The 288,358-nt window shown below is 33.9% G+C and overlaps 4 protein-coding genes and 2 long non-coding RNA genes across 14 annotated transcripts; 3 read left to right on the forward strand and 3 right to left on the reverse strand.

Moving 5' to 3' along the window:
* Positions 1-47,218: 47,218 nt before the first annotated feature.
* LOC143233918 (uncharacterized) lies at positions 47,219-71,750 on the forward strand. Its single transcript, XR_013018400.1, has 3 exons — positions 47,219-47,931; positions 59,833-59,967; positions 71,236-71,750. It is a non-coding gene; the product is annotated as an uncharacterized LOC143233918 (long non-coding RNA).
* On the reverse strand, positions 52,505-76,908 carry LOC143233917 (multivesicular body subunit 12B-like). Of its 3 annotated transcripts, none has more exons than XR_013018398.1 (3): positions 76,789-76,908; positions 56,827-57,705; positions 52,505-53,993 (listed from the first exon to the last, which is right to left on the reverse strand). XR_013018398.1 is itself a non-coding variant. In XM_076470807.1 (3 exons), exon 3 carries the CDS (start codon positions 57,697-57,699, stop codon positions 56,926-56,928), a length of 774 nt encoding a protein of 257 aa, XP_076326922.1. In that variant the 5' UTR covers positions 57,700-57,705; positions 69,533-69,666; positions 76,789-76,908; the 3' UTR covers positions 52,505-56,925. The 3 variants fall into 3 exon arrangements, 2 of the variants coding, with proteins under 2 accessions (XP_076326922.1, XP_076326921.1); XM_076470807.1 differs by adding an exon at positions 69,533-69,666 and having other exon boundaries at positions 52,505-57,705; XM_076470806.1 differs by having other exon boundaries at positions 52,505-57,705.
* Positions 76,909-97,351: 20,443 nt separating this feature from the next.
* Positions 97,352-151,399, reverse strand: LOC143233911 (calcitonin receptor-like). Of its 4 annotated transcripts, none has more exons than XM_076470790.1 (12): positions 151,166-151,397; positions 150,901-151,045; positions 124,753-124,881; positions 124,215-124,306; positions 123,781-123,884; positions 121,144-121,273; positions 120,442-120,598; positions 114,571-114,701; positions 111,028-111,113; positions 108,544-108,673; positions 102,829-102,870; positions 97,352-102,609 (listed from the first exon to the last, which is right to left on the reverse strand). In XM_076470790.1, exons 2-12 carry the CDS (start codon positions 150,995-150,997, stop codon positions 102,382-102,384), a joined length of 1,326 nt encoding a protein of 441 aa, XP_076326905.1. In that variant the 5' UTR covers positions 150,998-151,045; positions 151,166-151,397; the 3' UTR covers positions 97,352-102,381. The 4 variants fall into 4 exon arrangements, with proteins under 4 accessions (XP_076326905.1, XP_076326904.1, XP_076326907.1 ...); XM_076470789.1 differs by having other exon boundaries at positions 150,901-151,060; XM_076470792.1 differs by having other exon boundaries at positions 124,753-124,885; positions 150,901-151,399.
* A 475-nt stretch (positions 151,400-151,874) lies between these two features.
* LOC143233914 (uncharacterized) lies at positions 151,875-189,478 on the forward strand. Its single transcript, XR_013018396.1, has 3 exons — positions 151,875-152,223; positions 188,688-188,890; positions 189,343-189,478. It is a non-coding gene; the product is annotated as an uncharacterized LOC143233914 (long non-coding RNA).
* Positions 189,479-189,522: 44 nt separating this feature from the next.
* LOC143233912 (dual oxidase maturation factor 1-like) lies at positions 189,523-228,759 on the reverse strand. 4 transcript variants are annotated; one of them, XM_076470795.1, is made up of 9 exons: positions 228,603-228,759; positions 225,341-225,536; positions 220,528-220,585; positions 213,110-213,244; positions 211,399-211,461; positions 209,039-209,192; positions 203,842-204,053; positions 195,653-196,010; positions 189,523-189,987 (listed from the first exon to the last, which is right to left on the reverse strand). In XM_076470795.1, exons 2-9 carry the CDS (start codon positions 225,506-225,508, stop codon positions 189,903-189,905), a joined length of 1,233 nt encoding a protein of 410 aa, XP_076326910.1. In that variant the 5' UTR covers positions 225,509-225,536; positions 228,603-228,759; the 3' UTR covers positions 189,523-189,902. The 4 variants fall into 4 exon arrangements, with proteins under 4 accessions (XP_076326910.1, XP_076326911.1, XP_076326909.1 ...); XM_076470796.1 differs by lacking the exon at positions 228,603-228,759 and adding an exon at positions 226,178-226,355; XM_076470794.1 differs by lacking the exon at positions 228,603-228,759 and having other exon boundaries at positions 189,523-189,984; positions 225,341-226,355.
* Positions 228,760-276,292: 47,533 nt separating this feature from the next.
* Positions 276,293-277,962, forward strand: LOC143235472 (cyclin-dependent kinase 5 activator 1-like). The gene has a single exon (XM_076473683.1). The coding sequence runs from the start codon at positions 276,557-276,559 to the stop codon at positions 277,538-277,540; it is 984 nt and encodes a 327-aa protein (XP_076329798.1). The 5' UTR covers positions 276,293-276,556; the 3' UTR covers positions 277,541-277,962.
* Positions 277,963-288,358: the final 10,396 nt, after the last annotated feature.

A 288,358-nucleotide genomic window follows, 5' to 3' on the forward strand; every position in this document is an offset into this window, starting at 1 on the left:
GCATCTTTTTGCATTGTTTTCATCCACCTGTAGGTTAACAAACAGGATGACATTCTGTTGAGACCTCCCAGTTTTAAATACCTTTAGAGAAGAAAATTCCAGTTAATTGCATGCAGTGTGAAACAACAAAACTAATCACTATATGAAAACAACGTTTTAAAACGTTCATTGACTTCAATGTTGACTCATTAGAATTTGAAGTTTATGAATACGGTACACTGAAAACAAGCTGAGAAACGCATAAATAGTTATTAGTTTGAGAGACGTGAGAGAGATTAGATGAAAGGCTGACAAATAATTTATCAAACTTGATGTGAAAAGACGATTATTTGGGATCTGTTGTAAATGGCAGACTTACTAAAATTACCATTAGCTTCTTGCTAGGTCTGCCGGGTACGGAAGTGAATAATCTCTTCCGTTGTTAAGAACAATGAGATATCTGTGTCGTGCCCACCATAGGTTTCAAAGCCAAACAAAGCGTTCTAACCCCAAACATTACCGCTGAACTCTCGGGGAATAACTATATGAAAATTATATTAAGCTTTTTTCTTTAATACTCAAATTACCGACTTGATTTTATACGATTAGCTATCGCTGGCGTTCATGTATATTAAGTGTTGTGTTTTCACCTGTTACAAGACACAGTGTAAAGAAATGATCAAAACATTTTTATGCAAAATAAATAGAGTATCACGGAAGTAATTAGAGGGTTTTTGTTGTAATATTGACACCTTATGTTGTTTCGTCTCAAGTATATAATTGGCTCTGTTCAAAAGAGTATTACTTTTAAGGTTAACAGCATTAGTGAAATCAAACAAATGTTACCTGCTGTATGTAGCAGTAAAATCAAATGTTAGGAAACGATGAGAGGGGGATAGAAACAGCGGTATATGTGCGAACTTGTGCTGCTAAAAACCGGGTTTCGATATCCGTGGCGAGCAGAGCTCAAATAATCTTTTGTGTTGTTTGTACTTAATAACAAACAACATTCAAAATAGGCATAACAGGCATAAGCAAATACGTGTAATGAAGCCGTTTCTTCAATAACGTAGGCACAAATAAAAAAGGTTTAACTTTTGTATTGTTATTGTTCTTTGTTAGGCTTGACAGATTTTAATTTGTTTTCATTTAATACAGAAGCCTCGTCATAAAACTAGGTGGGATTTTATTCAGTTATTTTACAGCCGTATCCTTACATTCAGTAGTAAGGTGGATATTAACATGTTATTGTTGATATGGTTCACATATTTTGACAAATTGTATGCTAGTAAGGTTCAAGTTCTTTTTCTTTTTTCTTTTTGGTCAGTTAATGGCTTTTCCCGATATTTAGATTCCGTTTATATGCTCAAAACACGAGTCACTTGCAAAGTGACACATAATGATGGGTGCACCAACAAAACTTCGTCAGGAAATTCCTGAACATCCCACGAACAAGTCCAAAGCGTGATCATTTTTGCACAAAGTTAGGCGTGCGCGATATTTAATATTTTTTAATAGCAGGGTTTAGTCAGTTTAACTCATGATTTTGGTGGGAAAGGCGAAGAACGTTTTTTCTTTAGAAGCGTAGGAATGTGAAGTTGTTCACAAATATAAAACTTATTATGTACGTTTTCATATTACAATTACATCAATTCATATTCGGCCCGGCATGGCCTAGCGCGTAAGGCGTGCGACTCGTAATCCGAGGGTCGCGGGTTCGCGCCCGCGTCGCGCTAAACATGCTCGCCCTCCCAGCCGTGGGGGTGTATAATGTGACGGTCAATCCCACTATTCGTTGGTAAAAGAGTAGCCCAAGAGTTGGCGGTGGGTGGTGATGACTAGCTGCCTTCCCTCTAGTCTTACACTGCTAAATTAGGGACGGCTAGCACAGATAGCCCTCGAGTAGCTTTGTGCGAAATTTCCAAACAAACAAACAATTCATATTCAATACAGGATAAATATCTTGCAGTTGCAAGTTACAGCGAAATTCATCTTGTTATAACGCCTTTTCTTGGAGAATACGTTAGCACACTCTGTGTAAGCATGAACGTATTAAAGCAATACAAAATTAATTTGGATTTTCTTCTTTAAAGTCATCAGAAGATAGATATGAAAAATTTGTGGCATAGTACATGCCTTTCATCAGCTATCCAAAGTGTCCCAAAGTCGAAAATTGGCGATTAGCCAAAACCGATATTTCTTATTTCCGTTCGTCATTGTCTTTCTTCATTAAGCTCAGCGCTTATCTAGTTCTAGAAGTAATTATGATTTTATAGAGCAAAATTGTTTTCATGAACTTTGACTACTTATTTTTTTAATATTTTGCATATAATAAAAAAGAGAAATATTCATAATTCTACTGTAAATGATGTTAACACCCCTTCAAGTAAGCCTTCTCACAAAAACATACTGTTCATTTATAACATGAAATACAAGACAATAATAGATGAAGATTATTATATTATTGTAACATATAGAAAACTTAATGCTTTGCACACTGTACAATTGGTGTCTTTATTATGTATGAAGTGAAGAAGTTAAAAAACAAAAAAAGCACATACATCTCATTAGAAGCTACATACGAAGAGCAACTTGGCATAGTTCATTCTTTATCTATTGTATATACCACTTTTCAGTTATTCAGAGCGCCCCAAGTCCAATAGTCAAAACCGATATTTCTTATTTTCGCTCATCATCATTTTATTTCAACTATAACGTTATTCGTCATTCGAAAGAGCAAAACAGTATATACGATCTTTGACTACCTATGTTATTATTAATGCTAAGTGCAAAATTTCCAATGCTTTAGAATACACTCTATAACCGAGTAAGCCACGTAAGCTATCTTATAAAGAAATAAACAACCAAGCTGTCTCGACTTTAAATATAATATAAAATCCTTACATTACTGGCTTCTTCACTGGCAAAATAAATATTCAAGAATTTCCAATCGTAAAATGTTGCTATATTGTAAAATAGTTATAGAAATAATATTGTTTTCTTACCTGAAAGAAAGATATGATAATGAAGCTATATTCTATCCAAACACCATGCTTTCAATAGATAAAGAGAAACCAGTGATGCATTCTCCATGTAAAGTCGAGACACCTTAGTTTGCTAAGTGATCATTAGCCGGATTAAGTGACATGTCTACTTTCATCCTTGTTCAATTTGGTTCCTTTTCCAAGTTCAGTAGCCACCTACATAGCTTTTCTATTTGGCGATAATTCGTAACTCGTTTTCCAAACACTTGTATACTTCAGTTTGCAGTGCTTATACTGTAAACACATTTAAGTAATGCAACCAGTTCGATTGTTTGGATTGTTCACTATTATGCAGTACAATGAGCTATCCCTGCTGTGCCCAAGCCGGGAAATTGTTCTTGTTTTGAAATAATAGGGGATGGTGTGGACATTTCACTAAAATAATGATTTTTTTAATTCTTTACAAAACTGATTAGATATGTTAAAAGACACCGTTATGTAACCAGCTATAATTAAGATCTTTACTAGTTCTTTCAACGAGACAAACTGCAATGTTACTGATTTTTTCTTCAACTGGACAGACTACAGCTTTACTACTTCTGTCTTTCAACGAGACAGAATACAACTTTACTACTTCTGTCTTTCAACGAGACAGAATACAACTTTACTAGTTCTGTCTTTCAACTGGACAGACTACAGCTTTACTACATCTGTCTTTCAACGAGACAGACTACAGCTTTACTACATCTGTCTTTCAACGAGACAGACTACAGCTTTACTACATCTGTCTTTCAACGAGACAGACTACAGCTTTACTAGTTCTGTCTTTCAACGAGACAGAATACAACTTTACTGATCCTATCTTTCAGCGAGAGAGGCCACAGCTTAAAGCTTTACTAGTTCTATCTTCCTACAAAACAGACTACAGCTTTACTAGCCCTTTCTTTAAATGAAACGTATTACAGTTTTACTAGTTTTGTCTTTCAATGAGACATAGACTATAGTCCAGATTTTCAGTTCATCTCGCTATGAGCCATCTTTATATATATATATATAATTTTAATTAATTAATAAATTAAATGCATAAATCGTACAACATACAAGTCTAACATCACTTACCAATTATACTAAAAGCTTTATGAGAGAAGCCAGAATAAAATTAAAGTCTATCTCTGGTTCTTGGCAAATTTTACTACCTGAGGATATGGAAGACGAATAATTGTCAACGTAATTTTAAACCTGTCTGGCAAGATCATCATCTGCATGTGGAATGTAAATACTAAAAAATAAATGAACCCCAGAACTGAAGTAATTTGACTTCTAAGACACTGTCCAGGAAATGTACTTACCATAGTAACAGTAATTACCAAACGCAAAGACATCTCAACCATACAGGTCAATAACATCAAATGAAGAGTTCTATATAACCATTTTGACCAATTAGAGAAGTCACGTGATGTGTGAAAAATGGGTATATCATAATGGTTACAAACAGACACATAAATATAGGTAAATAGGAAGATATAAGAATAAAAATGGAGAGATAGAATAACTGCAATATAAAGGTAATAATTTATTAACAGGAATATAGTCAATAACGTAAAAGAACGACAAATAAAATGATAAACAGTATGTAGCTAGATCCGAGCGAAAACGTTAAAGCAAGATGTGAAATAAATAAACTATTGAAAGAAAAAACCCGATAAATCAACAGCCACCGGGATAGAATAATAGAAAAACCAAAAAGAAAGGAGACACACTGTTTATTTGATAGATGGATATATATAAAAGGAAAAAAAGAAAACAAAAATCGTACAACGAGATAGACAGAAAGAGATTAGTCACGTGATTCCTTGCATATAGCACTAACTAAAAAATAACATTATAAACAAATTCAGTTGTTATAGGAAATTATAGTTATTTAGATTATTTGATAAAAAGGAAGGACAGTTAAGGACATTAAACAAAAACGTTATAAAACAATTGTTTACGAAATACTAGTGCACATCGAGTTAAATTTTATCACAAAACAATTAAAATAAAGTGTAAAAGTAATTCGTGCCTACAATTTCGTGCTGTAACTTAAATCTGTATATAAATTACAAAATAAGAATGACATGTTTACGAAATACTAGTGCACATCGAGTTAAATTTTATCACAAAACAATTAAAATAAAGTGTAAAAGTAATCCCGTATTTTTAAAAACTGTATAAAGCTGCTAATAATAGCTAAATAATAATAATAATAAACATTTACGATTCGTGCCTACAATTTCGAGCTGTAACTTAAATCTGTATATAAATTACAAAATGAGAATGACATGTATATACATTTAAAAAAAATCAGCATCAAGGTAATAGAAGATTTGTAATATTTTTTGCAGAGACTTTTAACGTAACCGGTTTTTGATTGTATGAATCGTCATGCACTATACTATAGCACTGTTATTTTTTACTAGAATCTTTCTTTGTATGAAAACAATAATTTAACATTTTGTTTGGAACACTTTCCGTAGACTAAAACTACTAGTTCTGAAGCAGTAAATTACATTTGGAACGAATCATTGCTTTGGTTAGGTTAAAGTGAAAATTTACCCTGCTTCCAAACAGCGACAAGCAGAAAGGCTAAGCCTTTCATAATGTACGCGTGTATGTTTTGTTTTTCATGGCAAAGCCACATCGGGCTATATGCTGTGCCCACCGATGGGTATGTAACCACTAAGACTTACCACTGTCCCACCTACTGTTTACCCTTTACAGTATGGGCTTAAAATTAATTAGTACATTCAATTTTAAATTTTAACTGAGGTCCAGATCTCGGTGACCTCATAAGCCATCGAATTAATTAATTAATAAGGAAATTAAAGGTATAACTTTTTCACCTGTGATAAAAATTGAAGATAAACTGCTATGACTGTGCCTCACTGAATATGTTATAAAAAATCTAATCATGATAATTGCATAATCATAATTGCATCATTCAACCCAACTCGGAAAAGCCTTTTTGTTTTTTGACATCACCAGCAAAAATCCACCAAAGTCATTTTTGTTTTCTCAATTTAATTTTTAGAAAGCCATCGCGTACACAATTTCACTGACGTCATAAAACGCATGATGATCAGTATGATAAGTAATTTCGCTAGTAAGTAGATGTGATGGGAAAGTTTTAAAATGTTGTCTCTTTTTTTATATAACTTTTGGAAATATTATTTGAATCGCTGTAAAAATATGCTTAATCTATCGTACATGTTTTATGTATTTGCTCCACCCAGGTGTTAGGTAAACACGTAAAAACCTTTCCACATTAGATTAGTATCTGTTCAGCACAGGGCGTTACACGGACGCGATCGCGCCCATTTACCTTGAATTATTACATTATAACTGTTATGATAAAAATGATACCTTTAGTTACTTACTCTACGGAATGGTAAATATTACTTCGGCCAAATCGTAACAGAAATGAAACCTACATCAATACTCCTAAGAAGTAAAAGAGAATGAATGAACATGCCATTCTTGAGAGAAAAGTTGAGTTTTGACCAAAGCTCACGAAAACTGGAAATCCATTGAAACGTTGCTATAAATGGTCGGAATTGAGTAATAGCAAAGCCACATCGAGCAATCATACCAGATTTCAAGGCAATTCGTTAATAAATATGCGAGAAATGAAGTCTCCAATTTTGATTGAATTTCTTCTCATTTTTATCTTTGCACCGATCACACCTAAACGTTAGTTAGAAAAAAGAAAAAAAATAGTTAACTTTTATGGATTTTATTTTTCAAATCTGGTACGTTCATAGGTGTTTATAACCTATAATTAGGTGTCAAATTTGATTTCAGTGTAAGTCACATGTGTGTGAAGTTATTAAAAAAAATAAAATACCAGTTCAATTTTGAACACAATGGGTTATCGACCTGAAAATTTTACAAATGTTTTATCTAAAATTAAAAGCGAAACTTTGTCGGTTGGTTGTCATTATGATTAAAGACAGTTGTTTAGAAAGAAAGACTACCACTACATATTTTGAAAGATCTGGTTGATTCTGTAAGGTATAGTCTTGTTCCAAATAATATGCTTGCGATTTTGAAGTAGATTCCTATCGAGTTTCACTTTTCTACATGCTGTGGTTTGTTGGTATGAATTGACAAAATGTCATAATATCTAATCAAAAACATTTTAGGTGTGAAATGATGTGAAGCCAAAAAAGAACTGAGCACGAGACTTAAAGAAATGAAATCAAAATTGGTTGGCAAACTAGTAAGTACATTTATAGCATTGACAATAATTTTGAACCAAATATTCATTAATTACTTGGATGTTTTTTTTTAATTTCGCGCAAAGCTACTCGAGAGCTATCTGCGCTAGCCGTCCCTAATTTAGCAGTGTAAGAATAGAGGGAAGGCAGCTAGTCATCATCATCCACCGCCAACTCTTGGGCTACTCTTTTACCAACGAATAGTGGGATTGACCGTATCTATAACGCCCCTACGGCTGTAAGGGCAAGCATGTTTGGTGTAAAAGGGATTCGAACCCGCGACCCCCAGATTACGAGTCGAACGCCTAAAGACACTTGGCCATGCTGGGCCTTTATTAATTGCTTGGATGATGATGGTAGGTAAAACATCAAACGCAATCCTGTTATTTAATGAATAAAAATTTGCTGTAAAATTCTTATCAATGCTATAAGTGCAGCTACAAGTTTGGCCGCCAATTTTGATTTCTTTCCTTAAAATCGATCGTAATCTGAGAGTCACGGGTTTGACTTCCCGTCACACCAAACATGCTCGCCCTTTCAGCCGTGGGGGCATTATAATGTGACAATCCCCCTATTCGTTGGTAAGAAAGTAGCCCAAGAGTTGGCGATGGGTGGTGATGATTAGCTGCCTTCCCTCTTGTCTTACACTGTTAAATTAGGGACAGCTAGCGCAGATAGCACTCGAGTAGCTTTGTGCGAAATTGAAAACAAACCAAACCTTAAAATTTAACGCTCAATCATTTTTGGACACCTTTTTAATACTTAAGGTATTGTGATTAGATTCTGTAGCATATTAAGAATTAAAAACTCCAAGTTGCGAAACGGTTTTTATTATTGACTGAAAACTATTTTATAGTAAACAGAAAAAAAGAAAAAGAAAAAAGTGGTAATTTGCCGGTTTTTCAGTTTTTGGTATAACTCGAGAGAAACATAAACTCTTCTCTTTGGTCTTACCATGTCTGTTTGTAGAAACATCTTTGATATTTCTATTAACACAGTGGTTCTTAACCTGGGTTCAATCGAACCCCAGGGGTTCGGTGAGTCAGTTTCAGGAGTTCGGCGGAGGTCAAAACACACACATTGTGTGTGTGTCCGTTCCGTTCACCCCACTCGTATGATTCGTGACGTCATCCTCCACTTGGCCATCATTGGCTGCGGCTGATCACGTCACATCACTTGGCCTTAATATCTGTGCTGCAGGGAACTTCGTGCTCTTAGCAGTCGACTTGTGACTGTAGTAATCGTGCGTCATTTGTGATTTTTTCCTAATCTTTCAATCCCTTCATACTATGTCGAGCAAAAACAGAAAGTAGTCGGACGAATTCGTAAAATATGGATTCACGTGTATAACGGAAAATAATGGGAGTCAGCGTCCTCAAAGCATGATTTGCAATGCCAAGTTGAGCAATTCTAGTCTAGCACCAGCAAAACTAAGAGAACACTCCCTAAAGCTGCATGGAGATGGGAAATACAAGAACACAACGCTTGATGAATTCAAGGTAAAGAAAGCCAGGTTCGATGAAAAGGCAACTTTGCCTGTTCTCGGCTTTGTACCCATCGACAAACCGATCCTCACAGCATCGTACGAAGTTGCGTATTTGATCCCAAAGCAGGGCAAACCACACACCATTGGTGAAGCACTCGTAACACCAGCTGCGTTGAAAATGGCGAATATCATGCTGGGAAAAGCTGCTGAAAATAAATTATCCCCAATTCCTCTTTCAAATAACACCATCAGCAGCAGAATAGATGAGATGAGCGATGACATCTTGGCTAAAGTAGTTGCAGATCTGATTTCAAGCCCGGCAAAATTCAACCTTCAACTCGACGAGACCACCGACGTTTCCAGTCTAAGCCAGCTTGTTGTATTAATGCACTATGTGAAGAACGACGAGATAAAATGTTTTTTTTTTTATTTTGTAAGCCTCTTACAACAGTGATTAAGGCAGCCGACGTGAAGAAACTTGTGAATGACTTCTTCAGAGACAACGATCTTTCGTGGGATATGGTTTCTGCAGTTTGTTCGGACGGAGCTCCAGTTATGCTGGGACAAAACTGGTGAAAGTCGATGCACCACACATCATTGTAACGCACTGTATTCTGCACAGTCATGCGTTGGCAACAAAAACATTGCCTTCAAAACTGGCAGAAGTATTAAAAAATTGTAGTGGAATGTGTGAACTTTGTGCGAAATAGTGCCCCGAAGCACCACATCTTCAAAGAGCTGTGTAATGAAATGGGCTCTGAATTCGAGGTACTTCTGTACCATTCTAACGTTCGGTGGTTATCCTGGGGAAAGTTACTGAATCGTGTTTTTGCCATGCGTGTGGAATTAGCCCTGTTTTTGCGAGAGCACCAACATTGTCATGCAGATTGCTTCGAAAAATCTGAGTTCATTCTCATTTTGGCGTACATGGCCGATATCTTCAATGCTCTCAATCAACAGATGCAGGGCGGTGGAGTCAACGTCATCGAAGCAGAAGAAAACTTGAAGGCTTTTCAAAAAAGCAACCGTTATGGAAACGACGAACATAGAATGATAACTTCGCAAACTTTCCCCTGCTGTACGACTGTGTAAGTAAGATCGAAGATGTGTCTGAAATCGGAGACATTTCTGTACCCAAGGAACTGAAGCAAGCAATTTCCATGCACTTAGATGAGCTCGCAAAGTCTCTAGACCAGGGGTGTGCAACATTTTTCGTCGGTGGGCCATATAACCAACTTCATCAATCAAGCGGGGCCACTTAAAAAAACAAGCTTATTCGTGTACATGCACAATAAATTAAAAAAATTCTCAAAATGCAAGCAATAATATTTTATATTTTTGCATGAGTGATCATATTAGTGCGACACTTGAAATTTAGAGTCCTTGCAGAGCTTGTCAATATCAGCTTTGACAGAAGTGGTTGCCACTCTTAACTGACTGGTCAAATGTTCATCAGTCAGCTGACTTCTACATTTGGTTTTGATGAGCTTCATTTTGGAGAAAAATTGCTCACAGCAGTAGGTGCTACCAAAAAGGGAGGCAATTCTTTGTGTATGACGGGACAAATTGGGAAACTTTTCACGTACAGAGAGTTTGTAAAAGTCTAGCAAACTGTTTTCAGAGAATTTCCTTTTAGTGTCCATGTCAGCCTGCAGTTCAATGAGTTCCATTTGGCAATCATCAGGACTGTCTTCCACTGCCAAATCAAAGGTTGAGCGAACAATTTCAATCTAATTTCAGTTTGTCTGAAATCTGGAAATCTGTTTGCAAACTCATCACGCAGCTTTTGTACACTGGTTCCATATTTGGTGCAATCCAGATTAGGAAATTCCAGTTTCCTGGTTGCAAGACATGTAAAATGGGTCAATATGGCTCTTCTCAACTGAACCTGGAAAAGTTCCAATTTCTTCTCAAAAGCACAAATATGCTCAAACAACTTATTCACAAGTTGACTTTTCCCTTGTAGTTTTAAGTTTAAATCAGACAGATGCTGTGTAATGTCTGTGAGGAATGCTAAGTCATTCAGCCAGTTCTCATTGCTCAAGAAGTCCACATTCTGACGTTTGCTCTCCATGAAGAACTTAATCTCCTCTCGCAGATTCCAGAATCTCTTCAAAGTAGCAGCTCTGTTAAGCCAACGTACAGCAGAGAAGTACAAAACATCTGAATACTCACTGTCCAGCTCATCTAAAAAAGTTTTAACTTGTCGATGATTTAATCCTCGTGTTCGAATATAATTTACGCATTGGACGACATTTTTCATGACTTCTGCAAAATCCAGAACTTTGGTGCACAAGCTCTCTTGGTGAATAATGCAATGGCTTACAACTACGTCTTGTGCTCCAATTGCAGTTAGAAATTTCTTGGTGAATCCATTTGTCCTACCTGTCATGAAAGGAGCACCATCTGTTGTAACACCACATAATTTATAAGGATTCAGTTCAAACTTTTCTACAACCTTAAGCACTTGTTCACAAATATCTTGTCCTGTGGTTGTGGAGGAAAGGCTTGCCATATCTAAAAACTCTTCGAAAACATCAAAGCCTGCAGTGATGAAAATGACAAGTTGGGATGTGTCATTGATATCAGTGCTTTCATCCAAAGCCAGACTGAAAGCTTCACACGAATTCAATCTCTCTTTCAAAGTTTCTTTGATGTCCTCTGAAAGATCTTTTGTCCTGCGTGAGACAGTAAAGCGGGAAAGGCTAGTTTGCTCCACCAAATATTTTTTCTCTGGACATGCATATTCTGTGAATATTGTTAAACAATTTTTAATAAATTCTCCATCACTGAAAGGCTTTCCCTTTTCTGCCATACATTCACAAAGCTTAAAACTCAGTTTTGTCACCAGTTCTGAATTTTTCTTGAAAGTGGTAAAACACCTTGTTGCTTTTCAATGGATGTTTTAAATGTTCAATTTTGTCCTTTCGTGCCTGACCAACAATTTCATCAAACTGGGAGGAGTGCTTAGTTGCGTAATGTCGCTTAATATTGTACTCTTTCATGACTGCAATTGTAGTTTGACAGACGAGGCAGACAACACCTTGATTATGTGGGACAACAAGATATTTTGTGCACCATTCACTGTTGAATAACCTTCCCTCATCATCAATTTTTCGTTTCTTAACTGCTGACATTTTACTAGCCCTGAAATCAAAACAAAAATTATTCTCACGAAAATAGCAAAGTAGAAAAAAACATAGAATTTATTTACACATGGAACCTCTTATGGACAGAAACACATGTTTCTAAATTGGCATCCCGATCATAGCCTTCCGGTACTTAAATTAATTGAGAATAGCAAAATACAGTGTGACCTCGCCTATTCGCGGTTCGCCATTCGCGGCCCCGCATATTCGCGGGTTATGCGCGAACTGCGTTTTGTAGGTCACAGAGACTGAAAGGGCTTTTCGAGGAGATTTCTGTTGTATTTACTCAATCAAGCCGTTTTTTCAATTGTCGTCTTCACCAAACAAGATTGGACTGCTATTGGCTGACTGCCTCAGCTTCCCCAACAACGCAAACGGCAAAGCACAGCCCGGTAACGCACGGTACAATTTAGTGAAATACATAACAGTATGCAATATTGCTACATTATTACTGCATCAATGAGTATAAGTATCATTAGTGTTTGGGAAGCATTTCATATAGTATATAATCGCATACATATACGTTTTAAAACTGCGTCCAATATTCGCGGTTTTCGCTATTCGCGGGAGGGTAAAGAACGTAACCCCGCGAATAACGAGGTCACACTGTACATAGAATCAGATGCATCTGAAAGCAAAATTTTAATAAATTCAGTAAAGTCACAACAATATGCTAAATAATAATCAATTTACCTTCCATCTCTTGTAGTAACTGTAAAAGGTAATAAAATTTTCACCAATAATGAATGACGGACAGCAGAGGTTAGGGAAAATTGTCGCCAGCGGGCGAAGGCGAGGTTCAGGACATGACGTTGAGTCGTAGACAATAGTGCTAGTGCACGTCACCTATTCATGCCCTAAGGAGGCCGACCAATCGAATTCGGCCTGCTCCTCTCTAGCAAAGATAATTTTAGAAGTTTGTCGAGTCGAAGCCTGGGAATCCCGTAGGATCGATGCTTTTAAAAATATTCCATTTGCGTTGGATTACAGATCAGGCCACATGGTTAGATTACAACAACTAGGGCCACACTGAATGGCTTGGCGGGCCGGGTTGTGGCCCGCGGGCCGCCTGTTGCACACCCCTGCTCTAGACGGATACTTTCCCATCAGAGAGTCATATCCAGCATGGGTGAGACGGCCGTTCACGTTTAGTGTTGCGAAAGCAGATGCAATGATGAATACCTCGACGAAATCATTGAACTTCAGCAGAGCCAGGTTCAACAGCAATTTTTCAGAACAACAACGCTCCCAACGTTTTGGTGTCACCAAATCATAGCGTACCCTCTTATTGCTGAGAATGCCCTTGAGATACTCATACCGTTTGTTACAACGTATCTTTGCGAGCAATACTTTTCGAGGATGGTAGTCATAAAAACGAAAAAAAGGAACAGACTTGTAGCCAAAATGATATGAGAGTGGCATTTGCCAAGGTGCAGCCGCGCATTGATGAACTTGTCTCTGAAAGGCAACAGCAAAAGTCACATTGATTTGCAGTAAATATTCATTGAAATATGTTTTTGTTTTTGTGTGAAATTCATATTTTGTTGGTTTTGTTCTTTGAACACAGTGATATTGTGTGCAACTGATGCATGGTTCATTTTGTGCACTAATAAAATATCTACTTATGTTTTGAATTTGAAAAAATCATATTTTATTTTTCCAATTATGAAGGGTTCAGTGAATGCAAGTACGAAACTTCCGGGGTTCAGTACCTCCAACAAGGTTAAGAACCACTGTGTTAACAGCAACTGACAGTACTTGAAAGGCGAACACATTTAACAGTGACGAACTAACTGAAGACGGAACATTAGAAAACAAAAACTGTATTGAAAAGTTTGGTGTATGTGTCAAGTAGTAGCGCAAGTTATAAATTTAATTGTCTTTTACATTATCTGTTTTGAGATTTTTCCAAGTTACAAGTGCAGTTGGATATTTACGTAACATGGAAGATATCTTTGTCAAATGGAGATCTCCGCGAGAGAAGAGCGCTGATGGAATAATTCATTTTAGTGAAAAATGAGGAAAATGGTTTGTCAAAGCAGTTTAAACTGTCCACAAAAGAAATGTTGGCAAGTGTATAACTAAAGCTTAAAATATGGTTGTTAGGCCCAAAAGCTTAATGGTGTTAAAAATGAAAGTAGAATAACTTTGCGTTCATAAGAAGGAAGGCTTCATTTCAGGGAAGACTGTCTTTTCTGTGATAGTGTGGTAAATATTACGGGGGAGGGGAGTAATTTAAAATTATACCTTTCAGAACCATGGACTGTGACGATTCCGTTTAGAGGATGTACAAGTTAAGTAATTGGTCAGGTCAAGTTCATGTTCGACTTCTCACTGTACAGATGTTCGTACTGTACATGTTTGCCACAAATAGTGTGTGGTTACTTTTAAAATAGGTAAAGCCGTTTCACAAATTTCTGAAAATTTTATTCAGATTAAAATTGGTGTACCAGTTGCAGATGAAAGATCAGACGCATCTACAGAGTACACTAAATAACTTGAAGAAAACGACGAAGAAGAGCTTACCATCTGTAACAGAGAGGCACATATGGAGATAGTTTTTGCTTGCTTTTTTGTTTTTAAATTTCCTGCAGATCAACTGAAGAACTATCTGTGCTAACCGTCCTTAATTTGGAAGTATAGATTAGACGGAAGGTAGCTAGTCATCACCACCCACCGCCAATTGTTGCGCTACTCTTTTACCAACGAATAGTGGGATTGACAGTCACATTATAACGTCCCCACAGCTGAAAGGGCAAGCATGTTTGGTGTGACGGGGATTCGAACCCGCGACCCTCGGATTACTAGTCGAGTACCTTAATCACTGGCCATGCCGGGCCGTATAAGGTTTAGAAGTTTGTTGTATCTTGGGTTTTATTGTTTGTTTGTTGTTGGTCTAGGTATGTGTGTATAATTTTTTCCACGGCTTTTTGAGGAAATGTATTGATGTTGATGAAGTGTTTTTATTTTGTTACTTTTATCGGGTGAGCATAGTTTTGTGGCTGCGTTTATTTGGTTTCTTAATATGTTGAGTTTTTGTTTTGCTTTATGTGCTGAATCTCAGGGAATGTATAATCCAGTATGAGTGATTTTTCTGTCGATTTCTGTTTTGAATTGTGTATCGATTCTTGTGATCTTGAGGTTAAGAAATGCTATTTGGTTAGTTAGATTTTTTTTGTTCACAGATGAACTTAATGTTGGGTCCCCCGCGAGTACAGCGGTAAGTATACGGATTTATAATGCTAAAATCAGGGGTTCGAGTCCCCTCGGTGGACTCAGCTATAAGAAAACACACACTTAATATTGGGGTATATGGAATAAATGTGGTTGAGAAAACTAAATGTGTGTTCTGTAGATGTGAATTCAGCAATTGGTTCATCAACATACCTGTACCATTATAGTGGTGTGTGTAAGGCTGAATTGATCGCTTGAGATTTAATGTGTGTCATAAAAATGTTGGCTATAACTGGTGACACGAGATTCCCCATACTTAGACCATTTATTTATAGGTAGTTTTGGTTATTGAACATAAAATTAGTTTTGGTGGTAGTGAATTCTATACGAGTTGCTAAACGGATGCTGGGGATGTGTATCAATGGGTTGGAGTATTGGATATAAAGCTCTCTTGCCTCTCTTGCAGGCTTCAGTTGTTGGGACTTCTCTGAAGAGGGAGATTACATCAAAACTGGTCATTAAGGATTTATGGTTTAGTTGATTAAGAATATATTTAAAGTTAAAAGATTCTTTGAAAAAGGAGCCGGATGATGTTACATATTTAGAATATGTTCACGCTGTGTATTTACCAAGATTAAATGATTCATAGGTCGACATTATGCAATAAATGAAAACTAAACGAACTTTAAAAAATGTATAAAAATGGATTTCCGTTAGATACAAATAGCCAGGTGGTTAGAGCGCTCGCCTCGTTATCTGAGGGCCAGAGGTTCGAATGCCTGTCATACCAAATATTCTCGCCTTTTTAGCCGTGGGGGATTATAATGTAACAATCTCACTAATTGTTGGTAAAAAATTAGCCTAAGTGTTGGCGGTGAGTAGTGATGACTAGCTGCCTTTCCTCTAGTCTTACACTGCTAAATTAGGGACGACTAGCGCAGATATCGAGTAGCTTTGCGCGAAATTCAAAACATTACAGAACGAACTTTTTACTTTTTTTTGACAGATACAGTGCCTCCTAAAAGCAGCAAATGACACTATACAAAAACAACAACAGAAAACTATAAGTAACACATGGAAAAAAACAAACAAACAACTAAAAACACGAAGACAATTAAGAAGACAGTTTATGGCAACAAGAGATAAAGAAATAAAAACCCAAATTAATAGTGTTAGAAATAAAATCAGAGCAGAAATTAAATTGCTAAAGCAGGAAAAATGGGATAACTTCTGCTCCCAACTAAATGAAAACACAGACCCAAGAAAATTTTGGTCACATTTGAAAAGACTCGGAAAGAAAGAAACAACAAGAAAATACCCAACACTAACACATAACACACCTTAGCGCATACCAACAAAGAAAATGCTGAAGCCTTTAGACATCAACTACAGAACACTTTAAAAACATATAACAAACCAGACATAATCAACAAGTAACACAGAACTATACAAATAACATTTCCCAGTCAATATCAACAACAATAACACAAACGAATATAATAATATACTTCGAACAAAAAAAATCACAACAACAGAACTCAAACAAGCAGTAGAAAACTGAAAAACAAATCACCAAGAAATGACGGCATACAAGCAATTCTCATCAAAAAAGGCACTCCGAAATTATTTAACCATCTATTAGCAATCTTTAATTTATCATTTTACTCTGGCTACATCCCAGTTTCTTGGAAGCAAGCAAATATACTAATGTTTCACAAAGAAGGTAAACCAGTTAACAAGCCAAATAGTTATCGACCAATCAGCCTGACCAGCTGTGTAGACAAAATTCTTGAACGAATAATAAGTAATAGACTCTCCACATTTTTGGAGATAACATCAAAATTATCTGAGGAACAAAACGGATTCAGAAAATTCAGACAAGCAACAGATGATTTAGTTAGATTAACTGAAACAATAATAGATAGCTTTAATAAAAGAGAATGCACTGTCACTTGCTTCCTCGACAGTGAGAAGGTATTCAACACTGTATGACATAATGGTCAACGATTCCGTGTCAATGAAATGGGAATGTAGCGTTGAGTTATTTGCTGTTTCTCTAACGTTTTGGAAAACAGACAATGTAGAGTAAACGTAGAGGGAACTTTCTCGGAGTTCTTCACTCCAGAAGCCGGCGATCGTCAAGGAGGGGTGGTTAGCCCTGTTCTCTTCAATCATGTATATGAATAATATGCCACTTAAAGATCCAAATCATGGATACTCGTAACAGTTCGTTGATGATGTAGCAATCTGGAAAAGTGCCACAACACCAGTACCAGCAACCACAAATATACAACCGCAATTTAAACAGAATATGTGGATATTGTCAAAAATATAGAATCCAAATAAACACAGCAAAAACCCAACTAGTGATATTTACAAAGTTAACGAAACACCAAAAAGCACAACCACAGATTTACATAAATGGAACACTTCTCCAGACTGCTACATCAACAAAAATTTCTAGGACTAACGTCTGATTCTAAACTTACATGGACAAACCATCTAAATAATGTGAAAACTAAAGTTTGGAGATGAACAAACTATGCTAGGAGTCTAAGTGGCAGAAACACTGGAGCAACACCTGAAAAACATCCTAAAAATATACAAAACATATATAAGACCTTTAATAGACTATGCAGCTCCAGCATGGATTAATGTAAGCAAAGAACAATTGAAAACCAAATTACAGTCATTACAAAATACATTACTTACGACAGCATACAGATTATCTAGAACCACGTCTTCAAAGTTTATGCATAAATATTCAAGCACACCAACAATAGTAGATAGACCTCTACATAGTACAAAAATACTTTGATAAAAATTGGAGAATACAAAAGATGAGATGATCTACTATGCGAACTACTCGACAGATACTGCATACATGATGAAGATGAATTTAAACACCTCTCCCCGATTAACTTATATATTAGATCATTAAGAAAAAATTATTAAACAATTAAAAAAATCAAAAGTAAAATAATATATATATAATAATTAAGTAATAAAATAAAAACAGGCCACCTATGAGCAAGACATTAGTGAGGAACTGTTGGTGAAAGATACATGGACATTGCCCTCATAAAGGCCTGAGTAAATGACATTCATGTAGTAATTACTAATATACTAAACAGCTCACACTAATAAAGAAAAGGATGGAGGAAGAGGTCAAGTGCAGCTGACCCTCCTGGGTATACACATATATACCCAAACAACGAGAGAGAGAGAGCGAACTTGACGCTACCACTTTGTAATGTTAATTTGTTCCAAATAATTTTCGTCAGATAAAGATAGTAAGAAAAAGTATATATCACAGATAGTATTCGTATAACTTTGCACGAAATTCAAACAAACCAAACTAAACTTTCTCTAAAACCTTGACTGATGTAGCAAACGTTATAATAACTTTTAGTTAAGTCAGTAATAATGAACACGACACTTTGTCTTCCCGCGCGTTTTTGTTTTGTCATCTCTCTCACAAAATTCATTTTGGGATCAACGAGATACAACAGATAGTCTAGATTGGCAACAGTTAAAGAGGAAACACGCCCAAAGTCATGCTTACAAATAATAAGCACAGAATATCTTGAAACTCTACGACAAGTAATGAGTTGTGTTTTGATTTGTTTTTATTACAGAATAATGAAGTTAAGCTTGAAACATACTACACATGTAATTTTGAGTTGGTTATGACTTCTAATGATGGGCTGAACAGATAGCCCTTTGTGGCTTTGCTATACGAAAAACACACACACACACACACAGACTTCTAATGAAAAAACACAATCTGTATCATGCATTTGGCTAGGCTACATGGCAAAGTAATTGAAAAATTGTGGTTATTGGCAAAGGAAGTCAAAATAACTTCAAATAATGCTTTGAAACCGAAATATTTAATGCAACATATAAAAGTACCTTGAACTAAATAAAAACTTTAATGTTACATCAAATGATTAAAAAAGTCTAGACGTTGCAATAATTAATAAGTTGCAAGCATGACAAAAAAAAAAAAAGGAGAGAAGAGATAGGTAACAAAAACTTACAAAAGGTTACCATTCTTTTATCAGAAGTACAGCTATATCAAACCAGGCATTGAATAACCACTTTCCTTTCGCCACCAAGTGGTATGTCTGCAGACTTATACTGATAGAAACTGGCTTTCGATACCCATGGTGGGCAGACCACAGATAGCTTGTTGTATAATTTTGCGCTTAATAGCAAAACAAACAAAACAACATTTTTATTTGTTTCTCGAATTTAGCCGATTATAATTATCAGTTCCAGTACCAACCTTTTCCAGAAAAGGGCGAGTTGGGGCAGACAGAGCATTGGAGAGGGATTTGCCCTCAAGATGTGTAGATCATCATTTGGGCACACTGGCTGGGATTAAAAGAGCTCTTCCCCCCCCCCTCCCCGAAGCTCCCCTTTAACATCGCTCCTGATAGTTATACCAGAACATTTATTTATTTCTTGTTCAGCTTAAAACTACCACATGGGTTATTTATGCTCAGCCATCCGCGGCTATCGAAACCCGACTTTTAGCGTTACCGTTTAGCATACCAAAAGCAAGATGTTAGGAAACAAACGTACCGATAAATCAACAAAATCTCTTTTACCGGTTGTTATTGCATTGTACGCATGCAATAAAAAAACGAAAAAAAGAAGTCGATTTATTAAGTTGGATATAAAATTCCTTCTTTATTGTTTGTAAAATAACCAGCAAAACTGTGATTGAACCGATAACATTTTAAGCAGATGTGTATGAAGCACTTTTCACTTTTTCTCATATAAACCGGTTCTCTGAAATATTAACTGATTTCTTAAAATATTAACGTATGATAAACTAACCTAACCAGATTACACAAGAAAACTAAAGGAAGAGAAAGAATCAACAAATCGTTTCGCTCAATAAATGTATTATATAACATACCATAAGTATCTATAAGGGACAAAGATAAATCACGTCGCTCTGAGCTCCTCCTAGGTTTCAGTCACATTCCAGATAGACAAATGTGATGAAACGTTGATGGCTTACAAAATATATCAGAACATCAAATACTTGTTTTTTAGTTTTCACTGGCAAATTTTCTTCATCCCACTTTTTTCACCAAAATTTTTCTTAATTGAAATCAAGTATTTCAACAAACACGCAGAGTCAACTGAGTGTGATCTTCACAGATAAATTTCATTATCACATTTTAATTGGATTTGCAATGCCCTTCTGATTTTCAATTCAACTATTGAAAAAGACATCACCTGTAGCATTGATGACTCGAGGAGATGTATTATTGAATCAATCACTTTGACGTATTACTTTGAATGTTTTTTATCATATTATTCTCTCTTTATGGTAGAAAACGTATATTTATAAGTTTATATATATATATATATATGAAGAAAAGTATAAAGCTGCTGACATATCTTATAAAAGTGAGCATAAAGAAACGTTAGCTGTACAATGAAATACAACAGTGTAATTAATGTCTTCGGTATAATGTTTTTTTTTTCTCAGAAATATATGAACTCTTACAATATGATAAAGCTTTAATTTTATACCATAGAAGCATCACAGATTAGAATGCTTAGAATTACTAGACTTAGTCTTAGAATTACTAGTTTCAAGATACAACGAATAAAAAAGTTTTTTTTTATATTCTGTTTTACTTACAAACGTGTTTCATAATGAAGCTGCACTGATAGTTAATGTTGTCATTTGTTACGTAAAATTGCATACACAAATTATAGAAACGTACACATTTAATATACTTGAAGAGCTGTTAAAACTAATACACAATTGCCATTTGATATTTATAAAAACGCTAAAGATAGTTTCTTTCATGTTAAGTTATAAGATGTAAATGAACACCAACAAAGGAAAAAATTGCATCTGTTCAAGAACACAACGGCGGTCCAAACGTATAGCACTTGGGTGTGCGTGTTTTCTTAAAGCAAAACCACACTGGGATATTTGCTGAGTGCACCGATGGAAATCGAACCGCTGATTTTAGCGTTGTAAATCCTTAAACTTACCGCCGTACCAGCGGGGGATTATAACATATCATATAAAAAAACAAACAAACATAAATACGTATATAACTATTTAACACCTTTTATAGAACTGCAAGTTCAATGACTTGTGACTGATTTGATCGAATATAAGCACAAAGCTAAACGATGAGCTGCCTGTCTCTGCCCACCACAGGTATCGAAACCCGAATTATAGCGTTGAAAGTACGCAGATATACCGCTGTGCCACTGAGGGGTAAGTTAAATGAATTCATAGGAAATGTTGTAAAGTAAACTCATAAATATAACACAAATCCTCCGTTATATATGTAGTTTTGTATATTATTCAAAATGAAGTATGCTGTAATTGCTAGGTGTCCGCGTGCCTTGAGGGGCGGAGCTTATCTATAATGAATTGTAGTACACTATACATTTGCTACGATGTTGACAAATGTAACAGCATGTGTTGTAAAAGCAGGTGTTTTTTTTTTTTTTGGTTTAAAAAGCGCTAGTGTAAAGCCAACCCTCTGAAAATTTAAATCCATTTGTGGTCAAAGGTATTGCACACCAATTATATGGGTAACGGAGCTAGCAGTTTGTTTTAGTAGAAAGCTCCGTAATAAGGTATTTAAGCTCTGTTTACTGCAGATATATAGCCCAGAGTTCTAGAATTATAATCCTCAAAGTGAATGCTGAGCAACTGAGGAACAGTAGATCCGACAAACATATATTTTTAATAATGTGAAGTATTTAAACACTGTCTGTCACAACATTCCTAACAATTCATCTTCGGTAAATTCAGGTTCCCATCTGTGTCCTTGTAAAACTTTCACTGTAATCATTATGAGTGTCACTTCAAGATGGAAACGTTATTGGTTCTTTGTTTACTTACAGTTCGTTTCACAGGTGGTTAAGGCACTCGACTAGTAATCTAATTGTCGCGGGTTCAAATCCTCATCACACCAATCAGGCTCCTCATTTCAGCCGTAGGGGTGTTACAATGTGACGCCCGATCCCACTATTCTTTGGCAAAAGAGTAGCCCAAGAGTTGGCCGTGGGTGATGATGACTAACTGCCTTTCCTCTAGTCTTATACTGTTAAAAATTATGGACGGCTAGCGCAAATAGCCTTCAAACCAAACCAAACCACATAATGTGATAACACTATGTTATTGCATGTAGAGACATCTGTTGAATATAAGCCACAGACATCGCAACTGTTGCTATCCAAAAATGAATTGCTATTACCTACGACAGTTTGTTTGTTTGTTTTGGAATTTCGCACAAAGCTACTCGAGGGCTATCTGTGCTAGCCATCCCTAATTTAGCAGTGTAAGACTAGAGAGAAGGCAGCTAATAATCACCACCCACCGCCAACTCTTGGGCTACTCTTTTTACCAACGAATAGTGGGATTGACCGTCACATTATAACGCCCCCACGACTGGGAGGGCAAGCATGTTTGGCGCGACGCGATCTACAACGGTTTGATTTGTTTGGAATTTCGCGCAAAAGTACATGAGGGCTATATGCGATAGCTACTTCTAATTTAGCAGTGTAAGACTAGAGGAATTCAGCTAATCACCACCACTCACCGCCCACTCTTGAGCTACATTTGGATTAGCCGTCACGGCTGAAAGGGTGAGCATGATTGGTGCGACGGGGATTCGAAGCCGCGACCCTCAGATTACAAGTGGAGTGTTTTAACCACTTTGCCATGCAGGGTCTAACTACGAGGGAGATTATGTCAACAATTGTATATATTCTGCTTTAAAAAGACAGAAAGTGCTCCAAGGAAATTAATTCAACTGAACTATTGAACCGGGTATGATGAACTTGGTAAAGTATTATCATGTCGACAGCTCATTAAAACAAAAGAGTAACGTTATTTGCTAAGATAGTGTATTAATATAAGTTTCGATACCTCTCACTATTTGAAACAATGGCTGTGTCTTTTTTATTTTGTTGTTTCTTCAACAAATCATCCTTGAATTAAATATTAAGGTATGTTGTACAGCTTAAGTATTTTACATTATTACGATAACGTTACAATTAAATTTAGACTGAGAAGTTAGCACACAGGATCTCATATAAAAGTCGTAATGGTTTTCATTGTAATTAATATTTTAAGTATTAAAATGTCTGCTTTGTTATATGTTCTAAAGAAGAAGAAGAAAAAAGACTCCTATGAGGTTAGAAGATAAGCTTTATTAATATTTTCGAATAATAAAAATTGTTCCAACGTACCTATAAAAAAAATACCTCAGCTACGGTCAGTTGTAAACTCTCTATGTGTTAACCTGAAGATGACCTAGGAAGGTCGAAACGTTGTTCTCTGGTAAAAGTGTTAATACCCATGCCAGCAGTTCTGAGATACATTTTTACTTCAAGTGGTTTTTTTGTCATCAAGAATTAGGGAATACCTTATCTAGTTTTTTTTTAAAAGAACACAATCCATTTCCGATTCATTTATGGTTTGTGACCCATTGCCGGAAAAACGTGTTTCGCTTACTGCTGGAAAATGGAAATAAAACTTTACGATGAGAAATAAGTTTAAGCTAATTAAATTAAGTAGACTTAGGGTGTCATTCTTTTGTACCACAACATTTTTATAGACCACTGCCGACACTTATTTCTTGTATAAATACACCTAAAGATCTCACTAGTTCTCTGAAGTTTAACATTTATTTATGACGAGTTGTTTGTGCATAGTTAAACACAAGGCTGCACAATAGGCTATCTGTGCTCCGCCCAACACGGGTATCGAAACCCGGTTTCTAGCGTTTTAAGTCTACAGACATGCCGCTGTGCGACGACCAATTACTTTTCGACTTACTTATAATTATAATTACTTAGGTAATCAGATTCAGTTATTTCTTTTAATTTTTTATGAAGTAGTTCGAATTTTTTCCTGAAATGGGCAGTGCATGGTCTGGTGGTTAGATTGTTGATCAGAGGGTACACAGTTCGAGTCTCGTTACCGTATAAACAAATCGTGGTTTATAAACTTACCTTCCATCTGGTGGCTCGGCGATAAGTTTGATTACTTACAACGTGGCCCGGCATTGCCAGGTGGTTAAGGCATTCGACTAGTAATATCAAGGTCGTGGGTTCCAATTCCTGTCACACCAAACTTGCTCGCCCTTAAAGCCGTGAGAGCGTCAATCTCACTATTCGTTGGTAAAAGTTTGTTTCTTTGTTTGTTTTTGGAATTTCGCACAAAGCTACTCGAGGGCTATCTGTGCTAGCCGTCCCTAATTTGGCAGTGTAAGACTAGAGGGAAGGCAGCTAGTCATCACCACCCACCGCCAACGAATAGTGAGATTGACCGTAACATTATAACGCCCCCACGGTTGAAAGGTCAAGCTTGTTTGGCGCGATGGGGATGCGAACCCGCGACCCTCAGATTACGAGTAGCCCAAGAGTTGGTGGCGTTGACTAGCTAGCTGCCTTCCCTCTTGTCTTACACTGCTAAATTAGGGACGGCTAGCGCACATAGCCCTCGAGAAGCTTTGCACGAAGTTCAAAACATACCAACCAAACAAAAACTATAACGTTAAAAAAAGTGGCTTTCGATACTCGTGGTGGACAGTGCACAGACAGTCATTGTGAAGTTTTGTGCTTAACTATAATCATATAACCAAACATGGTCGTGAGTACAGTATAAAATGTCGGTCAAATCTCATTATTCGATAGCACAAGAACTGGTGATGTTGACAAACTACTTCCCCTCTAGTCTATGAGTTTAAAACTAGGCACGTATAATTCTTGGGTAGCTTTGCGCGGATATCCGAAGGAAACAAAGTTTTTCTCGGACTGTATGATAAACTGTTATAGGGATTACGTAATTTTACACGTTAATTTGCGTTAGTGTATAGTACCTGCTAATTCCTTCCTTTATTTTCAATTACTGTGCTACATACGTATAAGATTGCCACAAAAAAGTGGCTACAAGAGGCATATTATTGTAAAATCCGTGTAAGTGTGGTTACAGAAAATAATTTGCTGTAAAACTCATATCAGTAAGCTCTAACATGTGGTAACAGCAGAGGAAATAAGAGAAATCTTGTTTCACTCTTTTACGTAACAATTTTTAGATCGAACTTTCGATAACTTGTTCAACACATCCTTTTCTACCTGTTTGTTATTGAACTGTAACTGGTTTTAGATGGATTCTTTTCGAGTCACTGAATAACTTCCGGGCTTCTTAAGCAAATTAAAGTTGGCGGTTTACTGCAATTATCGTACATTTATTTTCTCGGTAACGATTAAATTAAAAAAAATACATATAAATTAAAGCTTCACATATTTCCGGTTATTAATAAACGTCTGTCAGGTAAGTTTGTTATGTCAGTCACATACACAGAAATATGCTTTGCCAAGTGTAATTCGTACCATATTAATGATATTAAATATATTGACGTTATGGCAAGCTGCCAGTTGGCAGTTCTTGATGTATTTTGTATATTATTGACCAAATCTGAATCAACAACAAAAAGTATAGGATAATTATTCCCACACATAAGAAAACAGTTACAAAATAAAAACTCCAAGGTCAAATACGAATCATTTTAAGACCAAACATGAACTCTCAACAATAAGTGATATAGGAGCAATTTCCTATATGTGCTTCATGGTGTAAAAGTTTAAAGCAAGTCCTGCTCGTGTCGGGTAGAAACAGTTTTTGCGGAAAGATACACAATGGGCTACCTGCTTTGTGCCCATTGCAGGGACTAGACTCTAAATTTTAGCGTATATAAACAACTGAGTTCACGGTTGAACCATTGAAAATATTAACCACAAACGAAGAAAAATAATGACAAATATTTTCCAAGCATGGTTGCAAAAAAGTAAACGAATTTGTACTTTAAAAATAAGGATGGCTTAATATCTTTTAGAGATGTAGAAAGAAATTCATAATATTAATAATTTGACATATTCATCAGCTTTATACATTTTGTCTATTCTATATTTTCTACTGTCTCTTTGCTTGTACTGCATTTGTATATTGAACCTTTTAAGTGATAATTTGTAACAGTGTGCGTTGTTATTCTAGAAATATGTCAGGTATAAAAGAATGTTTAGCGTAGGTAGTGCTTATTTATTTTGTATTTGTAATTCACTGATGTCGAGGTTATCTAACGTCGTGTTCGCAACCATTGATGCAAAGGATCTGGAGAATTCTAGAAGGCCTAAGTGATAAAAGTATAAATAGCTGCGACCAGACAATGGGAAACAGAGTAAAAGTGAACTCACGTGAAACATAAGTTCGGTCAGAGAAAAGTTAGAAAGCATGAAATTAACCGTTGTGGGAGAGAATAACTTAACGGTTGATATGTTAGATTGAGATTAACAGTTTTAAAGAGGTAAGGGGAATAATTGATCTTATCAAAGGGTCTCCTGAACTACTTGGACCCACGTGTGTGGTCTTTGACGGAAAGTAGACGATTATTGGAAGCTTAGGAAACAAGTGCGATAACAGATGCAACATCGTAAGTGAATTACACACGGATACTATTGCAATAAAAATAGGGAAAAGTTGTTCAACTTGTCAATTGAATTCTAAAGCAACTGAGCTGGTTTAAGGAAAATTTTGACAAGAATAAGAAACTATATAGTGTTTAAAATATAACTGTGATTTCCATAACGTAGAGAATTTTTGCACACACGTTTAACTTTTTCAAATATTTATATTATTTTAAAAACAAGTGGAGTGCGTGTTGTTCGTTTATTGTCGACTTTTTCGCCAACAAGTTACAGACACCTACAGTAGAAGAATTTTTAATCTAACACATTCATATACTTACATTATCATATATACAAGTAAAATGTCGTTTCTGACAATATATATATATGTGTGAAAACAAATATGTATACATAATTTGATAATTTTAATTAATCCGATTTTCGTTATACATCCTGCGAAGTTAAGTGTTATGTTTTTTTATTTACATCATATTTATCGTGTATTGTCGTTATTTCTACAGGATAACGTGAAGGTGAACGTTTACAAAACACATTTATAATTTTCGGTTGACAGTTATAAACTTTTAAACAACCAACGGAAATCGTTCACGTATAACGTCATTACTTAATAATTCGATATTTTTTCTCATTTCATCGCTTGTCTTGTCACAAAATTCAAACAAGTGCGCGATCTTAAACAACAACAACAAAAAAAAAAAAAAGGGAAATGCATTCATTTACCAAAAATAAAAATCTCGTTCTTTTCCACGAAATCCTTCAACTATTCACTAAGTTATTTGTTAGGTATATAAACGTTTGGCAATTACTTTTCAACTTATATTTACATATTGCATGCATATGTTAACTTAAGACTTGACAATATTTTATTTTATATACAACGTAACTGTTATAATTCGAGCTGGGTGTTCCAGCTGGATATTCTACATTTTCTTTATTTTTTGTCAATCGTGTTAAGGCGTGCGACTCGTAATCTGAGGGTCGCGGGTTCGCATCCCGGTCGCGCCAAACATGCTCGCCCTTTCAGCCGTGGGGGCGTTATAATGTGACGCTCAATCTCACTATTCGTTGGTAAAAGAGTAGCCCAAGAGTTGGCGGTGGGTGGTGATGACTAGCTGCCTTCCCTCTAGTCTTACACTGCTAAATTAGGGACGGCTAGCACAGATAGCCCTCGAGTAGATTTGTGCGAAATTCCAAAACAAACAAACAGTCATTTTTCGTCGTTTCCAGTTACACCTTTCAATGAAAAGCTGTTCTTAAAAAATATTTCTTTGCTTTTCGTTCAGTACTTAACTTGTACTACATTAACAGACGACAAAAACCAGAATTCTTACTTGTTAGTGATGAAGCGAAGTCCTCTTTATTTCGGGCAACAGGGGTATGCATGACAATATTTTGTCTACAAAATGGACGTTTCCAGAGTTTGGGCTGTAGTATGAACACGCATCTCTTTTTACTACTTTATTTAGGTAGTATATAGGTCCCCAGTGGCTCAGCGGTATGTCTGCGGACTTACAACGTTAAAAGCCGGGTTTCGATACCTATTGTGTAGCTTTGTGCTTAATTCAAAACAACAACGTAGTATATTTGAATAATCCAATCAAACATTTTATCACCTTTTAACAAATATTTGCCAAATTTTCCTCAACTTTCGAATTGTTTGCCTAAAAATTCATCGGTACAAGAAATTTCATCCGCAACACGAATAAACATTTTGCGGATTGAATTCACAGAAACTTGATTTGATCTGATAAACAGAATATTGGAAGAGAAACTCTCCCCTCTTTGCTACGTCCCTGCTTATTGTTATGTCACAGGTAGAAAAAATGTTAAACAATACGAATAAGTATTATTTTCTTTTCCGCTTTTAAATTATTTAAACAGTTATTTGGGCCAGACGCTTGCGAACTTTAATAAAACCTACTTTATACAGCTTTTGTGAAATCTATAGAACAGGATCAAATATCCTTTCACAATCAATATAATTACTAAAGTTTTTAATATTTTAGTGTTTTAAATTATTTCTCGTATTTTTTTTTTATTTCGAGCAAAGCTACACGAGGGTTATCTGCGCTAGCGGTCCTTAATTTAACAGCTTATGATCAGAGGGAGTCAGCTCGTCATCACCACCCATGCAAACTGTCGGGCTACTCTTTTACCAACGAATAGTTGGATTGACCGTAACATTATAATACCCCCACAGCTGAAAGAGCGAGCATGTTTGGTGTGACAGGGATTCGAACCCACAACCCTCAGATTACGAGTCGAGCGCCTTAATCACCTGGCCTTTATTTCGCCTACCTTTACTATAACACACTTCCTCTGTTATTTCTTCAAGGTGAACATTTCTTGTCTTGATTTTTACTTATTCTATTTGTTTTTAGTGTAACATGAGAAAATTTTAGAATCAAACATTTATTAAACATCGGACAAACTGTTTTTAAAAAGGCTTCGAACAAGCATTATAAAAAGTAAAGAGTTATTATTAGCTCATTAACGTTGCTGTAGTGTTTTGCAAATCAACAGCATTAAGAAAAGTAGATCCAACTGTTAAATGACTATTATGTAGTAAAGACTCAGCGAGAACTGTTACGTCAAACTACGAAAGTAGGAATTAAAAGAATTGGTATAACTAGTTCGTTAATTACAGGAATTGGCATTTTGCCAATTCTCTTTTACTGTTCGAGGATCTTAAAAGTAAGAGGATTAATGACCTAAGCGTATCACAGCACTTTACAAGAGTATCTAAAGAAATTATTATTGATCAATGTGTGTGAGTATCTCTCTGTTAGAATCAGTCTAAAACTGATTTAAAAACTAAATGCAATCGGAATCTAAACTGCAGTTTACAAAACTGCGTTAAGAGTGTTTTTGCACGTCAGAAGATTATTTACTTTTAAACAACCGTAGTCTCTCTGTACACCTCTAAATAATTATCAAGGAATCTATGTGTCTGTCCAGTTTTTGTTTGTTTTTTGCTTATTCTTCTATGTTGTTGGTTAGTTATGAATACATTTTAAGAATAACGTATCTTCAGGTCGTTGACAAACGCACAAATGATGGTGCCGCACAAACAGATAAAATATTAGCTTAATTTAGCTGATCAGTTGTAAACATGACTTTTTTCTTTTTCATGTTTAAACTGTGTTATAGGGCGTAAACTTCACATTCTGAAGCTTGTGCATCCACTGGAATGCTGATAAGTTGTTATCTGTCACTCAGGTCAGTGAGCGTTGAGTATAGCAAATTCCAAAGTTAAAATTCAGCGTAGACAGCACATTTTGTTTGTAACTTTGCACTCAGAAAACAACAACCATTATTCAGCAGTTATTTCTAGTGCCACCTAGCAGATAAAACAACAGCTATAGTAATGAAACCAATCTCAGGAAAATTTTCGCTTACATTATTTGAAGTAATTATACAAATAAGGCACAGCTGGTACACGTATACGAGTCACAGAGAATAAACAATTGTAGCTGAATAGTCAGTTTGTCATTATGCTTATAATGGGAACAAACGGGATACTGAGGGTTAACACCTCATGATAGTATTTTAGTACACTGTACATCTAAACCTTTTTCTGGTAAGGTCTCTACGGGGTTGTTGTGTATGACGTAAAGAATATGTCCAGAATTACTTTATATCACTTGATTTCCATTGTTTCATTTCCATCTGCTTTCACCAACACAGAATCTTATGAGATCGCTGTGTCTGTCTGAACTGATGTTCTCTCCTTTCCCTAAAGGCAATTTTCATTCTTTATACTCGAACGTAAATTATTGTTTCTACACGTTTTATTATGTTACACTATAGTATAGTCAAACATTATAAGTTTATAAGCGTTTCACTTATAGATTTCTGAAAGGTGTATTAACAAGTGTAATGGATTTTTTAAAATCATTATATGAAAAAAGATGTAAATTATAAAATTATTAGCTTTGTGATCAAACACACATACATATATAGATACAGTTTTTCATTGGGCCGTACTTGATCAAAGCAAAATGTAACATCCAGTCTAATTAATGACAAAGCATTTTATTTTTCGAACTCCCAAGTTCTGCAAGTCCATAATTTAATTATTTTAAATTAATTTCTAATTTCGCATCTCCTGTACTTTCTAACAAGCAGGAAATCTAGTAGTTTACAACAACCGACAAGCTTATTATTTGTTAACTGACATACTCACTAATAATACACTACTACAGCGTAACTCATGTTTTAAATACTCCAAACTGACCTAAAGCTTTATTGGAGTAATCCAGATGTTAAGCCACACACTTTTCACGTGATGTCAAACTTCTCTCTCACCAAACAACATAAACATGTGTGACACGAAAGTAACACCACACGCATCCAACATAGATATCGAGAGCGACAATAAACCTTTAAGGAACAAATATAAAACTAAGCTTCAACTACGAAGTTTTTTCGTTATAAAGATCTCTAAACAACGATGTTAAAACTGAACGTTGTGTGCAAGTTATGTATTTGAATGTTAAACATTTGAAGTATTTTAAAACTTCAAATCAGCACTACTTTTGCGACGGAAGTCGATTGTTGAAGAATGGAATACACAGTGCGACTGCAGTTTTTTGTTACGTATACACCTGTTGGAGGTAATTGGATTTTGATTTGGTTTGAATTTCGCGCAAAGCTATACAAGGGCTATCTGCGCTAGCCGTCCCTAAATTTGCAGTGTAGGACTAGAGAGAAGGCAGCTAGTCATCACCATCAACAGACAACTCTTGGGCTGTTCTTCTACCAACGAATAGTGGGATTTATCGTCACATTATAACGCCCCCACAGCTGAAAGGGCGAGCATGTTTGGTGTGACGGGGATACGAACCCGAGACCCTCGGATTAGGAGTCGAGTGTCTTAGCCACCTGGTCATGCTGGGCCAGGTAATCGGGTCACAGAGATAAAGGAAGACAAATAGTAGTACATTAATGAACACCACATTTCGTATTATCTAACAATACCAATAATATGTCAGACCATAGATTTAGTATAGACTAAAGTTTACTTCTTAGTTTTGTACTTGTTTGATGAATCACACATCACAATAATTTTTATGAGGGTAAAGTATCGTTTGAATACAAACATTTTCAATTAGATACCCACGACGGAAATATTGCATTTGTAAAGCTAATATTAACGCACCTTTTTTTTTTCTTCAAAACTCCATAGTGAATCCATTAAAAAATGTGTTAACATTTTGTTTTAAATTTAAATGTTATCATATCATAATTTCTATTACCTTAAAAGGACTGACTTTAACATCTTTAACAGTACAAATCAATTTAATTAATTCAATTATGTTTACACGAGTCACAATTTATGGTACTTATCAAATGTTTGATTTACTACAAAAAACCAAACAAGTAACCAAGAACTTTGATTACAAACATTTGATAAGTACCTTAAATTGTTGTGACTTTAACATCTTTAACAGTACAAAACAATTTAATTAATTCAATTATGTTTACACGAGTCACAACAATTTATGGTACTTATCAAATGTTTGATTTACTACAAAAAACAAACAAGTAACCAAGAACTTTGATTAAAGCATACTGTTGCATTTGTCAACGAAGTTATTAGCTTTAAATGCCTCAGAATTCAAACGGACTAGAAGGGTTCTCTGATAACTTTAGGGCTCCACTCAGAGACACAGCGGCATGTCTTCAGACTTACAACACTAGAACCCAAGTTCTAATGCCTGTAGTGAGCAAAGATAGCCCATTGTGTAGCTTTGTGCTTAATTGTAATCAAACCATCAATAAAATCTGACCACTTGATTGAAGTTTATGTAAACACGAAGAAAATGTAAACAAATTATTAATTAAACCTTTTCGTATTTTTTCGAAATTAAACCTTTTCGTATAAAGCTGTAACTAAAACGTATTACGGTTTCGTGGCCTTTTTAAAGTATACCTTCTAATTAAAAGTTTATTCAAAATTGCCACAAGGATTTCACAGCACTAAAGGTTACATTGTTTTATAAACACTGGAATGTGAGAACTGTATAACGTTTTCCACAACTTACAGCACAATTTACTCGTTCAAGAGTTATGAATACTGTTAACGTCACAATGGTAAGCATTAATCAGTTTCTAACGATTACTTCTGTTCTAAAACATATGTGGATTTTATCACTCTCCCTACAATGTTCTTATCGTGTATAAGTCCCCCGCTAAAATCAGGGGTTCGATTCCCCTCGATGGGCTCAGCAGATAGCCCGATGTGGCTTTGCTATAAGAAAACATACACACGTGTGAATAACGTATTCTTTCAATTAGATATTAAACTTAGATAATGTTTTATTACAAAGAAAAATGGTTGACAAGTTGTCTGGTTGAGTTTAAACCCTTATATTATAGGAGATATATTGATGACACTTTTTAGTTTTTAAAAAGAAATTTGCTACTTTAGAATTTCAAAATTATTTGAATAATCAATATAAAAATATTAGATTTACAGTCGAAGAACAGACAGTTTATTAAACACTAGGATTGTTAATTTAGGTAGAAGTTTTGATACAAAGTGTTATCATAAGCCAACCTACACAGGTCAATATTTTCATTTACCTTGTTAACTTAAAAGGAACCTAATTTATAATTTAATTTATCGAGCCTATACCATAGTCAGTTCTTTTTCTTTTTTCCAGAAAGAAACTAAAAACGAAAATGTTATTTTCCTATATAATTAATTGACAGCTGTAGAATGAAAAAAAAGATTAAATCCATTTTGAATAATAAAATTTACTTTCACATTAAGTTTAGCATTGTGTTTAAATATTGTTTCATTTAAGTAATTATTTTAAAGGTAAAGATAAGATCTCAATTACGCATCGTTCTTACGTGAGATATAAATTTTCATCTCCAAAGTGTAACTTTGGCTACGTGTGCTCTACAATACGTTGTTTGAGCTTCCGTGTTATAGAGCATGCGTAGAATACTGTATATAATCAATCGTCTATTCAACTTCACTGTTGAAGGGAGTGTGTTGTAAGTGTTGTTTCTGAACAGTTCAAACATCTTGGAGACTGTGTATAGTAAACAGATGCTACACACGAAAGAATGTTTGTGGTTTCACAAGATACGTCTTAAATTAAATGTTAAACAGCCTCACCTTTGCTTTGAAATTTTTGCCTAATGAAATAATCGACATATAGAACTTATCAAAACACAAAAAATTGGTTGAAATCATTCATGTCTTTTGTATATTTTTGTTTACAGTTTTTGTACAATTTGTTTATACTTTTATAGGTAAAGCTTTCGGTTCTTACAAAATTACAGAAAATTCAAACAATCATTGTCATAATTAACAATTTATATAAGTAGTCGGGTTTGGCGAGTTAACCCTTAAACGTCGGCCATCATCAGTTGATGCTGCTACTTACATTCTCGCTGTTTAGGAGTTAAAGAATAAAATATGGAACTTTAGTTTTACTACAAGCATAATATTGTAATTGTTGAGACCGGAAAGTAATTAAGAATAGGTGCTATAGTAGAAACGCCATGGTACAATATTAAACGATTGACACCAAACGACTTTTGTGCTTAATATCCATCCTTTGTTTAAAACGCACAAACTAGAATGATGGCAACTGAGAAACAGCAAACGTATTTACGCCACCTAAGTTATCTTTAAATTATATTGCATAAGATTTGTTGTAGAACGCCAGCGAGAAAAACTTGTTTTATTTTGTCATATCTAGTATTCAAATCCTGTATTATTATTTCTTACTGAAGACAATTTCACGTAGTCGTCTCAGCTCGTATAATGCTCCACTTTTTCACAATATTCAAATATATTATCTGTTACTCGTTTACGAGCAGTTTCATTTCATATGTAGTTGCATTATATTAACCAGAAGTGACGCTGTTTGACAACTCGCTTTAACCTCCAGTGTAAAATTAAAAATTAAAAAATACATATTTCGATGAGTAGTACGTTCACTGTGACATTTTGAGTAAACATTTTGTGAAGTAACCATAATTCATTTTCAATTAAGAAAGAAAAATATTGCTATCTTGTAACCTGATATTCTTAACGTTCAGCAGAAAATTAGACATAAATCATTTAGTTTGTGTCTAAAGATGAACAATCGATAGGTTCTAGGAAACCATAAATAATGCTATAAATTAGATTAATTTAATTACGCTATTTAATTTTTATTTTTTAATTATTTAGTTTTTATTTATTAATTGATCAGTGTGTGTGTGTGTGTGTGTGTGTGTAGCTTAAACATTTTAATAATTTCTCAGAAGGTAGAAGTGTATCAACTATATCTCCACGTAGCGATTATTGTAATCCCACTATTGATAATACAACTTTCAATAATTTTCAGAGCCAAAAATATGCAATATGTAAGAATTCGTGAACTCTCATGTAACAATCGTTGAATGTTAACCTGATGATTAGCGAATTTAATCAGATTTCATTGAATATTGGTAAATGAAAGACAGGCTTGAAATAAAATAACGAACAGTATCATTAGTAAATTTAGAAATATCTCACAGAATAAAAGAATCTTAAATGCTTCTGTTCATTAATTCTAAAATCAAATTAATTAATTAATTTCTTATGTTATTGCCACTTACCTCGTTAAAGTTATAAACGGATTTATTCTTGATCTGACGTATTACATCATTTACCACCACAGGTAGTATATTAACTTCGTCAATCCTATGTCTTCCTGCTGAAAATCTAAAGATAAAATATACTCCTCCTCGACAATATTAATTACAAACTTTTGAAATGTTTACGAATTACTTGCTTTAAGGGAAGAAGGCTGATGAATTATTTTCGTCTAAAGTTGTACAAAAACATTGTTTACAAACAAACCTCAATGACAATCACCCCAGGTAAGAGTGCATTGGCCCAGTTTTATAAATCTTATTGTGGTGTCCTCTAGTAGCGAAGAACATAAACAAAGTAATTGTTGCTATAAAGAATAAACACAGTGATCAGTGCGCGTCTGCATGTAAAAGAAGATCGTTGACCTGATGTTTGGTTAGATAAAACAGTATAATTGTTCGACACCAGATGAATCTTTTTCTTCTTTCCTACAATATCTAAGTTTATTTTATTAAATTAAAATAATAATGAATATTAATAATTATGTTGAGAACTTTTAATCAGCTTTTTTTTTATATTTCTGGAATAATACACAAATAAGAATGTTGTGTAGTGCTGAAAGAAAGGCGGTTTGAATGTTTACTAAACATATATATACGTAGGTAGTCAAACTTAAAATCTCAGTAATTGAAAATTAGTATTATGATAGCTATACATTTCACCGAATTTGTTCATAAATAAATGAAAACATATTGTGTGGTCAACTGCATTTGTTTTCTGCTGTTAAACACAAAGCTGTGTTCCTGTTAAAAAGAAATTATGTGTGAAAACATTAATATTAAATTCGTAAAGAGTTATTCCATATCTGTATGTATATATATATATTTATTACATTTGAGGTTTATTTTAACCTCAAAATATAAATTTTATTCGTTAAATAAAATTACAACAGTTGTCCTGCGTTTCACTTTATCATTGTACAGAGAGAGGCCCGGCATGGCCAAGTGTGTTCAGGCATTCGACTCGTAATCCGAGGGTAGAGGGTTCGAATCCCAGTCGCACCAAACATGCTCGCCCTTTCAGCCGTGGGGGCGTTATAATGTGTCAATCCCACTATTCGTTGGTTAAAGAGTAGCCCAAGATTTGGAGGTGGGTGGTGATGACTAGCTACTTTCCCTCTAGTCTTACACTGCTAAATTAGGGACGGCTAGCGCAGATAACCCTCGAGTAGCTTTGCGCAAAATTCAAACAAACCACTGCACATCATTTGATAATTTAGGTTTAAGCCTAATAATTCAGATTTAAGAGTGACGTAAATTAATTTGAAATATACAGTTGGCATGAATAACAAGCAGCGTAACAAAACATAAAACTATGAAATTACTGTAAAAAGGTGGGAGAGAATTGTATTGTCAACATTTTGCCCAAATGATCTACTTTTATGAGGAGGAATAGCCGTTTTTTTTTTCTATACAGCAGTCTTCTAGTGGGTCAAAGTAAGTTTAAAACTTATAACACAAAAATTCAGAGTTTGATTCCCCGTTGTAAACATACATAAAAACATGTATAAAGCTACAAGCTGAATTGATAAATAATACATTTTGTTTTCTTTTGATACTGATAACATTTAAATAAAATGGTAAGAATCATTATTTGCAAATTACTTTAATTTAGTTAAGCACTAGGTTTAAGTAAGTACTACGACACAAAATGGCTAAATGTTTTTCTTTATTGAAATTATATCGTTTCTACCTTAAATTTTTGATATAATACTACCTCTATTTGACCCAATGTTAAATTTAACGAGAACTCACGGAAAGAAACATAATTTATCGTCAGATTTTTAGGTTTCATCCGAACTAGAGATCTGAGAAAAACGTAGATGTTGCATAAATGTAGGCAGAGGACCTTACTTTCTTTTCTAATATTCTCCCTGTACTTTATAAGTAAATATTTAGAAATCAAATGTGTGTAAAAATGTAAATAAATACACTGCCTGTTACTATGGCATATTTCTTTGTAGCTCACTTACTAAACCTTCAGATACCCAGTGACTCAGCGGTATGTCTGCGGATTTCCAACGCTAAAATCCGGGTTTCGATACCCGTGGTGGGCAGATCACAGATAACCCATTGTGTAGCTTTGTGCTTAATTCAACAACTACTAAGTCTTTATATTTTTCATAAGAACTTCAGCAAAGCTTAGGTGTTCTTGAAGAGACAATTCGTGCTGGTTTGATAACTTGTTTGTTTGAAGTTAAACACAAAGCTACACCCATCAGGGTTATTGATACCCGGTTTCTAGCGTTGTAAGTCCGCAAACATTCCACTGTGCCACCTGGGTTGGATGAGGGCAGGTTTGATAACAACAAGTCATGGTCACAAAATTGAAGTGACAATAACATAACAACACATTCTAGTTGAGTTGGAAGTGTGGGGATTCAGTTCTTATCTAAAAAAAAAAACGCGGAATATCTTGTGAGGTGACGAAATACACTTTTTATAGAAATCAAATACAGGTCATCTCATCCCGGTGACAAAGTGGTAAGCTTAAGTATAACGCTAAAGTTCTATATATATTACAAATGAGTTTCCAGTTTTAAATAGTAGCACAATTTCGCTACAGTTAATTCTGTTTCGAATAACTTGTATAATTTCGCTATAAAAACAACAAAACGATTCTCATATTGTTAAAATTGTTACACTATCCTAATTTTTTTTCTGATTTATTTCATTTTTTTACTCTGTATTTTAATTCCTGTTTACAAAATGTTGAAACTTTAGAAATTTGTGTACCTAACGTTTTCATTGTTTACAGTATATAGCTTGCTGAAAATACAATATGTACATTCCGAAACGTTCAATAATGAAATGTTTATTACCGTCACACACGTTTCAGATGTTTGTTGTTTGTACTATTATTTATAATTTTTTTTATATTTAGAGTTTAGGAACAACTACAATATCAGTGGCATATTTTTCAATTACTAGGTACTTTAATGATCCAAGACACACAGTTTCGTGGTTTTGGAGGTGTAACAGTATCGGAGGCTATTGAAACACAGCGACTATTTCATAAACCTCATGTGGTAAATGTAACAGTAATTGGAAGATCGTTATATGTAAACAAGACTGCTATAATCTATATAAAATTGCAAATGAATCTTAACTCTTCGAATTACCCGCTAAGAATTTAAAGATGTCCTACTATAAATAACTGAAAGTGTTCTAAAAGTCAAGGTGTTTTTATTTTTCCACACCCTTCTAATATCGATAATTGTTAACGAAGCCATTCTTACATACTTCATCCAAAATTGCGGTAAAGATATAGACTCTAATGTCTTGGGATAAACCTTATCTTGGTAATATTTATAACGTTCTAGATGAGTTAACTGTTAGCATTTGTCAGGAATTCTAAGTCCGTTTCGACGAGGAAAAAAACACTTCTTTCCTTATGTATCTAAGTGTTTTTGCCAATAGTTTGAGCGGTTAAAATACGTTACGGACAATAAACTAACAGGTTAATCCCATAGCTCAGTTCACACAAGTGCTTTTAACTTGTTGCTCAAATTTGAATACTAAGAAGTACTAGTGATACGTCTGTTGAAAATGTACAGTATATTACATCCACACGTTGTTGCTAGGATTATAAAAGTTTACAAACTCTCGTACGAAGATTCTAATTCAAAGTGTAATTAGTTAATGGAATACTCAAACTAATTTACAACATATTTAAGGGAAGGATTCATGCACAGATAGGAGAATGTTGAATATAAATAAATACATACATCACCGTTGAAAAATTTAATATTTTAAGTGTGTATGGTAATCAATTTAATATTTTAAGTGTGTATGGTAATCAATTTAATATTTTAAGTGTGTATGGTAATCAATTTAGTATTTTAAGTGTGCATGGTAATCAGTAGTGCAAGCACTAAGTGAAATGACGTCACTAAAAGGAAATAACGTCACAAGTCACTAAAGGGAAAACCATTACATGTCTTGTAACTATTCCAGGTATTTTAGTTGTGACTAAATCTGACGGGTACGTTTCATAATGTTGTTTTCCATATTATTACCTACTTAGAGAGAAATCAATCAAAATATTATTATGAAAATTGTCTAAAAAGTAACAAATAAACAAAAATATTATTCCAAAATTTTTATAATTTAAGATTTTGTTTGTTTGTTTTTGAGTTTCGCTCAAAGATTCACAAGAGGTATCTGCGCTATCCGTTCCACATTTAGCAGTGTAAGACTAGAGGGAAGGAAGCTAATCATCACCACCCACCGCCAACTCTTGGGCTACTCTTTTTACCAACGAATAGTGGGATTGACTGTCACATTATAAAGATCTCATGATTGAAAAAGCGAGCAAGTTTGGTGTGACAGGGAATCGAACCCGCGACCCTCATATTACGAGTCGAGGGACTAACGATTCAACCATGTCAGAACAAAGATTTGGATTAAACGTCTGTGTTTACTTATACTGTAATAACTGGTATGACCAGGTAAACTGAGGCGTTTGACTTATAATATTCAGGTCGTGTGGATGTATCCTGTCTCTGAACATGTTTGTTTCCTTCAGCTACGGTCACATTATAATTTTACGGTCAATTTCACTTTTCGTGGGAAACTAGTGGCTCAGTAATTGGCGTTGGGTAGTTTTGATTAGCAGTTCTCTATTTAGGCTTTCTCTTCAGAATTAGCGATGCTAGCTCATCTAGCCCTTAAGCAGCTTTGTACGAGTAGGCGAACCAAAGCTATTTTTTCTGTAAACAAATAATACACGTATTGGTAATTTATCACAGATTCCGTTTTGTGGCAAAGGGAAATGTCATTATTCTCCAAAATAATGCGAATATCCGTTTGGTGTGAGAACGTGGCGCTATATATAAATGTGGTTAACATTAGCTTATGTCAAAGGTAATCGATGCTCTAAAGCATCAATCCTATGGTGATGGGGTTATGAATTTACCAATAATATGCTTCTTGTTCCAAGCTATCATCATACAAAGTTTGGTTGAGATTGACGTAGTGACCTTGGGGTAGTTAGGTAAGGGACAAAGAGTCGGACACACAAATGTTTGTTGTTTAACTATATGTCATCATTATTCTATGGTAAAGGACAAGCGCAAATCAATACTGCAGCAGTATTACAGGTTTGAGGAAGCAGTACTTCCTACTACTCTGTATCTTACAATAATACTTTGTCCTAAATCAATTACTACAAAAAGGATCAATATCGACTCAATATGTCCGTAAACAGTACGAAGGAATTAAGTAAATAAAATACATCAATTTGGACTAATTGTTTTGTAACAATTTAATTGTGCCTTGAAATTATAGTACACCTAATGGCCAGATATGGTATTTAACAAAAATAGTACGAACATTAAACAATAGATGGCAAAACGTCGTAGCTATTGTTTTCAGCGCAAAGCTATACAGAAGACTATCAATGCTCTGGCCATCGCGGGAAATCGAACCCCATATTTAAGCATAACAGTCCGTAAACTTACCCCTGACCCACCAGGGAATAGGTGAAAGAAGTGTATTATGTTATTAAAGATAATTGTACATTAGCTCAGTTGCTATACGATGAAAAACCAAGAACAGTTGTACTTTATTTTACGTATTATTTGCACTATCTTTACTGTAAGAATAAACAAAAACTATTACTAATACTATTGTGAATACCAGAATTTCCGCCAATATGCATTTTAGAAGTTTCAATTGGATTTTAGCTTCAGAGCTTTCGTTTCTATAGAATGAGTCGAGCGCGGCACATTGGTTAGCATGCCAGTCTTTGAAACTAAAGTTCCACGGTTGGGTTCCTTTATTGTCAAAAAACAAAACAAAAAACACGTATTATCTACTCTGAGATCATAGGTATATTATCAGGGTAATGATCAAATCCAACTATTCAGTCTGACGGTAAAGAGTATTGACATACCTGTTTTCTCTCTAGTTTGTACTTAATAATTAGGAACGTTAAAATTATGCTGCTTTATGTAAAATCCAATGAAACAGACAATAAGACTCTTACATCATCAGACGAGAAGATCTCGTGCCCATAAATGTCACAATTTCGATCGGGCCTTTTCATGAACCAGTCGTTTAGTTTGTAAAGCGCATTCAACAGTTTAATTGGTCTTTTGTTTACGTACACGAAGTAAGGCTTCTAATATCAATCGTTTTTTCCCATCACAAGTTATATTCTTGCTCATGTGCTACCAATAATAACTCAGAACAAAAAGTATTTTTCGTACTTTTTTTCTATTTTAAGCATTACACACTCAACAGTCAATTTTCTATTGTGCAAACTCTGGTCTCTGAGAATTCACATAAACGCATATGGATAAAAGCAGCACCTTTCTATAAACGCGGTTGTGTATAATGTTCTTGCTTTTGCTTTCAAAGCTGTTGTAACAGACGGCGCTTAAACAATACGTCACAGTTGCTTGTCCAGGCAAAACAACTCTAATATCAAAACATGGTAAATAATTCGTCCTTTTGAAGAGGCTCAGCATGCCCAAATGGTTAAGGGTCTCAACTTGTAATCCGAGGGTCACGGGTTCGAATCCCCGTCACACTAAACATGTTTACTCTTTCAGCCGTGGGGACGTTATAATGTTACGGTCAAACCCACTATTCGTTGGTAAAAGAATAGTCCAAGAGTTGGCGGTAGGTGGTGATAACTAGTTGCTTTTCCTCTAGTCTCATATTGCAAAATTAAGGACGTCTAGTGCAAATAACTTTAGTGTAGCTTTGCGCGAAATTCAAACCCAACCAATTCTTCTGAAGATAGTGAGTGGTGTTTAATAAACATCTGACTAGAACTATTATTATTATTATTTTATCAATGTGACTGTTATCGGAAGGGTTCAATTTTATTAAACTCAGAAGAGATAACAAACACAATCCCAAATATTTTGACACCTAATTGGTGATTTGACAAAAACTAAAATAGATTGTTTTGCTAATCCATCGAATAAAAACGCAAAGAACAAATAACTATATTCTTCTTTGGGTGACGGATGCTACAACGCTAAAAACTGGATTTCGATAACCCTTGTGGGCAGAACACAGACAGCCCATTATATATCAGGTCGTCCAATAAGTAATATGCGAAAATTTAATACAGAAAGTGTATTATCATTTCTGTCTTTGTAGAAGGCATTAATGATTAAAATATGTAGTAGGACGTGGATAAAAATATTCAGACAAATAAAAGAAACTAGCCCAACTCCACTTTTTCAGATCATTAATCAAATAAACTCTTATGAAGATGGATGTGTCTGAGGAGCACATTAGGCATATAAAGCTTTATGAGTTTAAAAAAGGCAATAGCATAGCAGAAACTATGCAAAACATTCAAGGTGTTTATAGTTTGGAGTTTCTCAATGAAAGAAAATGTCTAAAGTAGTTTCAGAATTTCAGATCAGGTGACTACAGCTTAAGTAATGCGTGATGTTTAGGTTGTCCTGTTGAGTTTAATGATGACTTGCTGTTGGCTGCACTTGATGAATATTGTGCTGTAACAGTTGAAGAACTAGCACAGAAGTTTAATTCAATCCATTCAACATTTCACCATAATCTGCAACAGCTTGGAAAGGTGTCAAAACTTGGAAAATGAATCCCCCATGATTTAACAGAAGCCAATCTAAGAGCATGATTAGACATTTGCACTTCTCTGGACTTTCATGAATGCAACTCCCCTTTTTGGACAGGTTAGTGACTGGAGATGAAAAATGGATATTTTATAAAAATGTTAAGCACCACAGACAATGGCTCAGTGCAGGTATACTGGTTAAAGCACAGCCAAAAATATGCCTTCACCTTAGAAAAGTCTTGTTAAGCATTTGGTGGGATATTATTGGTGTGATCCCCTCTGAGTTACTGCCACTTAATGTAACAATTACATCAGACTTCTATTGTCAACAGTTAGAGCACTTGAATGTTACACCGAGAGAAAAGAGGCCTGCTTTGATCAATTGTAAAGGTGTTATGTTATACCAGGATAATGCACAGCCCCATACAGCAAGGATCATATTTGCAAAGATTGAAGAGCTAGACTAGGAAAACTTCCACATCCTCCCTATTCTCCAGACCTTGCCCCATCTGATTATCATCTATTCCAAAGTTTGCAGAAGTATCTTGATGGAAAAGAGTTTGGAACACATGAAGATGTCAAAACTATCCTCTCTACATTTTTTTCCTTCAAGCCCCAAGAATTTTATCGAAGTGGCATTCAGAAACTTGTGAATCGTTGGCAGGAAGTAACTAATAGCAATGGAACGTACATTATTGATTAAATAGTATTAAAAGCACTTGAAATCCTTTCTCATTTTCTGAACCTAAAATCGGAAATTACTTAAGAAATGACCTGAGAGCTTTGTGCTTAATTGCAAACAAATCGAATCTACGAGAAAGAGTAACTATGCCAATAACAACATAAAAACAATAAACATATTCAAATAAAAGTTATAGACATCTGAAAAACAAAGGAGATAAAAACATAGGAAACAACCCAACAAAAGCGCAATGAAACCTGAAAATACGACACCAATTTGGTATAAAATATATAAATAATACCTATAAAAATGATGGCATGAAAATATAATGGAACACTTGTTGAGTGATCAGGTCATTTTCAAAGCGTTCATAATCAGCATAGGTCCTTACACTAATGTAATTTTCTAATTTCCTACATAAATAACTAAATTGAACAGTAATTATATTTAAACCTAAATGATGGCCACTTTAAATTTATTGTAAAAAATCTACATAATTAATTGAGTATACCAATAGCATATTCAAAGGTATTAATTCAAACGTGATAACTACGATATCAAAGTCATGAATTTGGTCAAATAGCTTATATCATTACACCATTGTACACAATTTTGTATCAAACTGATATAACTACTTAAATTAGTTTATAGGTATAATCAAATAACTGAAAATGAATAAAGTACATTAAAAGTTCACGAGTTTAAATGGTGTTTGCTTTGCGAATAATAAGTAATTAACGTTATAAATTGTTTTTAATACAGTTCGGTCATCTCGTGTAACAGGTTATCTATGTCCACTTGTCAATCAAAATCTATAGTTGTTTGTTTTTCATTTCTTTTCTACTCATATGTTATAATGTAGATGCTTGTTAATAAACTTTACCGCTTTATTAACAAAAGTATACAAATTTTACGCGCTGTTAATAAATGTATCTATTATATAGAGTAGAGGAAGAAGACGTCACAGAAAATGTTTTGGATGAATTTCATATCACGTGATATATATTTATATCATTCATTTTAAAAACTAAACAGTAAATTTGCACAAAATTTAGTATTTTTGCTTTCAAGTATTTATTTTTTGTTAAACACAAAGTTACACAACGGACTACCTGTGCTATGTCCAACAAGAGTATCGAAACCCAGTTTTTATCTTATAATCCTCAAGACTTACTGCTGAAACTTTATGACGATTATAAAGACACATCTACTGTATTCGAAATATTTAGTGTTTATGTGTAGAAAATACCCCTAACAATAAACATAATGATGAAACATGAAACGTAACTATTTTATTCTGTTTAAATTATTATTCTAAGAACCTGATAAACAACCAACATGAATAATAAGACGAAAGAAATATTAAATTACATTATATTGAAGTTGAACCAAACCCTGAATCTTACGTTTCTCTATGAGCTACCCTTCAGACAGTAGAAATAAACATCTCATTGAATGAAGAATTCTTTCCATAACTATTTACTGCAAGTGAAACTAGATGACCATGTGGTTCATCAACCTACTGGTAAAAGTGTCATTATCTATTTTTTGTATTAATCGAGAAGGATTTGAATCCGGAACCGCTCATACTGAGGTAAAGGGTTAACCAACTAGCACTACTTAGTCGTTTTTTTTGTTTAATAACTCAAACTACCACAAAAGAAAGCAACGCCTTTTTGAGGTCTAGACGAATGCAATGCCAAGAATTTTGAAGTCTCTCAAAGTGTAATTGCATTTTCTTCTTTTGGTATGGGCGTGGAAAAGACAAACCAGTTGAGTACTTCAAAAGAACAAAATACCCAGATGAATTGGAAAAAAGTAAAGAGAAAGACTAGTACAAAAATTACAGGGTATAGATGGTAAGTACAGAAGCTAAAAGAAAAAAAATCAAAACTTTCTTACACTAAGATACTGGAAAAAGATAACAAGATGTAAAGGAGAGGAAAATATTAGTTACCCTCGAGGTAAATATGGTTTAAAGTTGAGGTCACAGTTAAAGAAATAATCAAGCTTGTAACATAATATCAAGGAGTTAAAGTCTGTGGTACTTTGGGCTAAAACAGAATGGACAAAAATAAAAGATCCGACAACTTCAAATATGGATTCAAAGTATATTGGTCATGTTTAACACATTAGCTTGAGGGAAGAGAATCCGGGGTTCAATATTTATGATTCCCGAAAAAAGAAAAATGCTATAAATTATTTTACAACATATAAATAATGGTGTTGACATTATCGGATAGGATAGAGCACGGCTGTTTTATCAGCATCTTTTATTAAAGTAGCAACTACCTGGTAAAATACAACCTTGCAGTTGAAAGACATCTCATTGAAAACATCAATGATAACAGTAAATTAATACACAGCTATTTATGAGCCTAATGAAGAGTTTTTATTTCTGGGAACGTACTGTAAACATATGTTCTGTCGAAACATGTTTCCCAAAGTAAAATCACTTCATAAATCGTTTGTTTATCAATTTAGTATTGTATTACAATTATATGCTTCCATACACAACTACTATGAATGATAGATACAATTCAAAAGCTGTTCCTCGTTCATATTTATTGTACAATTATTATTTTTAGTTATAATATTCAAAATGCTTACGTTTTCATGCAAGGAGTCATGCCATCTATTTTTTTTAGAACAAAATTGTCCTACTAATCTATTTGAGCACAAAGTATTACGTAATCAAATCACTCCTCTAAACCAAAACTGCAGTTATAGAGTACATGCATAAAGTGGATTCGAAACGTATTAGCTACAAATCTATTGATTTTTCTGCAAGAAAAGTCCCTGAAATTGAGCTTAAATAACAGGTGTGTATCCCTAAATGAATAACTAATATTCAGATGATGTAAGTGTTGATAGTTTTAAATCTAAATGTATGATAAAATACAAAGCTAAATTTGTAATTAGAGATATTATGAAAACAGATGGCATAATGATATGCATGTAAAGGAGTCCATAGAATGAGTAAAGGATATCATCATTTTAAATTAACTCCTTGTATATGCTTTGCACTTCTTATTGTAGTGCCACATTGTTATAAAAGTATACATTAAGGCTTGTGGAAGTAGTCTGATACACACTAATTATTCTCATTAGCCTGTTATGGATAGATTTAATCCAGAAATGAGAAAGAGATCACATTAATTTCTACTTATGTCTTTGCTAATTTACGCAGGTATGTATGTATTTCGGTGATGGGTTTCATATTTATATTTTTAGAATGGGGTGGAAACAAAGTCGGCGGCAGAAATATTATTACAGAAAAAAAAGGCAGCAGCAGAAGAAACCTTACAATTTGTTTAATTTTTGCCTCTTAATTCTAAGTACAATATAATATAGTAAAGAAAAACATGTGAAAAACAGGAGTCATCTTCATCAAGGTAGGAAAAATATGACAGAATCTAGCGAGAGTGCTAGATTTATGACACAAGGTTTTCATATAGTTATATTTGAGAGCTGTATAAAACATATTTTTGGAAAATATATTTTTCAACATTTTCTAGTTGAAAAATAGATATTTGAGAAATCCTGGACTATAAGTGTATATATTGTTGCATTTTAATTGCCCTAGCCATCAACGCAGGATATAGGGACCAAGACCATCTAATTCCAAACCCGAGAAGTGGAGCCTTGGCTATTTGGTTGGGGCTGGCCTATAGTAATGATGACTCATGTACATTTCCACCTATAATATTAGAATTAAGGTCTGGATGAAAAGCATACCTGTTCTAGATTTAGTATAGCTCCTCCACTAGAGTGCATATCTTCTGTTGACACATCCATTGTATATGCAAATATTTTTAGTATGAATAACGCCCTCACACTTTATCAATGTGAGATTCTAACTATAAGTGAAAGAGAAGGTACGCATGTTTTGGAAGTTAACTTTTTTAAACTGGAAAATGTATTTCCAAAAATACGTACATAAAGTTTACACTTTCTCGCCCTTCCTCCCACTATGGTTTTGGAGACTGGGACTGAGTCAGTCTTGAAAAAGTGATATTTGAACGAGATGCTTATATACAGTTAAATAACAGGTTGAACAACCGGTCAATTTTTATATATTTTTATTTAAAAAAGGACGATATTTGAAGCTAGTGCTCTTGAACAGATCTTACAGTTTACGATAAAGGTGCATGCGCAGGATTCAAGGAATTTGTGCGCGTGATATTAGGAATATTGAGCATGAAAATTCTGAGCAGTTACATTTATTACATAAAAATTACATCTTTTGAAGCTCTACTCAAATAAGTGGTTGAGTCTAACAACGTAAAATGCATATTTTTCTTCATGTTTATTGGTCTTAAGATTTTGGCCAGCAGTGTATATAAATCCTTGTACCAAACGACGAAATTTGTGTTTATATACAGTACCAGTATAGAGGGCGCATTAACGTAGGTGGAGAATATCACAAGATAAATATCGCCAAGGGTATGCGTGTGGTATAAACAACTGGAACAAGATATAAAGAACTAGAACAGTAGTTAGATTGGCAAAGGCGAAAATTATAGAGATCGAGTAAGAACTATAAATATAAGAGGAGATAAATGTTATTGGGAATACGTTTTTAATTTAGGAAAATGTTAACATTACTACCCTAATTTTAACCATTGAATTTTACGCATAGCCTGTAAATAAATGCCTAATACTAAGTACCAGTAGTCTATTATCAACACTGAGCCTAATGTTTAAGAACCAATTATATTTTTATTGCTAGTTCGTCTTCACATGACACTAAAAAAAACTATCTTTAATTATATAAAACTTACTTTTATTAGAGGTGACAACTCTATGATGTATATATATAGGTAATGTTAACAGTGCAATATATTCTGCCTGATTTTTATAATACTTAAGCCTACCCGTAAATTTTATCTGTAAGCTGAATTTAAATTAATGGATTTAACTTCAAGTAAATTAATCATTGAAACAAGTAGAGACAAACTAGTTTTTTAAATTGTATTTATTTAATGAAAACTGCATTTTAACTTGTTTTACGATTTATCATTAAGTTGAAATCTACCTGAGCGTAAAATACCGTTACACATACTAAGCTTATTTTAACGTTGCAATTTGGAATAAAATTTACTCCAATAAACTCCAAGTTAAAACTTTTACCTCTTACTTGTATTAACCGGCCTTACCATATCTAGTTATCTTATTTAACCTAAATTACTACAAATAATTAACATTAAAAGAATTCAGAACAGAACTCCATAAGAGTTTAACTTTTCAACGTCCTTTCTTTTATGTAGCACCCATTAAATTATAGAGAAACAGTGGACTGGTACAATCACTCTGCTAACTATTTGATCATATACTGCCCAGTGTGTCTGGCATTTCCATGGAAACAATTTATCTGTTGCACAAGTAAAACTGTCAGTTTCTACTGTAAGGCTATTCCTAAAATTTAAATGCTTAACCAAAGTTAGAGTCAACATTTTCATCATGTAAGTGTTACTATCCACACATAATTAACATGCACCTAATTGCCATAACAAAGTTGATATCAGTTGGCCAGAGTGATGGCTTCATTTCGAGTAAATGGTACGTCAGAAGATCTACCAGGATAAAGGTAACTCTGGTATTAACCAGGAACTTGACCTTGCATCCATTTATTTTTGGCACACACCAAGTATCATTTAATCTTGATTATGCTGGTGTTATCAACAAACATTGCTTACTGTACATCTTCAGGTTGGTGGCTAGACATGGTTTGGACTCTTATAAAAGTTTTCTGGAGTGGAAGAAGTAACAGTCATAGTATGCCTACAATTCTCAAGCACCCACTAGATAGCCATACTGGGTGTTTTTGCTTACCTTGTTACTGAGAAAAAAAAAGTAGTTTACACTGTATAGTGTCCTACAGACCCACAACTAAAATAGATATCTGAATCGAGGCACCAACAGCAATTGCTGTGACCCAACCTTAATGCAAGGTGCTGAGAAACTTTGCCCACTCAATTAACCCAGTGATTGTGTTGTTTTACCGGGATTTGTCTGCAAGTATAACATTTTGGAAGACCACAATTTTTGCAAAATGAGCATTTCAAAAATTAGTGGCAAAGGTACAATCACAGCAGTTGCTACAGGCTTCTTCTCCTGAAACTCATTCAAGAATACCTGATTTGGCACAGATATTGCATCCATTAGTGTAGATGCCTTTAAATAAAGGTGATACCATATTGTTTAAATTGGGAGTTCCTCCAAAAACATCAGGATATCATCATTTCTAGATATATTGGGTCTACCACCAGATGGCTATAAGAACCTGTATAAAAGCATGCAAAGCTGTCAAGCTACAATATATCTAATGTAAAAGATCACATCATTTGAGACTGTGATACTCTTATACACCAATCTATGTTTAATATCCTATGCAAGTGTTATGATGAAAAAAGTCATACCACAGAAACACTGTTCATTCACAAACTGAGGCCAAAAGTGAGTTAATAGAAGTTCAGGAAAACCCAGGCTGCTTTCACATAAGCTCTAATAGCTTATAATAGCTACTTCCTGGTAGCTGGCATTAAGCAACTTGAATGATCCAATAGGGTGATCTTTAAGGAACACAAAATAATTCATTTAAAACCTAAATATTACCTAAAATATACGTATCTGAGTTATCAGATTATTTTACCATCATTTACTATAAAGATTAGGATAAGCTATGGACATGTTCACTCAAATTTTCCCCTTTAATGATGATTTTAGTCTTTTTTTTTTTCAGCCAGGACTGAAAGATATAATGTTGTGCAACTAAAATAAAGGTCTATTGATAAAAAAATATTTAATTAAAAACAAAACCCAACTAATAAAGAGATATCTGCACTACCCATCCATAATATAGAAGTGACAGGTTAGTGGGAAGGTAATTAGTCAACACCATCCATTGCCAACACTTAGGCTGCTCTTTTAACAACGAAAAATTGGATTGACTGTCACAATACAATGCCTCCTTGGCTGAAAGGGTGGATATGTTCAGTTAGAGGATTTGAACACGATTACTTTCACAGTAAGCACATCTGCTAGAGCTACTAAGAGGAAAGCATGCAGTTTCAAAATCATTGCTAATATCCTGATTGCACACAGCAGGATGGTTAGTTAGTTTGTTTGAAATTTCACATAAAGCTACACGAGGGCTATCTGTCATCACTACCCACTGCCAATTCTTGGGCTATTCTTTTACCAATGAATAGCAAGATTGACCAAAACATTATAACACCCCCACAGTTGACAGGGCAAGCATGTTTGATGTGACGAGGATTTGAACCTGCCACCCTCAAATTATGAGTTGAGTGTCCTAACCACCTGGTTATGCTGGGCCAGAACAGTTAGAACACAAATATTAACAAAGAAGAAATTAGAAAGAAAGCAAAAGCTTTAAAATCCTAATCATTTAGCTTGTCATAAGACAGTAGTTATTTAGTCTGTTATAAATTTTTTAAATACATTTTTTATCTAGTCCCTTAGGGATTTTCAAGAATTAGAAGAATGTACAGAGTGTTCGGAAAGTCATTGTGCAGTTTTGTCTGTTAATAAATATAAGTGCACAGTGACTTTCCGAACACCCTGTATAATAACAGTACTTCATTCATAGTATATTAACAATTGGTGATAATGCATTTTGCTCAATCCAGAGCTCTTCAGGCCTGCTAGAATACAATAGTATTCTATTTGATTTATTGAAAATACTTTGATAAATTGTTAATTTTCTTTTTTAAATAACTTGTGGCTTATAGCTTTATAGGCTATTCACTGTATTGAACTTGTAAATAAACAATCACAACATCTCGATAACATAATGTTTAAGGTCAAGTTGGTCCATTTTGGTTATCCTATCCTCTACACCAAACTAAAACTATTAAATAAATAAAGTTTAAAGTTAGTTCTTATCATTCATATATCTATGAAACTTTATTTTAAACTCACTCAAATTTACTGCCTCCATAACATCAGAAGGCAACCCATTTCATAGGCCAACCATCCCATTTGAAAATAAAATCATTTTAGCTGAAGACAACTCCCCTACTTGGCCCAAATCTATATTCATGTCCCCTAGTTCTTTAATTTTCACTGTTAAGTATGAAAATGTTGATGCATCAAAATTATCAGTTTTTACACTCTTGAACACTCAATTAGATCCCCTCTAACTATTTTTTTGAAGAAAAACAGTTTTAATGTCACCTCATATGACAACTCTCTCCATCACAGGTACCATTTTAGTAACCCTCTTATGAATCCTTTCCAACAATTCAATGTCTTTCCTAAGGTAAGAAGCCAAAAACTGAATACAATACTCCAAATGTGGCCTAATCAGTGACCTATACAATGAAATTATAACCTCTTTAGACTTGTATTCAGTATTGCTGAAAATATAACCTCAAATCATATTTGTCATATGACTAGCAACAGCATACTGCTTGGATGGCTTAAGAGACTGATCAACCATTACACCAACATCCTTTTCTTTCATAACTCTAACAGTTATTCCCATCCAAATTATACTTACAATTCAAATTATGATAATCCACATTTATATCTTGTATTTTTCATAACTAAAACCCATCTGCCATTTATTTGGTCAATTCACTAAATAATTTATATCCCTCTGTAAAGCAGTAGCATCCTCTTCACAGTTAGTAAAACAAGACCTTGATGCTATCAACAACTTTAAGTAATTTATTGACCATTGACCTTCTATGTTATTATTGTAAATCAGAAAGAATAATGGTCCTGAGATACACTACTTGTAACAATAATCCAGTTTGACCAAACTCCATTTATAACAACCCTCTACTTTCGTGGATCAAGACATTCTTCTATCCAATTAGTTAACTTATCCCCCACACCTACAGAGATAAGTGCAGTATTGACTTCAGACAAGGATAATGCAGTATATTTCTTGTAAGTCAAAAATCAGTTGAAATAATAAAATCCACCTCTAAAAAAGATAACTGTGCTGTCCCTTTAACATTAAAGATTAAATTTAATACCAATATATCTTCAAGTGTCAATAATAAAATACCAGTAGCATATATAATGTTATACAAATAAGTCACTGGAATCAAACATTAAGACAGTCATCTACAATGTTAGTTATTTCTTTATTGAAGACAAAATTATTAGGTCATTAAACAAATGTTACACATAAATGAGGCATTCTGAATCCAAATATATCCACGTTTTAAAATAACACAAATGGAAGAATAATAAAAAAAAAGCCCAACAGTAAAGCATCTGTTATTAAATGAAAACAATTTAAAAAATACCACTTCAATCATATAACATTTACTTGTACATTGTATATAGCATGCTTCTAAAGATAAAACAAGTGTAGATAAAAATTGACTGACATAAAAAGAAAAGGTGAAAGTTAAAAATTAACAATTATATGCTGTTATAAAAAGGATTAAACCTTCTGTAGCAGTACAAGGTCATTAATCCCTTTCATCGAACCATAATCTTGTTTTGTGTACATTGTAATGGACTTTCTCATGTTACAAGCATTTACTAAAGGAATTAACTTACAGTTAACTCAACATGTACATGATTAAAATAAATCAAGTTATTAAAACCAGTGCAGTTTTGACAGTTATAACAAAAGTAAAACTACTCCATATGAAGAAATGTACAAATAAAACACACAAAACATCTCAAACTCATAACAAAATCCACGGTACTGTATACACCAAGACCTTAGCTTATAAATAATTAAAATACTGAGCATTACATTAATTTTAAACAGAAAATAATCAACTAAAATTCACCCTGTAATGAAATTTACACTGTTAGTTTCATTCACCTCAAAATGTAGTTATGGACTTTCCATCCCTGATATGTTTCAATTTAAAAAAAATACACTGACTAGATGGGATGTCAAAAATGTAGTGTAATGTTATGTTGTAATAAAGAAATTACTGTTTTGAACATTATAACAATTTCAGGTATAAAAACCAAAATTAAGGTTTGTAAATGTTTTGGTAAAAACAATGATAAATATCACACAATAATATTGGCTTCAAACCATGTAATAAGCATTACTGGAAGCAATTAATGTTAACACTTTTGAGCCTGAATTGAATGAAATTCAAAATGTAATAGAACAGTTTTTTTTTTGTTGTTTAATGCATCAGTTAATCTAAATACTAATGTTAATTTGATGATGACATTGTTTTCTAATGAGATTTATTACTCATGTACTTTCTTACTTCAGTGAGGTTTACTGCAGCAGTTATGAAAATACATGTAGTTCAGTTTTTTTGCAACTACAAAAAATACAGTATTGGGAGTTGTATTGATACTTTTATTCCACAGTAGGCTTTAATTACAAATATATCATTACCACATTTGAAAAGATGAAGATGTGCAGTTTAGTTTTTTTTTTCAATTTTTGGTTATAGATGGGGCCAATTACCATGCAATTAAATATATATGTACAACAGATCAGAAAAGGGCTTAAAAGTATGGTATCCAAAAAGCCTACTTTATTAAAGAAGCTCCTATAACTTGTCAGTCGATTCTCATCATCAGATAACATTTCATCCAACACTAACCGACATGATCCTTTTCCAGTGATCCTGATGACATTCAGGCATAATGTAAGTAACTACAGATAATCTGTAACAATGTTAACAAACATCATTAATTTCTGTGTAATATAACACATTACTGATGATATTTGCACCATGAAGAAGGTTCCTAACCTATATACACATGCATGCTGTTCTTTTGTTGTTTTTAAATTTTGTGCAAAGCTACACAAGGGCTATCTATGCTAGCTGTCCCTAGTTTAGCAGTGTAAACCTAAAGGGAAGGCAGCTAGTCATCACCACCCACTGCCAACTCTTGTGCTACTCTTTTACCAACGAATAGTGGAATTGACCATCACACTATAACGTCCCCATGGCTGAAAAGGCAAGCATGTTTGGTGTGACAGGGATTCAAATCCGCGACCCTCAGATTACAAGTCGAGTGTCTTAACCACCTGGCTATGCCCGATCATGCTGCTTTTTGTATAGAGGGATACATACTAGATGTTAAACCAAACTTTCTAAATACTGATATAATTGCAAGAGAAAACTGTGTGTAGGAGACTGATTAAAATACAGTAATTATACATTATTATAACAAATTCACACAATCATAAAATTCCCAAGAAAGTTATGATACAACTTTTTAACAAAAAGTCTACAATATACACAGCTGTCTGAATAATTAAATCCATGTGAAATAACTTAAAACAATTATCAGAGACCTAGAGTAAACAATTATACCATGCAAGGAGTACAAATGTAAAAGGAATAGCATACTATCACTGTATACACTTATATGATTTTTTAACTTATGGAAGACACAAATAGACATCCAATAAACATGCACATCTCTTAAGCCAATTTGTTACCTTAATAGTAATGCCTCAAAGAAACCATAAATTTTCCATCTAGTTTATAGTACATCTTTTGTTGTATATATTCAGGTGTTTTTGTTTTTTTTCCAACATTGTATAAAGGTGCTCTGTGTTAAACAGATGTTGAAAGGTCATAAATATGTACTAATCTTTTTACTAAGACAAGGTTTTCTACTCCAATGGCTAAAAAAAACCACTTTTGCCATATATCTGGCCTCCTTGGGGAGAAGTGAGCTCATCTCAAGGATGGCTTATATACTTGTACAAACTGATACGGGTAAGGAGATTTTCCTTATAATTGTTATTTGGAACAATCAGTAATATACATGGTATTCAATTCTGATATAGAGCACTTTTAACATTTTGTATGAATTTATGTGGTAAATAAGAATTCCTTTTGTCTTTGTTCTGTGGGACAAAGTTTCTCAACCAAGCAGCCAGCAAGAGACAATAAAACAAGTGTAAGCCAGTCAACAAGTAAAATATACATCTAGTGTGAATAAAGCTTTGATTTATTTGTTCACATGTGTGTGTTTTTTCTTTTGCAAAATCTCTATTTTTACCATGTAAAGATAAAATGTTAAATTATATGACTGAAAGCAAAGACCAAGACAACATCTGAAGTTGTGACAGAAAATACATACCTAATGTCAGTAAATATATTATGAATATGCAGAAATAACAGTGACACTTTTATTTTTAAATGAATGCTGTATATGAAACCAAAGGATAAAAGGAATTGTCCACAAATTATGAAAAGACTAAAATGAAGTAAAATTTGCTGACTTGAATGCTAGTCTGAGCCAAGTGTTTTTTGTTTAAATAATATCTATGTATTAAAGGTTTAACTTCAAAACTGCAATAATTAGTTTTCTTTAAAAATGTAGAAATGTTTTTGTTTATTTCAGAGTGTAAAAAAATCATACAGAAGGTCTGTTTATACATAGTGTATACAGAAGTTGGTGGAAAACTTAAAATGTGTTAACAATAATAGTTTTACACACAATCAGTATTGAATGCATTATACGCTAAACAATTCTGGAGAAACTGCAACACTTGGAGATGAAAAAAAGAAAAAGAAAAAATGCACATTATATACCCTAAATGTAAATGAGACTTGCCCAAGATTAAGATAGCTAGAATTAAAACCAAGTGTTCACAATCCTAACATTTTTAACTGTAAATACATCTGATGTGAATTACTAAACTACAGATACAGAGAATGCACATAAAAAACTATTCTAGAATTAGTTTAAGATTAGAAGTAAGTGTGTAACACCAAAATGAAGTGTGAAAACTGTTGTAGCTTGGAGACATTGTTATTATGCACCAGGCACAGTTAGAGTGAATACTGAATTTGCAAAAAGCTTTTATCATAAAAATAAAACTACATCTCAAAAAGCAATGCATACTTTAACAATAATTTGAAAAACTGAACAAATGTAGGATTTACTGGAAAAACACTAAACAGAAGAAATTATTGCTGATCATAACTAGTTTGACCAGCTTTCTGAAAATGTGTTAACCTAAATGTAATACTGTATATGTATATATATGCATTTGGCTTTGCAATTATACCAATGTACAAGTTAGGCACCATTTTAAAATGATAATATTATACACTGCAATATGCATACATGTTCAAAACTGATCAATAGGTGGCACTTTTTACACGTATATAGTTAAGATGGTTATGTTGTAACTGTATTCTTACACAACCACCAGAAAAACCTCCAAGAGCTCAAGTATACAAATCATTCAGCCAAATATGGTCAAGAAGATAACATTTTTTGCAGAAAAATAAAAATGTTTGCACTATTTAACTCATACAAGGAAGTAATAGGGAGTGAAACTGCATTTCCAAATGCATATCCTTCAGTTAAGACAGTAATAAACATTTTCTTGGCAATAAACACTTATTCTTAATAAAACATTACTTTCTATTTGAGGGCTATAAACATTCCACTGCTAGCATAATGTCTTTTTTTTTTTACAGTACTTACCAAAACTTGTGAACAAACTTTTGGATTATTTCATTGATCAAAAGTTATACAGTAACTAAAACTTCTCTTCAAATTAAAAATTGGTGCAAACAATTTTAGCTAAAGACGGAAGACAGCCTGTTGAATTTGATATTCAACCTGGAAGCTATAGTTATACTGCACTCGTAGCTGGTCTTCCGATTTGAGTGCAATATCAGGGATAATGAAGTGGAGGAGGTGACTAAAATCACTGTATTTTGGATTAATGATGAATGGAACGCCATCTAGTACAGCATTGTGAGTGATGGAATTACCATACAATGTGCGCTGTCCTTGGACATAAGGCTGCTGTTGACTTACTTGTTGACCATTTGAAAGCACGTTGTACGGTAATGGGTCTACTACCCTAGGGAATCTAGCCGGAGAAACTGGACCACATTTATAACAGATCAACAAGCTGTTTACTTCCCCAGCAAAAGTAAATCCAGGAGGAGGGTTCTTTGACTTACTCAGCACAATAATATCAGTTACTGCTTCCTGTACCAGGTCTTTGCTCACCAACTTATAGCACAGATTTTTCTTTCTTATGGCTTTTTGCTCACTATCATGAGTATATAACAGAGCAGTCCAATCTGGTGGAAGTTCTCTTTCTCCAACTACTGTAATAGATTGAACTACTTCATTAGAACTGTTTTGATCCTTCATGAAACATATGTATCTGGTTATTCGCTTGCCAAAAATTCCATCTTTCCATAAATCAGCATCTGTGTCTTGGTCAAAAGTCTTAGCTACCAACTGAAAACCTGATGGGCATTTGGCAGGATCTTCAACAATGCAGATTCTTGTGACTGGCCGATCATCTGGTAATGCTTTGAGAACACTTTGCAGGTCCATGATTTTCTAATAAAAGAAAGAATATGTTTAATTACACACAAAAACAATACATTACAAAATATATTTCAAAATTTGTAAAAATAGTGCACCTGTAGGAAAATTATGACTAATTTCATTAGAGGTGTGTTGGTTACCAATAAATCACCCATAATTCTAATTAATTGGAATAATTGGCACCATTTATTATGCAAAATGACAGACAGGATATTGGAGTTTATATTTTTATTAGTAAACCACAGAAATTTAAAAATTAACCAATAAGATAAAGTGTGATTTAAGCAACAGTAATAGGTTTGCCCTACAATTCACAAGTTATAAATTATGTACTTATATACAAAGATTATTTCTTTGGAATTGTTTATTGGTCTAATAAAACAAGGTAAACTTGGGTATATACTAACATCCTATAGAGTTCAACAAATGGACTGATCGAGGTAATGTATGGAAGATGAATGTCAAGTAGTTCAAATAGCATTTTTCAGTTTTAAATTACTTTAAGTATTCAGGAGATAAAAGTACCAAATTTTCTTGATGAAAGATTGAGGCATAAATAGCATAGTTGCACAAAGTTACCTAAGAATAACACTTAAATTTAAACATATTTATAAGTCTTACATGTAAATATACATATTTCAGTATAACAGTGGCATGTATGGTTTAAGTTGCTAAAAATTCCCAAAAACTTTATTTTTATTTAATTATCTCAACTATTAAGTATTAAATTAACAATTAAATGTTAAATGGTGTGAATTCTTTGTACTCTCAAAACCATCTTGTCCAGCTGAATCAGAAACTTTTGTTCTAACATTCAGCTAAGATCACAAGAACTTCATAAAGACATCTTACATGTAAAACTGTAAAATGGGTAGGGATATGTAATGCATGATGGATGCAATTTTTGAAATTTACTTTTAATGCTAATATGCTTCTAACAAATTCACAACTACGTACTGTACAACAATTTGTACTATATTTTATAGTTTAAACGAGAATAACATGCATCATATCTGCTTCATGTCTGAACTTACAAAGCATGTTTCAGTCTTCTAATTCAAGAACAACATAATGAAAAATAGTAAAGATGGGTACACATTATCACCAAAACTATTACAATTGTTTGAACTACTATACATTCACATTCTTGTTATACAACTTTACACATAGCACTTTCCTGCACAAAATTTTAGTCACACAATATACACACACACACACACACACGCGTTTTAATTATCACAAGTCTTAACAATTACAACAAAAATACTACATATATCACTAAGACTTATGTTTTGAAGATAACTGTGGGAACAGGAATAAATTACAGTATATAAGTCTTAATTTCTATTTGCTAGTCTCACATTATAAAATAAATGTAAAATAAGTAAGAAAATTAAAAATAAGTTTAGAGAACAAGATATGGGTGCTAAAGCCCACGTCTCACATCTATATCGCCCTTTACTGTGTGGGAAGGTGACTGCTTTCCAATGCAATTTACAGTGGAAAAATATGTAAGAAAAGAGAATTTTACTTCCTATCATTAGTATTCCAGCCCCCATTACAGAACCGGGTGTCCAAAAAAGTTAGGAACCATAGGTGATTTGCAACTTTTTCAAATTTCAGATACATGACAGATTATGGCACTCTCAAAGCATGAGAAGGTGAAGTTAATCCTGCTATTATGACAAACTTGTTACAAGGACAGCACATTGAACACATTCATAAAATTTGTTGAAGTGCCTATGGTTCCAGATTTTTTGGACATCTTGTAGTAAAAGTTGAAATTAATAATTTGACTAGGAATATAGTAAACAAGTTATGTTAGTGTAAAAGTATAAAAAACCCATACATGTTATCTAAACTAGTATAACTCCCAACCTTCACTTATTACGTTTAGTCATAGTCTATTGTAACTGCTAGTATTCATACTCTATATACCCTTTACAAGTCTTTATATTTGTGTGTAATAATGGTGTTCATACACACATGAAAACAGTGCCAAGTTGTTTAGATAATCTTACTAAAAACTTAAAATATTATCAGAAATTTCAATAATAAATTCTTAATTCTTTATATTTGTATGTATTTTTGTATTTTAATAAACATTTAATTTTTGTATCAATATTTCAACATTAACAGAGATGCCAACGATTTCAAATGACTGAGCATAATGATTGTAGACAGAGTCCGTACAGATATCGTACTACCACTGGATACAGTTTTGAGTCATCCATGTCTGTGGATCCATCTGTGGCTAAACTGTAAACACTGTTAGTAAGTATGCTTGAAATCATTTTGTCATCTTCACAACCCAACATTTGTACAATGGCTGTAGTTTTGGTTCTAGCACAGCCATATTTTTTTCACTATATCAGAGTTTGGGAACATTTTTCTGAATAGATGTCCTGCATGATCGGCTACAGCTAGGAGTAAATTATGAGCAATGACGAATTGCGTGAACATCACTTCTGCATTTATGGTTTCATATTCTGAATTCTTACTCATAAATGTCATTATCTGCATCATTTTTGTCTTTCCCTCAGCCTTTTGTTGGTGAGATGTCGATTTTGTACGTCTGGAACAATCGTTTATCCTGCCATGCACCACAGAAAAATTGATGTGACAAACTGTACAAAACGCATGACTGTCACTGACTTTTGATGCAATGACCAGATATTTTGCATTATACTCTTTCTTAAATTTTTGATTCACAGTTTTAGTCCTTTTAGATTTGCCAGAAACAAGAAAATTTGGTAAATGAGGCCTTTTTTTTTTCCATTTTGTGAACGATCTCATTGGTGTTTCTATGTCGCTTAGAAAAGAGAAATACCCATCTATGTGAGCGCTGATGATGTAACTGTGAATTCCCCCACGTACCCAGTATGGAGAAGCACTACACTCAAATTATTTGTAGACGTCGGAGATACAAATATTTTTTATTATTTCAAGCACAAACATGATTATCACAAGTAGCCATTTGGACTATGTCTTCTATTTATTATCAAAATTTATTTGTATCTCACTAGAAATTTTCTTATAACCCCTTTCCAGCCCTGGGGAACAATTTATCATTTTATTGTATAGGCCTATATAACATATAATAACTTGGGAGTTGCAACAAGTCATAATATTTGTCTGTATGAGTGTATAATCGTAATGCATACACCAAAATCGTAATGGTTGGCATCTCTGCATTAATAAGTAAATATCACAGTTTATTAAAAACTTTACAGAAACTGCAAAGTTATAATACTTATGACAGAAGAATTGTATATTACTATTAGGAGAGAGTAGGCCATATACTTATAAGTTGATTGATTGATTGATTTAGTGTTTTATGGCACAAAGCAGCGAGGCTATCTGCACCAGACATATGGTAAAAATGTAAAAACAAAAAAATAAATAAATAAATGTAGTAATAGACATAGATGGAAATGAAGGTAAAACAAAAAAGTATAAAACCAATGTTGACACCTAGTCTACAATGTTAAGATAGAAGGCAGAGTATAAGAAGTTGTAAGGTATTTACTCTAGCAAAAAGGTAATGATCATAACCCGCCAGGAAGACTAACAGGTAAGTTCAAGAACCACCGTCAGTCACCTGAAGTTGATCTTTCCAGTCCTGGTTCCGGGTTATGTGTCATAGCAGCTATTATCAAAATGTAAAAGAATAAAAGTTTTAAAAGACACTCCGCAAAATCGTAATAATGAGTAGCCAAATGTCCAGTAAAAAGATAAAAGTCAAGTACATGGAGTAAAATTTGTAAAAGTAATTGAAGATAAAAGCAAAATGGCAATTAAAACAGAAAATAGCATAAAAACCAATGTTGACATCCAGTCAACAAAGTTGTAAAGAACTACCTGTAGCAGAATGGTAATGATCATAACCCTCCAGGAAGACTAACAGGTAAGTATAAAAACCACCGTCAGTCACCTGAAGTTGGTCTTTCCAGTCCTGGTTCCGGGTTATGAGTCAATATGGCCAGTACTAAAAGTTAAGTAGTAAAAGTGTGAAATGATATGCAGCAAAAGTATAATAACAACTCGCCAGAACGACTAACGAGTAGTTCAAACAGATAGTTCAAACAGTAGCGTTAGTCACCTGAAGTTGGCCTTTCCAGTCCTGGTGTCGAGTTATTTAATGTTCTGACCATTGTCCAATGTCAAATTGAAGGAGAGAGATTAAAACTGTAAAAAAGGAACCACAATTAAAAAGGTGTAATGAATAAATATGCAACACTTAAATGAGATTAAAAAGATTAATGGCCATTAAAAAATTAAAAACATTATCAAGGTGGACAGAGTCACCATCACCAATAACTCTGTCCAATGTTACAGACTGACTCTGGGAAAAAATATGTTTAAAATATTGCCATCATTGAGAATTGTAACGATGGCAAGAAAGTAAAACGTGGCTGATAGTGATTTGAGTGTTACACAAACTACACATTGGTGCATCAGTTCCAGATAAAAGAAAATGATGAGTTAAAAAACTGTGACCAATGCGTAGCCTAGTGAGAACAACTTCCTCCTTCCTAACTTTACGGAAGCTGGATGGCCAAAGTCCAATTTTGGGTTTGATTTGAAAAAGTTTGTTGTCACGTTGCTCACTCCAAGTGGACTGCCAGCTGGCACGGAGCCAAGCCTTGAAGACAACACCATAGTCCATGTACAGAATAGGCATAGGAGTGATGGTGCTGAAGCAGACATATTTAGCTGCCATGTCTGCAAGCTCGTTCCCGCGAATACCAACATGGCCTGGTATCCAGAAAAACTGGATTGAAGTAGCTGCTAATGAGAAATGGGCCAGTCGGTTTCGAATATCAGCGAGAATAGGATATGAGCTAACGTGTAGCGATTCCAAGGCAAGTATAGAACTAAGCGAATCAGTATAAATAGTGCAGTTGGAGTACTGCTCAGCTGCAATATGATCCAGGGCAAGAGATATGGCATACAGTTCAGCAGTGAACACAGAAGCTGTAGAAGGGATTCTGCGCGCAACTACTGACCCATAGCAAACCATAGCAGAGCCCACTGAATTACCTGATTTGGAACCATCTGTATCAATGGGAACTGAATGATTGTTTGAAAGATATTCATTGAATAAAAGACGGTACTTCCAATCTGGAGTATCTGCCTTTTTTAGGTGACTAAAAGAAAGGTCACATTTTGGGGGCTGTAATAAGCCATGGTGGGATGGGCCAACCTGTGGAATCTGCAATATTATCCAAGGACAGACCCTATTCATCCAATTGCGCCTGGATGTGAAGGCCAAACGGAGCAATGACAGATCGCCTGTTCTGAAAAAGTACTGCCCACCGAGGAAGGAAAACACATTTCCAGGTGGGATGCTTTGGTAAGGAATGAAGTTTCAAGTATATTGTAAAGATAGTTGCAAACGGCGAAGGTGTAGAGAAGGTTCATGAGATTCAATGTATATACTTTGAACTGGAGAGGTACGGAAAGCCTCAGTGCAGAGTCAAAGTCCTTGGTGATGAATGGGGTCCAGCATCTTTAAGGCCGAGGGTCTGGCAGAGCCATAGACCATTGATCCATAATTGAGTTTCGATCTAATAAGAGCGCGATATACCTTTAACATTGAACAGCGATCTGCCCCCAACTGGTAGAAGAGAGAACACGGAGGATGTTCAGTGCTCTTGTGCATTTGACCAAGCTGCTTTAAGTGTGGTATAAAGGTCAGTTTACGATAAAAGATAAGCCCCAAGAACTTGGTCTCCGGGACCACTGGCAGCAAAACTTCACCAATATGAAGTTCAGGATCAGGGTGAATACCCTGTCGACGGCAAAAGTGCATGCATACAGTTTTGGAGAGAGAGAAATTAAAGCCATTCACCAGAGTCCACTTCCGTACACAATTGAGGGTGGTTTGTAGTTGCCGCTCAATATATCTCATGTTTGACGACTGACATGAGATGTGAAAGTCGTCGACATACATCCCATTCGCAACAGTGAGAGGGAGTTGTTCAGTGATGGCATTTATCTTTATACTGAAGAGTGTAACACTCAATACACAGCCTTGAGGGACTCCAAGTTCCTGTACAAAAGAACGGGAAAGTGTCGAACCCACACGAACTTGGAATCTCCTGTCCATTAAAAAATTTTTAATAAACATGGGTAGGTGGCCACGTAACCCATATGTACGGAGGTCTCGCAAAACGCCATACCTCCATGTTGTGTCGTAAGCCTTCTCTATGTCAAAGAATATTGATACAAGATGTTGGCGGTTGAGAAAGGCAATTATAGTCAAAGAAACAGTCAGTTCAAAAGGAAAGAGGTGATCGCTCTGCCTGAGTCTTGATGGCCAGGAAGGTGGAGGAGCAAGCAGAAGTGCTAGATACCCGGCAAAAGCTTTCACCTAGAGTGTTAGCGATGTTCCGAAGATCAGTCACCTCCTGACCATCAGAGAGTAAGATCAGGAGGGGGATAGCATTGTAGTTCCCATTAACCTTTCGAATCCTGTTCCAAATGATCTTGGAACTGGTGGTAGAAGATATGCTGGTTGTGAACTTAATCCAAGATTCCTTCTGGCTTTAACGTCTTACCCACCTAGCATGTGCACGGTCCCGTTGGAAAGCAACCCGGCTTGAAAGTGTGGGATATCTACGAAAAGTATCCCAGGCCCGCTTTTGAGCCTTCCGTGCTAAGTGGCAAGCAGGACTCCACCACGGACAAGGATATCGTGTCAAGGTTTTAGGAATACACTGAGCAGCTGCATGTGTAATACAGTCAGTTACCGCTGCTACACAGTCGTCTATTGATGGCTGATTTACGATGGCAGGATCAAGTTCTGCGAGAGCAGTGAAAGTGGACCAGTCTGCCTGATCCAGCTTCCACCGGGGCATGCAGGTAGGGTGGCATCAACCACGGCCAGTCTCTCTCAAAAGGATCGGAAAATGATCACTGCCTAGTGGATTACTGTCAACCCTCCATGAAAAATGGGAAAATAATGAAGGGGAGCAAACTGAGAGATCAATAGCGGTAAAGGACTGACTAGGTGCATGAAAGTAAGTGGAAGAACCAGTATTGAAAAGAGAGATTGTGATCAGAGAGCATCCGCTCTACAGATCGACCCCTCCCATCAATAATAGCACTTCCCCAGAGGGGATGATGTCCATTAAAATCCCCTAGGATTAGAAATGGAGATGGCAATTGTTCAACGAGAGCATCAAGATCTGATTGATCATATGTCTCTCCAGGGGACAGGTACAGAGAACAAACAGTGATGGTATGACGCAAGGAAACAAGGATGGCTACAGCCTCCAAGGGTGTGTTGAGTGACAAAGACAGGGTAGGCACGTGTTGATCAACCAACAGTGCCACCCCTCCATGTACTTGACCATCACACAACCTGTCATTTCTGTGCAGAGAAAATTGCCAAATGGAGACAGTATCAGCAGTTTTGAGAAATGTTTCTTGTAAAGAAAGACTAACAGCAATCAGCGTTTTGATATCATCCAGATTAGAACATAAACCTCGACAGTTCCATTGTATCAAGGTGGCCATTTTTAAGAACGGATAGGTGAAGTGGCTGGAGAACCCTTCGGTTTACGACCACGTCTTTTTTCTTTAGTGTCTTTAGTCGGAGGAGGTCTATCAACCTCCATGGGTCCTGCTCTGGGTCGGGTGGGCAGGTTTTTGTTATTGGAAGGGGAATCCAGTGACTGAGGACGCGAACGAATAATTGTTTTGTCTCTTGTGGTGGGAGAAAAAGATGTATCAGAAGAAATGCCTGTATTTGAAACTGAAGGACGTGGATCTTGAGGTTTGTTGGAAGGTATGGGAGGAACAGAGATGGGTGTGGAAGTCGATTCATCAACCTTTTTAACCACGGAGGTCAAAAGGCTTTTCATTTGTTTGAAAACAATTCTCTTGGAGGCACAGAGAGATCTGTCTGCACTCCCACTGTAGTTGTGGAATGAAGTGCAGCAGCATATGTCCGAGGTGGAGTTGTGGACAGCAATTTCCGAGCCTCAGGATAACTAATGTTATGTATCATTTTCAAACTCTGCACCTCTTTTTCCTCCAACCATTTTGGGCAAGAATGAAAGTAAGAGGGGTGAGAACCATTGCAGTTTATGCAATGTGGGTTCATGTCACAGTCATAGGCATCATGGTCCTTGCCTCCACAACGAGCACATGTCAGGGAACCACAACAAGATGTCTTTGAGTGGCGAATCTCTGACATTGGAAACATCGAAGAGGGTTTGGTATGTATGGCGAACCCTGCAAATGAGATAACCTGCCTTGATGGTGGCAGGTGCACGTGGTGAAGTAAATGTTAAAAGCGAGGGTATTTGTTGGCAGTGTAACTCCATCTTTGCAGTGGAGATGCGCCTCACTGCAGAAACTCCTTGAGTGGAGAGACCAGTGAGAATCTCTGACTCGGGGCGTTCTTCAAATCTCTTTCAACAATAACTCCTCGTGAAGAATTCAAGGTAGCATGGGGTGTAACCTCAATAGGTATATCCCCAATTGCCTTTGAATTCAAGAGGAGTTCACTGTGTTGGGATGTGGATGTTTCAACCAATATGTCACCAGATCGAAGTTTCTTTACTGACTTTGGAGAGCCAGCAAGTCCCTCTAGTCCCTTTTGAATAAAAAAGGGGGACCTTTGCCCTAAAGGTTTTTCCGAAAAAGAATGTAATATAAGAAAATGAGGTGCGTGTGTTACTGATGTTGAAGATTGCTGTTCTGAGTATTCAAGGCGTGGTCGCTACCCATTGACTGTTTTTTTACAATTTTATTTAAATTTTTAGAGGATCCATAGGAAAAAGAAAAATTTTGGTACCCACTGACCCCACCCACCATGGAACCCTACAAGGGGACGCACTACAAAGTCACGCAAGGACAATGCAGCAATGCCAGGGTTTCGTGAGCACTATACCCAAACACCAGCATCAGGCACAATGTCCACAACACCCGTTGAGAACTTCCAACACTGATACTTGGTTGACTCTAGCCCAAGTGGACCAGCCAATTGACCCAAGGGGGACCACCCGAAGGCCGCCCGTCTACAGGAATTCGAGGCCAAAGTGGTGTCTTAGGGTTGGACCCCTCAACCACCAGGATCCTCTCCTCCCCTTCATGGGTCGCCACGCACGGCAAACACGTGGGTGGATGTTTAGATCCCAGAGAAGGTAACCAGATAGAACAGAACCTTCCCTGGGAGGTCCCTTCACCATGTACAGGAATCCACACCGAGGGGATACTTATAAGCTTTTTTCTGTTATCATAATTAATTACTTTGTACACTCACACACAAGTCAAAGGCTGTCGATGTTAATCTAAGTGCAATACAAAAATCAACTTGATACCTTGGGATACAGTGTACATGTACCCTGAATAATTTTACATAGATATTTATTGAAACTTGCTTATAATTATAGGTACAGTTACCACAAGACTGAAACCTTCTAGCTCATAACTAATAGAACTGGAGCCAAGTGAACCTGTAAACTTTGACATTTCAACTATCTCTAAATTATTATATTTGTATGAGACTTATTTCAGAAAAATTTTTTAATTTTAAACAATCAGGACTTTTAACTTATACATACAGTACTATGGAAAATGAAATAGTCACGAGTACTCAGAACAGAATGTAGATTTCAATTATTTTTCTCTTAGGAAACTATTATAATTTCTAACACAATTTAAATACAGAGAAATAGCTCAAAATTAATGGATATATATATGCAGTACTATTATCTGTAAAGAATCAAACAGTGTAATGCCAACAAAAATTATGATTATAATGAAGAGCTTGAATTATCATGATCTTTATTTCTCATTGCAATAATATGAAAAGTGAGATAAATCATTCTAATATACAAGTAAGCTAAACAGAACAATAAAAATATAGAACATTATTACTACTACTTCTGATGTGTTACTGAAGATAACCTAGAAAGGTCAAAACATTGTTCTTCGCTTTATCAGTAAAAGTGTTAATATCTATACCAGCCATTCTGAGATATAGTTTTAAAGATATACATAGTACAAGAACAATATAGAAGAATTCTTGACTTAAGTTAAATTAGAAGATTAATATAATAGAAATGATTGGAACTTCATTGATTTGGAAAATAGTGATAAACTATTTTGAAATGCAAGATAAATTATTACAAGAGGGTATAGTGTGACTACATATGAGAAACGAAGTGCAGTATTTTAGAACTGAAGTCCTAGAAAAGGTAGTCAGTGGTAGACTTGATTAATCAATGTAACTGATTGCCTATTAACAATAACTAGTGCAACAACAAATAATTGAAATTACAATTAAATCAATTTTAATGTCACAAAAATAATCAATGTTTTTAACTAACAGATTAACTATTTCAACTATCAAGCAATTGATATTATGACTAAGTAATTGCAACATTAACATTATAATATTTTATTATTTTTAATTAATTCAAATTTATTGAGCTTTATTAATTAGAATAGAAAATCATGAAAATATTCAATTAATTAAAACTAGGGCTTCCAATTATTACAACTATACAAGTAATTGAAATACTGCCATGACAATTGTTGTAAGAATAATCATTTGTTTCAGTCATCTATTAATATTAATCAATTATTAAGTTCCACTATCTGATCAGTTCTAGTAACGAGTATACAAGTGTTACAACAAGGAGTTTCAAGTGGAGAAAGTTTTAAACAGCAGTTGTTTAGTCAATATATTATAAATAATGGAATCAGGGCATTATTAATCAAAACACTGATGTAATAATTATGGAAAATTTTAATTCCAGAGCTACAATTATGGGAATTTTATGAATTCAAACAGCAAGCAAGATTTATTGAAGGCTTTAAAAGTGGTTTTCTAAATCAAATGATTAATATAAAAACTACCCAATTTCAATGATAAAAATGGTATCCATGGATTTTTCTCATGCCTGATAATAAAATTCAATTCAGGGAAAAAAATTTAAATTCAGGAAGTTTATGTTGAAAAATAGGTTGGAAGACTTACATAACTATAGAGGTTAGGGATTTGGTCAAAAATGAATTAGAAAATCAAAAAGGGATTACAAGAGATATTTGGTTGGTAGTGTTAAAAGTAACAGTATAGTTTCATAAATACATTTATGTCAAAGGTTAACAAAATATTGAAATAAGGATTGTAATTTTAAAGGATACTGAAATTGACCTGAATTATGTAGATATTAAATTCCTTGATAGTGAGTAGAAACATTAAGATATTAAAAGTAAATAAAGCCAGCCATGGTTCTTTAAATGTTTTTAAGAAGGTTAAATATCAGACATGCAAGCCTCTAACATTTGTAGGTCAAAAGACCTTATGATAGAGTTGCTTAAGTTGTGAGTCATCCTGAAGACTCTAGGTATGTTAAGCTTATATTTTTAATGGGAAATATTCTAGACTGATAAAATAAGCTTTACAAAATTATTTAGTGAAATATATCATGCATAAAAGCCAACATAAACAAATTACACAATGGATTTATTGGTTCATCTAAGCCATCCCATCCATAAAACAACTAATTTAACAACTCAAATCTAATGCTTATTATTCAAGTATTTGTCAAATCTTTCCTTAAATGTATTGCTTTCACATATGAAAGAAACCCATTCCAAAGGTCTACTACCCTATTAGAAAGAGATAATTCCTACCCTACTGAAAGTTATGTTTGTATACCCTACCTAGTTTTAACATTCTCACCATCTAGTATGAAAAAAAGGAATATACTGACACTAGAAATTCCCTTACCCTTAAAATATCAATTATATATTCCATTGCTTTTTCGTTTTTTTTAAAGAGAAAACAATATCATAGATCATAACATGTTCTCACCTGGCATCTTTTACATCCAAGACATCATCCTAGTAGCCCTCCTCTGAACCCTTTTCAACAATTTATTGTCCTTTCTAAGGTGAGGAGCCCCAGAATGAATACAATACTCCAAAGTGGCCTAACCAGTAAGTGACCTACACATTGTAATTATAACCTGTTTAGACTTGATATTCAACATTTCTGTAATTACAGAATAAAATCTAGTGAAGTCAGGTTTAATATTCAGCAAAATTTTAAACTTTGTTTAAATGACTTTGCAAAGCATCTTTTATCAAACCTTCAAACACTGATGTAAGACTAACAGGCCTACTTTTATCACTTCCCTTAAAAAGACCACAGACTCAAAGAGATTCCTAATCAATTATATGACTATGGTAGAATCATAACCTACCATCAACAGCTGATAAAACAGATCTATTTCAATATGCCTTGGTACTCAATAGCCTACTTGCTGATAGTCTCACGACACGTGGAATACCTCAGAGGACAATGTTAAGGCATTTTCTCTTTCTTATTTACATTAATCATGCTGGTAGAAGCATAATTACTAAATTAGAAATATTTACAGATGACATTAAACTCTTGGGTATCTCTAGCTGTATTGAGGATGTTGAGACACTACAAAATTACTTGGATCAATTAATAAAATTGACAAATATTTGGCAAGTGACTTTTATAATTATAATAGAGGCAATGTACTGCTTGTGGGTTATCACAATTTAGACTGTATATTTAATATATGTGGGAACCAACTCAGTAGCAAGACCACAAAAAAAAAAAAAAAAAAAAATTTTGTGATAGTGGTCACTGATGTACGAGTCATTCTAGCCATCAAAGCTGTGTTCTGTTGGTAGTGGTAAAACTAACATAATTTTAGGATATATTTACAAACACAGATTACATGTCTGAAGAGGTATTTCTTTATACAAATTGTTAGACCTCAATGGAAATACCGTGTACAGTTTTGGTATCCTTATTTAAAAAAAAGAAAATAATGACTTTCCAGAAAGAGTTCAGAAAAGAACTACTACAATGATTCCCATTCAAGAAAAGTTATCTTACAAGGATGAATTAAGACCTTGGAAGTTGCTATTCTCCAGTAAGACACTATTGTCTTATAAAATTAGGTGAGTTGCTGTCAGCTGGGCAACTAGTAGAATTTGATAATTACATTCAACTAATTAATCATTCTCACATGAGACTTGGGCAGTTAGAATATTCAAAATCAGTAATAATTAGAAACACTAATTTTAACTAGTTGCTTATTTTTGCAAGTTGTGGCACTAATCAATTGAGCTGTAGAAATTTAATATTAATCAAATGTAATAATGAGAAATCATCATGGAAATATTTTGATTACAAGCATAATTTGGCTGATAAATACAGTTACAATTAGAAACAATAATACTGATTAATTATTTTCATGATATTAATTCATTTAATCTTAATTTTGATTAATCAGTTATTTTATGAGACAAGTGATATAACCAATGGATTGTCCAGCTTTAACTAGTTAAGGTCAATTTTACAGCTGTTTGAAAGAAGCAAGTTCCTGAAAAGTAGAAAGTTAGTTTAAAATTAAAAAAAAATTATGTCAGCTACAGATGCTTTTCTACAAGTTCCTTTTAATTTGAGCATTTTTTAACTTAAAAGTCACAGCTGTGTAAAAATAGCATTTCAAGTCTTTCTTTTGTCCTCCATAGATCCCTGCTTCAGAGTTCTTTCATTCAATACCAAAGCCCATCAACTATGCCAGATGACAGGGAGAAAAAAAAAAAAAAGTCTGATTTTGAATCTGAAATGGACAAATTAAGAATATGATAAAAAAAATTCTCACAGTTTATGTGACTTTTATTACAAATTTTTAGACTTATTGGTTTCTTATGTTTTTAAAGGGTTGGTTTAAATTCTTAATTTTCTGAAGGACAAGGCTAGCCTTGGAGAGCCAAGTTGTCACTCACTGTTCATAGGAATGTTATGTACTCAGTCAGTTCAAAAACTGCTAATTTAACAGTTTGGTATTCAATAACTACAGTTTTCTCATAAGATAAGATTAATTCTATTTCTACAGCTAAATATGAAAATAAACTTACCAAAATATTCTTAAAGCTTGGAGTTGCCAAATGTCAATTATATTTAAGGACTATTATAAATCTAAGACTAAAAATAGCACCTTATCTGGGTGAGGGGTAATACTGGTTAGCAATTCCAAACTTAAAAAATCTGTGACCTAATTTTCAGATTGTGTAAAGTATATATATTTTACACTTAAATATAAAACACATACTAATTTTTTGTGTAATGTAATATTTCCAATGTTTTGAAGGAAAACCAATCACACAGTCTTTTCTGTGAAATGTAAAATTATGCAAAGGCTAAAAGCCCATAAACACTTTCACTGCCAACCATTTCATCCATACCTTGACAACAGAGAATAATTGCTAATTATCAACTACTAGAAATCAAGTTAGTAATTAAGATATCAGTAGAATGAGTTGCTTGTCAATGAGGTGCATTGTTAGTTTTAATTCAAATGCTCTGTAAAACATTATCTTTCTTAATAAACTTTTCACAAGCACGCCAAGCTAATTTCCACAACCTCAACAAATTCAACCTATTGAAATGAAGGCACTTTCACAAGACCAAAGCCTGTCATTTTAGCACTTTGTCATAAACTTCCCATATTAATATGAAAGAAAAGTTGCATCATCATTTCTGTCTTTGTAGAAGGCTTTAATAACTAAAATATGTAGTAGGACGTGTATAAAAATGTTCAGACAAATAAACTCTTATGAAGATGGATGTGTCTGAAGAGCTAATTAGGCACATAAAGCTTTATGAGTTTAAAAAAGGCAATAGTGTAGCAAATACTACATGAAACATTCAAGGTGTTTATGGTGTGGAGTCTCTCAATGAAAGAAAATGTTGAAGGTGGTTTTAAAAGTTCAGATCAGGTGACTACTGCTTAAGTGATGTGCCATGTTCAGTTGTCCTGCTGAGTTTAATAATGATTTCTTGTTGGCTGCAATTGAAGATTGTGCTGCAACAGTTGAACTAGCACAGAAACATAATTCAACAGTTTACCATCATCTGCAACAGCTTGAAAAGGTGTCAAAACTTTGAAAATGGGTCCCCCACAATTTGACAGAAGCTAACTTTAGAGCAAGAATGGACATTTGCACTTCTCTGCGCTCTCGTGAACGTAACTCTTCTTTCTTGGACAGGTTAGTGACTGGAGATGAAAAGTAGATATATTATAAAAATGTTAAGCACCACAGACAATGGCTCAGTGCAGATAAACTGGCTAAAGCACGGCCCAAAATGGACCTCCACCCTAGGAAAGTCTTGTTAAGCTTTGATGGGATATCGTTGGTGTGATTCACTTCGAGTTGCTGCCATTCAATGTAACGATTACATCAGACCTCTATTGTCAACTGTTAGAGCATTTGAATGTTGCACTGAGAGAAAAGAGGCCCGTTTTGATCAATTAAGGTGTTGCATTACACCAGGATAATGCACAGCCCCATACAGAAAGTATCACATCAACAAAAATTGAAGAGCTAGACTGGGAAAAACTTCCACATCCTCCTTATTGTCCAAACCTTGCCCCATCTATTCCAAAGTTTGCAGAACTATCTTGATGGAAAAAGAGTTTGGAACACATGAAGATGTCAAAAACTGCCCTCTCTACATTCTTTTCCTCCAAGCCTCAAGAATTTTACACGTTCCATTATTGACTAAATAACATTAAAAGCATTTGAAATCCTTTCACTTTTTCTTAACTTAAATTAGGATATTACTTAAGGGATGACCTGATATATACAAATCATTGTAGAACTGTGCAGCTATTACAGTACAATTATTCAGTTTAATACATGATGCTCATTAATCCCGTAATAAGACAAATCAAATTTTTGCCCTATGTAACTGAAAAGAAGAAAATTTAAGGTTAGATGCATATAATACTAGCCATGCTATCAAAACAATGGAAACTAAAACAATACAGAATAAAGCACAGCTACAGAAGGTCATGTTTATTAATATAATGAAACCTTGCCTTACTAGTTCATTCAGTTTTCATTAATTATAGAATAGTATGTATGTATATATATTTTATTTAATTTGTATACATTATGAGTTTAAAAAGTGACACTAATAATGCTTGTTCCAGGGCTTTAAAGGCAGTTGAAGACCAGGCATAAAAGTCTTTCATATTTGATAGTTCAATGGATAGTGAACAGATTATTCTGAAAATTCCTTACAGGCTAATTAATTTCATCTCTATAAAGAAAATAATTCAAGTAGCTAATAGAAAAAAAATGTGTAAAATTATTTAATGAAATATGATGTCACAAAGCACATCTCACTATTGATTCACTAAAAGGAAATCTTACCTTACTAGTCTGTTAACTTTTTAAGGATATTACTTATCTGGTAAAATGGTATAGACTTGATTTACTTAACTTTTCACAAGTCTCTTCATAAAGTGCCACATAGAAGATTAACTATAAAAAAGATATCACCAGGATTCATGGAAAGACTATATAACTGGAATTTTAGTTGGATAAGTGAGAGAAAGCTAAAACATCATACGGCTGCATTCAAAGTTTTGCTTGCTAGTAAGGAATTTGAAGATAGTTGTAAACATTTAGTGGTTCATCAGATGACATTAAATTAGTCAGATTTATTGCTTTCTTATTAAAAGAAACATCTTGGCATTGTTGTAAATAGTAATAAAACATGCAATGTCACTCACATGGAAAAGTTAATCATCTGACGTGAGTAATGTATGTATAATATATACTGTACATAGCTATACAAGGACTTTAGGTAGCATCAAATACATATGCATAAACACTGTGCATTTTGTTTTTTTACCTAGAGCATAAAAACATTCTTCTATACAATTATTTGCAAAACACAAGAATATTTTAATACATTCGTATGGTTTACCTGTAAAATAAAAGAGCTTGTCATCAAATATAAACTAGTCATTCTCACATCATCAGTAAATTATGCAAGTTAGTAATATTTAAGGTTAGAAGCTTCATTTTGCAACATGCACTAAATTTTCAGAAGTCAAAATCTACCTTTCTTTATAGCCCCAAAAAGTTAATACAGTCCAGTTAATCAGAGATCAGAGCATGCTACTTTATCTTTTCTTATTTACATTAAAGGCATGTTTGAGTGGGTTATAACTGATATATCAGTAAACTCTATTGATGGTATTAAGTCTTGGATATTCTTAGATGTATTTAGGATGCTGAGGAATGAGAGAATGATTTGGATCCAGCACTTCAAGGGAACACTGACTCTTAAAATTGGGCAAATTTACATACTGAGAAAACACCATTAATCACTTGTTATAACCATCAAGTTAAGCAAAAAACAAAAGTATGATGTTGAAATCACTGAAAGTACACTTCAACTCATGTATGTCATATGAATAATTAATGCAGCATGGACAAAGAAACACATAACAAACTGTCTTAACACTATAACTTTACCTAGGAATAATAAAAACGTGGAAATTGATACACATGCTCTTTGTGAACAGCCTCATAGCTTAAATTTAAAACTTTGCAACATTTTCTGCAAAATTAATGAACTACAGGCAATTAATTTTAATTAATGCAATCATTAGTGGTAATTAGACACAAGGTAAATAGAAGAATGCAATATCAACAAGTTAACTAAAATTACATAATGACATTGACTTTAATTAATGGTGAATTTAGCATGTTAATAAACTGGTGACTCCAGGGAAAACTGAATTTTGAGAAAATGGTCATTAAGACAATAGTGAGTTATATACCAAAAAAATTGATTTAGACTAAATTTCACAATTTAATCTTTGAAATATTGGTGTCGGTCTTTAATAGTCATTGCTACCTTAAGTAAGGATTGAGTGTGAGAAAGCATGCTATTCAGTAACAGTAATGGGGACTTGAAAGTGAAGGTGTGTTTTTCGTATAGCAAAGCCACAAAGGGCTATCTGCTCAGCCCACCAAGGGGAATTGAACCCCTGATTTTAGCATTGTAAATCCGAAGACATACCGCTGTACTAGCGGGGGTCTGAAAGTGAAGGACTCGTGTGTTTTACCAAATGATTACATTTTGAGGTAGACCAATGGTCAAATGACCTCAAATTCTAATTGGTACGTAATCAATCTAGATATGTTCCAGACACTACCAGTGCGATGCCTATTTACACAGTATCGAAAACTAAGTGCATTTGTGTGTGTGTGTGTGTGCGAGATGTACACAGGATTTAATTCTTACTTCAATCAACTGTGAGGGCTAACAACAACAGTATAACATTTAGAATTAGGTGCATGAATGTGACGTGCACAAAAGTTAAGTAATTTTAATTCTTACTTAAGCCTTTTTTTTTTCCCCACAGTATTTTAAATCTTCAGGCCTGTAGCAAATTTATTTTTAATGAAATGTGTAACCTAATCTTTTCTTCTCCCGATATATATATGCAGATTGTTCACACTTCAATTCCGAATATAAATTATAACATTGGTTAATTGTCATGTTTTATTTAATATAAAAAGAAATGTATTAGAATGTGGTACGTAGTGCTTAGTCAGCTAGTGGTGTAAAGCGCGGCAAGATTTAGCAGTTTAACGGTCAATCAGTGTAAATGTAACATAATTGACCTATTAATTCTGTTAACATGAATAATAATAAATACCATATTATCGTTTATTAAAACTTAAAAATACAGTTACAACCAAAACTAATGAAGAAAAATGAAGCAGCAAAGGTTGAAAGCTTGTAAATTATAGCTTACTGTAATGCATTTCAGCTTTAATTGTTAATCTCTACTTGTAAGTTTTAGCGACTTTTAAGTTTGATTTTGAATCTTTGATAAGCTTAATCAGTTAATGTGTATTATTTTCATACCCAAGTTTTTAAGCTCAGTACCAAAAGTTCTTAGGATGGTGTTCTATCTCAATTTTAAAAAACAACAGAAATTTTAGTTTAGTAAAGAAATAATTTTAACGTTGAAACTTTGCAGAATGGACGGCAACTGTCTGTTGTGGAGATATAAATGTAGAGGACGACGTTTCGAAAGTCTTCCGCCTTTCTTCTTCAGATCAGTGAAAGGTGGAAGACTTTCGAAACGTCGTCCTCTACATTTATATCTCCACAACAGACAGTTGCCGTCCATTCTGCAAAGTTTCAACGTTAATACTCTGCCTAAACAATCTATCAACGAATTATAATGTTAACTACAATAACAATACCTGATTGCAACTTTCGAAAGTCCGTGAACTTGCGCGATTATTACTCACACTTTACAAATATTTACGTAGATACGAACTAAAAAGTTAGGCACTGGGCGTGTTGTATCTTGCGCCCTCTCGTGCCTATTTATAATTTTATTCAAAAATACTTATTGTTTTCAATAACAAGAGGGAATTAACGTAAGATAAAGTGAAACCTTTCTTTAACATGATAAAACAAGTTAAATATGCATCGTCAAAAACGAAACCTATCCATCTGACTGCAGGGATACCCTTAGATTATCTTATATTTTTAGCATTCATGTAACTATGTTTGAAGATGTTAATTGATATTGATATTTTACAACTGATACCTACGACTGTTTAATATATGAAGAAATGTGACAGGATTTGAGAGTTTCCTTCAAAATTTACCAATACATGTGTGGTATGCAAGTATACCATGTGTTTTTTTATCCCTCTTATTTTGATATAGAAATTTTTAAAATTTTCATTTATTCAGATATTTACAGTTTTATTCAGAAAATCCGTCATGAAAGTCATTAAATTCATTTTACTGTCTCCCAGTGTAAGCACTATATTTACAGACTTACAAAGCTAAGATCCGAGGCTTTATTCCACGCAGTGAAAAACGTTTTGAAAAGTTGTGTATGCTGGGTTTAAAGGAAGATGAATATTTTATTCCACAGATATATCAGGTGATGTTTTGAAAATATAACCTCCCTTACGTAAGAATGCCAAATAATCACATGTTAGAGGTATCATTGATGTTTCATGTGTACAATATTATGTGTTCACAGCCTGGAACAGATTGAATACCAGATATCTAACATCTTTTTGAAATGAACAACATTCTAAATGTATAGAGCTTTTTCGAGTAAAGGCGCTTTCTTCTCATTATACATCTGTTATTTTTATTGTATTTGCGAATCTAATTAAATTACTTAATGTTTGTCATAATTAGGTCTCTTTCATTCTCACACTCAGTCAAAGTAAGAGAACATAGATTTTTTTCCTTAACACTCCTACGAAAAGACGTTTCTAGTCCTGATTTCTTCAAGCCCGTTCCCCTGGCTGTGGTTTCGCTAGATAGTAGACAGGGACAGTGGGAATCTCGTTAATCCATTCATTAATGGATTTAAATGGCAATTTCATTTAAATACAAAATTATTAGCCTAATATTAATAACCTTTCAAGTTGCTCTGGGGCCTACTAGGCCCCACTTTTCGTAGGAGTGTTAATATCCTACATGATTGAATCTCTTCTATCATCTACAGAACCTATTCCATTATTCTTGGGGAAGATCAAAGTACCTGAGAATAACCCACCTGGTAAGGAAATTATGCTCTGTTTGCATCCCACGTCGCTCCAAACATGCTCGTCCTTTCAGCCGTGGGGGCATTATAATATGACGGTCAATCCCACTATTCGTTGGTAAAAGAGTAGCCCAAGAGTTGGCGGTGGGTGGTGATGAATAGCTGCCTTCCCTCTAGTCTTACACTACTAAATTAGGGACGGCTAGCACAGATAGCCCTCGAGTAGCTTTGTGCGAAATTCAAAAAACAAACAAACAAACTCTTTACATCAAATTGCTCATTTAACACTTAACTTATTAAGTACTAAAAATAAACACATATGTAGTACAAAGTAAGAAAATTGTTCAGAAATGTTCTTTAAGCATAAGAATAAACTGAAACTGATGTGAGAAATAATTTCAAGAACTGTCCAGTTAAATACATCAGTAATGTATCTATCATAAAAGGACTGAAAGTGAACTTGGTAACAGTACTAATATATATTGATTCCTGTCAAATATAACTTTAATTAAATATCTGATAACACTCTATTACAAGTTCTGTTCTTGAATTTTGCACAAAGCTACTCAAGGGCTATCTGTGCTAGCCGTCCCTAATTTAGCAGTGTAAGACTAGAGAGAAGGCAGCTAGTCATCACCACCCACCGCCAACTCTTGGGCTACTCTTTTACCAACGAATAGTGGGATTGACCGTCACATTATAACGCCCCCACGGCTGGGAGGGCGAGCATGTTTGGCGCGACGCGGGCTCGAACCCGCGACCCTCGGATTTCGAGTCGCTCTATTACAAAAACAGCATGATGTAAGAGGCCGTAAAAGAATTACTTCAATCAGAGACCATTCATCGTCTTAGGAATTTTCAAAAGTTGAACAGTTTTAAACAAGGTAGAAACAAAATAATTGATAGAATGAAATCAAAGTTTTTATTATATTGGTAGACTGCTCTTTAGAAAAGTCATATCAAACCATGTATCATCTTTGTAGAGATAAATAAGAACTCTGAGACAAGATACGTAAATAAAAACAAAGATGTTATTGAAACATCATTTGAGGGGCAATTTCTTGATTCTTTTATCTATTTAATTTAAATGAATGAAGGTAGAATATTACGATAGCAACTGCTTTTTTTACAAAGTAAACAGGTGAATGTTTGTGTTTTTTAGAAGCCAAAACCCTAGCACAGAAGTTTATATGTTTCAACCAAGATATTGTTCGCTGATGGAACAATTTTTGCGGCTCAAGAACGAATGTTTAAATGTTGCTTTGCAGTGTATATATATAATCCTTGAATAAGAACAGTCAAGACAATACTCTTCCAACTTTCCTTGCACGTTATGGTGGAACCATACAAAGTTACAATATTGAATCAGTTAGTCATGCACATGGAAGAGGGACAGCTGACGTGATATCAAGGCTTATCACTTTTGTTCGTGAGTCAGAGAGCCGTAAACATATGGTTACAGATGACAACATTTCTAACATTGGAAAATGTCCTTAATTTGGTTTTTCGTCCTTAGAATTATAAACAAGTGTTAGTTTTTGAAGAAGCTCCAAATACAAAGCCAAATTCTCCAAAACGTTTAACATAAGACAAAGAAGAAAATCAAGGTAAATGGTTGTAAATGGTTAAACATGTAGTGATCATATTAATAAACGGATGAAGTGTCTAAAAATACTGTTTTATTTCATCGATGTGAAAGAGAGAAAGAAAAACACTGTAACACGTTTGTTTTCTAGACAAGTTGACGACTGTAAAGTGTGAACATTTTTCAAGAGAATTTGATAAAGTCATGACAAGAGATGTTTAACATGTTATACAGTTTTGTCTTATAAATATTCGTTGATTATTATTTTTAATTATGTTTAGCGAAATTATCGTATAGATATCACTGTTGAAGGCTTTATTTCAATGATAATGGGTTTGAAATATAATAAATTTTGATGGTCAAATGTATGCTTGGATTTTGAACTGTAGCGTTTTCAATCTTTGTAATCTTTCTGCTTATCTGAGATTCCATAAGTATAACATATTTTATATATTACGTTTAATTAATCTCTAGTAGTAAGGGTCTAATAAATATGTGCCTGATAGGTAGCCAAGAACAGCATTTATACTAAAAAATTACACTGAAACTTGGTGGGTGGTTACGTATTTTTAGTGTGAAGTTTTAAAACCTGGACCTCATAAAATTATTCAATTGCTGATGCTCTCTACTGGTAACTTCTGTATGTAGCGTTGTAAGATCTTGTATTAAAAGTTGTTACTTGTCATGATTCATGCAGGTTTAACTTTCTTGGGTAGGCTAGTATATAACTGAAGTTTCTAAAATTCTTAATCTTTAGCACACGATTGTAATGTTTATGATGATATCAATACTGCTCCATATAGTCTGTTTTTGAGTATATATATATATATATATACCTTTCTAAGTAAGGTACATAGGGAACTCGAGCAGTAATTAATGAGATTAATCGTAACATTTATAATGTTTTTAAGTGATTTCTGTTATCGATGACCCTTTAACCACTAAACTCATGGACATATAAACAGTTAAGACAAATGTCTTTGGAAAGTTAACAGGATTCACTGTTAATTCTGTATTCAATAAACTTTTATTTTTGATACCACAAGAACTATGATTTAAATAAAATAAAATATTTTTCTTTTACGTAAAAGACATAATGGGCATCTTTATAAAATTGGATGCTCTCAAATAAGTGATACCTTTTAGTTAACTAACGACTCCTGTAGGGTTCGACTGTCATTATATATGTGGTAAAAGTAAATTGAAAGAATAATCGATAATTTTAAAACTTAGTAAGCAACTGAACAAAATAAACCTCGTATCTTTTTACTAACAATTAGATCAGAAACAATAAAGACTATGGATCTGTCAATTCAATGTTGTCGTCTTGTTACTACCAAAAATAAATTGCGTTTTGCACTTTGAGGCCGTGGTTACATTCTAAAGGCGACAGTTAAAGCCCACTGTTCAGTAAGGTAAGAGTAACATAAGAGCTGATGGTAGGGTTTCAAAGTTTATTAGTTCAACATTAGTGACAGTTACCCTAGATAGTCCTTGAGTAAACTTTGGGCGAATAGTAGAAAATAAAACAAAAAACAACAATCTATTGCATGGAAAAGATGGCTTAAGAAAATATGTCTAAATTACTATATTATGAATATTAATATATTTTTGTCTAGCGATTTAATGTTAGAGGGACGAAAATATATTACACAAGAGAAATTAAAATCCTCACAGGAAATGTATTTCATTTTGAATTATCGAACATAAAGAATGCATTGGTGCTTTGTCGGAAGCTTGGGTGTGACATTTTGTTCTTATCTGATCAAACATTTCTTTATGGCAAATAAAACACTGTTTGCGAGAAAAAGAAAGTCGTTTCTTCTTTGTGAGTATTTGGATATGTTAAATTTTGAATACCCAGGAGGGTCAGGTACAGAAGATCTCTTCCTCCATCCCTAACTTTTACGTCGGGTACTAGTAAGAATTTGTTGTTGTGTAGACTTTGGGCCAAAGTATCCCACAGTACTCCGGCTCTTTTCAGGGTAATGTCCATCTATTGTCTTGATTTGCCCTTCTTTTTCCTTTATCAATTTTTTTAATTTTTGTTTATTTCTATTCAATTTTTGTCTTTTTTTTCAATATTTCTTTTCGTTTTTTTCACTTTTGTATACATTTTCTCTTTTCCATATATACTCTTCAAAAAAAGAAACGCAAAAGGGATATTTTTGTTATTTTAAAGAGAAATATATGTAATAACGTTACAAGCTCAGAGTATGTGATGTTACACGTGTTAAGGCACTGATTGTCAGACCAAAATGAGAAGTTGTGCACTTTGAAAACGGAGGAAAACATCGGATTTTTTGTCAAAACGCATTCGTGTCCAATAAATTTGTATGAGAGATCTGCATGTTCTGCAAGTGCAACATGTGCAAAATCCCTATAAAAGTGACGGGTTCTCGGTTTCCATAGCTCAGTGTTAAGCCACCGACACGCAATACAGTTACGCCAAGACTGATTGAAGCACAACGCAACAACGCCATTGGTCGCTTGGAAGCAGGCGAATCTCGATCAGATGTTGCCAGAGCTGTGAATGTCCACCCAAGCATCATCACAAGGCTATGGAATCGTCACCAACAACATGGATCAACTTGTGACCGTCCACGATCTGGCAGACCTCGTGTGACCACGCACGCACAAGATCGCTACATCCGGTTATGTCACCTTCGGGATAGGACCACCACTGCGACGTCTACTGCCTCAACCATACCAGGGCTGCGTAGCATTTCCGATCAGACCGTACGCAACCGTCGACGAGATTCTTAGGCCCCATGTGCAACCCATCATGGTGAACGTCAATGACGTTTTTCAACGTGACAACGCCCGTCCTCATACAGCCCGACTCACCACTGTCTTCTTGAGACACCACAACATCAACGTTCTTCCCTGGCCCGCCAGATCACCAGATTTAAACCCCATCGAACATCTTTGGGACGAGTTGGACCGACGTCTGCGACGGCGACAACCTCAATCGCAGACTCTACCTCAGCTTGCAGCAGCTTTGCAGGCTGAGTGAACAGCCATTCCACAGGATGTGATTTGTCATCTCATCGCTTCCATGGGCAGGAGATGCCAAGCAGTTATTGATGCTCACGGGGGGCATACTCGTTATTGACGTTGAGTGACGTTAAACTTCAATTAGTGTGCGTGGACTTCGCCTTTGCAGACTTTGGATGTTCAGCAGTGAATGTGCAAAGTTTCACACATGTCATACAGAAGTACCCGGAATAAACTTGTTAACAATATGTCTCAAATTTTGCCTTTTTTTGTCATGATCAAAAAATTAAGATAATAATAAAAGAAAGATAATAAAAAATAAAATAAAATAAAGTAAAGTAAAAATAATAAATAGAAAGTATAAAGATAATTAAAAATATAATAAAATATAATAAAGTAAAATACAACTAGTGTTAAGCGTCTAGTGCATGATGGCCAACTTGATTTATGTTTCTTAAATATTTATAGGAGAGAGGTACTCAGGACTATGTTCATCACGTTCGTACAGGGTGGCCCATAAGTCCCTTCCCATCCATATATCTTATGTATCCAGAGTATCTGTGTGCTGCCCAGGGGCGTAGATTTTTTTTACACCCGATGGGGGATGACTTTTGCAACCACTTATGTGGACTGTTCAAGAATAATTGATACTACAAGAACTATGATTTGAATAAAATAAAATATTTTTCTTTTACGTAAAAGACATAATGGGCATCTTTATAAAATTGGATGCTCTCAAATAAGTGACGGGTTATATTTCTATATATAAATTATATATATTTATATATATATATTGGATTTGGATTTCTAGTAAACCAATTTGCAAATTGGTAATTTCTGATTACATGAACCTGAAAGCTGAAAACATGCAGTCACAGAGTAATCTTGTTGCCACGATACTTCAAGGTTTCCATGTAGGTTTGTATAAGTGAGGTATTGTGAACAGATTTCAAAATGTTAATAGAATAAAGACAAATGTGTCACAAATTAACTGCCACATGAATTTATTCCTGCACACTGCACAGTATAAAAGATGACCATTATAACAAGGTTACTAATAACTTTCATTACATGAATTACGTTTTCAAATATTAATAAAATTAGTAATTACCCTTGATAAGTTTATATCTACTGAAAAACTGTTTATGTTGTTTGATAAAAATAATTAAATGTCTTTGCGAACTCTTAAAATTACACATCAATACAATGTAGCGCATAATTACTTTTTATTGAAGTAAGATTTATTTAGTCCTCTAGTCTACATGTTCCCAAACGTAGACCTCTTTTGTCATGATCTGTTTATGAATTCTTTCATAAGCTCTTCTATATTTATCTTGTCGACCTCATCTTTGTGAGTGTGACAAACTGCCACATGGTTGAGGCGGCACTGAGACATAGTTGACCTTAACCACGTCATCAACCGTCTTAATGCAGAAAATCTGCGTTTACATTCGCAGCTGGATACTGGACATACAAGCAAAATTTTCATGAGAAGAAACACTTCACTAAACATCTGCTGGCTTGCTTCATGCATCTTACAGTAAGCATACTTTGCACCTTTCAAAGATACTGCTTTTGTTGTTCCTTTGAACATGGGCAACTGAAACTCGAGCCGTTGTGCAGAGATTTCTGGATAGAAGTTTATAACCGAGTTGTCAATCTTGCCAGAGGTGATCATGTTCTCAAGTGCCAGATATTGCTTCAAGTCATTGTTGTCTGCATTGAATCTAGTGGTCAGATGTTCTATGACTGTGTCCACAACTTCAAAATTGGCTTTTGTAGTAATCTCTAGCTGTTGCAGAATGGTGTGCTGAGCCATCATCTGTGATCCTTCTGGGGGGTCGGCGAATGCGTGGTAGTTCAATAGGCACCAGATCTAGGTAAGTTACCTTTTTCTTAGCTTCATCAAATATCTTTTTGTAATTTTCCTCTGTTCGCAATACCCGCAATTGCTCAACTGTCATTGCAGATGCTTCAATCATGCCAGATACTGTCGCTGATTTTGCTTAGAATGCACGGTTTAGTTCCTCTAATGCAGCTAATGGATGCTGAGCCATCAACAATCCTAAATCTGTCGTTTCTTTGTCAAATCTGTCCAGCAGCCTCGTGCTTTTACTACATCTGATTTTCATTTGCTAATTCAGACAAAGAATCAACAATGTCACTGTAGTGATCATTAGCACATGTAATTGCAGATAGGCGGCACAACCAGCGTGTTGGACATAGTGGGTGGATGTATTTAACTGGACCAATGTGGCTATCTGACGATACAATATTTTTAAAGATTGTCTTGTATTTGCCTGACCTCTGAAGCAAGACACCAAGTTCATGTACCCACTGGATAGAATCTCGAACACATTCACAAGCTTCAACTGCATGTTGCTTTATTAAATTAGCTTTGTGTGCTCTGCAGCGAAAACACAAAGCTGACAGTTGCTTCTCTTTTATTTTTGCCTGACATCCACTGTACGTGCCACTCATGTTAGCGGCTTCATCATAAGTTTGTGCTCTAAATCCTGACAGTGGTAAATTGAGTCTAGTCAGTACATCAAGTATAGTCGAGAATATTGTTTCATCAGTTGTATTGGAAACACTGTACAAACCAAGAAATGTCTCATGAACGTCAAGGTTTTCATCTACGTATCGTACACATATTGCTTCCTGTTCGGTGCCTGTAACATCTTGAGTGCCATCAACCATTGATGCAAAGATTTTACTTTGCTGCACTTCGTGTGCTTTGTTCCTCAGTATTTGATGGCTGAACATCTCCATTGTTTCATTCTGAGCTTGGGGTGATATGAATGTGATTTTCTTTGATAAGTAGGCCGTCAACTTAGGATCTTCCTCTTCCAGGAGCTTTATTAACTGCAGGAAGTTCCCCTCCGTATCAGTATGTCCACGTAATGCTAAACCTTGATGCAGTAAGAAACGTAAACTTCTGAATATTTTGGCTAGACTTCTTTTGCATTCTTCCTGCTGCTTCTTTTTTCCATCATGTAACTGGACAGTCACTGGAGTTACATCAAGTGAACCTTCTGGAGATATAGCGAATCTCTGCTGAGAGGAGGATTAGTGTTTGTTGAATTTCTGTTTTGCCTTTTTCCAGTTGCAAAAACCGGTGGATATGAAGGTATACTCCAATTTCCCTGTAAAAAGGCTTCTATCTTCCACGCTGGCACAATGAAAGCATATGACATTTTGAGTCTGATTGTCGAAGTGCAGCCATGGGAACTCATCAAACCACTTGTCCTGGAAGTTGATATTTTGAGATTTTGCTTTCTGTCGTGATATTAGCTGTGCGTCTGGATGATATGGTTTTCCACACTGTATCTGTGGAATGCCAGATTTTTCATTACTGCACAAACTTGTTTCACAACTATCTGGTGGTTCATGATGTGCAATAGTTGCACAAGCATTTTCAGACTCGTCCTCTGATGAACATGGTATTTCCTCTGTATGGCAAGTTTCTATTCCTTTGCTTGAGGTTGTTGGATTATCTGCATCTGCATTGTCACTTGTAGTACTAGTAACTGGCTTGTAGAACTGTCTAATATCGGAAAGTTTCAGATGCTTGCTTGTTATGATTGGAATCTGTTTCCCAGATGACTCAAGAGGCTAAAATATAGACTTTATTGAAAAACTCTAATGTACAACGAACGATGATAGAACAGAATGGAAGTAGGACTGAACCGTACAATGTATTTAAGTCGAACGCGCGAACCTCACAGTGATTACCGAGCCGACTGACCGCCTGGGCATCGCTGGGGCAATAATGTGTGCTAGTTACAACACCAGTAATTGCAAGTTTCTCAAAAAATACTTAAACAATCACAAATATATTATATTCCTGTTAAAGCTCATCAAAAGGCAAACACGTTGTCTATAAGCACGTCTATTAAATAAAAACACCTAAACAAAAACTAGCAATACAATTCGAGTAGAGGCTTCAGGTCGTTGAAATCGCTCCTTTTGTGTTCTAATTATACAATAAAGTACAATATTCTTACTATCTATGATAAGAAAATATATTGTTCTTTTACCATAAAGCACCAGCACTTTATTAGAGTGCGGTGATAATCTGAAATTTCATGGATTAATGAGGGCCACAAACACAGGTTTAATGAGCCCTGTTGTAAAATCGAGGCTCAGACTAAAGGGAGCGGAGGGGGGTAATGTAGGGCGCGTCTGGATCCGAGCGGCCCGAACCTGTCGTTAACTGTACACTAAACATACACTATGGTCAGCGGATTCGGCAGCTAAGGAGAGTAAGGCGTTCGACAATAAAACCGTCTAGAGATGCATAAGAACAAATGGCGTAGGAAAACCGCACAATATACACATAAGATGGATGCAGCTATAAGCTACAAATGGCCTGCCAGATCTAGATCACAGGAGTTTACGCTTGGGAGTAATATTTTCGAATTTCATGTTCTGTTTAATCTGTTGTGATGAAAATCTTACTTAAACTTACACTACGTACAAAACGTAGGTAGATTCTGTGATAGTGCTTGCAAGTCTTGTATGTATACTTAGGCCTACTGACTGATACTTACGAACTATCGCTTAGATCTAAAAGCTTAGAAGCACGCCTATATTAAAGATGTACATTTCGGCTACTGAAAAAGCCTATATCTAAGCCTAATTATGTAATTCGATTGGTAAGAACACGAGAATCACAAGAACAAACACACAATTTGTAGGTCTGTGATGCAATAAAACAATTCAACAGACCAAACTGTAGGGGGGATGATTGTATGCACCATACCTCCACCTAAAATGAAGTGTACCCCATCCCCCAGGATCTACGCCCCTGGTGCTGTCCCTCATTCTCGCTGAACAATATTATGCGTACTTGTCACAATACGCTCTTCAAGTGTAAATGGGCTTACATCGGCCATATTTCTCTGAAAAAAAAAGAAACAAATTTATAATACATGCGTAATTGAATATAACATAATAACATATGGATGGGTAGGGACTTACGGGCTACCCTGCAGCATCTGTCGAGATCACACATTAAATCATTTTTATACCAATTCTTATTAAAATAGTTTAGTGCATTATGCAAGAGTCTTACAGATTTTGTCTCTATGTTTGCATACTTGTGCATGAATGTGGATGAAGTGCTATGTGGTACTTCATAGGCTGAAGGTAAGATTGAATTTTGTATTTTTTGTAGTTTCTTCAATTGTTTTTGGGTTATGTTTATCCAGGCAGGAGATGCATATTTTATTATAGGTCTAGTGTATGTTTTGTAGATTTTTATTATATTATCAGGTGACGTTCTTTGATTTTACCTGAGAAACTTCTTGTATAATTTGCTCTTTTCCAGATTCTAATCAGGATATTGTTTGTATGCTGTATCCACGTTAATTTGGTAACATAAATTAATCCAAAAAATTTTGCAGAAGTAACAGTCTATAAAAGTGATCCATTCATGTATAACTTGGGTGGATCTTTTTTCAGTTTATTTAATCTGCTGAATAATATTACTTGGTTTTCGGAATATTTATTTTTATTCTATACTTCTGGCAGTATTCTTCTAAATTATTCAGGACTGGTTGGAGGTTTGTTGCTGCTATTGAAGGTGTGGGGCTACTTTTCCATACCGCTACATCGTTAGCAAATTGGTTGCAATACTTAAATTTAGGTCCGACAATGGCATATTACTCACATACATGATGATAGGGCTACTACCCCTCCCTGCGGAACTCCTGCCTCAGGTGAAAAGGACCTGAGTGAACGTCATTCACATATACACTGTACTTTACAAGTTCTATTTTCCAGGAAGTTAGACAGCCAACGAATAATTCCCTGGGGTAAATCCATTTCCGTTAACCGGTGGCGTAACCCGTTATGCCACACCGTGACAAATACTTTCTCAATGTCGAGAAAGGAAGCTACAGTGCATTCATTTATGTTAAAGCTGTCTCTAACTGTTTCTGTTAATCTGATTAGGTGGTCTGTATTTTCAAGTCGATGCAAGTTGTAGGTTTAGTTTGAATTTCGCGCAGAGCCACACGAGTGCTACTTGCACTAGACGTACCTAATTTAATAGTGGGAAACTAGAGGGAAGGAAGCTAGTCATCATCACGCACCGTTAAACTAAGGCTACTCTTTTACTAACGAATAGTGAGATTAACTGTAACATAATAACGTCTCCACGGCTGAAAGGTCAAGAAGTGGCTGGTGGGACGGAGAGTCGAGCCCACGACTCTCAGGTTTTGAGTTGAACGTCCTAATTATTTGGACATGCAGGGCCTGAAAGTGGTATGTTTGTTTACTTACCTATTATTAAGCACAAAGCTATACTACGAGGGTATCTGTGCTCTGCTCACCACAGGTATCGCAACCCGGTTTTTAGCAGTGTGAGTCCGGAGACATACTGCTGTGCCACTAGGAGGGGGCAAAGTGGTGGAAGGACTTATTTGATCTTATATAGTTTAGTCATTTTATTACCAGGTACTATATTTTGCGCGAAGTATAAATTGTTATACGCCAAACGTCTAGCAACTAATGAAAAAATTATTGTCCTTTTAAAATTTTTGATTGAACAGTAAGATTTGACTGTCACTCCCATAACTCACTCAAGTATCCAAAGTGCAGAAAACTCATCGCAAACCATGAATCTGAACGCGCTAACCACTAGCTCACGCTCGTGCTTACTAACAGTGTGTGTACATTTGTATACACACACATACAGAGATATAGATACATAGTTACTTAACTTTATGACATAAACATTTAATATATTTGTAAAATGTATGCCAAAAATGTGATGATGCCTCTAGTTAAGAAAACAGCACCAGCCGACACTTCATGTTATTGGCAAGAATTAGCGTAATCAAACAATTGTAGAATTTTGATTTAAATTTATATATTATTATTTCATGTACTTACGTAACGTATGAGTTGTAGTATATAGTAAAAGATACAATGTAGGTATAAAACTATCTGCTAGCTGACTTTGATATGTCAGCTTTGTTATATCAGAGGGTGAGAAAGCAGCATCATTAATAAGTACATAGCTTAGATGCTAGCGATTCTGCAACTTTGAGCAATAATGACTATTTAGAATTACTAAAAAATAGTTTCATCACATTTCTCCACATCTGACAGGCATAGATACTTTCCACAACCAAGCCTCTGAATGTGATTTACACTGATATTAGAACAGTAAAGTCTGTGATGTCAGAATAAATCATAATTTAAATGACCCTATGAATAATTCGGTGCCACATGATCATTAGTTCCAACATCGCATGAAAAAAGGGCTTTCATTTTGAATGAAGAAAAATATTGTCCAGGACCAGTTTACTGTTCTTTGTGGTACACATATCTGTATTTGGAGGATTGGTAATTTACGATGGTGTAAAATCTTTAGTAGCCGTGAATACAGACCTTTGGTGAAGGCAATGACAGACAGGTTCAGATAAATAAACTCTTAGCTACCTGGCAAGAACAGTAACATAAACATTCTTGATGACGAGAAACCCACTTGAAATAAAAGTGTATCTCAGAATGGCTGGTGTGGGTATTATCACTTTTAATGATGAGCAGAGAACAACGTTTCGACCTTCCTAGGTTATTTTTGTTAACAAAGAAGATGACCTAGGAAGATCGAAACGTTGTTCTTTACTTATAGATAAGTGTTAATACCCATACCAACCGTTCTAGGATACAATGACATAGAAAACTTAAAGAAAGACTTGAAAAATAAGGTTTGTTTGTTATTTATTGGAGTTTCAGTGTTATCATAGAATTCTTGTGTGATTTAGTTTTCAAATCGGAAATGCTAAACATTTCCTAAATAAAGGAAAAATCAAAATTTGTGAAAGGGTCTCAATAATTTCACAATAGTGACTAAGACGAGAGACGCTGTTTAGTCTTTGAATATAACAAAGCAAAAATTAAAAGTTGTGGATAAAGGCATGAAGCATACACATCATTTAACTTTGATTTTATTTAAGAAGTGTCTGCACATCTTAGAGTGAATTTTAGCTAACAGTAACCAATAATACAAGAGAATGAAGAGAGACTTGTGCATAAAATACTGTCATTTGTATCCCATTTGAATAAGCTCCAAGAGCTTTATGGCTGCATATGACTTCTATTGCACTTCTTAACATTACCATACATTAAGAATGTTGTAGACCACTTCTGACACCATTTTTTTATGATCGTGGTACATTTGCACATCTTGTTCTCTTGAACTTTATTCACGCTTTATTTATGTTTATATTGAACAGTCTCATACTTATACACTGCTGTTTATTACAATAATCAATAACACATAGACTTAGAACTTTTTTTTTCCTTATTGGTGATGTAGTATTTCTTTTTTCGCCTCTCTCTCGGTTTATTCGGTCTCTCTCAGATCTCACGGTCTTTCTTTCTTTTTTTAAACGCCGTCCTTTATATCCTTTCCTTCAAAATTCACTCAAAGGATTACTTTCTTTTACGGTCCTGCATCTGTTTTTCGTAATTAGGATTATACACTTCATAAATGAAAGAAGTTCTTATAACTTCTAAATCGTTTCCTAAACTCATACGGGATTAAAAAATTTGGCCACTTTCTCACCTCACTCAAACCCAACTAAGGGTTCCTACACCTAACTTCGTAACACTAAAGAATACCTTTACAATTTGTTGGTTGGCATTTATTATCTCAAAAAACAACAACACAGAGCCTTAGGCTTAGAAAAGCCTTTCACATGTGAACTGTTATGTTCTGTTTCATCACAAGCGTAAGACTTTTCTTTCATTGTTGAATTTTGCATTAAGCTACTAAGAACTATGTGAACCAGCTGTTTATAATTCGGAAGTGATAGACAAGAAAAAAAAGCAGACAGACAATATCATATATCGCTCCAAACTTTGAGACTGTTTTTGTTTCATAGGAAGCAGACATTTAATACTACTTGTCATCTTTGGACTTTGTTTCCTAGCAGATTAATCTTATGCTTGTGGGCCAAGTGTGGTCCAGTAGTAGCGAGTTGGACTGTGAATCTAATGCTCTATGAATTTTGGCCTGGCATGGCAAATTGGTTGAGGCACTCAACTCAACTCGTAATTCCCCTCACACCAAACTTGATCGCCCTTTAAGCCGTGAGACGTTATTATATGACGGTCAGTCCCACTGTTCGTCGGTAAAAGAATAGTCCAAAGTTGGCGGTTGGTGGTGATGACTAGTTGCCTTCCCTCTAATCTTACACAGCTATATTATGGATGACTAGCGCAGATGGCCCTTGTGTAATGTGCCGTGAAATTCAAAACAAACAGATAAACCTTTGAATTGTTGTTATTATTATTGTTATTACCTGTTGTGCATCTATCTTATGATAATAAGCCTAAAATATATACTTTGACGAGGACATGTCTCTGCAACTTTCAACATCATTCGATACAATCAGTATGTACTTTCTTGTCAGGAACTTATGATGAAAATGATGAACATACCAATGCACATGACAAAATGACAGTACTGTAAATGAACCTGGATACTAAACAGATTACTTGAACCTAAAGTTTATTTCGAATGAATACATGTAAATGCATATACAACATTTACTGACAGTTTTCCTGTCCATTGTATTGAAAAAACTGCTATAATGAAAGATCAAGACCCAACTGAATTCATCTATTACATTATGGGCAAAGGACGTTATCCAACTTAGTATTAAATACAATGTTTTTATGTCACCATTTCAGAATTAAATGGCCGCTATTTCAAAAGTATGATGTGGAAAGATCATCAAATATGATGAGTGACGTATCACCTCCAGCACTATTCTTCTGCAGAAGTTCACCTAGAACTGATATGGATGAATATTTTATGTCATTCTTGACATTCATTATTTATGGGAGTAATTAAACTTCTCATGTTTTGCAATAATGGAAACGAGATCAAACAAGATCGCTGTATTAATTCTGAGCTGGTTAAAAAAAAAAACTGGGAAAAAAGATAAGGCTACTGGGCCAGATAATATTTCCCCGAGGATTTTGAAGGAAGTTAAAGATTGGATAAGTAAGCCACTAGCTGCTATTTTTTTGCCAGTTCTTGAATATTGGGTAGGTACCGCTTTTAGAGGGAAGTGGTAAAACTGCCCCATAAATTAGAGACCCATTAGTCGTACATCAATTGTGGGGAAATTTTTGGAAAGTCTGTTGAAAGATACTTCATAGAGTCGTTTAACAAAGCTTAGAATTTTATTGGATCATCAACATAGTTTCACTGAGAGAAACTCTTACCTTACAAATAAGTTGACGTGCTTTGGAAAGGTTACTACTCGTTGTAGATGAAGGTAAGAGCGTATATTTGGTTATATGGATTTTTAAAAAGCCTTTGACCGGGTGCCATATAAAAGACTTGTAAAAATAAATTGTCTCTATCGATGTGGGGGATAAGTTAGCAAATTGGATGGAAGAGTGCCTGAATGGAAGAAAGCAGAGGATTGCTATAAATGGAGTTCAGTCAAACTGGACTAATGTCACAAGTGGAGTGCCCAGAATAGTCAATAAATTACTTAAACTTGCAGATAGTGTTGAAGTCTTGGGTGTTTCTAGCTGTAAAAAATATGATGGTGGTTTACAAAAGGATTTAGATGATTTAGAGATTCAAGTAAATAAATGGAAGATGAGTTTTAGTTATAATAAATGCAAGATAATGAATTATAAATATAATTTGATGGAAATAAGTTTAAAAGTAATATGAAGGAAAGGAATCTTGGTGTAATAGTTACTAAGTCTCAAAGCAGTGTGTTGTTGCTAGTGGTAGAGCAAATAGGATTTTAGGTTGTATCAACGGAAATACTGAATATAAGTTTAAAAAGGTTATAATTATATTGCACAGTTCACTGGTTAGGCCACATTTGGAATATTGTGTTCAGTTTTGGGCTACTGCCTTTATAAACGACACTCTTAGAGTTAGATTTAGTTTTAGACAAACAATAAAAAACAGAAAGGCACATGGTTTAATATTTCATTATTTACCAGAAAGTTAAAACTGATTATACTAAATGGAGGAAATTGCTACGACTTTCTAATTGGTTATGAAGAATAACATTGATAGAGTTATGTCATCATTATAATAAAAATATTAGCTCTAGCAACAATTGTTTCTTTTAAAATTCATTGATTTCAGAATGAGGAATTGTATGAAGGAAAATTGTTACCCAAAACTCCGACCCATTTTAGGGCCTGGTGATTAGCGCATTAGACTTGTAATCTGTGGGTTGTAAGTTCGAATTCCTTCACCTAACATGCTCGCCATTTCAATAATGGAAGAGATATAATGTGATGTTCAATCCTACTATTCGCTGCTAGAGAGTAGTGCAAGAGTTGTAGGTGGATGCTGTTGACTAGTTGTCTTCCCTTTAGTTTATCACTTTAAAATTAGATATCTATTAAGTAACTTCGTACGAAATTAAACAAAGAAACACACAAAAACTGACCCATTTTTTTCACTGTTTTGTATCCATGACTACATAATGTGATGTTTTAAAGTATTCCCTGTGTGGTTGTAGCAGTCACATCTCAAATGCCGTCATAATTAATACTTATATGACCATGTAATTATTAACTTCCTCAAAAAAATGCCGCCCATGAGCACAATGGTATGTCTACGGACTTACAACGCTAGAAACTAAGTTTCGGTACCCGTGGCGGGCAGAGGACAAATAATACATTGCGTAGCTTTATGCTTAATTTCAAGTTAGTTAACATGGACAGTTAAGCAGCTGACACTACACAACAGCACCACCCTACACTTCTGTTGCTTACCTAAATGCACGAACAAGGCTATTCTAATTAACTGCAGAGATTCACTCTTATCTAGATATTTCGTAAATATAATATGAACATTAACACGTCGAGTGGTTAAAATACCAGCTTTCCATCAAGAAGACTCAGGACTGAATCAACACCACTACCAATTTGGAAACAGTTTCTTTGATTAAGAGCCGAAACGTACAATAATATATTTTTTTTTAAGTTAGTGATTAATATCTAGTTATACAAAAAAAATTTCAAGAAATTAGTCAGTGATTAATAACGTAATAATTAAACTAATAAACTCTGAAAAGTTTAAAAGAGGATTTCCTGTATTCATCGTGATACAAAACTACGAATTCACGCGGTAGTGCTCTAGAGGTAAAGATGTGTATGTATCCATTGGAATGAAAGTACAAAAGCCTGAGTAAATCAGTGTTATACATACTTTTAAATATGAGCTTACAATGCAGTTTTAGAATTTTAATCTCAACCAGTGAAAGCGGGAATCATTAGAATATATTTGTTAAAATTAATACGTTAATTAAAATTCCTTTTAGAGTTTTCAGGAACAGGTGGTTATTGGCATTTGCAGATGGAAATACTTTATATTTGAAAATATTATAAATTAGCAGTGAGAAAAATTTAAACGTTTAAATTTAGTTAATATTAAAAAAATTTCACATATGTAGTTTCAAATAAATATTTCACACACACACACACACAAATAATAAACATTAAATTAAAAATTTTAATTCTCATGACTTCACGCAGGATGTCTTGTAAATATTTTATGAAATTATGAATGTTATATAATAAATTACAATGATCAAAATTCCCAGTGGACTTTAAATATTGATGCTTGAAATTAGTTGTAAGAAATACATTATTATACCAAAGCCTTTTGATGACACTAATTTTGCCCTTTTATTACATAAGAATCAACATAATGTACACGAAGTTAAATTTAAACACTAAAAACTATTCATTTCTTTAAGTTATATAAAAACAGGCTTAAAAACTATCAAACTAGGCTGTTAAATAATAAACACAGGACTATTACCAAGTAAAGACGAAGAAACTATTGAATAGAGTAACCGAATCTTCATCTGTTGACCTCGCATTATTTAGTTACATCCTAAAGTAAACAATATATTTATTGATTTTTCTTTTACTATCACTGAGTTTTCAGTTAAACATATTTATTAAAGTAAAAGATAACGAAGTGATTCGAAAATTTCTTCTACCACGAAAATGTTTAGTAGTTTAGTATAAGTTCAGTTTTAAGAAACGTAATTTTTGACTTTTTTTTCAAGTTTAAATTACGCAGGTGCTGAATGGTATGACATGGTTATATTCACTTGGACTAGTGGAGTTTCGAAAATATATAAAATAAGGAAGTTTTTAACAACAAAAATTAGGCTGTACTATCTTGTTTCTTTAACATTTTTTAAAAATTATTGTTATGGATAACTACCATATCCATAGCCAGCTACGGATGGTGATTCGCAGAAGATTTCTGGAAGGTATGGGTTAAAGCACTTAGAACCTAACATATGAACAGGAGGTAAACGCACAGTTCTAACATATTTTGGCAACAACCTCCTGCCACAGCTGAACTATGAACACTTTAAGACCGCTGTTATAATAGAGATATAACTCTAATCAAATACAAGTATCATATTTTGTTGTTGAATTATTTTGCACGTCAATGAGAGCAAATTCTTTATAAAAACAACAATAACAGAAATAAAAAATATCTATTTTATGTGAATAACAATAGACAACGATAACTCCAAATTAAATCTGAAATAAACTGATAAATTAATGAGTGAATGACAAGGATCTTGAAAGGAACCACTCTATAACTATATTACACAGAGGAAGAAGAAAAAGATGTTTATTTCGGGTGGCTATGACATAACGGCTATCTGAACTACTTATCCTTTAATTTTAAGTCCATAGAGTAAAGGAAATACGGCTATTCATCATATACTGTCAACTTTTGGGTTATTGTAATCGAATATTGGAATTTGATTATCATACTAATAATGTCCTACGCATGTAAGGAGCGGAGAATGGTTGTACTCTAATGGAACGCAAACTTTGTATCTCTGGATCCACTTTCATGTTATATAAGTTCAAGTAAATGAATGAAGGTCGGTAAACCTAATGCGATAAATCATGTTTCCTGAGCTCAACTGTCTTCTAAATTCTGAAGCAATCTAATAAAAAAGAAGTAATTAAAGCAATACTTGTAGAGGCTTTCAATATTTTCACTTTAAAGTATATGAAGAAAGCACTGAAGAAGACTACTCAGCCAGTGTACCGGGTATTCTCAAGTACTCAGGCAGTATACCGGGTATTCTCAACTACTCAGCCAGTATACTGGGTATTCTCAACTACTCAGCCAGTGTACCGGGTATTCTCAATTACTTTGCCAGCATAACAGGTATTCTCAACTACTCAGCTAACGTAGCAGGTATTCTCAACTACTCAGCTAGTGTATCGGGTATTCTCAACTACACAACCATCGTACCGGGTATTCTCAACTACTCAGCCAGCGTACCGGATATTCTCAACTACTCAGCCAGTGTACCGAGTATTCTCAACGACTAAACCAGTCTACCAGGTATTCTCAATTACTTTGCCAGCGTTACACGTATTCTCAACTGCTCTGCCAGCATATCAGGTAATCTCAACTACTCACTTTAACTCCTAGAAAATGAAAGCTACTTTTTGTATTTTTTTCAAAAGTACTTGTACTTGGTGTTAAATAAATAATATTTGGAAATTAAGCTCAGTTGTAATAGCCTTTGGTCAGTTTCTGGGCTACTGTATAATATACTTATGGACATTTCTTATTAGACATTTAAAAGAACATGTTTACGCACGAGACTGTTTAATCACTTTATTGGTCTGACTACAAAATATCATTACAACATATAACAACAGAGTTAAAACATTTTCATGAATCTTTTACATGAAGCATTAGTGTTAGAAATTATACATTTACATAACAATTTCTGGAAATTCTGTAAGTGAAACATTAAGTGTAATTCTGATTTTGAATGAAAAATTAATAAACGAAGAAAGCTGACTAACATATTGCACATTTAAGACACATTGGTAAGGCTTAACGATTCTAACAATAACTGATAGTTTTATCAATAATTTATAATAACTGGATAACTTAGATTGCTATATTCTTGCTCTTGATTTTTTCATATTTTTAAAGCCTTCTCTGTGCGTGTGTTTTCTTATAGCAAAGCTACATGAAACTATCTGCTGAGTCCATCAAGGGGAATCAAACACCTGATGTTAGCGTTGTAACACCATAGACTTTTTAAGTCTTTTAAAATTAGAATTGTTCAGTTGTTCAACTAGAGTTATTTATCACAGTTAACTAAGGTCAGTTACGCGAACGTGACATTACAGAGCATATCCATCTATGATTAATTTTTGTACAATGTTCTTGCCTAGTCGTTTGAAAACTCCGATAATAAAAATCCTGTACAGTGTATTTGAATATTTTAGCCGCTTACTACATATATTTAACGTTTTGTCATGGATACTATTGTTCGCTGTTTATCCAGTAAGTAAGGCTGAGTGAACAAACACGGTGAGTTGAACTACACATCAACATAAGTTAAATCCTAAGGAAAAAATATTTAGAATTTATTGGGTCCTAACCTGAAACAAATGTTTTTTCATTTCATGCAGCTGAAATAGTATTATCTTAAAATAGCTTTCATTGTTTCCATTTCTTTTAAGTATTCTATTTCACTGCTTGTTTTTCACTGGTATAAATGCCATGTTGACCAATGATCAGCCGAAACACGTAGCGTGTTCTCCTAAAACAAAGGCTCTTTGTGATGCCTATAAATCGTTGTTTATCAGTTTAGTGTTATTGAATATGTGTTACGATACCATCTTGATCAACTTCCGAATAATAAAAAGAAATAAAAGCATAAATTCGATGACGGAAAAATTAATAATAATTTAGGTTTCATAGAATTTTTATGTGAGGCTATAAAAAGGACTATGTGCAAGTAACCGTTTCTTAATTTAAACTGAGCGCTAGAGTGAAGAAAACTGGTCCACAGCTTTCACTGTCAAATTTTGAGGCCACATTTAGCTGACCAAATTTGGCTTTCACTCTTATAGCGCAACCACGACTCCAAACTATTGAGTGTATTCTTAGAACAACGGGTCGCGAACCATGAGTTTATAGATTCGCAGTCCGAGTACATTAATAACTAAGCTATTTCCGGTACCCAAAAAACGAAAGAATAACTAGAATCGGGGCTATATAACAGCATTTTTAAAAAACGTTCAACCTTCTACATGGATATACTTTTGAAGTATTTCAATGGAAAATAAATGACTTTAAAAATATGTACATGTATACGGTATATTAAAAATTATCCCCTTCACTGTGAATAGTAATGAAAGGTGACTAAGACTTCGCTTTAACTGTTATGCAGTGGCTCAGGTCCTAACTATAAAACTAGATTATTGTTACCCTTTATTTATGATTTCTCTAGAAGCTTAACAAAAAAAGTGGTCAATAGAGAGGAATTATAGATCTCAGAATGTGAACTTGAAGTAGCCTACTTCCCCAAATTTTTAACTTTCTATGAGACCTTCAGTTTATTTCACAGTTTTATGTTTCATCGAAGTTGTCTGCCTTTGTGACACCTATTTGTATGTTGTTGATATCTCAAGCTACTACCCTCTATATTGACAATAATTCAGCGAAAAGTATGTAGTTTCTCATGTTACACACCTTCGTATATTCTTAATGCTGAATTTTTGCTTATAAAAAACACCCTTGTGTAGTCATTTTCTTATATCTATTTTGATGAGCTAGTTTTATGTATAAAGTTGCAACTTTTCTTACAAACAGAATTAAGATTAGAAAACGGAAGGCCCGGCATTGCCAGGCTGGTTAAGGCGTTCGACTTGTAATCCGAGAGTCGTACCAAACATGCTCGCCCTTTCAGCCGTTGGGGCGTTATAATGTGACGGTCAATTCCACTACTCGTTGGTAAAAGAGTAGCCCAAGAGTTGGGGGTGGGTGGTGATGACTAGCTGCCTTCCCTCTAGTCTTACACTGCTAAATTAGGGATGGCTAGCGCAGATAGCCCTCGAGTAGCTTTGTGCCAAATTCAAAAAACAAACAGAAAACGGAATGCCATCTGTAATTTAAAAAGTTGAGAAGGACGCTAATTTTACGTAATTTTATAATTAACGAAACCTAACTTAAGATTACTAAAGTACTCCTATAGATGAAAATAAGTCAGAAACCTGGATGTGATAGTTTTAGGGATGTCACCTTAGGAACTATTCAATGCTGTTCCGATATATACATGACTAAACGCTCACCAGACGTTTCGCATTTTGTTGCTTGTGACAAGCAGTTATAAAGGATATACTTAAGAAAACTAAATTTGTTAAAATTAAGTTTTATTCTGTCCAAAAAATGCTATAATGGCATTCATTATTGCAATTCTATTTTTATTTTATCTTGGTAAGCAAGTTACCTCTTTCGGATAAGGCAAAACATAAGTTCTGCTTATATTAAAGGGTTATTATAAAATCAGTGTTTATACATAGGACAGCTTATTTGGCAAACCATATAATATAATGGGCTGAAAAGTTTGCAAAGATGCAAAAGGAATCACATTAAGTGTCTTCTATTGGTAGTTTGTTTATATTTATTGCTAATCATGAAGCTGCACATTGGGCCATCCGTGCTTTGACCATTTCTGCAAGAATCTAACCTTTATCTTTAGCGTTGTAAGCTCTTAATCTTACTGCTGAGCCACTGGAATGGGGAGGGAGGTAAATGATGAAGTCAAGTGAAATAACTACTGATTGTAACGACTTGCAAAAACTTGGGCCTATCATCTTATCTTATCAGTCATTTCGTGATGACGAGAAACCCACTTGAAGTAAAAATCTACTATCAAGACGGCTGGTATGGGTATTAAAACTTTAATTAAAATAAAGTACATAACAATGTTTTGACCTTCTTAGATATATTTTCAGGTTAACACGGTGATTGTACGAGAAGTGCAAGTTCATAGCGTTTCTTTCTGTGTTGTATTCTCTAGTTAAACTTCATAATGCCTGAACTCACCTACATCACGCCAGTGTTAACCACACACGCTCGTGTGATCCTAACGCAATTTGGAAACTTAAATCAAAAAGTTATATACAGAAGAAATGGTATTTCTTTCATTCAACAGTGCCGAAAGAAAAAAACTAATCCATAATTTTGTGAGGATAAAAGTATCCAAGATTTTAATCAGTGTATAAACATTATCCATAATTTACAAAAAAGAAACAAAAATTATTTTAATTCAAAATACAAAGAACTAAACAGCTTGCAGAAACAAAAAATGAATCTAGACCATAAATTGGCCTGCTGCATTCAACCAGACATTTATGGACTCACACAATGCAAGATCAATCAAATCAACAATAAGAACTATAAGGAAAAGAAGATCAGTTACAACGAAAAGCTAGATAAACCAAGGTACCAATAACAAAAAAAATGTCAACATGACGAACCATCAAACAATCTCTTAATTAACGTATCCCACCAACAATTAAACAATTAAGAGATACATCTGCTCAACAAAAGATTCAACTTTACAGTAACACAAAAATATTCCCTCTTTGTTAACCTGAAGATGACCTAAGACGGTCGAAATGTTTGTCTGTACTTTATTTTAATTAAAGTTTTAATACCAACACCAGCCATCTTGAGAGCACATTATTAGTCACTTCTCAATTGAAGTGTGACATTACCATGGAAATTCGGTCGATTTATAAGATGTTATGTGTTGAAATATTCAGTGGCATTCTTAAAATAGACGCATCAGTCTGTTTGTTTGTTTGTTTAAATTTCGCGCAAAGCTACTTGAAGGCTATCTGCGCTAGCCGTCCCTAATTTAGCAGTGTAAGACTAGAGGGAAGGCAGCTAGTCATCACCACCCACCGCCAACTCTTGAGCTACTCTTTTAACAACAAATAGTGGGATTGATCGTCACATTATACGCCCCCACGGCTGAAAGGGCGAGCATGTTTGGTGCGACCGGGATTCGAACCCGCGACCCTCAGATTACGAGTCAAGTACCTTAACCCACCTAGTCATGCAGGGCTGTAGACGCATCAGTCAAGAATGAGAGTAGTAAAAAATGTTTCACTTGAAAGTAACAGTTTTATCTTATAAGCTGTTTCAAGTGGACATACAGACTTTAAAACTAGATTGTAAATAGTAGATAAAATACACAAGACACAATATGTTTGGAGTAACTTTCCCTCTATGAACGTTTGTACAGTGCTGTACAGAGGACATATATTATGTCTGGAATACATATTCATGCTATGACATATCCAATATATTGAAAATATTTGTAATTCTATAAGCGAATGACTATAAATAGATCAAGAATGTTGGTTTATAAAGATGAGGCTTTCTTCAAGGAAGAATGTTGTGTTTATGTGGTCAAAATTAGAAACAAAGTTGTAGCAGTAAGAAACTCAGAAGCAAATGGAAAATCAAAAATAAAACGATAATCAGAATTTATCAGTGAGAATAAGGTATGTTTTTACTTGCATCAATACACCTTCCTCTCAACCTCATTTACCTTTCTTACGTTTGTAAGTGTAAGAGTTCTTAATCTGTAATTGTGGAGTGTTAACCACTAACTTTAAGATCTTTTTTGGCAATCTATGGACGTTTGAATTCAAAAACCACCTTTGTCTTTTGTAGAGCCATACGTTCTGAACACTGACACAAAGATGAAACCGTTTTTCTTTTTTGCTTTTAGAACGAAATATATATAATTATTCAATTCAGTTTAAAAATCTATAGTAAGTAATAGTTTCTACTGATTACGTATGGTATGAAGTTTAGCTGAGAAACGGGCGATTGTGATCTGGCTTTTCTCTGCTATTATCCTCATTGGTGAGAGAATTCTCAGTTTCTTGACAATCATAAAGTGGTAAAATACATTTCTTTGAAACTTCCGCAATAGCTTCACTATTTATGTTGGAGGCAGCTCGTGAACTAGAAGAGCTTTGGCGCTTGGAGCTTTGCATTCGAGAACGAACATAAGCATTTCGTATTGCTGCTTGTACCTGAAAACAAGATGATTTGCGAATAAATTGTCAAAGTTATATTTATAAAAAAAAAAGGAAGATTATTTAAAGTTAGTGAATATTATTAATGATCTTGCTCAATTAGAACGTCTCATCAAAATGCGTTTCAGCTGGGAATAATAAAAGACGTAAAAGTAAACTAAGAAATAATTGTGCTTAGAATAACTTTCAGTTTAATATAAAATAATAAAATCTCACCTCTGAATTTGTAAAGCAATACAGAATGGCTAAGAACAAACCCTAAAAGAAACACACAAATATATGACATAAATATAAGTTAATCTCAGCTATAATAAATGAAAATATTTTTCTATATACATGTTATTGAATCAAAATATTTTAATACATCAAAATAGCTATCAACAGTTCATTTAGACTTGGAACTTTAGAAAGTTTGTCTTAAATACGTTTTTAATTTATTTTCTTTTAGAAACCTAGCATACATATAAGGTGTCACCTAGCTTGTCTGCACAATACGTAAATTTTGGAGAAGTCTGGTCGCTTTTGTATGACAAATCAGTCAATGAAATAAGTAATTTTTTCAGGTGTGTGACAGTTAATTAGGAGATGGAAAAGGGAAAATATTTTAAAGCTATTTTGTTTGTTTTGAATTTCGCGCAAAGCTACACGAGGGCTATCTGCACTAGCCGTCCCTAATTTAGCAGTGTAAAGCTAGAGGGAAGGTAGCTAGTCATCACCACCAACCACTAACTTTTGGGCCATTCTTTTACCAACGAATAGTGGGATTGACCGTCACTTTATAACGCCCACAGCTGAAAGGGCAAGCATGTTTGGTGTGACGAAGATTTAAACCCGCGACCTTCGAATTACGAGTCGCGTGCCTTAACCACTTAGCCATGCCGGGCCGAAATATATATATATACACATACATACATACATTTTTTATATCTTGATATCTGAAGAAGATGATTTAGAACAAGTGAAAATTACTAAGTGATGGTGTCAAGCTCGTTCTCTTACATAATCAAGCAAATTGGTTAAAATAATTTTGATCATCAGATCAAAGAAATATTTGCAAAACAAATGTGTTATATAAAGTTAAAAAAATATTAAATAAGTTAAAAGTAAATAATTTTGGTGAATAAAATACGTATAACTAAAGTTTTTAAACTGAGTTAATTCATACCAAAAGCAGACAGTTAAAAACATTTTAGCAGAATCTTAAAACTGACTACTTTAAAATATGAGAAATAATTTTCATAAAATTTCTGAAAACTACTTTCTTTTAGTGGTTGAAAAATACATTATTTTTTACCTGAACTATCTTGCTAATGTGATGTATATTCATAAAATTATATCTATTATTCGTTTTTATTTCAAGACCGCTCAAATGCTAATACGTTTGATTCTCGGAATGTCTCTATCTATGAGACATCTTAGAAAATACTTGTTTGGTATTTGAAAACTTTAAAGAATTTGGCAGTTACACCAACTTCTATATCTTAAAGATTCCCACTGAAGGTTGATTGGAATAAAATGTATCTTGCTTTGATATATGCTGTTAGTTATCTTTTTTATTATCTTGCACTGACATAGTAAGTTTGTTAATCGAGGTATTGTGTTTGTACAAACTGAAATACCGGTTTGCAAATTTCTACGAAATAACTTTAGCTTGCTTAGGAATGACTTTCGGATTCAGGCTACAGGCAACCTGAAACAGGTTGTTTGTTGTTTTCGGATTGATTAATTAAGACGGCGTTCCAGAATTTATTATATAAGTGCACCCTCCCTTCCACTGACAGTAAAATGTGTTAAAACTATTATTTAGAATATGTGTTCAAATCTAGAATTGATGCTATAGTGAACGCAATATTGAACCGTTAAATAATTGTTCACAGTTTCAATGTTTGTCGTTAATATAGCTCCCGTTGGCTCAGTGGTAAGACTAACAGTTAATGACAAAAATAATTAGGTTTCGACACTCACTGTGGGCAGAGCAAAGATGTTATTGATAAATTTATACGGCAGTGAATTTAAAATGGAAATGTTGTCAATACATGCAGATAGATTAGAAAGAAATCTGTAAGATTAAAAGCACCCATAATCAGCTCTTAGACTACTCCAATCAAATAGCGGGTTGTGACAGCTACTTTTATTATGCACCCATAAACCCTAAAATATTTGTCTGGGAGAGGGAGTTATCGGACATGAATCATAAACACTGGCATCTATAGTATGGGACACTAACTATTAAGCCACGCCTGCTACGTTAGACTTTTGATTCCATTATAACTGATAAAACCTGCAAGATAAAATTGTAGTGATGTAATTCCATGAATATTTATTGGATGAAGTACAAGTGAACGGTGTACTTTAGTGAGAACAGCCAAATCTGATTTCTTAAACATAATAGGTACACTGAAAAGTGTATAAATAATTATAATAACCGAACAGATTATGCAACATAGAAATATATTTGGATGAACAATGGGCAGAAATGAATAAACAAATATATATTACAATTGTTTTTTCGTATTCACGTAATTCAGCTTAAAGCCCTATAGGAAAAATAGTATGGTACATTCCTACCACGTAATAACACTCGCATTATAAAAATGTTCGCTATATTCGTAAGGTAACAGAACACAGGATATAGCTGACTTTCTGAATAACTATAAAAAGTAAAAATAAATAATTTGGCAGTTTGAACGTAAAGAATAAAAAGTAACAATTTCAATATGTTAATAAAACAAATCCAACACCGTTCTGTAGCTGTGCAATGTAAATTATGTAAGTTAATCTGAACAACATAATTTTATTTAATATTCGGTAGAATATCGCCGAATTACTTTTCTTGTTTCATATCACAGTTTAGCAACAGGTAGTTGTAATAGAAATACGAACCTCTATAAACGCATAGAAGAAATAGGAGAGCGCAAAATGAAAATTGATGCATCATAAGTTAAAATAAAGAATTAAATAGATTTTTATGTTGGCAAGGTTTATTCACGTACAACTTTCAGCGTTTCTTATTTTTGTATTAGGAAGTTTTGAAATGTATTTTTGTCAGTCCTGTGTATCTTTAGTCCTAATAGCAATTAGTTACAATATTTGTTCGAATGAAATTAAAATTTATTTTAATGCTATGTTTAAACACGTTAGATCAAAATTTTGAGATGTAAAATTACTCATGAAATTACTCGCGAAAGAAATGTTATTGTATATCTCATTTATTTCTTAAGAACTATGTGAGTATTTTCCATTTCAAGCTTATTTTGTAAAATTGGTTGTGACTAAAATACTGATCTTAGTTCATTAGATTTAGTTTTAAAATTAATAATAAAATTCATTGTTTTCATTTCCTACCTTAAAGTGACATATCTTAAATCATCTATTGACAACTCGAATTTCGGAAAGTTTTTGTTTGTTTGTTTTTGAACTTCGTGCAAACCTACACAAGGGCTATCTGCGCCAGCCGCCCCTAATTTAGTAGTGTAAGACTAGAGAGACGGTGCTAGTCTTCATCAACTCTGGAGCTACTTTTCTACCAACAAATAGAGGGATTGATAGTCACTTTATAACGTCCCCACGGCTGAAAGGGTGAGCATGTTTGATGTGACGTGGTTCGAATCCATGACCCTTAGATTAGGAGTCGAGTGCCTTAACCATTTAGGAAAGTTTCTCGAGGGGCAATTTAGCAGGGAGAGACAGAATAGAATGCAGCTAGTCAATACCACCAACCGTCAACTGTTGGGCTACACTGTTACCAATGATTAACCGTCACATTATAGCACTGAAAGGGCAAGTATGTTTGATGACAGAAAGTCGAACTTGCGACTTACAAATTATGATTCGAGCTGCCTAACCACATGTCCATTTTATGCTTTTGAAAATAGTACAATTTTCAAACAGAGATTTTGTTTCTAATTCGAACACTAAACCATCTATAAAAAGCAGTAAGTAATCGTAATAAAAAACTGTAACAATACCGTTTTTCATATTTACCCTTCACGGATAATAAAATAATGAAACAGAGGTGAGACTTCATACCATGTACAATAACCACACAGTATACAGAATAAATACAAATTCCAGGTAACAGTATACAATTCTGGCCAAAATCTTAAGGCTAATGAATATAAAGAAAAAAATATGTATTTTACGTTGTTAGGCTCAACAACTTATTTGAGAAGAGCTTCAAAATATGAAAATAAGAAAAGGAAAATAAAAATAAAAAACATTTTTAGCATTTTAGGGAAAATGTGAACACTATGAAATTAGCCTAAATACCAGCTGGTCAAAAGGTTAAGACCATACCAAAAAGAAGTCCTAAGCAGGGTAGAAAATGCCCAACAAGAGATCACAGTAGTGAGTTGCACGGCCGCCATTGCGAATAACTTCAAACATTCGCTTTGGTATGGTCGATATAAGCGTTTGCAAAAGGCTGGCTGGAATGTTATTCCAAGTGGTGAAGATGGCTTCACGAAGAGCATTCACTGTTTGGAACTGACGTACATTTCTATAAAGTTTCCTTGCCATCCACCCCCAAACATTTTCAATGAGGTTCAGTTCGGGCGAACATGCTAGATGGTCCAAAAGAATCACGTTATTCGCTATGAAAAAGTCCTTTGTCTTGCAGGCATTGCGGATTGCAGCGTTGTCCTGCTGAAAGATCCAATCATTTCCACATGAGCGAGGGCCTTCAGTCAATAAGGATGCTCTCTCCAACATGCCAATGTAGCCAGCCGCTGTTTGACACCCCTGTATAACCTGAAGCTCCATTGTTCCATGGAAGGAGAAAGCACTCCAGATCATGATGGAACCTCCTCCACTGTGTCGTGTAGAAAATGTCTCCGGTGGGATATCCTTATCGTGCCAGTAACGTTGGAAGCCATCTGGACCATCCAGGTTAAATTTTTTCTAATCAGAGAACAAAACCTTCTTCCACTTTTCTACGTTCCATGTTTGGTGTTTCTCAGCAAAGTTTAACCAAGTTGTTTCGTAGACAACGCCTTTGAAGACGTTTACGGTTTTTAAAGCCTTTCTCTCGTAGATGCCGTCTTATTATTCTTGAGCTGCATTCTGCGTCCGTAAGGGCCTTAAGCTGGTTCAACGATCGGCTGGTTTCTTGCCAGATAACCCGTCGAATTCTCTTCCACAACGCCGACGAAATTTTCTTGGGTCTTTTAAGAAATTTGCAACAGCAGTTTTACTACACCCAATCTCACCAGCGATGGCACGTTGAGAGAGACCTTGCTTTTGCAGCTCGACAATTCTGCCACGTTCAAACTCTTTAAGCTCTGTTTTAGTCTTTGCCATGTTTTTACCCAATGTAACACAGGAGATGTCAGTGGGAGATGTTGATAACTCTAATGCTTGAACACAAATGACTAAATTTCGTTACGTGTTTACCGATTAACGTTTCGTTTCAGTATGGTCTTATACTTGACAAGCTAGTATTTAGGCTAATTTCATAGTGTTCATATTTTTCCTATTGAATGCTAATTTTTTTTTTATTTTCCCTTTTCTTATTTTCATCTTTCGAAGCTCTACTTAAATAAGTGGTTGAGTTTAACAACGCAAAATGCATATTTTTTCTTTATGCTCTTTGGCCTTAAGATTTTGGCCAGCAGTGTATATTAAACTACATATAAAATAACAAATTGTTAAAAATCAAACTTTACAGTTAGCGAAATCGTATTTGTGGTACAAGATGTTTTAGCTTAAATACCAATTTTAATAAACTGAAATTATGAAAGTAGTTGAATCAGAAAATAAAGAGGCGATAATCAGGGGATCATCATTGTTAGGAAAATACATGAAAATATATTGTGTAGGGAAAACATTTCAAGTACTACTTTTTATTATTTAAACAAGAAGTATAAATTTGACATGGTTACGTCCCAACGATATGTAAGTAAATAATGCTGTTATCTTAGAGCAATTACTTACTTGGGAAGACTGGAAAACAGCGTTTGTGATCATATAGGTTGTTTCCAATTCATCGCCAGGGTTGATAGCAAACAGAAGGTGGGTTACACCCAGTAATGGGAATAATAGGGCTGTGGCTTTAATGGCCTTTCTACATAGAATAATAAAATACAACGTGACATATTTAATTAAAAGAAACCATATTGCGGTTAATAATTAAACATTTCTGATACAAAGAGCTATGGTTAAAATTAGATTTTGTCATGTTTGTTTGTTCCTTATATTTCTGCAAAGCTAAATAGAAATTGTTTGTAGTTCCGCCCATAATTTTGAACTAGTTAACTAGATGGAAGATAGCTAGTTACAATTACTCACTATCAATGTTTAGACTGTTCTAAACCATTAACGGGATTTGATATCCACTTTCTGAACACAGCTACACAACCAAAGAGCCCCCCAGTAGCTCAGCGGTATGTCTGCGGACTTACAACGCTAAAATCCGGGTTTCGATACCCGTGGTGGGCAGAGCACAGGTAGCCCATTGTGTAGCTTTGTGCTTAATTCAAAACAACAAAAGCCAAAGAACGGAGCACGATTCTGTTAGCAATTCTTAATCTATAAATCTTTGGATTCATAATACCACATGCTAGCCACTAAGATACTCTGTGTCAGTATGCGTTTGGCATCTGAAAGAAAAGATATGATTTATATTTTAAAATAAAATAAGTTATTTTAAATGTGAAAGCTGATAAAACTTTACTGAAGGTTTTACGTCAGTAGTAACCTATAACACACTAACGTACTGTCTGTCAGAAAAGACGGGGCAAGTACTACTACCCCAGAGTAAACACTTAGGTCACGTTTCATAGCTAATTGAAATAAATAAATTTTGAGAAATTAAACTTGATCGACAAAGAGGCAGAAAAGTGCAGTCGAAGCAGTCAAACGTGAGCCTATCAAAATTAAGATTATTCATGAAATGAATTCGTGGTGTATTCATAGAGTAAATATTGGTACAAATCAGTTACATTAGCCACTACATTCATAAGGTTTCCCGTAACCCCCGTCCTCACGACCTCTTTGCATCTCCGTCACTAAAATCGCCCCTCGGTGGACTCAGCACATTGCCCAATGTGGCTTTGCTATAAGAAAGAACACACTATAATCGTAATGGGCAGATAGCAATTGAACTATTGTATATGGATAAAGGCAATTTGGCTTTTATGACTCCCCTTATTTCGAGAAACCAAGCGTGACGTGAGGTTAGATGATTCATTTATGGGCGTTAATTCGTTTATTGCCAAAATTGTCTAAATCCTTTTAGTATGCACAATAACTTTTTAAAAAAATAACAAAATACTTCCATCAGTCGACCAATCCACTATATTGTAACAGGAAAGTGCTCAGGGTAGAAAAACAAAACAAATAAGCTTTCTGCGACTCTGCCAAAAGTACAGGTGCTCTACGAAATTCTCGAGCGACAGAACACCAAGACCAGTACATGTGTTTCTATTACTAGCCCTGATAAAACCGCACTGGCAAAACGTGAGCTGAAAAATATTTTTATATTGTTATCTGAGAAGTAAATATTTCTTTTGTTTAACTTTACTGACAAAATATCTTACGTGACTTTCCTAACAAAGCCAGTAAAGAACAAAACTTCTGTAGATGTTTATATTCTAGGGACCCCACTTATATACCTGGCTTTTAATTAAATTGAAGGTGTGTCAGGAATAGAAACAGCGAGTAAATAATCAAAGCTTATAATATTTTAGGACTAGAATTATAAAATATATAAACAAAGCACATAATATTTCGACACTAAAAATAGTGCATGTATAAATAAAATTATTTGTTTGAATTTAAGCGCAAATGAGTTACTTGTGCTATAATCAACACGGGTATCGAAACTCGGTTTCTAGTGTTGCAAGTACGCAGACATACCGGTGATGTGGTATACTTCACAAAAACAATTTTGCATAATATAATATAATATAATATAATATTTAATTAACACATTCAACGAAAACACTTTCCTACCGTGTTTTCACGATTGGTTTTGGTTTGGGTTTTTGAATTTCGCGCAAAGCTACAGGAGGGCTATCTGCGCTAGTCATTACCACCCACCGTCTTGGGCTATTCTTTTACCAACGAGTAGTGAGATTGACCGTCACATTATAACACCTCCAAGGCTGAAAGGGTGAACATGTTTCGTGTAACTGTGATTCAAAAGCTCAACCCTCAGATTACGAGTCGAGTGCCTTAATCGCCTGGCCATGCCGGGCATGTTTTTACAATGTCTACAATAGAAGGTTAGTTACTGCTTTAAAAATAGAACAAAATAAAATTAATACACAATAAGCAACTCTCTAAATTTAAGCATTACTTTAAATGAGAAATATGGTGAAGGAAAAAACACATTATAAATATTGAACTCCTTATTCATTTATTCTCCATTACTCAAAAATAAGCTACTCTTTAAAAAAAGATAAATTTGTTTTTTACCTCACTTGAGCTGTTTCTGCCGAAGCACTAGCTCGTAATTTTGTCACCAGAATCCTTATTATATTCACCAGAAAGAAAGTGTTGACCTAAAAGATTGTGTAAACGTCACTTGTGGCGTACTAACCGAAGGAACAAGATACAAAAAAGTTTTTGTGAGTACTTGAATAATTTTTAAGGACTCAGAATTATAAAGGTTTCGTATTATATGCGATATCAAAAATACGTGAAACTAAATTGAAAATTAACATCGGATTTCAGTGTTATATGTTTGCACTTAAAGGGGGAAACGAGAATGTTAAGTGCACGTAACTTAAAAATAAAACAAGTTTAATTTGACATTTCACAAAGAAAACGTGAAAATTCGCATATTTCTATTCTTTTTCAAAGCATGAGGTTTTGAAAGTTAATTGGAGAAAACTGCATTTAGAGCTTATATGATAGAAGTTAGAGCGTGCTTAGATGTTTGATTATATTTATTAACATAAAGGTGTTCCTTTGTATTGGTTTATTTTGGGCTTGAATTGTTGTATAAGTAAGGCTTCTTTAATTTTGCGTTTGTTTATGTTGGGCCCGGCATGGCCTAGCGCGTAAGGCGTGCGACTCGTAATCCGAGGGTCGCGGGTTCGCGCCCGCGTCGCGCTAAACATGCTCGCCCTCCCAGCCGTGGGGGCGTATAATGTGACGGTCAATCCCACTATTCGTTGGTAAAAGAGTAGCCCAAGAGTTGGCGGTGGGTGGTGATGACTAGCTGCCTTCCCTCTAGTCTTACACTGCTAAATTAGGGACGGCTAGCACAGATAGCCCTCGAGTAGCTTTGTGCGAAATTTCCAAACAAACAAATTGTTTATGTTTGTTTCTTTATTTAGTATTTCTATAATGTTTTCTACGGTTTGTGGAGGAAACTTGTTGATGTTGATGAAGTATTGTTTTATTTTGTCTAATTCGTCGTTAATTTTATCTGGTGAGCATAATTTTATGGCTGTGTTTATTTGGTTTCTTAGTATGTTGAGTTTTTGTTTTGTTTTATGTGCTGAGTCCCAAGGAATGTATAGTCCAGTATAGGTGATTTTTCGGTGGATTTCTGTTTTAAATTGTGTACCGGTTCTTGTAATGTTGAGGTTAAGAAATGATATTTGACTGCTTTCTTCCTGTTCACATATGAAGTTAATGTTGGAATGTATATAGTTAATATGATTGAAAAAATTAAGTGTGTGTTCTGTAGATATGAATCCCGCAATCGTGTCGTCTACATATCTGTACCAGTATAGTGGTGGATGTAATGCTGTGTTAATTGCTTGTATTTCAACTTGTGTCATAAAAATCTTGGCTAGAACTGGTGATACTGGGTTGCCCATGCAATGTAGATTCATATCTACAGAATACGCACTTACGTTTTTCAAACCCTAGAAAACATACGCACACACCTAGTCAAAAAGTAAAATCGACTAACAAAGGTAAATATATCCTACGAATTAAAAAATCACGAAACCATATACTGCTGCATACCATATAATCCTGACATCAGCAGAAAAATAAACAACATTTGGCAAAAACTAGTAACAAAATATGACATTCCAGTTAATACCAAATTTATTTAAAAAACAGGCACAAAACTAAGGTCTATACTATGTAAAAACTACACTGACAAACACCACACCAATATTATTTATAAAATACAATGTGATAACTGCCACGACTTCTATATTGGAGAAACAAGTAGAAAAATGGAAACCAGATTCAAAGAACATAAAAAGTCACCTTCACACGTTTTCGAACACTGCAAGTCAAATAAACACAACATAACCATAGAAAACACCCAAATACTAAATAAAGAAACAAACATAAACAAACGCAAAATTAAAGAAGCCTTACTTATACAACAACTCAAGCCCAAAATACACCAATATACACCAATACAAATGAACACCTTTATACCTACATTAATAAATATAATCAAACATCTAATCACGCCCTCTATATTCCTACACTCAGTTACACAGCTCCCTTCAAACATGTGGTCAGCTATCGGTCAGTTACCTCTTTCTTTTTTTGTGAACCTGACGATGACCGAAGAAGATCGAAATGTTGTTCGCTCCTCTACATAAAATCTTTCTTAACCCAAACCAGTAGTTTTTACATATACATTTTTCTTTACAAGTGGCCTGGCATGGCCAAGCGCGTAAGGCGTGCGACTCGTAATCCGAGGGTCGCGGGTTCGCGCCCGCGTCGCGCTAAACATGCTCGCCCTCCCAGCCGTGGGGGCGTATAATGTGACGGTCAATCCCACTATTCGTTGGTAAAAGAGTAGCCCAAGAGTTGGCGGTGGGTGGTGATGACTAGCTGCCTTCCCTCTAGTCTTACACTGCTAAATTAGGGACGGCTAGCACAGATAGCCCTCGAGTAGCTTTGTGCGAAATTCCAAAACAAACAAACAAACTTTACAAGTGGGTTTTCTCGTCATCACTGAATACACAAACTGTATTCGCCAAACACAAATTTGTGTAAATTATATCATAGTTGATTTTTGTAGCAATATAAACACTGGATTTATTTTATGTTTTCTAACAACTCAAAAACGCGCAGTTCTCAATTCAAACTTGTACTTATTTAACACATTGTTATGGTGTGAACCCATATTTTAAAAGCAAGTTCTGGTCTAAATCATTCAGGAACAGCGTGTTAACAAGATAATTTTTAATACATTGTTTTCAAGCTGTGTTTGATTTTTAATGTATGTTACAGAGTGTCATAGTTTAACAATTTTGTTATATGTATGTAGATTTTATAAAATTCAACACATAGACTGTGCATATCCAATTGGATTTCTATTTCTTGTTCAACCTATAATGATTGTGTGATTTTAGTTCAATTGTAGTACTACTTACCCCAAACATGTATTCTTTCACACACACAGAAATTATGTTGTTTTTTTAAAAAATATGCAGTACGTTGCAAAACATGTCACACAAAACTCAGAGCTACACAAATACAATTCTTGTAAGCATTTTACTCTGCTAGAAAATATATAGTAACATTGGGATTACTAGTATGCTTACATAAATAAATTAAAGTATTTTAAAACATATTCTACATTGTAAACAAGAATTTATTTTCTCTTGCTCAACTCATCCAAGAATTTTAACGGAGTATGATTTGGTTTTTAGTAATAGACATTTAAGAATATAGATATATATATTTAACGTGATGTACTCGAAACGTTCAAAACTATGGGACAAGGCAAATAATTATTCATTATCAAGCTTACAAGACAATTAATCAACTATTCATAAGGCAAAAATTAGATCTACAAAAACAACATATGCAATTATTAATTCATTGGGAAAACTGAATCAAGAATGGCTGTTGAGCCATTATTTGAATATTCTTGCAGACATAGAAATAGATGAAATAATGATACTACGCAGTCGTGATCCAATACATTATAATTTGCGTTTTAAAACATGAATATGAGAAAATATGGACAATAATAATCCGAGATGAGCGATAACTAGAAATGATCTTTCAAAGAAGAATATTACTGACCGACAGAGCAATCAACATTGGACCATTCAGAATCCAAACAAAGTTCGAGTCTCCGTAGCCTTTCCAGCAGGACGAATTCAGATCACGTGACATCAGAAGGCACCAGGTAAGTATGAAAACTGATGGCAAACCTTCAAAGATATGTATATCAAAGTGTATAATATTTATAACTTTTCTTGAAATATTTGTGGTAAGTGTTGCCATGATGTACTTACAATCGCAAGCAGAACTATGAATGAATTACTCGGTAACTGGTAATGGATTAGTGACGCAATATATTATTATTGAATCAATAACTAAACAAGCAGTTTTATTTAGACTGATATTTGATTTGACTTATAGTTGCTCTTTACCTGGAAGAAAGGAACTGGGCAGTTTGAATAATAGAAAGAGTTAGTAAAATACTCTTTTTAATGTATCTTAAAATTATTCTTCCACTTGTAGGATATACTTTTATCTTTCCTCTTGGACCCTGCATGGCCAGGTGGTTAAGGCACTGGACTCGTAAACTGAGGGTCGCGAGTTCGGATCCCCGTCACACCAAAAAATGCTTTTAGCTATAGGGGTGTTATAATGTGACGATCAGTCCAACTATTCATTGGTAAAAGAGTAGCTCAAGAGTTGGCGGTGGGTGGGTGTGACTAATTGCCTTCCCTCTTGTCTTACACTGCTAAATTAAGGACGGCTAGCGCAGATAGCTTTCGAGTAGCTTTTCGTGAAATTCATAAAACAAATTTTCCTCTTGAGGATTGTTTATAATTACTATTGCGCAGATAAACAGTCATTCGATCATATTACACACAGAATAATATGATGAAAATTATTCAAAAACAAAACCTATAGAACCACTCAAAGCATTTAAACTGATTAGGAAATGTTGTGAAGTTGATTTCAGTTCAAACTAATTCAACGTTCTACTCAGGACTTGTTAGTTTTTGTATGGTATTTCATAAAATGTGTTTCTAGGTTACACTTAACTATTAACCAATAAAGTAATCAGATATGGGCTGTATAAGCCTTACTGATAGTGCTAGTCACACATTTTGCATGGTTATTCCGAATGTATATTTATGAATTATTTCACGAAAAGTGTTGCTAGAAAACTATTTTGGTCTCGTAATTAGTAATTCGCTGGTAATGTCGGTCATGTACAGGTTCAGACATACCTAAAAGCTATGTCTTCGCTTGTTTTATTTCTTACTGGATGACCAAGTGACGTGGCTAGAGCATACATGTTATGGGTTGATTCTTTTTCAAGCACGCGGTAGTTAGATCTTTTACTCTGTTCCAGAACTTCTCAGGTGTTTGCAGGAATTTTGTTATTCACAAAGTGCCCTCGATTAACCAGTGAATTTTTCGCCTGTACAAAATGTTAAATATGTGTTTCCACATAAATAAAGATAAGTTTCATACTGTCCAATACTTTTTCTTCAGCTTTTTCATGTCAGAATATAGTTTACTACGCGATACGTTTCTTGCCAATCTCTTAGTTTCTGCAGTTTGTATTCTTTCCTGCAGGTTATGGAAATACATGAGAATACCAATTTACTCATAAATCACAAATAAAATATTCAACATTATAACAAGCCACGGTTTTCGGTGGTGTTTTTTTATTTAATATACTTATGAAACAGAGCTTCAAGTCGTTGGAAAATTTCGAGAATCATGTAGTAGCATACAAAAAAAAAACATTTTATATTAATTAATGAATATCAACGGAAAGACAAGAAAGAACTGAGTTGACGAAAATAAATTACAATTAATATAACTATTGTTTACAGCTAGAAAAAATTAGACAAAACTAAAAATAGGAAGATTTTTATGATTTACCAAGATAAACATGATACTTAGAAAGAAGTATTTATAGTTTATGTTTCCAAATACTTCTCTTCTGTAAAGCAGGAATAATGCATTGTTCACTATAATTGTACAAGAATCATGAGTTAGCTCATATATATAACCGTCAATTTTCCTCATGAACTAGATAAAAACAGTGCATGAAACGGCTCAAGTCATATATCGGTTATAGACGTTACAGTTCGTATCATACACTCTTCTTGTCTCTTACATTAGTTACAGAAAGTACAAATATTATAGCTCAAGTCATAGATTGCCCTGTTCTCTTACGTTATTTACATACGGTACAAACATCACAGCTCAAGTCATACATCCTTCTGTTATCTCACATCAGTTATAGAAAGTACAAACATCAAAGCCCAAGCCATACATCGTCCAGTCTTATTGCGTGTGTGTGTTTTTCTTATAGCAAAGCCACAAAGGGCTATCTGCTCAGCCCACCGAGGGGAATCGAACCCCTGATTTTAGCGTTGTAAATCCGGAGACATACCGCTGTACTAGCGGGGGGCCAGTCTTATCGCATCAATTACAGACGGTACGAGAATCACAGCTAAAGTTTAGAGCTTTCAATAAAAAAGGACACTTTTAACCCCGCCACACCAAACATGCCCGCCTTTTCAGCCGTGGTGGCGTTATAATGTAACGGTCAATCCCACTATTCCTTGGTAAAAAGTAGCTCAAAAGTCGGCGGTGGGTCGTGATAACCTTCCCACTAGCCTTACACTGCTAAATTAAAGACGGCTAGCGTAGTAACCCTCGTGTAACTTTGTGTGAATTTAAAAATAAACAAACAAACACTTTTAATCCTGAAGTTATACATTTTATCTTCCCAAATACAAACATTCCACATAAGTTATGATACAATGTTTATTACGATACAATATGATTTGTTCACCATCACAACAGTTTATGGATGAGCTCCTTCACTTGTTCTAATTTTTCATAATCGAGGTTTCTCATTGATTAAAATAAACAGAAAATTCTTTCACTTTTATGGCAAAGTCAACAAAATTATTGCTACAAATTATGAGTTTTGTAGTTTTACAGCGTATTCCAACCGTCTAGAAAATTTCACGTCTATTCTTGAATTTCATAGGACATTGCTTTGGGTAAAAGTGAACTTAGTGTATTGACCATTACTGGTCTTACTTCCCGTTAGCCTAATTTATTATTATTGTATTTTGTTAATATTATTTATATAACAGTTCTGCACGTAGTATGAAAGTAGCTAATTAATAATTAATGTACTTAGATAGTTCTTAAGAGTAACTTGTTTGTTGGTTCCGCATGGCATGGTATTTAGGGCGCTCGACTCGTAATCTGACAGGCGCGGGTTCGAATCCCTGTCCTATTAAATATGCTTCCTATTTAAGCCATCGGGGGCGTTATAATACGACGGTCACTCCTTAATTAGAGACGACTGCGCAAGTAACCGTCGTGTAGCTTTTCTTGAAGTTTCAAATAATCATCCATCTTTGTCATCTTAACATTTCTTGTATCTTTCCTTACTTTCCTCTCATAGTATTTCCTTTTTAATTTCATAGAAGATTTAATGTTATTCACCTGTGTTTAGCATGTTGTTTACCTATTATTGTATTCAACATAGTATTTAGTTGTACCTTTGGAGAACTAACGGTACTAATTCTACATGGTTTAAACTGTAATATGTGTCTCATAAATTGTGAAAATGTGTTTTACCTCTTATGTTATACTGTAGGTGACTTAATGAATTTGCTTTTGTAAAAATATACTAGAGGAAATGGAGAGATTACTCCTAAAACATAATTCTATGCCAATAGTTCTAGTCAATAGCTAGTATTAGTATGCCCTTTGAGTGAGATGTGTTATATTATTTAGTTTTAGTTTGGTGTGTTTCAAATATCGTGAAAAGCTACTCGAGGGCTATCTGCGCTATCCGTCCCTAAGTTAGCAGCGTAAGACTAGAGGGAAGGCAACTAGTCATCACCACCAACCGCCAATTCTTGGGCTACCTTTTACCAACGAATAGTGAGATTGACTGTAACATTATAACGCCCCCACGTCTGCAAGGGCAAGCATGTTTGGTGCGAAGGGGATTAGAACTTGTGAAGCCCACCTGGCCGTTTAAGGCCCTATTATTTAGCTTTTGCTAGTTTATTAGCAGTATCAGTTCTACTATATGATATGTAGAATGTCGTTATTTTTTATTTTGATTTCTTGTTTATTAATGCCTTGTTACAAAGATGAGTTTGCATTGTTAGCTTAAAATGTATATTTAGGAATAACCTCGATCTCCTGAGCTAGCCGAACCTTGTGAGATATTATTGGGATTACGACCAAGAATATCTGACAGCGAGGGTGTTGAATTGACGAAAATGTGCATTCTAACATTTATAAGCAGAAAAGTATCAAGTGTATATTTAATTAGTGATAATGGTGGTTGAGCTGTTTTAGAGTTTCACTGTAAATACATGGTTTAATCTGATCAAAAATTACCATTCTTGATTATAACCAGCACAAAAATCATAACAAAAGTCTTGTATTGCTCAATACACTTACATCAATAACAAACTGTTAAAGAAGCACGATTCAGGTAATGTATCGTTATTCAGTTCATGAGACATTCAGTCTTCCCATGCACGTAGGGTACTAACAGTAAAGTAATTAAGCTCAAACCACAAAAAAACATTCCATTCTCATATATAAACAATATATACAGTCATAATCATATCTGAAATCACGCATTTTTAAATCTTCCCACATCAGATACAAACAAATACATAAAGTCGCAATCATAAGTTCCGTTAGTGTCGGTACTTTCGAACCACTTCCAATAACAGAACAAGGGAATAAATATATCCTTACAGTGGTTAATTCTACCACTAGATATGTATAAGCAGTAATTCTAGATTCTATGGAAGCCCGAAAGATGATAATATTCTGAAGGGTTAGAGTTCCTGAAAATTGTTTTATAAGATTTCGGCAGAAATATTTAATCAAAAAAGATGCAAGAATTATGGAAGGCGCCAAAAGTAAAAAGTGAAATTGTAGTTTTTATTGACTACAAACAAGTGGAATGTGTGAAAAAGTAAGTAACCAAATGGTAGTTAGAATATGAGAGTTTGAATAAAGGCTGTGGTAGAGGAACTAGAAATAACTAAACTCAGCCAAAATTATTGTTCAGCAAATCTGTTGAAATATACTTGCACAGTTACGTATTATATCGACTTCACCATTTTTGATGTAAATAGTTTCTGACACAACTTTATTACAGATCGACTTTGTTACGGTAGAGCTATCCTCATATTCTGCTTTCCTTCTAACTTTATTAACGTTCGAAGTATTTCTATGAGGAACTATAACTTTCTATAAGAAAGTGATATTTATTGCATTAAGCAACAAACACAGATATAGAATCAGGTTTTCTTCCTTACTGGCAGCATAATGTTTCTTCCTTCACTTCTCTCTCGGTTTATTCAATCTGTCTCACATTTCTCGACATTTTATATTTCTTTCTTAAATTTATGCCAACACGTCCCTTTCTGTCAAACTTTGTACACCTGCTTTCCATTATTAGGATTATATTGCTCATAATCACATGGGTTCTAGCAGCTTCCAAATTCGGATGAAATTAGAAAGATGGCTATTTCCCCTAATGTAGGCTCCTAATCGCTTAGGTACTGACCAAGAGTGGTCATTTCTCATCACTCTCAACTTCAACCAGTTCTTACATCGAACGTTATCACATGAACATAATGTAAAATTCATTTCCCTTTAAATATGAATATTCCAGAATTTCATTTCTTTACAATAAACTTCAAAGAGCAACAACAGAAACAATAACTGATTCTTACACTGAACATGGACATAATATAAAACTCATTTCACATTAAATATTGAGATTCCATTATTTGCTTTTAACAAATTTCAAATAGCAATAATAACATCCAAACTGCTCAAAGTTAAAATATTAAATTATTTTGACAACACTTACATTCAGATTGTAGATCTACTTAGTTAATAAGCCCAACTTACCCCATCCAATTAAGTAGTAGATCTTGAAGGGGGCCTTTTGCTGAAATATTGACACTGTAATTCGACTGTGCAGCAACAAACCTTCTACAAACATCCAGTTGATGCTGGCCATGGAAGCGTACATCTTTAAGGACAAAATGGTTTTACACAACCAGCCCTGTGAATATGCAATACAAACGTTATAAGCGGGTTAATACAGGTCCTTGCGAATCCGAAAAAAAAACCCAGAAGAACCAGTAGTCTGTGAGAAAAGTTCCTCGAGTATAATACTTGATAACTTTGTAACAATGTTGTAAGTGTTTAAATAAAATATTGCGCAAATGACTGATATAGAAACAGAGTGGCGTGGATGTTATAGATATTTATGTCTAAGTACGAGTAAATACTCGATTCGAACGAGCGAAATGCTTAAGAAACTACAACAAAATCTATGAATTATGGCAACTAGAAAAAAGTCGTTTAATTTGTTTTTATCTTCAAACAGTGTCAGTAAATAACCTAGTAATATCTTCTTTTCAACTAGTTTCTCGTCTTGAAGACACTCGTGATGATTAATGTACTATCTATAGGTATATAAAACTTTTTACTTATTTTAATTAGTAGCGCATCCTAAGAACTTGAAAGACTTTTATATTATATGTTAGCTAATTCTAATTAGCTCAACTATAATAATTATCGAAGAAACTTTATTTTCGCACTTACGATGTATATGTGAGGAGCCACATCATCGCCTGTAACAACAGGAGTTGAGATTAAGATGAGTAGGATTGAGTGAATAATTAAAGCAACAACCAAATTCCGGTGCACTTTTAGTCTCTGACAATGCAGGGATCTAAAGTTGGAAGAAAGTACTCATGAGAACAATGGAACACCCGCATCTTATTGTTTATTGAGTCGTATATAAGTTTATATTGTTATGGTGTTAATATTAGTGAATAACTAAATTCTACATTACATGAGCAACTACAGAATGTGTATCACATTAAAATATTTATTGCATCAACTAAACAACTGCAACAACTAAATTAGCTACTTATCAATATCTACACGAAATACTTAACTGAGGTCCCTAGTGACACAGAGGTGAACTTACAACACTATAAACCGGGTTTCGATATCCGTGGTGGGCAGAGCGGAAATAGCCTATTGTGCAGCTTTGTGCTTAAATAGAAAAACCTTAGGTAGGATTAGTAATCTATGTTTGTAACTTCCACCTTAGAAACACAGAAACTTGATTATTGCTTTTCCATAAAAGTCTATGTATCATACTTTGTTCGAAAGGAATTTCAGTCTTAACAAAAGTAAGTGACATTAAACAAATTAACTCGTATGTAACTGGTGAGCTTCCAAATTAACTGGATTTACTTTTCTACGTTTCCTTGTGGTTACGTTGTGTTACATGCAAACTAAAAAACATTATCATAATTTTAAGGAACTACAACGTGAAGATAAATTTAATTACAAATAAGTTCGTTGTTTTATGGAAGAACGCATGTAAATTGATGGAAAGTAACGTGCCTTTCTTCCTACATAATTCTTAGTAATAGTTGCGAAAAATTGATAACGCAAGAACCCTATAACAAAGTATTAACAATGTAATATTTAACCACGCCAAGGATGTTCTAGTGAAACGAACGTTTTTAATTAGGAAAAAGTAAATCTTTTGTGTTGTTATTGTGATGCAATTGTCACCACATTTTAATCCGGCACAATAAAGTGTATTAATGTGAATAAAAACTCTTCGTTTGAAAAGGTTCTCAAAATTCAACTTTCACGATATAAGAGCTCATGTTAGAACTTAATCTCTTTAGCTTGAAGTTATAAATCATAAGAAAAAAAATAGATACATTGACAATCACGAGTTATGAAGTGCTTGTTACATCTCATGAAGTGAAAAACAAAAGACGATATAAAATTCTTTATTACACGTTATAATGTTAGAATATTTTCTTCGGAATATTCATATCAATTATACAGTTCATTAAAAATTGCTCTGAGAAATTGTTGATCCAATAGTTAAGGACAGTTCGAGAAACAAATCTTAGTTGTATATATCATCTGGATTAGGGTTAACTCCTTTACAGTCTTCATTTTATTTAACATAATTTAAAAGCCAGTTTTCATGGTTTGTATTTATCTATCTTAAATCGGAGCTACATTGTGAGGTAAGCACAAACGGTATAAATATATTTTTATTATTTTAATTAGAGAATTGCTTTTTGCGATAACAAGAGATCTGAATTAAAAATTGATCCTATATAACTTAAATCACAAATTAATAAGCTAGTAACTTTTGACAGTAGACAGTATATAACATACCTGAAGTAAAGCAATACACATTAATGCTTATGGTAACGTTTCGCCACTGTTCACATAACTAAGTTTCCGAGTTTGAAATTTATACTTTGTGTAAATTGGCAGGTGCTTTCTCAGCTTCAGGGTGTTTGTCAAGCTTAAGAGGGATTTAGGAATCCACTGCTTTTACATTTATAAACGTTTTATTTTTCCAACATCCGAGGACACCTTTTCAGCAAGAATGAAAATAAAAATATCTAGAAGGGTGATTAGATGGTTTAATATTTGATATCTTAAATGGTTCTGCTCATGAGGTTTTAATATTTTTGGTGTTTCTGTTAGTTAGTGGTATTTTGAAATAGTGCGACAATAAATGTAACAAATTACTGATTTATAAGAGCTGCTTATGCAACAATTAATGATATTATATATAAATGAAAATATAATTACATTGAAATTGTACAATTAGTTTATTTCTTTTATAAAATACATTTCTCAATTAACTTTCGTTTACAGTGTTTGAATGGTTACATAAAATCTTGCGTTTACAAGGAGGTAAACGCATTTTCACAATAATTTTGTTAGAATAACTTCTTATTTTATTACTTTACTTTTCCTTAGTCACATGAAGTTTTCATCTATTAAAACAGATTTTGGTCTTTACAAGAATGGATTATCAAAAACTTCGTCTTAATGTTAGCCAGTCTTTAATGACTTGTTTTATTAATATTTATTCTCCTATTTTATTGAAGATGTCTACATCCTTTTCAGTGATTACAGATAGTGAAAGGTAGCTTAAATTGAGGGGATTATGGTTTGAAACATTTCTTTTACTTGCTCTTTATTGTTCTACTCTGAGAATACAGCGACTCCAGCTACAATGTGTACCTTCTTCCTGAATGTTCTCTCTTTTGATGCTTTCTTTGTATTCTTAAATTAACATTCTTTTGTTTTAATAATATTGGTGGTGCAAACTGAAAGTCAATCAAAATTACAATACATTTATGAATTAACTGAATGAGAAGAAAATACATCAATACGTACTTGAAATAACAAAATATGAAGAGGGTGATGATAAGAGCTATAAGCGACAAGACTGAACAGATAAAGAGGATATAGCTTACCGCCAGGGGCGCTGCTATCGAATCCTGTAGCAAAAGAAAATAAATATATTTATACAAATAGCAGTACATAATAATGCTTTTGGTGTAATTATAATTCACATACGACACTCTACCCTAAATGATCCTGCATTTTATAATACATTTTATAATTTTCGCGAATGACCAATTACATTAAGACATAAGGCCGGCCCAAAATATTTCAACGTTTTCTGTCATGCAGTATTTCCTTATTATTATGAATTACGATTAGAACACATTGCGTGGTGTTAATTACTTATGTCTTAAGAAGCCGCTTCGATTATTAATATATATTTCTTCTTTCTTTTTTTTATCAACCGCCAGTAAAGTACTTACCTCTCTTATTAAAACCACACACGCCGTGTAATTAGTCCAGTTTCCCCGGAGCCACGAAGCGTCTTCTTCACATACTCTGTAGGCTTTTGCGCCTGAAGGACAAAATAATATGTTCTTATATCACTTTGAACAACACCAATTAATGGCGTGGCTTAGACTACTTGCCAAACTCAGAAGTCGTTAATGCTAATATAAATACATGCCAAATACATCTCTTGTTAACATACAAATTACTTCAATACGAGTACGAATATCATTCTACAGTCATTAAGACAGTATGTATGCAATTGTGTGAGTTAAACAGCAACACAGATATGACTAATTTACACAGATGGATGATATAATGAAATAAAACATACTTTGTTTCAATACGAGAAACATTATCCTACAATCGATAAGACAGTATGCAATCTGACGTGTTCAGTAACAACACAGATGAATGACACTATGAGATAAAAAGTCACATTTTCAATGATTCTCTTTATACTAGTTATTAGAGTTGTTTTTTTTGTAATTTCAAAGCAGAATAAAATTTTACCATTTGATTCTGCATTTACACGAAGATGGAGAGTTTCGAAAATCTCGGCACATGTTCTTGAAACCACCTGGCCAGCTGGGGTTGGTGGCCAACAGTAAAAGTCGTCAAAGATGGCATTGCAGTATAACTCTGGCTCGAAAATGAGTAAACAACATACAATTACGATATAGGAAGAAAAGTTTAAAGTTTATTATTTAAGATGTTAATTCAACCGAACATATTTATTCATTCACTATTAAAGATGGAGAATAAATATTATACCCGCTGAGTTATCAAGCAAGAAGAAACGATATACTAAATTCAGATAAAAAAGTCAAAACATTATTCTCTTATGATATATGAGGTATTTTTGTGGTTGTATTTTTTTTGTGTCGTTCTTGTGAGAAAAACGTATACTTGTTATTTATGTACCTGCTATTAAGTGAGAACAGCTTATTTTCTGCCAGAACTCAAAAGTTTCTAAACCATAGTTGAAAAACAAACTGATTAACTACATTTTCAATTTAGCAGGTATAATACGAAAGACGCTCGGCATGACTAGTCGGTTAAGGCATTCGGCTTGCAATATGAGGATCGCAGGTTTGAATCCCCGTTACACCAAACGTTACACCAAACATGTTTTCTCTTTCAGCCGTGGAGATGTTATTAAGTTACGGTCACTCCACTATTCGTTGATAAAAGAGTAGCCCAAGAGTGGGCGGTGAGTGCTGATGACTAGCTACATTACCTTCTCGTCTTACACTGCTAAATTTGTGATAGCTAGCGCAGATAGCCCTCGTGTAGCTTTGCGCGAAATTTAAAAAAACAAAACAAACAAAATAAACACGAAACAGTTACACAACAAATGAACGAGAACAAAAACAAAAAAATGTTATTCGATTTCTGAAACGAGAAAACATAAGCTCAGATTTTCCTTTAGTAGTGATGGAGTTTAACTGGTTTATGGATAACATATCTTTAAGTTTACACAATCATTGAAACGGGAATTAAATTTATTTTAAAACAGTTTATTACTATTAGGCAATGTTGTTAATAAAGTCCAAATGAGAACCTTCTTCAGGTTTCAGAGCTTTATCAGAAACTTTTAAAAGCATATTTTCTGAAAGGTGTAATGAAAGTAAGAAAAAACGATAATATTTTTAGTTAATAAATAGACGAAAGATGAGCCAAAATAGTCTGCAGTTTGGTGGTAAAAATAAAGTTAATTTTCGTGTCTTACCAGCGTGTTTTAATGTTGTTTTCATTATTTGTTTCTGGTCATCTTAAGAGATGGATTTGAAACTCGCGCGCAAAGCTATACAGGAGCTATCTGCGCTACCCGTGCATAGTTTAACAGTGTAAGAGTAGAAGGAAGGCAACTAGCCATCACTACTTGTCGACAACTGTTGGGCTACTCTTTTACAATGAATAGTGAAGTTGACCGTCAAATTATACCCACCCCCCACCACTGAAAGGGCGAACATTTATTGGTGGGACGGAGATTCCAATCTGCAGCCCCCCACATTGCGAGTCAAGTATCCTAATCATGTGGCCTATATTAAGAGATTGAAGTCAACCTGAAAATGTTTCTCTTAATTAGCAATGTTATTTAATTTTATGAACACTAACCAATTGTAAATGTTGCATATTAAGTCTAACTGGTTTTCACTAAATGCATTTTATTCCGGCCTAATATATTGGTTTTTGCTCATTCCGCAAAGATTTTAATGATTTTTGTGGAATTTGTATAAGAGTTCCTAAAATTATCTTCGTTATCTATCTAAAACAGAAATAGTTCACTACAATGTATGGCGGGTAATCGATAAAGCCTGTTGACATTGGCTAAAAGTCGTGGCAGTTTCACATCATTTATAAATTTTGAAATATCGTGAAATAATATCTCAAAATCAAAATAAATTTTCGAAATGAAATCATTAAAGTCTTATAGGGTAATCTCTAAACTTTGAACAAAGCTTATTCCGTACACTTAATAATCAGTGTGTGCATGCTACAATTTGAATTGATTTAGATATTTATTATAGAAAGAAAATATTTGTGGTATAGTTTTTAGGACTAGTGTGTAAAGTGCTGTGGAAACTCTCGATTGATATACACGCAGGAGTCACAAACAATGATTAATTCCATCTAAATGGTCAATTTATCATTAGGATTATAGATTATTGCAGAAAATACACAGGAAAGAGAATAAGTTGTACAATTCACTATTATCTCTACTTACTTTAAATAAAGTATAACTTTTTTTATGACACTGTATGTTATCAATGTATATTTCTGAAATATTTTTCCAAATATTCTGTTTTGCTCTATGTAGTTCAGCTAAGTTTGCCGTTTGACTTTCTCATTTTCCATATTAACTCTACACAGCCTTAATATTATACATATCAGAAATTTGTGTAAACTAAGCTACAGTTTTGAGTTTACCATCAGCCTATTTTTTACCTAGCTATTATTTCATTCATATTTTCTCCATGATTTGGGCAACTGTATTGGTTCAAAATTAATCCTTTCTCAACAGATCTTGTTCCTGAGGGAGTAACTTTATGGATAAAAAATATGTACCTGTCAGCAGTCAGAGTGCCATCATTTGCTGAGGTGTAGCCAACAGTTGTATGAGCTACCAGCATGCTTCATCCTAGATAAAGAACTTTGACCGTGCTATCCACTCCGTTATCAAACAAGTTATTATTAATTATTAGAGAAAACTTTGAATTTGATTTGACTCAGTTTACAGAGATCACCCTCCATTCTCCTGGTGCTCATTTTAATCTTTTGGTTAGCTCTCCTAATCGGTGATTTAGCAGCTACATATCTACTGAGAGAGATGGTAAGACTATACAAGATTGTCGTGTATTATTATACAATAGAGGGAGTACATTCCCGAATATTTATATTTTATCTACTGTTTCTATAATCATTTCTAATGCTGTATGCGTTATGTGCATGTAGTAAAGACTTCTATGTGTCAAGAGACTTTAATTGCATTAACTTCAGTCATCTTACTTGATTAATTTTCCTATTTTAGAATACACTGTAAGTTATTAAGAATAATGTAGTTATATTTTAAGAAATATCAGGTTTGTATTTTATGATCTCCTCGATGAGTCGATCCTTATAGAATAATTAACGTTCCCCCCCCCCAAAAAAAAAGAAAGAAAGTCCTTTATTTATTGTGGTGTTGTTCGTGCAAGTGTTTGGTTAATTCTTTAAGTGGAATGTCATTTAAACTTGTTTATATGGACCTTTACTTTATAAAATTTGAAACTAAGTTGCAACAAATAACTTAATAGCGAATAATCTGTATTACTAATAGTCATAAATAATACTGTGCTACCTTCCATAATTAATTAATATTTCTTTAACTGAAAACTAACAGTTAAATAGATGGAATTGTGTCTAGTAATCTCGAATGCATCTATAAAAATAGGAACAGTTACATGATGGCGTGAGCTACAAAACATCTACTGTCGTGAAAGAAATTGCTAGCGTCATTGAATTTTGTTATGATACAAGGGTGGTAGTAACAGGAAAAACATGTAATAATTGCAAAAAGAAAGGAAAACAAGGAAAAAGAATTAAATCGCGATTAGGAAATTTGAAATCTATATATTTATATGTCATCTTATAGCAAACTAACCTATTCACTAATCAGCAAGAGAGCTCTCTGTAGTACGTAGTACCTGATACAGAAAAAGAGATGAACGTTTTATTTCGGCTGTTTTTGTAAATATATTAACAGACGTTTTACCAGGACTAAAAGTTTTTGGCAATAGCTTTAGGAAGTACAACGTAGGATTTCTGCACTTATAATGAAATACTGTTATGTGATTGATTGTTATTTGTAATGAACAATGTCTCTCTTGTTTCGCGAGCTTTGACAACCATTAGATCACTTTGTTGGGAGTAGGGGCAGAAATACGAATGACATAATCATTGCCCTAATCTAGAAATAAGTCAAGAAATCGCCATCACAAATTACTGGTGAAACTAAAGTTATGAAACTTTATTATACAGAGATTTAGTTATTTGTTTTCTTTAGTTTGTTTAACTTCGCCTTTTTAGTTTTAATTTGTTGTTTTAAAATTATTTCATCGCGATTTTAGCTAAAGGTTTGTATTATAACTTTTTATTTATTTTTGTTCATAATTGTTTGAATTCATATACTCTTAAAGATTTGCTCTTTTTAGGCTAATATTATTTAACCTTGTGTCTCTTGTGTTTCTGAGTAGTATGTTTTGTTTTACCTGTTAAGATGCCATTTCTCTTCGACATCATCATGTGTTTATATTTATTCGTCTGTGAAAGAAATTCTCTTATATAATTTATATTATTATCTCCCTCTCTTGTTCATACTAATGTTTTTTATCATCTCCAATTTTATTATATATATATATATATCTTTCTTTTTATTATTAATCTTATGAATATCTGAATACGAACACCTCCGTTTAATTAAATGGCTTGGATAAATATTAGATAACCGTGAAATTTGTTTTTCTTTCTTTACGTAGCACTTTATTTGTATGAAGAAAAACGCAGTAGTATTTTAAAACATTGTTATAGCAAGTGAATATTCACAGACCTAACATACCTTCACTACATATCTGAGGGTCGCGGGTTTGAATTCCCGTCATGCCAAACATGCTCGCCCTCTCAGCCATGGGGGCGTTATAATGTAACAATCAATTCCACTATTAGTTGTTAAAAGAGCAGTAGAAGTGTTGGAGGTGGGTAGTGATGACTAGCTGCTTTGCCTCTAGTCTTACGGCCCGGAATGGCCAGGTGGTTAAGGTACTCGACTCGTAATCCGAAGGTCGCAGATTCAAATCCCCGTCACACCAAACATGCTCACCCTTTCAGCCGTGAGAGCGTTATATTCTGACAGTCAATCCCACTATTTGTTGGTAAAAAGAGTAGCCCAAGAGTTGGCAATGGATGGTAATCACTAGCTGTCTTCCCTCTTGTCTTATACTCCTAAATTGGGGAGAGCTAGCCTAGATAGCCCTCGTGTAGCTTTGCGCGAAATTCAAAAACAAAACAAACCAAACCTTAGTAATTTATAACTCAATTTTTTCAGAAGGAGTCATTTTTATTTATTTCGATACGAAATATAGTATCACGAAATTTATTTATAATTTATTATTGTTCGCTATGAAAAAACTTACAAGGTTTACTTTATCTATAGTAAATTTCATTTGTCTCACGCTATAATTATCACGTCAAGTTATATTGAGAGATAAATAATAATTAAGAGATTAAAGATAAATTATGGACACTGCTAGGCTGAGATACCAAAGCTAAAAGTTTATCTGAATTGCGATTTAAATGCAGCTTTTAAATGTTGATACAAAGATGTAAACACCAAAAATTCATGAATTAGCAAAACCAATAGATAAATTACCAGAAGCTTTGTTGACAGTGTTTTATATTTCTCTGCGTTGTTGTTTCGGAATTTATTTTATCGCTATTTCGGCTGAAAGTTTTGTATTCTAAATTTTTTTCTTTTATCCATAATTATTTCAGTTCATAAATTCTTAATGATTTGCTTGTTTTTAAGTTAAGTTTTGGTTCGAAATCATTAATCAACTTATTAACAGGAACATGGAAAAAATTATTTGCCATTCTGCACGATTTTTACTACGAATGTTATGCTTACTATTTTCAAACTTTAACACTGTAAAGGTAATATTAAATCAGAATATTAAACACAATACTTTGGTATTAAGACGAAGTTAATCTTTAATGGAATTGCTATTGGAAATCCAAAATCATTAGATTTACTTTAAGTAAGTATGAATAGTCCATCACAGATTGAACATACTTAAACGTTTTATTTGATTGAATTGTTTCCCTTACGTATGTGTTAGCCAACTTGGATCATTAACACACAGGGATATGATTATCTTGTAAATATTCTTTTTTAATTAGGACATACAATATAGTTTACTAGAGTTTTACTGCTTGTTTAATTAACTTAACAGATATCTGTAATAAGAATGAACTGATTTAATTAAAATATATTTAGAACAGAAATTTTAACTTGAAGTTTTCATTCTGTAGTACACTGTACACAGTTTTTAATTAATTATAAAAAAAATTCCTATCAGAATTTCGTGTTTTTTGTTCAATTTTCTTTTGAAATATTTGTTTTGTTTAAACACAAAGCTTTTCGATGGACTTTTTGTGTTACATCCAATGCATGGGTCGAGCCTCTAATTTTGAATATTAAAAACTTTGTGCTGACTGATAGGGTCTTTTGCCCTATCAGGGACTTTAGAATAAGCTTTAATTTGGTTTGCTTTGATAATTTCAACTCACACATAGTACAGTAAAACCTGTCTAAGCCAGAAACTGCATAGAGCAGAAACCTGTACAAGACGGAAATATCAAGATTTTCCAGCATTACTTTATGATTTCTCTATATGACGGAAACGGAAAACTCTCTTTCACCTACCTCATCTTTCAACAAATAAATATGTTCGTTTGTTTGTTTTTAATCTTGCGCAAAGCTACTCGAGGGCTATCTGCGTTAGCCGTTCCTAATTTAGCAGCGTAAGACTAGAGGTAAGGCAGCTAGTCATCACCACCCACCGCCAACACTTGGGCTACTCTTTTACCAACGAATAATAGGATTGACCGAGCATGTTTGGTGCGACCGGGACTCGAACCCGCGACCCTCTGATTACGAGTCGAACGCCTTTACACACTTGGCCATGCCGGGCCCAACAAGTAGGATTAGAACCTGAGTAAGGCGGAAAAATGTTTTTGATTAAATATTAATTTCTTATTTAATTAATAATTTGTTTAAATATTAATAAATTCTGGGACATTTTTTACAGTAAGTATTGGTTCATAATATACTGTTGTTGTTTTTCTGCCATCATTATTCCGGAGGTCGCTATTCGAAAGAATGATTGACTCTACTTTTGGTCGCATTTGTTGATGGAAAACTAGAGAAACCATGGGTAATAGGTAAAAGTGAAAATAGGCGCTGTTTCAAAAATTTAAGGAAGAATCAACTTCCCGTGGAATGGAAAGCGAATAATAAAAGCGCAGATGATAAGTACTATATTCGAGGAATTTTTGAACAAATTATACAAAAGAATGGAACAAGAAAATAAAAATATTCTACTTTTCCTACATAACTTGTCACCCAAAAGATCAACTTTCAAATATTCGTTTAGTCTTTCCACCTTCATGTACAACATCAGTTCTACAGCCACTAGATAATAGAATTATACATCATATAAAATTAAAATAAAGAAAATTAATGCTTCAGCATATTATTGCAAACATGGACGACTGTAAGAGAACATCTGAAATGGTCATGAAAATTGACGTGTTAAATGTAATTGCATTTGTAAATCATTCAACCAAATGCGTAATAAAGTGCTTTCGAAACCTTGGATTTATTCTTGATAATGGCGGAGATTGTGGAGAAGTTGTTTGTTATGACGATCCTGGTGAGATCCAAACTCTGACTGAGAAGATTGATGCAGATGATTCTATGAACGTGGAAAGTTTTGTGAACGTTGACAAGATTGTTTAACAGAAACTGATGAAACTGATTTTAAATCTATAATAGAATTGCAAGATGGTAACAGTGTGAGAGATTCAGAAGATGAACAAAATGAAAAAGATAGTGAGGAAATAGAAATTCCGACGTTATCGCAAATGTTAAATTATATTAATGCTATCAAAATGTATACAAAAATGAAGTGGAAAATTGAACTTCATGAATATTAAGTATAATAACTCAGCAAATAGCCTTGTATGGTTTTGCTATAAGAAAACATAAATATAAGAAGCAGAAGTTGCCATTCGTTAATCTAAAATTAGTCTTAACAGACAAGGATAAAAGTGGGCAAACTGTTAAACACAAGAAACAGAAGTAGACATTTAATCTAAAATTTAGTCATAATAGACAAGAACTTAAGCAGTAGCTTATAAAGCTGAACAACAATAAGTGCAAGTAAGTACACAAGCAAGCCGTGACGATATTTAACTAAACAGTAAATTTTATAACAATTAACTATTAACACTTTTTGACAGCTGGAAACGTACTTTCACATCGAAATAATATCAAATATTAAAGTTAAGATACGTCAATCTGAGGTGAGCTCGCCTCACATCCTTCTAAAGTGATTATTAATAATCCAAAGCATGACACAGTAGAAATGATGTTATCTAAATGTCTTCTGATTTAACATCAACTTACAACTTGTGTTTTGTAAGCTACTATGGCCTGAGGCTCTTCTTATACCAAAGATATTACTGATTTTTCAGACCATTGGTTATATATCTAATCTGAGCCGTAACGAGCTAAGAAAAGAAACGTCCGACGGTCAAGATATGAACGAACTCCAAACATGATTTTGATTACGACCATGATGTTCATATATTTGATAAACAGAAACCTTTATGGATTGCACGTCTGCCATGACTCTCTGATTACATAAACTGCGAGAACGTAAAATGCATTATAAACAAGACGTATAATGTTAACATGTCGTATATTTTAACTAATATCAATATATTTCTAACTCTGTGTACGTACCTACATATGTCTACGCATATATAACTAATAAGGCAGGCATGACATCAGCGTCTCGATTCTCTGTATCTCGTTATCTGACATAGATAAAGCTAAGACAACACGTGAATGAAGTTTCATAATCCACCTGTTGAGAATGGTGTGCCACGTGAGTTCAAGGACTTACTCCTGTGAATGTAGTGCATGTCATGCTCGCTCATCTTGAATACCTTCCAGCAAACACAAGTTAAATAAGTAAAGCCATCTTAATTAACATCATCGTCTTTGATAAACGTATAAAAACAATAATTGGTCACCACTGAGTGAATTCGAACTGAAAAAGTGTCTGTACTACTTTATTTATATTAGGTTGAGGAATAATTCGTGAGCGTTTTTAAATAATTTCATTCAAGCATTATATGCAAGACTATACAATACTTCAATGCATGAACACATTACACCCAAAACATTTATTATGGATCTTTATTTCATGTAATACCTAGGTATATAGTATGCATTGTTTTAAACGAAATTGCAAGAAATTAAATGCGAAAAGCAGATGGTGTCGAAAATGCTCGATTTTGTCCACTTGACAGTCCATTTAATGAGCTGAAAATGAAAGCAAAAATTAAAGACATATGAAAATCAAACACACCATCTATTAGAGCAAAAAATTATCTACCAAATGATATGAAAGATTTGGCGAAAGCGTTTCATTTATGAATATATTTGTTTAACTTGAAAAACGCTCACGAATTATTCCTCAGCCCAATATATCAAATTGAACCGTTACAGTGTGAGTTCAATAGTCATGTGGGGCACATACTTCCTTGTTTGTTTTGAATTTCGCGCAAAGCTACAGGAGGGCTATCTGCGCTAGCCATCCCTAATTTAGCAGTGTAAAACTAGACGGAAAACAGCTAGTCATCACCACCCACCGCCAACTCTTGGGCGACTCTTTTACCAACGAATAGTGGGATTGATCGTCACATTATAATGCCCCCATGGCTGAAAGAGCGAGCATGTTTGGTGCGACGGGGATTCCGACTGGGGATTCCAAACAGCGATTATGAGTGTAACGCTTTAACCCACCCGGCCATGCCAGGCTGTAGGACATACAGATAATTTTGTATACTTAGTTTACTTAGTGTCTTCGAAGAGGATTTTGTTTGTTTAGAATCAAGCACAATGCTACACAACGGGCTATCTGTGCTCTGCCAACTACGGGTATCGAAACTCGGTTTTTAGCGGTGTGAGTTCGCAGTCATACCGCTATGCCATTGGGGGCCTTAGAAGGGGAAGGCCTAGTACGAGATTCATAACTTGAAATGTACAAGAAGTTGTTACCAGTAGTTTATAATTTAGTTATTGTATTTTAAAACAACTGTTATAAGGAACTTACTATCCCCTGTTCCCCTCGGTGGACTCAGCAAAGAACCCGATGTGGCTTTGCTATAAAGACACACACACACACACACACACACACAAACGCAGTCTTCTGTAATTAAATGTTTCTAAATTAAATGTTTGAAAGCTATTTACCATTCCTTTTATCTCCAAGTTGTCGTAATTCGAGGATCTGGTATCGTAACTATAATTATGAGTCGTTTAATATATTTGATATTTTTGGCTTCAAGAAAGCTAGACAGTAAAACTTCTAAACGTATTCGTTGAAATTCAGGTTTTGGTGAAGAAAGAAATTCATAAATAAATTAATAGCCACCTATTAGGCTGAATAATTCATCAAAACTACTCTTTTTCGACGAGAGCAGCGAATCATCAAATAAATTAGGCCTTGACGTTACCTTTTATTCAAGGAAAATTTAGCTTTGGTGAAGGAAAAAAATTCGTAAACGAATCAAATAGATTAAATGGTGATGGTGACTACACATTCAAACAACTTCAGTCACAAAATTGATGTCGATTTCAGTTAAATGTTGTTTGTCAAAACGTAGAGAGAAGTAAGTGATCATTTTACGCAATACTGTACTTGTATTGTGATATATGAACTGACTTAATTGTTGCATGTTTTTTATACTGTATATCTATGATCATAAAGTAGTCTACAGTGCTATAGATACCAAATATCTCCAGAAAACGTCATACAAAGTCTAGTTTACCATCTGCCTTGTGAGAATAGTGAAGTGTTCTAAACCTATTAAGCAAAATAAACAGCAGAGATAAACTTGACAAACGGTTGAGATGTACTTCTGTATATTTAATATATTAAAGCACTTTAGTAATAAATGAAAAACCAAGAACTTTATATTAACGAAATAGTTTTATATACAGAAAAATGTTTAATGTAGATTATCAATATTCGTCAAATGCAATTAGATGAGAAAACTTAATAAATAAAAGAAGTTTAACGTAAAACACTTGATGATGAATATAAAAAAAATTAAATTGAAAATGCCAATAAAGACAAGCTATAAGAGAGTCCACATAAAAGAGATGTCAGTTGAATCTCCGTTCTCAAGGACTGAGATGAGGCTATTATTAGAACAACGAAAGCTTACCAATAAGTATGAACAAACAAATTTATATGGAATTTTTTAGGAAAATGTTAATATTAATAACACTTATACAACCATTTATGTCATCTTTCTGTTAACCTATGCAAACTATATCAGTGCACCGCACCAACCCTATTTTTGTGAATACGTAACAATTTATTATCACAATTCCGAATGTATTAAATGTATCTTCATAGGATTTGGTAACTCATATTTTTTAAAAAGTCTTATTTGTTTATAAATTTACTGATTCAGCCTGATTGAGAATCTGACTACTCTTAGTGCACAGTAATGTTTTATGTTAATAATAAAAATACTTTTTTTCAATCTTAGTTTTCAGATTACATTTGCGAAACCTCTAGAATGTCATAAATGTATGTCCAAATTTTTTTCGGTAAAACTTTTTACTCCATCTCTTATTTTTCTATGTCCTAATACTAACAGTAAAGAAATCATCTATAGTTTGGTTTGAATTTCGCGCAAAGCTACACGAGAGCTATCTGCGCTAGATGTCTTTAATTTAGCAGCGTAAGACTAGAGGGTAGGCAGCTAGTCATTACCACTCACCGCTAACTCTTGGGCTACTCTTTTACCAACGAATAATGGGATTGACCGAAACATTATAACGCCCCCAAGGCTGAAAGGGTGAGCATGTTTGGTATAACTATGATTTGAAACCTCGACCCTCAGAATACTAGTCGAGTGCCTTAGCCACCTGGCAATGCCGGGCGACATCATCTATAGTAAAATTTATAATATGGAATAAAATAAAAAATACATGTCTGCGGACTTACAATGCTATAAATTGCATTTTTATAGCCGTGGTGAGTACAGCACAGATAGTCCTTTGTGTAGCTTTGTGCTTAGTTTCATACAACAACAGTGTTACTCTGGGTACAGTTACGACAGAAAGTGTTCGTACCCCTGCGTCCCGAGTGGTTTTTTGCTCATAACGTAAAAAAAGTATCACGATTAGGCTAATAGAAGTAAAATATATTATAAATATTATACTAACACACATCTATATATTTTTATATAAATTAAACGACAAATAAATTGTTTATAAACAAATAACCAAAAATAGGAGGAGCATAAAGTGTTCGTACAGTTCAGAACGTATGAGAAAACTGTTATTCCCGAAAAATTTTGTTTAGTTTGGCAAATAAACTACATTATACCATTCCAGAACTAGATACTGGGTTTATAATTATTGGAATTTAGTCAGCACAAAATGTACTTCCGGCAACTTAGCACCGTCTCCGTCATTATCTGCTTGGTCATCATGGCGAACAGGAAACAACTGTCCAGTGATTTAAAAAAACGAATTATTGTAAAATACAAGTCTCGTGTGTCTCTTTCCGGTATTGCTACACACCTTAATGTGCCAAAATCTACTGTTCAAAGCATAATTGCCAAGTTTAAGCTCACAGGATCAACTGCTAACCTCCCTCGTTCCGGATGCCCCACCAAAATTCCAGAAAGAACCAAGAAGAAGGTTCTCAGAGAAGTTAGCAGGAACCCTCGTTTAACACGTAATGACATATAGAAACTGGTAAGGGAAACTGGGGTTGAAGTAAGCATTTTTACAGTTACGAACATGTTACGCTCTTCTGGATTTAAAGTATGCCGTCCTCCCAGAACTCCATATTTAAATCCTGTTCATTTAGAACCACGATTGAGGTATGCAAGAAAGCATGTAGATAAACCCTTTACCTATTGGATGAGTATTCTTTGGTCAGACGAGACTAAAATCGACCTTTTCGGCCACATTGCTATTCGCTATATTCTCCGTAAGAAAGGGGAACGAAATCTTCCAAAGAACACTGTCCCTACAGTTAAACACGGAGGTGGCTCGATCATGCTATGGGGTTCCTTCAGTTCTTCTGGTGTAGGCAGCCTTCATCGTGACAACGGAATCATGAAAAAAGAAGAGTATGTTGATATATTAGGCACTTATATCAAGAATGATGCTCGGAACTTGCGGCTTGGGCGTCGTTGGATCTTCCAGCACAACAATGACCCTAAGCACACATCGAAATATGTTCAATTCTGTTTGCAGAGGAACCATGTAAGCGTTTTGGAGTGGCCATCGCAGTCACCCGATCTCAACCTAATTGAAAACGTTTGGCATGAGTTGAAGATCAGGGTTCATCAGCGTCATCCGAAAAACTTGCAAAAGTTGGAGTCCTTCTGTTAAGAAGAATGGAAGAAAGTACCAGTCGAGTACTGTAAAATGATCATGGAGGGCTATGAAGAGAGATTGCGCCAAGTACTTCACCTGAAAAGCTACTGACCATTAAAGTAGACGCACGAACACTTTCTGCCTCTCCTATGTTTGGTTATTTGTTTATAAACAGTTTATTTGTCGTGCAATTTATATAAAAAATTATGTAGATGTGTGTTAGTATAATATTTAAAAAATACAATACTTTCATTATCCTAATCTTGATACTTTTTAAGTTATGAGGAAAAAACTACTCACGACGCAGGGGCACGAACACTTTCTGTCGTAACTGTATATAATTAAATTTGAGGGTAGGTTGGTGCAAATTCTGATGAATAATAAAATTGAATCTGGTATATACGCACCCCATTTTAGTATTACTAGTGCAAAAAAAAAAACTTAATAAAAAGGAACCAAACAACTATAATAAAAAAATAATTTTATAAACACAAGTAAGGACTGATATGTATATAACCCAGCTAATTATAGTGATATAGAGAGTTTTGATGCTGAATATTGAAATAAAAAAGTGAAAACTATAAAAACTGAGTCGCTTAATTAAAATTTAAAAAATGTTTCTTCTTTGGCTGAGATTAGCATAATTACATTATGTGCAAAAGTAGAAAAAAATTAAATACTGTATTGTACTCAATTTTGTAAATTTTGAATATGTTGTAGCATACAAAATGTCTGATTATTCTTGTGATTCATAGGATGCGCACGTTTTGCTGATGTCACGATAGTACAAATTGCAACGTTTTTCTTATGTGACTATATATTAGTGTCTACTGACTGAATGACAAACTACACACTACGAGTTGTAAAACAGGTGACCTCTCCAGGCGGCTTTTGGCCTTTTTAGGGTAAAAACAAGTAACACAAATATATTTAGCTAACTTAAAATTATTGACAAAAGTGAACATAGTGAGATTTTACAAAATATGAAACATGGTTCTAAATAATTAGGAGTATTAAGAAGAGTTGTAGTATTATAAATATTATGGAAAGCAGGTGATACAAGAGTCACAAATAATTCGTGGTTGACGTTTTTATCAGTATAAAACATTATTAGGTAAAATACGAAAGAAACGCAAATAAGTTGTTGTTTGTTATGAAATACAAAACTACGCAAAAATCTATCTGCACTCTGCTCAACACGTAAGTCGGAACTCGGTTTCTAGCAGTATAAAACCGTAGCACACCGCTGTCTCATTGGAGAACATACGAGTTAGTTTTACAATGCTTCAGAACAGACCAATTTTGTCCTGCTATATATTTATTTACAACACACGATTGTGAAGTATTGTTCCAAAGGTTTTATTATTATTATAAAATTCTTCACAATCCAATTAAGTTGTTTGACTACCGTTTCACCTTCTCCATTTTCATTTAAACAAATGCATTGTGAATAATATCTATATCAGAGGATTTCGTGAAGGCCACGGAAGGCCAAACAATTTAAATTAGTTTTTGCGTGTAAAGTACACTCTTCCCAAGTTTTTACTACCCAGTTGTTAAAATCCTGATGTCTATTTCATCCTTTTGTTTATGTTTTATCTCTGAAAAGTGTTTTGAAGTGTGTTCCGAGCAGCAATATGTCTATTAAGGCCACACCATGATGACGTGTGTCTTTTTATTTTGTAGGTGACTTTACTTAAAGCTAGGCCATTGACAAGATCGCTACTGTATTGCAATGTATTATCTAAGAAGCATGCCACGAGTTATTTAGCGTTATTTTAAAAGCATTTGGGCTTTTTTTACGTTAGGTTCTTCTGTCATTAATAATATTAGCTCACGAACCTTCTTCATTTTTCACACAGTTCTACTGAAACAATACATTTAGCTTGAGTCTATTTCATGGAACAGCTTTCATCAACTCAAAATTTTATTTATACGTGTCTGCCATGTAGAATTTTTTTTCTTTCTTTGGTCCATGTATTTATTCACCACATGACTGCTTTTAATAATATAATAATATAACTGCCTATACGTATATACACTGCTAGCCAAGGAAAAAGCACCACAGATCATGATGGAACCTCCTCCACTGTGTCGTGTAGAAAAAGACCATACTGGAACGAAGCTTTAATCGGTAAACACGTAATGAAATTTAGTCATTTCTGTTCAAGCATTAGCGTTGTCAACATCTCCACTGACATCTTCTGTGTTACATTGGGTAAAAACATAGTAAAGGCTAAAAAGTTGACAGAGTTTGAACGTGTCAAAATTGTCGAGCTGCAAAAGCAAGGTCTCTCTCAACGTGCCATCGCTGGTGAGATTGGGTGTAGTAAAACTGCTGTTGCAAATTTCTTAAAGGACCCAAGAAAATTTCGCCGGCGTTGTGCAAGAGGATTCGACGGGTTATCTGGCAAGAAACCAGCCGATCGTTGAACCAGCTTAAGGCCCTTACGGACGCAGAATGCAGCTCAAGAACAATAAGACGGCATCTACGAGAGAAAGGCTTTAAAAACCGTAAACGTCTTCAAAGGCCACGAAACAGCTCGGTTAAACTCTGCTGAGAAACACCAAACATGGAACGTAGAAAAGTGGAAGAAGGTTTTGTTCTCTGACGAGAAAAAATTTAACCTGAATGGTCCAGATGGCTTCCAACGTTACTGGCACGATAAGGATATCCCACCGGAGACATTTTCTACACGACACAGTGGAGGAGGTTCCATCATGATCTGGAGTGCTTTCTCCTTCCATGGAACAATGGAGCTTCAGGTTATACAGGGGTGTCAAACAGCGGCTGGCTACATTGGCATGTTGGAGAGAGCATCCTTATTGACTGAAGGCCCTCGCTCATGTGGAAATGATTGGATCTTTCAGCAGGAGAACGCTGCAATCCAGAATACCTGCAGGACAAAGGACTTTTTCATAGCGAATAACGTGATTCTTTTGGACCATCCAGCGTGTTTGCCCGAATTGAACCCCATTGTAAATGTTTGAGGTAGATGGCAAGAGAAGTCTATAGAAACGGACGTCAATTCCAAACAGTGAATGATCTTCGTGAAGCCATCTTTACCACTTGGAATAACATTCCAACCAGCTCTCTGCAAACGCTTATATCGACCATGTCTAAGCGAATGTTTGAAGTTATTTGCAATGACGGTCATGCAATTCACTACTGAGACCTCTTGTTTGGCATTTTCTACCCTGTTTAGGACTTCTTTTTTTTGGTATGGTCTTAAACTTTTAACCAGCTGGTATTTAGGCTAATTTCATAGTGTTCACATTTTCCCTATTTAATGCTAAAAAGGTTTTTATTTTTATTTTCCCTTTTCTTATTTTCATCTTTCGAAGCTCTATCCAAATAAGTGGTTGAGTCTAACAACGCAAAATGCACATTTTTTTTATGTTCATTGGCCTTAAGGTTTTGACTAGCAGTGTATGTATTATAGTTGTGTGACATTATCTGATTGCTTGGATGACAGCCAATCACAGTATAAACTGTAAGGTTATGATTTTACTTTGGTGCATTTAACGTTTATACAATAGAGGTATAGAAATACCATAATGCTCGAATTTTATTTCATTCTTATCCACTTTCTTACAATTCGTTTTCGGTTGCTGTAAGTTTAAAAGTAAGTTCAAAGCAAATCACGACAAATCAGATGGATTACTGTTATGTGTGTAGATGTGTTTAGATCATTTAATGATATAATATTTAATTACTAATTAGTTTTAATAACAAGTGTTAAAAGTAATAAATTTAAAGGCGATAGTTATGACAAATTTCGTTATGTAACTCAGTGCTAGTCGTACGTAGTGTACACAGTTTAATTGTTGTACTAGGCATTAGTAATATTGTTAATGTCATCTTACTTGAAGCATCTAAGTTTTCTCGTTGTGAGTAATATTGTTGCTACTGTTGGGTGAGAAAGATATAATATAAGACTTAGTCGAAATATTTATTAATACCCTTTCAACAGTGTATTTTTAAAAAAAGGCAAAATCAAATGATGTTTAGTCAGAAAAAAGTTAGTTAGTGAAAGGAAACTTGAATTTAGTTGGCGTGTGAGTGATTAGTCTTAACAGGTGACTTCCGTAGTGTGTTTCACAGCTGTATCGTAACAATAGAGATAGGAAAAATAATCTGACTTCTGAATTTGGTTCTAAAGTAGGTGAAATAATTTGTGTTAACTTTTGAAAAGAAAAGAGAATTATTTAGAGTGTTAGACACAACTTTGATTTCCTATAGGTTGTAGTGTGAAGAATTTTTGTACATATGTTTAACTTGTTTTAAATACATTATTTTAGAATAAGTGGATTTTGTGCTGTTCGTTTATTGTTCGAATTTATTGCCAAAAAGTCACAGACACCTACTGTAAAAGAATATTATCCCGTAATCAAACTCTGAGAAGATGAAAATAGTCTTCTTGAATTTTGTCTTTCGGGGGCTGTTTTATTTTCGAGAGGGATTGAAAGTTCGCAGTAAAGAATAAGTTAGCATGGTGAATAGTCCCAGTATTAAAATTGGCTTAAATCCAATCGTTCACTTACAAACAATTTAATTATACTTCTTAATAATTGCTGTTCAGTGCAATCTATCATTTATATAAAGCAAACAATGAAGTATCTTTATTTTAAAGCGTATAAAACCTTTACTTTTCAACGTAATGAATGTTAAATTAACTCCACTTTTAAACTTTCAGAACAGAATCCACTTTTCTAATGACAACATGCCAAGGAATATTAATTTAATCATGGTTACCACATTAACACGTGCCAAATTCCCAAACTTATGGTTTTGTAATGAGAAAAATATTATTTACTTCTTCTCCACACAAAGATTCTATACTAGCGACACCTGTAGCTTAACAGTGTTTGTTACTCGCAGAAGTTTTGTTATATTGCCAAACTGTTACAGATAACTGATATTTTAAACTTGAGTACATTTATTTCAGTTTAAGGGTGCAGGCTCGAATCCATGTGATGTCAGAAAATATATCCCTATTTAAAGTTATGCTTGTGTCCGCAGAGAGAAAGTCAATATGAACAGTAGACGGTAGAGTATTGCTAACCTAGTTGACCATCCGGAGGTCACTGTATACATTTAAGGGACTGTTTGAATATTGGACAATATCTCTTGTACCAATTAGTGTCATGGTGTGACCATGATATCTACATGACACACCACTAAACTGCACACTTTGTCTTCTATTCGGTCACGTTGATCTACTTACTGAATTTCACGTCATATTTATAGGTTTCCTGAATACCGTAGGCCCGGCATGGCCAAGCGCATTAAGGTGTGCGACTCGTAATCTGAGGGTCGCGGGTTCGCATCCCCATCGCGCCAAACAAGCTTGACCTTTCAACCGTGGGGGCGTTATAATGTAACGGTTAATCCCACTATTCGTTGGCGGTGGGTGGTGATGATTAGTTGCCTTCCCTCTAGTCTTACACTGCTAACTTAGGGACGGCTAGCGTAGATAGCCCTCGAGTAGCTTTGTGTGAAATTCTAAAACAAAACAAACAAGACAGTACTTTAGAACAGACATTACTTTTGAAACACCTATTACTTAATAATGTTTGCAAACCATACCGAAACAACAAATATAACTGCGATTAATTAGTTAATATTATTTAAAAAACAACGTTACAATAGATTAATAACCCAGAGAGCAAGTAACCAAGCTGCTGCTGATTAGTTATTTAATATTATTTACATACATTGTTATTTTACAGGAGTTAGACTTACAGGTACTTGTAATAGTTGTTGGGCATTGATGTTACAGGACTTTAGTCTTTTAAAGTATCCTTTATTATACCGGTTTCTGTTAAGAATATACAGTTTATCATTGTTCTGAAATCAATCCCAAAGATATCATTTGGTCGTTAGCAATTTGAGATAAATTCAAGACAAAATACACCAATCAAACTTGAGACAACTTGTAACAAACGTTTTATTACTGGAGCCTTTTGACAGCCACAGTACAAGGCGAAGAATGTTTTGTTCTTTGTTTTGAATAATTGAGGGCTCTCGGATTATGATTGCTATTTTCTTTGAGGTTTCAAATAAATATATGTTCCATGGCTATCGAACATGTTGACATAACAGATGCCAATTTGGAACTTGATATTAATGAATTCTATTTTACACTTTTATTGACCAATACATATTCTTTGAGCAAACATCAACAGTACGTTTGTTGGCCGGAAAGTAATTCCGAAAGAAAAATCTCGTATAGGTAATATAGAAGTATCAGTAAGGTTGCGTTTTGTGTGTGTTTGTGTGTCGGTACAGATTTGCAAATTATAGATATATGTCTGGAAAAAAGACACCATGTTTAATTATATCGTTAAAAATTTCCCAAATTCGTTAAATGATCTCAAATTTCACGTTCTATTTACATAGATTCGTCTCAGTTGATATACCAGTTTGAGCTAATATCCTGCTGACAACGTATACAGGTTCGTTAAAGGGAGTAAACTACACTTGACGGTAGTTTGTTTGGAATACTGTATCAACGATGTTATAATTTGTCGTTATCAAAATTAATACGGTTAGGTAAGTAGGATAGTTTAAGATTAGCGACATTATTTTTAAACACACGGTTCAAGCACCAGACCAGAGACTGATAAGATGGCCCACATATGATAGTGCTTAGTAAGTAAAAGCCTAGTAGGTGTTTACTCTTTCAAATAAATTCAAGATAATTAAACTTGCACGACAAAATGGCGCTCTTCTTTTCCTAGAATACAGATGTTTGTCTGTTATATGATTGTCTAAAGATGGGTGTAGTGTCTGAAGTAGGGTGTAAATAACAACTGTGTATTTTGAGTAAAATTAAAATGGATTTTATAAAAAAATGCTAAAACTGAATTAGTCTTAACTATCAGTTATATTTCTCAGATCCGTATCGAAAGCTTCTCTTTAAATGTTTGGAAATCACATCACTTTATTTTCGATTTTACGATTTTTCCTTTTTGCAATTTAATGTATAGATATATTAAGAAAGTTAAAACATAATACTTCGTTAATATTGTTTTCCTTGAAAAATTTAGTGTTTTACAAAATTATTAGATATATTGATTAATTAGTTTTGTTAAGAGTTTTTGTTTTAACTTTCATCCAAGTAATTTCAATTTTTCAAATTGCTATAAAAGTTATGTGAAGATGAAATCTACGAATATTTTTTTTTGCTTTGAACTGACAATGAACCAGTAAATACTGAAACAGAATCAACCCTATCTTACAGTCAGTTAAGAATGAATAAAAATAAAATGGTATCACCAGTACATAGTCTTTAATTTGTATGTTTTTGAATTTTGCACAAAGTTACACGAGAGCTATCTGCGCTACCCGTCCTTAATTTAGTAGTGTAAGACTAGAGGAAAGACAATTAGTTATCACCATCCACCGCCATCTGTTGGTCTACTCTTTTACTAACGAATAGTAGAATTGACCGTCACATACTAACGCCCCCAACGCCTGAAAGGGCAAGTATGTTTGATGTGACAGGGATTCGAACCAGTAACCCTCAGGTTACGATTCGAGTGCCTTAACCACCTAGCCATGCCGGGCCACATAGCTTTTAATATCATGGTTATTGTAAAATTTTCCATATAAGTTACACAAATCTTGACCAACGATAAGGTTACGATACGTTTTTCCTATTGTCGTACGTACAATATAAATTTCCAAAACGAAAGAACTAACGAAATAATTTGTCAGAAAGTTTTAATTCGAGGAAGTTACCAGAAAATAGTAAAATATCAAACTTGTGTGTTTCAAATTATACTAATTCAAGAGAACAGCCATTTATCTAAACAATCATTTGACAAAAGTCTGTATGTAAACGGCTTGTAACTGGCGAACCACTAAGTTGATTATCACAAGGAGTGCAATATAAAATTCGGCGCTCGAATCTAGTGTCATTCCCATGTCATTCCTATGCACTAATGAGAAACATCAGCTTGTATATGTATATATATGTACATACTATATGGCCAAAAGTATATGGACACCATTTCTAATTAGAGGGTTCGGCTATTACATCCATATCCATTGCTAACAGGTGTATAAAATCAAGCGTACAGCTATGAAATCTCTACATTGGCGGTGGAATGGGTCGTGCTGAAGAGCTCAGTGACTTTCTGCGTGCACTGTCATAGGATGCTACCTTTCCAACAAGTCAGTTCGTCAAATTTCTGCCCTGTTAGAGCTGCTCCGGTCAACTGTAGGTGCTGCTATTGTGAAGTGGAACGTCTAGGTCAACAACAGCTCAGCCACGTAGCAGTAGTCCATACAATACATATGCGCGTAAAAATCGTCTGCCCACAGTTGCAACACCAAGTACCGAGTTCCAAACTGCCTCTGAAAGCAATGTCAGCACAAGAACTGTTCGTCGCGAGGTTCATAAAATAGGTTTTCGTGGCCGAGCAGCAGCATAAAAGCCCAAGGTCATCATGCGCAATGTCAAGTGTCGACTGGAGTGGTGTAAAGCACACTACCATTGGGTTCTGGAGCAATGGAAACGTATTCTCTGGAGTGATGAATCACGCTTCACTATCTGGCAATCTGACGGATGAATCTGGGTTTGGTGGATGCCAGGAGAACGCAACTTGCCTATTTGCAAAGTGCCAATTGTATAGTTTTGTGGAGGAGGAATAATGGTCTGAAGCTGTTTGTAATGGTTTGGGCGAAGCTCTTTAGTTACAGTGAATGGAAATCTTAATATTACAGTATACAATGACATTCTAGAGAATTGTGTGCTTTCAACTTTGTGGCAACTGTTTGGGAAAGACCCCTTTTTTTTTCAGCATGACACAACCCCCGTGCACAAAGTGAGGTCCGTAAAGACATGGTATGCTGAGGCTAGTGTAGAAGAACGTGACTGGTCTGCACAGAGCCCTGACCTCAACCCCATCGAACACCTTTGGGATGAACTGCAACGCCGATTGCAAGCCAGGTCTTCTCTCCCGGCATCAGTGCCCGACCTCACAAATGCTCTTATGGATGAATAGGAGCGAATCCCCGCATCCATGTTCAAAAATCTAGTTAAAAGCCTTCCCAGAAGACTGGAGGCTGTTATAGCAGCAAAGGAACGACCAACTCTGTATTATTGCCCATGAGTTTGGAATGAGATGTTCAACAAGTAGATATGGGTTTGATGGTCGGATGTCCACATACTTTTGGCCATCTAATATATATATATATATGAAAACATTGAAATATCATAACAAAAAACATAAGGAACCTGAATTAGAAATATATACTTTCCAAATAAACAAATATATAATACAGCCCATGTATAAATTAGATACATTAAAAGTGTTCAAAAATAAATAGAATTAATTAATATACTTTGCTTTCTCAGTTAAGATCTTATTCTAATTATAATTTTTCTTCTTATTATAATAAAAATGCAATTTATTGATCCTATAATTTCATAATTTTATTTACTTTTTGTGTGAGTGTAACTGTTTTTATGTTTTTACTGTAATCAAAACTGTGTATTTAAAATAGGTTATTCATGTTTAATTGAAAAGCGGTATTTGTATGCTTTTTGTTATAGGTTCTCAGTAAAACTGTTTCCTAGACAATGATCTATGAAGCCAAGAAACCGGTAGGATAAATGAATAAAATAAGGAAAAATTCTGATATTTCGATGTTTTCTTATTTGTATCTACAGGTGAGTCTTACTGATGTTTTGGTTTTATATATACAGAGAAAACAAATTATTTTGTTACTATGTTTTTTTTAAACTAATAAAAGTATTGCACTAACTTTATGCAACTGGCTTAAAAGATAAACCAAATGACACCCAAATACAATACAGTAAAACAAATTATCTGTTGTGTGTACAGCGTCTAGTTGATAAAAAAAAAAAGATCTATTCATCTTTAAGTTCGTTTACTTAAATATTTCAGAGTAACCACTTATAACCACTCTAAACTTATAAATTCGTTGCTTTATACCAGTTCATATCTTTCTTTGTTTTTTATCGTTATCTACGGGTAGCTCAGCGGTAAGCTTACGGGTTTGTAATATTAAAATTAAAAGTTCAAATCTGCGGTGGGCACAGCATGTGTATCCCATTTCGTAGAGTTGAGTTACAAACAAACGTACCAAATGATTATTTTGCATTGTCTTATGCTATCTTCAACTTAACGTAGCCCCCTAGTGGCACAGCAACAATGGGATATTTGTGTTGCTTTGTAGCTTAACTTCAAACAAACAAACAAACAAACAAAATTTAATGTAAAATTTGATTTACTATAAAAGTTTATACATAACACATATCTGAATTTTATTGTTGAGTATTTGGTTGGGTGCTAATTTGCATTCAAAAGAAGCATATTAAGAATATATACATTTCAACTGCAATTTTCACTTTACAGTCCATTTTTCATGTTATTTTCTTAGCAAATGTTACGAAAAGCCGAGCACAAAATTATGACAACGGTGTGTTCAAAATCTTGCTAACATTACCCTTACTCTTAGGGTTGGGAGGAGAGAATGATGAGAAGTTGTCCCTTTGTGTTTTTATTTTTATGGTGTGCACGAACGATACTTTCTTACAGCTGTTAAATTTCATTTGTAAATGTTATGTGCCACATTAAAAGCAGGGAAAGAATTGCATCGCCTCTTGTACCTACCGTCCTCAATCAAAGTAAAATATATCAAACCTGGATTAGTCAGCAAAGAAACTAGAGGTTGCATATCGGACCTTGGAACAGAAACATGTTTCAAGTCACTGGAAGTATGATAGTCATGATATAATGCAAGGTAATCGTAGCCAGAGCAGCAACTTTTGTTCACGTCACTGTTTCGCAGCCGAAATGCTGTGAAAGTTTATTAAATACTGCTCGTTGGGACGAGACGAGCTAAATATATGTGTCGATTGTTTGAAATAAATAGAAACATAGATTAATTTCGATATCAAAGTCTCTTAGTGGCACAGCGGTACGTTTACGGACTTAAAACTCTAGGATTCAAGTTTCAATACCCGTGGTGGGCAAAACACAGACAGCCCATGGTGTAGCTTTGAACTCAGCTACAAATAAACTCTATATAAAAAAACAAAAGAACACGTAAATAACACTTTTTCTTCGCTCATAATCCACATATCATCTAGTGGTTGGCATCCTTAACAGTGAATCTAAGGGCCCATGGTTCGAATTCTGGCATTGTAAAAACTTGTCCTGCACTGTGGATCTTGAGTGAGTTGTAAGAGTGGCAGTCAAATCACCGCCTTTGGTTAAAGTAATCCAAGAGTTAACAATGGGTGTAAGTTAACTGGGTAGTTGTCTTCCTTCTAGCTATCAGTTGTGTAGTCTTGCCCGAATTTTTTAAATACACTCTCTAAACTTTAAAACTCTTCAATTATCTAATATTTAGCTGTAAAATCGATGTTTTTCAATAATATAGGAAAAATCAGAACCACTTCCTAAATAGTATTTTAGTTTTTAATTCTTATTCAAGCACAGTTTTCGCTTTTATGTGAGACAATGTCAGTTTTGCAGTTTGAGATTTATATTTTGTGTTGTATGTTGTATCTCATCATGTGACCCTGTGAGGGTCGTTTTGAAGATCTTGTGTATCCATTTACATATCTGTCTATCTATATGGAAGACATATGTACACGCTTTAAAAAAGTGGTTTGTGATTCACTAATATGGCCATTGTAGAATTGCTGGTTTAAAACTAAAAATAAAGTTTAAGGCTTAAAGTGTTAGTGAACTTTGTTCAACTGATAGTCGTACGGTAGAAAACGCAGAAAAATATTTAATTAATTTGAGTAAAACTGAAACATCAAACTAACTTCGACTGAAAGATAAAAAGAGAGGAAAATATGAAACAAAACGGAAGAAGCATGTTAGGAAATAAAAACGAATTAACAGAAAACGGCTTAGCCAGGAAAAGAATTCGCCAGTGTTCTAATGGAGCTAAACCTAAGAAACACTTTAAAAGAAAAACTGATAACAATAAAACAAAACGAAATTTGAATTGGAAGTTCATATTTCGGATCTGTATTCATATGCATGTGTAGCATGCCCATTAAAAAATAAAGATAAATGGCATGTTTCTTCAATATTTCAGTTCTATCCCTCAGTGGGACTGCAAATTATTTCATTCGGATCCGTTAGAGAACTATGGTTCTGATTACTACGAATCTATGTGCAACACTTTGCGTTCTACTCTAAGTTTACTGGCTTCGAGTTTCGCAAATCCTATTGGTCAATTATTCAAATTTAGTTTTTAAATCAGTAAAGGTTTTTTATATGAATCAAAGTGGTTTAATAGTGGATGTTTAGGTAACTGTATAATTTGTGATTTTTTTTAGACATACATTTTCACAGTGTTCACCGTCTTTGAATGACGCCTGAGGTGTTTAATAATTACATAAGAGTTAATAAGGTTAAAAAAGGGTGCGGTATTTTACATCTACGTAAGAGTTAATGAGATTAAAAAAGGGTTTACTTGGTTGTGTTTATTGTCTATAGAAAATGTGCCATGAGAGATTTGTAAAAGATGTATTAATAAAAGTTGCGTATTGTACTTGTTTTCACGCTGTCAGACTTTATTAAATTTTAATTTCAAGAAGCAATCAAAAATATATATTTTGTATATCAACTTAGAAACTGTCGATCATACAAGTGCGCCGCCCCCCCGCTAGTACAGCGGATTGTTTACGGATTTACAACGCTAAAATCAGGAGTTCGATTCCCCTCGGTGGGCTCAGCAGATAGCCCGATGTGGCTTTGCTATAAGAAAACACACATACACACACTCATTCAAATGCGATGGTTGAATACATTTTATAACAAACATATAGCTATAGATAACTATACGGACTAACAGATAGATAGATACGTTTCTTACTATTATTTCTATTATATACAACATAACTGACTAACAAACCTACCATCTTTTGGGTGTTTGTGTTTAAATGCCGAGATACATTCTTCTGCTGTTAGAAAGCGTGGGATTATCTCTTCAGTACTAGAGTTACCAACTGTCATCCTGTCTGGTTTCTATCGGTCACTTCGGCCAGTGATTAGAATGGGAGCCTGGAATCAGTTGACCTGTTTATTTATCCATTATTGTGGTCAGTATCTGATTGTCATAATTTGTTATTTTGAAAACTATTATGTGTGTATAACGTTCAAGCAGAAAATACATCAACTTACATTGAAGATCGAAGGTACGTTATTACTTTCATACGTAAGAAGTAGGAGTAATTGAAACTATGCACCTGGAACACCTTCCTTTGACGGTAGTAATACACGACGTTAGGTATACTCTTTAGTGATAATCTAATCTGTTTAACTAGGCTATTTTCAGGTGTTGCAGTCACGTACACCAATAACATTTCATAGTCATCACTCCATTTTCACTCAAATTAAAACGATGGCTATACTAATAGACTGGCTCTGTTAAGAGTTTTTTCACTGATTACAAAGCAGTAATTGGTTCTCACCCGTCCTTACTACGTAAACTGACAAGAGCCAATCAACGATAGCCTTCCACTTTAATATTAAAAATGCCGAATGACAGCAGTCTCTACTAAAGGTATATGTGCGATACAATCAACTCACTCTCTACGAAACCATAAAATAATTGTTATAAACGAATCAAATGCAAATCTAAATAAGAAAATGAAAGGAAGAAGTTGACAATCAAAGACAAGCGTATGGAAAAGTTAGGCCATGTCAATGTTACAAAAACACACCAAACTTTGATATGAAGGAAATTTTCCTTTTTTTTATGTTGCTCGTTTAGTTAATAGTTCAAATTCTACTTGTCAGATCGCTTATAACCTTGGAATACAGGTTGCCCTTCAGATAAAACTGAGCTAAATCGGCATGCAGTCATTCTAGTAACATCAAAATGCGGTACGTAGTAAGCAGTTTCGAAATTGGGCTATTACATCACGTATTATATATTGTAAAATATACTGGATTTCTCTAGGGGCGACACTCACGATCGTTGTGAAAAGACTTGGAAACGGACGTAACTAAGATGTCGCTTCACTTATGACTTTGGTTATCGTGTATGTGTACGTTTACGTGAGTTTATTTTGCCAGGAGAGGAAGAGGGCTGTGAATGTAAAAACCAGTATTACGTTTGTCCCATAAACTCAAGACTAATCCAAGTTAATTATCAAAAGCCTGAAATAAGTCATGTTTCTAGACATGACAAAATTCAAGTAACAATAATTCTTTCCTTTAAATAAAGTAACGCAAAGGTAAGTTATTTAAAGTAAGAAATTAATATATACATGTGGAACACAAAGAGTTTAAACAAATTAGCCCAGATGTCGATAATCGATAATCAATCAACAGTGATTTAGGAAAATTATCAGCATTAAGATAAAATACGATAAAACTTCTCCAATATAAGATAAATCCCCGTTAAGCAGCACGTGAGCAAGAATTATTATATATAGAACATAGCCTCATAAGAAGCTGCGATATATCTGTAAAATTAAAACTTATGTGTACTGAACTGCTTATGTTTATAAATACACAAAGACTTATTGTGATAATTAATTAAAAGCTTCATCACGAGGGCTGTCTCTTGAAATACTTGCATGTTAAACAACAAAAAATGGTATTCGTTATGAGGAGGACTATTAGTAATTCGAAATACAACAGTTCGTTCTCACCTGATGAAGCACATTAGAAGAGTAGATAAATAACGTTTTTGGTAATGAAATATTTTACTTTCAACAGACAAACTGCACATGACCCACCAACACAAAACCCTTGTTTATTGCTTATAAATGCATCTGAGTTCTACTGTTTTAAAGAATCCAAAGTTACATTAGATTAGCTGAGCCAGTTCAAAACATTCTTCTTTCGATAAACGTTTCTACAATTCCAAGGACTTTTATTTCAGCAAAATAATAAAATATAAATTAGAACCAATCTAAGAGTGGTTCATGGTGTATAATAACACTTCTTTGAAAGTATCCTGCATCTGTGGAAGTTTACCAATATCATTCCACTTTGCTATGGATATCAATTTTAGAGAGTAGACTTTTTTCAAAAATTTCGTTTCTGTACTGATAGATCTCTGTACTGATGACCTAACACCAACTAAAATAATACGGAGTATTACTGTTCTTTCAAATTACCTAAATTCAACGAAAGCACAAACTCAGTAGTTGATATTATTCATTCAGTGCAATAAAGTAAATGTAAAAACAACTTTGGGAATTTTTTGCATAATTCAAACACATGAACATTTGTTTATGTGTTATACTTTAAAGTACCTAGTGTAATTGAAGGGTTTCTTGCCCCAATTGCATTGTAGCTAGTTAACATGACAACTTCATATATAAATACTCAACACTCCTATAACCTTTATTGTCTTCTCTCTCTGGTTCGCGCATTTTGCAACCGGTTGGACATCTTGCATATTCCATCAACAACTGTTTGCTATTTATTTACCTCTGCGTGAGAACAGTTACCAAATGTTATTAGGTTAAACTCAGGTTTTAATCTATAATTTACAATTACATGTATATATTTGCGCGTGCATGTGAGAGTGACGGAAGGAGGCCAAAAACGTAAGAGAGGACACGACCTCGGTGTCCTCATAGCTAATTATGTCCATGTTCTATATTATGACTGTGCTCCTTCGTATAGTATATAAGAGAAAGGCTATAATACACGTTGCTGACGAAACAAAACACGACAGTACGGGATTTAGAGAAAATTAATTTGTGACTGGAATACAGAAAGAGAACATAACTTTAAAGGACCTTTGACCTTTTATCGATGTCGCTATTGTCAACTGTGTGTGTGGAAGGTGAATTCAATAGTAACGTTTCAACGAAAATACTAAATATATGAGCTACATCAGTTTGGAATTAGAGAGTCCATCAAATAAAGTAATAGATATAATACGTTGTATGCCAACATTTTGGATTTTGTTTGACTTTGATTATTATGTCTTTTTATCATGAACACTTGAGTTTCAGTGTTTAACTCAAACTCCTTATCTAAATAAAAAACCTAAGATCTGAAAAGTATGATGAGGAGATTAAACATTAAAAGTGTTCGAAACTTGAATAAAGCACGCCTCATTAAAAAGCCACTAGAACATAATTCTAAAAATATCAAATCACCTACAGATCGTGGTTTCTTTACATGAGCACCTAACGGATAATCTAGTAACTAACGTTATAGGATGAATGATAAGTAACGAGAGCAAACAGTCATGTGAAAAAGTTAGGACATCCTATGAAAGCCTGTGTATTTGTATAACATTTTTGGATATATAGATATTTAATCTCAATTTCAACAATACTGAAATATTATAGGAATATAACTAAACAATTAAAACTGGAGAAAAGACTTTTCACGATCTTCTGTAAATGTAATTCTACAAAAATGCATATTCTAACTGAGGAAAAGGTTAGGACACCTTACCCCCTAATAGCTAGTGTTACCCCCTTTGGCTGAAATAACTACAGTGAGACGCTTCTTGTAGCCATCTACCAGTCTCTGACATCGGTATGAAGAAAGTTTGCCCCACTCCTCAATGCAGAATTCTTTCAACTGTGAGATGTTTGAGGGGTTTGTTGCATGTACAGTCCGTTTCAAGTCACCCTACAGCACCTCAATGGGATTTAGATCTGGGCTTTGACTCGGCCATTTCAGGAGTCTCCATTTTTTAGTTTTCAGCCAGTCCTTGGTGGATTTACTGGTATGTTTTGGGTCATTTTTGTGTTGCAGGGTCCAATTCCACTTCAACTCTAATTTTCGTACAGATGGTCTCACATAATCCTCAGGCACCCTCTGATACACAGTAGAATTCATGGTAGACTCTATGATTGTGAGCTGTCTAGGTCCTGCTGCAGCAAAGCAGCCCCAAACCATGACACTTCAACCTCCATGCTTCACAGTTGGTATGAGGTTTTTTTCCTGGAGTGCTGTACCTGGTTTACGCCAAACATGCCCTCTGTTCTGGTGTCCAAATAATTAGTTTTGGACTCATCTGTCCAAAGAACATTATTCCAAACGTCCTGGTCTTTGTCTACATTCTTTCTGGTAAACTTTAGTCTTGCCTTGATGTTTCTCTTAGAGAGCAAAGGTTTCCTTCTTGCACACCTCCCATGCAAGTTAAACTTGTGCAGTCTCTTTCTGATTGTGGTGTGTTTTGTGTTTTGAATTTCGCGCAAAGCTACACGAGGGCTATCTGCGCTAGCCGTCCCTAATTTAGCAGTGTAAGACTAGAGGGAAGGCAGCTAGTCATCACCACCCACCGCCAACTCTTGGGCTACTTTTTTACCAACGAATAGTGGAATTTACCGTCACATTATAATGCCCCCACGGCTGAAAGGGCGAGCATGTTTGGCGCGACGGGGATGCGAATCCGCGACCCTTAGATTACGAGTCGCATGCCTTAACACGCTTAGCCATGCCGGGCCTTCTGATTGTAGAGGCATGCACTTTCACATCAACAGTAGCCAGAGCATGCCGTAGGTCCCGTGATGACATGTTAGGGTGTTTGGAGACCTCTTTTAGCATCTTGCGGTCTGCTCTCGGGGTGAACTTGCTTGGACGACCAGACCTGGGCATGTTGGCAGCTGTTTTGAAAGCCCTCCACTCGTTGACTATTTTCCGGACAGTGGAATGGCTGATTTAAAATTTTTTTGAGATCTTTATAAATCCCTTACCAGACTCATAAGCTGCTACAATTTTCTTTCTGAAAGCCTTAGATAGCTCTTTTGCTCTCACCATGGTGCTCACTCCCACTTCAACAGTCAGGAGCACACCAAACTAAATGTCTGAGGTTTAAATAGAGCAAGCCTCATTCGAAATGCTGAGTAACGATCTTCTAATTAGGTGCACCTGGTGTGATACACCTATGTGTGAGTTGAGCCATTTTAAGTAGGAATAAATGTGGGGTGTCCTAACTTTTTTCTCAGTTAGAATATGCATTTTTGTAGAATTACATTTACAGAAGATCTTGAAAAGTCTTTTCTTCAATTTTAATTGTTTAGTTATATTTTTATAATCTCTCAGTATTGTTAAAATTGAGATTAAATATCTATATATTCAAAAATGTTACAAAAATACACAGGCTTTCATAGGGTGTCCTAACTTTTTCACATGACTGTAGATACAAGTTCCAGTCGTTATAAACGTTTTAGCTTGAGGTACTTACATTGCATTCCCGAAAATGTTCTGTTTCAAGAGTAAATAAAACCAATAACAGTAACAAATAATTTAATATCTTATTCCAAGTTCGCCCCCCGCTAGTACAGCGGTATGTTTACGGATTTACAACGCTAAAATCAAGGATTCGATTCCCCTCGGTGGGGTCAGCAGATAGCCCGATGTGGCTTTGCTATAAGAAATATACACACATACTATTTCAAGCTGACATGTCATGCTGCATTGTAGACTACAAAGTACATGCATGCGCACGTTTTACTACCGCCACTACAGTACAAACTGTAACTTTACGTCATTTTAGTTTCTAAAATGGAGAACTCTTTTTGGGAACTAATAGAATCACTTCAAATTCTATTAGTGGAAACCATAAGTATGCTTCCTGGCCATTTTACTGGGATTCTTCTCTAAAACTGGATCGAGCCGGATTTTTTTTTCTCAAACTCAAACTTCAGAAGATGCCATAAAATGTCTAGTTTAATTGTAGTAAGGATACAGTCTGCAACAAGCTCAGTGACATCTCAAAAAGACTGGAATGCACATTTTGAAAATTATCTGAAAGACTCATTTAGATTAGAATACAATGAATTTAGTAGCGAATAAAAGTTGTCTGGAGTTATTGCAAGCGCTCCGGACCTATTTCTTACAGTGTAGACGCTGTGAATTATTTCAATATTGTTCGAAAGGGTTCTTGATCTTGAGGATAGAAAGGGAAGGTTATGATTGGAATGTTATACAAAGGGAATCAACAGATGTAAGCCTTGCCCATAATTCCTTTCACACAGCATTATATCACCTCCACCAGCTTGTAATTCCATAACACATACAGAATGAAGAGTCTTATTTAATTTTCATGATATTTTATAAGGAAGAGAAAAGACTACTGCATGACCCATGAATTACACAGCGGACAGTATTCATTGTATAAAGTTTACGCTCTCAGCACCAAACGGTCGTGCTTTCCAATTGGCACCCGTGTTAGACGGTTTTCGAAATAAATGTCGACTACAATATGCCAAAGCATAATCGATCCGCGCGCACAACTTTAGTAGGTAACTTGATGAAATCTAATAATGATATGAGACCTGAAACTGTTACATGTAACATATGTACAACGCTGCATAATTCACCATATTGTTTAATAAGCTCTTTACTGACCATGTCGATGAATCGAATACCATATTTTAGGGTGGTAAGGCCTACCGCCGACCCAAAAAAGAATAGAAAACCTTAAAGCATGGTATTAGATTGTCCAGAAATAAATGTTTTTGAACTGCGAAGTTTGGAAAAGTATAAACCAGTGTTGTAAAACATGTTTCAATCAAAGTAAGCAGCATTTGCTTAAAACACACTTTTGCCAATGTGTAACGATGCTGTTTATGCCCTTACTGTATAAATCATAGTTTCTATGGTCAATGAACTTCCCGAAAGTTTTTCTGCATATGCCTGGTTTTGAAAGCGTTTATTGTTCAAAAAAGCTGTTAAAGTGCTTGAAGAAACAGAAATCTTTAGGGGAAAGGTCTGGGGAATAAGGTAAATGAAGCACAACCTTGATTCCCAGTGCGTTCAATTTTTAGTGTCATCCTTGATAGGTCTCATAACGCCGATTTCGTTGATCTTCAGTCAGCTCGTGCGGAATCAACTTATCAAATTTCTTCGTCTATCCAATCACACTCAGATGGTTGGAAATGCTTGATTTGCTTGTGCCTAGCTTTTCTGCAAGCTCACGTACTGTTGTGTGAGAGTCTGTCTCAATTGCTTCCCTTAATGTGTTTTCATCTATGGGTGGTTTCCTTCCACGACCTTCGTGGTTTTCAAGACTTTCATCTCATGTCGAAACCTTTGGAACTAACGCTGAGCTGTACGTTCAGTAACAGATTCATGGCCAAATGCCTTGTTAGTGTTACGTGTAGTTTCGGTAGCTTTTTGTCCATGTTTGAAATCATAGAGGAAAATCAGTTGAACGTCCTTCTTGTCCCTACTGCCTTAAGGTTTGCGAAACTTACTTCCGAGTAGAATTGAAACAGCAGACAATCAAGACACCTTGTAAGCGACGAACATTGGATCACACCAACCAACCAATGATAAGTTACTCAATATTCAGTTTCTAAATATCATCGTGAAAATTCCGACATTTATTTCTGGACAACTTAATATATTAGAAAGCCTGTCTATAAAAGTAATATCACAACGTCTTAGAAATAGTATTTTTCCAGATGAATTGTACGATCGAAATTGAAAGAAAACACTCCAAACCCAATAAACAACAATTTTTAGTACTGATTAAAATAACAACAAAATTAGACATCACTTATACATTTCTTAGGAATGAATTCAGTTTTTTAAGCAAAGGAAATAAATAATATTATAAATTTACTGGGTGAAAAAATTTGAATAGGCAGTTTATTATGAAAGTCATATAGAAGATAAAATAAAATATTTTCATTTAGGGACTGTTATATATAATATTATAAAATAAAGTATTTGCACCAATTTTAAATGTTTTAAAAACACGTCACTTTAAATTCTTCCACTCAAAACTTCTTTTTACAAAATGATATTCCGCATCTACTGTAATATTACTTTAGCATTCTCTAGATAATTTTAATAATTCTTCTTATAGAGTCGGTCGGTCATACTTTTATTTTCAGAACTTGAGTGTCTTTAATTAATTTTTCTTCACGCTGAGGAAATCATATTTTTAAGTATTAATTAAGTAGCTTTATGTAGATTGTATAGTTTCTTTAAGTAGTTCTTAACTGATTTTAAATGCAATTTAAATATCCTTTAATGAATCTTAAACTGTATTTATGTAGTTCCTAATAAATTTTAAAAACTATTTATGTGGCTTTTAATAAATCTTAAATTTTACTTAAGTAGTTCTTAATGATATTTAAGTATTAATTAAATCGATCTTAATGAATTTAAACTTCATTTAAGTGGTTCTTAATAAAAGTTAAGTTCCGTGTTGAAATACTTTGTTTCATAGCCTGTTGGTTAAGATACTTGACTCGTAATCCACGTCGCACCAAACATGCTCGCCCTTTCAGTCGTGGGCGCGTTATAATGTGACAGTCAATCCCATTATATGTTGGCAAAAGAGTAGTCCAAGATCTTGCGGTGGGAAGTGATGGCTAGCCACCTTCCCTCTAGTCTTACTCTGCTAAATTAGAAACAGCTAGCGCAAATAGCTCTCGTGTAGCTTTTCGCGAAATTCAAAACAAACCACACCAAACCTTGTTTCATGTATATTTAAAAATGCACATAATAACCTTCATTACTGTTTAATAAAAAAACCAGAACACAAATTAGTTAATACTGTTTCAGACATTAGTACCAACATCTTAATATTATTTGGAATATGTACAAATAGCGGTGTGTACAACATTGATATCACACCGTTGAACATCCGTACAGGTTCACACTCTGTCAACTTTAGAATTAAATATTCATTTCACCTGTAGATGGTAGCACAGTAAAACCACTAAAGATAAATCTTAAAGTATTACCAGAATGTGATGGTTTCTTTCCAAATAAACTGTGGTAAATAGCTATAGTCACTTATTTAAAAAAAAAAAAAAAAAAAAACAATTGAAAATAATATATTTTTCTCTCATGCGTTGCCAAAATTAACAAAAACAAATGACAGTTTTTGAATATTTTAAATATAATAGTTGAAGAATACTTTGGGTTTGTTTGCCAATTGCGGGTGCCGAAACCCAAGTTTTAGTGCTGCAAGCCCACAAAGCACCCATTTCACCGTGAGAGGGGCTTAAGAACTTCAGTACTATCGTATTGTTTTAAAAATTATCATGTGGTACCTTTTTGTTAGATTTCTTCCATAGCTACACGAGGGCTACTTGCGCTAGTCGTCCGTAATCAACACCACCCACAGCCAACTCTTGAGATACTCTTTACTAAGGAAATGAAAGCTCAATCGACACATGAATAAAACTCCCAGGATCTTTGTCTGTAGCTTCGTGTTATGAAACAGGTAAATACTATGTTCTGAGTGCAGTTTCCTACAAACAAATCAATGAATATCTCGCAAAAAAAACAACAACTCACTGTGTGTTGCTTCCTATAAATAAGCCGGAAAACTGAACAGTTCATTTTACATCTCTGTCTAAGCTAAGGTAATTAAGCCAATTTGTATCATGACGCTCTGTGAACACTCTAGTCTTTACTAGTTCTATTAGGTCGTACTGTAGTGTTTGTATAGGAGTGGAGTGATTTGGTGACAGGTCTACATTAAGTACTAAGTCTAGAGTTACACTGGTGTACAACCGAATTTGGACATAACTGTTTTAGAAAATCAATTGAAAAACGACATCTAAAGTTATTTTTCTAAGTAACAAGTAAATGGGTTGGGTGTTGTTTGAACAATTAGTTAATCTCGTCAAATCCAATCATACAATAAAAGCGTCAACTAGATATTTGAGGAAGCTAATCACTTATCATTACACACTCCACTTGTTAGTTATGAAATAATATCTATATTGTGGTTAGCTGTGTCAGCTTGTTTGTTTGTATGATAATTAAGCACAGAGCTACACAATAGACTGTATGTGATGTGTTCACTACAGAGTTCGAACTTTGTATTTTAGCATTATAAGCTCTCAGGCTTACTGCAGCACCACCGTGGAGGATGGAGACAAATGTATCACAAATGTTATCACATTTCTAAAACTGTTTATACCTATTAGAAGCAGAATATAGAGCATCACTCACAGTTTATGCCCAGCTTATCATGATAAAAACATAGATTTCACAAGATATGGAACTTCCTCCATAGGTCAACAGTAAGTGTACTGAATTACAAAGTTTATATACTTTTTACACTCTCCCTGTTCACTCTACAAAAAAAGTTTCAAATATAGGACAAGATATTAAGAATAATGATTAAACTTATAAACATGTATTGATTTGTCTTGAAAGCGAAGGCTTTTTAATTGTAATGCTAGCTGTTGATAAACTAATAAATGTAGCATTGGTTTATATGGAGAGAACTGAAATCAATACGTAAAATAACTGATCCCGTAAGACATATATAGTAAAACAAATGAGTAATATACACCTATATACTGATACGTTTCTTATTTCAACATCTGAATGAAAGGTGGGATAAATAACAGTTTTACACTCTGTCACTGAGTTTGAATGTGTGCTTTATTAAATGTACTTTATTATATGTGTATTTACAAAAACCTGCTGGTCTCTTGACTGCAACGTCTATAATGTATATTTTATTGACTTTTTTAATTATATATATCGTTATGTGAAATGATTTTTTAAGATGTACAACTTGTATATGAAAAGATAACATTTCATTATATCGAAAATTTTGAAATTAATTATAATAAATATTATATTTTGGAATAATACAAATTCGTAAGACAATTTTCGTCAGTTTTATTAATTTTTCTTTTGAATTTACGGAAACTGAAAGAAGGACAACAAGGCTAGCCTACTTTTAAACAGGTGTATTGCTTAATCAGTGATGTCGAGAAAACCCACTTGTAGAGAAATATATATGTAAAAACGGCTCGTTTGGGTTGAAAAATTTTTTTACGTAGAGGAGTGAAAAACGTTTCGACCTTCTTCGGTCATCCTCTGGTTCGCAAACGAGCCGTTTTTACATATATAGGTGTATTGCTTGTTAATCTTCTCGGCACGAGCCTATTTCCGCCTGAAAAGACGTCACGATGTCATCATTTGTTCTACAAGAACATCCAATTACTTGCCTTGCTAACAATACACTTTTACAATAAAATAAAAATGCAATCTTGGCCTACCTTCTCCCCTTAGAAACTATATATCTAGACTGCTTAGAAACTAATCCCATAAAACAAATTTGTACACCAAGCTTTGATGTGCACAATAACACGTTATCGTTTTAGAATTACCTGATTAAAAACTGCTATTCCTATACATATTAACTCATCAGTGATGTCGAGAAACCCACTTGTTGAGAAATTTATATGCAAAAACGGCTCGTTTGGGTTGAGAAAATATTTTACATAGAAGAGCGAACAACGTTTCGACCTTCTTCGGTCATCGTCAGGTTCACAAAGAAAGAGGTAACTGACCGGAAGCTGACCACATGTTTGAAAGGGGTTGTGTAACTGTGTGTCGAAATGTAGAGGGCGGTATTAGATGTTTGAATATATAATTTTATTTATTTTATTATATTAATATAGGTATAAAGGCGTTCCTTTATATTGGTTTATTTTGGGTTTAAGTTGTTGTATAAGTAAGGCTTCTTTAATTTTGCGTTTGTTTATGTTTGTTTCTTTATTTAGTATTTGAGTGTTTTCCATGGTTATGTTGTGTTTATTTGACTTGCAGTGTTCGAAAACGTGTGAAGGCGACTTTTTATGTTCTTTGAATCTGGTTTCCATTTTCTACTTGTTTCTCAATATAGAAGTCGTGGCAGTTATCACATTGTATTTTATAAATAATGTTGGTGTGGTGTTTGTCAGTGTAGTTTTTACATAGTATAGACCTCAGTTTTGTGCCGGGTTTTTGAATAAATTTGGTATTAACTGGAATGTCATATTTTGTTACTAATTTTTGCCAAATGTTGGTTATTTGTTTGCTGATGTCAGGAATATATGGTATACAGCAGTATATGGTTTCGTGGTTTTTTGATTCGTGAGCTGTATTTACTTTAGTTGGTTGATTTTGCTTTCTGTCTAGGTGTGTGCGTATAATGTTTTCTACGGTTTGTGGAGGAAACTTATTGATGTTGTTTTATGAAATTTAAACCAACGAATTATTAATAGAAGAAATGACATTTACTAACCCCTAATTTTGTAAAGGTAAAACTTTCAAAAAATTTTAATACATGCATAAACATTATCCAAAATTTACAGAAACAACTACTTAAAGCCATGTTAAACACAAAATACAAAGAACTACATGACTTACAAAAACAAAAAATGAACCTAGACCATCAACTGGCATGCTGCATTAAACCAGAGATTTACGGACTTATACAACGAAACATAAACCAAATCAACACTAAGAACGACAGAGACAAAAAGATCTGCCACATCAAAAAACTAGAAAAACTAAGATGCAAACAACAGAAAAGACACCAAAACGACAAACCGTTGACTAACCTCATAATTAACAGATCCGACCGTCAATTAAACACAGACGAGAAACAACTACTTAACAAAGGACTCAACTTCGCAATAGCACCTAGGTACATTCCAACCATAGAAATCAAAACATGTTTAGAAGACCTAGCCAGGAGACTTGTGATACTTTCTACAGAGAAGAAAAACAAGGAAACAACTAAACACAACCAACAGAAAGAAGACAACTTAGATAATTTTATTGACATCCAACAGCCAACCTTCCCAGGTAAAATTACAAATTTATATTTTCCAGAAACACCTAAAAACAACATCTTAAACGATTTTTTCAAAGAATTTTCTCACAAAACCATCAACATAATTTCACAAAACAGAAAACTAAAAAAACAACCTTACAAAAAGAGACATTAATTCCATTAAAAACCTAAAACAAGACAGAAACATAAAAGTTCTAAAAGCAGATAAAAATAACGCTATAGTCATAATGAACACGAATGAATACATCCAAAAAATGAATAACATCCTATCAGACACGAACAAATTTAAACCAATACACACAAATCCAACAAAGACACACGAGACGCAACTGAACAAATTGCTACTACAAATGAAAAAAGCCAACACAATTTCACAAACACTTTATTCCTACCTACGTAAAACCGACTCACGCACACCGTAAATATACGGCATCCCCAAACCTCATAAACCAGATTGTCCATTACGACCAATAATGTCCACATATGAATCGTTTAATTACAATCTTGGTAAATACATAGCATGGGCATTCTCCAAATATGTAACATCAGCCAGCTCATTCATCAAAGACTCTTTTAATTTCAAATCTAATCTAAATCAACTTAATCATAAAGCCTTAATGGCCAGTTTCGATGTTATATCCCTCTTTACAGAAGTTCCAACCACTGAAGCCTGCAAGATAGCCTTAGAACTCTATATCCGAGACCCTAACCCAACTATAGAAATTCCCAGTAACCAGTTAGCAACCCTCATAGAATTCACCACGATAAAGACAAACTTCATGTTCAACAACCAAAACTATATACAAACAAATGGCCTAAGCATGGGCAACCCAGTATCACCAGTTCTAGCCAATATTTTTATGACACAAGTTGAAACACAAACAATTAACACAGCATTACATCCACCACTATACTGGTACAGATATGTAGATGACACGGTTGCGGGATTCAAATCTACAGAACACATACTTAATTTTTTCAATCACATTAACTCTATACATCCCAACATCAACTTCACATGTGAACAGGAAGAAAACAATCAAATATCATTTCTTAACCTCAAAATTACAAGAACTGACACACAATTCAAAACAGAAATCCACCGAAAAATCACCCATACTGGACTATACATTCCTTGGGACTCAGCACATGAAACAAAACAAAAAACTCAACATACTAAGAAACCAAATAAACACAGCCATAAAACTATGCTCACCAGATAAAATTAACGATGAATTAGACAAAATAAAACAATACTTCATCAACATCAATAAGTTTCCTCCACAAACCGTAGAAAACATTATACGCACACACCTAGACAGAAAGCAAAATCAACCAACTAAAGTAAATACAGCTCACGAATCAAAAAACCACGAAACCATATACTGCTGTATACCATATATTCCTGACATCAGCAAACAAATAACCAACATTTGGCAAAAATTAGTAACAAAATATGACATTCCAGTTAATACCAAATTTATTCAAAAACCCGGCACAAAACTGAGGTCTATACTATGTAAAAACTACACTGACAAACACCACACCAACATTATTTATAAAATACAATGTGATAACTGCCACGACTTCTATATTGGAGAAACAAGTAGAAAAATGGAAACCAGATTCAAAGAACATAAAAAGTCGCCTTCACACGTTTTCGAACACTGCAAGTCAAATAAACACAACATAACCATGGAAAACACTCAAATACTAAATAAAGAAACAAACATAAACAAACGTAAAATTAAAGAAGCCTTACTTATACAACAACTTAAACCCAAAATAAACCAATATAAAGGAACGCCTTTATACCTATATTAATATAATAAAATAAATAAAATTATATATTCAAACATCTAATACCGCCCTCTACATTTCGACACACAGTTACACAACCCCTTTCAAACATGTGGTCAGCTTCCGGTCAGTTACCTCTTTCTTTGTGAACCTGACGATGACCGAAGAAGGTCGAAACGTTGTTCGCTCTTCTATGTAAAATATTTTCTCAACCCAAACGAGCCGTTTTTGCATATAAATATTAACTCATCATTTAATTAGGGCTCTCGTTAACAGCTGTCTGTTCTTTTGTACGACAGTGGTAAGCCTAAGGACTTACAATAGTCAAATATGAGGTTTGATTCCCCGCGGTGGATACCAGCAGATATCCCAATGTGGTTTTGCTCTGAAAACGAAGCAGTTGTCCAAACGTTTTTCTCCGCAAAGATAGCCTGAACTTAGATCTCACTAGATGGCGGGACCTACCTTGTTCAAATATATCACATTTGTCAGTAAGTACATGATTTGCAATTGGTTCACAAATATTGGCAGACGATTATGACGGTGAGTAATCAAGTTCGTCTAACAAATACTTATTTGAATCGAGAGCCGGTAACAACACGAAACTTAAAAAAGAAGAAAATACAAATGACACAATTTTTTCCTTTTTTGTAGAAGGAAAAAGTTACATTTTTTGTTGTTGTTTTAGTAGTGCAAGTGAAGCATTATAGTTAATAAACTTAACGCTTATAAATTACATTTTAGGTTTTAATTAAAATAAGCAATTGTTTGTTTCCTATAACTTATAAAGTAGGTTACCTGGGACATTATATAAATTTATAACATATCGATATAATAATTAATCTAACTGTTTACTTTCACGCACTACAATTTCATGAAGCTGTTTGTCTGCACGGCGTAATAGAGTGGATATTCTTTTGGTTTCCGATAATTGTATTGCATTTCTTATACAGGGTTTGGTTTGAATTTCGCGCAAAGCTACACGAGGTCTTTTTGCGTTAGCCGTCCCTAATTTAGTAGTGTAAGACTAGACGAAAAGCAACTAGTCAACACCACCCATCACCAACCATTTTACCAACAAGTAGTGGCATTGACCGTAACTTTATAATGACCCCACGGCTGAAAGCAAGCGTAGCTGGTGCGACAAGAATTCTAACCAGCGACTCTCGGATTAGGAGCCGAGTGCCTTAACCATCTGGCTTATATGTCTTATGACTCTTTATTTGGTTAGCAGATTGTGAGATATAAGCTTAAATGTTTCTTTTTACTTTAAGAGCGAAAAAAAATAAAATAACTATTGTGCATTTTGCTAGTAGTTTGTAGTTTATTTCAAAAGCTATATTTCAAACTCATCAAACGAAAATATTAAATCCGCGTGCAAGTCAGCTGTAGTGAAAAGTTGATATGATGAGTGCTGCCACAAAAAAAAACATTATAATATTTTCAGTTTTGAGTGCCTTAATGTTTTCACTGAGATTTTTCATAAATCTCCTATTTTTCTTGATTTTATAAATAACTTGTTTAGCTGAAGCCTTTGTTGCAGACTAAAGTTTGTTTAATCGTTTTTGTTTGTTTGTTTGTTTTTGCTTTTTTCGTGGCCTCTCAACAGATATTAATGACTACAGTATCTCCTAGGTGGCAGGCGTATTTCTCTTAGAATGCTTTGTTTGTTTTGAATTTCGCGTAAAGCTACACGAGGGCTATCTGTGCTAGCCGTCCCTAATTTAGCAGTGTAAGACAAGAGGGAAGGCAGCTAGTCATCACCACTCACCGTCAATTCTTGGGCTGTTCTTTTACCAACGAATAGTGGGATTGACCGAACGTTATAACGTCCCCACGGCTGAAAGGGCGAGCATGTTTGGTGTGACGGAGATTAGAACCTGCGACCCTTGAATTACGAGTCGAGTGTCTTAACCATCTGGCCATGCAAATGTTATTACATCTTACTGACAGTCGGTATTCAACAGTCAGAGAAAGCATTATTTAACACAACGACCTTGCTTGGACCCGGCATAGCCAAACGTGATAAGGCGTTCAACTCGTAAACTGAGGGTCGCGGGTCGAGTAGCTTTGCGCGAAATTAAAACAAAAAAACACAAAACAAATGACCCTGCTTGATAGATATGTACTGTTGCACTCATTTGAGAAACTGACAAATATGTGATCGTATCTATTGTGTTGCAAACTAATCAATACGAATACATTTTTGCATTTATAGAGAATATGTAATACTCTGATACATCTGATTAGTCTATTTTACATGTGACTATACTAGGATGTTCTAGAAATGTGTATGTGTCGTTTCTTATGATTTGGTCAATCTGTATATAACTTATTTGGTTTGTCTCGGTTCTACATATTCTGAAAGAAAAGCTCATTCAAAACTACTGCTTTATAGAAGAATATAAAAAGGCTTTGCCTGATGATGACCTTTTAAGACTAACTTGAATATGAAAGCAGTATCACTGGCAGCTTTGGTTAAATTAGTTTCATTACAACTTATTTCTTCTAGAGGTGAACTTCTACGAATTATAGGCCTGGCATGGCCAAGAGTGTTAAGGCGTGCGACTCGTAATCTGAGGGTCGCGGGTTCGCATCCCCATCGCGCCAAACAAGCTCGCCCTTTCAGCCGTGGGGGCGTTATAATGTGACGGTCAATCCCACTATTCGTTGGTAAAAGAGTAGCCCAAGAGTTGGCGGTGGGTGGTGATGACTAGCTGCCTTCCTTCTAGTCTTACACTGCTAAATTAGGTACAGCTAGCGCAGATAGCCCTCGAGTAGCCTTTTGCGAAATTCAAAAAACAAACAAACAATCTACGAATTACTAATTATTTTTGTTTTAAAGAAGTGATGAACTTATTCAACGAATTTGTATGTTCAGTTGTTTTTTGAGCTAAATTACTCGTTAAATTGATTTCTCAGAAATAATAATTCAACGTCGTAGAACAAGTTATAACGATCTTAATATTTGAGTCTATAAGTTTGGTTCTTTTGCTTTTGGTTGGAGTTTGTGGGTCAGCGCTAAACTTATGAACTTGCACTGCTAAAATGCGAATTCGATTCTCAGCGGGGATTAGAGAGCAAATAGCCTATTGTATAGCTTTGCATTAAAAATAGCAAACATGTCTTATTTACTCAAATAATTAATACGATAAATGTTGTTTGTTTGTTTTGGGAATTCCGCGCAAAGACAGACAAGGGCTATCTGCGCTAGCCATCCCTAATTTTGCATTGTAAGGCTAAAGGGAAGGCAACTAGTCATCACCACCCACCGCCAACTCTTGAGCTACTGTTTTACTGACGAATAGTGTGATTGAGCGTCACAGTATAACGCCCCCACAGCTGAAAAGGCGAGCATTACCAATAGAGTGCCCTTACCAAATGCCAGGCCAATACGATGAATTTTTAGGAATAAGGTTGTAAGGTATTGTTTTTTCATAAGACGTTTTCCGTGATTGTTAACACCTCATGAAGTACAATAGTCACGAAGCATTAGAAACCTGAACGAACATGCTGGTATAACGCCATATTCTTTAGATGTTACAGTGACGATAAGAATTACTCGTTTCTCTAATAATATGATTTGTTAAAATCTAGTTGCATACTGCTTTAAAATTGTCACTTAACCTTGTTTTGTTCAGTTTGTTAAATATTTACACTGTGGTAATGTTACTTAAATTGCAACTACGTCGTTCTTCACGCCTTCGCCCACACTACATCAAATGACTAATTAAACGTTGAAGACTCAGCAATAATTGTGTCACTGTGTTAGTGTGTTGTAGAGATTATGTGGGCGAACGGGCACGAGGAAAGATAGGTGGCGTTTATCCTTTATAAAAAGTGGAACAAGAAAGCTTACGTTGAAACAAGGAGGTTTGAACAAGTGTTGTAGCGAAATTATTTCTAGATGTGTCTGTCTAACTAAGTAACAAACGAAAAATCTATCAATTGGTGATATAAATAAATTCTAAAATATTTCTTTTTTGGGGTTCTTTTGATTTTAAACGTATTTCATTTCATTGACTCCAATATAATAAATTTAACAAAAAAAAAAACTGACAAATTTATGATCTTACTAGCTCAGAGGTAAGTCTAAGGGCTTATGACACTATAAATCAGGTTGCAATACCAGTGGTGGGAAAAGTAAAAATTCCAGTTGTGTATCTTTAGGCTTAATATTAAAATAACATTCAAAGTAACGATGATAGTTTTCTTTGTACTAATAAGAATACGAAATGATTATAATCGTAAAATGAAATGAGTTACAATGTGTTGCATGAAAATTAGCAATTGTACAAAGATGACAAATCTGGAAACTAAACATTTGATGGACCTAATAAAATTGGTTTAATACCTAACATTTGGCAAATAATAATTATGTTTTTGTTGCAAGTGTTACCTTGAATTGTGCTTATAATAATTCAAAATCAAGAAAATTCAACCAACTTTTTTTACAACTGTGCAAGTAATGTAACAATTCAGCCTATCTGGTTCAGGTGAAACTTATGGTAAGTTGTTTTGTTTTTGAAATTCGCACAAAGCTACTCGAGGGCTATCTGTGCTAGCCGTCCCTAATTTAGCAGTGTAAGACTAGAGGGAAGGCAGCTAGTCATCATCACCAACCATTACTCTTTTACAAACGAATAGTGGGATTGACCGTAACTTTATAACGCCCCCACGGCTGAAAGGGCGAGCCTGTTTGGCGCGACGGGGATGCGAATCCGCGACCATTAGATTACGAGTTGTACGCCTTAACACGCTTGGCCATGCCCGGTCAGGTAGTTGTTAGAATAGTTTAAAGTTTGTTGAACTGTGCATAAATGTCGTCAAATGACTGAATTTTATGTTGCTGTTCTATTCTATTAATACGTAATTTGAGATGCTGGATGTTCAAAATTCTTAATTCTAAATACTTCTTTATACAAGCTGAGAAACATTCCTCATTTTCCATTCTACAACATAAACATCTTAATTTATGGAAGACAAATTAGCGTTTACTTTTCACTGTAATACATTTAGATTCATTAGCAAATAAATGGTTCAAAATTAGATATTAACTCTACTTAATGATCTAGTTGATTTTTTTAATTTACTTTTAAATTTGACCTCATTTTCTTATCCATGGAAACACAATACAGAAGTTTCATAAAATAAATTTTACTTAAAACTCAAACCTTTATGATTCATTTCGAATTAGATTTGAAAAACAACATTTAAGCATAGAAATGCTTCTCTACATCAAGGTAAAACACACACAATAAAATATAAAAATTCATTTTCTATAACAAAAAGGTTACAAACTAGGATTTATTGTTTAGAGATATTAAACTTATGACACTTCGAAAGTTTAGCGATTGAAATTTCTCATATCAACAACTTTCCAAAATTAAATATTCTAGACTTACGTAAATAAAACAAATATTTTTTGGCCAAATATATTGCACACACTATAAATGACGTAGAAAGAATATTATCAAATAACTTAGTTCCATATGCTTTGAAATTATACACAAATATCTAGACATTTTCTAAAGATAGTACCATTATGAATAATATGCTTGCGTTTGTCTGTTTGGAACTTTCCTCGGAAAATGTCTGGATCAAGTGCTACAAATGTCATATCATTAGAAAGTCGAGATGGCACATTAGCTTTTCCATTTAGAATTATCTGACCTGCAAGGAGCATGGTACACAATGGCATAATGTTGTCATCACGTTACAACTATCTTCAATTTCTACTTTTGTTTGTTTTTGGCTTTTTTTCAAAGTATTTCTCTGAAACAACATTTAACCTGTATATAAATCCTTTAAAAAGTAAACATTACACAAAATACAATTTCTGTGAGCTTTCTGGACTTATTTAGATCTAAAATACGCATGCGCAGTTCGTTTAAAACCATATACTTATCATTTTTGAACACTAATTCAAACGTTTCTGCATATTCAGCTCAGTTTATCTTCGTTATAACTTTATATCTACTTTGTCGTAATTTAGCTTCAGTTCGTTTCATAGATTGGTATAAACACATTTTAACTATTTTCTTTACTATGTTTGAACTAGTAAAACCTTGTTTTATACCGAACGCTCATAACTGTTTTACACTCATTTTAATGCCTTATTGTTTACTTTACATGTATTGCTTTATTAAATGAAGTTAGTTATACGTGAGTTTTTTTTTGTCCGACTAAGTAAAATACTTTAAACGTAGCTTAAACAGCATGTGAGAAAATGATAGAAAATTCAAGTAAAGAGCATTAAAACTACCGCAACTGTTTTGTTGGTCGTTGATAGTTTTTAGTATATGACTTATATAATTATACACTTTATATGCTAAAACTAAGCCCATATACAAACTGAGTATGCGGGTATTCCTTATGGCATGTTTCTTTTTTTACTTTTGTGATTTATTAGTGACTTATTAATGAACAAAAAAATTGTGGTTTTTAAGGAAGCAAGGATTTCGTAAGCTATAGTTAAAACATTAGATGATGAAATTACCATATTTATTTTGTTCTGGAATAATCCGCTGTAATTTATTAATTAATAAAATGAAAGAGTAGATGGTTTTGGATTTGGATTAAATAAATATGTTTGCAGTTTCAACAATTAAGTTAACTGTTATCCCTCAACTCACCTGTACCTTTTACTACCACTAGGATTTGAGTATTGAGTAAGTTAGGTTATTGTGACAGAACAAGAAAATATAATGTAATAAAATTTAGAAAAATAAAAGTGATGTGTAGCTACAAACATTTTTTAATACAATATAAATATAAAGAGGAAATTCAGAGGCAATAGAGAAATTAATTCCAATATAGATGATATATTTGTTTATTTGTATACGTGTGTGTATGTGACCCGACAGTTATTAAAACCTTATTTAACAAGTTGCAGACCCAATATAGATGATATATTTGTTTATTTGTATATGGGTGTGTATGTGACCCGACAGTTATTAAGAACCTTATTTAACAAGTTCCAGACCCAATATAGATGATATATTTGTTTATTTGTATATGTGTGTGTATGTGACCCGACAGTTATTAAGAACCTTATTTAACAAGTTGCAGGCCCATATATAGATGATATATTTGTTTATTTGTATATGTGTGTGTATGTGACTCGACTGTTATTAAGAACCTTATTTAACAAGTTGCAGACCCAATATAGATGATATATTTGTTTATTTGTATATGTGTGTGTATGTGACCCGACAGTTATTAAGAACCTTATTTAACAAGTTGCAGACCCAATATAGATGATATATTTGTTTATTTGTATATGTGTGTGTATGTGACTCGACTGTTATTAAGAACCTTATTTAACAAGTTGCAGACCCAATATAGATGATATATTTGTTTATTTGTATATGTGTGTGTATGTGACTCGACTGTTATTAAGAACCTTATTTAACAAGTTGCAGACCCAATATAGATGATATATTTGTTTATTTGTATATGTGTGTGTATGTGACTCGACTGTTATTAAGAACCTTATTTAACAAGTTGCAGACCCAATATAGATGATATATTTGTTTATTTGTATATGTGTGTGTATGTGACTCGACTGTTATTAAGAACCTTATTTAACAAGTTGCAGACCCAATATAGATGATATATTTGTTTATTTGTATATGGGTGTGTATGTGACTCGACTGTTATTAAGAACCTTATTTAACAAGTTGCAGGCCCAATATATATGATATATTTGTTTATTTGTATATGTGTGTGTATGTGACTCGACTGTTATTAAGAACCTTATTTAACAAGTTGCAGACCCAATATAGATGATATATTTGTTTATTTGTATATGTGTGTGTATGTGACCCGACAGTTATTAAGAACCTTATTTAACAAGTCGCAGACCCACAAGTAATTTAGTGCATAAATACTTTAGCAAAATATGTTTAAGAAGAGAACGATTAAAAGGTTTAGTTTTGTAAATTAGAGATTTTAGTTGAACAGAAATTAGACTAACGAAATGCGAGCTATTGTTAAATCCAGAAGGTTAAAGATATCTGTGAAGTACCATTCTCAATACCAGTGAAGGGTCTTCAAGTGATAAGGTTTAAAGTTGTAGAAATCATGAAAATGGTGTCTGTAAAGTCATTGTCCTGGTAATAAGATGTTAATTCGTGGAACTCTACCTCAATTATCGAAACTGAGAGTTATTCAAAGCTTTGTTTGTTATTTAATTTCGCTCAAAGGCTACCTGCGCTGGTATTAGAAAACTTGTTTTTTTCTAAAAAGTTAATGCATCATTTGATGTTCCGTATTGGCATGTTGTGAGCTAAATTAATACTTTATCAGCTGCTTATAATTTTTGAATTTATATAAGATTTAAAATAAGAATCATTGTGTATTTTACACTTTCCCACCATATATATTTATTTAGTATCACATAGTTGTATGCTATGAATATTATTGTAAGGCATGAAATTACATATAAAAAACTTCTACATGTCTTTTAATCAGATATAAAACAACACCATATAAGAATTAAAACAGCAACACAAGAATATACCTTAACTGTTTTTTTGGTTTTTAGAAGTTTAGTTGGTAAGAAATTGGATCAAAAGACAGACCAAACTATGAACTGTATGTTTAATTTTTAGAGGTAAGTTATATTTATATATGTGTTGTAGTTTATAATAACAATAATATTTAATGTTAATTTTGTAGCTGATCACTACAGAGTACTTATATCGAGCATCGGTTAAAGGCAGCTAGTCCCCGCCATTATTATCATCATTAGACATATATCTATATGATTGGCTTCAGCAATTACTTATCTTTTTTTTGTTATAAATAATGTACCACCTGTTTTAAATTTTAATATTTTATTATTCAGCACAAAGGGCTATCTGTGCTCTGGCCTTTATAAGTATCGAAGCCCAGTTTCTAGTGATAGAAGTTTGTAAACATACCGCTGTGCCACTTGTAAGTTTTAGTGTTTTCTTTGATTTAGTATATGTGAATTTCGTGTACGTGAGTATTATTTCGTTAGTCCTAAGAATTCATATCAATCACGACACGTTTTCTTGAACTTTTTATACTGTAATTGTTCTCCTTCCCATTCTTAATTTTTTCATGCTTAATTAATTTTAATGGTGACTCGGCAAAACGTTTAATGTAATGACGAGTTTGTTAAAACATTTCTTTAATAGTTTAACATCAAGGAGATCAAAGTTAACAAGACATCGTCTGCAGCAGTTTGGCATTATGAAGGTCAAATCTATCAAGGAATTAGTACAGTTACAGCACGATATGGCTGAAGTTCTTTCATGCATTAACTATTACTGTTTTCCAATAGCAATTTTGTTTTAATTCGAATTTGACCTTACCCAAACTTTTAATGATAAACTTAAGCGTTTTTCACATAACCTAATTTACAAAAGTGGTTGTCAAATATCATGCCTTTTATTCTAGAGAAACCCTCTTTTATTTGCAGACACACGGAGTGTTAAGAGGAATCTCCTGTATGTCTGATGATAAAACGTCTTCGTAGAGCCAAAAAAGACACTTCACTAGATTTCAAGTATATCTGGTTATGCACGTCTGTATGAAGAACACACGTTAACAGAACCTCAAAATAACAACAATAGAACTCGACTCAATAAGATAGAATATTACTTATAGAAAAGATAAGCACAACATGGTGCAATCTTTAGGACATTTTGACTTGAGTTTTAATTAGACAAGTATGTTTGTTTGTTTTTAACAGAATGCTAATTACTTATCATCAAATAATTTGGATTTGTCTCAAAGACATCTTCAGGGTGAAGAACTAGGCAACTGTTACAGCTTTCTCCTATTCAGTTTCAGTTAACTTATTAGAATATTTTTGTAAGCCAGTTTGACAGAGCACCCTCAGTGGTACAGATAGAAGTATGTGGACTTCTAACGCTAGAAACTGAGTTTCGATACCTGTTGTTGGTACAGCATGTACAACCAATTGGGTAGCTTCGCGCTTAACTGGAAACGGATAAATAACTCTATACAAACATATATGATTATTATATAAAAACATTAAAATCTAACAGTCGTTACTGTTTATGAGAACCAGATTACAAAATATACATTTCGAAATTTATCAATACACATTTTTTTATTTCTCGCCAAAAGTACGTAAAATTTAACAGTCTGCACGTATTTAAAGAGCTACGTAAATACAGAATTACAATATAGCGTTTGTTATTTCTCAGCTTAGTGCATTTTATATTCTCAGGTAAACTTACTAAACCAGAATAACAAGAGATTCGGGAAGATTCATGAAGGAAAAAAAAAATGAGATAAAATATAAAATGTGAACATTTTGTCGAACACAAAAGCACTTAAGACCGGATAATGAATGGCATGCGATGACTTAGGGCAAAGAATTAACGGTTTTCTTTCTCTGCAGAGTCAACTACTTGTTGGTTCGGGTGATGAAGCTCAAATCAGCACAATATAAAGATCAAAGTAGGTTACTTAATGAAGTAAACGATCGTGACATAGGACTAACTTTGCTTAGGATTAGAGTTTATGAGAATGCTACACCAACAAGCAAGCAAGTTCAATTACGAATAAAGGAAAAACAGAGATTCAAGCCTCCTAGTGTAACGATCATGCCCCAAAACTTTAAGAACAAATCAAAAAATTATCCAACGAGTCGAGATATTTAAAAATATGAGGCCTTCAACTTTCATAGTTGGGCACATCGTGTTCATCTAGAATGTGCCACTAAGTAGTGAAATCTGTACTAAATGTCTGAAATATTTTACAAATAAGAATACGTTGATACATTAAGTTAAAATTACCACTTAAATCAGTCTAATGTAAGTATCGTGTTAGAGATTTCTTTGTTTTGAACTGTATTTTCTGTTTGTTTCTAGAGCTGGCGAAGGCCCTTGTAACAACGTTGTGTTTTTATTATACATCATCTATAAGAATTAAGGCTAAAGTATACTTTGGTTATATTTCATTGGTGAGAAGGTACTGGTATGTGTATATTAAGTTTATAATCAAAATCGCTGGTAGCGAGTTTATATTAAAATAACTCGCACACATTTCTTTGTAATTTTACATCTTGGATACCTTTATTTTTTTATCTCATGTTTATCTAAAAATGTTCATGCCATCGTTTTACTTTTATTAAGACTACGTCGAAATAAATATTTTTTTTCAGCACATCTACTTTTCAAGTCATACCTTTCAACCTTTCTTTACATCCGGTTTTTATCATAAAGCACCTACAAGTTATGCATCAATAATAATTGCTTTCTAATAATCTGTTCGGAGGAATCATGAAACTGTTGTAACGAATTATTGCTAATCAAAAGTGAAAGATGTCGGGAACAGGAATAGACTCAATAGTTGAATCGTGTGTTTATTGTTTAGCACATAGAGATACAATGGGCTTTCAGTGCTCTGCCTACCGCAGGTAGCGAAACCCAGTCTTCAGTGTTATAAATATTCATATTTAGCCATCGAGGATAGAATTAATGGTTGAATAAAAGTGTGTATATATATATAAATGTTATTTACTCGATCAGTAGCATTTTATATTGAAAGATAAATCAATATAGTTTTAGCCTTAGGCTTAAAACTATTTGAGAAAAGTAATTATCTTATAAAATATATTAAGAAAGTTAATTTAGACAGAGGTTTAACCTAATAATTCAGTTTCTATTTAAAAATAAATTGTTATGTGAGCAGTATATATTTTTAATTGAAATACAAAGTGTTACTTATTTTGGGAATAGTCTTTATGCGTCTGTACGGTCGTTTCTATAAATATAAACCACTTTAGAGTTTGTGTTTACAGCAAATAATAACCAACAGACAACATGATCATCTAATAGGCTTATGGTTTTACAACTACTAATAAAAAATGTACATTGCCTGAGGTAATGAGTTATGAGTCAGTGTCTGATTTCTAAAATGACTAAATTTACTCAATATAGTTTAGAAAAAGGGAGTCAAAACCTTTAACATAACTTTTATTCAATGGTATTCACATTTCATATTCATTTTATCCTGTATTGAAGTTCCGTTATCCTTAATATTATTATTGACTGCGATGACATGACCAGCATATGCACAAGACGCCATACATAATGTATGTGTTTCACGTATTGAGTGAAGCGTGTAACTATGTAGTGCTGTGAGGAATGTCCTAGAAAAACACGTCTCTCTCCTTTTTTATGTGTGTCACTAGTCTGAGTCTAATGTAAAAAGGTTTAGTTTCGTTGCAAGAAAAGGAACTACAGCACACAACATACTAACACTGTGTCTCTCTTGTTGCTTTCCTCTGTGTTAATACTACATATTCATGATTTAAAAAAATTATTAATAACTGCTACGACATAATAGCACATCAACTATTACCCACCACTAAGTGTGGGGCCCACCATGGCCATATGGTTAGGGCGCTCGACTGGTAATCGGACAGCCGCGGCTTCGAATCCCCGTCACACCAAAGATGTTCGCCTTTTCAGCTGTGGGGGCGTTATAAAGTTACGGTAAATTCCACTATTCGTTGGTAAAAGAGTAGCCCAAGAGTTGGCAGTGGGTGGTGATGACCAGCTGCCTTCCCTCTAGTCTTACACTGCTAAATTAGCGACGGCTAACGTAGATAGCCCTCGTGTAGCTTTGTGCGAAATTCAAAACAAATCAAACCAAAATTACATAGTTTATGAAACTTTGTCGTTCAGGCAGTTCCGACATTGAAACCATTATATCTTATTGTATCATTATATATTATTATTATGTCTTATTATTATACTGCAAATATTAATGAACGTGCCCTCGGAATTAAAACTGAGATTCTTTAACTTGTATCACGAGTATGTGCCCACCGATGTCTCAACAGTAAATATGTAAACTTATAACGCTACGAATTGGGGTTTGATACCAACAATGGTCAGAGTAAATATAGTCCATTGTGCTGTTTTGCGCTTAACAACAAATACTGCATTACTAATTTGTTTATTTTTTAAATTTTTCGCAAAGCTACACGAGGGCTATCTGCGCTAGCCGTCCTTAATTTAACACTGTAAGACTAGAGGAAAGACAACTAGTCATCATCACTCAACGCCAACTCTTGGGATACTGTTTTCCAACGAATAGTGGGAATGACCGTCACATTATAACGTCCCCACGGCTGAAAGGGCGAGCGTGTTTGGTGTGATTCTCGACTGAAAGTTTTGAAAGAAGATAAAAACTATACCTCAATTCATGTTAGAAAAAGTTCTGTGCAAATAAGATTAATGAAGCTAGCTTGAAAACATTATTTCCTCAACGAGTATAAATAAACAATTGTTTATGGAATATACAACTATTTATTTCAATAAATGACACTATGTGATTGACATAAGTCTATCTACAATTTTCAGATCACACAGTATACATATTAATTCTGGACTGTCCTAATTAAACACAGATACAAATAACTTAAAGTATCTAATTCTGGTTAAAACCTCGATAAGACCTTGTCCGAAATTCCTTCTGGTGACGATGTGCTTTGGTGCTAGTCTGGTAAGTACATTAAAACAGTTTTAAATTGTAGATTTCACTTCCTGTCAACATACTTGCCAATGTCTCTTAAAGTTACAAAGAAAATAAGCTTTATCGTTTGCTATTCTTACGTTATTTTTTTTTGTATTTGAGTGTTTTACAATTGCTCAAAAGTACAATCACTATGCTATTTTAATAAAATATTCATCAATGTAAAATTACATTTACTCACATTTCTTTCCTCACTCATATCTAGAACTAATATTAATTTATGAAAATATATAAATTCTTATTTTCTGATAATTTTCTTGATGAAAGAAAAGGCAGTCTAACAAAGCCAGTGAAAAATATTAATATTAAAAATATTACACGTTGATCACAAAGACTAAACTGGTAATTTGTTGTACTGTTTTTGTTTATTTTAAAAACTTAAATGATTTTACATAACATATATACACGGGTCTTCTCATCAACGCTCTATTTAATATGGCTACATTATAAAATACTGAAGATAAATGTTTATAATATAAAGTTTTCACACACATATACCCACAAGAAACAGTTAAATTAGTTTTCAAATTTGTCACTAGATGTCTATCGTGAAGAGTCAAACTCCAGTTGCAGTATCGTACTAACGCACAAGTGCTTTGACCATAAAAAAAAGGACATTTCGTAAAACTAACAGAATAAATAAGTTGTTGTTATTGCCATTCTAAAATACAATCTATGTCTAGAATCTCCTAAAACTTAATCTGGTTTTTTCAGGTGGTAGTATTATAAGCTCTTAAGCCTAGGTATACATGCATGCGTGCTGTACATGAAAACGTTTCTACGCTCGACTTTTTTCTGTTATACGACTCTAACATTCAGAACGCAGCATTTAGAGCATGTAGAGTGTTATAATCCTTCTTGGGGAAGTTCATTAAGTATAAGACTTCGAATATTAAAAACAGGTTAAAATTGCTTCTATACCTAAGGGTTAAAAAATTTAGCTTCTCTTCAGCAATGGTTTTAGAGTGTAATATTAGAAACGTTGACCACTTCGATCCGTGTGTTTCGCTGTTGTTTGTTTCGTTCAACTGGGAATCTTATAATACGGTTTGAGCCTTATAAAAACTGCGTCTATGACTCTCTCCTAGTATTTTTGTTTGAACTTTCGAAAACAAATAAAAACCTAGCGATTTCGACAAGAGACCCGCCTACTTCAGAGGTAAAATCCTTCAAAGCTTTGACCAATATTCATTCAGTTGAACCTGATTTCGTATTAATGCTGCACGTTTTTTTTTAATCATACATATTGAACTAAGAAACGAGATATGGCTCAGAACTTAGCTATCATTTTATTATCTTCCTTCATTAGAATGCTCTTCTCTCACTCCAATGTCAATTACAGATGATTCGATGTTTTATGTAATGTAGCTTTGTTATTGTTGTTGTTGTGTTCATGTTATCATGAATCATGAACTGTTATCACCAATCGACTCGTAATTTGAGCGTCACGGGTTCGAATCCCCGTCACATCAAACGTGGGGGCGTTATAATGTGACGACCAGTTCCACTATTCGTTGGTAAAAGAGTAGCCCAAAAGTTGGCGGTGGGTGGTAATGACTAGCTGCCTTCCTTCTAGTCTTACGCTGCTAAATTAGCGACAGCTAGGGCAGATAGCTCTCGTGTAGCTTTGCGCGAAATGCAAACCAAATCAGTAACGTACACATAGCATTAAAGATTGGAGAGTGTTTCGTGGAGCAACGGATCACGAACCATAAATACTCGTATTCGACCAATACCTTTTGCGAATATCGTAAAATTTATCATCACTTTGATTTTAAATGAATAATAGACCTATATCATAGAAATTATGACTCGTTGACCTTTTTTCATATCTGACCTACTTTACCAAAGTAAATAATTTCTAATGTGAAGAAGAGGCCCATATCATATACTTTATGAGAGGTTGATTTTTTATATCCAACTTACTTAACCAGAATAAGTAAGTAAGTACTTAAATAAAGAACAAACTTCACCTTCCTGCATCCACCCATCTCTCAATACTTCTTAATCACTTGATTTTCCTGACATTTTAGTACGAATAAACAGATATAGACACAGGTAAGAAAAACCTGCAAAATATAGAAACTTGTATAAATAAAAGTTTTGAAGTCTTCAGTCATTCCAAAATCATACCCAATCGATATCAAGACCAATCAAGGCTTTAATAACAGCAGGAGAGGGTTACATCAGTTTCGTCTTAGAGTTTATTTCTTCATGTTTGATACTTATTTACAGGATTGTTAGTAAAATGAAAAGTTTTATTCTACCCTATTTTACATTATGAGGTCGTTACTCGAACTATAAGAACGAAATACATTAGTCACAGAAAAGGTCAAATCCCTTAAGTTGTCCATAGGTAGGTCTGAGAACTTACAGCGTAATGAACCGAGTTTCGATACTCGTGGAGAGCAGCACAGATATCCTATTGTGCAGTTTTGTACTTAACAAGAGACAAACAAAATTGGAATTTTTGCAGAAAACACGTTAAAGAAATTTTGCCGTCTACGAAAAATTCAAATGTAGTCGTGAAAAACTAATGAATGCTTACACAAAGTTGTGAATTGCAGAATCTAATTTTGCATCTTGCAGTGAAAAATTTGTTAAATTCTGCAAAAAATGTGTTAGCTTGGGAAGTTACATCTCGTTTCGAAAACTTGCGAATTAGTAATAAACGTTTACTATTTGCACAGTTAATTTTTGTCATTGTTATTTTGCTGTTACACGTTTATTCTGTGTTGTGTAAAATATTTTACTTGTTTCCCAAAATGTTGTTGTTTTAGGTGTTGAAGGTTTATCAGTTGATGTAAAAACATTATTTTTTCCTGTTAAAAGTTTGCTTTTTATTGTGTTTTTTTTATAGCAAAGCCACGTTGGATTATCTGTTGTATTCGCTGAGGGAAATTGACCAACTGATTTTAGCTGTAAATTCGTAGACTACCACTGTCACAGCGAAGATGTTGTTTTTTTGTTGTTGTTGTTGATTTTAATTTCGCGCAAAACTACTCGAGGGCTATCTGCGCTAGCCGTCCCTAATTTAGCAGTGTAAGACTAAAGGGAAGGCAGCTAGTCATCACCACCCACCGCCAACTCTTGGGCTACTCTTTTACCAACAAATAGTGGGATTGATCGTTACATTATAACGCCCCAACGGCTGGGCGAGCGAGCATGTTTGATGCGACCCGGATTCGAACCTCGGATTACGAGTCGAACGCCTTAACACGCTTGGCCATGCCGGGCCACACAGCGAACAACATTCATCGTGAAAAGCTGTGAGAGACAAAAAAGGGGTGTAGTGGTTGCTTGTTGATTAACGTAAGGAAAGTTAATTACTTTATTATCACTGACATTAACACCCCTTTGGTCTTTAACATGTTACACACCATATAGAATGTCTGCGCTTAACAGTTTAAAATTATGTAATAAACATGGTTTAGAAATATTTTTTAACGTGTACTAATTAAAAATACCTTTAGGTAATATTCTGTTGCTCTCAGAGTGTAAATGCGTGTTCAAAAAATTAATCATCAGTCTATATTTTTAGACCTGCGGAGCTTCATGTAAGAAAGAAAACATATTCTGGAGCGTTAATAAAAAAAATACACTAAAAATAGAAACAATCGGTTACCAGCATCAGATAAAGTTTACTTCAAGCTTTCAGAATATAAATTTATTAAAAATATCAATACTTAAAAAAAAATTTTACTTCTACTTACTTGTTTCAAATTTCTGCTTGCAAGAGTTATAGCAGTTCTTCTTTTGAATTTAGCACAAAGCTACACGCTAAGCTATCTGTGCTCTAACTACCACGGGTATCGAAACCCAGGTTATAGTGTTGTAAGTCCGCAGACATGCCGCTGAGCCACGGGTATGCTATTTATATTATTAACAGTACAGTGTATTTATTTATTTTTTATTTATTTATTATGCTCCAATCAGCTTGCTTTTGTTCACTCTATCATATCTGTCGCGCATGGTTTTATTAAATCTTTTGTAATTGTATGAGTTTCACCTGCTTTTGCAATATGGTAACTAACACAATATGAAGCAATAAGAGAACCTTTGTTGTCCTGATGGACAAACGAACGAAGTGTATCTTTTCTTACATTTAACTGCAAACACTTTCTTTTGAAATACTCGGAAGTTGGATTTTTTTTTAATCGCGAGTGTTTGGCTTCTAGATGCTGTTTCAACTTTGCTGGATGCAAACTAATGTTACTCAACACTGTTCCACATTCAACACAACCCACTAGGTTCATCTTTATTACCTGTCCATGTAAAACCATATTAAATAAAACTTTCATCATACTTTCTTTTCTTTCTTGTTTTGGTACTTCTTGCATCGTCCTGTGTTGAAATGCTTGCACTCACAACGCCAAGGAATTCGTACTAGGCCTAGGCCTGGGAAGATTCTTACTCGTATCAGATTTATTACTGATATTCAGCCACTTATTTATTATAAGGGTGACAACTAATTATCAATTTGTCTAAAATGTATTATTATATCTTTGGTACTTCAAAAGTATTTTCACGGATACGGAATAGCTTTTTAATGAAAACTCGTTCAAGCACCTGAGTTTTATCATCATACGATGACACGCTGACCTAAGATCAACATTGCCACAACAAAGTCAGAAATAAAGATTTGTGGAAAAAAGGCTAGACCGCTACAATAATATATTTTTCTAAAGAAAAGAGTAACTTATTATTTTTACAATTTTTTAAATAGAAAATTTTAAGCCAAATAACCAAATATTAAGCCAGATCTAACGAGCGCCTAAATCTCGAACAAAATGAAACATGATGTCATGCGGGCATGTGACGTCATAGAGCTCATTGGTACCATGTTCGTCTAATTAAACTACAACTAATCTAACCTAACTATTACCAATTATAATTGTCATAAATATAATTATACTTCATATAAATATACTTTGAAATTGAAACGATGGATATTGCATCTACTTTTATCACAATGTTTCAAATTTGGACAAGTTTCAGTTGTGACGTTGTGTTTCATTTTGTTCGAGATTTATCCGCTAATCCAGATATGGCTTTGAAAAGACAGTTGGCATGACTATTCGTGGCTGACCGATTTTCTTACGAATATTACTAGGCTATCTTAAATCTTCAATGACGCATGCGATCTTGAGATGGTGCCATATCTACTAGCAACTAGTGGTGCCACTGTCGAAGTTAATTGAGATTGTATTAACACTTTCAACGTGAGAACTTCCCCTAAGATAAATAAAATCGTCTGGCGTGAGGCAGAATAAAATATTAAAAGGACCAATACACAATAAACGTGTTATATTAAAGATATATTTTACTTTTTACTTGATTATACAGTGTATTCTGATTCAGTTTTATTGTTTTAGGAAAAAATATTAACATTTTAAAGTTTGCTCTCCGAGCCCCAGATAGCTATGGCGAAGCATAGTTTGTAAAACCATGCTTAAGATGATTGTTCTGTAATCAAACTATATAACTCAATCCTGATCTTCTCTATAAATGTAAAATATTTTATGGAAAAACTAGTAATTTTTATATTATATATGTGTTTTTTTTTTTTTGGCATTTGATATGGTAATTCAATATCTTACTTCATTACAAAAAAACGGTATACGCTACTTCACATTTTATCTGTAAGACATTACAAACCAATCACTGTGTTTCTTCAGTGCTCGTGAAGATAACAACAGCCTCTGTTAATGATGCTGGGAAATTCCAACAATATTAAAGGTCGGACAAAAAGGAGAAAATTTCGGGTGTTCTGGGCTGCATCGAACGTTGGGATTTCCGCGAAGCGGAAATGAAATAATTAGCTTCTGCTCTTGAGCTGGTAGAGAGAAGAAAAACAAACTTTTCTGACCGCCCCAGGTTACCTTTCATGACCCTACCAAGAAATTCGTCAACTTGAATCGGTCAAAGACTTGTCATTGTTTAAATGATCTCTCCTGTCCAGTCTTGTCCAACAAATTCAACACAATGCAATAGATGTTCATAGAAAATACACAAATTGCAACTCTAGTTTTAAATGTTAAGTTCTCCCCCCCATTGTTTTAGGGGAAACTTTAAGCTACTAGCTTACTATTAATTTGTATTTCATTATACGAAAATTAGTTCTTGAGAGCTAAATATGCATTTTAATTACTCAACGTTTTAACTTCAATAGTTGCAAGCAGATTTTTTTTAAAAGGCGTGTTTAATTTGATTGATTACTTGGAAGAAAAGACATCAGGTTCTTCATTTTCGATTGCAGATTTAGCTTCACCTGAAAATGGTTCTACGTGTTACATAACTGCTATATGACTTAGTAACCACCATCAGAAATTTTGTATTTTGCTAGTGTGTGTTAAATATATTAATTAAAAACATGCTGACGGCTCGACTTCTGCTTGAAATAATCATATTTAATTGTACGATGAATCATGTATAAGCTAATAAAAATCATTTTGACTCATGGAGAGAAAGCGCGCAACGCAATGTACAATGAAATATTCCTTGTTTATTAAATGTGTTTACCAACTTTATACTGCCATTTTTTTTTCAAATCATTTATATTTCTTCTCTAAAACTTTTGTCAGCCACTGCAAAAGCTAATTTTTTTAACTTCTGAGAATATATATATATATATTTCATAATATTATAAACAAAGTAATTATTCATGGAAGATGACCGGCATCATATATTTTATTTATCCATATATACAGAGGTTAGCACAAATAAACCTTAGTAAATATAATAGATATCCGCACGAAACGTTTTTGAATTATGCATAACCCCATTGATACTATCACGGTCGTTTAAGAATATCTTTTAATAGAATACATTTTTCTACATTAAAGAAAGATCGAAGGATTCTTGATAAATGTTTAAGAAAGACAAAGAATGAACAATGAATGCTGAATTTTGTTTAATGACTGATCTTTATATATTCGGCAGTTTTCTTTTTTAATATGCTGTCAATAAAAGAACCAAACTTTTCAACTAATTTTTGCAAGCTTTCGGCAAAATTTTATGATACCCAGAAAAACCTGTAAGCTCTAAACATTTTGATCCTGTTTCCAGTTATGCTGGTTTAAGAACAATCGTTTTTCTAGCTCTTGACCTTGTGAGATAGGGGAACAAGTTCTAGGTTATACTAATCCACGAGGGATCTCCCATACACGTCATTGTTACGTCATAATATTTTAGGTCATACTTTAATATAAATTACGTCGTGTGGGCGGACTTGTTTGTCACCCAAACTATTTTGAAACTAACCGTAGAAAAACTTGATAAAGTGAAACTCTGTATTCGTATTCTTTCCTTTACCAATAAAATGTTTTTTGTTTTTGTCTAGCGTGAGTCTGTGTAAAGATGGCACGGATAGCACTCTTTGCTAGCACCATGTTTACGCTTAAAAACACGTTTTCCATTTGGGGTTCTAATTTTATATAAGAGATAAGCTGTTCACAACGTACATAGTAGAGGTTAAGGCTTCACGACATATCGGTCGTTGGCATATTTTTTAGGTCATTCTACTACATACATGGGACATAAAGAATTATAAATTGGAAACTACCTATCAGCTTTGCTGTTTGGAATCGTTCATCATTATCTAAATTTAACTACATCTAATTATAGATGTAAACCACAATCTAACCCTAATAAATGAGAACTAAAATGTGAAACTATTCTTTATTTATTTTATAATCTCACCTACCTTGTATCCGGGAGGTATTTATCTTGAGGTAATAAAAGAGATTAACTTGAAGTTGATATAATTATTTCCCATTGTGGTATGTTATGCAAATTTAATTTATTTAATTATTATGATGTCAGAATATGTGTTTCATGATATAATGCACCAAATACTCGTTCAAAAGTGACGTTGTTTTCATTGGGAATAAATTTTCTTTTTCATTTGAATTGACTCTATTTATTTTTTTAAATAAACTAGAGGTTTACCATTGGCGAATTTATTCTTCTGTTCAAAACTAGAGGTTTTGGCGGATTTATTCTTCTGTTCAAAATTCAACATCAACATTTAATTTTCAGTTGAGTTGGGATAACTAATAAGAACAATGGGGCGGATTCAAATATGTTAAAGATTTTGAAACAATGATGTTAAAGGCTTAACACTTAAATTATACTCATAATTTGAGGGTCAGGGGTTCGAATCCCCGTCACACCAGATGTGTGTATGGGGGGGATATAATATGACGGTCAGTTCCACTATTCGTTGGTAAGAGTAGCCCAGGAGTTAGATGTGGGTGCTGATGACTTACTGTATTCCCTCTAGTCTTACAGTGTTAAATTAGCGACGGCTAGGGTAGATAACCCTCTTGTAGCTTTGCGCGAAATTCCAAAGAAAACCAAACCTTAAATTATAAAATGGCTGAAAGGTTTTTAGTCTTGAAATAAATAATATATTTAAGATTTCCTAAGAACAACTCTATATTTAATATTATTAGAAACAGGTATAGTAAAAACTTATTAACTTGATTTAGAAATGCTGAAATGCTACATTTAAAATTTTCGATAAAGAAGCTCGTATTAATTTTATTAATGAAGAATTTTAAACTTGTTTCTTCCGTTTCTCGACACCAATGTTGGGCTCAGCACAGGTTATGTAGTGTTGAAAAACTCATTCCATAATTCAAAGTTTCTGTTCCTCATTGGCAGTGGGTGGTGATGACTAGCTGCCTTCCCTCTAGTCTTACACTGCTAAATTAGGGACGGCTAGCACGGATAACCCTCAAGTATAGGTTTGCGCAAAATTCAAAACAAACAAACGAAACAGATATGTGCTTCTCTCTCCACTAACAGTATCAAACTCAACACAGTCTGGACAGTTTCAAGCTTGTTTTAAAAAGGTTTCTTCATTACCTTCTTCCAGCCTTATTAACCAATACATAAGTAAATGTAAGTGTGGAATATAGTAGCTCCTTATGGTTATTACTTCATCGTTAAAATTCACCATTACTAAACAGTAAGTGTATTTAAGGTTGTCACTAGGAGATAATCAAGTACAAATTCAATCGTAGAAACTTAATTAATCAACTCTGATCACTGAAGCTACATTCCTTATTATAGTGTTTCTTTCATTTAAACCCCCTAACCAACACACACGGGGTTTGTTTTGAATGGATATTTATGATAAGCACACTCTATTATTCTTATAAATTCAAACAGGAAATCGTTACATGACGTAGTGGGTAAACTGTGAATATAGTATATTTACACTATTATAACACCATGAATGTCTTCCGAAATGCAAAAACCAGACGTTATGATTTTTTTGTTCTTTACTGAAATATTTTTTTTTTCCAAAAAATATTTTTAAACACTACCATACAACAAAAAATTGTATGAATTTCGGGTTTTGGAAAATCGGTGGCAGTTGAATAACCGTAGCTGAGAGATATGTGATTAAATTAATATATATTACATACAATAATATTATATTTCATATGATAAGAAATTTTGCTGACATTGAGATTACCAATACTAGCTATTATGAGTGTTATACGTACTACTGTGAAATGCATTACTTAAATAAATTTTAAATTTATTTATCGACAGACAACGAAAACAATAAATATTTCCGGAGTATCGTACGTGCCAGTAATAGAAATGCTTAACACTAACAAAATGATTTTAGCAGAGTTTATAGTACATTACAGCTTACTTGTTGTTTACAGTACATTACAGCTTACTTGTTGTTTACAGTACATTACAGCTTACTTGTTGTTTACAGTACATTACAGCTTACTCGTTGTTTACAGTACGTTACAGCTTACTTGTTATATAAAGTTTCTATGCCTTTTTCAGGTGTATGGCAGTGTGATATTTACAAAAATCAATGTTGGATAGTTCTGAAGATTTGAATTAATGTTTCGAATCAAACGCTAAGCCACACAATGGGCTATCTGTGTTCTTCCTACCATGGGTATCGAAACCTAGTTTCCAGCGGTATGAGTCTTCAGACATACCGCTGTGCCGCTAGAGGGCTCTGATGCTTTGAATATTTAAAGGTAAGTATTCATTTTATCGAAACATGTGGTTAACAATCAAACACGAATAAAGACAAAGGAATATATTAAAAATTGTTGTTAAAATATTTATTTGTCATCTTCTTATACGTTTTTAGCACACATTTCCACTAAAAAAATATATATTTGTACATTTGTTTTTTTTAAGCATTATACACATAATTTAACTGTATTCAGTGACAATAAATCAATAATAACGAAACTTTTCCAAATTAACCTTGCTAACTTTCTGTTTCAAAACACTAAAGGAGTAGAATTAATAAAAATAATTTTAAACACTTAGCCAGTAATATTCAACATCTTAAAATTAGGTAAGAAATTATCATTAATGGATTTTTAAATTTTGCTCCTAATAAGTGAAAATAAATAATTTTATTTAACTTAGCTTTTGTAGCATGCTACATATGTTAAGTTCAGAACAACTTTACTTACAGAACGTTGCAGAGGAAACAGAGAATTGGAAGACATATTTATGCATATGCAATTGTGTTCGGTATCTCTTCTTTAATGATTACCGCAGTTTGATGATTTTGATTTCTACCTTCTTGTCAAATAAACTGTTTTCTTCAAGTTGTGTATAGCTACTTTGGAATTTCTGTTTCCGAACATGTTACAGTATTTAGTAAGCATTTAAGTTAGCTTTTGTAAAATTATTTGAGTTGCAATACTATTCCTCTGTATATTACAATAAAATACAAAATATACATTAGTTTCCACTACAACATAAATAAAGTATCTGGGCATTAAAACAAATTCAACACTCACAACGTTCTTACTACACATACGTTCACAGTTGATGGTTTGTTGAAAAGCACTAGATAGCATCCACGTATTGAAATGTTAACGAAGTCCATAATAACTTACATTTCAATTAAAGATTTAATAACACAACCACTGGAAAGCACTATGTATTGATTACTTCATCATTTGCTACATCTTTGTAACTCTTCTCCTCATAAGAGATAGGAACCATGGAACATAACAAATAAAGATGTCACCACAATGATGCTGCCTGAATATCAATTGTTACCTCATTCAAACGTAGAGGACTGATATTGTCTGGAACTCCAGAATGTCTGCTAAAAAATGAAATAAAAGACAGATGTATACTTAGATCATTTTAATACTTTTGCTTAATCTTAATTAAAACTTACTTTGTTAAGAAGGAAGTATATGACTCGAAATATTGTAGTATTGGACAACTTTATATTACGATGTTAAGTTTTGATGACGTTTTTCTAGGTTAAGGTTAACGCCCAGTGGTTCAGCGGCAAATTTGCAGGCTTAAGACGTAAAATTAGGTTTCGATACGTATAATAGGCACAGCACAGATAATATATGCGTTTAACAACTAAAACAAACAAACTAATAAAGCCTAAAGTTAATTGAACTGCTTTAGGATGTTAGGTTACTTTGAGAACGCACAATGTGATTAGCCTTTTACAGATCTTGTAATGCACGCGAAATTTGATTCCCACTGAAAGGTCTAGGCAGACCAAAGACACGAAAGCTCATTTGACATTAATTGGAACACTAAAGATTTGAACACTCTAAATCTAATTTCACTGCCAACTCTACATGTGTTAGGCACTCCGGCATTAGCATAGAAATAGACACCTGTTCCAGTATAAAAGAAAGTGTACTCTGTAACATTCGGCTTAATAGCAGGCATTCCATCTCACTTTTAACTGTGTACTGTTTACTAATTACTCCATTACACACAAATTTCATTTGAGTCCAGTAAAAAAAAAAAAAGAGTGATAGTTATATTTAATAAAGAATTTTGTTTTTTGAATTTCGCGCAAAGCTACACGAGGGCTATCTGCCCTAGCCGTCCCTAATTTAGCAGTATAAAGCTGGAGGGAAGAAAGCTAGTCACCACTACCCATCGCCAGCTCTTGGGCTACTCTTTTTACCAACAAATAGTGGGATTGACCGTCACATTATATCGCCCCTACGGCTGAAAGGGTGAGCATTTTTGGTGCGACGGGGATTCAAACCCACGACCCTCAGATTAGGAGTAGAACGCCTTAACCCACTGGCCCACCCAAATACTAATAAAGAAACAAACGCAAAATTAAATAAAACTTTACTTATACAACAACTCAAGCCCAAAATAAACCAATACGAAGGAACATCTTTACACCTATATTAATAAATATAATCAAAATCTTAGCACGCCCTCTACATTCCTATAATCAGTTGCACAACCTCCTTCAAACATATGGTCAGCTAACGGTCAGTTACCTCTTTCTTTCATTGTGAACCTGACGATGACCGAAGAAGGTCGAAACATTGTTCACTCCTCTACATAAACAATTTTCTCAACCCAAACCAACCGTTTTTACATGTATATTTTTCTCTACAAGTGGGTTTTCTCGTCATCACTGATTAACAGAATCCATGCCTTAATTAAAAGAAAAATATCAATATTAAACAATGACAACTGATCATTTTTCTGTAACTCCTTAGATAGCACCCATAATCAACTGAAAGAATTTTCGAAGAAAAGAAAATTCACATCTTTAAAGAGAAAAAACAATAAAAGAATTACTTCATCATATTAAGTACAACGATACTGACAAAACATACCGACAAAGCAGACCTGTTAACCGAATACTATAAAGTTCCCTTTTCTAATACTGATTCTCCCTAGTTTAATTTACAGCTCAAATAAGAAGTCGAGAACCACATTACCTCCATAACACATCTATTCTTCCGAAATTTCCAGTTGAAATAAACACACAAACATCATCGAACTACCACTACTTTTTTTTTTCAACAGGAGAATCTCCACCAGTAAAATCAAGGTTAACATTAAATTACTAATATATTCTCAAAACTGCTGGTATGAGTATTATAACTTCAATTAAAATAAATTACAAAACAACGTTTCAACTTTCTTAGGTTATCTTCAGAAGGCCGAAATGTTGTTTTGTAATTTATTTTACTTAAACTGTTAATACCCATACCAGCCATCTTTAGAATACGTTTTTCTTCAAATGGGTTTTTCGTCATCACGGATTAAATTACAAAGAAACTCTGCTCCCGGACACAATGGTATCCTCAATATTATTTTAAAATGCATCATCCAATCTTCTTTCATAACATAACTAATTTATCTTTACTGTCAGGCTATGGAAAAAGCAATATTTACAGTAATGCCGTAATCAAATACCAATAACTCAAATCCCCACAACTTCAGACCAATCAGTCTTCTTAGCTGCCTGGGTAAGTTCTTAGAACGAACCATCTCAAACTGACTGCTTTTATACTGCGAGAACAATAAACTAACATCAAACATCCAGAACTCCTTTCGTAAAGGCAGACAACACTTAACCAGACTAACAGAGTCCATTCATAGAGCATTTAACAATAATCAGGCTACTATCACCGTATTTCTCGATGTAAAGAAAAACGTTCGATTCTGTGTGGCACAATGTCTTCAGGTATTGGTAACACAAAATTAAAGTTAATAATATAATCTTCAGTTGGATATATAATTTTCTTACAGATAAAACAATTGCTTTCAGTGTCAACAGCATCATATCTCAACCGTTTAACATTACAGCAGGAGTATCACAAGGGTCCCTCCTGTCACAACTCCTGTATATTCTCTTTGTCAGTAACATCTCCTTCCAAAACTTAACGTACACATTCTTTTTTCAATATGCAGATGATATTGCTGTTTGGAATACCTCACAAGACCTCCTCATAGCTGCCACTAGGATTCAAAAATCCCAAGATATCATTATTAGATGGTATAATAACTAGAAAGTAATTTTAAATTCATTTAAAACGACAGGAATTATTTTTCGGTGTAGCCTCAATAAACACTTCAAAAATACTAAAAGGTCAAAATCAAGCTCAACAATAATGAAATAAAAATATGCCCCTCAGCCAAGTTTTTGGTATAACCTTCTATAGCAGTCTTACGTGGGCTGAACATTTCAAGCACATAAAGCAATCCATAAGTCAACGAATTGCACACTTAAGCATTAACAGGGAAAAAAATGAAGGTTGTAAGCCAAAACCACTTATCAAAATCTATATGAGCATATATTCGTCCTTTAATAGAATATGGATGTCAAATTACCTTCAACTGTTCAAATAGAATTAGAAGCAAAATCCATCAGCTACAACAGAACAGAGTCCTCAAACTGGCATTGAGGCTTTCAAAATTCACCCTTACATGTTACATATATAGAATGTAACATTGAAACAATAAATGAAAGACTAGCCTCCCCAGCACCTAAATATTATAATAAAACGGAAGAAAAGAAACCCCCTAATCCACACCAAACAACATCCCCATATAACGACTAAGACACACAAAAACACCTCAACACATTCAAGAGATAATACTAGTTTGTTTATGTGTTTTTCTTTCCAGCTCTGGGCACAGGACAGATAGAATATTCAGCGTGTGTCCTGTGAAAGTGGGTTTCCTCGGGGTTCTCCCCTTTTTCCCCACATCTAATATCTCGGTTCTCTTGGATCTTTTGATCCCAGTCATGGCATTGCATTTATAGATCCCAGCCATCAGGTGGCTCCGTTGAGATGATCTTTTGTCTGAACACTACTGACTTTTTCTTATCTTCATATTAACGCCACAACATGAAAACCGTCACCCCCACCATGGACACCACTAGCCTGGGTCTTCTCCCTACCTCTACATCCATCGAACATTGGCCAAATTCCTCAATCAACACACACCAACAACCACTGATACTGTAATCGTTAAATCCGTCAAATCTTCTATGTGTGCGGGGAGAAGGGGGATAATTTTATTTCTGAAAGTGGAAAGTGAAATATTTCCTCAAATCTAAATACCCATCACTAATTGTGTTTTTGTTTGTATGGAAAACTTCACCTTTGTCTCAAGAGAACTGCTGTGATTCTTGCTTCTTTGATAATTTTTCTTGTTGAAAAAGAGTTGCTTTTGTGTGACCTCTTGATTTAACAATTCGTAACATAGCTTCAAAGATTGAACAAGTAAGACAAACAAAAACATGCCACTCTTTGTAACAAAGGTTCAACAACTGTGGCAAACAAAGACATAACGAATAGTGAATAAAACACTAAAATAAAATTTAATTATTCATTAATATAACAGTTACATAGACAGAAATTTCCATTATTACACCTGCATTAGTTTTTAACAATTGTCTTACCATCAATAACTAACGAGTCAACCTTCCAACATGAAATTGTTGAAAGAAACCAATGTTTAATAATATACCACAAATATATACTCAGAATTGATTGTATAATGATTTAAAAACAACAACAACAAAATTAGACTGGGCACTACCTCACACATTTTACATATTCCAATGTATTACTTTATCATTAACAAGAGTGTAATATTTTACAAAAGCTAAGACCTATATATACTTTATTAAAGAAAAACATGGCCCCTACCAATCCATAATGTTACGAGCGTTATAAAGTTACAGTCAATTCCACTATTCGTTGGTAAAAGAGTAGCCCAAAAGTTGGCGGTGGATGATGATGACTAGCTGTCTTACCTCTAGTCGTACACTGTAAAGTTAGGGACGGCCAGCGTAGATAGACTTCGCGTAATTTTGCGCGAAAATCCAAAACCAAACCAAATTTACATCGAATTAGGTTCTCAGATTTAGACGTTTAATTCATGTATTACATAATGTACAGTTCTGGTTAAAAATACCAAACACCGAGTTGGAGCTAAACTCAGAATGAGGTAATTAGTGTGCTTTGATGAAGACGAATCTAAACAGAAACCACATTCATGCTGTGAAATCGTTTAACAAAGACGAGAGAATTAAGTGTAACAACACGCTAGTAGTAAACAAATATATATAAATATAGTGGTAGTAGTGGTTCAAATTTAAATACACTATCGGATGATGCAAGACTAACCTCATCCGCCAAACATGTTCGCCCATTCAGCCATGAGGGCGTTATAATGTCAAAGTCAATTCCACTATTCGTTGGTAAAAGAGTAGCCCAAAAGTTGGCGGTGGATGATGATGACTAGCTGCCTTCCCTCTAGTCTTAGATCGATAAATTAGGGACGGCTATCGCAGATAACCCTCGTGTAGCTTTGCGCGAAATTCAAAAACAAACAAACAAACTAACTAACTAACCTTATCACATACCAAAAACTGTTTACAATAATTTACCAAAAAAAAAAGAAAACAGTTTTACCAATAATATAATACTTGAACTTTCACGTGGTTTAAAGTTCTGTTTATTATTTATTTCTTATATTTGTCTTTGGAGAAAGTAAGATGCTTTACAAACTTATAATATTTATTACCTCAAAAGCGACCGACTTGGATAGTGATGCCTAAAGACCATGTGTGTTTCAAAATCAAGCTGGTTGTTTGGCAGTTGCGTACAGCAGATAGAGTGTAGTTGAAATGTTACTATTCACTACTCGTATAAGAAACCCATCTCGAGTCATTAAATAATAATTTGATTTACATTCTTATCAGATATATTGTGGCATCCATCACATACATACTATTATTAATTTAGTACATTTTTTGAAAATTTACAATACCTACGTTTTTCTCTGTAGTTTTAACTTGTTGGAAATTAATATATATAATACAGCCGAAATTGTTATATTTATAACCAACTGTGTGTAAATGAATTGCATCATTGGAATAGATTTCTTCCAAGTTAGTACTATTGAATATGTTGAAATAAAAGTTATTTCCCTTATAAAATACTAAAAAAAATCTAATTATGTACCGGTTTAAAGATGAATCTGATCCATTTCCCTTATCTTCATGATGGACGACTTTTCCAAAATATTTCAGACTAACAGCACGTTTACCATTGAAAGTTGTACTGACATCACTGTCATCGTTTTCATAACCTACATTGTCGACACCAGCTCTGCTTGTGCCTGGTTCAGCAGCATCTGCAGTGTGGGCAACCGTTTGTAACTCCAACGAAGTTTTCTCAGTTTTATTAAAAACACTGTGGTCTTGGCCAACAAAGTACCGGTAGGGAGTGTCGTAATCGACCTCCAAAATGGTGGAAAATTTGTTTGGGAATGCCGTGTCTACAATAGCAACTATTGTTCCAATCAATACAGCGATAATACCTGTATTAAAAACAATAATTTTATTTTGATAAAGACATAAACAAAAACATTCCTTTAAAAGCAGAACAATAACAGCTCCATTAGTAAGTATTGTAGCAGTCTGAAATTAAATATTTTTCATTATATTTAAAACAGTTCAAAGTTTTAAATGAACCAGTTTACCAAAATAAACTGTTTTACCAGTTGCAAAGTTGAGAAATGAAAATAATCGCTTTAAAGAAGATAATAATTTAAAGTTTGGGCCAGGAGTGTCCTAGTACTTAGCGTGTCAGAATGTGTATTAGAAGATCCCATGCTAGATTTACGATGTCTTATTTAAACTACGGAATAAATTTTTGTTATAACAGTAACCATCTATCTCACCATAAGATTAAGATTAAGAGTAACTATACAGGCGGTTGGTACTGTTAACTGTTTGTTTCCCTCTGATCATGTGTTCAAAATTAGGAATAGTTACACCTGAGCCCGACATGGCCACGTGGTTAAGGCACTCGACCTGTAATTTGAGGGTCGCGGGTTCGAATCCCCTTCGCATCAAATATGCTCGCCCTTTCAGCCGTAGGGCCGTTATAATGTTACGGTTAATCCCACTATTCGTTGGTAAAAGAGTAGACCAAGAGTCGCCAGTGGGCGGTGATGACCAGTTGCCTTCCCTCCAGTCGTACACTGCAAAATTAGGGACGGCCAGCGCAGATAGACTTCTCGTAACTTTGCGCGAAAATCCAAAACCAAACCAATTTTACATCTAATTAGGTTCTCAGATTTAGACGTATAGTTCATGTATTACATAATGTACAGTTCTGGTTAAAGATACCAAACACCGAGATGGAGCTAAACTCAGACTGAGGTGATTAGTGTGCTTTGATGAAGACGAATTTAAACAGAAACCACATTCAGGCTGTCAAATCGTTTAACAAAGACGAGAGAATTAAGTGTAACAACACGCTAGTAGTAAACAAATATATATAAATATAAATATATTTGTTGGCGAAAATTTCAAGGGATCAAGAAATAACTATACTGAAAGTGGTACACTGTACGAATAAAATCTTAAGTTTAACAATGGATAAATTTAAGTTTTTATTCTTTGTGTTCGAATATCATAAATACACTGCTGGCCAAAATCTTAAGGTCAATGAACATAAAGAAAAAATATGCATTTTGTGTTGTTAGACTCAACCACTCATTTGAGCAGAGCTTCGAAAGATGAAATAAGAAAAGGGAAAATAAAAAAAAACACTTTTTAGTATTTAATATGGAATATGAGAACAGTAGTGAGTTGCACCGCCGTCATTGCGAATAGCTGCAAACATTCGCTTTGGCATGGTTGATATACGCGTTAGCAGAAGGCTAGCTGGAATATTATTACAAGTGGTGAAGACGGCTTCACGAAGATCATGCACTGTTTGGAATTGACGTCCATTTCTATAGACTTCCCTTGCTATCCACCCCCAAACATTTTCAGTGGGGTTCAGTTCGGGCAAACACGCTGGATGGTAAAAAAAAATCACGTTATTCGGCGGGCATTGTGGACTGCAGCGCCGTCCTGCTGAAAGATCCAGTCATTTCCACCCAAACGAGGGCCTTCAGTCAATAAGGATGCTCTCTCCAACATGCCAATGTAGCCAGCTACTGTTTGACGCCCCTGTATAACCTGAAGCTTCATTGTTCCATGGAAGGAGAAAGCACCCTAGATTATGATGGAACCTCCTTCACTGTGTCGTGTAGAAAATGTTTCCGATAAGGATATCCTTATCGTGCCAGTAACGTTGGAAGACATCTGAACCATCCAGGTTAAATTGTATCTCATCAGAGAACAAAACCTTCTTCCACTTTTCTACGTTCCATGTTTGGTGTTTCTCAGCAGAGCTTAACCAAACTGTTTCGTGGTGTGGAAGGAAGCGTGGCTTTTGAAGACATTTACGGTTTTTAAAGCCTTTCTCTCGTAGATGCCGTCTTATTGTTCTTGAGCTGCATTCTGCATCCGTAAAGACCTTAATCTGGTTCGACGATTGGCTGGTGTCTTGCTGGATAACCCGTCGAATCTTCCTGCACAACGCTGGCGAAATTTTATTGGGTCTTTTAAGAAATTAGTAACAGCAGTTTTACTACGCCCAATCTCACCAGCGATGGCACGTTGAGAGAGACCTTGCTTTTGCATCTCGACAATTCTGACAAGTTCAAACTCTGTCAACATTTTAGTCTTTGCCATGTTTTTACCCAATGTAACACATGAGATGTCAGTGAAAGATGTTGACAACGCTAATGCTTGAACACAAATGACTAAATTTCGTTACGTGTTTACCGATTAACGCTTCGTTTCAGTATGGTTCTAAACTTGACCAGCTAGTATTTAGGCTAATTTCATAGTGTTCACATTTTCCCTATTAAATGTTAAAAGAGTTTCTTATTTTTATTTTCCCTTATCTTATTTACATCTTTCAAAGCTTTAATCAAATAAGTGGTTGAGTCTAACAACGCAAAATGCATATTTTCTCTTTATGTTCATTGGCCTTAAGATTGTGGCCAGCAGTGTATATTGTTGTTGATTCCTTTATGCCTACAACATCATGGCCCAGTGAATTCACTACCAGATAACATTATTTGCTTGTGGAAATTACACAGTTAATTCTAAGACTCAAGTCATAGTGAAAATATATTTGTATACCATACAATTGTTTACATGTAATTCATAGTTAAAGAAATGTTTCTTTTACAACCTGGTTAATACTTCATTTACAATGCATACGCTTGCGCTCAACTAATATTGTATGAACAATTTCGCTTAAACTAAAATGCTACTTTTTGCATCATTTCCTAATGTTCATCTACAGAGACCGAATGTGACCCAGTGGCTAGCGTGCCGGACTATGAATTTGAAAGTTGAACGTTCCTGTCTTGTTACAGTCTTCAAAAATTACTCTTTGCAATGTTGGGTCGTAAATGCGTTATAAAGGCGATTGTCAAACCCTACTATTCGGTCAACTAAGAGTAACTGAAGTGTATACGGTAGGTGTGTTGTCTAGCTGGCTGGTTGGTTGGTGTCTTCCCTCTAGTCTATCAATTAAAAATTAGAAACAACCAGAGCAGATAATCTTTGAGTAGCTTTGCATGAACATCTAAAAAAATAAGCAAGTTATTTATAGCATAATTCTAAGACAAAATAATTTTAATTTTAAAGACAATCCCTGAAAACCTTTCTAAGAGTTACTTTAACAAACACGTGATTTTACAAGTGTTGTTCATACCATCTTTGAAATTCTAGTGTATATATTATTTTTTTGGTTTTCAACCACAAAAAAAGGTAGCTTCTACATACCAAATTACCATTATATGTGTGTGTGTTTCTTATACAAGGCCACATTGAGCTATCTTCTGAGTCCGCCGAGGGGAATCGATCCCCTGATTTTAGCATTGTAAATCTGTAGATTATCATTACGAGATATGATGTTATTTGCATACTTTACTTGTACAATATAACATACATTTCAAAATTAATTATTAATAAGAAAGTAACGGTAGCAATTAACGTGTAAAGTAAACCTATGGAAGTTTATGTTCTACATATGGGAATAATATATGAAAAAGACGAAGAAAACGTTATAACAGAAAGAACTGGGAAATCGAATGACCCAGTTTCTAACCCTAATACGGACCTAAGAAAAATAGATAAGGAACAAGGCCCGAACTAAACCAATGAACGTACATTACCAGTCTTTAAGTAGCTCAGTTACCTCAACAGCAATCAGATCATTGACCTTGGGTTATAGTAGACACTCCAGTTTAGGATGGGTTTGTATGCAAAGCGACAAACAATAACAACAAAGAACAAAGCAAACATGCGTCACGTGTTTACATTGCACAACTCCAACATTAAAGGCTCGACTTAGACCTACGTAAAGTATACATTTCAGTTGAGTTACTGTTCTATACTTCCAGTATGATTAATGCTGTGAGCCTTATCTCTGATTGTATAAGAACAATCTGCCACAGAAACTCTGTACACATATCCTCCTAACCAGTTTATTGTTGAAATAATTAATAGCTGTGGTAATTTTGTAAGCATGAAATGAATTTATTTTGAATTTTTTTCAAAACAAGAGATTGTTTGTATCGTGAGGAGTCTATAAACAGTTTTATTCTATAGAGTTCCCAGAAAAGTATTCAAATATTTTTGTTTAACAACACCAACTTTTCTTTACGGATATAAAATTTATATCTTCTCACTACCAGCGTCTTGAAGTTGAAAGAAATGTTGATTTGTTTTCTGTAGAACATAAAAACATTCGACAAACCGGTTATTTCTTATGATGAGAAAAAGAAGTACGTTTTTTCTTGATCTAACAAGTTTAATTTTAAACGATTATTCGATCATACAGCCCCCTAGTGGCACAGCGGCATGTCTGCGAACTAACAACGCTAGAAACCGAGTTTCGATACTCGTGATGGGCAGAGCACAGCTAGCCCATTGTATAGCTTGCTGTTTAACTTCAAACAAACAAAAATAGCAATCATTTATAAAATTAATTTATTACTTTAATAAGAGAAAAAAGGCAAATCTCTTAGCAGTGTAGCTGATAATACTCTTAATCTAAATATAGTTCTTTATAGAAGAACTAACTTCGTCTTCTTTATGTTGTTAAATCAGAAATTTGAAAGATACACCTTCTAGCGAGATTGTTCATTACTACGGGTTTATTCTTCTTTTTAGTGAGTTTTTTTATTTCAGCGCAGAAAAACTTGTCATGCACTGAATGCTCAAAACTGATTCATATTCTGTACATTATTATAAATACTATTATTTAATTTATGTTTGGTTTTATTAAATAAAGTTACCTCTACATGAGTTTGTTTGGCTGACTGTGTAAGTGTTTTTTCAAGTAGACCAGGATTTATTGATCTAATATACAATGTCTGCAACAAATTGTAGCTTAAATGGCATGAGTGAAAATAACAGAACAAGGAAAATTCAAACAAAGGGCACGAAATCTACTGTAAATGTTTCGCGGGTAGCGGCTCGTATTAATTATCCTGCTTAGTCTGTAAGAAATACATATTATTACTATTTATTTGATATGACCGACCGTTCATCCTAAGAGGTCGCTGACTCAAGGTATACGAGAGAAACAAATAGAAAAACTCGTACCTTCACCTGCAATCGGAACTCAAGTAGTGTTTACCCTAGCTCATTAGGTCCCAGTGGTCCGGCATGGCCAGATGGGTGAAGGTGTCCGACTCGTAATCTGAGGGTCGTGGGTTCGAATCCCCGTCGCACCAAACATGCTCACCCTCTTAGCCGTGGGGGCGTTATAACGTAACGGTCAATCCCACTATTCGTTGGTAAAAGAGTAGCCCAAGATTTGGTGGTGGGTTGTGATGACTAGCTGCCTTCCCTCTAGTCTTACACTGCTAAATTGGGGACGGCTAGTGCAGATAGCCCATGAGTAGGTTTGCGCGAAATTAAAAAAAAAAAAGTTCCTAAAGGTTTAACTGTTCGATGTCCTAACTCTGTTTTAACTAATTTCTCCGCTCAGACACAGCCTAACATCAACCACACCCGGTTTTTAAACCTATTTTAACTAATATGTTTGTCACTTCTAATTGTTTTAGTTTTTTTCCATAACATACGGATAAGCAGGTTTCTGGGCCAGCGTCACGCTTATATTCCTCCTCCCTCGCCACAAAAATACCGGCGAACTTTCGAAGTTGTCAAGCCAGTGACCCACATCAAATACCAAAGGGTGTTTGTTTTCAGCTCAGAGAAAACTCTGTGTCATTGATCCGAGCGTGTATTTTGGTAATATGGGGCTACTGTGTTTTGGTCCAACTGTCATTTCATTGCTAACAAGTAACGATATTCAAAATTTCTTTTTCAGTATTGTGGGGCAGACATATGACTGTCATTTAGAAACTTATCTATAACAAAATATCACAAGTATTCCAAGCTCTCTCTCTCTTTTTTTCAGACGTAAGTAAAATAAATATTATCTAAATTTATACCTTACGAATATTCGCGTGAAGCAAGATGTTTAAAAGCAACAGTTGATTTTAAAAGTCTATATAATTGAATCACATACAACTTCCCCACATTACTTCTGATTAAAACCCAAAATCCTAATAGCTACGACGATACAAAAACAATGATGCAATCTCTTCTGATCATTATAATAAAAATTATTATTTTTTTGCACATTTCTTCCTTCTAGATTAGCTTAATCACATCACTTACTGGATCATATTTTTATTTCTGATACTAGGTTGCTTTAATCAAAGTCCTGATGAACAAAAATGTACAAGTTCAATGACCCTTGCTCGACCTTATTAACAATAATACTCGTCTAGTGGCCACACAAAGAAGGAACTTGACCTTTAATTTTAAATTTTACGCTTAAAATGCATCTAAAAGACAACAAGCACGTTTTGACCTCAAACTCCACCCCAGATAATTCTCTCTGTCTCTGGTACTTAGGTGCCTTTTATCTGACTTAATGCGGTGAATTCTTTATTTCTCTTGTAGTCGTATGTACAAACTTAAGAAATGTTAAGAAACGTTCTTCCCGACAACGTAATCAGGTTTCTACAAAAAACAAACAAACAAAAACGTATGCATGTTCTTGTTAAGCGCGGAAATCCTAAATTGCGTTCATGTGTAAATTATCTTCACTGTGGGGAGGTTGAGTGAGCTCATTGACTTAGGATATTTTTTCTTTTAATATTCAATTGTTGATCACAGATTTGTAAGTCGTACAGATCAATGCAGCTTTTTGTTGTTATAATAAATGTTAAAGACTTATTCCTATTTAATATGTTTATTATTTTACTAAAACATGTCTCCCATCGTGGCTCAACAGTAAATCTGAAGGCTTTTAATGCTAAACAATGCTAAACACCAGATTTCGATACCCTTGGTGGGCAAAGGCAAAGCATAGATACCCCATTGCCTAACTTTGTGCTTGACACAAATAATGGTGTAAACCTGTTTCACTAAGGAGACAGTTTCAAACGAAGTATCCGCTTGTGTAAGTATTATCAATTACTAGAAATTAAAGAAACAACAACAGTATAAAATTATAGCGTAAACGATGGTATCATTACCCCTTACAGTTGGCTTTCTTACAGACACTTTGTGTTCTTATAAAAGGCTTGGGTACAGGGTCAAACAGGAATTACCAGCTATTAATCGATAAACAATAAATATTACAGTTAGAACCTCATTATATTCATAACTTCTTTATAATTACGATCTTCTTATGTGTATTAAAACACTGCATTAACGAAACAAGCAAACAAGTAAAAACAAAATTCATTTAAAAAAAAAGTAGATTTAGGGATGGCTAAATGGCCAGGGAACTTAAACAACAATACATCATCCAACATAATGCAAATGCCATCCCTACTATCATGTTTGCACTCGTTGTGAATAATTGATATTACTCATCTCTAAATTTACTTTCTTTTTTGATAAGTTTTGTTCTTACTTGTATATATTTATTTTTACATTCTAGCTTATATCATGTGATTAGGTAAAATGTTGTACTTAAAAAAAATTGCAATATTTGAATGACCTACTGGACTGTCCTATTCATCTGGAGTGTACTTCTAGTTCATCGGTGAATATATTAATTCTAGCTCACTTTAAACTGTATATTACATTTAGTATCTTCATAATTCTAAGTTATTTTATCTGTTTGACTTTTCTGTTCTCGTAAGGGTTTTGGCTAGCATACTTTCTGTAAATGTATATTTTAACTTGTATTGAATCTGATGGCATAAATCACATTGATTTGATTAACTCACATATAATGGCACAATAAAAACAAAATCAACATACCAGCTACTAACACTAGCCAAAAGCACCACCCGTAATGAAACCTGAGAAGTCCTCCCTCAAAAGGTATGACTAAAGGCTTCCTTGGTAAAAGTAAAGTATAAATGGCGTTGGTGAGGAGCATGATTCCGCCAGTAAGTTGCATACAGTAAGCCCCGTACCTGGGGACAGTGCACAAGAGGATGTTCATCAATAGCCAGAAGAAGAAGGCAGTCCTGGTGAAGATAATTTATAACAAAAATTAACAGTTTATAACACTCTAAACAGCAATAAGCATCTTATCAATGACAGAAAGAAAAGCTGACTCTTATATCCTTCCATGTCTTATATTATTATTATTACTGAAAATTAGTTTCAGAAAAGCAAGTTTATTCATCTCACATCTTGATATTCTGTTGTAATCCAGGATAACATGCAATAAATTCTGGCAAATAATGCGAAAAATGGTTTGCGAAAATTAACCAGGGCAAACAGATTTTGAAACATGAAGGATGTCAGGATTAATTGTTTTTTTTTATTAATGTTCCCAAACTAACAACGTGTTTGTTGTTTCCTATAATAATTAAAAAACAAACAAACAAATAGAAACATGTTTTCATTCGTTGAGAGAAAGGGTTAATAACAACACGATTTCTCTTGGACAAAACATAAATGATATAATGAATCAAATATTTGTAGATAAAATTCTGTAGAAGAGACTAGGTCTCTTGAAATAACGACCATCTTTTTTTTCTTTCTTTTTCACTGTTAAGGAAAACATATAATTTTTGCTCAAAATTTTAATCCTCTCACGTATGAAGAGGTTATCTTTTAGTTTCGAAAAATATTTTTACTACTAGACGCAAATTCATCAAATATTTCAAGGATCATTATTATTCTATTAAAAGAAAACTTGATATTGACGTCTAAAATAATTATGTTAACAACAGTTACATTTTATAACCACACTTATTAAATATCTTAAACTACTTCACGTACCTCATTTAAGTGAAATTCTAGAAACTGAATAGATTGAAGGAACAAAACTTGAATGGAATATATATATATATGTAATATAATATAAGAGTATCAGATAGTGAATATGTAAAGGATATTTTATTTGTTATGGAATATGCTTTACATATTTAAATTTTGCTTAATACAAACTGCATTCTATTGGCAATGCAAACCACAAACCGACTAACCTGTGTATGAACGCATATGAAAACTTACAGAAGTACGAGCCAACATTATTTTTCATAAGCCAAAAACTTATGATTTACAAAGGATAAAACTAATAAAAACAGATTGTTTTCTTTGTGTGTGTGAGAAGCAGAATTTCTATCTTCTGCGCGAAATGAGTTGTTCGTATTCCCTGACTACAACCCCTCAGTCTACGCAAAAAAGAAGCATTTATTTCTTTGTACCCCTGTTTAAATTTCCGTCAGTTATTCTGCAGTTATCTGGAAGTATTATGGTAAACTAAAATAATCTGGTTAATGACGCTTTGAGATGTTATATATATATATATATATGTGTGTGTGTGTGTGTGTGTGGCTATTTTGTTGTCTGTTTGTTTGTATGTTCGTAATTAAGCAAAAAGCTACACAAAGAGATATCTGTGCTCTGTCTACCATGAATGACGAAACTTAATTTCTAGCGTTGTAAATCCGTACGCAGACATTCCGCTGTGCCACTGGAAAGCCATTTTAGCCATTATATTTTCACCATGTTCATTACGTTATATAAATTTTAGTCAAAACAATGTCTGCAGTGACCATTTTAATTATATTTATAAAAAGTTCCTTGGTAAAAGGAAAACACTGATGACGTCGGTTAAATACATACAATAAGCCCCGCACCTGCCTATCTGTCTTATCATAACTTACTTAATATGTAGAGAAGTAAAGGAATAGGCGGACAGATATATATTGTAAAAGAGAGAAACAGAGAATATGAACTTATGTGTAAATTCGAATAACCATATGTATGCACATTATTAAACTTAACATCTTACAAAATAATCGAATTTACTTGTACCAAACGAAAAAATGATTTCAAAATCCAGTTTTGTACTGACTTGGAAGAAAAATAATTTGTATTCATAAATGATATAAATATAAGCAAAAAAATAAAGCGAAGAATATAAAAAAAATAAACTGACATCAGATGTCAAATCAACAAAACAGGCTACAAATGTTTTTAATGTTGTCATGGTTTCACTAGCTGTGTGGTCTAGAGTAGCGATGATGACTAAGGAGTGATATACGTTGCTGTTTCAATAGTAACTTTTCACTCCCTCCATTTTAGAAGGCAGAACACACTACACGCCCATTTAACAGTCTAAATCTATACTTGTATAACAATCTTTGAGTCGAGTTATACAACCGTTCCGCTCTATATATCATGCTTTAATGTATTAACACTTTACTGCTTGTGAAAACAACACGAACACGGGGCCGACAAACTTTACTGAGTTACTTTGTGTATATATATATATATACACACATATATTAATTTGTTATAAGTTAAAAAACGTCGAAACAAAAATAAACAGAAAACGCTGCACTAATTGAAAATATATATATATGTATGTACATATGTATATGTATATATAGATTTATATACTCCAATTAATACACCTATGAAATTTATAACACTTAGTTATAGAGTTGTTATTCTTTACACATACACGGACATGTTCCTGTAGCTGTAAGTAAACACTCACCTTCATAGAACATCACGTCTCTCTCAAAGCTTTGTTATTTTCTTATTGTTTCTCTTAACAACTTTCTATCTGACTTTTTGCTAGCATACCTTGTGTATGATAACATCTTAGCAAATTGCTTGTCAAAGAGATTAATCTACCGGATATTTTTATTCTCTTACAAGTTCTTTATGTAACCACACTCTGACTTCTATCATGACATTAATCGTTAACGTAGGTACGAGCATGTACAATACAATTACTGTAATTGCAAATAAACAATAACTTTTCAGATGGGTGAAATATAAAAAACAAACAACTACAAATACACACATCAACATTGCACATTTTTGTGGTCATACTTCAGTAACTTTCTAGCACATTGGGCTCTTATAATGAAGTAGAAAATGTTACCATTACACAGTCTTCTTATGAGAGTAACACAGAAATATTTAGTTACATACTTTTCGTTAAAGTTCAAGTATCCATTCAAAACACACCTTCTGTCTTAAATAACAGCTTGCTCATTTAAAAAAAAATATGTGAACAGATGTAGGGATTGATAGAGAAAAGAAAAGAATTGTTTGTAATTAGGATTCTTATGTGAAATTATCTAGTAAGTTTGGTGCCTACTGCTCATTTAATTAGTTCTGAGACAAAGTATTGAATTAACAGTATCCTGATAGCCGTAAATTAGTGTTAAATATATTTGAACAGTGGACACTTGTAATAAAAAAGACCATAATTAAATAGTTATTAAACTTATCGTTTTAGGTTCTGTTCTATGACGTCTTAAAATTGTTACATAGATGGTAGCGTATTCGGTTATGTATTGGGTTGAGGAATAATTCGTGAGCGTTTTTTCAAGTTAAAAAAATATATTCATAAATGAAACGCTTTCGCAAAATATTTCATGTCATTTGGTAGATAATTTTTTGCTCTAATAGATAGTGTGTTTGATTTCATATGTCTTTAATTTTTGCTTTCATTTTCAGCTCATTAAATGGAATGTCAAGTGGACAAAATCGAGCGTTTTCGACACCATCTGCTTTTCGCATTTAATTTCTTGCAATTTCGTTTAAAACAATGCATACTATATACCTAGGTATTACATGAAATAAAGTTTCATAATAAATGTTTTGGGTGTAATGTGTTCATGCATTGAAGTAGTGTATAGTCTTGCATGTAATGCTTGAATGAAATTATTTAAAAACGCTCACGAATTATTCCTCAACCTAATAAGATACATATGCTTGAAAAACAGAAATACGTTACTCAGTGCCTGAAAACGTAAAGTAATGATGCAATAGCTAGAAATAAAACGACTTTTGGTCGTTCGACTTTACGAGTAAAGTGTGCATACTTTTGTTTATAACTGCATTTTTAGGGTGAAACCTATGTGGAAACATTTTGGTGTTCTAGTAGAAGTTAACGGTTCACCTTTTGTTTTAAGTTTGTATGTATATTGCTGTCAATGTTTGAGACGGTCAAAATCAACTAAGAAGAGATTTTGGTGACATCGATGATTTTGAAACAAACAATAATAATCACAGTGTCCATATATTAAACTTGTTTATCTAGATACTGTTGTATAAAAGTCATCGGTCATTGTTTATTGGAAATAAAATTTCCATTTCCAACCTATTTTCCTATATTGTTATGTTTTATGATCCATACAAAGATTTATGATTCTCAAGAATATATATTATCATTAAGCCGTAACTTTGATTCCATTTCTCTGAGACAAATAACCCATTTTGAAATCAAACATTGTACAAAAATAAAAGCTCTACAATCACAGTCAACTAAAATGATAATATGATGTCTTCATCTGGAAAATACTGTAATTACAATCAACGTATATAACACAAATTGTGATTAATAACACATACAAACATATTTATAAATAACTTTGTTATAAAATGTTCAGATTTTCTACATTCTGTTATAGCAGCTTTACAAATTAAAGTTACTTTACCAAGACGATATCTGTATAGAACAGTGTTATTTCATTCAACAGAGTGACACCTTTATGATTCTGTTAAGTCCTGCCCTTACAGCTATTCGAAACGAACACTGCTGATATCATAACACAGTGTCACGATAGGATTACTTCCACACGTTGTTGTGAGGGTAATGACATCCAAACCGATTATTATAACATCAACAACAAAAAGGCGGTTAGTGAAACACAAACAAGACTTGTTGAAATCATAATAAAAGCGGGATTTAGAACTAATATATGGGTGTGAAACCTTTGCATTAGCCACTGTTGAGCACGAAGATGAGTCTAATTGAATATGCTCGTGTAAAGTTTTGAATATGTTTTAAACGAACCTGAGCTGATTCTCACTAGGGGGCTTACAACTTACTAAAAGTATATCAGAAAACAAAACACTTGTTATCGTTAAATTATTAAAGAATCAGATAGTGCATATCGTAAACTTAACCAAAAGCGCCAATTACTGGATACGAAGGTTCTAGTTTTATTGATTTATGAAAACTCATTCTTACCATAAAAGAATATAGGAGTAATATCCTGCTAGACGGTAATGTCGTCCCCAGCTAAATCCTTCCAAATTCTGACTCAAATATTCAGCGGCAGTGAGGATAGGATAAGGCAACCCCTTGACCAGCGCTTCCCTGTATTCTTCCTTTAACTCTGTAGCTAAAATAAATGTTCAATTACACAACTGTTACACATATTTCAAATACATTTTACACAGTTCTTTGGAATTTAAGCTATAAAATCCAAACACAATCACTTTGTAGACCTTTACCTTAAACAGCCCAAGGAATTATTTTGAAACATACTTATTTGTAATTTAATTACTCACGTATAACTTCAAAACATGAATCACGTGATGATTCATACATTGTTAAAACTTAGACCAACAATTACGGCTACGCGCGAGAGACATCTAACACCATAGATAAATAGGCATAACCGAATGTTCGGCGATGTTCAGTTGCCACTTAGTAACGGCAAAAATAAACAACTGAAAACCACTGAAACACATAATAGAAGAAACACGGAGATTTTTCTTAATTATTTACGTTAATTTGGAACTGATAACATACACATCATTTTTTAAACGTGCAGATTTTCAAAGTCTAGTTACTGATTTCCAAAGGGATTAAATTGTTCGAAGTAATTTTACATGAATACATATATATATATAGAACTGTTATATAACGTGAATCGTTATTATGATTCGTATATGATTGTAACATTAACAGTCACTGTTACATTCGTGTACTTTTAACTTATAGGTTTAATATAGTTGGGTGATCAGCTAAATTTTTCACAGAAACACAAAAGCTTTTTTAATATTACGCATTTTTATGTTGTTGAAAGGAGTTGCAATTTTTATTTGGCACTAAAATAATTTAATATGTTTACAGGGGAGGTTTTAGGAGGAAGGGAACAACGGGGACAATTATCCTAAGCTCGAGCTGTGGGGGAGGGAGGCAGATTTTAATATTATTTATTATATTGATAAAATACTTCTCCTATTAAGTCTTGGGAATATTTTCTATCTGTACAATATGATTTTGTGTGTATTCAAATCATACTTTAAATTTCGATTTTTGTTTTCTTTATGGCTGAAAGATGGTTTGCTCTTGCTCGCGCAACAGACCTCACGTGTCATTATCACGTGCTTCCACAGAGTATCAGAGATATATTTGAAGGTTTATAACGCTAATATCCTGATTTCGATACCAATGGTTGGCACAACACAAGTGCTCCACTCTGTAGCTTTGTGCTTAACATCAAATAAACAAACTATCATCACGCATGCGTTACTAGGTGGATTTGTCTCAAGCCCCAGAATTTCTGGCTGCGTCCTGAAAAGATTTAATTATCCATCTATGTTGGAAGAGCAAAAAAAAAAGTTTCATTCCACTTTCGTTGAGCCATTGAAAAATAAATGTTAATAAATACAAGCCTAACAATAATTTCTCGCCTCTGATTTGTTAGTCAGTACTGTTGTGTACGGACTGGCACTCCTATAATAATAAGCACTTACTCTTACAAACACTTCCTAGACTAACGCATATACAACGATAATACAGGAGGACTGACTGTCCTATTCTTTCTTAACTACTAATTACAACCAACAAAACTGGGATTTTTGCACACATGCCCCCTTTGTTTGAATTTAAACAAAGCTATTTCTGACACGAATGTATGCAAGCCAATTAGAAAAAAATATAAGAAAAAACACTAATAAACCAAGTTGTCGTTGGCACAGCAAGGGGTCTACTTTACAAAGATCGCTTCATGTTCTAGGCAGAAGGTATAGCATGCATTACTCTCGCTCATAGGATAGGAGAAACCGCTTCGACTCACTGCTCATACAGGTCAGCTTCAACAGAATGCATCTGTACAAACAACTTGTACCTTGCAATAAAGGTTGTGTCCTTTGTTCTACCACCATATAAATCAAAATCAAAACAAATGACGGCAAAAATTACTTGTGGAAACGATATTTATGACACCTACGGTATTATTCTATACAAAATCAAATCTAAAACCCTCGAAGTTAAAGAATATTTCATAAGTTGCACTCTATACAATATAGTAGGCTTACTAAAACTGCGATCAAATTGTTATATCTTTTATAGAAATTTTTTTACTGAAAATCAAAATGTTTGGATATTTTTCACGGTTGAAACTTATAACACATATAATTAAATATTAAGATGTTAAAAATGACAGTATGTAGTAAAAATATATCATATTTTCCTTTTTTAACATGGAACAGTTTACGAACTAGCACTGTTGTAATATTCATTTTGAAATGATGAAAAAAAACTTTTCCTGTTTGTTTGTAAGTATTTTATCACTCTAAAGCAATAATAAAGCTTACCTCCAATCCAATTAAATCTTTCGTTGTAGTTTATGTCCTCCAACAATATATTTTTTGGCATGGCTGTTCGGAATATAGTATAAATAATATTTAAGCACTATTTTTTTCAGACACTGATTTTTTCTATAAATATATACATATAGATATATAGACAAAACGATTTTCCTACTTTGTAATACAAAAAATTAGATCAAACCAATCTAATAAGTAATGATTAACATGTTTTATTTAAATCAGCCACCAAGCATTTACTGTAATGAACAAGCAATAAAAGACATGATTGGGCAATAGAGTTTTACTAAGCCTGAGATAAGGAGCCAACAAGAGGCAAGTACCTTGGTTCAACAACAACAAACACGTTATCACACCCAAATAAACATTAAGTATAAAACTCGAATAAACGAAAAAAATAAAAACCGCTAGTAACAAAATTTGACCACGTAAGACTTATTAAAAATTAGGTAACTTTTAACTCAAGACAAAACTGCCAGTTAATGTGAAATAAAATACTTCTTTATTTTCAGAGGTATATTAAAATAATCATTGAATAATTGGTTGAAGCTGACCTGGTCTATCAACATTACTGACTGGCTTTGTTGCTCAAAGGGTTAACTTAGATCAACCTAGTAATAATAAACTTGAGAAGGTGAAGGGTTAAACACAGGAATGTTAATATCAAAACCTGTTTATGACTAATACAACTGGCAGAAGTCATATAACCAATTTGAAGCTGATGTATCTTGAATTACGTAAGTTGGATCAACAAATACAACAGGAACTCCTACTAATAATTATAAAATTGACTAATTCAGCCGGCACGAGTCGTATAACCAATCTCAAGCTGTCTTTTGCTAAATTACATTTGTTGGAGCAACAACCACAAGAGGAACTCCTATTAATATTTTCAAAAAATGACTAATATAGCTGGCGATACAGCTGACTTTGTTGAATTACACGAACCGTAATTACGAACACAACAGGAACTTCTGCTTACTGCTAAGTCAAGATTTAAAGAGATAACCATTAATAACATTAATTAAAAAAAATATCGAGTGTTTACCTTTACACTGGTGTACAAACTAAGAAAACGAGCAAAAATAAGAAAACGTGTACTGAACTAATCACAATCAAAATGTCCTCCCCCCAGTGGCACAGCAGTATGTCTGCGAACTAACAACGCTATAAATCGGGTTTCAAAACCCGTGGTGGGCAATCCACAGACAACTTTGTGCTTAACTTCAAACAAACACGATATAAATATGCATTTAACAACTCGGTCTCGTAATAAGAGCACGTTGAAGTAGTGACCAGTGGACACTTCAAACAATAACCCAATAAGGTGGCTGAGAGCGTTGAATGTGAATGCAATTTAAAAGAGGTCAGCAAATTAAACCAACCAATGAAATGTAAGTAGAATAATAAACCTCTATCAGGACTCCAAAGTAAAATAAATAGTTTTGTTTCAGCTAATTTCTTTTCAATTTTAAGCCAACTTTGAGAAATTAAAATATTCAATTCCTAAGAATACATTTCTTAAATTATCTCGCAAACTTTTGCCCTTACAGTAACCTTGAACTGTGGAAAACTGATAACTTATATTAACTTTACGAGCACTATATACAGCCTAGTTTTAATAATTGTAATCATTGCCTAAAACACACAACAGATAATATACCTATATTTTAACTATACTTTGCTAACTCCAACTTACCCTTAAGTGTTATATTAGCTCCATTCAAGCCAATACATACTCCAAGAATAGAATCAATTTTCTGCCGTGAGAACGCATGATGGGAACTACAAATCTTAGTGTGTGCCACATGCCATTCCGTACCATAGTTGGTCACTATATTGAATAAAAATCATGAACTTATTTATTTTTCTCTTCTGTAAGCTTAATATGTTTCATATTTTGTGAACCAAATCCCAAACTAAAATGCCAAAATGCGAAATACATTATATCGGACACAGGAGTAGCTTTATAACTTTTAAAGAAAAACAAAACAGCTTAAACAGTTGCTAATAATATGTATATATATATATATATGTGTGTGTGTGTGTGTGTAGAAATATATATAGATAGATATATAAATGTAGAAACCCAAGAAGCATACTACTTTAAGAGTCTAAATTTGTTTACAATGAATTTTAAATTTCGTAGTAGAGAATTAAACCATATTTTAAAGAGTGCAAAGTGTTGATGGATGAATATTCTCAAACCAGCAGAGTACTGGATGATTTAATACACTCTTTATGCCAGCTACTAAAGAAACACAGGGCCCGGCATGGCCAAGCGTGTTAAGGCGTGCGACTCATAATCTGAGGGTCGCGGGTTCGCATTCCCGTCGCGCCAAACATGCTCGCCCTTTCAGCCGTGGGGGTGTTGTAATGTGACGGTCAATCCCACTATTCGTTGGTAAAAGAGTAGCCCAAGAGTTGGCGGTGGGTGGTGATGACTAGCTGCCTTCCCTCTAGTTTTACACTGCTAAATTAGGGACGGCTAGCACAGAAAGCCATCGAGTAGCTTTGTGCGAAATTGAAAAACTAACAAATAAACAAACTGAAGAAACAGCAGTGACGTTTTTTTTTTCAGTTTTAATCTGTTCCTAACAAGTATATTCTATCTACTACGAAAATTCAAATTGCAATATGATCTGTTATTCTAAAAATCTGAAATATTTGACTTTCAACTGACCAACAATTTGTAAAATCTAAACTTGCGTTGAACTAAATTTATTGCTAACAGCAATAATAAAGTGATAACTGATAAAGTTACTTAAAATATTACTCTTAGTTTGTGATGGTAGTTAATGAATATAATTACTCCTATGTCTTAATTTAGGGCATTATATACAAACGTCTGCATCAAAACTACAGGCGAAACTATATTAACAAATCCCCATTTTTATAATTCCCTTTTAGCCACAAGTAAGCAAAGATTGACACTGTGCGAAACGTAAAACATTGTTAGAATACCACATTTCTTTCATTTTGGTTTTACCGTGACTTGTGTAATAGGAACTAGATAGCATCAAGTAAGCTACAACAGCTTAAATATTATAACAGTTTAGAGGCGTTAATAAAGAATGCTATATCCAATGTTTTAATTGTTTTGTTTTGTTTCTATAAAAAACAAAAATTCGAGTCATGTTGTTATGTTATGTTATTTTCGAGCTTATAAAATAAAATTAAATAACAGGAAAAGAAAAGCGAGTGGTTACAATGAGGTCTCATTAAATGTTCTCATCATAACAAGTAGAAAACAGTGTTGTTTATTGGTTAGAATAAGCCACTGTGAACTTCTGGACTTAGCAGGTGGAAGAGAAACTTCAAAATCAAGGGGTACATAAATGTTCACAGTACATACTTATAAAAAAATTATGGTTTGAAAATGTGAAGAGTTCCACTTTTTCAGATGTTGCATTAAGCAAACATGTTGTTTATGTTATTATTTTTTTTCTTAATATTGAGTTTCACATGCTAAAAGAATATAAGCATTACGTTACACAGCACAGGTTGCTCCTATACCCAGGCTCCTTACTTGTCCTATTAAACGAAACTACAGTAAACAAGTACATGCAGAACCTACAGACTTTTATAGCAACCTTCCGTAATAAATAAATAATACAAAAGAAGAATAAATATTTTATTAATATTAGTCTATTTCACTTTACTATAGTGGGTTTTAAATAATTTCATGTATAGAAGGACAGTTATACAGATATTTATTAGTTTTTTGAAATAATTACATAATATTTAGGAGCAAGCCTCAAATCGCAATGTTGTCGAGTGTGCAATATGCAAAATGAGTACATGGTATAGACGAGGTCAAGAGGTTTCATTACATGCCGGTTTGACTTGTATAGGAAATTATGTTCTTCCATGTAATATCTAGAATAATGAATATATTTATTTGGTTTCGCAGGGGGCGCTGAGAATCTTCACGCATTTTGACGAGAATCTTTGTTGCCAAGCCCAAATGACTCAGCGCAATAAATCATTATGTCCTAAATTTTCCTTTAATTATGTATGTTTATCGTACCATTTACTTATTATACTTTTAGTTTTATACATTTAGTATAAAAATATACAAGCTTACATTATCTATATCTGAAAGTGCGGAATTAAAACAGAAAGCAATTTTTGTACTCAGAATAATAATACAAGTTTAATTTTGATTCTTTATATTGTCAAGTGTTGCATGGGATTATTTTTAAACTATGATTTTAAAAAAGTAGATAATAAGTGCATGGATGTAAACTACACGTTTTCCAGTGTTGAAAATAACTGTCTATAACTATTCAGAGGTAAGATTTAGGGCGTATAATGCTTAATTTTGAGGTACAATCCTCATCGTAAACACGGTACAGATACTCCAGTGTCGACTTACGTTTGTTTGTTTTTGAATTTCGCGCAAATATCTAGCGCTATTTCGCGCTAGCCGTCCCTAATTTTGCAGTGTAGAACTAGAGGGAAGGCAGCTAGTCGTCACCACCCACCGCCAACTCTTGGGCTACTCTTTTACTAACGAATAGTGGGAATGCCCGTCTTATTATAACGCCCCCACAGCTAAAAGGGCGAGCATGTTTGGTGCAACGGGGATTCGAACCCACGACCCTCGGATTACGAGTCGAACGCTTTAACCCACCTGGCCATGCCGGGTCACGTCGACTTCCCTGAAAACAAACAAAAATATTAGGGATAACATATAACTTGTCATATAACTGTTTGATGTGACACTGTTGCTGACACATAAAACCTACTCCAACAGATTTATTCACTATTACATTGAACATTTCAATTATGCAACCATATTTTAACAATAGGCAATATGCATTTAATAAACCAAATCCACAGACAACGAGAAAATTATTCTAAGAAAATTATGCTAAAAATAACGTTTGGAAAGACAAGCTTATGTTCAGAAGTTAACTTACATGTCGGTGTTGAAATTCATTATGTTTGTTGTGGGTTAACATATTATTAAGCACAAAGCTACACATCGAGCTATCAAAACCCAATTTTTAGCACTGCAGAAGTTGTTATGAAACTAAGCTGAGCGTGACTTTTGTGCTAGTGGTTTAAAATGTTATTATTCTTTATAGACCAAGATTAGAGATATAAACTGTACAGTATAAATCACAGCTCTGCTTCTTGGAATTTAGCAGCAATAAAAGAGATGGAGAGAAAAATAAATATAACTAAGTGAGAAATGATTACAGTACAAATTGAAGGTCAAACTTTCATGCTAATCGAAACCCAGTATATATAACAAATATAACAAGTATATATATAACAGTAAAATAATATACATATTATCGTCTTTGCTTCGTAACTAGAAACACAAAACACAAAATAATAAAGGTGAGAATCACAGTGGATATTTTATCCCACCCATCAAATGCGAATAATACGTCACGATTTTCGAAAATTTAACTATCAGTTCCATCTCCACGGCCTATCATGGCGACAGTTGGCGTCTAGTAAGAGCATAGTGTAATAGGATCTTAAACAACTTGGTGTTATGGAAGAGCACGCATTCTGTATTGGTTCGTGATATGGTGTTCACTTCCTCGAACAACGGCAGTGCTGCTCACAAGTGACGATAATTCATTTAAAGTGACGTATGGCTTGGATTTAAAATGTTCCCTTTGATCTTAAGTATAAATTACATTCACAAGTAAAATTAGACACCGTGTTGCGGACTTATATCGAAAAAATAAGTAACTAAAGTATAATAAAATTAACTTCTACGAGTTTACAGATTTCATGATAGATAATATTCCTCTACATTGTATCACATCGCATTAGTTTTCTAGCTACTTTTCTCAATGTTCCTGGTACATAAAATAACCGGACAGTTCAAAATGTTCATTCATAACTACCTGGATGTAAATATTCAAGAAAAACAAAACTCATGTTTGAACTCAGTTAATCGTACTTTGTGTTATTTAATTGTATGTACTAATATCATTCCACGTCGCTACGTATGAGAACCGTGGTGCTAGAGACGCCATCTTTAGCAGCCAAATATACTAGATTATGTTGAAATCCTGGCCCCTCGACAGCGCAGTGCCACCACTGGTAGTTTGAAATCCTGGCCACTCCACAGTACAGTGACACCACTGGTAGTTTGAAATCCTGGCCACTAGACAGCGCAGTGCTACCACTGGTAGTTTGAAAACCTGGCCACTCGACAGCGCAGTGCCACCACTGGTAGTTTAACATCCTGGCCACTCGACAGCGCAGTGCCACCACTGGTGGTTTGAAATCCTAGCCACTAGACAGCGCAGTGCCACCACTGGTAGTTTGAAATCCTAACTACTCGACAGCGCAGTGCCACCACTGGTAGTTTGAAATCCTGGCCACTCCACAACGCAGTGACACTACTGGTAGTTTGAAATCCTGACCACTAGACAACGCAGTGCTACCACTGGTAGTTTGAAATCCTAGCAACTAGACAGTGCAGTGCCACCACTGGTAGTTTGAAATCCTGGCCACTCGACAGCGCAGTGCCACCACTGGTAGTTTGAAATCCTGGCCACTCGACAGCGCAGTGCCACCACTGGTAGTTTGAAATCCTGGCCACTAGACAGCGCAATGCCACCACTGGTAGTTTGAAAATCTGGCCACTCGACAGCGCAATGCCACCACTGGTAGTTTGAAAATCTGGCCACTCGACAGCGTGGTGCCACCACTGGTAGTTTGAAATCCTGGCCACTCGACAGCGCAGTGCCACCACTGGTAGTTCGAAATCCTGGCTACTCCACAGTGCAGTGACACCACTGGTAGTTTGAAATCCTGGCCACTCGACAGCGCAGTGCCACTACTGGTAGTTTGAAATCCTGGCCACTAGACAACGCAATGCCACCACTGGTAGTTTGAAATTCTGGCCACTCGACAGCGCAGTGCCACCACTGGTAGTCTTATTAGTGTAAAAACGTCCAGAAGAATAATATTTATACGATAATATTATTAAATAATGTAGAACCAAAATATGCGCCATTCCGTAAAAAAACAAAACAAAAAACCTTCAATGATCTTTATGGGAGTGGAAACATTTATAGAACAGAACAGTAACAAAATTCCTACTCTAAACCCATCAGCTTAAAGCTGGACGGATCTCTAAGTTTGTTAATAAAATAATAAAGTTGAAATAGAAACCCTATTTTTTTCAAGACTTCTTGGACCTACGCATTTTTAGAACATCATGAAGAAAATAATAAAGATATGTTTGAATTTACTACTAAGGTTTACAATCTAAAAGTTATAGTCACACTATTTTAAAGACAATTTTTATGTGACAAGTGGCTAAATATGCTGGAGTCAAAGTTTCACTACATAACTATTACGCTCCTGTTAGTGGCTAAAAACTAGGAACAGTTGTACAGTATTCTAGGTATTCTCTGACCTATCCGTTAAGCCCATTTGACGCACAAAGTGCCATTTAATGAAAAACAATCACCAAAATATCGTATTTTTACAAGTAAAACAGACAGATGTTACATTTTCTTTTATCTTTAACTTGTAACCAAATAGTTTCCAAAATTCACCTTAAACCTGTAGTGTCATATGCGTATTAGTAAAGCTATTTAGAAATCTAGGATAAATCGTCATTAATTAGTTAACTTGTCATAAATATATATACGTATTGTTTCTAACACACAACTGTTAACGCAACAGAAATAGGTCCACGGATTAAACACGAAATTTAAAAAAAATAATTGAAATTCGACTTCCTTAATGCAAAGCTTGATATGTATATAGCTTATATTTTCTTTTTTTCCTCCATTTACAACTGATAATTTCTACGTAAATAACTTTATAACTTAATCACAGCAGAAAGCATACTTCTGTTAAGGGTAGAAAGAGTTTTTCCTTAACTTCCTGCTAATTAAGAAGCGTATACTTTCTGACTGAATCTTCACTTGACAAGGTTAATTAAATAATTCCTCGAATACCTAAGGGTAGATAGAAATATTTCTGAGTTCTAGGTAAAGAACACTTTAATATTAATGTTGTTCAAAGAAGGAAAAAATCTCTAAGGTAATAGAAATTATATAAAATGTTAGTATTACATTTCAAGAGGTTTTAGTTTACAGTCGAATTTTACAAGAGATACGGTTTATTTTCTAATTTAAAATACATACAATTTAGACAACAAATAAACATGTAGTAAACGAATATGCTATAAGTTTGATAGGATATTCACTAATTGATTATTTGGAATTAAACACACACCTACACAACGGGCTATCTGTGCTTTGCCCACCACGGGTATCGAAACCTGGTTTTTAGCACTGTGATTCAGCAGATATGTAAGGAGGTGCTTTTGTGTTTATTTGTAAAAAATCCATATGTGTTAGGAAGGAAATAAATTAGCTGCTACATGAAATAACCTAAAGATAAACGTAAACTCTGGTAAAGGATATTAATATTGTAATATAATATGTTATAAAAAGTTTCAAAGGTATTACGTCCCCAAAAAAAAACAACCACCAACAACAAAATATTGAAATTTGTGTCGAAGTGGTTTGTTTTTTCATTATTTGTTCCACATTTTGTACTTGTTGCTTGACTACATGTAAGAGACAAACTGCATGTATTCCTGGCAGAGACAGGAGGAACGTTGCACGCGAAATTTACACGGAAGTTTTCACACATGACAGAAACCGTTTTTAGATATTCAAATCGTCTTAAGTGCATTATGATTCATACAAAACAAGTACCAATTAAAGACTGTAAATTGCTCGGTTTTATCGAATTCAGCTGTTTTTTTTTTTTTTCTCTACGGTTATATTGCGTCTTCTATGAATAGGCAAGGTGGTTAAAGCGCTCGACTCGCAATCCGAGAATCGCTGGTTTGAATCCCCGTCGCACCAAGCATGCTCGCCCTTTCAGCTGTGGTGGCGTTATAATGTTACGGTCAATTCCACTATTCAGTGTTGGCGGTGGGTGGTGATGACTAGCTGTCTTCCCTCTAGTCTGTTAAATTAGAAAAGACTAGCGCAGATAGCCCTCGTGTAGCTTTGCGCGAAATTAAAAAAACAACAAATCTTCTAAACATAGCTGAAGCCTTTAAGGTAACGAATCATTGAGACACTTGAAAGATGATTTTGGTAAACTTACCAAGAATGACTGCTCCTATAAAAAGACTTATCGTGACACTCACAAACGTGGAAAATTTCTGAAAAAAAAAGAGAACAAATAGATTAATAAAATGATAGTTTGACGGTATACTTTCACGGGAGTTAGCGTCGTAATGGAAAACTCTATCTCACATTTCTGCTTTTAACTTCCTATTGATGATTTTAGGTGAAAATCAAAATATTAGCATGAAAGAGCTTATTTGAATATCATACATTTTAATAAATTCCATACAGCTGCAAAGATGGATTTTATAATTGTGGGTAACAACACTTTATCCTCCCTATCCCGTATGAACATCATATACACTGGTGTAAACATTCCCCATCATTTTATGGGGATTTCTAGAGGTTTTGTCCGGCATGATGAGGGCGCTCGATTCGTAATCTGAGAGACGCCTGTTCAAATCTCCGCCACACAAAATACCCGCCTTTTCAGCTCTGGGGTGTTTTATTGTGACTGTCAATCCCACTATTCGTTGGTAAAAGAGTAGTCAAGAAGATGACCTTCACTCTAGTCTCACACTTCTAAATTAGGGATGACTAGTGTAGATAGCCCTCTTATAGCTTTGCATGAAATTAAAAGAAAAGAAAACGAACGGAATTAGCTAGTCTTCACCCCCTACTGCCAACTCTTTGGTTACTCTTTTAGCAACGAATAGTGGAATTAACCGTAACATTATAAAACCTTCACTGCCGAATGGGGGAGCATGTTTGGTGAGACGGAGATTGGAACCCGTGAAGTTGAGATTACAAGTGGAGTGCCTTAACCACCTGACCATGTCGGACCTACTTCAGATTGAGCAGTTTTTGTTGGTTTTTTTTTCCAGCTACAATTATTGGTGCGAAAAACAAATTAACCAAGGGAAAAATCATGTAAAATCGTTCACTTTTTAGATTAAATATACAAGGGATCCCAGGACTAACTAGTAGAATTAATTGCAATATTTAGTGGTTTTGTTTAACTTTTTGTACGTGGTTCATGTTATTAAACACTCCGTAGCCAACAAAGTCAGGGACCTAAAATAATTTGTTTCGTAAACCCCTTAGAAAAGGTTTTTTTAAAAAAGCCAATTCGGTCCAAGGTGATAAGAATCTTTCGCTAATTGTAGGCTTAGTAATGATTTTTTAATCTGTGTCTTGTGAAATTTACTACTACAGACTTAGCAATCATAAGCCATACAATTAATCTAAAGGAAAATACCCTTCCCCATGTGACTGGAAAATATAAAATGGATTTTTCTTAGTAGTTGCACACACGCTTATATGTGCGAGTACACTTTTACGTGCAACATTAAAATGTCTTAACAATTCTAAATTATCTTATTTGTTACTCATTCCAGTAAAGCCAGAGAAATTATTTTTGGTTTTTAGTATAAGTTATATTCAACCAGAGATTTACTGCCGAATTTACGGAGATGAAGATTTGTTAATTTTTTTTCCTTCCAAAATACAAAACCATGTTAGGTTCTTCTCGATGACGAGAAACCCACTTGAAATAAAAATGTATCTCAGAACGGCTGGTATGGGTATTAACAGGTTAACCTGAAGATGACCTAGGAAGGTCAAAACGTTGTTCTCTGCTTATCAATAAAATGTTAATACCCATACCAGCCGTTCTGAGATGCATGTTAGGTTGTGTAGACGTTTACAAAAGTGAACAAACAACCAGTTATTTAGCTATAAATCAGGGATGGTTAGGCACAGTAGTTCCTCTTCTCCCGGTTAGAAGAATGCATATATATTTATCCCTTAGTAAGGTATAATTAAACTGAAAAATATGTCGCACGTGACGTGCTTACTATTGAATCCATAACTCCCTTCCTTCCTGGTGTTGTTAACAGCATGGAAGATTTTATGTATTCATAGAGTGTTAATTAAGGTAAGGTAAAAATCAAAGGCTTCTCTTCACCTTTTGTGTTATGTAATAATACACTGACGTATACTCGGTTATCATATAACATGCTGGACACGAATAGTCCAACTAATATATTTCTCTTTCTTATGAAGAACAAAGGAGATTTATATTAACATGCCACTATACGTCTTGGACGCAATATTTTGTTAGTTTAGTTCCTACGCTTCCTCGATATTAACTTTAACTGCATCATTTATTTATATTCTTCATTCTCAGGACCAAAATAAAATCTTAAAATGTATGACTTTAAGATTAAATGTCTATCCATAGTAGCATTTTGTTTATGGCACTATTTTGACAAAAATCTTAGCGAATCAATAAGGTTTCCATATTTTTAAGTTTTATTATTAAAAGAAAACTGTTTTGTTTTAATGAATAACAAGATATATAACGTTTGGCGCGATTTACACCGTTCAAACTATAAAAATGCCATCATGACTGTGCATAAGACTGCTGTTAGGACTTATTTCAAGTATTTTGTTTAGTTTACGTCTTATAAAGAGGGTGCAGACGATTCTTAAAATTATTTTCAATTAAAAAATAATTAAGGTGATATAGTATTTTAAAGTTGAATATTTCAGTCCTTGGATAGTAAAATAGACAGTCAATACAACTGTATATAGAATGTACCAGTTGAAATTTACACGCTATTTCAAACAAAAGATAAATGCTTGTGAAATTTCTTGGTAGGCTTCAAAAGAAATGGTTAATTTACAGGATTAAAAACATTTTCGTGTTCAAATAGCTATAGCTGATAGATGAAATATATTTTGGCATTAATTGCATTGTGTAGTCTAAGAAATTTTCAGAAATAAAAATTATGTCTCTTCGTTAGTAGCAATTATATTTCTTGTAGTATAAATCCTAAAAAGACGTTCATACAGTGTTGACGTCAAACATTCTTTGTGCATTCCCCACGAAAAGGATGTCCCCAAACGCGGAACTTGAAAGTACCTAGGTAAATTGATAATTGAAAACATGCATGCCGAAATTAAGTGTCAGTAATTTGAATTAACCTTATATAAAGAGGTTAATTACCATTCTGTCATCGCGGTGTAATAAACTGAACGGGTTTGTCAAAAGTTCATGCATACTGGTTAGTTTGAGATATGATACCAAGCCTAATATAAATATAATGGCCAAAAACTAAACACGAGTCTCAGACGACATAGTTAACTAATTACTGTACAAAGAGATACGATGGCTTGGGGAACAAAAAGACAAAACGTTGACCAAATACCCTCTGCGTATACCGATGCAAAAACAAGTATGACTAAAGTCAGCAGTATTTGTATTTTCACAAAAAAATAATCTTTTTCGCTCTAAAGAAAACATTAAAACATTTTAAACAGCTGTCTGTTATATAGTAAGTGGCCGTTTCGTTGTGTAATAAAATAATAAAATCAAATCCAACGCACGCCTTTTAAGGACAATCGCTAAAATGGGATTATGTGGTCTGTAATTACCGTGGCTAAAGAATACAGCAAAATAGTAAAACTAGGGCTGTCTGTATATGTAACTGTCATTCATTTCATTACTTCGTACACACTACCTTACAAAGTAAAATATCCACGAGCATCTTTAAATGTCACACAAACCTACAGTAAACTAACTCGTTACAATCAGACAATTAGAACTGGTTGGTTAAAATAAATCTCCACGTGCTTCTACTGCAGCCTCGTGACAATCAGGCAGGTGATACAAATTAGCTAAAAGTTTCGAATGTGTATGAATTAGATGAGATCACCGAGTAAAACCATTTAAAATATATCATAGCAAAAGTTATGTGCTGAGCAGATTGGGAACTGCATTACCAATACAATAGGGTTACAAATAGCAAGATGGGTCGTAAAAAGTTTCAGCAGTATAGCTGAAGGTGACAAAAAGTTTAATTATCCATTGCATAAAACTGTTTTAAAGTTGTCGTACTTAAAATACAGCCCATTTACACTGTATGTTAGTTGTTGGTTTTCCTCACCAGGAAAACATGAAATAGCATCTTATTTCTCAATATTGACATCTCAAATTACGATTCTATAGAAAAACGATTAATTTTTTTTTATTAACCTAACGGTCGTATATTATATAAAAATCAAATTTATCAGACTCATTCCACAATCCCGTTACCGTTTCCTCACGAAAAGTAACTAATGTCACAACTCCAAAATGTTGATTCTGTACAGCCCGTGTATAACAATGTTTTCATTGTCTCGAAATTTGTACGAATGTCTACAGTAATATCTTTACGCTGAATGTGTAAAGTGATATTAATTTTTCACCATAACGTGCAGATTTTTCAAAAAACTTCATATGTACTTTTTACATAATTGAATCAGTTTCATGGAAATTGGGGGATCGTTTTGTTATACTTAAAACGTTGACAACCATTGGTTATAGATTTCTTTAAACCAATTGTGACGTGAGTCTTATCGATCGTTCTAAAACCCAAATATAACAAATATAATAATAATAAAAATGTTCATTGTGGTAAAGGAAATAATAACTTGATATAAGTAAGAGTGTTTTTTTCTCCTCGATTTGTAAAAAGTCCTTACGTGATAGAAAAAAAAGAATACTGCTTTTGAAATCTCTGTAGATGAATTATAGAAAATCCGTTTTAAAACCAGAATAATTTTTATCAAGTTTCGTTTTTCAGTCCAGTGTAAAAAAAATACATAAAATCCTATTATCCATTTCTTTTCTAGGAAACTGATAACAGACTTTCTCTTTATACTCCCCCCTCCACAGACGCATAAGTTTCTATATGAAAAATAGTTTCCATAGAGATAGTGGGTTAGTTATTACGATTATTTATTCTGTTATCTTAATGTCTAAGACGTAAAGGAAACAAAATCAGTTATTTGAAAATTTTGCTTACCTCTTTTCGAATTCCAGGAAATACAATAAGGAAGGCAAGAAATACGGTGGAAAAACTAACGTAAATTACGATATTTCGAATGTCTTCTATCACAGGTGTTCGGTTCGAATGCGTGTACAACGTGGGACCTCCATCGCTTCTGAAGGCGTCGAACCATCCTTTCAACATTGTACAAGTCTGGTCGTTTTCTCTCACACTATAAAACATACAAAATGTTGCACAGTTGTTGTCGTTATTTTTTATTGTTGATTTTGTCTGCTATTGTTGAGAAACATTTAAACACACGTCCTTCTTATAGATAGAAATAAGAACGATAGATTCACCAAGTCTAACGGGTAATTACTACAACACTTCCCAGCGGTCAGTGGATAATAAATGTCAGTGAAAGTGGAGTGATCAAATATACTCTCACTACCACCTCTAGAGCCCAGCATATCACAATAGTCTGTTCTCTGATAAAAAGTGAGCATAAATGCAACGGCCCACATTTTCTTTTAGCTGGAACATTTCATTCAAATATTAATAAAGCAGGTAAAGGGCCAAAAATCACATTACGGCAACAGCACCTGATCAAATGGTGCTTCGAGCTACTTAATTCACCGTCTCTAGACTTTCGTGCATGTTAAGCATTTAGCTAACCCTACCTTGGCGCATGCGTAGTACCCTACCCCGCCAAAAAACTTTCTCGTGTTTGTATCATATCAGCGAAAATTGTTTACAGTCAAAGGAAATCGTGATCACTTTTTCAGTCCAAACAAAACAGAGAACGGTCCCCGACACTAAAATATTTTCATGTAGTTCTTACTGTTCATTTATAAAGTGCAAAATGCTGCTTACTTTTACTTTTTGTTCATGACCTTACTGAGTAAAATCCGGACGATGCTATTCTCTCATTTGAACATAGTATAGGATTCTGCATTTTCGTTTATTCGTACCCTAATCCAAGGCTTAACATTTAAGTACAAAACATGTGCCAAGCTGTATTCACTGTACCTTCTTCCTGCGTAACTAGAACCCGACTGGCGCCAAACAACTAGACTTCTACACGAGGAAGAAGCAGGCTAAACTCTCCGGACATTGGCACCTGCTCTTGAAGAGCGCGTGGGATGTTCGGCCCACATTCCAAAACCCCATTGAGACACGAAAGTGGATTTTAAGACATTATTAAATAAAGATAAAACTAGTATTTTAATTAGCTAAAATCTCACGATAGATCCCGAATGACGAAGAAATGTGCAGTATCGTTAAAACATATAAAACCTTTAGACGTGTGGTATTAAATGAAACTGTTTAAATGAATTCTCAGCCACGTAAAAAAAATCAAAAATCAGTGTATTAAGTAAGTAGGTAGATAAAGTACTTTGACTTTTAGGCGATTCACTGATTTATAACAATAAGTAATTATACTGGTATTCAGTCTCCCAGTGGGACAACAGTAAGTATGTTAAAATCCGGCTATGATTACTTGCGGTGGACACAACAGATAGTTAAATGTGACTTTGCTTTACAACAAACACTGGTATTCGTTACGCCATATAAATGTACTTATACTGAGTATTTATTACTCGAAATCAGATTGAATAAGCTGACATCGGTTTCACCGTAATTATATTCGCTTCAACATTTAACACCGACGTCATATTAATTATCGTTATGTTGTACCAAAAAGTTCTGAATTGTTGAATTTTCTAACAATTGGAAATACCAAGGAAACGAGTTTGTCTCTTGTACTAAGAAAGACAACAACAATCACACGCATAACGAATTAGTAAAATGAGTTAATTATTTGATATTATTACTGTTTCTAAAACTTGAAAGGTGTGTTACCTCACATCAGTGAATCTCAAATTTAAGAACAAATAATAAAAAACACGAAATAAAAGAATTGATAAATTATAAGTTGGAGTGACTATTACTAATTATTACTCTAAATATACTCTCTAAAGGCAGATAAAACAAGATAGAAACTTGTTTGTGTATTATATTCGAGGGCCCTCCCTAATTTTAAACTGAGCCACTAGAGAGAGAAGATAACTAGTGAATAACACCCATCACCAATTCTCGGGCTTCTCTTTACCAACGAATAGTGTGATTTACTGTCACGTTAAAACACTCCCACGGCTAAAAGGGCGATTATATTAGGTGTCGGGAAACAAAGGGAGAAACTGCCTTTTTTTTTTGTTTTGCGAACTGTTATGTACAGCAACTTTACGCGAAATAGATTTTATTGCCATCTAGTGACAAATATTATTATTATGCAATTTCAGAATATTATAGAGAGCAGTACGAATTCTGTTTTGTTTTGTTTTTAATTTCGCGCGAAGCTACACGAGAACTATCTGCGCTAGCCGTCCCCAATTAAGACTAGAGGATAGTCATCACCGCCAACGCTCAAGCTACTCTTTTACCAACGAATAGTAGAATTGACCGCTCTTCTAACGCTCTCAAGACTGAAAAGCTATCATGTTTGGTGTGACACAGATTCGAACTCGTGATCCTCAGACTACAAGTCAAACGCCCTAACCACCTGGTTATGCTGGGCCATCGTTAAATGACATATACAAAAATTATGTCATATATTATATGTTTAACAGTTAACACGGTCCAAGCTAAAAGTCCAATTTAAGAGTTATAAGCCTTCAGACATACCATCGAATCACCGGAAGGGTAGTAAATAACAGACATACACGAATATTCCAAATTACAATTAGATTAATATTATAAAACTATAATTAGTGGACGAGGAAAAAACTCACAAGTTTATTTCATATTTTAAGATGTTAGAAGTACGTATAAATTGAAGCTGTCATGTATAGTGCAGAAGTACTTTATAAAAACAATTTCATCTACATATATTATAAAATAACATATTCCATGAAAAGTATTTTGAGACATTGTCAAATAACGTCCAATGTTCGTAAATAGTACCGATAAGTAAATAATTAACGTTGTTTATTCCTACCTCACCTTAAAAACTTATACTAAATTGTGTTCATTAATAAATACAGTTTTGTTGAGTTTTTGGAATAATATAATTATACACAATCTAGCACTGCGTGAATAGATTGAACGTAGTTACTTTAGAACTATGTGAACAGGTTAGAAAGTCATGCAAACCATGTGCTATTGTCACCAATGTTGAATTTAAATCCTCCTAGCATAAGCAAAAACACACTAAATGTAATTTTAACATAAGATTACAATCTTGGTATCATATAAGACCTGATATTCAATATATTCGTTTATTATCAACAAAACTCACCTTTAATGGACTATAAAACTTTTAAAAAATACTTCAGATGTCTTTAAAAAGTAATGGTTTTACTTGTAGAAGCTTCTGATATGTCTTTAAAAAGTAATGGTTTCACTTGTAGAAGCTTTTGATGCTACCAAATTTATAGCGTTTTCATTTCACTCTTCTTCAGGAAGACGTCATTTTACACACGGACGAATGGGGAAACAAGTTATAACTACGTCACTGCAGCAGCGAAAGTGACGGTCATCGCATTGCGTTCACGCTTTACAAACTGTAGGATTTCCCAAACTAATTCCTTGTGAGAATGATCCCGGACACGGTATGGTAGTAAGAAACAACTAAGGTAGCTACAACACATTGTCTCTGGGAATTTTCAGTGAAGTAGCCAACGTTACTAAAACAAAGAAATTCGCACGTAGTTTGAAAACTTCTAAATGGTTATTCATTAGACGTTATTCGTGTGGTTCGAAAACCCACTTCGGAAGGCAATGAACACATAGGTTCCGAACGTCACCAAAGTTAACTCTTTATATGACGCTGCTACAAACTACATCTTTGATACTCCCTTGTTTGTAACAGAAGTTAGAATACTTTATAGGAACGTGTGTTTCGGAATATATATAATACACAATCATCTACTTTATCGGAACAGAGGTAATAGACAATACCATTTACTTTACGGGATTATATAATGACTAATACCTCTTACTTTACGGGATTATATAATGACTAATACCTCTTACTTTGCCGGAATATATATATATATCTTACAAAATACCATTTACATTTCAGAAGAGATATAATACACAATCACTTAATTTGCCGGAATAGATGAAATATACAATACAACTTTGTCATATTACAGCAAGTAAATACGACAGATGAAGCAGACAAATTTGCTTAAAGTGCTACTGTCAGAAGTACTATATGTACGTAGTAAGTTCGTTTGTTTTTAAAATTATCACCATTTACTGTCATTTCTTAGACCATACTTGACCAAAGAATAGTAGAACTGAGTCGTCATGTTATAGCACTTTACCAAAGGATAGTGGAATTGAGTTTTATATTATAACACTTTACCAAAGAATAGTGAAATTGAGTCATTATAACACTTTACTAATGAAGAGTGGCATTGAGTCGATATAACACTTTACCAAAGAATAGTGAAATTGAATCGTTATAACACTTCACCAAAGAATAATGAAAATGAGTCGTTATAACATTTTACCAAAGAATAGTGAAATTAAGTCGTTATTTCGAACAGACCTTTACTTTGTAGAACTAATCAAATTCTACTAAATATATGGCGATAGTTTTCATCTCTAAAACAATGTTAATAACTTCCTTTATAGTAACGCTATGGAATTTAAATTAACAGTTTCTTGTCATCATCCCACGCAACGGTACAACCCTATAAAGCATCATTATTAATGCTAATTGTTTAAACTAATATTCCCTAATGCTAAACGCTCTTTAATTCGGATAATTTTAATAAAAGTTAACAAATTTATGCTGAAAACTTGACAATGAATAATAAATAATAACCATCCACCCATAAGACTGTTTTGAAAACTTAAGCTAGAAATTGCTTATTTAGTTTTCTTAGCTTAACTAATACTAACATGTCTGCATGTCATTTCATCTAATAGTTCTATCGCTTTTAATTAACCATTTTCATTTTGAATGTAAAAAAAGCAAACAAACTAGAAACGATCTACTTTTACTCTTAGGTGAAGCTGTAGTAAATATGTGAGACTAATAGCTAATTTGACGCATTCAAAATTACAGATCTTATATCTCAGATATTTCTAATGGATTCTCTCGAAATTTGATAGGTGAAGTAAGAGTCCAGTAGAGCATACTCTCGAAAAATATGTTATAATCTGGATTACCACAGTCCGAGATACAGAAGATGGAAAATCGTTAGACTATCATTTCTGTTAATAACACATAATTTGTCCTACAACAGATTGTTTTGGCCGCAAGATACATTACTATACTTCTTGATTTTAGGATGTAATTTTATATACAGATAACTTATAAACCAAAAGAAGAAATAATTATTTTATAAGATATTTTTTAAAACAAAAAGTGAATAAGCTACGCATGACTTCGATTACCGTGTATAACTTTGACCTTATCATCTCAGAAAGAATATTGACTTACTAAAAAGTGTTCAGAAGAGCCACTATTTCATATCCATATAAAAACGGTAAGAAATAAGATTTTTCAAGTTTACAAGATTAATTTGGGGGGAATTGTTTGGATAAAAGTCTCTCTTTTTTATTTTTTTTGGAGGGTTTGGGAGAGCTGGTGAATTATGACACAATTTAAGATTAAGAAACAACAGATAACATGTTTATTTTTCCAGCAGGGTAATTAACTTATGAAATGAGTTGTTGTTAGTAGCAATGGAAATCATTATATATAACAGTAAGACCAATGACTTCTTGAAAATGATTGATGGAATCCGTTTTTCTTTTCTTGTGTGTGAGTGTTCAGGAACAGCCTGAAAGGATTAAATAACCCTCTGTTGTCTATTTGTTACATCAACACAAGTGTTTAAGTCACGCTGACTAGAAATACAATTTTTATACGGTGTAAATAGTTTCTTCAACTGAAAATACACTGCTGGCTAAAATCTTAAGGCCAATCAATGAACATAAAGAAAAAATATGCATTTTGCTAAAAAAGATTTTTATTTTTACTTTCCCTTTTTATCTTTTGAAGCTCTACTCAAACAAGTGGTTGAGTCTAACAACACAAAATGCATATTTTTTCTTTGTGTTCATTGGCCTTAAGAGTTTGGCCAGCAGTATATGTGTAAAGAGATTCAGTGTCGTAACTAGCGAATACGTAATTGCCAGTTTTAGAAAACAAGGAAGTATCGTGACCACAACGAAAGGAGTATTTAACAACAAATTTGTTAATTTTAAAGTTATTGATATTTCTCCCGACATTCAAATATTAATAATATGGAAGTAAAATCAGGTAATAATAAACTTTCCAAGCTTTCAAATTACAAGATATTAAAAACACTCTAAAGTCATTTTCGGACGAGAAACTAAATGTAAAGCATTCTATATACCAAGGGTTCCCGGACATTTTACATCTGCTCACATCAGAAAGAAAAAATATTCCAGAACCTTAATAAAAAAAATACACTGAAATAGAAACAATCAGTCACTAGCATCAGATAAAGTTTACTTCAAGCTTTCAGAATATAAATTTATTAAAAATATCAATATTTAAAGAAAAATTTTTATTTCTACTTACTTGTTCAAAAATTTCTACTTGCAAAATGTATATCAGTAAAAGTACAGTGTACTTATTTATTTATTTATTAGTGGCTCTGATGGGCTTGCTTTTGTTCACAAAGCAGTTCAATATTTGGAGTTATGGTTGTTACCTTTAAACGCAAATCATCCTCAATATTTAGCCTATCACTAAATATGGTCTTTGTAGCTGTATACAGTGAAAATGTTTGCTCACAAAGATATGTTGTTAGAAAACACAGCAACATTTTCAAAGCTCTGTTATTTATTTCAGTGTATTCCATGGCCATTTGAATCCAAAATTGTGCGATTTCATCCTGCTAAAATTTTGTTATTCGGGTGTAATTAGTTGAAATTTCTATAAGCTGTTCTTTCTCTTTCAAAGGCAAATCGTTAGTATTTGCAGAGTCAACAAAGGGATTTTGAAATCACAGAAATTTTTTTTAAATGAGGAGAGAAGTGCTCCCCAATAGTTGTGCACGAATCAGATATGTGCTGCAAGACTGAAACATTTGCATCTTTACTGAAGGAAATTTCATTCATAAGAAAAAAAACTGAGATTTTCAAAGCAATCAAGTCCTTCCATAAGTATACATTCACCCCAAAGTTTTAGTTTACGTTGAAGCGCTTCGATTTCACTCTGAGTTTTGAAGTACGTTACCCTGGTACCCTGCATTGTAACATTCACTTCATTTGGATAGGTAAATACGTCCAAAAGGTGATCTATTTTCTGTCCTTTAATTTGTATACAAGTTCAAAATGGCATTCAGATAAAAAGTATCCTATCTTCTTACGCAGTTCGTAAAACCGAGCAAGCACTTATTCCCGCGAAAGCCATCGGACTTCATTATGAAACAGCATATTTTTATGCAAGCTTTCCATATCGTCACAGAGTAAACTTAAGATCCTCGCATTAAGTGGTCTTGATTTTGAAAGATTAACTATTTTTATGACATCACTCAATACGCGTTTTACGTCTTCTGATACTTCATTTCGTTCAAGATCTACCCGCTAATCCAGATCTGGCTTTTAAAAGACAGTTGGCATCGCTATCTTGGGTTGCCCGATGTTTCATACGAAAAATTTTAAGCTATCTTGCACCTTCAATGTCACATGCGATCTTGACACGGTGCCATATCTACTAGCATCCAGTAGTGCCACTGTCGAAGTTAATTGAGATTGTATTAACCCTTTCACTGCGAGAACTTCCCAAAAAAAGCTCAATGCGCGATAAACGTGTTTTATTAAAGATATATTTTACTCTTTCGTACAACGTATTCTGATTCAATTTTATAGTTTTAGAAACCTCTCGGTAGACTTAGCAAATAGCCCGATGTGGCTTTGCTATAAGAAAAAAAACACACACACACACAGTTTTAGAAAAAAATATTAACATTTTAAAATTTCCTGACGGAGTCCCAGATAACTATGGCGAAGCCCAATGGCTCCGCAGAGCATGGTTTGGTTTGTTTTGAATTTCGCGCAAAGCTACACGAGTGCTATTTGCGCTAACCGTCCCTATTTTAACAGTGTAAGACAAGAGGGAAGGCAGCTAATCATCACCACCCACCACCAATTCTTGGGCTACTCTTTTACGAACGAATAGTGGGATTGACCGTCACATTATAACGCCCCCACGGCTGAAAGGGCGAGCATGTTTGGTGCGACGGGGATTCGAACCCGTGACCCTCAGATTACGAGTCGAGTGCCTTAACCACCTGGCCATGCCGGGTCGTCTTTAAGAGAAACAACATTTTGTAGCTCACTCTACAAAATGATGAAAATAAATATTCTTTCTCCTCGATTGACTATGATCATTTTAAAAATCTCACCGACGTTAAAACTACATTTAGCAAATTATGTGCTATTTGTTGCTCTGCTAAATATATGTGACTATATTTGTAAAATGGCCCAAATCCTTCACAACACTACTCATTTCAAATTCCTAAAAAGTGTCAGAATGTACTGTCCAACTTATGTTTTTAGAAATTTAAAATCACAGTATTATGTTTAGTAATAATTTTGAAAAACTTTCTTCTAGCGGTTGCTAACCTTAGCATAATGTAAGAATTAGTGTTAATTCGTAGTAAATAATTAGCACTTCAGTAACACTCATCTTATATAGTATATATATATATATATAGTATTGGCTCCCAAGCCTGATGAGTTTTTAGTCGTCATCTTAGAATCTTTAGCCTTTATGAAATATTCCAATTTCCTGACCCCAGTTACATCGTAACTAGTTTTCACATTAAATACACTGCTTGAAAAACTGTTCAGGCGTGTTTAAACAACTCGTTTCCTAATAACAATTGCCAATCCACTGACGATAACATGAAAAGTTATTCAAACTAGCCCTTAGATAATATCACTTTGTCTTTAGTGGTCAGCTTGATGACCAGATATTTGGCATAGTGGTGAGATTACCTCCAGGGCTTACCTATGCAAACTTGTTCCTCTTCCACTAAAAATGACTGTTTTTCGTGGAAATGAACATGCAGATGATTTTCCAAATTTACTAAATTTTTGACAATATTTTTCCATAAAATTCCATCATGAAAGTGAAGACAATAGTAAATTATATTTTCTAGATATCCAGATTAACCGAATAAATATATAATTTACTATCTAAAGAGACGAGTGCCATTAGGGACAACGGAGATCGTGGAGTGGGCGTGAAACCTCAATTGTCCAGGGAACCCAGGCTTAAACGTTGAACATGTTTATGAAAAGAGAGTAAAAAAATATTTCAGAACGGCCGGTATGGGTATTAACTCTTTTACTGATAAGGAGAGAACAACGTTTCGACCTTCCTAGGCCATCCTCAGGTTAAGAAAGAAAGAGTGTTTGAATGTGACCGTTGACAGACACATGTCTTAGGGACGAGAGTATAAACGGGTACCGGATTGTAAGGGGCATTGCAGGTGGATGTTAGGTTATTAGTTAGTATAGGTATAAATGTGTTCCTTTATATTGGTTTAATTTTGGATTTAGTTGCTGTATAAGTAGGGCTTCTTTGATTTTGCGTTTGTTTATGTTTGTTTCCCTACTTAATATGTGGGTGTTTTCTAAGGTTATGTTGTGTTTATTTGATTTGCAGTGTTCAGAAACGTGTGAAGGGTATTTTTTTTGTGTTCTTTGAAAATAGCTTCTATTTTTCTGCTCGTTTCTCCAATATAGAAGTGGTGGCAGCTGTTGCATTGTATTTCATAAATTATGTTGGTGTTGTGTTTGTCAGTGTAATTTTTACATAGTATGGACTTTAGTTTTGTACCTGGTTTTTGAATAAATTTTAAGTTTACTGGAACTTTATGTTTTGTTAAAGGTTTTTCCAAATGTTAGTTATTTTGTTCCTGATTTCGGGAACATATGTTACGCAGCAGTATAAGGTTTTGTAGTTTATTTTATCTTGGGATTTATTGTGGGAACATATGTTACGCAGCAGTATAAGGTTTTGTAGTTTATTTTATCTTGGGATTTATTGTGGGAACATATGTTACGCAGCAGTATAAGGTTTTGTAGTTTATTTTATCTTGGGATTTATTGTTGTTTGTTTGTTGTTGGTCTATGTGTGTGTGTATAATTTTTTCCACGGCTTTTTGAGGAAATGTGTTGATATTGATGAAGTGTTGTTTTATTTTGTTGATTTCAGTGTTAATTTTATCGTGTAGCATAGCTTTGTGGCTGTGTTTATTTGATTTCTTAATAAGTTGAGTTTTTGTTTTGTTTCATGTACTGAGTCCCAGGGAATGTATAATCCAGTATGGGTGATTCTTCAGTAGATTTCTGTTTCTAGTAATTTTTAGGTTAAGAAATTCTATTTGGTTCGTTTTTTTCCCTGTTAACAGGTGAACTTAATGCTAGGGTGTATCGAGTTGACGTGATTGAAAAACTAAGTGTGTGTTCTGTAGATGTGAATCCAGCAATTGTATCATCAACATACCTGTACCAGTATAGTGGTGGGTGTTAGGCTGAATTGATCGCTGAGTTGATTGGCTACAACTGGTGACACGGGATTCCCCATACTTGAGGCCATTTATTGGTAGGTAGTTTTGGTTATTGAACATAAAGTTAATTTTGGTGGTAGTGAATTCTATACGAGTTGCTGAACGGATGCTGGGGATGTGTATCAATGGGTTGGAGTATTGGATATAAAGTTCTAAAGCTATCTTGCAGGCTTTAGTTGTTGGGACTTCTGTGAAGAGGGAGATTACATCAAAACTGGTCATTAAGGATTTATGGTTTAGTTGATTAAGAATATATTTAAAGTTAAAATAGCATGCGAAAAGGAGCCGGCTAATGTTACATATTTAGAAAATGCCCATGCTATATATTTACTGAGGTTGTAGTTAAATGATTCATCGGTCGACATTATGGGTCGTAGTGAACAATCAGGTTTGCGAGGTTTGGGGGTGCCGTATAGTTGTGGTGTGCATGAGTTGGTCTTTCGTAGATAAGAATAAATGTTTTTTTGAGATTGTGTTGGTTTTTCATTTGTAGTAGTATTTTGTTGAACTGTTTTTCATGTGTTTTTGTGAGATTTGTGTTTAGTAGTTTAAATTTGTTTGTATCTGACAAGATGTTGTTCATTTTTTGAATGTATTTATTTATGTTCATTATAACAATAGTATTGCCTTTATTTGCTTTTAGAATTTTGATGTTGTTGTTTTATTTTAATTTTTTTATAGAATTAATATCTTTTTGTAAAGGTTGTTTTTTACATTTCTTTTCTGTGAAATTATGTTGATAGTTTTGTGTGAAAATTCTTTAGAAAGGTTATTTAAGATACTGTTTTGAGGTGTTTCGGTTCAATAGCTGTTTTCAGTTCTACCTGAAAAGATAGGTTATTAGTTGTCGATGGAATTGTTGTCGAAGTTGTATTCTTCTTTACGGTTGATTTTCGTTGTTTTGTTGGTGTTTTCAGTTTGTCTAGAGTGGATTACCAGTCTTCTAGCTAGGTCTTCCAGGCAGACTTTCATTTCGATGGATGGAATATTTCTAGATGTTACTGCGAAGTTTATCACTTCCTTGCTTAATTTTCGGTCATATCTGTTAAATACGAGGTTTGTTGGTGGTTCGTCGTGTTTTGTTGTTGACACCTTAGTTTATCTAGTTTCTTTTTGTGGCAGACCTTCTTTACCTTGTCGTTCTTACTATTGAGTTGATTGATGTTACGTTGTATGAGTCCATAAAGGTCTGGTTGAATGCAGCTGACCAGTTGGTAGTCTAGATTACGTTTTGTTTCTGTAGATCATTTAGTTCTTTATATTTCGAAAAAAAAATTTAAGAGAGTTTCTCGTCATCAAGAAAGAGTAAATAAATCACGCAGTGCTTCAGCAAAAATTCTCTCAAAACGTTTTTTTATTTAAGAACTAGCCACATACGTATCGTCCGGAAATATCTTTCACAACACCCTTCCTGCTAGAAACCGAGTTTTGATACCTGTGGTAGAAAGAGCACAGATAGCCTGTGGCGCAGCTGTAAACAAGCAAACATTTTACAAGCGCATAAGTTGAAATGAGTTCGTAGCTTCATCTAGTGTTCAATGTGAATACTACCAAACGCCTTTAAGCAAAGTATTAATAATGCACTGTGGAAATATGAATAGAGGAAATAATTTAAATTTAATCTGGTAGACCAAGAAATAAGTTAAATAAACGTAAATAAATAATTAGCTTCGAATCATGTTTACTCAACATAACCTAATTTTCAGAAACTGCACATTGGCTTATTTCACATTTACATTCACACTGTCATTCACAATGTTTTACCGTAACAAATTAAAACGTTTCTCATCTGTGTTTGAACAGAATGATGACGATCGCTATATAATAAAACAGACGAAGTGTTCGACTTCATCTATAAAATACATGTTTCTGCTAAAGTTTATGATAAATATTTTTTCATGTACATATTATCAACTACTACCAATTTTATAATAACGCGTGTTACGATAACAATAGAATTATATCAAAATTTAAAAAAAGGAACAAATATTTACAGTAAATTTTTGGTGAGTTTGCTCAATAATGAAAGCACAGATTCATTTTGAATCAGTGAAGTCGTAGGGACAAAAGCATATTAACTGTCACTTATTTAGTGTATCGTTAGCGAAGTCAATGATGAATTAACAAAGACAGGTTTTGTAATTAATATTTTCAATTATTATTGATTTTTTTTAAAGAAATGAAACGTTAAACATCCACAACAGAATAAAAAAATATAAAAAAATCCAACTTCATTTAGTCCTAGATGTTGCTTATATACTTCATTAATTTTTTCCAAAAACTTTTGTTGTAGATTTCGCATAAATTTACATTAGCCGTCCTTAATTTAGCCGTGAAATAAAGAAAGCAATTAGTCATTACCACTCACCGCCAACTTTTGGGCTACTCTTATTCTGAAGAATAAGGAATTGACCGTCACCTTATAACGCCTACACTGACGAAAGAGCAAGCATATTTAATGGGATGGCAATTCGAGCCCGCGACCCTTAGATCACTTCTCAAGCGCCATTACGACTTCTTCATGCCGAATCAAACACAAACGAAATAATAAGGAAACTATAGATTTTCTTTTTTAAAGAAAGGTGCCCTTAACAAGTACACCAATGAGATGAAACAAGAACGTTATTACAGCATGTACATCCTTGACACTGGAGAAACATAGTCTCAGTTTGTTTGTACTTTAATGATGTCACATATAAATTGAATAACTTAAGAAGGATCAACGTTATTTAGGTAATCAGAAAGTATTAATTACTTATATTCATGTTATCAAACCAAGAAGGTGTCATCAATAAATCTAATCCAACAATCAGGTTTAAAATTACTTTATCAAGAGCAATACATCCAAAATAATCCATATAAAAATCACAGAAAAGCAATAGAGGAGAATCAGTGGCTAAACTCAGTATTTTGTTCACAATATTTCTCATTAAACTGGCATAAAGAATTTTTAACACATACTTTCGTTAAATTACTAATGTGAACAATTTCAACCGGGGAAATAGAAGCTTGGATTAATATTTAGTGTAAACATTTAATAGCGCCTTCTACGGGGACTTTAGTAAACAAAAAATTATATCAAACGATGATGGTAGCAGAAGCTGCTGAAACAAGTGAAATCATTTTAATTTTTCAAGACATTTTATCGTGTAATATAAACATTGTTTTGTCTATAATAACATTTATTGCACAATGTTACACCATTTTATATTTTACTCTATAGTATTATAACCTTCTTTTGACCTATCGAGATGTTTAGAGATTATTGAGACACTGAAAATGCTATTTCCATTAACAATACAATTATTCGAAGCATCCCTAGATAGAAAGTTTAGAATTTGTTGCTGACCCACCAGAAAATAGCTCCAAGAAGAATCAGAGGTTTCTATCAAGTGTCTTCAGGAACTTCCAAGGCAAAATAACTGACTTTTTTAACAACTTTACCATCTGCCAATTGATTATTGGTAGGCACTTTTATACAAGCACATTGCAATGCTAAAATTCAGAGCTCGATTTCCCTGATGCACGGAATGAAAAAGCCGTTATGCAACTTTCGGTTAAAACAACCAAATTCCATTTTCCCTTCTGGTTCAAGTATGTAATCTAAGTCATTTACGTCACTTTTATTTTCACTAATCATTTGCACTGCTGGCCAAAATCTTAAGGCCAATGAACAAAAAGGAAAAAATATGCATTTTGCATTGTTAGACTCAACCACTTATTTGAGTAAAGCTTTGAAAGATGAAAATAAGAAAATTAAAAATATAAATAAAAACGTTTTCTAGCTTTTAGTAGGAAAAATGTGAACACTATGAAATTAGCTTAAATACTAGCTTGTCAAAAGTTTAAGACCATACCAAAAAGAAGATCTAAACAGGGTAGGAAATGACCAACAAGAGGTCTAAGTAGTGAGTTGCACGGCAGTCATTGCGAATAACTTCAAACATTCGCTTGGCATGGTCGATATAAGCGTTTGCAGAAGGCTGGCTGGAATGTTATTCCAAGTGGTGAAGATGGCTTCACGAAAATCATCCACTGTTTGGAATTGATGTCCATTTCTATAGACTTCCCTTGCCATCCATCCCCAAAACATTTTCAATGGGGTTCAGTTCGGGTGAACACTGCTGGATGGTCCAAAAGAATCACGTTATTCGCCATGAAAAAGTCCTTTGTCTTGCGGGCATTGTGGATTGCAGCGTTGTCCTGCTGAAAGATCCAGTCATTTCCACACAAGCGAGGGCGTTCAGTCAATAAGGATGCTCTCTCCAACATGCCAATGTAGCCAGCTACTGTTTGACGACCCTCTATAACCTGAAGCTCCATTGTTCCATGGAAGGAGAAAGCACCCCAGATCATGGTGAACCTCCTCCACTGTGTCGAGTAGAAAATTACTCCGGTGGGATATCCTTATCGTGACAGAAATGTTGGAAGCAATTTGGACCATCCAGGTTATATTATTTCTCATCAGAGAACAAAACCTTTGTCCAATCTTCTACGTCCCATGTTTGGTATTTCTCAGCAAAGTTTAACCGAGCTGTTTCGTAGTGTGGAAGGAAGCGTGGCCTTTGAAGACGTTTACGGTTTTTAAAGCTTTTCTTTCGTATATGCCGTTTTATTGTTCTTGAAATGCATTCTGCATCCATAAGGTTCGACGATCGGCTGGTGTCGTGCCGGACAACCCTTCGAATCCTCCTGCTTAACGCCGGCGAAATTTTCTTGAACCGACCATTTGAAATTCTCGTTCCGTATCCCTCAGGGTCTTTAAGAAATTTGCAACAGCAGTTTTACTACGCCCAATCTTGCCAGGAATGGCACGTTGAGAGAGACCTTGCTTTTGCAGCTCAACAATTCTGCTACGTTCAAACTTTGTCAACTTTTAGCCTATGCAATGTTTTTACCCAATATAATACAGGAGATGTCAGTGGGAGATATTGACAACGCTAATGCTTGAACACAAATTACTAAATTTCGTTACGTGTTTACTGATTAACGCTTCCTTTCAGTATGGTCTTAAACTTTTGACCAGCTTGTATTTAGGCTCATATGATAGTGTTTACATTTTCCATATTAAATGCTAAAAAGGTTTTTATTTTTATTTCCCCTTTTCTTATTTCCATCTTTCGAAGCTCTACTCAAATAAGTGGTTGAGTCTAACAACGCAAAATGCATATTTTTTCTTTATGTTCATTGGTTTTAAGATTTTGGCCAGCAGTGTATGTATTTCATCCAGCCATTAATTTGAATATAAGATAAAAAAATCATATCATGTGACAAGACATTTCTGCCGTATTTACAAATTGAGTATCTCGTATTAACATAGAATTAAGTATACCACATCAAAATAACTTGAAAGTAAAATATGAAGAAACACACATTAAAGTTTTTCTTGTTTAATTAATTTTTAAACCTTGTGCTTAGCAATGATTATCCCTCGATACTTAGGCTCGGCATCGCCAGATGGTTAAGGCACTCGACTGTGGGAGCTTTATAATGCTACAGTCAATCCCACTATTCGTTGATTAAAGAGTAGTTGGTGGTGGATGGAGATGACTAGCTGCCTTCCCTCTAGTCTTACACTGCTAAATTAGGGACGACTAGCGCAGATAGCCCTGGTGTAGCTTTGCGCGAAATTCAAAACAAATCAAACCAATCTTCGATACTTAATGTTTTTGTTAAAAATAACAAACTTTTATTAAAATGGTTCTGGCAATAAATATTCATTATTAAAACATCTTTACAAGTAAGAAGTTACTATTGTCACTAAAATTAGCTAACCCAAACAGAAAATATACTGGTGATAACAATGTCTAGCATCTTTATCAATGGTTTATTAGCAATTACATTGCTAGATGAGATATCATTTGATAGTTTTATATAAATGACTGAAAAATACAATTGTTAATCTACACTGATTCAAAAGCTTTGCAAGAATTTTAGTACAAGAATAACAAATAAACAACGATCAAGTTGTTGGATTTATTTACTGTTAAACACAAAACTACACAATGGGCTATCTTCGCTATACTCACTTCAAGTACAGAAATCCAATCTTTAGCGTTATAAGCCTACAGGCTTGCCTCTGATCAACCGAAGAGACAAACTGTTGAAAGAATCCATGTTATCTAATAGGTCCTAGACGAATCGCAATCTTGGAAAATGTTGAAATAAAAACTATCGACAATACATTGTTGAATTGATAGAAGATCGAATCATTAAGGCCATCAAAGTTCCAAAAACACAAACATAAACCAAACTTTAAAACTTAATAATAATCGTCTCTTTAATTTTTTTCAAGAATCGTGCATACTTTTGTTTATTTAGGGTTAATGTTTAAACTTCGTAATGGGCCTGGCATGGCCTAGCGCGTTAAGGTGTGCACTTCGCAATCTGAGGGTCGCGGGTTCGCGCCCGAGTCGCCCAAAACATGCTCGTCCTCCCAGCCGTGGGGGTTATAATGTGACGGTCAATCCCACTATTCGTTGGTAAAGAGTAGCCCAAGAGTTGGCGGTGGGTGGTGATGACTATCTGCCTTCCCTCTAGTCTTACACTGCTAAATTAGGGACGGCTAGCACAGATAGCCTTCGAGTAGCTTTGTGCGAAATTCCAAAACAAACAAACAAACTTTGTAAAGGTCTGATTAAAATATTTACCTTTAAGTTGAATTGAATTTTGCACAATGTTACACGAGGGCTACCTGCGCTAAGCGTCCCTAATTTTGCAGTGTATGACTAGAAAGGGCAAGTATGTTCGATGGGACGGGGATTCAAACCCACGACCCTCAGATTATGAGTCGAATGCCTTAATCACCTGGCCATGCCAGGCGCTTTACTTGTAAGTACGAACGTAATATTTTCAAGACTTCAAAATATCAAATATGTTTACCACAATAAGCAAAGAAAAAATTACAAATACTTTCCATAGTGACAATTTTTTAGATTTTTCTGTTTTGTTTGAAGTTAAGCACGAAGTTACACAATGGGCTACCTATGCTCTGTTCATCACGGGTATAGAAACCGGGTTTCTAGCGTTGCTAGTCGGCTGAAATACTGTATACCACTGGGATGGGTGGCACATTTTTCTGATATTTCGCAGTTTCACTTGGTTTTTATTTGAGATGCCATCCTTTGTGGTTTGAATTTTCCTTCTGTCTCAACACAATCAGCAAAAGTACCACTAACTGGAAAACAAATACATAAAAAAGCCTTACGTTCTAAACATCAAATTAAAACATAAGTACATTAAAAACAATTATTAACATGAAGTGTTCAATTATCACATTTTTTGAAGAACGATTAAAGCTCTAGTGTTTTCACAGGATGTTAGAATCTATAATTATTCTACTTCTACTTTTGTAGTTTTTATGAGAAATGTGATTACAACAAGAATTTCTTAGCTTTTTTAACGTCAAATTTTTATTTCACGTGTACACCCTTGAGCAAATTAATTGAAACAAGACGAAAAATTACGACTTTTTTCAATGTTTTGCGTTTTATTTCTGAGAATCCAAAAATTACTCACAAATTAATACATGATATGACTGCCTTTAATTTTCAGAGGATCATTAATCCTCTTTGGCATCAAGGCCATGAGTTGACTGCAATCTTTACTAATTTTTGAATCGCGATACCACACTTCAATTATGGCCTCAATTAGCTTATCTTTCGTAGTACAGTCTTTTCCCAGAAGTTTTTCTTTACAAATCGCCCAAAGATTTTCAATAGGATTTAAGTCCGGAGAGTTTCCATGCCAGTCCAGCACCTTTATTCGCGTTGTAGTCATAAAATTCTTCACAAGTTTCGATGTGTGGCACGGAGTCAGATCTTGCTGAAAAATGCCAGATCCATCTGGAAATCTCTTTTTCAATTCTGGAACGACTCTTCTCTGCAAAACTTCAATGTACTGTGGTCCTCGCATCATACCTTCTATGATATGTAAGCCTGCGATGCCATAGTAGCTTAAAAAGCTCCAAAACATCTTCTTCAAGGGATGTTTTACGAACTGATTGATGTGAGATTCTCGAAGTTTTATCACTTGGAGATCTGCGAACATGCAGACTTCTTTAACCCTGTACGAAGAAATGAGTCTCCTCACTGAATAACACCCTCCTCCATTGTTCTTGCGTCCAGTTCTTGTATTTCAGACCCCATTGATACCGTTTTTTCTTCATTGAGTTGGTAAGAAGTTGTTTTTGACTGGTCTCCTCGCTCTTCTAAAGCAATTTCGAATGACGTAATATTCCTCAAAATATCTGGAAATCAGCGGGTCCTACAACAGCCGCCATGCTGAAAATATTGTAAAATGACCATTTGTTTCAATTAATTTGCACAAGGGTGTAAAGCTTTATTAGTTTTTTGCTTTGGATCTAAAACAAACCTACCTAAAACTGTGTGCACTGAGTGACCAGAGGAAAAGCAGAAAGTTAACAATATCTGACGGCAACTCTTCGGCTACTCCTATCACGCTGGTTAACTGGATTTGACCCATTACTTTTAATGCTCCTACGGTGTTGTTGTACAGTTGATGCTTTTTTTTAATGGCTCCATAGGCAGGCACGATAATCATTTGTCCACGCTCGGCTTTATCTGTAAAGAGTAAATATATTACACAAGCCTTCAAATTTAAAGTTCACTTAAGCTGTTTTAGTTTTAATAACGGTTTTTTCATAACTCAGCTCAGCACATTTCGAAAATAAGATTCATTTCTTCAATCACGTAACGACTTTTTTATAAATCGGGAAGAAAAAAGAACTTTTACTCAGATCAAATTCTTATTCTGTTTACTTCAATTAACATATTTATTGTTATATTTGTTAATAAAAATACAAACAAACTGAAGAAAAGGAAATAGCATTGATGTCAAATGAATTTGCCCTTTCATTCATCCTGATTTTGTGTGTGTGAAGTTTACGTCTTTTAATCCGAAAACTATGTGTCCTGGGTTTTCTTTTGTATTGTGTCTGGAGCATCTCGTTACATGACCAACAGTAATCACCCATCATGCTTGTGTTCAACCTTCCTTGATACATCTTTTCCATTTCTCTGATGTATTGATGAAACCTATTCTCTTGTTTTTCGCTGACGGAACGGAGCTTTTCAGGAAAATATTCAATATGTGAATGTAAGAAATGAGCTTTCAATCTCATACCATAACTCATCCCTTTGAATTTATGGAACATGTTATTGACAATGTTTTCATAATTTGTGTCTTTGTCGTTTTCTAAAACAAATCCAATAACATAGTTGAAGGCGACTACGCTTTTGTTTCAGGTATCTTCACTCTCCTTTCTAAGTGTTCATCGAAAGTCAGTTTCCCAATCTGAGACCCAACACAAATTCCTTCTTTCAGTTCTGAAAGAGATATTTTAAACTTTACACAATGGGCTACCTGTGCTCTGTCCACCACGGGTATCGAAACCGGGTTTCTAGCGTTGCTAGTCGGCTGAAATACTGTATACCACTGGGATGAGTGGCACATTTTTCTGATATTTCGCAGTTCCTCTTGGTTTTTATTTGAGATGCCATCTTTTGTAGTTTGAATTTTCCTTCTGTCTCAACACAATCAGCAAAAGTACCACTAACTGGAAAAAAAAATTCCTTCTTTCAGTTCTGAAAGAGATATTTTAAACTTTCGCCATCTTTATCTAAATCCTTTACAAACTGCTTCAACTCAGTTTCATGTGAAGTGGAGGTAATAGAACCCAACTACACACAAAGGAAATAACACACAAGTCTTCATAAAGTAGCCATGCATTGTTTTTTGTATATAACCTTATTAAAAAGAAGTTCGAAATTTTCATACGTTTCCTTCAACTGAATTGAATGAGCAATAGGAACAGATGCATATGTATTACAGTTGTGCAGGAGAACACCTTTTAGACTTCTTTTGGAGGAATCAGTGAGCAATTATTACTCACTTGGTTCACAGATTGCAGCTTCTAGCATTGGTTAATTCAGCAATATTGTTGTAATCAACCAGTGAACCTTTTTGAGAAAAGTGAGTTATAAGCTCTTTCTCATGATTTTAGTGCAAAATAAAATGAGGCCTCTTGAGAAAGTAACTTATTAGCCCTAAGTGTCTGGACTCCACAATCTCTGAAGAATCCTTTGGAAAGCGCAAATATCTCACCAAATCCAGAAATAATACGTTGAGATCCTCTTAACCGCTTATATACCAGCAATGTGTTTCTCGTGAGATGTAAAACGATCCATAAGACTCTCATGCCACTATTGGTATAGAGAAACCTATAGAAGTTGTTAATATTTTAAGTATAACAAAATGTGATTCGATTTCAATGAAAACGATTCACTTACGCAAAAATGCATATGACGTTTTGTGAAAAATCTGTACGTGATAAAGAAAAATGGGTATTGTTTTCGGATTTAATGCAAGGAATTACTGAAGGGCATATAAAAATTTCGATACAATAAAACCATCGCAGGTCTGTGTTAATAATGTGATGCATAATTGTGGATTTTGGTATTTGAAATGTGATATTAATTACTAGTAACATCAGTTAAATTTTGCGTTATAATGTAACGATTAATCCCACTATTCGTTGGTAAAAGAGTAGCCCAAGAGTTGGCGGTAGGTGGTGATGACTAGTTGTTTTCTCTCTAGTCTTACACTGTTAAATTTGGTATGGCTAGCGCAAATAGCACTTGTGTAGCTTCATGCGAAATTCATAAACAAACAAACAAAACACAAAGGAATATTCTGATTTCCTTACTTTCACACATTTGGAATCTTTTAAAAACCTAGTATTCCAGTAAGTTAATACTAATTAATTTTATCATACTCTGATCAGTATGTAAGTTATCATACCTTCTGCTGTCACATCTCTCAAATCTTCTCTTAAACGAGAAAACTCGACTAACGCAATTACTGTTAAGACATACGTAAAACTTACGATCGTGCAATGCCTTCCGGCAGAAACAGAAATGATTTATAATTTATTTAGTGGTATGGATTATTTGTTTGTTTTGGAATTTCGCACAAAGCTACTCGAGGGCTATCTGTGCTAGCCGTCCCTAATTTAGCAGTGTAAGACTAGAGGGAAGGCAGCTAGTCATCACCACCCACCGCCAACTCTTGGGATGCTCTTTTACCAACGAATAGTGGGATTGACCGTCAAATTATAACGCCCCCACGGCTGAAAGGGCGAGCATGTTTGGCGCGACCGGGATCCGAACCCGTGGCCCTCAGATTATGAGTCGCGCGCCTTAATAAGCTTGGCCATACCGGGCCGCTGGTGGTATGGAACATTTATATCACCTAATTTCTCTTGAAGGGAACATGCTCTGACTGAGATGAAGATTATTACGTGCAATTCTGTACTTTCTCTTTATTGCTTATATCGGACCTTGGCGCATTTAAAATTATCGTTCTTAATATAAAGCTACGATTGACAGTACCTATATTTTCATGTTACTTACTTCTTTGACTTGGCAAAACGTGCAAACAGAAGTTTGTTTTTTACTGACATTATTGTTAAAAATATTTATATTCGATATAATTTAATTTCGAGCTAAAATATTCAACAGTTCACGATATTTATGGTGTACGTTGCATTTTTTTTATGTGATCAAATTTGAAAAGAAAAATAATTAAAATATTAAATAACGATCTGTTCTAATTAACGAAAGGTTTAAATGCTAATTTTTTCATAATCACAGCAGCCTTATCACTCTAAAATATCAAAAGTCATCACTATTTTTTACAAGATTTATTGACCAGAGAAGAGGAAGCCATTTAACAGAACTCGCCATCACATGTGCGTAGTTCAACTTTCAATGGAACAGCCAAATGTACTGTCACTTTTATAGTGTTCCTATAAACGAAAGGGCGAAATGTATTAGCAGTACGGTGGCGCAAACTTTAGGTCGTACTCCGTAAGGATAATAGCTATTATAGTTATCTATAGTTAAGTTATGACTGACCTTCGTAGGTATGTATGGCGTTTTTCTTATAATCATGTCGGACTGTCTGCTGGGTACACCAATGGGACTCGAATCCCTGATTTTAGCGTTGTAAATCCGTAGTATATACAACTTACCGTTGTACCAGTGGTACACTCGTAGATATTACTTAAATATAATTGCTTTTCACTCAACATTTTCTTTTTTTATTATAAAAAAAAACAAGTTTGGTTTTTTATATGAAACTATGAAAAAGTTGCTGACATGATTATTTCAAATAGAAAATATAGAAAGCAAATTCTGATTTATATCAGGAATCGATTTTTAGTATTCTGGATAAAAGTGGAGTAATACGCCCCAGATGTTCCCCATACCCTCTAAGAGATCTTGAGTAATAGCATAATAATAAATGCAGATAAAATCCTTAAATATCCGAATGTGGGTCGTTTTTTTTTGCCATTTGTTTTTAGAGAAACAGAGGTTGGTCCGATAGATCACTTTAAAATATTTAGGACTAATCATAATTGTACGCGTGTATGCTAGAAACATTACTGGTTCTACACATAGCATCATTCATTTTACGTTGAATTCTTCTAAAGAAATCATACACCATTACCTTGACGAGTCATGTAGTTTTGTGTATAACTGAGAGTGAGAATGAAACTTGTAAGTTCCATCGACGGATGTCTTATGTTTAGAATGAACTCTGAAACACACTAAAAAATTGAAACACTATGTAGTAGCTGAGGGTGGGGGTGTTAGAAAACTTATGGTTTGACTAAATATAGTTCTTATGAATATCTTGATTCAGTTTACAAGTGATACTTTCACTTTTACAACATTTGACCAAGAGCTCCATTTAGAATAATAATTCAAGTCTGTATTTAATATATCTCTTCCTATAACGTTAAATATATAAGTTTTTTACATTTATAGTCAGTATTTGCTTCCTTTTAACTTTATGAACTCCCAAGACTGTCGCGGTGTGGTTGGCTTCTTTAAATATTCTTATCAAATGGGGTCCATACTGACTTTGTGACGGGTTTTGGGCTGGCCATTTAATTACTTTTACATCATCAGTTCTTTCCTTCTTCTCTTAATAACCATTATTCAGCTGAAAACTAAAACCAACGCAACATAACGTTGTTCGATACCTAAAAAAATGAGATACAAAACGTTTCGACAGTGTTCCTGGTCCATAACACTTTGAACTTTCACAATATTCATAATTTCTACAACAGAAAACATTATCATCCCATCATTATATTTGTTGTTGTTTGTTATTAAAATACAAAACTACACAAGGAGCTATCTGTGCTCTGCCTACCACAGGTATCGAAACTCGGTTTCTAACGTTGTTAAGTCCACAGCCATGCTGCTGTGTCAGTGGGGTGTGGGTGGGGGCACACCTTTATAAACTCATCACTATGTTAAGCAGACGTGTTTATACGCTCTTTTTTTTAAACTTCTCGTATTAATATATTTGTATCAAAATTTATGTCCATTATGTTAGTATATTGTATTAGCAGCTGGAGTACCCGCGCAAATTCATGATTAATGAGTGGTTACTTGGGACAGGAAAAGCTGATTCCCTTATATGTGATTGTCAAAAGGCTGATAAAACTACAAAACACAAAATGTAAAACCGCGAAATTACACATATCTGTAAAAGAACCAACAAACCTTCATGGGAAATTGGTAAAGATCCATCAAAAGGTGGCAAAATAATAGTAAAAATGTAAAAACGGCCACAAAAACCACAAATCTGAAAATCTGTATTTATCTGTATTCAATAAACTTTCATGCCAAATTTGGTGTTATCCACCCATCCATAAAAATCACAAAATGCAAAACTAACAATTTGTATTTACTCTCACATGAATCTAATACACCTTCACACTAACTTTCGTGAAGATTCATCCAGACCCTGCTAAATAGCTATGTGGACATACATCAGACAGTACTATTCGTTCTTCCACTTTTTGCGATATTTTTTTGCAAAGTGTAAACGCTTGGTCATATTCACACGTTAAATATTAAGTTTTTAACTGCAATTTTCCTACCCGGCTAAATTTCTTACACCCATATTTGAGTGGCTCTGTATCCCCTTTCATCGAAGTGCATGTCCTTTATTTATTTATTTTTTGCATAATTCAAGCTAATTTGACGTTAAACGTTTGAACGACATAATTTTCTCACCTGGAAGTTTTTCAGATGTCTCTGTATCATATTCATCTTTTTTTAATACAGTTGGAGCAAAAGACACTGGTGTTCTTTAGAACCATGAACATTACGAAAAAGTAAAATTTTGAGCTGCATGCTATATCGCTGTTTTTTTTTTTTCATTATGAACTTGAATGTGATAACTTGTGATCCATTTTAATTGCTTAATTATGAATTATATTGTTTTATTCATATATCCTGAAACTAACGAATCGTTTGAATGGTATTAAAATTTTACTAGACTTTAACTAAATTGAACAAGAAAGCATGTTTCAAAGATACGTAAAAATAAACGCATCGTTATAAAAACGTATATCAGTATAGAAAGTGACAAACTTTCAGTTAGGAGTCACATATTATCTCTAATTATGTCGCGACATTATTTATAAAATTAATAATTGCAATGACAAAACATGCCTATTTTCAGTTGTTCTATTTAGAGTTATATCCGGTATTTTACTTTATATTAGAAAGAAAATTTTGTTTGTTTGTTTTGAATTTCGCACAAAGTTACTCGAGGGCTATCTGTGCTAGCCGTCCCTAATTTATTAGTGTAAGACTAGAGGGAAGGCAGATAGTCATCGCCACCAACCGCCAACTCTTGGGCTACTCTTTTACTAACGAATAGTAGGATTAACCGTAACATTATAACGCCCCCACGGCTGAAAGGGTGAACATGTTTGGTGCGACCAGGATTCGAACCCGCGACCCTCGGATTATGAGTAAAGCACCTTAACACGCTTGGTCATGCCGGGTCCAAGAAAGGAAATGTGTGAGTTGAAGTACGCGTTTTGCTTGCTTTAATATCGGATATGATATTTTTATATTTCCTGTTGTGTTACACAGTTCAGAAACAACTACGAGTGACTTATGGACATTATGAATATTTGGCTTTATGGCACAAAAAAGTTTTCACCAATGCAAAGGCCCGGCATGGCCAGGTAGCTAGGCGCTTGACTCATCATCTGAGGGTTGTGGGTCCGAATCTCCGTTACATAAAATATTCACGCTCTTTCAGCCGTGGAGGCATTATAATGTTACGGTGAATTCCACTATTCGTTGGTAAAAGAGTAGCCCAAGAGTTAATAGTGGGTGGTAATGACTAGCTGCCTTTTATGCAGCATTTTCTATACTTTCAGTATAAACATTACATGCACGACTAAGTGTATGACTGTTAGCCTAAGTCTTCGTTCACATTGATAGCAACATGTTATAGAAACAAAACAGAGAAGTTATAAAACTGAGTCATCTTAAACTGACTAAGCGTTTCAGAGTTTACTTCTAGAACATCAACACCAGATATTTCAAGTAAAGAACAGCGATAAGTCGTTATGTGTCAACAAATATCACGGAAACAAGAAGTGCCCTTTAATCAGAAGTGCAAAAATGCAACAATGTAAGTAAGTGTTCTAACAAGTCAAATTATGCTTCCTTAACCAAAATTTAAGATCATGAATTTAAACAGGAAACGTATAAGCGTCTACACTTCTATTCAGGCCCGACATGGCCAAGTGGTTAGGGCACTCGACTCGCAATCTGAGGACCGCTGTATCGAATCTCTGTTACCCCAAACATGTTCTCCTTTCAGCCATGGGGGGCGCTATAAGGTGACGGTAAAAATCCCACAATTTGATAGCAAAAAATAGCCCAAGAATTGGGGTAGGTAGTGATGACTAGCTGCTTTCCCTCTAGTCTTATACTGATGAATTAGGAACGGCTAGCACAGATAGCCATTGTGTAGCTTTGCGCAAAATTGTAAACAAACCAAAAGGATTTATATTCAAATTTGTATGTTTCCTCTATGTGCATGTGTGGGGGCAACAAATAACTGTTATTCCATTATTCGTATCGGTTTTTTCTAAGAAAGGAACATTTTACTTCATCCTTCCTAAACAAAATATCTTGTTTGAAACCAAACCATAGTAAGTATAATTTGTATAAGCTTTGAGAGTAATAAAATGTGATGCTTCCATTTAATAATGTTTATTACACTGTTTGATAAGTGATATTAAAGTAATTATGGTGTGTAGTAATCTGTAGAGTAAAAGAACGTTAGAACTATTTAAGAAAAAAAAGTTATGTTAAGGAAGAATATTTTTAGTTTTCAAGACCAATAACTAGAAATATTAAAATATTGATATGACGCATATCTGTGTAATTAAAAACAGTAATCTGTGCGTATGCGTGGGGAGCCATTTAAATTTCATAAAGCTATGAAAATGAAAAATGAAATTATGAGACGGCGCCACCGTATGCGTAAAGGAGAGGTGGATACAATATACGCACTATGCATAGCAAAGCGAAGGAATGGTATTTGAGGAATAAATCTGTCGTCCCTCACAGCCCTCTCACAGACAACGGCGTTTATGTGTGAATTTTTTTATTTGTTTATAGATACTGAGAACACTGTTTTAATACTTACCCCCGATACCCAGGTTTTGAAAGGGTCGTAGATTTATTTTCTCTTTATAAGTCTTTAGCACTATATGTATTTTCCGGGTATCACGTGTTGTAAAATCGGTTTGACTAATTCAAGTTTAACTTCACAGTCATTGAGACGCCCCACACGACCATCAAATTCGTTTAGAACTTTACGTACCTAACCTTAAACGCATATAGTCTAGGCTGGCCACGTAACTGTTTTAATATACTTTCAATACACAGCACTGCTTTTACGTTTAAAACATTCAGTTACAAAATATCATAACCAAAGAAAAAACTGTTTCGTACGTGAGGCACGATTTTGTCCTAGTGTTTAAGTAAACTTCATATGAAACGTACATTTTTATTTATTCACACGCAAAACCAACGTAATATTTCCAGAACTAGTACCAATATAACAAGGAATAGAATAGAAAAAGTAATGGTAATACTAATGGTAGATATTACCTTAAAAACACATTTTCACATAAAACTAAGGATACATTTTAAGAATCTAAACCCTTTCCGAATGTTCTTACGCTAATAATAAAATATTAACCAGTACCTAATTTTCATACAAGGAGACAATTCTGCGAGAACATAAGAAAATATATCCCAAAATGATATTTATATCCCAAAATGATATTTAAGTAGATGTCTTGAAAATTTCATTTCTACTTAATCTTTAAAGTTTAAACTTTATTATTAATACTAATCAAGTTTATTTCTCATATAAGTCAAAATACTGATTGTCAAAACATTTGTAGGGCCTCTCAAGAAATATTTGGAAAATTTATTTAAATACAAAATACTAATACCACAACCAAAACAGTGAGCCGTACGTGAAACAAATAGCTGTTGTTGTTGTTGTTGTTGTTTGGAATTTCGCACAAAGCTACTCGAGGGCTATCTGTGCTAGCCATCCCTAATTTAGCAGTGTAAGACTAGAGGGAAGGCAGCTAGTCATCATCACCCACCGCCAACTCTTGGGCTACTCTTTTACCAACGAATAGTGGGATTGACCGTCACATTATACGCCCCCACGGCTGGGAGGGCGAGCATGTTTAGCGCGACGCGGGCGCGAACCCGCGACCCTCGGATTACGAGTCGCACGCCTTACCCGCTTGGCCATGCCAGGCCTGAAACAAATAGCCCTCTTGTAGCTTCACCCCGAAATTAAAACAAACAAATAAATCTTTTATACCTAGTGAAATTTATAGTAGTTTATTTGCAGTTAAGCACAAAACTTCATCCTGGGTCATCCAGGCTCTGTCCCCGACGGGTATCGAAACCCGGTTTCTAATGTTGTACGTTCGCATACATAACTGTTTTTAGTTGTCTTCGTTATCACTAATTGTGAAAAACCAGTATGTCCATCCACTTATTATTTGTGTCATGTTTCTGATGTCTTCGTGAAGCTTAGCATTTATTTTATAATTTAAACTAACATATCTAACACTATGTAGTTGAACTGATTTTAAACACTTTTTCTCTATAGCTTCGAAAAATATTTATTAATAAAAATTTCGAAACTAATTGATTATTTTGAACAAATCGTTTCTTTGAAGCTACTTCTGAAAGTCACGCAATTAAATGTTTATGAAGGAGGCTACAGACTGAAATATATATACATATTTAACCTCAGAAGAGGTTCTCGTTACGCAGAGTTTGACTTGTAGGTTATAATTTATTATAATAATATTTACTATACAGTTTTTAATCGTTTCTGGGTGTAAATTAATTCAATAAGTTAAGATCCGTAGCATATAATATATGCAGTAGGATGACGACGGAACGATATGAAACTTTACAATCATTATAAAAAGTAAGTGTATCTACATGTAAGACTTGAGTTATTGTTACGGTGTATTCTTGTAAAAATAAAGACTCGTTTCTCAGAGCTGAGATTGTTGCTATTCATATGATGTGGGCAGTTTCAGAAAAACGTGTGCGAAAAATATAGCTTTATTGAACAAAAGTAACGTTTTAAATGTGAAGATTTCTTCTACTGCACTGCGTCCTATGTGATGATATTTGACTGCGGTCTTTCCAACTTCTTGTATAGAAATCGCCAAGCAAAAATATCCCTCACAACATCATCCTGTTGTTCTTCCTCTTTTATCTTCAAATTGTCGACCTGTTTTTATATCGATCACTTTTTATAGGGTCCAAATGTTGAGTTATACTCAGTATGTTTTATGTTTGTTCCTGTTACAGCACTCGGGGGGGGGGTAATCATCTGTTTTCTTTGTCAAATATGTAGGCGATTCCAGCACTAATTGTTGAATTAACAATAGCATTGATAGGATTTCTGTCTAAATTTTATTGTAACTTGATAATTATTAAAGGCTTTGTACCTTTAAGACTAAAAACATTAAATATCACTCACATTGACTGCGCTTTTGAAATAGACTTTTTCCCTTACTTCGTAATTGATGTGTTATAAGAGACCCATGAAACTCGTGGACCCACAAATAAATATAAGCTATTTATGCCAATAAAAAAAAAAGCCAATAAAGCTGAAGAAAGAGCAAACAGTGCTTAACGGAAAAGTAGAACATAAAGTAAACAGAAAACAACCGAAGATGAGAACATTATGATGAACATGTTCTACATATCATGGTTTCCTTAATTTTTTGTCACAGCATTTTAACTTCTTTACGAAATATTGTTAAGCAACAATTACCTAAATTGCAATTATACAAACTTATTCGCAAGATTCCAATTTTAACACTATAATATTACCTTCAGAATTTTTTCGTTTGAATTTGCAAAACATTGTTAAACAACAATTACCTAAATTGCAAATATAGTTATTTGCATGATCCAAATTTTAACACTGTAGCCTTTAGAGTTATACTCCCCTGGTACAGCGGTAAGTCTACAGATCTACAATGCTAAAATCAGCGGTTTGATTCTCCTCGGTGGACTCAGCAGATAGCCCGATGTGGCTTTTTTATAAGAAAACACACACACCTTTTAGAGTTTGTCATTTAAATTTGCGAAACATTGTTAAATAACAATTACCTAAGCTGCAAATATACAAAATTATTCACAAGATCCCAATTTTAATATTACCTTCAAAAACGTTTCTCGTTTGAATTTCTCTTTTTTTTTTGTAATTATGCAACATCTATTTAGACAAAAGAGGTAAAGAGTACTAGCAGAAACGGCATAACATTTCCGGTCAAATTAATATATTTACTGTGATATTATTTCTTTAAATATAGTTTTTGATATAAAAATACTTCACAAAAATTCTAATTCCAGACACTAAAATCTGTAATTACAGTTGTCTCCGGCTAACATTAGGTAAACACTTATTAAATACGGACTCCATTTAATAAAGACATAAACTGACACTGTGACTTGTGTACGTTTATTGCTTTAATTAGGGATAAATTTATCGTATTTAAATTTATCAATAAATAAATTATTATAAACCTAACATTCTGGTTTACAAAATATCTACTAAAGTATATTTACACTCGCTTTTTTGTTTACAACTGTCGAAATTTGGCCCGACATGGCCAAGCGTGTTAAGGCGTGCGACTTGTAATCTGAGGGTCGCGAGTTCGCATCCCCGTCGCGCCAAATATGCTCGCCCTTCCATACATGGGGGCGTTATAAAGTGACGGTCAATCCCACTATTCGTTGGTAAAAGAGTAGCTCAAGAGTTGGTGGTGGGTGGTGATGACTAGCTGCTTTCCTTCTAGTCTTACACTGCTAAATTAGGGACGGCTAGCGCAGATAGCCCTCGAGTAGCTTTGCGCGAAATTCCAAAACAAACAAACAAATCTACCAAAATGTGAAACTAGCCTGCATGGGCAATATGGAATAAAGAGGAAAGAATTAAACATAATACCTGTGATGTGTAAGATAATAAACTGATGATTATTTTTAGCTGCGGTATAGCGGCTCATAGAACGGCTCTGATATGTTTTTCTTCAAGTGCAAACTTTTAACTCATAACTCCGTTATCTCTTAATCGATTTGAAAGCTAATTACAGTTTTGAACTCAAGGGGTCAGACACTTTCGAATGACGTCGTTGACAACGCTCAAGATCTCGTAGATCAATTTATTCCATTCCTGATAGAGATCCTTATGAGTAATAAGAATTAATCAGGTACATGCGCGTCGTACTAATAATAAAATCCTATATGTTAAGTTACTGTAATCTTATTTAAAAGAATTTCAACTGCCGCGGCTGTTAATAATTCCCTCTTGTATAAGGTAATTATTAGAAAAAGTCGAGCCAAAATGTGCCCAAGCTAGTAGGAAATGACTTAATTCAAAAACTGTAAATACATATGCAACAACGTTGGTAATCGAAGGGAAAATTTCATAACATAATAATATGACGCATAATATAGTTAAAAAACAACTTTAGGTTATAAAAATAGTTAATTTAACGTATTCTGTACACAAAATTGATATTATAGCATCTTTAGGAAAGACAAAATTCAGTAGCGGATTTAGCCACCCCATTTTTATATTGTTTAAAAACATTATGTCGTATTTTAGTAACACACTTTAAAAAATGTAAAATATTTTTAAACAATATAAAAAGGGTTAGTAGCAACATAATCCCTCTAATCTGTAAATGAAATTCAACATTAAGAATTTTATTTAAAAACGTTTTTCTCCTGTTATTATGTCAAATAAACCAAGAAAAAGTTTAATGTTTTTTTCAAGGATACACAGCGGTATGTCTGCGTACTCACACAGCTGGAAATCGGGTTTCGATACCCGTGGTGAGCAGAGCACACACAGCCCATTGTGTAGCTTTGTGGTTAGTTTCAAACACAAAATGCCCATCAGCAGAGATCGAGACTTACCTCCAAGTCCTTTCTAATTCTAAGTTGTTAGAGTACAGGGACGACAGTTGGTCAACATCATTCACAATCAACAACCTTTCACATTACTTTTGTCTGATCGATTAGAAGGATTTGACTGTCATACTTAATTAAAACATGTTTCTAAAGTGCAGAGTGTGATTTCAGGAAAAACGAGTCACCAACCATTCTCAGGAGGTGGGCAATTTATTCTTAAAACGTTTTTAGAAATATACTTTAGGAATTATTGAAAATTAACACTTGTTTGTACAACATTAACTTTTAGCTATTTCTAAGCATTTTGCGTTTCCATATGTTTTTTGTTTCGAAAAAACTTCTGATCAATATCAAATATTAATCACAGAAACTTCTTCAGATACTGGCCTTTCACCAGATGCCAAATATCTACGACAAGGAACTTTACAAAAACTAACCAGAGAATTTTACTTTCAGTTGGAAATTTTACAACATTACAAACGTCCTTACGCTGCCTACAAAATATTTAATTATAATTGAGGTGTGAAGAATTTTTGTTCTGAAAAAAAAATTCACAAGATACCTATTTTGATTATTCTTGACAATATTTGGATATGCTTAAATATTATTTCAATAAAATTAATGATTTCTTAGAATAGTCATGCACACTAAGATTTACTGTTCTCGCGAAAAAATTTGCTGGAAAGAAATGGACATGAAACGATACTAAAGAGCTTGGCACAAAAGAACATTTTATCCGCAATCATAATTTTAATTTTATGTCAACCAAAATAATAATTATCTCAGTTTGACACTTTTCTTGTATTTTGATACAATAGATCCCCCGGCTTTTGTTAATATAGTTATACCAGTTTTACATATTTAATTATGGATAGTATAGAGCTCCAAGCTCCAATTACCCTTGTATTTTAACATTAAACAGTTTTTTTTATGTTTCCATGTAAATATTGTCGTAAAATAGACATGACCTTAAATGTTTAACTTCCTGCTCGTTCACGAATTGCAGATTTTAACGCTACAGCCAGTTTAAAATGACGAACTGTTTTGAACAGAAAGTATCATCCCAGACATTTTCTAATTTATTTATTGTATGCTAAAACTATGAGAACCACTTTCTGCTACAATACTAGAGATATATGTAGAACTACAATAAGCAAATTTAAACTTGACAAAGACAAGTATGAATCGATATATTTGGTTTGTTTTAAATTTCGGCAAAGCTAAACGAGGGTTATCTGCGTTAGCCGTCTTTAATTTAGCAGTGTAAGACCAGATGGAAACTAACTAGTTACCACTACCCGCCGGTAACTCTTGGGGTACTTTTTTACCAACGAATAGTGGGATTAACCGTCATATTATAATGTCCCTACGACTGGAAGGACGAGCGTGTTTGATGCGACGGAGATTCGAACCCAAAACCCTCATATTACGATTCAAGTGTTTTAACCACCTGGCCATGCTAAGCCGAATCAATATATACGTAACCTAGCTAGCTATAGCAATATCGAAAGAGTTAATACTATAAAAAGTACTAAAAATAATGTTAAAAGCACGAAAACTGAATTATTTAAAAGGTAAAAACTTTTATCTCTACTTTAGCAAATCACTGTAAGTATGTTTGTTATAATGAATGCATGGCATTAGACGCTAGAGAAGTTTATGCAATTCACTTTGTTCGAAGTGCTAGCTTCATCTAGCAACTCCATGTACTGAGAGTTGTCATTGCTGTGTCTTGTTAAAGGAGAATTTTGGAGTTGATACAACATAAACATTACATTGATGCTAAACCATCGATGCAAGATGTTTAAAATAGTGAAACAAACTTCCCAATTAACTATTAATATTACACTTTATACAACGTCAGATTCTATAAGCCGCCAATTTTGTTCCACCTTCTCTGTTATGATGTACAAACGTGAAGATAGATACGAACATGTAATCAGTTTAACATGAACACCTCTACATCGATGCAATTTACTGTATATGTTGCAAAATTGTATGACTAGAGGCACTTCAAATTTGAGTAAAAATATGCAAAAAAAAAAACCGCCGAAAGGTTCGAGTAGATAATTTTGCGCGATTATACATCGTGTTTTCTGTGCTGAATATTTATAATAAATTATTATAATAAATAAATAATATATATTAAATATATTATATATAATATAATAAATTATTGTATTATAAATAAAAATGATTATAAAATAGTGTTGTTGTTTGTTATTAAGTACAATGTTACACAAAGGGTAATCTGTGCTCTGCCCACCACGGGTATCGAAACTCTTTGTCTAACACTAGAAACCCGCAGACATACTACTGTGTACTGAAGGGCATAAAATAAAATTAATCAAGTATACACATCAAGTAGTTTATGAGTAAAATACCTTCAGTTTAATGTATTAGGAAAACAAACACAGAAGTACAGAAATGACTCATACGTTACAAATAATTATGTAATAAATACTGTACATTATAGTACAGTAGTGTAGTTTACAAATTATTAAAAAAATACGTTTTCGTGTATATTTTCTGTTTATCATAAACAATAAATTTGCCTTTACAAAATCTGCAAACTGTTTACTACTGTCTGTACTATTTAGTTCATCGTCTCTCATCAAACCGCTCTTCTTGTCACACACAAAACTGTTGTGTTAATTACCCTACTTGCTTACCTTGCCTAATTTATTTATCTTTTCTTTCTTTATATCTGTCGCCGTAATCTAATAATTTTCTATGTTTGGGTCATTTCTGGTTGTCGTTTGATACGTGCACGTGGGGAAAATAAAGTTATATAAGAAAGTAAACTTACATGTTGATAAATATTTGTCCTAATTTATAATTTTGTCCTCATGCAATGGAGACGAATTAAAGTTGTTGATGTTGTTTTATTTTTTACTCTACTTGACGCGTAAAAGATTTCATTGTTGATTCGCTTTCTTAATCAAGCTTAACAGAAAGCTATGAACTGTAGTAAAATCTCAATGATTTTGTTGCATTTACTTCATGAAGGTAATCAATAATATAGCAAAATAAAAGGCATCAAATTCAGGATTTAACAAGAAAACTGTTAATCAAAGGCTTCACTTTTTAATTTGTTTTATTCATTTAACTGTTAAAAACGAGATGCTGTACTGTTCGATATATTTTAACTTCATCGATCACTTACTCTGTTCTGTATACAGCACGCTTCCAGTTGTGGCAAATCTCGCGAGACAAATAATTGGCACTGCTTTGGAAACAAACCCCCATGTCAGCATCAGCGACTTTCAAAACTTTTCTTTTACAGCTTTTCCTCAAAATGTCGATTCGCGCGGCTTAATGGGAATACAGAATGTGGACGAATCAGAAAAGTCACTACAGTAGAAGTGTTTTTTAATTGAAAAAGAGTGGAGATAGGACGATTCTGTAATTATACTATTATATAGATCAATGGTTCTCGACCTATATGAATCCACTGAACTCTTCTGGTGTTAATTTTGTGTCACGGAATTCTTTACGCTCTTCATTACAAAACAATTCCTGTACTATTATATTAATAATTCCAAACAGAGCACGTATGTTTAACGCAGTTATATATCCATACACATACATATAAAGCATGAAAAATCTTTCAAGCTATTTATTTGGGTACACACAACGAGAAACCCTCGGCATGGCCAGGTGGTTAAGGCAATCGACTCGTAAACTGAGGGGAGCAGGATCAAATCCCCGTCACACCAAACATGTTCAGCCGTGATGGCGTTATAATGTAACAGTCAATCCCACTATTCGTTGGTAAAAGAGTAGCCCAAAAGTTAGCGCTGGGTGGTGATGACAAGCTGCTTTTCCTCCAGTCTAACACTGCAAAATTAGGGATGGGTAGCGCAGATAGCCTTCGTATAGCTTTGCGCGAAATTAAAAAAACAAACAAATAAATCTCTTGAGGAGTAAGCTACTGAGTACTAACGTTAATAATGTCTCTTATCACCTTAATCACCGAAAACTAGAGTCAACACTTACTGCTTTGAGGCAGGACGTTGCTCTCACAGGTCTTTGTGCGGTAAGGTTTATTCATTTATCCCTACCAGATAGTGAATACCGTAATTAAATAGCAAGAGTTTCTCAAGTGTTCTGTTAATTTGTATTTGCGTCTTTGTCATATAGATTAAAGTAAACGTATTCAAAAATTTGCAGATATTATCTAAGAAAATGTAGCAATGTTTTAAAGGGATCTGTTTATAGAGTGTCAACTAGTGATCAGAATACCTGGAATGCTAAATCCGATGGCTGTGGATTCGCGAATCTTTGCTGTATAACGCGCGCTACACACTTAAAACTCGTGGGTGCGCTGCAGTCAGACAGTCAAGTCTCACTATTCAATGAGAAAAGAGCAGCCCCAGGTTTATTCTTGGGTCTTCTGGACTAGTTGCTAGGGGTGAAATACTTAACAAAAAGAAGTTCCAGTACTCATATGCTCGTATAACAAAGGATTTTGCTGATATGTGCAATTTATAATATAATATACAAAACAAGAAAAAAGAAAATACATACAACTAGTGTGCTTTTTTTTTAATATATATACATTAAATATAACCGAAATTTCAAAATTTCATTATTTACAACAGATGTTCTTTTCGTTTGTTTGTTTGTTGAATTTCGCATATATCAAATTGAGGGGTCTCTACATTAGCCGTAATAAATTTTTAAGTGATAGATTAGAGGAAAGGTAACTAGACAATAGCACCCACCGCCAACGAGTCACTATTCTATAACTTTATTCTGATTAACTGTAACTTTATAGCGCTCCACTGTTGAAAGGACAAATATGTTCGGTGATGGAATTCGAACCAGAGCCCGTAAGTTGCGAATCGGGTGTCCTAACCACCAAGCCATGTTTTTATGGCCTGTTTTAGGTTTTCTTTGTTTTTTCAACAGAGGTAAAAATCAACTGTGACTTAGAGACCTAAAACATTCTTTGATTGGTCGCTCCTTTTGCTATGCACTTCAGTTACGCCTATTCAAACGTTAATCAACACAGTTTTGTTCAACAAACCGAAGAAATACAGTTAATCCTTTTATAATGGTGATGCGTATATAATATATCTTAGGCTTTCTTAGTCCTCTTTTATTCACCGTATAGTAGGCTAAATTAATTTAGGTATGTCAAAAATATCATGGGATTTCTATGGGTTTATGAACTTACAACGCACTGGAAATATTCAAAAAACAAACCAACCATAATATTATTAACATACCTAAATTAATTTAAGTTACTATATGGTGAATAAAAAAAACTGAAACCCTGTTTTTGTTACTCATTCCGTTAGAATACAAAAAGACATTATACGAGCTAATATCAGGAGCGAATAGACAGCCAAAGAAACGCATCATTTGGGTATATGTCTCTTTATTGACCGATCATACATATCACACAGCTAGATAAGACTACCTGATTGGTATAGTAACGATTAACATTGAAGCTGCCAAATAACTTCTTCTCATGATCTTGCTGTCCTATGTTTAGATCGTCCGTGTGTAGAATGGACCAAAATTGCCAAATGTGCAATATATACTTTATATTGCGCGTAACTCGAACATTGTGGTCAGTTATACTGTTAAAACCTTAAAAAAACTAATGTTTTTTAAAGTGCTTCTGAATTATAATTTTTTTTTTAAATCAACGCATTAACCTAGAATATGTTAAAACAATTTACGAACAAACAAAGATAATGAATTACACAGGATTGGCTGGTCGACACATTTCGTTAATTGGCGTAATATTACTTTGACAAAATTCCTTATTGAAAGTAAAAGGGGCGAACTGTTAATTAGACAACATTTACTTCTTATATAAGTTTCAAGCTCTTATTTTAATTGCTTTCAACTTTAATTATAATGACTACATCCTTCTAAAATCGTTCCCTGGGCCACATGAAAATGTAATCCTTCATTTAAAATATCTATCTGCTTATCATTGATAATTTAATTTATTGATAGGATTTTCTTAAAAATAATCCTCTTACATCTGTCTTACAAACGATGACATTTTTACTCTTTCAGCACTTTTTATCCAATAAAGATTCAGGTTTTTTGTTCATTGTTATCTTATATTCATCAGCATCTTTCTCTGTTCTTACAGACGAATTTTTATTTATACTTTACCTAATGTTCCATTATGTCTGTTGATAAAGTTAAACACAGTTCATAAGCTTTATTTTTTTTCTTAGTTATTAAACTTCGTTTTCTTTTCTTAAATCATTGTATTCAGTGTGTTCAAATTATATTTCATTTTCTTAGTCTGAATGTTATGATCCACGTTTACAATTCCTATTTGTTTTGCATTTCATTAAAAATAGGATATTATGGGAAAATGTGGTATGTATGAAATAACTTCTTCATATTAAAATATTTCTATCAATGAAACCAAAAATTTGAAACACAGACTGAGTTAACACAAAAACGTATTAAGGTAAACGGATGACACAATGAGAGAAAAACTATTACTCTAGAAATAATGTCCACAAATCTATTAAAGCAATTCGAATAATTAAAAAAAGGAATTTAGACTATTAAATATGTTGAAGAACTAGTTACACTTTGTTAGCAGATGACATAAAATTCTAAAGTTAAATCGTACGTAGGTTTAATGATATAATTATCAAATGGTGTACAAAATATTGTATTTCTGATGATGGTGAATAACAACGTTAAAATATCTTCAGTGTATGAAACTGTTTCCAATCTCAAGGCTTTATCTGTTTCTAGTAAATTAGTAAATGGTTTATTATATTTTGAAACTTGAGACAATATCATTTCAAATTATTAATTGTGTAACATTAACTTCTGGTTTATTTTCAAAACAGTTATTGAAATAATATGTAAAAAAAACGTAAAGTAAATCTCTTCCACTTAAACACTTACTGTGTTTTCCAGCTATCGATATGTGTCTTTATTCTTCATACAAGTTTCCTCTCGCATTTTCGAAAACGTTCAAAGCAAAGATCTATCTCTCAAACCAAGTAGGTACAGAAATAAAGATATTACAAGGAAGCCTGTAATCGAATTACCCATTTAGCAACAATACTTAACAAAAATAGAAACCTGTCACATATCATGAAGTAGTCTGTCACACAATATTGCACTTAGAATTAGTTCGTGACGAATAGGAGAAATACATTTTACTGCTTGAAGAAACTATTTTGTGTGTGTGTGAAAATCAAGTGATGATTTCCATAGTTCTTCACACACGACAATTGTCTTAGCCTTGACACTTGATTATTTTTGTTTCTAGATTATTGTGAAAGAATTAATCATACAAAATAAATGGAATACGCTTTAACTTACACAGAGAAACATTTTAAAAACAGATGGGTGGTATTGTTCTGTATATTGAGCCAAGTTGGCTGTGCAAATGAAGATAAATTCAACGATGACTGACAACTCATTATGTTCTCTTTCAACTTTATTTGCCAAAAAAAAACAACACATTTTAATTTGGTATTAATCTGATTAAAGTCGAAGACTGAGAATTAGCTACGTTTCGTGACGTCATTCCGCTGTGTCATATTATAAAGAATTTAGAAACAAAACTATACGTTATTAAACATACAGGCTGTATCGAAAAAAGTGAGAAAAAATGAAATAACTCTTTAAATTCAAAGCTATCGAACACAATTACCTATTAATCAAAATTTATATTTTAATAGTAGTTTGTTTTGTTATTGTTACGTATTATGATTTATCTCGATCTAGTCTCCAATTTATTTGGTTAGGTATTTAGATTTCATATAGCTTAAAACTGAATTAAATTTTAATTTAAAAGCTGATTAAACGTCGAGATGTACCAACTGTATAACATTTGGCAACAAGATTGATACACACAATTTTGTTTCTTAATGCAAATATATTTTAATATATAAACAATAATTCAATTTATAATAACGGTTATTATAAACAGTTACTATAAATAATGATTTACGTATAAACTGTTTCCAAACTTACAAGTAATATTAAGCCTTCTTTCCGGTCTGGAACATTTTGATACCTTATCGAGAGTTCACGATGAGCAAATTTCGAGTTAACGTAGATACAATTCACTTAACAGAGAGCTAGCTAGCCTCTGTATTCTTCGCTGGTCTCACAGTGTCTACAAGCTGATTTTTCACCACTGAAGTTGTGTAATACTTTCTTTAAAATATTGATGTCCGATGTGAATTCACAGAAGTTGAATGTTTGTAGCATTCGAAATCTATAAAAGTTTCCAGTCAAATATTTGTAGTTCCCGATTAATAAGCGTTAATCACAATTACAGCATTTGAGGTTTACAGTATATCAGCTGTAGCAAATCAACGTTATATGCTGTCTCTTGGCGCGTCAGTTTACAAACGTTAAGGCGAAGTTCTAGAAATTTCAGTTGGCCTAACAATATGCCAGTGCTTTCCTAAAACACATATTGTTGATTCTTACACACTAGAATCTTCTACCAATTTAGGGAGTAAGTGAGAATTTCGCAATAAACTTTTAACCGTATAAGCTACATGCATTTCTAAATATATATGCTTAACTAAAACAAACGTCGATATTCAAATAAATATACAATAACCTGTAATAACTGCGGCACATATGTTTTATACACCGTGTCTACTGACATTCTTCACACTAATGCCTACTTATCAAGTTACATGAAGCCCAAACCAAATATAATAAAATAACATTATAATATTTCTAGACCAACTAACTTTTTCTATTTTATTCAAGCGATGTAACTTTATAATCTCTGGATTTTATTAAAATTAACACACTGTGCTTTGAAATACACGCTTAAAGCTTATTTATTATACAGAATTCAAGAAAAACAAGACAACTGTACGCTTCACAAATGCATCATTTATTCACGACCATGATTTCGCCAAGCGTCATCAGGTTAACTATACCTTTTTTTATGCAGGTTTCTTCTTACTAGCACATTTTGTATGGGCTTTATTGGCTCCTTGAGTCATTGTAACTTGAAAAAAAAAATTCAAGAAATTAAAAATATTAAACTTAGCCGAAAAGTTAGAATATCTGAAGCATCATGACACGTGCATAGACAAAATTCATAGTATTTCAACTAGAAGAAGTGTGTGTATAAACCATATTCACAATATTTTACAAACAGAAATGTCTCACTTTCAATTGATAATTATCAGGTAAATAAAATCAGGCTTACCTAATTGTCTACATATACATTTCTGATGACTTTTATGTAAAACATTGTTAGTCTAATAATTTCTGCAATCCTATTAAACCATTTAAATCAATATATACAACTGAAAACCAGTATAATATTTCGTGTTCTCTATAGTTCTAATGAAAACTGCGCTAAGCCTATGCATTGTTTTGTATTTATTTTTCATAGATTTCCTTAATAACCTACTTTGAAATGTTAACAGCAAACTGAAATATATTTAGCTCAAACATTCACCAAAATTTTCCTTTAAGTGATTGTAAGTGTGCATGCCTATAAATTAATTAACTGTGACAGTTTGATACTAAACCTTTCTCTTTAGAGACTTATAGAATTATCACATAAAAATATTTTTACATAAAAGTGTCAGTTCTATGAATGTATATTTTCTCTGAAACACATGTAAAATTATTTAAATGATAGGTATTCCTTTCTTTTGACTTTCTTTTGGTAAACAGAAACGAAAGCAACTGTGTCACCATCTTACCGCATATCACGATAAATAACACACAGAAAAGAAATAGAAATAATTCTCTACAAACCATACGAGTAGAGAAAAAGTTGTAACAGAGCTTTCTAAGTTATACATTGATTTACGCTTTTAAGAATCATCAAATGTTATTATCGGTTTTGTGGGACTCACCTTTCTTTACGTCAATAAACCTATAAATACAAAATGAGACAAACAATATAATAGTAAAGTTTTAATATTTTTTGAAAATTATCAATAAAAGCAAACAAATAAATGAAGGATAAAAAGTTTGGATGTGTTACAGTAAAGTGATACATACAACAACACTTCTCCTGTTTCAATAACAATAATAGTGAGTTTATAAATCAAATTTAAGGTATTTCAGAACCAGAAACATATTTATTACTCCCATTCAATTACGCAACAATAGCCATTGCAAAATGCTCTGTCGTAAGGCTGACGTAACCTAAGCGCACCACACTTGCAAACTACGTTTTTTCTAGTACTTGTTTCAACACTTCAGTCGCACTGAAAACTAGAAAGATATGTTCTCGTACGGAATAAAATGAATAATGAATACCCATTTCATTCTCTAGTTGCTTGAAGTTTGCAAAAACTAAAATAAAATCATTAAAACTTTGTGTGTTGGTTTTACAGAGAGAGATCTTGTTTAATTATGTTGCCTACTGTTGCTTGGAACACGTGGGTGGTTTTTTCCACTGACCTTAGTGTTATTGGATTCTTAGCTGTTACAAGCATCTTCACTTTTGTTATCATGGTTGGGGCACGACTGGTAATAAATGTCTTTCTTGATGGTGGAGTTCATCCATGTTCCCTTTTTTATCCATTACCATTAAATACAGAAAATATTCTCGTCTTGGAAGTCCTACGTCTCCTGTCGGAATAACTTTTTATGATTTAGTACATATATGTATATATATGAGTGTTCGATACACACAGATATATGTATATATATATGAGTATGGATATATATATATATATGAGTATGTATATGTATGTGAGTGTGTGTGTGTGAGTATGGTGTAACTTGAATTATACTTCAGAATGGAAAACTATAAAAAGTAAAAATTCAACGTATAGTCCTTAAAACTCCATATTCCTTTATACATACCATAAAATGTTAATATTTAAGCAACTAAACACGTCTAAGGCTTTAAAGTGATGGTTAGAATAATTTTCACATCTCAGTCTCTCACATAACTAAACAAATAAAAAGACGTTTTCTTTAATACTATAAAAGTGGTTGAATTGAAATTACGTAAATTTGATGTCATTATTAAGGGAGTACGATTCAGGTTTATTACTTTAATTATGTTTATTTGTAATTAAGCACAAAACTACACAATGGTCTATTTGTTGTGCCCACCACGGATATCGAGACCCGTGAAATAGTAAGCACATTTAATTGTACATCTCAGATTTATTAGAATTCTTATTGCTTTTACAGAGTTGTTTTTGGGTTGTTTTCAGTCGACGATTCTTAACAAATTTGTTTGTTTGTTTTTGAATTTCGCACAAAGCTACTCGAGGGCTATCTGTGCTAGCCGTCCCTAATTTAGCAGTATAAGATTAGAGGGAAGGCAGCTAGTCATCACCACCCACCGCCAACTCTTGAGCTACTCTTTTACCAACGAATAGTGGGATTGACCGTCACATTATAACGCCCCCACGGCTGAAAGGGCGAGAATGTTTGGCGCGATGGGGATGCGAACCCGCGACCCTCAGATTACGAGTCGCACGCCTTAATGCGCTTGGCCATGCCGGGCCTCTTAACAAATTCACACAATTTCATTAAAGCGTCCCCTGTTGGTACAGCGGTACGTCTACGGATTTACAACACTAAAATCAGGGGTTTGATGTGGCTTTGATATAAGAAAATACTCAAAAACACGTTCATTAAAATGATGCTTAAAATAAATAGTTTATAGTATCGTTAAGAATAATTTCATTCAAGAAGGGAAAGTTTAAAAACTTAAATGCTTAAACCTGTTTTAGAAACAAAATATTATAGCACGTTATCAGAATATTATAGCAGGTTATCAGAATATTTTCTTAATTGCTTTTTTTTTACACTAGAAGGAGCTTCTCGTCGAATGAGTTTTATAGTTGATTATTTTACGCATCAGTTTAATACATTCCATCTTCCTTGTAACCTGAATAAGGATCAGTACGTTATTTTCAAGTTATTTTAAAGCCTTATCATGTCGTTACACTCACTGTCCCTACGTCTAGTGGTGAAATGTCCGACAACTTTCCACTTGAAACTAACTCTGGTTCGTAGTGTCCTTTGTAAAATTTGGTACATGATTATTTTGCGTCAGTGAAGGCTGTTACACACCTTACTAATTTAAAGTGTGTTAGGTATTATAATTTATGTCGAACGAAAGGCCCTGCATAGCCAGGTGGTTAAGGCCCTCGACTTGTAACCCGAAAGTCGCGAGTTAGAATCTTCGTTACATCAAACATGCTCTCCCTTTCAGCCGCAGGGGCGTTATAACGTACAATCAATCCCACTATTACTTAGTAAAAGAGTAACCCAAGAGTAGGCTCTAGTCTTACACTGCTAAATCACGGACGGCTTGCGCAGATAGTTCTCGTGTAGCTTTGTGGAAAATTCAAAAACGAAAAAATCTCGGACGAGTCTCTGATGTATTGTATTATACGTTATGTATTACGATTTCAAATAGCCGAAAATTTTAATTTAAAAAATAAGTTAATTGAATGTCAATGTGTATCAAATTTATTATATTTGCCAACAAGTTTGACCCACACAATTTTCTTTCTTAACAAAAATATATTTTAATAAACAAAAAAACAGTACAATTTATAATAATGATTATTGTAAATAGTTATTACAAATAATAAGTTATATACAAAAGTTTTACAAACTTACAAACAATACTGAGTCTTATATCTGGTCTATAACTGATTCTCTTATCTACAGTTCAGGTCCGCGACGAGCATATTAATTTTATGTTGATATATCTTTACACTTCTCTTGACAGCTACCTAGATTGAAGAACACGTAAGTTTTTTCACTGATGGCAATATCTATTGTCCTCGTAGAAATGCTAACATCCAAAGATAATTCACTAAGTTAAACGGTTGAAAATGCTCGAAGTCTCCAAACGATCCTTGTCAAATTCTGTAGTTTCCCGATTAATAAGCGTTTATCACGGTTATAGCTTCCGAGCAATCAAACAAGACTCTATAGCTTTCTTTCGGCTCGTCGATTTATGTACCTTAAGGAGAGATTCTCGAATGTTCAACAATATTCGAAGATACGCTAATGTTCTCGTGACACACACACATATGCATATTGTTGATTCTTACATTCTAGAATATTCTACAAATTCAGAGAACAGACGGTACTTGCACAATACACATCCAACAATATACGACATATGCATCTAACTGAAACGAATGTAAGCATTAAAATAAATGCATAATAGTAAATACGTTACAAGTGTCTTTAGGTTACTTACAAAACACTAAATGTAGTACTAATACTTCCCGTTTCACAGCAACTTTGTATTATCTGAAGTTTTGCGGTTATCACGTAACTTAATCATTTACTATTATTTAAAGTTGTTTTAATATAGCGTACTCAATTCTCTGCACATTCAGGATATAGGAACACATGATCATCGTCATAATATTTATGTTTTATAAAGGTTTCTAGATCAAAATAAGGCGGACTGCTAAATATCCACCATTTTTTTCTTGAACTATAACTTCTTCTTACTTCGTAAATAGGTTTAATATAATTCAGTCGATAGCCAATGAACTTTCATTTAACCAACACATTTTGCTCATTGTATTAATTCGCTGATCTCATGTTGTTTTCTCTTTTTCACCATATCTTTATATTTCAAGTGGGTATACCAGTTATCAATAGTTTGTGACCGATAAAACAGTTAATATTCTTTCTTTTCTGATCGCACAGCTGAGCGGAATATTTAATCATTTTCCAAATAAATTACCATTGGCTTGAGGTTTTCGTTTTAGACATTAACCAGCATATGCGAGCTGGTTTCCTACAAATGAATTTTATTGAGTTTCTTATTGGTCCGGTGCTTATCATATGATTAAATACACGAGACTGGGAAATAATACGTAGTTAAAGTTTACATCTTGTGAACGTTATGGAATTTTAAACAAAGAGTATGATATTCAATGTCTTAATGTCAATAGATTTTCAAGTTTACACAGTGTGAAACTGTAAAGTTTGATAACTGACATTTCTTATGATGTCGACCTTTATATAGTGATTTGCACAAGACCATTCGAGCAACATAAAATTTAACACTTGTGTTCTTTCAATATTATTTCTCAAATTCATTTTGTTTCCGCTCAGCTTATATACAGCTTTCTTAAAATGACTCTTAAAAGTATACAACAATTTTCGAAATCAATTGGTGTGTGTTACTTGGAACCTAGTCTTGACGAAATACTTAGTACAAAAATAATAGTAAGGGTACTTCTACCCTTTTCGCACCTTAAAATAATTATTATACAGTTTAGAAGCTGCTTTAGTAAAACACATATTAAAATACATTGAATTATCCGTGCTCTAACAACGGAACTCGAAACTCGATTTGTAGACTTAACACAGCACCAGCAGGAGACGCATTTTAGATGTATAAAATTTTCTGAGATACATTATCGAACTTATAATATTTTCGTAATATACTAAAAGGCATTTCAGAGAGGGTATTGACTAGTTGACGAGCTTTGGTTCTTATCAAATAGCTTTCCGGGTTATCTATAGTAAACAAAAGATCCTACTGATATGTTATTTTACATACATCTGCTTTGAGATTCACAATAAATTAACTAAAATAAACTGTTAACAATAGAAAAAAAACGAAACAAACGAAGTAAAGTATACACTTAGTCACGCTTGATAGGCTTAAACCTTTCTAATCCTAAAAACTGAGAACGTATTTTATAAACTACTAAACAGATACTTTAAGTCGAGAATGTCCATTTGTAATTTACAGTATAAAATTATTTATATCATTTTAATGTTGACTCGAGTTTAATGTAAATTTTCGAGAAATAAAATTAAGAAAAGAAAAAGACGACAGTATTCTAAAAATCTAGTTAACTTTCATCAGTGAGTTAAATATTTTTGGTGTACCTTAGCTGTCTTTATTTTCCTTCATTCCTAGATAACTTTATCTAAATAAGGTGTTAGCAATGTTTCTCACCACGAGTAACTTGTGTGAATTATTGAAATTAGTTTGTATTATTTAGATAGATTTACTTTTTATTACAAGAAAAATATTGATAAATTTAAAAAAATGTAAAGCTCCATGGCCATACGGTGTACTATCATATATGGCAAGACTTCATATTTCACATTTTATGGGTTAATAAGCAATGGGTATATGTCCAAGGATTGTAAAGTCGATAACGTATTCTTCTTTAAAGAGTTGATTAGAGTTTCTCTAGAAATTAAAACCAAGGTAGTTTCTTTATTTGTAGTCAAGTGCAAAGCTACATATGTGTGTCCACCACCAGTATCAAAACCTGGTTTCTAGTAGCATAAATCCGAAGCTTTACCACTATGCCACTTGGGGACGATGAAAAAATAATAAGCTGAGAAATAATATGCGATGTGCCGTGTGGGGAATATTAATAACAATATTATAATGGCAGCATTAAAAGTTGTGGGTTAAACTCAGAAAGTTGGTGAATCACCAGAAACCAATAGGCATGATAAAAGTCACGTGAGCTGTAGATTGTTTTTGTTTGTGGAGAATGTTTGAGGCCTATTCGTTTGAAATACAGTATCATCTTTTGGCTTTTAGCATGAAACTGTTAAAGTAGTATACTCCAGATATAAATAGTAGTTAAGAGAAACTTTTGTATCTCATCAAAAGCTCAACTAACGAGTTTTGATAGTGACGAAAGGCCTCTTGGGCTGTGAGTTGTAGGAGACAAAAATATATTTGGAAGATTCCGTATTCATATGCTTCTGATTTTGAACCTGAAATGGAGAAATTGAAAGAATGAAACAAAAGTCGCACTTCTAGGTCTAATAAAAAAATCGTTGAGCTGAAACAAATTCTTTAGATGTATTTAAAAAGACAACCAAGTTAAAAAATCTCATTAAGTTTTCGATTAAATCTAAATACTAGAACCTTATAAGCTATTAAACTGATAAAATGCTGGAATGGAAAATAATACAAGAATATAACATACAAATTCTATTACAGTTAACATTTTGTTAATACTGAAGTTGTGTAACTGTTATAGTAACACCTAGATCTGACCAATCAGAGTAATTTATATGCAAAAACGGCTCGTTTGGGTTGAGAAAATATTTTACATAGAAGAGCGAACAACGTTTCGACTTTCTTCGGTCATCGTCAGGTTTCTCGACATCACTGAATCAGAGTAATTGCTATCATATATATTCTTGCATGGAAGGATATACAAATTGATACATATAGTTTCTGTAACACATTACTTTATATGTTATGCCATTCTTGAAATCAAAATTTAAGAAAAATTACGACAATTTCTGTGATTGTGCTTTATATATACATTAAAAGAGTTGGAAATGAATATTTAAACACTTGTGCTACGTGCTAATAGATTTTCAAAAAAGAGAGAATTGGCGAGTATTGTTGATTTTGCTTGCGTTGCATCTTTTCAAGTCGATTTTGCTATTTCGAGAGAATTTTAGAAAGTCAAATGAAAAATGTCTAACAGCGACGTAAAACGTGACTTTCTATCACGTGCTCAGTCTCTGACAGACAAACTGCTGATGCTTCACTTTCTTCTTTCGTTTTCACTATCAAATAACAAATCTAGTCGCGATATCAAGGATCAAGTGTCGTAGTGTCTGCAGTTTGATGCCTCATAAATAGATTAACCTAATTTCAGGTTAACAGATCGCTAACTTGAAACGTGATGAAAGATAATTTTATGATTACCATTTACGATTTACAAAAGTTGATTAGCAATTTTCTAACATTTGATATTTTCTGCAACCTAAATTATTAAAATTATTCTACTCTGTTCAGATGAATTACGTTGTAAGTTCTAAAACACATGTCGTTTCATTTCGGAATATTTTACAAAAATAATAAGATTCCTCTAAAAACAACCATCTTTTCTGGATGATGTGCATAAAATTTAAAATTTAAGATAATTTTTTACAAGATGATAAATTAAACGCTCAAGCATTTACTTTCATAACAACGTAAAAAAAAACATTTTATAAATAAAATGTAACTACAAGAAATGCGTTACTTTCAATTAAAATACAAATTAATAACTTACGCTACAATAGAAAATTGTGACATGTACTAGAGTATATGTTCCTCAAGAGAAAGAACACTATTAAATTTATTATATCTTTAGTCGTTTTTTAATCACTTTTACGTACTTTTACGCGGAAATGCAAAATCAACTAATCCTTATATCTTCATGTGTATTCACTGAAATTATTTGCGCAACCACGAACTAGGCGTGCCCTATTAGGTAGCGTGCTTCACTGAGAATGGTTTGTTTCAGATTTCACGCAAAGCTACACAAGGGCTACCTGCGCTGGTCGTACCTAATTTAGCAGTGAAAGACTAGAGAGAAGGCAGACAGATATCACTACCTACCGCCAACACTTGGGCTACTCTTTCATGAACGAATAGTGGGATTGAGCGTCAAATTATAACAACTCCCACCGCTGAAAAGGCGAGCACGTTTGGTGGCTAACTGAAAAAGGGTCTATAGTCCGTGTTCTGTTGTCTCCAAATTGCGCTCCATTCTTTAAGGACGTGGGTCTGTTATAAGAGTGACAGTTAAGTGTCATTATTCGATTGGAATATAATAAGAGTTTTTGATAGATGCCGTTGATTAGTTGTCTTCCCCATAGTCTGTCAATTCGAACTTAACTACTACTAGGACAATTAACCAGTGTATTATAATGCAAGAATTTCAGGAACGAATAAAATTTGCTCATTTTCGTCAATAATAAACGTGTTCAAGACAAATACGTGTTATCTATAAAAACATTTTGTAAGGTAGTAACAAACGAAATCATGCATTGACATTTCGGTTTACTGTGCCAAACGTTTAGTGATATTCATTACACCTCGAGCAGACTCTTCTGTCTCTTTATTTTTAATATATACCTTTACATGGAACTATATGTTTTTGGTTAGTGAAGTTTTATTACTATTTGTTACTTACCTTTGTTTGTATGCTGTATGTTCTAGGAGTGATTAAAATTACAAAACAGTTAACACTTGAAATATTGGGTTGAGGAATAATCCGTGAGCGTTTTTTCAAGTTAAAAAATATATTCATAAATGAAACGCTTTCGCAAAATATTTCATGTCATTTGGTAGATAATTTTTTGCTCTAATAGATGGTGTGTTTGATTTTCATATGTCTAATATTTGCTTTCATTTTCAGCTCATCAAATGGAATGTCAAGTGGACAAAATCGAGCATTTTCGACACCATCTGCTTTTCGCATTTAATTTCTTGCAATTTCGTTTAAAACAATGCATACTATATACCTAGGTATTACATGAAATAAAGTATCATAATAAATGTTTTGGGTGTAATGTGTTCATGCATTGAAGTATTGTATAGTCTTGCATGTAATGCTTGAATGAATTTATTTAAAAACGCTCACGAATTATTCCTCAACCTAATATTTTATAAAACATACGGTGTTTTTCTTATAGCAAAGCCACAAAGGGCTATCTGCTCAGCTCACCGAGGGGAATCGAACCCCTGATTTTAGAATTGTAAATCCGGAGACATACCGCTATACTAGCGGGGGGCAATATAAAACATCCAGCAAAGCTCAAAGAAACGAATCAAAATTCCATCCAAATAAAAGTTGAAATTTAAAAACATTTTTCCTTCAAGTAGTGTGGTTTTATCGTAATATTGTAGTGTTCAAAATTCATGTTCAACGATATAAAACATAATCCATTCTATCTTTGACCTATGTTTTGTTGATCTACGCTGATGTACTATTTCTTTTCACACGTTAAAATAAAATACCGCTTAAGAACATAAAACGTGAAGGAAACAACAATTGAGAAGAAATAACATATAGTTTTCTTCTGTCGCTAAAGTTCCTAAGTAATTTCCTCAAATTATTTTACATACTTTTCATATCGCAATTTTTTCATTAAAACCATCGTTACTACGTGCATAACCAATCAAAACCAAGTATCTACACATATTACACCGTCTATGGAGAAATGCTTTTGTGCGCAGCCTCAGAGTTTGTTGTCTTAGCAACCACTACCTGTAAACTCAATCTCGATCGGGCTTCAGAGAGAGACAACAGAGAAAACACCAGCTCATTACCCGAAGTATCTTGGACCAGACGGTCAGTGTAATTAGCAAAACGACACCTGGTGGATAGAACGTACTTACCTGATCAAGACTTCGTGGAATCTAAAAGCGTGCTACAGTCTGACTTATTTGTCTGTTGAGATACATCAATGGATTTGGGTTCTCGTCAACCTTCCGTCGTATAGTGTCTCGTCACTAGTAGTGTGGGTGTGAATTTTTAAATTTTCACTGACTGTGGTTGTGTGTGTTTTTTCATGTTATGGGAACCATACGTAGTATTGCTCCTCGAGGACCAAAGTCTGCATATGGTGAATACACGCCTAGCTACGAACAGCTGAACAACGCTACAAATAAGGAGAAATGTAAGGAGAAAGCCAATGTTAATCAACATGGACATTTCAAGAAACATTCCCTGTTTATTAACGCTCTCACGTGGAAACACATTAGTGTGTCTGGTAAGAAAAAAACTGAGAAGAGCAAGAGTACGACTTCACGCCATCCACTAGACAACATCAATACTTTGGTGGACAACAACAAGAATAACCAGAAGACACTGTCGTCCTATAATCTGAATAATAAAAATATCGGTTCCGTAGATGTTGTTAATAAAACTAATGACAATTTTCAGAAGGTAGTGCCACCCTCTTTACCTCCTAATCCAGCAGTGCTCTCTGGACACAACTTGGTCCGCCCTGCTCCTTCCAGAGTCCTCGCTGTTAATGGACCACTTGTACCCACCAGATCGCCTCCTCATCAAAGTGTGCACAACAAGACAGTGATCCAGGCGTCCACCTCGGAACTCTTGAGATCGCTGGGGGAATTCTTGTTGAAGAAGTGTCAGAAAGTGAAGGATTTCCAGGCCAGAGACGCTGTTATGTGGCTTCGGACAGTGGACCGATCGCTCCTGCTTCAGGGCTGGCAAGATATCGCCTTTATCAACCCAGCCAATGTTGTATTTCTTTACATGTTGGTGAGGGAACTGGTAACCGATGAAATAGACAGCGAGGGAGAGCTGCAAGCCATATTGCTGACCTGCTTGTATCTTTCGTACTCCTACATGGGTAATGAAATTTCCTATCCGTTAAAGCCATTCTTGGTAGACGAGACCAAAGACATGTTCTGGGATCGCTGTCTTCTCATTATCAACTTGCTTAGCGGTAAAATGTTACGTATCAACAGCGAGCCCGGCTTCTTCACCGACGTATTCACCGAATTAAAGACTTTCTGTCCTGTGTCTAGTTAGCGATAATAAACTGCTAGCTGATAACACTGTAAAGCATCTACATAAAGTTCGAACCATGAAAAGTAAAGTAACGAAAGAGAATACCCATTAGAGAACTGTGTTCCGAGATCATCATAATTTGAGTGATTAAATACTGTCCAGATTTTAAATATTTTAATCATTCTTCAAACATGTTTGGTATAGCTTTATTCCTTTTATTTTGTGTGTGTAGAGGGTGTATTTGAATTTAACTTCTATAAAGGTTAAGGCCCAGTAACTTACGACTTTCGATGTCAATGTGGAGTTAATCTAGAAAAGGTAAACCTGTACTCAGTACTATTTTTTACACTGTGATAAATATAATTCTTTTGTAAAATTAAAACGCTGAATATGATTTTGGTGATATAATTCATGTTAATGTTATATTCAAAATTAATTTTTTATCATGCTAAAATATTGCACGTAAAACCTTAATTATTACAAATAGTATTTATTTATGAATTTTCATCTTCAAAACATTTGTTTTTACTCTGTCTTTAACATATTAAACCAACTAAACAACGTTATATTACTTGAAAAATGATTAATATTATTAATTTATAAATAAACTACAGAAATGTAACGAATTTATTTGCCTTTTCTTATTTTACATGCTGATAACGAATTTATGCTGTAAACATGTACATACTAATAATTTGTAATGTTTTTTTACAAACGACTCCCACATACAAACGACTAGTGTGCCGTACCCGATTGTATAAGATTGTGCGTTAAAACAAACAAACTCTTACATACAAAATATTTCCAAAGAAGGAAGAACAAATATATTTAAGTCTAAATTTTTAATATAAATATCAGTAACAAACTGAATGTTATGTGAAGCGTGATCATGTAACCTCGGGAAAACACCACTCCAGTTGATACCCAAATTATGATTATTTGAAAACCATTTTGTTGAAGATATATATGTATATATATATCTTAAAAAAACATTTATCATTAAATAAAAGAAGATAAGTTTGGAAAATTTGCTGTTGAACAATACCTTCAAACATTCATACGAAAGATCTATTTTATAAATGTTTCAACATTGTTTATCGTACAGCCATAACAAGAGAATAACCGAATATGATTGTACAAGATAAGATGTTTTACGCGAACCGTAAAATCCACTGTTCGTTTGTTGTTGATGTTGTTTTTCCCGCAATAGAACAGTTCTCGTCTGTTTTCGAAAAAGCTGTAACGTTGTAAATATCAATACTTCGAACCGACAGCTCATTCTTTATGTAACGCCCCCCAGTGGCTCAGCGGTATGTCTGCGGACTTACAACGCTAAAAACCGGGTTTAGATATCCGTGGGGGGGCAGAGCACAGATAGCCCATTGTGTAGCTTTGTGCTCAATTCAAAACAACTTTATGTAACTCTGGATTATTTAGTATGGATTTACTAGAAAATTTAAAATAAAACTATTTCTTCTATACGTATACAAGTATTTGATAAATGTGCATAGCTATGTTGGCAGTTTCATTGGGTGATGAACAAACCATTCATTGTGTGATCACGTTTAAAATCATTATTATCTATAAGTAAGTGATTTTAAATGGAAAATAGATCTCAAATCTATAGCTGTCGTAGAGATTCCGTCGGAAAGATGTCTTATCTCTTAAAAATATTTTTCGTTTAATCTTAAACTAGACGTCGAGAAAAAGATAGAACTTGGTGTTTTACGAGATATCAGTAGACAAGTTGAAATTGAATTATTTAACGATATGTGTAAACACTATACAAAAACCTACTTACATTTGTCAGGTAATACATGCTGATATAAATTAGGTATTTTTGAAAATGCTGCAAACAGTTCCTAAGTCACGTATTCGATAAAATTTCAAAAGTATCGAATACTGTTCATATGTTCTCACAAAACAAACTTGTTACTTTTCTTCAACTTAATACATCATGGTAAAAGTTCTTAAAGGAGATTATGACATGTGTTACATTCATAACTCATATATATATATATATATATATTAACAAGATAAATATGGGAGCGTGTGACGGAATAGTCACCCAACATGGTTGTAACTATAAATAAAAATTGTGTCCTGCAGGGTTAAAAACTTAGAATTATTAAAGAATATTAACAAATACTATTAAGAATTTCTTTATTACACTTCTTTTAAATGTTAAAGTTTCGATTCTTACGCATTTGAAATGTGAATAGTAATATTACTGAATTACACCACACAACATTGTTTATATAATTTATTATCCTTCTTATTGTTATCTTTTCATGTTATAATGATCAACAGGAAAACATTTATCAATGGTACACTATAGTTTCCAAATTGAAAATGTAGAATTTTTAGGAGTGAAATTAAAGGATTATACGAGTTTTGGATCACTGCACTCCATTGGAGATTTTATTATGCATACAAACAACATTTTGGCTGCTTAAGTCCACTTTAAATGATGGATTCTGTTATTGGACCACAAATCTGCTGAGTAGTGATTCGTGACAGACAAACTGTGAGTTTGTAAACGTAAGTATTTATACACATCTCTTATTAGATATTCATAAAGGAACAGGTAAGAGGAACGTGGAGTAATACATCTATTGTTAAAAACGATCTTTCGTGTACTGAAGAAATAACTAAGAAAATCGTGCTAAAAATCTCCAACTATTCCTTCCAGTTCTACATATTATCCATGTTAAATTTGCGTCATGATATATGAACAAAAGTTTAAGTTGATTAATCTTTATAAGAGTCATGAGTGCGTCATCTTAAGATACCTTTTTGCAGTAAAGTCAAACCTACCTGTAGCGAGTTTATTAGCTATTGGATTTAAAACACATTACGAATTTCTTCTTATTAACTTTACTTCTAATCTACCCAACAACCCGTTCAAAGGTGAACACTACATTATCAGTCTTGGATTTCTGTTATTCATTGTTATAAACTGAACTGAAATTTGAATTTAAGAACTTAGAAAATTATTAGAGGAGTTTGTTGTTATCTCACACGTATTAATGTTATTAAACGCACAGTGGCAGAATATTTTAGTTGATACTTCGCAATATAAGTTATTTTAATGACAGCTTATAGCTCTACAATACTTCCTAAGGACTTTCTAACAATGTTAAAGTATGTATCAGTCTTTGCAAAGACATGGAAAAGGTTTGCAATTCTTTTAGATTTTACTGGAAATACAGAAGGATTTATTTTCAAAACAATTGCATATTCATGTTATTACTAGCCATATATGTCTGTTGGTTGATTTATTAATTACACAACTCCCCTTCTCCAGTTACTTTAGTTTGATACATGAATAAAGTTATTTGAGAGCTATTTAAAATACGATTAAGCAAGCATTTTACAAAAGAGAATTTTATTTTATAATAAAAAATGGTTAAAACATTGTAAAATAGGAGCATTTCGAATAAAAGAAAGAGGCCATAGAGTAGTTTTATATTCTATAGAACTATTAGCTGCTTTCTTATTTGAACTGAACGTGTTCCATATAACGTAACACTTGCATAACAAACCTAAAATCTTACCACATTGCTTTGTTGAACTGTGAATTTAAAACGCTGTTTTTTCTTTTCTTTCCATGCCATTCTGTACCAGAAACATCATGGATTCTGTAACATTACTCATGCAACTGAAAGCATGCTATAAAATCTGATTTGAATATTGTACTTTTTATTGATATATTGTTCTTGCCAACAAGAACAAGAAAAACACTGACATGAACATAGCTCAAATAAAGTGTAAAAGTCTTTGTAAAGTGGGCCTTTCCTCCGTATTGAGTTCCGTATTGAGTTGTGTTCTCCATCACTGCCGCAGTTCTATTGATTGTTATAATTAGTGATTTATTTGGCAGCAATCTTTGTACGCGTAAGCAGTTTGATTCCTCATAAACGAAAACTTTATTCCTTTGTTTTAAATGAGTATATTTGATATTTACTAATGGAGGGAGACGTTTAGTCAACTCTAAGCTAAAATAACAGCAACATCAAATTGTTTTATTTCACTATATATATATATAAATATATGCATATATATAAATTTATTTTTATTGAGATACGGTAACACGAACTGGTGCTGTAAAGATGGAAAAACATATAAATTTATTTTTATTGAGATACGGTAACACGAACTGGTGCTGTAAAGATGGAAAAACATATTTCTTTTAGTCTGCCAAACTCATACACAGGCATATCTCTTTTGTTAATGACTTCATACTTTTCAATAATTTACGTAACTTTAATTTTTACCATATGTACCTCTTTTGTGTAGTCTGAGGGTCGCGGGTTCGCATCCCCGTCGCACCAAATATGTACGTATTTTCTGCCGTGGGAAGTTATAATGTGATGGTCAATCCCACTATTTGTTGTTAAAAGAGTAGCCCAAGAGTTGGCGATGGGTGGTGTTGACTATCTGCCTTCCTTCTAGTCTTACACTGCTAAATTATGGACGGCTAGCGCAGGTAGCTCTCGAGTAGCTTTGCGCGAAATTCAAAAACAAACAAACAAATCTCTTTTGTTGTTACCCGTGCAAGCTATTGTAATCTGTATAAAATTAAAAGAAAGTAAACAGAAACCTTTACTCCTAACTTTGCCCCCCCCCAGTAGCACAGCGATTTGTCTGTGGACTCAAGCTGCTAAAAATCGGGTTTCGATAATTAGTCTATTGTGTAGCTTTGTGCTTAGTTTCAAACAAACAGATACTTTTAACTTCTTACACAAAAGTCCCCCGCTGATACAGCGGTAAGTCTACGGTTTTAAAACGCTAAAATCAGGGGTTCGATTCCTCTCGTTGTACTCAGCAGACAGCCGGATGTGGCTTTGTTATAAGAACAAACACACACTTACACAAAATATTAATCAATATGTTAATTCAGATTATTTGGTTCGGATATTTGCGCAAAGCTACATAAAAATTATCTGCGCTAGTCGTCCATCATTTTAACCAATAGGATAAAAGAAAAGCAGGTAGTTAACAGCATCCAACGTCACTCTTTGGCTACGGTAATCGAACAGTAAGGTTTTACTGCAGGTCTTACAAGTGTGGTATATGATTTTGAATTATCGGAACGCGAACCATGTAACGTTGGATTTACAGCCCAGCATGCTAACCACAAGCTCAAGCTAGGCCTTAGTTATTGAAATATATAAGTATTGCTTATGTGAAGTAAAGCGGTCACTTTAAATTAATATAAACATATATATATATGTGTAAATAAACAGTTGTTTATGTATTTATACATATTGTGATAATATTTGTTTCTTATTAAAGTTATAATTTACGACTTGTACAATACAATTTAATCATCCTGTAAAGTTCCCATATGGAGTTACAGTAAAATAAGATATTAACTCATCAATAATTCATATGAAAAGGTAATAAAGCATTACTATAAAAACACAATCATGTTATTGTAAAGTAATAAATAAAATTATTTAAAAGTATTCAAAACTAATCACATATTTCATTTTTACATGCTAGTTTCTGAAACGGGTCTAGCGGTTAGTAAATTAACTTGAAGTGTTTATCACTATTCATAGCTTAATGATTTAGTTTCAATTTTTACCGTTAGTGCAACCCTGAGAAATATTTTGGTTTTCAGTTAGTCTTTATGAAAGAAAAAAGTAAACTGTTATATTTGCATTAAATTGTGTTTTTTCTTTTTTTTTAATTTCATTCTTTTAGACACATGAATTCAATAACAACTTCTTGGATGAGAATATGCTCATTTAAGAATAATGTAAGCTTAGCTTGATGGTGTTAAAAGGTGTCCAAATAATGTACACACATTAAACTTAAGAACATTCGCCAAAAATACGACCACTTAACACACAACATTATTGAATTTAAAGTTAAAATAATGAAACATTAATATTTGCTCAACTCTCAGATGTAATTACATATACAATTCGTTGTTCGGTACATTCACTGAGAGCTTCCTTTTAAAACTTGAATATTTTAAAATCATCATATCAAACTTTTATGTAAAAGGAACATGTACTTTAAATATATACCTAATGTAAGTACAAATAAAATATTTTTATTTTGCGATAATCTTAAGAGAAAGGGAGTAATTTTGAATGGCAGCAAAATTTTATCAAATTATTCGTAAAGATTTTGCAAAAAACCAACAAAAACATATTTTGAAAACAATGATATTTTAAAATTCATTATACTTGCTTTTGAGTTATTTATCTAGGACTGAATGTGTGATCTTAGAGGTCGGTCAAAGGTAGCAGCTGTATATTTTAAATATGTTAATATGTGTAATGTTTACTTTTTTAAAAACACTTTCAAACATAAGCATGGTTTTTATTTATGATATACAAAAACAATAGTTTAATTTCGTGCAATAAAAGCAAATTTAAACTCAAACTTTCATTTCATTGAATAATTAATTTATTAAGTGCGTTGAAAATGTTAATTATGAAATTTAAAATTGACTGTGCCACTCACTAAAAACGTATATGGAAATATTTAAAATAGTAAAAAATGTGCTTTAGTGGAAATTAAACCCTTGATAGTTTAACTTTAATAGTTTCTTTGCTTTATTTGTGGGATGTTTTTATTTAAAACTTCAATACTTTAAAATACTTTAAAACTTAAATAACTTAAAACATATAAGTATAAGCGTTGCTGTTCTTTAATTTTGTAACTTTTCATTCAAATCATAAAAATCTAACATCATTTTACATTTGTGTTTGTTTAAAAGTTTTCTATTTTTCAATTTTTTTCGTAATATAAATTTTTTAGGATTCTGACAAAATTACTAAAACAAATTTGAGCGGACTAAAACACCATGTAATCGAAAACTTCATCTTCCAATTTTTTGGTTGGTCGATTTCCTGTTTGATGCAATAATACTAAATAAAAGAAGACGAGAAAACGTCTAGTATTTTGTGCAATAGATCGATGCTTCACTTTCATTAAATTACTTCACCATAATTCGATGTCAGGCACAATGTTTCATAAAAAAATAATATGCTCTCATAAAACTGATAATATCGTATAAACTTGGCTGCATCGCCACACCAAAATTCCTATGAATTACTAATGACTGGCATAAATACAAGCGATGACAGATGTTCCCCAACCTTTCTAATAAAAACATTCTTATTATCACCCATTCATGGGTAAGTTTTTATATAAAATATATAGCTTTTAAGACGAAAAATACTGTCTTTTGTTTCCCTAGAGTTATTTAATATCCTTTCCCTTTACAATACCTTGAGCGGAATAGTCCAACAAAACAAAAAACACTTCTAAGACAAGTTTCGGTTTTACATTACATTTTTTATATTTGTAAAATAATCATCATTAGATCTAGGGTAATCTACCACACTGTTTGAAAGCGTTCGAGTTTAGGTCTTTTTGGAAATTTATTTTACCGCTTCTGCGGACCCGGCATGGCCAGGTGGTTAAGGAACTCGACTCGTAATCTGAGGGTCGCGGGTTCGAATTCCCGTTATAACAAACATGCTCGCCCTAAACTGTAATTATGTATTAATTAATTGGTTTGGTTTGGTTTGAATTTCGCGCCATGCTACTAGAGAGAACTATCTGCGCTAGCCGTCCCTAATTTAGCAGTGTAAGACTAGGGGGAAGGCAGCTAGTCATCACCACGCACCGTCAACTCTTGAGCTACACTTTCACCAACGAATAGTGGGATTGATTATCACGTTATAACGCCCCCATGACTTAAATGGTAAGCATGTTTGGTGTGACGGAGATTCGAATACGCGACCCTCGGATTACGACTCGAGTCCCTTAACCACCTGACCATACCGGGCCTCCATTACTTAATTAGAAATTATTTTGTTTTATATACAGAGACTTTCTTAATTTTTGTTAAATTCAAACTAACTACAGAGATATGAAAGGTTAACCTAAAAATGACCTCGGAAGGTCGAAACGTTGTTCTCTGCTTTATTAATATAAGTGTTAGTACCCTTATCAGGCATTCTGAGTTACATTTTCACTTCAAGTAGATTTCTCGTCATCAAGACTTACAATCTATAGTACGTTTAAATTTCAACAAACGAACCGGGTTAACAACTGGTTCTACATTTCACGCTCGTTATTTATCTGGATATACTTTTAATGTACTTTCTACGTCGAAGTTCAGTATTTTACGTGCCATCACAATGCATGATTTTTTTTTGTAGTCCACTATTGAAGACAAAACAAAAAATAGGATGTTTTATAGATAAATGTCATTCATTAAGTATTTTATTGTAATGTAAGAATGAGAAAGAGGTGTTAATGAGCTACTCACCAGTTAATATTCTCGGTAAGATGCTGGATACAATCCTACCGATACAGTGAGGTCCCGCATTATTCTTACTTCCTCTGGCTTTTTGTGGTGTTTTCAGCACTCTATCGCACGTGACTTCAAACATGCTATGGCATTTCGACTACACATCTGTTCTAAACTAGTGAAACAAAAAGTAGAGTAAGTGATGAATCAGGTAAGGCTTTGAATGGTTACACATGATTGATTGAACACCCTACACAAAAACTAGCAAAGTATGACATAAAATAGACTTTCCTCAAGCTTCTAGCTTGGTTACAAGTGATTGATAGTCTAGAAATACTTTTAAATGTATGAACAACGACGAATAATCAGTAGTATTTAAAAAAACTTATTTAAGGTCACACGGAAACGACTAGCGTTAATATTAGCAGCTATACAGTTTTTGATTTTAACAGTATCCAAGCAAGTCACCTTAGGTTCTTATGTCAACGATTAGCGTTAACATTAGCAATAACCAAATTTGTTTTTCACAAGCCTAAGTAGTACACAAGTAATTTGTTTTACGTTCATATGGCGATTACTAGCTCCAACTTTTGAAGTAGAATGTTTATTCTTAAGTTTCGATTTCACGAATAAGTACAAGTACTGTTACCAAAAACGTTTAAGTTATTAGATTACTTTTGAAACGTTAATTTTGAGATAAGTGAAAAAGAACTTCATTAAATGTTTTGCTGCTGTTGATACTAATCTATTTCCTTGGAATGAACAAAGTAACGTGGAATGTTCCACTTGGTTAAACTTTAGCAAGAATTTTAAATATCACTATATCTCGATTTTAATGATTTATCTTATTTTCTAATTTCCTGACTGTCAAGTTTTTAGATAAATGTCTTCCAGTATGAAATTATTATTTTGGATGCAAGAATAAATACTGAAAATGTACATGTCTTAATATTTAATTAGTTATGCGAACTGGTAAACTTCAGTGAGTCTGAAGAAAAAATACACTTTGTTAGTGGTGGTACAAAATTAGAGGCCCGGTATGGCCAGGTAGGTTAAGACGTTCGACTCGTAATTCGAGGGTCGCGGGTTCGAATCCCCGTCACATCAAACATGCTCGCCCTTTCAGCCGTGGTGACGTTATAATGTGACGGTTAATCCCACTATTTGTTGGTAAAACATAGCCCAAGAGTTGGCGGTGGTTGGTGATGACTAGCAGGCTTCCCTCTAGTCTTACACTGCTAAATTAGGGACGATTAACGCAGATAGCCCTCGTGTAGCTTTGCGCAAAATTCAAAAACAAATTCAAAAAACAAACAAAATTAGAAATTCGTATGGCAGTGTTATAAAATGGGACATATGTATACAAATGTACCCTGCAAATAAAATAGTAAGGATTCGTGAAATAAGTTTTGTTGTTAATTGGTTCGTTGGCTATTTTTGTTAATAATCAACTTATTTATACATTTTGAACTTGAAACACGTAATATTCTATGATCAGGAATCAGATAAGGAGGCCTGGCATGGCCTGGCGGTTAAATCACTGGACTTACAATTCATGGGTCACAAGTATGTATATCGTTACTGAATATGCCCTTTCAATCATACAGACGTTATAATGTTACGTTCAATCTCATTGTACTTTGGTAAAAGAGTAGCTCAAAAGTTAGCTGTGTTTAATTTTGACTAGCTGTATTATCTTTACAAGTTCAAAAATAAGGAATGCTAGCGCAGTTAACTCTTGACTAGTTTCGCAAAAAAATCAATAGAGAAACAGTAACGACTAGCGCAGATAGTCCATGTGTAGCTTTGCCCGAAATTCAAAAACAAACAAACTAATTCAAATATAATTTTTAAAAATATTTTTAAGAGTTTAAACGTGCATAATACTTTCCTTTATTTTTTTATACAACAAATATGAGCGAGAGGAAGTATAACAGAAATGTTGAGTAAACATAACGTTATCAGATTGGTCAATTGTTTTGTAGATATTTATTGAAGAACTAGCACATACACGTTGAAACTTTCTAAAACCAATTTTCCTGAAAACACTGACAAATAAATATAAATTATGCAGTCAACCTAATCTTTGGATCGGAGTATATTTGTAATATACTAATATGCCTTGATATAAGACACCATCTTTTGTTATTCCGTGTGTTATTTTAACGATGAAAACTGCATTTCCTTTGATTTTAGTAAAAGTGACTGACTGCAATGCATTGTTGGCAAAAATGTTTGGGTTTCGATACAATGGGTACATGTAGCACAAAATAACGTACAGGTCTCGGCTTTGTTTTCGCTGGATGCTACCGTTCCTTGTCATTTTCATGAGCGCAAGAAAAAGACCGCTGAGGAAGTGAGTGTTTATTTATATTGTCAATTTTATAAAAAGTGTCAAAGGGGAGGTATTCAATTTAATTCATATCAGTTTGTTCGACATGGTACAACACAATCACGAATATATCTAATACTGATAGGAAAAGAGCTAAAAATATATAACATAAACCAAATAAAAACATAAAAACAAATGCACACTCAAAAATGTGCCTCTATTT

This window comes from Tachypleus tridentatus, chromosome 12 (assembly GCF_004210375.1).
Source record: "Tachypleus tridentatus isolate NWPU-2018 chromosome 12, ASM421037v1, whole genome shotgun sequence".
In the NCBI taxonomy this organism is placed as follows: domain Eukaryota; kingdom Metazoa; phylum Arthropoda; class Merostomata; order Xiphosura; family Limulidae; genus Tachypleus; species Tachypleus tridentatus.

Excerpts from the sequence above, each read along its gene's own strand:
- LOC143233917 (XM_076470806.1), bottom strand. The coding sequence starts at position 57,699 with ATGGACCTGCAAAGTGTTCTCAAAGCATTACCAGATGATCGGCCAGTC.
- LOC143233911 (XM_076470790.1), bottom strand. The coding sequence starts at position 150,997 with ATGACAGTTGGTAACTCTAGTACTGAAGAGATAATCCCACGCTTTCTA. Across the intron at positions 123,885-124,214 it reads GTGTGGTTTTAATAAGAGAG|GATTCGATAGCAGCGCCCCT; the intron begins GTAAGTACTTTA and ends CTTTTGCTACAG. Across the intron at positions 102,610-102,828 it reads ATTGCTTTACAAATTCAGAG|GTACAAGCAGCAATACGAAA; the intron begins GTGAGATTTTAT and ends TCTTGTTTTCAG.
- LOC143233912 (XM_076470793.1), bottom strand. The coding sequence starts at position 225,547 with ATGTTTTATAGTGTGAGAGAAAACGACCAGACTTGTACAATGTTGAAA. Across the intron at positions 209,193-211,398 it reads AAGATTTAATTGGATTGGAG|CTACAGAGTTAAAGGAAGAA; the intron begins GTAAGCTTTATT and ends CATTTATTTTAG. Across the intron at positions 189,988-195,652 it reads TCAGATTCATCTTTAAACCG|CAGACATTCTGGAGTTCCAG; the intron begins GTACATAATTAG and ends TTCATTTTTTAG.
- LOC143235472 (XM_076473683.1), top strand. The coding sequence starts at position 276,557 with ATGGGAACCATACGTAGTATTGCTCCTCGAGGACCAAAGTCTGCATAT.